The following is a 288,358-nucleotide window of genomic DNA, read 5'->3' on the forward strand; positions in this document are numbered from 1 at the left end:
TTAGTTTCTAACGCCAGGGGTCACATCCCAGGAAGCCAATATGAGACAGGGAGCTATTGTGCGCCACCCATTTTCCTTTATTTTTTCCTGCTCCAGGAGGCTGACTCTACTGCCCCTGCCACTGTGGCTGAGAACTGGCTCCGTTACACTGAGGATTTGTTGGAAAGAGCCAAATTCCTCTCTATTGTAACTTCACAGGAGTCAAGAGTTACACCTGGGCAGAATGAATGGAAACAGAAAGAGCTCTGGGGCCGAAGTCCGTCACAAGAACTTGCAGCATGCGAGTTCGGCAGGAGGCCAGGCAGAAAAACTGCCCCCTCCTGAAGAGCGCTGCATTCTGGTCTCGTTGCACACCAGCCATCGCTGTCTGCAGAGAAAAGCCAGTGCCTGCCCTGTTTCACTTGCTGCGAGTATGAAGCTATCCAGACGGAAGTCGTAAAATTAGGTCTCTCCAGAGGCCTCACTCATTTCACCCATCATACAAACACTGCTTCTCTTTAAAGGGGAAGCCCTTTGAAGGGACAGTCAAAGTAACCTTGTTGGGATGGCTCACCAGTCTAAGCCTTGGCTAAGGCATACATAACACTCAGACCGAGGTTCAAAGCCAAGAACTAGACAGTCATTTGCCAGCCCCCTTTAGTAGCCAAAAGATGGGATCCCTCACAAAGCCATTAGTTGGGCCCCTAGTCACTTACAGCTCAAGAGTTAGCAGGATGTTTCCACAGCATGAAACTCATTACTGGAATACGCAGCCATGCGCTCCTGTAAAGAAAACAAAACCTTCCTCTGCTCCAGTTGCCTGGATGCTGCTCCTTTACAGTTCTTTTCCTCTCAGGCTCCTTCAGTCCAGGGCAGATCATGGCCTTTCCATTCATTCATTTGCAGTGTGTGTCTCTCTCTCTACACCTAAATTGTCCACAATATTTAGTAACCTCTCCATCTCCCCTCCCTGTCCTTTAGTCTTTCCCCCTTCCCTTCTCAAGTCACCTTTCTTTCTTGGGCTTGGCTGAGCTCCCCTGGTCTCAGCCACCTCCTGTTGGCCACATTTCCCACTGATTGCAGACAGCTGCCCTTGCTTCCTGACACTCTTCACAGCTGACCCTACTTACTGCTTGGACCTTGCTACTCAATTGTATCAGTGCTGGGATCAAGCAGCACTTTCCATCTAGTAAATCCTCTGAATTCCAGGCTTACAGCAGGGGACCCAATTGTCCTCCTAGGCAATACTGAGCAGGCTGCTTCTACATGTATTGTATCTGGGGCATAGGCCAGGCACTGAAGTGCTGTTGCTCAGGCAGGTGTCACTGCACATTAAAAAAAAAGGGCTACATACTAATCAGCTGGCATTCAAAAACAGCTCAGAAAGCAATTTCTAATCCTTATTAGTGCTGCAGAAGCCTTCATTAGGCCCATATGAGGTTAAAAGTGAAGTATTTTCCCATCTTCCCCTCTGTACTTCAATGACATTGAGGAGTCTAGTTTTGTCCTCAGTGTCCCAGTTACTACAGATTTAAATGGTGGAAATTCCCCCTGCCCAAGTTCCAATTAAGGCAAAGGAGGATTCCCCTTACAGTTCTCTCTCCTGGAGAATGAGGGCACAAAACAAGATAGGAACTTCCCCCCCTATTAAGCTGCCAATAGCTGTTGGGGACTACAAACTTTTAGCACATTATTGCAGCAGCCAGGGAAAACACAGGCATTAAGATGAATGGCTAAGCTTCGTAATGAACAATTACAGCATAGAAAGAGTTCCTCCCCAGAGACACATGCTAGGAACTCTGGGATCCTACCCTGAGCTTTTAGAACTAAAAATCACCCACTGGCTTGTTTGACAAGGCTCTGACGACCATTAACTGGATTTTGGGAAAGAGGAGAGGAAAAAAAAAAAGTGTCCCCTCAGGAGTGAAGTTTTTATTTTAAATAATTAAGCATCCAGCTTGTTTAAAGAATCAGCTCCCACCTTTGGTGAACTCTTAGCAGCCTCAACCACATTTACTCTTTGTTTTTGCTGCAGCTCGTCAAGCTAGCCTCCTCAGCCTTACATTTCTAGTGCCATGGGGAGACAGTAGAAAGGTTTCATCGTGCACAGAGGCAACGGAAAATGCGGACAGTTAAACTACTTACAGAGAAATAGCAAGATTGTTTCAGTGCAGCGTAAGGTGCAAATTGTTGTTGGGAGTCAGAGTAGCTGTGCCCAATAACCGTGCTATGGGAAGAGTAGCTTGTAGAGAAGGAGGTTGCATTGTGTCTATTCTGAAGGGGTCTTGAGTATAACTAAGAACTGGCCCCTTCTCAGGGTTGGTCTACACTACAAAGTTAGGTGGGCTTGACTACATTGTAATGTCCTTAAGCTGACCGCAGCCCCTGTGTAGACATGGTGAGGTCAATGGAATATTTCTTCCCTTGACATAGCTACTGCCTCTTGCAGAGATGGATTTACTACCTTGCTGTAGTATGTGTCGACACTACGGCTGGGCCCTTGCCCCATTTCAAATGTAGGCCATCCCTTCACTCAGTGGGTCTGGACCCGGGAAATTAACTTCGTAGGGCAGCTGCTTTCGGCAACTATTTTTTAATACCTAGCCTGAGAACTACGCAAAGGGAAATTTGCAGACCTGAGAAAGCGAGCAGGATTCCTTGTGTACATTCTCTGTACAAAGATATTTATTAAATTAAAAGCAGCTACCCTGGGCACACACAGTGAAAGCTGATGAGGATCCTACAAATGGACGACAAGCTGCACAGACTCTCACACCGGCTTGTAACTCATAAAGTGCTGGTGGCAGGGGAGTTTCTCAGTGAAGAGAAACAGTGGGTGTGATCTTGAGGGCAGCAACCATAACTTCAAGTGCTGTAAAAATACCACCAGTCCGTATGCTAACTGGGACGGATCTCAGCAAGGACCACACACATCCTTGCCCTGCTGAGATGCAGAAGATCAGAAAGCTCTCCACAGGACAAAGATCTGTCTTGGAGAAGGAAAAGCTGGCCTAGAGGATAGGACACTACGACTCAAGAGTTAAGAGTTCAACTCCCAGCTCAGCCACAGACTCCCTGTGCGACCACAGGCAAGTCACTTATTTACTCTGCTTCAGCTCCATGTTACAGATGTGCAGCTAACAGCATTGCCATACTCACTGGGGCATTGCAAGGATGAAATCCACTAATGAGCGTGTGGTTCTCAGACACTATGAGGGCCACGCAAGCGCCTAGACAGTGAAGGGCACATTATCGTATTGCTCAGCACACAAGAAGAGTACACCTGCTAATTTCAGAAGAAACCACAGCCTGCAAAACTAGAACCGGTATGCTTGGGACTTGAATCTTCACAAAACTCAAGGTAAGGAACTCCTTTGCTGTGACATGAGGTCACCTCTTTCAAACTGCAGCGTAGCTCATATTTCATCTGCATGTAATATACTCTTCCCCCGATGCACCAGTGCTTACTAGACTGCACCGCAAGGTTTTTGCAAAGAATTTTTTTTTAAAAAGGAGTGTATAAATGCTGTATCCAAGGTCTTTCACAAAACTTGATGTAGCGATCAAAGAATTCAATGAACAGGGGGTTTGAAGGTTCACCTTTGTGTGTCCCATTTAAAGCCCATCACTATTTGGTCTCACCTGCCACTCTATCAAGTAAAGATCCCTTCCCACCCACACCTATACCACCAGAGGCCTGGAAATGAAGGCTCTTACTCACCACATTTTGATTAAGATGGCTTAAAACTGGAGCTTTAATTGAAATGGGAAACACATTCCAAGAGGATTTTTTCTTTTTTTGGATTTAACCAACCTATCAATTTTGTTTTCATTGGACATCATTATTGCTAACATTAAACTGTACACCCCCAAATAGAGAGAATTCATAAAAAAGAGAATACATTCAAACCATATCTGAATGGATCTGATCAAATCCTGGTGTAGGCAGCTACATTCATGTCTGCACGGTGGACCAGCATGGCAGCTCACCAAAAGTAAAAAAAAAAAAGAAAAAAAAAAAAAGAGTCTCTGGATTGGTCCGAAAGATTCTCATTTTCCAAGGCTTGATTATACCAGTGCTTTCCTGTCAAATGTCTTCCCAGCCAGCAACAAACCTCAACTCAATACACATGTCTAAATGCAGGTACATTACAATATTTTTTTAATAGTATTAAGTTATCTTAAATTATTTGAACAAAATTTTAAATTCCACATTTGATATCAATCTAAAAGGGACCAACATAAATCAAGAGAGAGAAAGAACACCACTGCAATATCAATTCCAAATTGTTACTTTTTTTTTTAAACAGATCTGTACAGCAAAGGAGTCAGTGATCACAAATCATACCATACAGCGATCTAGAGCAACGCTAATCCTGTACACAGCAGAGCAGAAACACTCCCACATTCGGATGTACCAAGTACGTCAGCTGTACTGACGGATTCCAAACCGTTTCTACTTACAGAGGACATTTTGGTGTGGAAAAAAATTCTTTAAGTTCCCTTCGTGATTTCCAGTGTTTCTCTTTTACAAAATATTACAATGATTTTATATATATTTACACAGACTTGCACAGCTAGAAAATGGTTACAAATTACAATCGGGTTTGGCAATCTTTTTTTTTTTAAATACATGATCTGGAACTTAGCAGATTTACAATCTATAGTTGTAGTGGTAATTCATCCTACATTTCAAAGGTCTGCACAGATGAAGTTTTCTTCCCATGCAGCTCAAGCCTAAAACATTTCTACCAGGAGACATGTGCCAGGGTAAGTGCCATGAATGCAATTCATTTGTCTCCCAGCATCAGTAATGGATCAAACTAACAAAGCTTGTGCAAGTTGGTGGCACAACATGGAAAAGTCAATAGACAACTGAACTTGAAATCCCTTATATATTTGATGTTGGCTTTCTAGGCAGCAAACCTATTTCTAAGAAACAGCCAACATCACTTTCAGAAAAAGCAGCCACTGAACCTCTGGGGCATCTGTGCAATAGACCTGCAGCCACAGTAAACACATGGTAGGGGTGTTTCGTTAGCTTCAAGCAAACCCCACTTTTTTTTTTAAATAACTCTTAGAACTAGGCCAGGGACAGGTTTTGTTTTAAAGCTACGGTATCTTTTTTATGGCTTTTAGTAACTCCCTGCCTTTCACTGAAATGAGGTATGTATTTCAAGTGAAATGGTAACAGTCAAGCAAACAAGTCTCAATGGACCACAGGGTTTTGCGCAGTGGTGTAAACAGACACGTCTTCCCTACAGGATTGCCAAACCCAATTCTAATACAGTGCAAAAAAAGGTTTTTTTTTGTTTTTGTTTTTTTTTAGAAAAAAGGGTCACTTGGGGCCTCTCAGAGTTTACTAGTAACTGTCAATCCACTGAGCAAATCCTCTTTCCACCAAAGCTCTGTTTATTGACACCACCTAAGGAAAAATGAGAGAGACACAGATGAAGGAAATACCAGCCTAAAAGCAACAGTAAAAGAAATCCCCATAACTCAAGCAGAGGTTTTTAAACCCACGTCTGTAGTCTATACAAACCAGAGCACTACATTTCTGCAAGTGTACGCACCTCATCTCCCATCATACTCCACAGCTGGATAAGAGGCAGGCCCGTTGCACTGTCATAGTTTGTGACCTGGAAACAGACATACGTGTTAATATATAGCACAGCAGACAAGCTGGTGCGTCAGTGAGCTGAGACATAGCTTTGCTGCTGTTAAGCTCTCACTTCTTGGGGCTGAGAGGGAAAACAGTGGCACAGTCTCCCCATCTATAAAATAAAGATAGTTGCCTCCTTTGACCACTGCTTTAAGAACTACAGATCAAGAGCAGCATGAGAGAGCTCGGTGTTATTACTCAAGAGAACACTTGGTCCATGCTTGGGAGATAAGATTTCACTAGCATGAGTCCTAGTAGCAGGTAAGAGCTGAGTGTTTTCCATCTCCAGAGGGTTTCACTTAACTTTTGATTTATCATAGTACTATGGATTTTGATTTAACATAGTACTAAGTTACTTTAGGATAAGAGAATCCTGCCCAAGCATAAGCAGCATTGACCGTTTTCTAGACATTTCATATATTCCAGCATTATAATCTATGAAATACAAGAAGGGACTATTGTGATCATCTGGTCGGTCCTCATGTATATCACAGAGCCTAGAACTTCCCTGAATTCATTCCAATTTGAACCAGAGCATATCTTTTAAAAAAATGGCCAATCCTGATCTAACAATTGCCAGTGATGGAGAATCTACCACAACCGTTAGTAAACTGGTCCAATGCTTTACTACCCTCACCATTAAAAAAAAGGAGTACTTGTGGCACCTTAGAGACTAACCAATTTATTTGAGCACAAGCTTTCGTGAGCTACAGCTCACTTCATCGGTGAGCTGTAGCTCACGAAAGCTTATGCTCAAATAAACTGATTAGTCTCTAAGGTGCCACAAGTACTCCTTTTCTTTTTGCGAATACAGACTAACATGGCTGTTACTCTGAAACCTGTCATTAAAAAAAAGTTAGCCTTATTTCTAGGCTGAATTTGTCTAGCTTCAACTTCCAGCCATTGGATCTTGTTATACCTTTGTCTGCTAGATCGAAGAGCCTGCTATCAAATCTCTGTTCCCCCATCTAGGTACTTACAGATCATGATCAAGTCACCCCTTAACCATCTCTTTGATGGGCAAAATAGATTGAGTTCCTGGAGTCTGTCACTTTAAGGCATGGTTTCCAATCCTTTAATTATTCTCATGGCTCGTCTCTGAGCCCTCTCTGATTTATCAACATCCTTCTTGAATTACTGACACCAGCACTGGACACACTATTCCAGCAGCCATTGCACTAGTGCCAAATGAAGAGTAATATACAAACCTGTGCAAGCAGAGGTGTACCTCTGGTCATTTCACTAACGGATGAGTCCGCTTCTGATGAAAAGTGATCCTCATCTTTGGAAAGAAAAGGAGAAAACAAGTCAGACATTCACAGGCTCATAGGTTTTAAGGCCAGAAGAGACTATTACAATAATCTAGGCTGACCTCCTGCATAACACAGACCGAAGAACCTCACCTCACTCATCATTGCTACGGGCATCTACAGTATATGAAGCCGAACGAGACCACACTGAAATGCGTATTACAGAGGGGAGATGATGAACACTTCTCTTTTTAAAAGGATCCTAGCTCAGTAGCCACGTGTGCATAAATGGATTCAAAGTAATTGCTAAGGACACTTGGTGTTTTCACATACAGTAGTTTACATTAACGTTTCGGTTTTCAATGTGGCACTCTTGAGCCAAGGAAGCTCAGGACCTCCCTTGCCCTGCAGGGAGTTTAGTGAACAGGAACTCAGCACTATTTAATGGAATTTAATCGACAGGATAAGAAGTCCCTTGCAGGATGGGTGGAATTTTAACATTGCAAGCTGCACTCTTCGTTAATACTGTCTGCGTATTCTTCAATGACACTCCCTATGCTGCTGCAGATGTTGCAAGAGGTGCCTTATTGCAGAGCGCATGCCAACAGTGAACTCTGCTGCTGGTAGCTTGGGATGGAATGACTTTCGACCTTTGCCATCCATCTACAGCCTCGCCAGAGGCAAACCCTGTGCCTTCTGCCCGTGCAGGTTTCCTCTCCTGATACCCAGAGTCCTGACATCAAAGGGTGCTATCAGTGGGTCGGGCTAACATCCTTCAATATTGAGAACTGAAAAGCCTTTTAGGCACCTGCAAAACATGGCTGGATTTCTATCGGCAACAACATAAGAAACGTTCGTGGACACCATGAATTTCCCCTCCTCTTCGAGCACTGAGGCAGTTTTTAAGAACACTCAGAATGGTACATACCATCAATTTCAGTATGGGAATGTCAGAGGTTTGTCTAGTAGATCTGGGAATTAATCTGCAGGTGTTTATTTAGTTACCTTAAAGGGACAGTACACTTGCTATCTATCTAGTTCATTGGCAAAGAGGGGTTTAAAGAGTAGTTCTAGGTCCTCCAGCTGCCCTCTGGTAGTTCTGCCAATTTATGGTTTTAAGTTATATTCTTATTTTTCCCCTAACTCTCTTTCTCTTTCCACCACAGCCGTGTGAAAAACCTGCACACCGAGTAGACAGGAAAGATAGTGGAACTAGTTCCACAGTGCTGGCAAAGGCAAAAACCAAGCAAGAAAAAAAATAATTTTCTCATCCACTTTCTAGTCCTCTCAGATATTGTACACAAAATGGTATGGAGAAAGTCGAGACAACTCTGGCTTCTGAACGGATGCCATCCTGTTTAACCAAGCACCACAAGCACCCATCATTAGTTTCTCTCCAGTGATTTGTGTTACCTGAAAGCGGCACCACATTGTCTAATAAAACTTCTGCTCCTTGGAAGGGTAGTGTTACAAAATCAGACCTTAAAAGAGAAGAGAATCAACTTGAATAGAAGAACACACCTCTGCCCTAATTCCTTATTACTCTTTAAACTGATGATGGCTGATATAGCAGGAATTCATTTGCTTCAGATTAGTTACAGCTAAAAGAATAGACACGGTACGCATAACAAGGGTTTGAGCAAAATTCGTACGAGAGGAGCGATCATCTTGTGGCTAAGACGATCATCTTGTGGCTAAGACATGGGAATGAGAGATTTGGGTTCAAGCTCTGGGCTCTTCCACCTAGTCTCAGTTCTCAAGGTGCAAAATGAAGATGGAGTACTCCTTCTCTCCCGTCCTTCATCAACTCTGATGAAGGGACATCGCTTACTATGTGCTTGTTACACAGAGTGCCTAGCATACTGGGGTCCTGACCTCACCCGGGTCCTCTAGGCACCACTACAATCATGAGATTGCTTCCTCATCTTGCCCACCACTCCATCCGTACAAAGCCAGAGCTTCCTCATCCTTCCTACCACTCATTCAAGCTTCTCCACTTGGAGCAGGCGTACAGACCAGGCCAGTGGCAGGCACACGTTTCAAGCACTGTAAGTGTTAACAGTCACTGGTACCTTGTCTACCAGCAGCAAAGCAATGGCAGGAAATTTTAGAAGAACCTACACCATGCCGAGGTAGGAAGCTGGAAGTTAGACCCACGTGCAGGGATTACGAGTGCTTCTCCATTTGTTCTCCCCCCAAGTTGTCTTCCCCTGCCCTGGCTCTGCACAATCTCATTATTCCATACCACAACGCAGCCATGCAAATGGTGCACCACTGGGACTGGGGGAACCCGCTCTGAAAGGGCAATGTCTCTCCCTGGTCCAGCTGGGCACGTGCTACGTATGCAGTGCCTCATCACTTCCCACCAGGAAGAGAACAACAAGGGCGTCAGTCCCCAAACACACCCAGCATGTCACTACACAGGGACACAGTTTTCGTGACGCAGCCCAGCCCAGCGGATGGGGTATTGGATGCAGCACGTAGGCCGAAGGTCTATCCCTGGCTTTGCTGCTGGGTGCCCTTAGGTACATCACTTTTTTGTTCCTCAGTTTACCCACTACTTAAATGAGGATTACATTTGGCCTCCTCTGTGGAGCGCTTAGACATCTATGGATGAAAGCATGATGTAAGAGGCAGGGGAGTCTGTGAGGAAGCCAGGTGTCCAACATGGTTGTATGTTGCTGAGAGAACCACTCCCCCCTAACGCTTTCATCATACTGCGGAGACACCTACACCTATCAAGCCATTACACTCAGTTATGAAAGTTCTTTTTTTTTTCCAGTCAAGGGAGGAAAAACGTAGTTCCTGACCTGATTTGCCTGAGTGTGTCGATTTTAACTCTCTCGTATCCTCCGTAGTCCACATATCTGATCTCCACTTCATTGTTATCTTTGAAGTAGTCGACAACCTGAGCCCGCCACCAAGCGCCATCCAAGCCTGGAGCAGCACAGATCACACCGACTGCAAAGCAAAATAGGGCGGAGCGGGAAGATTCAGCATTAGTGCCTGTTTCTAGAAGTCCCATTGGAACAGGCTCCTGTGTCTGCTGAGGAAGAAGAGCAGCGTAGGGGAGGACATGGGGCTACCTACCCATGCTGCTTTCAGACGAGGCACCTAGCGCCCTGCAGCAGGAAGCCAGCAGGATCCAGCAGACAGAGCACTGGATCAGGATTTAGGAGTCCCGGGTTCTATTGCTGACTCTGCCAATGACCTCCTGGATGACCTTGGGCAAGTCAATGCACCTCTTTGTGCCTCAGTTTCCCCTCCCACCTCTTGTCTTGATTATTCTGATCACATGCTCTTAGGGAAGGGCTGTTTCTTGCTGTATGAACGTACAGCGCCAAGCACAAGTATGGTCGGCGCCACTAGCAGCTGCAGTAACAGTACACTTTTAGCTCTGCCTTGCCCTGTATAGTGATATTAAGTCGACGTAGGACTAACCCCACCTGAAGTAATAAGAGGCTTTTAAACTCTCTAAACGTACTTAGCATGTTCAATTTTGCACTTTTGTTTGTTTTAAAGTAGCAGCTCAACATGAGAAACTTGAGCAAGGGAAGTATTCAGAGCGTTCGCGACCAACTGAATAGTCCTCTACGGGGGCATGGTGAGTCTGAGTGACGCTGTATAAAGTGGACAAACATCTGTTCTCCGGAAGGTGCCTTGAAAAGAAAAGATTCAGTTGAGCTGCGACCTTTCTGAACCACCAAGGAACAGCCACACACAGACCCACCCCCTGCTCAATTAAACACCCCCTTGTTTAAAAATGGGTACACCATGCTGGACCCATACACCATGCTGAACTGCTTTAGTGAGAGAGAGACACATACAGCAGAAACAGCCATGTCGGGAACGCTTCTCCCCCACCCTACAGTGCACACCAGCAATCTGGAGGCATTGCCAGAAATTATACCTCTATAAAGGAGAAAATGACGGTGTTTGATAGCAAAGAAAATAATCCTGATGTTATAATTAGGGTGCTGGCAGCAAACATCTTCAGGAATGTGCAGCAATGCTGCTCCCTGACTGACAAGGCTAGAGAGAGAGATGAAAACACCAGCTATGGGAAAGGCAAATAAAAAACGCCCCTCCGCTCCCACCGAGAAACTGGTAACACATGCTTCTTGTAGCAATACCGCTCATAAGAACGGCCATACTAGGTAAGATCAAAGGTCCATCTAGCCCTTTGTATCCTGTCTTCCGACAGTGCCAGGTCCCTCAGAGGGAATGAACAGAACAGGTAGGTAATCATGAAGTGATCCATCCCATTGCCCATTCCCAGCTTCTGGCGAACAGAGGCTAGGGACACCATCCCTGCCCATCCTGGCTAATAGCCATTGATGGACCTATCTTCCATCAATTTATCTAGTTCTTTTTTGAACGCTGTTATAGTCTTGGCCTTCACAACATCCTCTGGCAAGGAGTTCCATAGGTTGACTGTGCGTTGTATGAAAAAAAAAAAAATACTCAAGTTCATGCTTATATTCATGCTAGCTCATGCTGTGGCAAGATTTACATTCAAAGCTTTTGGAGTAGTTTATAACTGGCCAGAGTAGCTCTGGTTTGAATTTACCTTGGTAGGAAGATAGGAATTGCCAGACGGGATCAGAACCAAGCCCCGTCTAGTTCAATATCCCATCTCTGACACTGGCCTGCAGCAGAGGCTTCAAAGGAAAATGGAAGAACTCTGCAATAGCCAGACGTGGAGTAGTCTTCCGCCCACATTAGGGCTCATCCTGACCTCTAATGCTTTGACCTTTGCTGAAGACCTGAAGCGTGAGCTTTAATACCCCTTCCACAAAGTCTATTACAGGGGGCTCGCTAGTAGTTTTAAACACAGCTTTTACATTGATCTTCCACAGCGCCCTGCCCAATGTTTAGGAGCTACAAACACCCATTTATTTTGCACATTATTTTCCCAAGTTAAGTCTCCTTAGAGGAAACTCACATAGCTTAATTAATTTGTAAATAATGTTATGTGAAGAATGATTGCATCTCATTTTTACATAGGTTTTCTGTGGTCTGACCCATGACAAATTCTGTCATAGACCCTCATCTCTGGAGGGCAGGGCAAACTTGAGAACATGGAAAGCTTGTAGTTTGATTTCTCAGGGAGTGCAGGGGAAAGACACTGAAAAAATACCTTTCAGTGAACTCTAGACTCAAGTTACTCTGAAGAGCAGAGGAGAAAGTCTGCTAGATGCTACTAGGACAGACCAGGGACAGATCCCAGGAGGAGACTTTCTGCTTGACAATTCACGAGGAACAAATTGACTTGCCTTCTACTGGAGTTGGCAGAGTTGGAATTCCAGGCTGAGAATAGCAGACATACATCTGCTGGTCCAGACTGCGCAGCACGTGGAACGTGGGGTGCGTGTGCTGCTGTACAAACATGTGTCCTGCGTCGATTTGGTTAACAACAATTACTTCTACGGTGACTCCATCCGGTAGCATGAGCTGCCACAGAGAGAGTTAGCATTACGTTTCCATTAATGTACTATTGCAACGTGAGCTTCACTCATTCCAAAGGTTAGTAATATACTCAGTTTCTTATCTACTCTACTACAAAAAAAAAAAAAAAGGCGGGGCCTAAGTGATTCAGGAATTTAGAAGTGGGCTCTTTAGATCTTCACCTCTAGGAGACTAGTTTGAACCTAGGACTAGCTGACGGAGCATCACTGTTCACATATGGTCTCATGAAGGGGGATCAGATGAGTGTAAATTCTTTGGGGAAGCAATTGTGTATGTTGTGCAGCAGCACGCACAATGACAACACTAAAGGATGCTATTTATCAGTAGGGCAGAGAGACTATAGGCAACAACATTGCAGGCTCATTTTGTGCCATCGTGCCAAAATTCCTCAACTCTGATCTGGCAGAATCACTTGTTGGAGAAAGTAGTTTAAATCCATGCTCATCTGAGCTCCTGGCCTCTCTCCTGAGACTGCCAAATAAGTAGTAGTTTGTGATGGTGGTTTTGGAGATGAAGACACTTTCACAGATTTCCCTCCCAAGTCATTTCACATAGGCCATTGCGCAGCCATCAGAATTTTGATGGTATGCTGTAACTTAGCAGAACCTAAAGGCACCTACCACAACCTGAGCTGTACTGGAGTTTCCCTTTAAGGTTATAAACAGAAACCTAAAGGAGAAGGCTCAAAGAATTAGAAACATTCAGCCCCCTTGCTGCCTGTGGATGCACATATAGGTATATATTCCTAAGCTATATTCAGCTATTTAATGGATGTTGGAGTCCATGGTGTAACCAGTAGGATCTGTCACCAAATGGACTGTCAGTTATAGACAACATCTGGAAAGGGAAACAGATGTGAAATATTGTGTGGACAGAGTGGAGGTTGATTACAATGCCAGATCTGAATAACTGCAATAAGACGCTTAAAGGGAATGTGATGCTACTGGAAAGTAACAATTCAGTATGATTCTACCAGTCACATGACAACCAATATATATAGACACTGATTGTCTCAGTCTTTGACCATGTGGCAAATGGACTGTAAGAACAGAACCAGAATATCTCCTCACTCACAAACCAAAAACCCAAAGAGTTATTTCCTTGAGCAAACATGTCTAGATCGTAGGCAAAAGCCCATTATGTCAGACTTGTAACTGCCAGAAGTTAAGCATGTTTGGGTTGAAGGTTTGGGTACATTTTCTGAGTGTGTTCCGGGAAATTAAACACAGGGCAGCATGACGACAGATGGAAACAGTCTGACATGCAACAACCGCATCTGTGCTGATCAAGAAAAGCAAAGGACATTCTTGAAGGAATCTTTGTGGGGCTGCTTGCTTGTACAGTGGCTGCTATGGAACAAGAAGTGGTCTTTGTTCTCAGGCAAGGAGCACGTTTACTCCGTACATGCCCGGTCTTTCCAGCACATCCATCTATGGAACTGATGATGCCTAGTCATTGTACGATAGGCCTACTCAATAAGGCCATCCTTGATATTGGACACTCAAAATGAAGGGAGAATGCAATGTGGCTTTATGCATACATCTCCTACGCACGTCCATGGAGTCTGTCTATATAAACACAGCTGGCATGCTGCGTTGGGGCTTACCCAGGAAGTCATAGGGAGGGAATGCAGCATCAGTGATGGGGCTGGAGGAGCGTAAATGTTGGTGAGGCTCAGTTCCTTGAACTTCTTACCAATCAGACTCAGCGCTTTGTCCACATGATGCTGAGAGCCTGGAAGACAAAAAGACCGAGTCAAATCGCGTGGATATGTTGGGCACACACTTGAGCCCCAGGTGCTGGAACGAGGGGTGCTGCCACTCTCCCCCTGGCTTGAAGTGCTTTCTATCATATACACAGGGTTTACGGTTTGGTTCAAGGACTCTCAGCACCTCCTGCGACTGTACAAATTGTCCCAGCGCCCCTGACCGGCAGTACCTTTTAACTCCTCCTGAGTGATACGATTACATACAGATCTTTCCTGTCTATACCAGCACAGCTGTAAATAAAACTGGGCCAAGGTATCTCCTGCCATGCAATCACTGTGTGCTGGTTTCTGCTTCACCGAAGAGGGCTATTCAATGAGTGCTAAACCCCACATTAGATAGCTAAAACAAAATCCCCAGTGTGGCGGGGTTGTGCGTGTGTTTAAGTTTCAGTGACAGAGTCTTGACAGCTGATATTTTCAAAGCCATGCAGAAGATCCAGCTACATCCCTGCTATTAACTTTAGTGAAAGATGCATGGTTATATCCTGCTTTGAAAGTCTCAACCACACTCCGTGACCCAAAACGCTATTATGCTAGTGCAAGGAACATCCCTCAATCTGAGGAAACAACCAACCAGCACAGCATCTGTCCATGATGAGCCAAGCACAGAGATTAATATAAGAATGGCCATACTGGGTCAGACCAAATGTCCATGTAGCCCAGTATTTTGTCTTCCGACAGTGGCCAATGACAGGTGCCCCAGAGGGAATGAACAGAACAGATAATCATCAAGTGATCCATCCTATTGCCCATTCCCAGCTTCTGGCAAACAGAGGCTAGGGACACCATCCCTGCCCATCCTGGCTAATAGCCATTGATGGACCTATCCTCCATCAATTTATCTAGTTCTTTTTTGAACCCTGTTATGTTCTTGGCCTTCACAACATCCTCTGGCAAGGAGTTCCACAGGTTGGCTGCGCGTTATGTGAAGCATAAATGGCAACACATACTTTTAAAACCATTCAGTTTTAATATAGTGTCTATAGTGTCTGAGTAACCAAGATAAAGATTTTTTTTTTTAAGTGATATTTCTTTGTACAGTGGCTCTTTAAAGATTCTGGCAAATGGAATATTTTCCCAGCTCCCCACATCATTTACAAAAATATTTTAGCACAAGTTTATTTTCAGTGATTTCTCTTATCAAAATCTACAGCAACTTATTTATGTTGATTACAGTGGTGACGAGGTTACAGCCAAGAATGGGTTCCATTGTGCTGGAACAGGCACAGCATAAGGGTATGCCTCCCACTACAGAGACTATGCCAGCACAGCAGGGCCCTGGAGAGTAGACACAGGAACACCACATCCCTGAACAAATTAACTATGGGCATGTCTACACTTACCGGGGATCAACGCTGCAGCAATTGATGCACTGGAGAGTCAATTTAGCAGGTATAGTGAAGACCTACTAAATCGACCGCAGATCACTCAACACCTACACTGGGGTTTTTTGTCAGCATGGATGTGTCCTTCAGGGGCGTGGTGGTTTTTGTTTTTAAATACATGCCTGACTGATGCAGCTATGCCAGTATAACCCTCCAGCGTAGGCCAAGCCTGAGAGAGTCCCTGCCCTAGAGAGTTTACAGTCTAAACCTATGAGGCAAAAGGGATCTAAAATACAGGTGACGTGAACAATCCAATGGCCGCAAACATGTTAGTTCCACTTTTCTTTGTTTTCGTTTTTACCTAAATCCGATCAGCGGGGTTGTTAGCAGGGGATTAGCTAGAGGCTACCACATTATAGGCTACATACCTGCGCTAGCCACGCTCTAGCTAGCTTGCTGAAAACAGCAGTGAGCCCATGGTGCCATGGCACGCAGCACAAGACGGTATGTATCCGGGGGGCGGGGGGAGTCAGGCAGGCTCATGCAGCCGGCGCTGAAGCCCGCACCTTGGCGTCCTCGCTGCTATTTCTTAGCGAACTAGCTAGCGTACAGCTAGCGCGGGTATGCCTACGTGCACTGCAAATCACAACCCCAGCTGCAGTGTAGACGTAGCCTCAGAGGAACTCTTGGTGTCTCCATATCACTGTATGTGCAGACATATGGTTAGGGAAACAGATATAGAACAACCTCTCTCTCTCACATCTCTGTAAGCGAGTTTGGGAAAATGGTACCCCATAAACCTTGTCCAAACTAGGGAAATATGGACATTTTAAAATCCTAGTGTGGAAAAGACAGTTGTGTGTTAACACCCATGAGCTGGTTGAGGTAAGCCATAAACTCGGTAAGTTTATGGAGGAGATGGTATGATGGGATAACATGGTTTTGGTAATTAAATATGCATGGTAAATAGGCCCGATGGGCTATTAGATGGGGTGAGATCCGAGTTACCCAGGAAAGAATTTTCTGTAGTATCTGGCTGATGAATCTTGCCCATATGCTCAGGGTTTAGCTGATCGCCATATTTGGGGTCGGGAAGGCATTTTCCTCCAGGGCAGATTGGAAAAGGTCCTGGAGGTTTTTCGCCTTCCTTTGTAGCATGGGGCATGGGTCACTTGCTGGAGGATTCTCTGCTTCTTGAAGTTTTTAAACTACAATTTGAGGACTTCAATAGCACAGATATAGGTGTGAGGGGTTTTTTTTGTAGGAGTGGTGGGTGAAATTCTGTGGCCTGCGTTGTGCAGGAGGTCAGACTAGATGATCATAATGGTCCCTTCTGACCTAAATATCTATGAATCTATGAATCATATGCTCCCCCCACGATTTTACTGCACTAAAAATTCACCTGCCTTCCTAGCATAGACATGGCCTACCACTGATGCTATTTGAAGCACCCGTGGTAGTATTTTGAGCACAGGACTCAAAGTTAAGTATCCAAACTGCAGTCAGGTCTTCATCCCTTTATCTAAGCACCCAGAGATTAGATTTCAGACAACATAGACTAAAAAAACCCCACAATTGGGAATCATCTCACTCACCTTCTATGTGACAAATCTGGACATCTTGGGTGTAAGGTAGCGTTGAAATATAAATTTTGGCACCAGAAGTTTGCTTCAGAAAACTCACATACCTCCCCTGCTTGCCAATCAGCCGACCAACCAAGTGCTTGATGGAAAGATGGAGAAGTCACAGTTAGGAGCAAGAACAGCACCTTGGATCTTTAATTTTTAAATGATTAATTTCACCTACAAGAAATGCCACAGGGTCTGACTGGGCGCTGGGGACCAATCGGAACTCAGCGCAGACTGGGCTTCTACCAAATGTAAACTGACACTGGCCCAGCAGAGTTTAGGGAGATTCTGTTTAGTAGCCCAAGGCAGTTTCTGATTTACTCACATTTTGTTAAGTCCATCTTTCTAGTCTGCAGAAACAGCAAGTGCAGCACAGACATGAAGGCCTGATGTAGGTTAGCGTGATTCCTGAAATCAACGGAATTGCCCCATCTCTGAATCTGGCCCCATTTCTTTTTATGGCATTGTGCTTTTCACTGAAAAGAACCCTACGTTCTAGTTCTTTAATTACAAGTTTCTCTGGAGAAATACTAATAGCCTGTCCTCATTGGCCAGTGATATGGATTCTTCTACCGCAGGGCTGATTCCCTGTGCCTAGGTTACACTATCCCAGAAAAAGAAGCTTCTCACGTAGTTTAATGGGGCCCCACCGCATGGCATTGTGCGGTGGAAGTTTATCGCTTAAAACCGAAAATTGGCAGCCCTACAAGGATTCTTTGCATTTGGAGTCCTTCAGCAGATATTTCAAGGAGTGTTAAGCCCCAACACCCTGAGGGGGTAGGAAAGCATAGCACCCCTTTTATAGACAGAGGGAGATACAGAAGGGCCATGTGCAGAGCCCGGACTAGAACCCAGAAGTTGACTCCCAGTCCCCCTTTAAACCATTAACCAACACTCCCCAAGGTCAGTGCAGGGAGTTACAGATGCCGAGTATTTGGCTCATTACCTTTGGCACCTCTATCTCCCAGATAGTGAGCTCAGACTTATTGGATTCTACTCCTGGCTTGGAGTTCTGGCAACTCTCCGCCTTCCCAAGGGCACAGCCGCTGTCCACAGAATCCATGCTATTTACATCTGAACCTACAAAAAAAAAAAAAACACAAACAAAAAACCCACACCACCACCATACCATGACATTCAGACAGTCTGCATAATCCAAGCTCTTAGACACCGCATGAAGGCTGACAAAACTCCCATTTCACATACATCCTTGATTGTAGGCCCTACTGTACATTCCCACTTTACGCTCTAGATTGTGAGTCTGCTATTCAATTCTCAGCTCCTCTAGGAAAAACGTGTGTCAAGGGCTGCTCTGTGGTACTTATGGGAACAGGCCACTAGAAACAGACTTCTGTCCCCTAAAACCTCCTGAAGAATTCCACACCTGTGATATAAATCTGAACCTAATTAGGAACTGCTGTGTTCACAAGCATAATGTGTAATGCAATGGGCAGCATGTAAGACACCAAGAGTTTGTGCAGGGTTAAACACAGAAGCCAGGTGCTATTACTAGTGGAATGCAAACTCCATACAGTCACAGGATCAGAATTATGTCCCCTTGGATTAAATAGGACTGGCAGTGGAATACTAGCTGTGAGAAGGCTTCTTCATACTTGAGACTCCAAACCTAGCTATGGGTTATTGGGGAAAAGGGAGATGGAGTCTTTTCCACTGGAAGCCTCCTGTCATCAGATCACTGCTGCCCTGGACCAAGGTAGAAGCAGTGGGAAGGATAAGCCACCGCCAAAGATCTATGGCTTTGCAGCAGACCACATGTGCCGTACTGAGGAGCACCCACACATCACTGACCCCTCTGCTTAGCAGGAGGGGCCCTGCTACTTCAATGAGAGAGGCCCTGCAAACATCAATAAAAGATAGATTGAAAGCTCTTTATGGAAGGTTGTGGCTGCTTCAGTGCAAAGCACAGACCCTTCCCACAATTTGAATGGGAAGTGCCATTGTTGTGATGCTCCTGAATCCTCCCACCCGTCGCTGGAAGGGGGAGGAAATCTTCGGAGCAATTGAAGGGACCTTCTTCAAAGACTCATGGAACATTCCAGCTGCAAAAAAACCCCATCTTAAAAGGGCTTCAGGATACTATGAACCAGACATCTCCCAAGCAACTCAACGAGGCAGGTCCTGCTGAGGCTAAAGTACGCTGCTCCCCATTCCAGTTATTAGGCTTGAAGAAGCCTCTGAGGGGCAAGGTGATATTAAAGATCTTAGTCATTTTGGGATGGGATGTGGGAAAGCCCAAGGAACTTAGAGACACATGGCAAGCCAAAGATCACACGCCCGGGCTCTTGGCAAGAGATGCATCTTGACACATGTGATTTGATAAAAGCAAGTTTCCAAGTGTGAAAAACAGGGGCCCTTTGTTAAGGAATTCCGTTTAGTTTCATTGAAAACTGGAAGGGATCACTTCAAGCTGAAGTTCAGAGGAGCTGTTCCTTTAATGGGAATCAGATTCATACCACTGGAGTGTGAGTAAGCAGATCTTTCCCTATTACTCCTCAGTTGAGCACACAACACAGCATTTAGGGAGAGTCTGTTTAGTAGCCCAAGGCAGTTTCTGATTTACTCACTTACTTACTTAGAATGCAAACTCTCTGGGCCAGGGACTTAGTGTCTAGCACAAAAGGGCCCCTGACCTTTGAATGGGGAATCCAGATGTATCCGATGCTTAACACCCAATAATTAAGCCCAAATACTTCTCAAAAGCTGCTTGTGGTAGGGGGGTTGAGATTTGGGGTTATGATTCCCCATGGTTAGCTAGCTTTGGGCCTCTGGGAAGCAAGGCTAGGACAACATCTTCTGCTTGGGAAGGGTATGAGAGATACAAGGTATATCAAGTAGTAATGTAAGAAACCTACAGGCCCAAGCCTGTAAAATATTAGCTTAAGCACTTTGCATGAGCTATGCGGCCTACAAGCCTTAGCGTAAGTGAGGTCACTGCTGTCTAACTTAAGTCACAAGATATCATAAGACTTTGTTCTGGTGAAAAATACACCGACACCTAACCACAAGAACGCAGTTGATGTCAGTCTGGATATTTTAGGATAGGAACATCAGCAGATGTTCAACCGCATGATTGTTACTGTAGCCAACTGATGTATATGTTTACAAGCCTGAGAGAATTAATATACCTAACCTATAGCATAAGGACACCCCAACGTTATTAGGCTGAGGAATTTCGTTATGGACAAAGAAGGCCGAACATTCTTATGAATATTTACAGCAGCCACGAGACCCTATAGCAGGGCTAACCACAGCCTAGACTGTTGAGACCTTGACCATTGGACCGTTTTGGTGCGCTAGAGATCACCCTCCTGAATCACAGCCTGCCTCGTCAGCCCTAGGTCTCCACAAGGATGGTGTGACTGTACGTACGACAGGACACCAGACATGAAGTTAATACTGTATTACTGCTGCCTACGTGGTTGGGTTGGATTGTTTGTGTTCACTAACCGTGTTAGCAAAACCATTGCAAATTCAGAAGCTTTTTCCTCAAGTATGAGTGTTGCGACCCTGCACATGGGAGTTCCCAAATTAACAGTACCTCTAATGACTCTGGGCCTAATCTGAGGACTAGAATTTGCCAAATCTCAGAATGGTAACTGGGAATACATATCAATAGATCAGGCAATGGAAGGGTGAGAATCTGTTAGTCCCAGTTATGGGAAGCCACCGATTTCTTAAATAGCATCTCAACACTTCAAATATGGTTGGGGAACGGTGTGAAGGAGAGGCCCAGGAGATCATTAAAAGGATGAGAAAGGTGATAAGCTCCCAGCAATCTGCCTGTTAGCACATTACTGGGACGTGGATCCAACAGTCCTCGCTTGCTCTTCTGTATTCTGGCCACCTGGCTCCACTACACCAAAAACTCAAGGGACCCTAGCAGCTGCTTTGTTTCTGCCACTTCCTGAGTCGGGCCAGAGCTCTGATACAATTGGGTCCGCTATCTGCCTGGCGGGTCTCGATTTAGACTTTCTGATCAAGATGCAGCTGTGACACGTGGGGATTTCAGGGAGGTGACAAGGATGCAGGAGGTGGCTTTTCCTGCTACACCCCCTTTCTTCCCTTTCAGCATTCAACTCGCACATGCCAAGTAACCTACATCACCCTCTATGCCAGTGGTTCTCCACTAGGGGTCCAAGGCCCCCTGCGGGGGGCTGCGAGCAGGTTTTGGGGGGGGCCACCAAGCAGGGCCAGCATTAGACCTCCTGCAGCCCGGGGCAGAAAGCAGAGCCCTTCCACCTGGGGCTGAAGCCGAAGCCGGAGCAATGTAGCTGTGTGGGGGGCCTGTGCCATAAGGCCCCAGGCAGTTCCCCTGCTTGCTACCCCCTAACACCTGCCCCTGGCTTGTATATGCAGAAAGCCAGTTATTGTGGCACTGGTGGGCTGTGGAGTTTTTACAGCATGTTGGAAAAGAAGAAGGTTCAGAATCCCTGCTCTACATCACCTCGGAGTTCATCCTGGCGTGAGAGTTTTGTCGCTTTCCTGTGTGGTCTCGCTCCAGCCCCTGTATCAGAGCTTTTGTTCTTTCCGCTAGTCATTCCGAGAAGCGTATGCGGCAGGGTAAGAGCAATTCCTTCCTTTAGTAAGGAGCGTTTCTTACAGAGGGGACATCTAGAAAATGGTTAATCCTGGTCTCCTATTAAAAGCTGCAGAGCCTGCTAGCTAGCAGCAGGCAGCTCTCCTGTTACTCTGTAGTGACTATAGAATGCAGCCTGTCTTTAGGAGCTGTTTGCCCTGGAGGGTTGTATGAAGAATGTTTACATACAGCTTTTAAGGCTGAAGTTTGTGTTTAGCCTAATATAAAGCCGCAAGGGAAACAACCCCCGGCTTTCACACTACCCACCCACTAGCTAGAGAGAGGCTACAGCAAAGAAACGGAGGAATCCTCACAAGCCAAACACATTACACATGGGCACGGGCTACTGAGATCTCTCGTCATGCACCCACTTTCCAAGCAAACAGACCGTGTTAGTGCCGACACAGATGACGCTGTCTTAGGACCTCAAGCAATTGCCCTGCTCCATCTGTCCGCACGTCCATGTGTCTCAGAAACTGGCATTAGCGCAGCCCTTTGGTGAATGGTCCACACCGAAGGCAAGAGCCTAATGCTTACAGCCAAACAGATGCTGCCTGAACTCAAGCGGGAACAAGCTTGCGCTTCTGGGGCTCATGCTTGAAAGGTGCTGAGCTTCCTGGCCCCGATCCAACAAACACTGATTCCAATGGGACGGCTCGCGTGATTTAAGTTAATCATGCACTTAAATGCTTTGCTGGATGGGGGCCAGCATGATGAGTTTCCTGGACACCACGTACCTCGCTACGGTTTTTCCTAGAGCTCCCATCACTGTGGGATGCAGGAGCTGGCAGCCTAGGGTGGGATCATTCTGTCCATCTGAGCATAAGACACATCTACTAACAACTTGGGTAGGATTTTTACCCATGAGCAGGCCCTCTGAATTGTGATGAGGGTTGGGGTTATGTCTGCTGAGCAGGACTTTTCAGTGCTATCCTAATGTACCTTCCCCCATGTGTCTCGTGTGAGGCTCTCAAAGAGATGTAAACCCTTACCTCCCGAGTGATCTGCATCTGTCTCCGCTGTCCAGTGCTTCTCGTGTCTCAGATCTGCACCATCCCCTTTCAGCACCCCATTGCTGTATGGCACTTTGTCTTCCCCTAATATAGGGGTCTGAGGTTTCTCACTCTGTGCCACGTACTGCTCTGCAGAAGTGTCCTGGATCACAGACATGCTCAGCAAGTCTGAATGCTGGCCTGATAGGAGAGACAGTGACGTGCTTTGCAAGGGATCCTCGACATTCGTCCCATCTTCAGACGTACATGCGCTGCACCCAGAATCCTCCGTTACCGCATGCGATTCTTCCAACGATTCTCCATTGTTCGTAACCAAAGTCCGGTTATCTCCTTGGGTTTCACTGTGCACAGGTTTCTTTGGCCGATGGTCTTTTGGGTCCACCTGCACTGGGTTAGATAAGCGCCCGTATTTCAAACAGCTGGAATACGACATGTAACGATGGAGTTTCTCTTCCGATAGGGGAACAGGTATTGTTGCAACATTCTCTGTGGTAACTGCTTCATTCCCCCTGCTAGATTCCACTGCAAGCATCTCATCGGATGAAATGCTCACTCTCTCCAGCGGTCTATCAACCCGGCTGACCGCAACTTGACAGATCCTACTGGACACATCACTTACTGAACTAGACAGCACTTCCTCAGTAGCTGCCAAGATGACTTTGGAAATAATCTGTATGGCTGCTTGCTCAATTTTCTCAACTTCATCTTTGTCCAAACTCACTCCTCCAATTCTCTCTCTTTCCAAACCATCTCCTTTTGACTGCATATCCCTGTAGCACTTCTCTTCCCTTCCATGACATTTAGGCACAGTACTGACGGTCATCTCAGACACCTCCTCTTCCCCGGACAGGTCCGACCCAGCAGACTCTACACAATTATTCAGTAGCTTCCCAACTACAGACTCTCTCTTCCAAGGGACAGTGTCCTCAACTTCCTTAACATCATCTTCATCTATAATGGCAGACTGGGCAGTGGCTGAATCCTCTGGTTCAGAGCCAAGGGCCAGCAGGCAGCCAGTGTTTGAGGATGTAGCCACTGGGCACTGGATTTCCTTCGATGGATTCTCCAATGAATCGTGTGTCATATCTGCTTTACCACTTTCCCCAATCTTTCCCAAAGACTCTTCTACTGACACTACCCCGGAACACGCCAATGGCTGCTGGTCTGGGGTTCCACTGAAAGCTGACTCCTGCTTGGTAACAAGCACAGCATTGTCACAGCACTCTACACTCTTCGGGGCTGAACGGGGAGACACTTGTGCAAGGGACCCGGTTTCATCGCGAGACGCTGCTCTTTCCAGTTTTTCACTGTCGTCCTCAAACGTGCCCAATGCGACGGTCGTTATTGTGGTGGCAGGATGGTCCCTGGAGGAATCTAATCTCTGTTGAGCGTCACATGCCAGAGAGGGTGTCATTAACCCTACAGACAGCTGGGAAGTTAAGGTTTCATTCTCTGGGCAGTCCTCTTCAGAGGGCACAGGCAGTTCTTTAGTAGCATTTACTGCTTCTCTGGACAGAGGTTCCTTTATGGGAGGTCCAATCCTCTGATCTTCCACGCCAGCTAATGCTTGCCAGTCGCGATTGCTTGTACGCTCCTTTTTACGAGAAAAAAACCACCACCAACCAATAAGTGCCAGCACTCCAGGTAAGGCGTACGGGAAGAAAGTGCGGAAGCGTAAAGCCATTTTAATGAGCCTCAGCAATTATACCTAGAGAGGGGAAAGAGAGAGAGATGTAACTAGCATTAAAAAAATAATAATATGATTCCTAAGAAAGAGAGAGAAGTTATATAGCAGAATTGTAATGGGATGGGAAAGGATAAGGGAGGGGTCAAGGTTCTGCAGATTCCTCAAATATTTATTTTGGGACAAATCTAGCTAGTGGTACTGACTGCTTTCAGTGTAGCTTAAACCTCTCTCTCTTCCCAAATCACTGGCAACTTTGATTAAAAGCAAAGCACTTCTGTCTAGCTAAAGGAACATCTCTGCTATGTCAGCATGGTCCAGCGCAGAGGGCCCTAGACTTGCAGTCAGGAGATCTGGACTCTATTTTAGCTTCTGCCACTGTGGGGCTTCATTACCTTGAACAAATCACTTCACCCCTTTGGGCCTGTGCCTCGCCTCCCACACTTCAGCTGTCTTGTCTATTTAAACCACAAGCCCAGCAGGGCAGGGACTGTCTTACTATGAGCATCCACTGCATTTAGCACAATGGGGTCTAATCTCAGACTGGGCCTCCAGGAACAGCTGTAATGCAAATAAAAACGAGAAGGTAGGACAGCTCAAGCGGGTGCCAGCTATTTAATACCAAAAGCCAGTATGTACTAGACTCTGCCCTTTCCTCGTCCAGTATGTTTTCCCACTCTGCCTTCTCTTGGCTCCATTTCCCGCTCCCCACTAAGCACATCTCCGGTTTCCATCTGCTTAGGAGCTGCTGTCAAAAAGGAGCAGAGTGCTGAAATTTTGAAGCCACAATGTCTGAGTTGTTTCACAATGAATATGCCCATCCATAAACATACCACTGAAATATTAACTCAAGGAAACACGGGTACACAGGTGAATATTCTCATTTGTACCATCGAAACACCCAGCTGCTTTGACACACAAGATTTAGTTCTGCAGTTCAGCAAGAAGAAAGAACGGGACATTTAAGAAAACTGTTTATCTCAATTAAAAATGGCAGAAAGTGTCTGTGCTTAACAGATCCCAAGTGCGCGGCCCAATCAGAAGTCAGAAGTTCCTCTGAAAACTTGTTCTCTGAAGTGAAAGCCAGCTGGTCTAAAAAACACAACACAGAGCAGGCAACCCAGCCCCTCACCTAGGACCTTACTGCCATTACTTATGACATAGTTAGATTCATTGGAGGTGGAAGTACTACGCTTGCCCACATACCCGAAGCTACAAATGCTTTAAGACACCCAACTCCCTAACCGGTCACAGTACGCAGGATATCACAACACATGGGATACGGACACCTGGCATGCTGCACACCGAGCATTTCCAGAAACTTACGAGTCCTTCTACCCCTTGTGCTGATCAGCTGATCTGCAAGTTAAGCAAGACATATGTTGATACCCCTCCTTCCCTACTCTTCTCAGTCTATAGCTGGGTCTTTGCCTGAAGGATGCAGCTACATAATGCAAGAACTGAAACAAGTCAATCAGCTCACCGTTTTAATTATGGCAAATTGGTTTTAGAGAAACCAACCCACAAGAGAATGAGTAGGACCTACAATATTAGATCTGTGTTACACAGACTACAGCATGCCCTGGGGGAGGGGGAGGAATACTGGAAACTGGTTTCTAGAACCAGTAAAACTGTTTCCAGAATGCCATTCAATTAAAGTGATTGGTATTCAGGCAGCCCACTGGAAGCAAAGAGTTTCAGGAATATTTGGCTTCTTGAAGGAGATGGAGTCATACAGATTCCACGGCTGGTTAATTTAACACTGCCATATTGTAGATATTCAGTCAACAAGCCTTTCTAAACCACTGGATTTCAAAATGTGGAAGCAAAGGCTGCTAACAAAGTCCATGCTGTCAGAGGAGAAGCCCTGCTTTATCACTGAGGCCAAGAGCTTGGTCCTACCAGAAGATCAGCATGGCTAACAGGAACCTCTAGAGGTCTGGTAGCAAGGGTTAAAGCCACAGTTTAAAAACAAGAGTTCCACAAAGGATATAAACTCTCATGCTTTAAGACTTGAACCAATCTCTAATGGAGTTCAGGGTTTCCTAATGGCAGGTTATTTCCTAACCTGGGTTTCACGCACCTTTGTCTGGAGCATCGGGTACTGGGCATTGTCAGAGACAGGATAGCTAAGTAGAGCATTGGTTGATCCAGCATGGAAATTCCTAAGTATTTTCCCCAGGAAGTGAACATCTACTTAACATTTTCAGACTGGTAGTTCACTGACATTCGAACACAAAGCAGGTTATTTAACTGGAGAAGGGAAAAAACCCTTACACCCTCGAATAGCTTCATTTTAGTTATACGTATCTTTCCCCCCACCTCCCATCAGATTGTAGGAATAAATCCCTTTAGGAATAAATGTAGAGCAGGAATCCGAATCTCTCTGACTGGGTTCTCCTTGCTGACATCTTAAAAAAACCCCAAACACGATGCCCTAGGGCTCCCGTGAGGCTGGCCTGCTTGGTGATGAGTCAGCACTCAGATAAGACTGAAAAAGCCAAAGGAGATTTCCTTTGTGTCACAAGGAAACGCTCCTCTGGAAGCCTGGTTACAGCTTGGTCTATGAATAAATTAGCAGGAAATATAGTATCACTCCATGCCCCTGAAGGAGAATTGATGCTTTGGAGGTTAACATTTGAAGACAGTGTTTTGGGGGGAGGGAGGAGCGTAAAAGTTTCATTATCCTGTCTCAACAGGGACTGAGATTAGGCTGGGGACAGTACAGCTTTTTCTTATTTTAAAATTACCTGCTGTATTTAGTTACATTAGTGACATGAGACTGATTTAAAGGGACAAAAATCAAGGCAACTCCAAGCATCCCTAATTCACCTCCTGAGCCTAAGAGCAGGCATAAGCCAGCTACACCTCCTGGAAGCATGGATTTCTTGCCACAGCCAAGTGGACTGAGGCCAAAGCAATAGTAAGATCTCCGTGCATCCTGACTTTTATCTAAGTTACAGCCTTTCTATCATTAACAAGAGGGTCAGGAAGGAGAAACAAATTTAGTTGGGATGTCAGCAGCAAGAGACACGCCGCCCCAAGACCTCCACTCTGCAAACTGGCTGGCTCCAAGTTTTGGCAATGGGATACAGAGTCTCTTGCCTCTGGGTCACTGGTTTAAACCAGTAGCAGCCAAGAGCTGTTGCTAGCTGATAGCCGTTTGGTGGCTCCAAGTGTCATGCATTGGTGGCCTCAGCCTGCTTCCAGAAGACAAGCGTCTGCCCCACCAACAAAGAGACACCCCGGTCACTGAAGTGTCAGTGACAAGGCCAGTATGTGGGAAAGCAGCTCCCCTCTAGCCCTAGAGGTAGGGCCTCCAGGTCAAGTTTAAAGCACCACGTGGGCAGGAGGGAAAGTCACTCTGCTCTTTCTGAGGAGGGACCTGGGACATCAGCCTCCTGGGCTACAGACCATCTTTTACTAGCACTGCATTCAGCTATTTCCGTAGCGCATTGTTTGGATGTTGTGTGCACACCCCATGGCAGGAATTCAGGAAACATTTTCTGCTGAGCTAGATACAGCATCGGTTAATTACCTTAATTTTTTTTAAAGGGTTACTTTTGAGAGTAGGAGAGGCTTAGGAGTGTGCTTTCATGTCTATAAAGAGAAACCGGTAAGCAAGAAGGCATGGGGAGGGTTGCCTCCTATTCCCCGCATCAGAATGCTACTTGGAGAAAGGCAGACTCCGTTCTGGATTCATTTCAGCACATTAACAAATTTCAAGGTCATGTGAGCGGCTAATCCACTCTGCTGCATTCACAGCAGGGTCATGGCGTTTCCCCCGCCCCTGCCTGCTGTTAAGGCAGAGAGGCTGCTGAGCTGGGATCACAACATGGATATCTAGGGAGACACTGAATGGCCCTTTCAGCTAGTCAGTCCCTCAGCTGTGGTGCTGCAAAGCCCTGCCAGATATTCTCGCTAAAGGAGTGCCCTTCCTTGGAAGTTCTACCCTGAACCACTCCCTCCAGCACCACGATTTACCTCAATCCGTGCACCAAATTTAAGTGGACATAAACAGCTTTCAGAGTAACAGCCGTGTTAGTCTGTATTCACAAAAAGAAAAGGAGTACTTGTGGCACCTTAGAGACTAACCAATTTATTTGAGCATGAGCTTTCGTGAGCTACAGCTCACTTCATCAGATGCATACCGTGGAAACTGCAGCAGACTTTATATATACACAGAGAATATGAAACAATACCTCCTCCCAGGAGAGTGAATTTGTGTGGGGGGGTGGAGGGTGAGAAAACCTGGATTTGTGCTGGAAATGGCTTTTAGATAAGCTATTACCAGCAGGACAGTGGGGTGGGAGGAGGTATTGTTTCATATTCTCTGTGTATATATAAAGTCTGCTGCAGTTTCCACGGTATGCATCTGATGAAGTGAGCTGTAGCTCACGAAAGCTCATGCTCAAATAAATTGGTTAGTCTCTAAGGTGCCACAAGTACTCCTTTTCTTTTTATAAACAGCTTTGACATTCCAAGCGACTCACCACCTCAGGCCTGCAAAAAAACCAAAACCCCCACAAGTCCCTGCCCTCTCCCTACAGGTTGCTCAGTTATAAAAGGATACTACAGAGACTAGGACAATTCTTCCTGGCCTGAGCAGGGTGCAGTTTGTTTTTTGTTTTTTACCATCCCTTCTCTCTTCAATTCCTTTAGCAGCTTGGACAGGGAGCCAGCTTCCTCCCACTGTAATACTGCGGGGCCTGCCAACCAGGGACACTGGACAACGATTCAGACAATCTGCTCCCTTTCTAGCTACTTCACACTGCCAGGGTCTGGTGAGCCAGACCTGGACTTGAACTTAAGTCCCCGGGGGAAGCCTGTGATGCTTCCTAACTCCTCCTTCCAGACACCCCTCTGTAATGCAGCTATATTACTTGAGGTGTGTGCTTAACTCAAGTAAATGAAGACAAGGTGGCTTGTAGTTTTCACACAAGTTAGCACATCAAGTTAAAGACCGCAGGGGAGCCAAGGGTTTGCTAATTCAAGTGAAAGTTACCAACTGCCTTTTCTGAGCTAACAGGATGAAACCCTAGGGAACACCTTTTCCCCATCCCCAGTGCTTTAGGGTTTCAAACTGGACAGCAGTCTTGCGCTGTCCCTATAAAGCTATCTTAACTTTCCCTAAGAAGATCTCTTTAAAAAGCTTTCAGCCCATAGTGATCCTGCTGCTTTGGGTGTAGCCAAGTAGTGCCTCTTATTCTTCTGACTTTTTGCAGAGCTAAGCTGCCGCTTTCTCCTTTGCTCCACTTTCTGATTCGAGGCCTCGTGACTTCATGCCAGACACTTACAGTCCAAAGAGAGACTCATGCCACATGCTTCGACTGTCACACTGTTCCTTTGCCAATGTTGTTTGAGTTATAAAAAGGCAGGGCGGACATGCCTTTCCTTAACAGACAAAAATCTACACAGCTGGAAGGTGGGGCTGGCTAAACCATTGTCCATTACAACAATACTGCCTAGCTGCAGAGCGTTCTCACACTGTACCCTTGCATGGAGCAGGATTTAAAGCGTGACAAGGTCTCTTTGGCTACATTAAGAACTTTTATCTAGACAGACCCCAGAAGTCTCTGCCAATGAGAGACAGAAGTAAACATTTTTTACAGGGACTGTAAAGTTCACTACAGTGGGAATGGCTCGCGTTGCTTAATAACTGGCATTTTACCTCCTTTTTAGAAGCACATACTTTCTTGAACTAGAGAAGAGGAAATCACCACGGCAGTCTCTACTGGCCATGTTCATTCTCACTCTGAACCGGAAAAGAGTTGGGTGTTAATGTAAGCACAAGGAACAGATTATTCAAAAGTGACTAGTGATTTGGGGAGTTAGACGCTTTAAAGGGGCCCGCTTTTTAAAAAACACAGAGCACCTCACAGTGAAGCTAAGAAGGTAAATACATTAAAGTTGTAAGGTCCTCAGATACTCTGATAATCAGGCCCTTTTGAAGTAGCAAGTTAGACAAAATCACCAGCCACTTCAAAAAAAAAAAAAAAAATCTGGTCCAGGATTTCCAAGACACTTTCCATGCCATGAAGTTATATTGAGAACTTCTTTATCCAGGCTCACAACTGGAGACTGGTTAGGATTTCAGTTGGATTTTCCTACTGTACAATCCCTGCTTTTGCCTCCGCAGTTAGGACACTATTATCATCATGAAGTGACACTCAGGAGACCGAGACAATGAACCCTACAATGTTTTTTTTTTTATTCCAAACCACTGAAGCACAAGTGACTACAGACATCAATTAAGCAGCACAGTAACATCTCCACTATGTCGAGCCGCTGTGGTAAGTGCTTCCTTCAATTACATAAGAGATTCTTTTGTAGAACTAGCTGCACGCATTGTACCTGCCTGATTTAAGCTACAAACCTCATGGACGGGGGGAGAAAGAGAGAAATCACAGTGGCTCCCGGGTTGCCCAGCACAGCTTGATTAGCAGGACTTACCCTGCTGAAGATAAGATGTTCCAGCTAACCAGCCAACATCACATCTTTTCAAGCTGTAGATTCACATTCTCAAGGCTCAAATAACTTTTTTTTTTAAATCATTAAAAAAATAAGTTTCAGGCTTTTAGTTTTTCCATGCACTTTTTTAAGTGGAAAGGATAAAGACTCCATACTCTTCAGAAGAAAAAGTTTAAGCTTCCACTGTACAGCACAACAGTGCATGGTCATCAGTCCGTGAAATTCATTTGCTGTGTGCTTAAGTTATGTATTATAATTAAATGTAGAACCACCACACAAGCTGCCTCTGGGGTGCACCACAAGCCTAAATTAAAGCGCTGTTACATATTCTTGCATAAGTACGTCCCCAGTGAGCCTTCCTGATTAAACCGACTGCCCTATTAGCCCATTCCCTATGAAGTGGGCCCAACTGCACAAGCACAAAACAGTGCCCTGCAATTCTGCACTGCTTTGTGACAGCAGCAACAGCTGCAGGGAAAACATCCTGAGCACAAGGCCTCGTAAATCAGACTCCTAAAAATACAAGTGTTGTGGTAGAGCACATTGATATTTTCATCATTTCAGTGACTCGGGAGCTTAACTGGTCTGTGATTTTTCATTCACAGTGGGACTACTGCTTTAGCAAATGTTCCCTGCGAAGACGTGCAGTTTCATTGGCATGCCGTTAGTTTCAGTGAGAGCCGTCTGCTGGCACTCCGGTTAAACCAGAGTAACGAGGGACCCAAGTTTTCCTAGTCTAGAGAATTCTATACAAGACACTGACTCCACACAAAATAGAAACAGGCATTTAAACACCGAGTTGGCCAGGTGACAGTAACACCAACAGATGTCACCTTAAATAGACAGTGAAGGAAGGATTTGGTGCCCTGAGTCTTGTTTGCCAGCTGTGATGCACAAGCAATCCACTTTTAACTCCTCAGCAGAAGAGTGGGTTTGCTGGACCATGGGGGCTGGGAATGGCATTTGTAAACAAACATTGTTCTATCTTAAAGAATAAGTCGAGGACCACAAACTCATTCCACTTGCTTATGTCAGGGTCTCAGACATGATTAATGTTTTAAGTTGCGCTGCTCCCTAGCCAGAACAAACAGTCCTTCGTATACACATCCTTATATGGCTTGAAATGTTAACAGTACAAGGTTTACGGGCAGGCCAGAGAATTCAGTCTTAAGGTTTGAGAAGGAGAAACCCAGCAGAAGTTTACTCCAGCTGATTTTCAAAGCTTCCTTTAACCAGCCTCCTTCAAACTTTACAAATCATCGTTTGTTTTTAAATGGGTCACCCAAGAGACTCAATAGCTGCAGACTTCGGAATAAGGTTCTGGAGAACTGCTACTGTGTTCATTCTCTGCCTCGCAACACTTAGTACTCAGAGCTCTTTCCACCACAGCATTTTATGGACATTAATGTTCCATAACGCGGGGGCAAGGAAACTGAGGCACAGACAGATTAAGCGACTGGCCTCGGTCACAAAGCAAGTTAGCCACAGGGCTGGAAACAGAACCCAGATCTCCTGAATGAATCCCATGCTTCATTGGCAAGGTGACACGCCTCCCTATAAAATGAACAATTATATTCTTGCCTAGTGCTGCAGTGTCGGAGATGCGGAATACACTGAAGAAATAGTATTGTCCGGGTGAAGGAGTGCTGGAGAGGACTGGCACAGTTACACTAAACTGGCTCACATGGGCTCTTGAAATTTTCCACACTAAAAATAGCCAATAGCACATGCTCTGCCTTATAAGCCACACAGGAACAGCAGATGACAAAACCTGATGGAGGGGCCTTCAGTCCTCACAGTTGCTAAGAGTAAATTAAGACAACAAGATTGACTAATACAAAGAAGTAGCCATCAGAAAAACTTCAGCCCAGCCCCACTTCAGTGTCAGGGAGTTATAGTTCCCCTAGAAGATCAAAGCATGACATGGAGCTAGGCATTTGTACCAACCCTTTCTCTGGGTACCCAGGATAGAGGTATGGCTTACAGCAGGGGTAATCAATAGGCGGATCCCAGGCCAAATCCGGCCCGCCAGATGCTTCTGAATGGACTGTGAAGTCTTTTTATTTACTTATTATCATTACTGTTATTATTTGTGTATTATTTTTTCCAGAGTATGGACCTTGACCAAAAATAAATTACTCCTGGCTTACAGGGACCATCTGTACATTCAAATTCTCACAGGAAGTACTGCCTAACCTCTGCTTTCAGAGGCACATAACCACAGCATTGCTAAGGTGGGCTAAACACTGAGGGGCAAGCAATCCCATGCAGGCAGGCAGCACAAGAAACTGGCCAGAGGACAATCAAGGGAAGGACGAGGTGCTAACACAGGCATCTGTAGCATCCCTGGATTCAGGTTGCAACATCACCTTGAATTATGCCTTCCCTCTGAACCCCAAACTACAGAATCAGTTGCAGAATGCCCACCCCTTCAGGACTCGTCTCCCGATCCTGCCTGCCCTGTTGTTCTAGTACATCCTCCTACATACAGTTAAAGCGAAAAGACATCCCAAGTTGTGAGCTCATAAAACACGAGTTGACAATCTAACAAAATTCAAGGGGAGGAAAGGGCAGATAAGACCTCAGACTAGGGGATTTAAAAAAGAAAATAAATTGCACTCAGATGAACCTCTCAATTTTACCTGAATGTAAAAGAGTTAGAATCAGAATTCAAATCTCTGTGGAGCACCAAAGATTGCTGCTTCACATACACTTTAATCCCCAAATCTTAGTATTAGCGGAACAGGGCCGCAAGAGACATTCCCTCACCATTCCTTTGCCAAAACCTTGTTAACATGAAGTGTGTGGCAAAGCCAACAACAGTGTTCAGATTGTGAAGAATAATCAACACATCACAGCACCTTCCATCCAACAATCAGCGTGCTCTGTGAAGAAGAAACCTCCAAACCCTTGAAGTAGGTAAGAATTATCAAACCTATTTTTCAGAGGAAGAAACCGAGGCACAGAGAAGTGAAGGGACTTGGCCTAGTGTAACACATTAAACCAGCGTCTCGGAGCTGGAATTGGACCCTAAAGGTACCAACGCAGTCCTGTGTTTAGCAATATAGCTGGCCACCTAAAAGCCCTTCTTATCTCACTCAATGCCGCATGCGCCAGGGGCTGATCATATTACATCCCGTGCCCTTCATCTGCATTTAAATCTGCTACACTGGTATATACGGCTGTATTAAAATGCAATTTCACAGTCATAGTCATGTTTCCGGAGGATCTCTCCCCATTTGGGAGTTCAACCCGGTCTACACGTAAGTTAGATCAACATCGGTAGGTGCTCAGGAATGTGAAAAATTCACACCACTGAGAGCCACAGTTACGCCAACCTAACCCGCAGCGTAGACACAGGTATGTTGATGGGAGAATGCTTTTGTCGCCGCACAGAGAGGTGGATTAACTGCAGTGATGGGAAAACCCCTTCCACCACTGTAGGCAGTGTCTACACTACAGCAGCATGGCTGCCAGACAGTAGCAGTGCTGCTGTAGCACCCATAGTGTAGACATGGCCCCAGCTGTCAGAGCATCAGCACTTCTGAATTAGGACTGTGCACACCACAGTCCCTCCGTGCCGCAGGGACGTGGTGCCGGCTGCTTCTGAGAGTGGCGTGGGGCCCGCGGCACCATGGGGGACAATCCTGCAGGCCGGATCCAAAGCCCTGAGGGGCTGGATCCGGCCTGTAGTTTGCCCATCCCGGTTTAAAGTGAAGTGTCAGCATAGCCCAAGTGCTGCAAGTGTCTTTACCAGCCACAAAGCTTACACATATGCAAATAGCACCCCATGAACATTAACCCTTTCGCCACTTACTTGCTACAGCATGCCCTGCTCGTGTGTGGATGCAACCACATCAGTGAGTGGACTCTTCCACCTATGCAATAACTTCATAATTCACACACTCATTAACATTAACCCCATCATAGCACCAGGCTCCCTCCTGCTCTACCGATTGTATTACCTTCCTACCCCTTTATCAAGGTCCCTATTTCATCCGATCTCATCAGATTGCTTCATTATTTACAACTCCCTCATTCGCTCAACTCTGCTGGTGATTCAGAGCCACTCTGGTCGTGACATGAAAGGGCAATATAGATAATTCCTCAGTGCTTTAGCTAGAGCTATTGTGGCAGGTGTTTTTAGGATCACGAGCTCCTTTAACAGGAGTAAAAAGAAAAGGAGTACTTGTGGCACCTTAGAGACTAACCAATTTATTTGAGCATGAGCTTTTGTTGATGAAGTGAGCTGTAGCTCACGAAAGCTTATGCTCAAATAAATTGGTTAGTCTCTAAGGTGCCACAAGTACTCCTTTTCTTTTTGCAAAGACAGACTAACACGGCTGTTACTCTGAAACCTGTCATTTAACAGGAGTGAATCTGAAAGACACACATCCCTCCATGACTCCCAACATGTGCGGCCATTAATTTGCCAGCTACTTTGTTTAGAACCTATGTGGAACACACCTAAAACAAAAGTGCTGCAGTGGGTTAGCCGGAATTTTCTCCAGTTTCCAGGTGATGAAGCCCAGGTCTACTCTACACACTTGTTTGATATAACGACGTCGCTCAGGGGTGTGAAAAATCCACACCCCTAGACGACAGTTATACTGATCTTAAACCCCGCGTAGACAGCGCTATGTCTGCAGGAGAACTTCTCCCGTTAATATAGCTACTGCCTCTCAGAGGTGGAGTAACTAAGCCAATGGGTCCGTCAGCTGAGAGCGTCTTCATCAAAGCACTACAGCCGCGAAGATGCTGCATTTGTAGGGTAGACTTGCCCTAAGCAAGCTGAGCCCAGACATATGCAAACCATTTTATCTTTGGAGTTCTGCATTCTCTGTAACTTCATTAGGGGGAAAACCTCGAAGAAACTGCTTGATTCCAGAGTACTCCAGTTTTAGGCAGGTGCCTTAACTGGGGAATGCAAGTCCCCCCTCAGACTGGAGGGGGCTAGCCCAGCAACTGCACCCTCCAACGGCCTTACTTAGCCTGTGAGCTGGTGCCACCCCTCTGCACAGATTCTTGACCAGCGGATCCAAGTCCAAAGGGCTTCCTCCCTAGCTACTCTTCTATACCGGCTTAGCTTTGGAACAAAGCCATTGCAGAGGCTCCAGACATGGCTGTTCCACCCGTGTCCCTACTCAAGACTACTGCGGGCCTTCTGCTGCCTGAAGGGCCTCGGGCTTCTTTATGAGGATGAACACCAGACTACATCACAGCAGTGACAGCTAGCTACAGCTTGGTAAGAGATCCCTGCTTGGGACTGGATGCCATGACCACCGCAATCAATGACCGACGAAGAGAGACATTAGATCACTCGGGTTAGCAAGATGTCCCATATTTGGGGGCACAGGCCTAAACTGTTAAAGCCAAGTGGACACTGCAGAGGATTTGAGCAAAGCTAGCTCCTGATGCTGGGCTGGGGTGAGGGCAATGAGAAAGACTAAGATTGTCGGAGTGACATTACATACACATTTCCGTACCTTACAAGTTTAAAAAAACCACCACCAAATCACAGCAAGACAGAATTTCCTGGCGAGTTTGTTTTGTAACCGCAGTCTCCAGCCCACAGCCTCTAACAGATAAGGCTGTAATTATGGGCTTGTCTTCACATACAGTGCTTCTCCGGTCGGCATAGTTAATCCATCTCCCCAAGAGGCAGTACTTGTGTCCTGTCAACATAGCGCGGTCTACACAGATTTTCCACACTCCAGAGCCACATAGTTATACCGATATAAGTCTCTAGCATAGACCTGGCCTACAGATCACAATTTAACTCCATGTTAAAGTGCTTTGCAAGAGATTAAGGCAATGGCATTGTGCTTGGCACCTAGCAGCTTACACAGCAATACTGGTAAAGCAATGGTTTTAACCTAACAACTCTTTAAGACAAACTATTTCTAAAACCCACCACTCACGCCGTTTCTTTTGGCGCTTCCATTCAGCCTGGAGAAGAGTAGTTAGTTTCCAGTACTGATGCACTTGGCTTGCTCCTTGCCCCACCTAAGCTCTGCCATTGACTTTGATGGATGCTGGTTCAGGCAGGCACTCAAGGTACTACAATGTTTAGTTTACAAACAGGAGAATGGTTTAAACAAATAACTTCTCAAGGAAGTCAAACACGTGTCTATTGTATCAGCTACCACAAACAGAATGTGGGTCTGCATGGGTACATACACACTACACCCAACTTTGGAGACTATTCTGTCTCTGCAGTGCACTTTGCCCCTACTGTGCAAATAAAGCCTGAAGAATAAAAGCAAAATAGGAAGAGGAAAGCATACTGCACAACATTCAGGGAGCACAACACCAGCACAAGATGCTCCCTCACCCCGCACTCAAATGTTGGGAAGGGATGCCGTAGGAGGCCTTGATCACAAGTGGCAGCCTTGCTAGGCAAACAGGTATCTGCAAAGAGCAACATCAACATCAAGAGCTACTTAGCATACACACTGCACAGCAACAAGTCCTTGACAAACAGCTATTTGAAAAAACACTCAACTAAGCCCCTTCAGAAGAGAAAAGGCTAAAAGCGGCACTTTGCTCTCTGAAAGCTGCACTGCAGGAAAGTGGGAAGAGGACATCAACGATGTCAAGTGCTTGTGGAAACGCAAGCGTGCTGTATTCATGCAGGCTATAAAGAGGAAGCAAATGTCACAGTATCTAACAAAGAGACTGAACAATGGAGAGGATGACAACTTGTAGAGGAAACAGGTTCCGTGCAAGAAGTAACATTCCACGCTTCAGAGATCTAATCAGCAAGGGATGGGCTCTGCTGTTATTACTTGTATTATGGTAGCACTACAGGCCTCACCCCAGATTGGGGTCCTGCTGTACTAGGGGCTGTACAGACACATAGTAAGACACTGCCTACCCTGAGATGCTTGCAATCTACATGAGTAAGATGAAGGCAAGGAGAAAAAGTATTATCACACCCATTTTACAGACAGGGAAGTTGAGGCATGAAGCAATTATGCAATTGCCTACAGTCACACAGGAAGTCTGTGGAAGCACCAGATCTCTTGAATCCCAGGCCATCCTTTCACCCTGCAGAGTGCTAGACACCCTCACCTCCTGTGAAAGATTACTAGTTACGTTCCAACAAAAAACTAACATCTCAGTGGACAAAGTGCTAGGGAGGGTTGAAAGCCCCAGTGAAGTCCATAGCACAACTCCCATTTACTTCAATGGGGTCCAGAATTCCAAAGCAAGTATATCACATTTAAAAATGTTGTCCCTTTAACAGAAGGTTTCACAGATACAGTACTGATGGGAATACATTTTCAACTCTTTTTTAAGAGGTTCCAGGGACATGCCAAGTTGCTAATTCACAAACAGCACCTATGGAACACGAGGGACACACATAAGCAACCCATGTGGATCACAAGACTACTGCTATTTAGCAATTGGAAATCACATTCATTTCTACTGGATGTTACATTTCTCAGCTGTACAGCCAGGAAGGGCAGCTCAGCACTGGTGGTAGCAGAGGTTAAAGGTAGTCTCATGTCCCACCTGTTCAGATCTGTTCTTTGAGGAACGGTTTGGATCAGTCACCAAAAGGCAAGTTCAAACCTTGCTAATGGGGACGCATGGCCCCCTAAAGGAGTACCCATATTCTATGCACATCAGGAAATTTTGCTGTGGCAGTGAAAAATTAAACAGAACCTACATAATGGAACGTAATAAGGCCTAGGGTTTTGGTTTGTTTTTTTTAAATCATTGTCAAAAAACACATATGAAAAATAGCATAAGTTTTCAGAAGCAACTAGTGATTTGGGGCATCTCAATTTCCAGGCTCCCCGCATGAGACAAGTTAAAAGGGCCTCATTCATGGCAAGTGCTGAGTACCCACACTGAAAATCTGGATCCTGTCTCAAGATGGGCACCTCATATCACTAGTCACTTTTGAAATTTTAATTGGCTGTATTACTGAGAAGTGTCATAGAATGATTACAGGTAGACCAGCAGTTATTAATAGAAGGTCTAGAAGGTAGTGCTTCAAGTCTAATTATTTCATTACTAGTGGCGATTGTTAAGAGTCCTTCAGGGTACACACTACAAACCTGTTTATCTGTGAGTTTTAGAGATGTCAAAAATACCTTGATAAGTAAATTGTCTCAAGTAAATAGGATGAAATTCAATAAAGACAAATGCAAATTACTCCACTTAGGAAGGAACAATCAGTTGCACACATCCAAAATGGGAAATGATTGCCTAGGAAGGAGTACTGCAGAAAGAGGTCTGGGGCTCATAATGGACCACAAGCTAAATATGAGTCAACAGTGTAACACTCTTGGAAAAAAAAAGAGAACGTCATTCTGGGATGTATTAGCAGAAGTGTTGTAAGCAAGACACGAAGTAATTTTTCCGCTCTACTCCACGCCGATTAGGTCTCAACTGGAGTACTGTGTCCAGTTCTGGGCTCCACATTTCAGGAAAGATGTGGACAAACTGGAGAAAGTCCAGAGAAGAGCAACAAAAATTATTAAAGGTCTAGAAAACATGACCTATGAGGGAAGACTGAAAAAACTGGGTTTTAGTCTGGAGAAGAGAAGACTGAGAAGAGACATAACAGTTTTCAAGTACATGAAAGGTTGCTACAAGGAGGAGGGAGAAAAATTGTTCTCCTTAACATCCGAGGATAGGACAAGAAGCAATGGGCTTACATTGCAGCAAGGGAGATTTAAGTTGGACATTAGTAGAAACTTCTTAACTGTCAGGGTGGTTAAGCACTGGAATAAATTGCCTAGGTAGGCTGCAGAATCTCCATCACTGGAGATTTTTAAGAACAGGTTAGACAAACATCTGTCAGGCATGGTGTAGAAGATTAGTGGTTCTCAACCTACTTATCATTGTGGGCCGCAGTGTCTTGCTAAACCCTGTGACAAACCTCTGTGTCCAGCAACCCCTGCCCAGAGGCCCCTCCAAAAAGCAGGGCCAGGAGCAGAGCCCCAAGCACGGGACCAGGATCCTGCCACGCACAGGGCTGGGCAGCCAGGACCCAGACATTTTTTTTTTTTTTTTAAAAGCACACAGCTGGGCCGCATCTGTGTGCTAATTGGGCCACATGTGGCCCGCTGGTTGAGAAGCACTGGTCTAGATCATCCTGCCTTGAGTGCAGGGGGCTGGACTAAAAGACCTCTCGAGGTCCCATCCAGTCCTATGATTCCATAAGAAGAAACCATTACAGAGTTGAAATCTTTGTGATGCACCAAATACCTACAGAATCAAAATGTTAAAGGGAAAAAGGGTGTCCAGAAAGGCTTGGGACTGACTCTTATATCTTTGCTCAGAACCCAGCACAATGGAGCTCTGGGTTTTCATTGGGACAATAGCTATATTGTAGTAGAGCCAACAAGCCAAGGTCTTATTGTGCCAGATGCTGTACAAACACAGTAAATAGTCCCAGCCCCCAGAAGCTTATCCAATCAAACTGGCCACCTGGAGCCAACACCAGTAACAGAACGGACATGGAGTCCGAGATCTCCTTCAACTCATCAAAGCCAAAGGAGAGGCATAGCATTGGCAATAGTGACTTGTTGGGAGGAAGCCTGCCCTCATGCTGCCTGTGCTAAGATTACAGATTTCAGTCTCCAGGGCTGCCATCTTGATCCATTCATGAGCTTTAGAACCACATGAGAATTTTTAAAAGCATGACAAAAACGCATCAATAGTGCTCAATAACACAACACAGAAAACGAAAACTGCTCTTCACCTATCTAGAGACTGAGAGGGTTGGTGCTGGGATAGGAAGTGGTATCTTGAAATCTGTAGACTGGAGTAGATGATAGTGAGGAGATGCAGCAATTTCCTGCAATATCTTTGGGAGATCTTGCTATGATACAGTTAGGTATCATTGTGGGCCAGAGCCTGTATGGATTTCCCTGGGGGAGGGTGACCAGAGCCCTCCAGGAACTAAGAACAGAGCGGGGTGATTAGGCAAATTCACTCAGGTTGTAACACCTCCAGAGAAGCACCACCCACTGGAAAGGCTCACATACAGTAGGGTCAAACTAGATTTTCCAGAGACAGGACTTTTGGATAAATAGCCTAAATTTAATCTGCTTCAGGGTCTCTCTTCTGATCCAGCCAACAAGCAGAACCTTCTGCAGGGTGGCCCCCCCACAATCCGTAGGGAAGGGGTGGAAGGACCAATGTCTGCCAGAGGTTGGAACTGGGGTGACAAGGATTATAGTAACCTAGTCGCAGAACCATGGACAGAACTAAGTGCTGGTCTACACTTAAAAGTTAGGTCAACACAGCAACGGTGCTCAGGGGTGTGAAAAATTCACAGTCCTGAGTGCTGTAGCTATGCCAACCTCACCCCAGATGATGCAGACCAATGGTTCTCAAACTGTGGGTCAGGACCCCAAAGTGGGTTGCGACCCTGTTTTAATGGGGTCACCAGGGCTGACAAACTGCTGGGGCCCGGGGCCAGAACCAATGTCTGAGCCCCACCGCCCAGGGCCAAAACCCAAGGCCTGCCATTCCAGGTGAAAGCCAAGGCCCAAGGGCTTCAGCCCTGGGTTACAGGCCCCCCGCCTGGGGCAGAAGCCCTTGGGCTTCAGTTCTGGCCCTACCAGGCTTTGGAATACCCCCCCTCCCCCACCATCCCCGAGGCAGCAGGGCTTGGGTAGGCTCAGGCTTCAGTCCCCCCTCCTGGGATCGTGTAGTAATTTTTGTTGTCAGAAGGGGGTCGCGGTGCAATGAAGTTTGAGAACCCCTGAAGCAGACGCAGCTAGGTCGATTCCATAGCTGCTCGGAGAGGTGGATTACCTGCAGCGATGGAAAACCCCTTTCCTTTGCAATAGGAAACATACATTACGGGCACTACAGAGACATAGCTGCAGCATCCATCATGTAGACATGTCCTTGGAACTCCCAGCTCTTAATCCCTTGCTTTAATTGCCCAAACGCATTCTCTACTGAGGAAAAGGCAGACTGTCCTCCTGGAGCAACCCTGCCATGCCCCAGCAGGTCATATGCTTTCTTTCCCATTTCACTCCGCAAGCTTGCATGGCTGTAACTCTGTAGATCATTCACAGACACAAAACAAACAGGAGAAATGTGAAGTTAGCATCTTTGCTACCACCTTCCTCAGCAACAAGTCCTTTCCTTTCCCTGAGACAAAGTTCACAGCATTCTGATAACACCTAGCAGGTGTTAGAATGGCAGCATAAAGTCAGCCGAGCCCAAGAAACATTGAAAGTCCAAGCATGTAAGTTACTTTCATTTGGCTGTCCTTGACTCTTCCTTAACAATATGGCCTATGGTGCAGCACACCTATCCTTTGCTATTTCATATCACTATGGATTGGTTGGTGTGAAGATTTCCTGTGGAGGGAAGGGTGGGAAGAGATTCCCCAATTACACATCCTACAGATACCGTGTCTTCTCTACTGAGAAGGGCAGCGGCTTCCTACACTTTGCAAAACTGCCATGAACGTTTACCATTCCAGGCACAAGTCTACTTGTTCAAAGCTCATGACGACACTGGAAAAAACTCCAGTTCATATTTTTACTTGTGAGTTGAAAGAAACATGGCAAGCAGGCTAATAAAATACTGCTGGACTGTGCTACAATATAATTCCTCTCTTTCTCACTGCATCCACTAGCTACATATTGGCCTTATAAGCAGGTAAAGGTTGTACCAGTGTGAGAAGGGTTAGGTAATTATAGTTTGTTTACCCTCTGGTAGTGCCTAGAGGGCCCCATTATGCTGGGTGCTGTACAAACAAATGAGACAGGCTAGTCTGCACTAGTAAATCCACACCTAACACTTCTGTCAACCCTCACTTTCATTTTCAAGCTGTTGCAACAGGGCTCCCAACCGACATGAAATCACATCCAGCCCTGACTCTCACAGGACTCTTGGTCTGTACAACAATGTGTTTCTGAGAGTCTACAACTAGTATTTCCTCAACAAAACATGAAGAGCTAGGACTTCAGTGGAGTTAACTACGGTCTTTAACTGGCTTAACATGCCGACACTGAGAAATTAAAGATTCCCTCTGTATATTACAGAAATAGATCTACACAGTGGCAGGAAACTCTGAATCCAGCATCTAAGACAGCTATGGCATGTTGCAGCTCAACTGATTCTCATCTACCTACCCACCAGCTTTACAGATCAGAGACTAATGTAGTTTACACTACAGCATTCCAGCTGCCTTTTAACAAATTGTTGTAGTTCTGCAATGATTTAAAACAAAACCCCACACTATTATTTACTCACATATGAATCAGTTCTCAAGGAGACCAGAGGGTAAATCCTGACTAATGAATCCAATGGAAATTTTACCATTGACTTCAATGGGGTCAGGATTTCACCCCCGATTTCTTTTGGCCATGCTCAGTTTAAAGGAGGTTGTTTTTGGCTTTCAGTGGGAAGTATCTCCATGTGCTCTGGCCTAGTGCACGTCTCATTTCATTTGTGCACACTGCAAGTCTGAGCAGGGAAGACTTGCTTCTTTTTCTTAAAAAGAAAAGGAGTACTTGTGGCACCTTAGAGACTAACCAATTTATTTGAGCATAAGCTTTCGTGAGCTACAGCTCACTTCACGAAAGCTTATGCTCAAATAAATTGGTTAGTCTCTAAGGTGCCACAAGTACTCCTTTTCTTTTTGCGAATACAGACTAACACAGCTGTTACTCTGAAACCTTCTTTTTCTTAAAGGAGCAAACCCAAAAGCCATTGGTCAATAGACATCGATGAAGCCACGCTAAGCAAGACCTCACTGGGATTGCACACTGATTCCTTCGCCTAATCAACAAGCCAGACAGCGTGGGTTAGAAAGCTGTGTCACATCTACAAGAGCAGCAGGTACACGCCTGCCCAGTCACTCATCTTCCCTAAATAAGGCTGCATCAGGAGACCCAGAAGCACTCCTTTTCAGGTTGAAACAAGTACAGGGAGCTGATCTGGCAGCAAAGGAGCCCGAGCCAAGTGCACAGACTTGGCAAGGAGAAGACAAGTGACGTTCCTAAAGTTACCATTTAACACCAGCCCCTGCTCAGGAGCAGGTGAAGGGTGACCTACAGCAGTTGTTCAGAACAAGGGAACAAACTACTAAGCCCTCTGCTAGCTAGGCCTGCTGTGGCGCTCAGGTTGCTTGCAGCGCACTACCTGTTCCAGTCTGGGTATACGTGACCTTTGAAAGAGTAAACCTATAGGAGGGTGAGTGACCTTGGGAAAAAGGAGTTCAGGCCATTTCTCTGCAAATCCCAACAGGTGAGGGGTCAAGAAAGCATCTTGATGCCCTCTAGCTCCCAGAGATCAAGGCAGGGACTGTAAGGGGAGGCTCTCTCATCTTAACCTTTTAAAGAGGCATTGCCAGCCCCTTTCATGGTCACAGGTATGCAATCCCACATAGAAGGCGCATAAATAGCAAGGTTCAGGGGGTCACTATACACACAGCCTGTTAGGGGGTGGGGGTTTCAAACCTGACACCAACCTCACCCTCTTAGAGTGAAATAAAGACAGTTAATAATACACCCTCGGTATAACAATGCCAGACTCACTGACAACCCAGCTGCCTGGGTTGGAAACTTTCACCATGCAATTAACTCTCAGCACCAGTACACCATGCAATCATGCTACCTCCTGCCCCATTTACAGTGGAAAAGCCAAACCTGCTGCAAATAGTCCAGAAAAAGAAAAGCCAAGCAACCCCCACACGGACAGAGGGGAATGGGAACAACCAGGCATCACCCATTCCCCTCCCTTTCAGTATGTATGTAGGGGAGATTGGGAACAGGGGTGCCATGGGGAAAAAGAGCTATTTAATGCCCCTTATAGGCACCATGCTGGCCAGTAAGGGCTGATCAGCTAGGGGAAAAGCTGCCAAAACCAACAGGGGACACATTAGCAACAAGCCAGAGACCCTGGAGCTCTAGGGAGCTGCACTCCCAAGAATGGGGAGACATTCAGCAGAATGGGACGGTATATCAGGGGGAGAGATCCCAAGTGGGCAGTGGGGAAGGGGTGACCCTGGGCGGGGTGGAGGGGACTGACTGGGGGGGGCTGACTGGCAGCACACGGGGTAGTGGGGAAGGGGTGACCCCGGGGGGGGGGGGAAACTGACTGGCAGCACACGGGGAAGGGGTGACCCCAGGACGGGGGGAGGGGTGGGGGCTGACTGGCAGCACACGGAGCAGCGGGGAAGGGGTGACCCCGGACAGGGGGGACTGACTGGCAGCACACGGAGCAGCGGGGAAGGGGTGACCCCGGGCAGGACACGGGGAAAGGGTGACCCCAGGCCGGGGGAGGGAGGGGGGACTGGCTGGCAGCACACGGGGAAGAGGTGACCCCAGGCCAGGGGGAGGGGGGGGGGCTGACTGGCAGCACACAGGGCAGTGGGGAAGGGGTGACCCCGGGCAGGGGGGGCTGACTGGCAGCACACGGGGAAGGGGTGACCCCAGGCCAGGGGGAGGGGGGGGGCTGACTGGCAGCACACGGGGAAGGGGTGACCCCAGGCCAGGGGGAGGGGGGGGGCTGACTGGCAGCACACGGGGAAGGGGTGACCCCAGGCCAGGGGGAGGGGGGGGGCTGACTGGCAGCACACGGGGAAGGGGTGACCCCAGGCCAGGGGGAGGGGGGGGGGCTGACTGGCAGCACACGGGGAAGGGGTGACCCCAGGCCAGGGGGAGGGGGGGGCTGACTGGCAGCACACGGGGAAGGGGTGACCCCAGGCCAGGGGGAGGGGGGGGGCTGACTGGCAGCACACGGGGAAGGGGTGACCCCAGGCCAGGGGGAGGGGGGGGGCTGACTGGCAGCACACGGGGAAGGGGTGACCCCAGGCCAGGGGGAGGGGGGGGGCTGACTGGCAGCACACGCGGAAGGGGTGACCCCAGGCCAGGGGGAGGGGGGGGGCTGACTGGCAGCACACGGGGAAGGGGTGACCCCAGGCCGGGGGGAGGGGGGGGGCTGACTGGCAGCACACGGGGAAGAGGTGACCCCAGGCCGGGGGGGGGGGGGGGGGCTGACTGGCAGCACACGGGGCAGCGGGGAAGGGGTGACCCCGGGCAGGGGGGGCTGACTGGCAGCACACGGGGCAGTGGGGAAGGGGTGACCCCGGGCAGGGGGGGCTGACTGGCAGCACACGGGGAAGGGGTGACCCCAGGCCAGGGGGAGGGGGGGGGGCTGACTGGCAGCACACGGGGAAGGGGTGACCCCAGGCCAGGGGGAGGGGGGGGGCTGACTGGCAGCACACGGGGAAGGGGTGACCCCAGGCCAGGGGGAGGGGGGGGGGCTGACTGGCAGCACACGGGGAAGAGGTGACCCCAGGCCGGGGGAAGGGGGGGGGCTGACTGGCAGCACACGGGGAAGAGGTGACCCCAGGCCGGGGGGAGGGGGGGGGCTGACTGGCAGCACACGGGGCAGCGGGGAAGGGGTGACCCCGGGCAGGGGGGGCTGACTGGCAGCACACGGGGCAGTGGGGAAGGGGTGACCCCGGGCAGGGGGGGCTGACTGGCAGCACACGGGGCAGTGGGGAAGGGGTGACCCCGGGCAGGGGGAGGGGGGGGGGCTGACTGGCAGCACACGGGGCAGCGGGGAAGGGGTGACCCCGGGGGGGGGGGCGCTCCCTCTGGAGAGCTGACAGCTGCCCGCCCACGCCGGCGCCTGCCCATCACCGCTCGGCCGCTGAGCCCCCGCAGCTCCCAGCCCGGCCCACTCCCACCCCACCATCGCCCGGAGAACGCGGCGGCGCGGCCCGGCCCGATACTCACGATCCGTCCGGTGCTCGCCGCCCCCGGTGCAGAGCCCTCGTGCGCACCGTGCCCAGCCCCCCCCGGCCGCTCCCCGCGAGCCGCGCTGTCCCCACGTGCTGCCCGACCGGGCCCCTTGCGAACACTGAGACATTCAACCGATACACGACGGCCCGCACGCCCCGCCCCCCTGCGCGAGACAGCCACAGCTCGCGAGACCTGCCCGCCGGCGAGCGCCCCTCCTGCCCCGACGCCACGGGCCGCGGAGGCAGCTGCGCATGCGCCTTTCGAACCCACCTCGCCCGCCCCAAGGGTACAGCGGAGAGGGAAGAGAGAGAGCACGTGGAGGAAGCCTAAGATCCTGCCCCTCCGCCCCCCCCCCGCCCCGACCCCCTCTTCCCCCCCCCCCCCAGCCCCGGATCCTTCCCACTCCGCCCCCCCCAGCCCCGGATCCTGCCCCTCCGCCTTCCCCCGGCCCCGATCCTGCCCCCTCGTCCCCTCCTCAGCCCCGGATCCTGCCCCTCCGCCCCGGCCCCCTCTTCCTCCCTCCAGCCCCGGATCCTTCCCACTCCGCCCCCCCCAGCCCCGGATCCTGCCCCCTCTTCCCCCCCAGCTCCAGATCCTGCCCCTCCACCTGCCCCAGCCCCTGATTCTGTCCGTCAGCTCCCTCCGCCCCTCCACCTGCCCCCCCATCGCCCCTCCCCAGCCCTGATCACCCCCTGCCCCCCACTCCAGGGGTGATGGAATAATTTGTACACGGGGGGTGCTGAGAGCCATTGAACCAAACTGTAAATCCCGGATACACTGGAAACCAAGCCAGGGGTGCAACAGCACCCTGAGTTCCATTCTCTATGACCCACCCATGGCACCCAATCCTGGCCCTGTACACTGGCCCACCCCCACCCTAAACTCCCAATCCTGGCCCTGTGTGCACACACACACACACTGCGGTGCTCACACCCGGGCCCCTGGGCTGAGCTCCTAAGTCTGCCTCACATATAGGCCCATTGGAGACCCAACCCGTCCCACAGCTCATGCTGCCAAGGGCAAGGCTACCTTCTATTTTTAGTGCATTAGCTGGATGGCAACACCACTGTGTATCCTTGAGCTGGGAATTACACCCCCAGCTTGAAGTCTAGACACACACAGAGCGTGCGCTCTGACACCGCGGAGTTGGAGAGGTTACTGTAATTACGCACTTCACCCTATTGCATTTGACACCCTGGGTAACAAGGATATTCAGGGGATATTCAAAGAAAGAAGCTCCCATCTCCTCTCCCTGGCTGGGTGGGAATGCTCCCCTGCATGTCCTCTTTTTGGCTGGTGCAGGGGCTGTTTCAATCTGCTTTCAACAACTGGGCATATGCTGCTTGTTTTAGATCTTTATGCCAGAGGCACCTCGTAATACTAGAAATTTCTGTGCAACCCCCCATGTCGCCTTCTTTAACAGCCACTGGTATCTGAATCACTTCCTTGGAGGAGCTAAAAATGGCTCTGTCGTGTTTCCCTTCATGTTAATTTATTTGTTTGTTTATCTGTAGTCTGTATTCTAACTAAATACCCTAATTCTACACAGACTGCACAACTCAATCACCTACAGCAGTCAAACAATGACTATGCTCTTCAAACAAGCCATCACTGTCAACTCGAGGCTGTTCTACAAAACTTTCAACAAGCACTGTAAAAGTAAAAAACTTGAACAGTCAAATATGTTAGCCAACAACTACAGCCACTGAAGCTGGGCAAGTCACTTCACCTGTCTGTACTTCAATTTCCTTAATTGTAAAAGAGGGATAGAGATCCCACTCTGAGAACTATGGATGAAAAGTGCTACATATGAATTATTATTAATGTTGTCACATGCGTTTATTTGGTAAATCTGACATTAGTAAGTTTCCATTGGTTCATATCAGTAACAAATATAAAAGAAAAAGAGTACTTGTGGCACCGTAGAGACTAACAAATCTATTTGAGCATAAGCTTTTCTGAGCTACAGCTCACTTCATCGGCTGCATGCAGTGGAAAATACAGTGGGGAGATTTATATACACAGAGAACATGAAACAATGGGTGTTACCATACACACTATAACCAGAGTGATCACTTAAGGTGAGCTATTACCAGCGGGGGGGGGGGGGGCGAGAAGGAGTGAGGGAACCTTTTGTAGTGATAATCAAGGTGGGCCATTTCCAGCAGTTGACAAGAACGTGTGAGGAACACTGTGGGGGGTGGGGGGGGGGAATAAACATGGGGAAATAGTTTTACTTTGTGTAATGACACATCCACTCCCAGTCTTTATTAAAGCCTCATTTAATGGTGTCCAGTTTGCAAATTAATTCCAATTCAGCAGTCTCTCGTTGGAGTCTGTTTTTGAAGTTTTTTTGTTGAAGAATTGCCACTTTTAGGTCTGTAATTGAGTGACCAGAAAGATTGAAGTGTTCTCCAACTAGTTTTTGAATGTTATATTTCTTGACGTCTGATTTGTGTCCATTTATTCTTTTATGTAGAGACTGTCCGGTTTGGCCAATGTACATGGCAGAGGGGCATTGCTGGCACATATCACAATGGTAGATGTGCAGGTGAACGAGCCTCTGATAGCGTGGCTGATATGATGAGGCCCTATGATGGTGTCCCCTGAATAGATATGTGGACACAGTTGGCAACGGGCTTTGTTGCAAGGATAGGTTCCTGGGTTAGTGTTTTTGTTGTGTCATGTGTGGTTGTGGTGAGTATTTGCTTCAGGTTGCGGGGCTGTCTGTAAGCAGGGCCTGGCCTGTCTCCCAAGATCTGTGAGAGTGATGGGTTGTCCTTCAGGATAGGCTGTAGATCCTTGATGATGCGCTGGAGAGGTTTTAGTTGGGGGCTGAAGGTGATGGCTAGTGGCGTTCTGTTATTTTCTTTGTTGGGCCTGTCCTGTAGTAGGTGACTTCTGGGTACTCTTCTGGCTCTGTCAATCTGTTTCTTCACTTCAGCAGGTGGGTATTGTAGTTGTAAGAATGCTTGATAGAGATCTTGTAGGTTGTCGTCTCTGTCTGAGGGGTTGGAGCAAATGCGGTTGTATCGTAGAGGTTGGCTGTAGACAATGGATCATATGATGTGGTCTGGATGAAAGCTGGAGGCATGTAGGTAGGAATAGCCGTCAGTAGGTTTCCGGTATAGGATGGTGTTTATGTGACCATCGCTTATTAGCACTGTAGTGTCCAGGAAGTGGATCTCTTGTGTGGACTGGTCCAGGCTGAGGTTGATGGTGGGATGGAAATTGTTGAAATCATGGTGGAATTCCTCAAGAGCTTCTTTTCCATGGGTCCAGATGATGATGTCATCAATGTAGCACAAGTAGAGTAGGGGCATTAGGGGACGAGAGCTGAGGAAGCGTTGTTCTAAGTCGGCCATAAAAATGTTGGCATACTGTGGGGCCATGCAGGTACCCATAGCAGTGCCACTGATTTGAAGGTATACATTGTCCCCAAATGTGAAATAGTTATGGGTGAGGACAAAGTCACAAAGTTCAGCCACCAGGTTTGCTGTGACATTATCGGGGATACTGTTCCTGACGGCTTGTAGTCCATCTTTGTGTGGAATGTTGGTGTAGAGGGCTTCTACATCCATAGTGGCCAGGATGGTGTTTTCAGGAAGATCACAGATGGAATGTAGTTTCCCTCAGGAAGTCAGTGGTGTCTCGAAGCTAGCTGGGAGTGCTGGTAGCATAGGGCCTGAGGAGGGAGTCTACATAGCCAGACAATCATGCTGTCAGGGTGCCAATGCCTGAGATGATTGGGCGTCCAGGATTTCCAGGGTTATGGATCTTGGGTAGCAGATAGAATAACCCAGGTCGGGATTCTAGGGGTGTGTCTGTGCAGATTTTTTCTTGTGCTTTTTCAGGGAGTTTCTTGAACAGATGGTGTAGTTTCTTTTGGTAACCCTCAGTGGGATCAGAGGATAATGGCTTGTAGAAAGTGGTGTTGGAGAGCTGCCTAGCAGCCTCTTGGTTCATATTCCAACCTATGCATGATGACGACAGTACCTCCTTTGTCAGCCTTTTTGATTATGATGTCAGAGTTGTTTCTGAGGCTGTGGATGGCATTGTGTTCTCCACTGAGGTTATGGGGCAAGCGATGCTGCTCTTCCACAATTTCAGCCCGTGCACGTTGGCGGAAACAGATTGACAGAGCCAGAAGAGTACCCAGAAGTCACCTACTACAGGACAGGCCCAACAAAGAAAATAACAGAACGCCACTAGCCATCACCTTCAGCCCCCAACTAAAACCTCTCCAGCGCATCATCAAGGATCTACAGCCTATCCTGAAGGATGACCTATCACTCTCACAGATCTTGGGAGACAGGCCAGGCCCTGCCTATGGACAGCCCCCCAACCTGAAGCAAATACTCACCAGCAACCACACATGACACAACAAAAACACTAACCCAGGAACCTATCCTTGCAACAAAGCCCGTTGCCAACTGTGTCCACAGATCTATTCAGGGGACACCATCACAGGGCCTAATCACATCAGCCACGCTATCAGAGGCTCGTTCACCTGCACATCTACCATTGTGATATGTGCCAGCAATGCCCCTCTGCCATGTACATTGGCCAAACCGGACAGTCTCTACGTAAAAGAATAAGTGGAAACAAATCAGTCGTCAAGAATTATAACATTCAAAAACCAGTCGGAGAACACTTCAATCTTTCTGGTCACTCGATTACAGACCTAAAAGTGGCAATTCTTCAACAAAAAAACTTCAAAAACAGACTCCAACGAGAGACTGCTGAATTGGAATTAATTTGCAAACTGGACACCATTAAATGAGGCTTTAATAAAGACTGGGAGTGGATGTGTCGTTTCCCCATGTTTATTTCCCTGCCCTTACTGTTCCTCACACGTTCTTGTCAACTGCTGGAAATGGCCCACCCTGATTATCACTACAAAAGGTTTTTTTTCTGTGCTGCTGGTAATAGCTCACCTTACCCGATCACTCTTGTTACAGTGTGTATAAAACAATGGGTGTTACCATGTTCTCTGTGTATATAAAATCTCCCCACTGTATTTTCCACTGCATGCATCCGACGAAGTGAGCTGTAGCTACAAAAGCTTATGCTCATATAAATTGGTTAGTCTCTAAGGTGCCACAAGTACTCCTTTTCTTTTTGCGGATATAGACTAACACGGCTGCTACTCTGAAAAGTATAAAATAGTGGCCTTTTACTCTCAGAGACTTTTTCATTGGGAGGAAAACCACCTTGGAGCTAGGAAGGCTAAATCATCCATATGTGGGGAAAAAATTAGCGGGTGCTTAGTAGCACCGTCCGGCAGCCAGCCCCACACACACTCTACCCAGCACCTACGGCCCACTGGTAGCCCTTCCGATCATTTTCTCCCCCTCCCTTCCAGTGCCTCCTGCCTGCCCCAGAACAGCCGTTCAGGTCAGAGGAGGAGAGGGGACAGGGTGTGCTTGGGGAAGAGGTCGGGGCTTGGAAAAAGGGGTGGAGTTGGGACGGCCCTGGTGTGGAGAGGAAGTCGAGCACCCCTCAGGTAGAGAGGAAGTCAGCACCTATGGCACCATCAATAACTCCCCAAGGCGGTGGTGGATTCTTGGGCACTTGAAGTCTTTCAATCAAGACTGGATCTCTTTTTACAATACATGATGCTCTAGTTCAAACACAAGTTATGGGCTTGATGCACCAATTCCTTGGTGAGGTTCTTTGGCGTGTGCTATGCAAGAGGTCAGACTAGAATATCAGGATTTTTCAAATGCGGCCACTAGCGGCTTTTCATGAGGCCACAGCCTCCTGGGTGCTGATTTGGGGTGCGGGGACAAAGCAATAGTTCCTCCCCCAGGGCTGCCAGCAGGGTTTGGGCCCTGTCCCTCTCTGGTGGTGGGGCTTGGGCTTCAGACCTGGGGTGGTGGGCCGCAGGCTCCATCCCCTGGCCATGAGCTTTGAACCCTGACCCTGGCCCCAGGCTCACATTCCAACCCCCACCTGCTGCCTCCTCTGGCCCTGGGCTCCAGCTGTGCAGCAGTGAGCTCTGACCCCCAGCCACATGGTTTCAGACTCTTGCCATGGGGACACATGATCCGGCCCCCAGCCGTGTGGCAGTGACTGCCAGCCCCAAGCTCACCTCCCCCGCCACATCGCCCCTGGTCCCCACTGCGTCCTCTGGCCCCAGTCCCCGGCTGTGCAGCTGCAGGGTTCTGGTTTCCCTCCCTCCATCCCCCCCCATACACACCCCTCTCCTGGCCCCTCAGCTGCTTCCCTACCCAGTTCCCCCTCCAGCTTGCCAGGGCTGAATAAGTCTGTTGTGAAAAGTGACAATTGTACATTTAATATCACTTTTCAGTGCCTCCCTGCTAGCTAGCGAGTCTGCTGCTGTGAAAAGTGATATTAACAAAATACAAATATCATTTTTCACTGAAACAGACTTAGGAGCTAGCAAGTCTAAAAAAAGTAAGCACCAAAAAAAAAAAAGAAAAGGCAAAAGACACTACAACAAAAAGGGACTAGAACATGCAAAACACATTATTTGTTTCTATTCTGTTTATGTCCAGCAAAGAATAGAGAAAACTGTACATCATTTTTATTATTGAGTCTGTGAAAAAACCCTACATAAATAAATTACAATGATTTGGACATGTCTATGTGCATATTTATTTGTTTTTCCTAAAGTTAATTAAGTATTTTAGGAAAAATTGTCAGAGCAGTCACCAGCAATTGGTGGCCGCACTCGGAGGCCACCAACAAATTTCTTGTGAGAACGCCTGGACTAGATGACTACACTGGACCTTTATGGCCTTAAAAACTATGAATGAAGCTATTAATCCCTCTGCAGCCTAAGGCACCGACTCCACATCTTGGTTCTTCTATCTATAAAATGGAAATAACAATACCAGTAATAACAGGACCTTATGGGTTATTGTGGGGATCAATCAGCTATTTGTTAGTGTCAGCTCTGTCACGATGGCACTAGTGACTGATCAAATGTTGCTTGCAGCAATGCTGCAGATTTACCAGCTATGTTAAATATGTTACCAGCTTAGTTGTGTCATACTCATAAGGGCTATCAAGAGGTGCAGAAAAACCAGAGCTATGTTTACACAGCAAAGCTGGCCCCCTGGTTTAGACTGCCCTCTTTTAAAGAAGCATGTTGGATAAAGCCTTATAATACAGGAAGCATCCCCTCTGAGGGTCATATTTACACACTGACAAGTGCAAAGCCAGAAACTCCATGAGCAGAGGAAAAAAATGTAAAGATCTAAGTAGTTCAGAAATTTGCACAACATGTGGGTGTGATAGGGAAAGAGAATATAGGGTGAGAGCTAAGCGATCCTTGGACCAAACATACATATGAACTGTATGTTGGATTGCTGTTTATTCCTCTATTCATAAAACTGTATACGAGGCCGGGGACGAGTTTGGACTCAACCCAGTGCGTGGCCTGCATTTGAGGAGCGGGTTGGGAATGACATGTGCTCATACACCTCTCCAAATAATACAGGAAGTGGGAATGGGAACAGCAATGACCGTCACTCTTTCAGAGGCAAGCAGTTTAAGGTGCAGCCTCGCAGTCTAGTCTCCACTACTGCACACGAGCACAGGTCTGGGAGCCAGGAAGAACAGTGACGGGGGAATGGGAGTTAATTGAGCGATGGGAACGACGGTAAAGTCAAATGGAATCATTCTATGACACAGAGGGTCGGTCTCCAGCTGGGAACGAACAGCACTGGGCTTGTCAACACGAGCATTTTTTTCTCATGTTTCCCAGCATTGCACAAACACCGATGATGTGGAAGAACTAGTGTAAGGTGCCCACTTGGCAACCAATGGCATTTTAAATGCCATGTTCCCTCTCTACAGGCTCTGAACAGGGAGAGAGGACTTGGTAGCTAGTCCTCGCTCAGCTCCCGATGCCGACACAGCAACTGTGTCTGCCGTGGACTTTTCCGGCTTTGCTTTCTCTGTTTCAACATTCGCTGCTACCTTGTGAGCAATGGACGGGGAAATACTTGTAGCCTGTCATTGGGCCTCTCTGCCCGATCAAAGAGATTGGCTGCAGACTTTCAAAGAAAGCTACTTAGACAACTCCAGGCTTGTTCTGGTGCCCAGAGGGAGGAAAGAAATAGGAAGGGCAGGGTGGGGCAATGTTGCAGTTGAGGGCAGAGTTTAATGGGGAGGAAAATGGGAGAGAGTGCATGGATAGCACATGAGGCTCAGCAGGCCTGAGTTGCCTAGAGAGAGAAATGAAACCTGAAACTTTCAGATGGAGCAGGGGAGCTTCACAGCTAAAGTAGATGAGCAGTGTCAGGATCAGGTTTGACAGGCTTAGGTAGCCTGGGGCTACAGGTCTGAATTCCAGCATGGTTGCTTTATCCTGCCAAGGTAGAGAAGCATCAGTTCAGTGCATTTTTCCCGGTGTGGCTCTTTCAGCCGAGACCTGAACAACCTTGATCTTGTCTGCTGGATGTTACAGCGGCTGAAGCACTTTTTAATAAGATTAGGGGCTTGTGCTGGTATCCTGGTCAAAATGTCCACGGCCCTTCACTTCTCATGCAACAGGTTGTGTGCTGATTACCACTCTCTAGCCAAGAGGTAGCTGAATTGCAAGAAGTAATTAGGGTAAAGTACTTTAAGACAAAGAGTACCATGAAGGAGGAGAATATGGACTCCAGAGCCTAAGGACTCATGGGATACTAAACCAAGTGCCAGATTTTCAATACTATTTAGGCATCTAAAAATGCAGATAGACAAGCAGTGGGATTAACAAAATCCAGGCGGGTTAGATACCTAACTCCCACTAAGAGTTCATCATTCTGTAAATCACACAAAGCCCCTATCTGCAGCTTTAGGCATCCAAATACCTTTAAAAATCTGGCCCAAATCTCCATTAATTAGCAACCAGGATCTCCCTACTGAGCTCCCTTACTCAAACTTAAACTGTGTTAAGCTACAGGGTTGACATAAAACATAGGGTGAAACCAGCTGTAGTTCATCACCAGGCTAGACCCCTGAATCCTTTATTCTATGTGCAAGTTATAAAGTTATATACTAATGGGTCTTTCATTCGCCACTAAACTTCCTTCCAATTGACAATTCTTTTATACCTGCAGTGTTTCTCAAATGTAGCCACTGTGGCCACATGGGGCCGCCAGGGGCTTTTCTTGCAGTCACAGCCTCCTGGGTGGTTATTGGTGTGAGGGAGGGGGGAAACAGTGGCCCCTCTCTGGAGTAACAAAAGCTGGAGGAGCAGGCAGCCAGTGAGTTCCCCACCTTCCCAAGGGTGGTGGGGTTGGGCGACAGCCCTGGGGTACAGGTGGCAGGCTCCAGCCACAGGGCTTTGGGATCTGTTTCCTGAGCTCACCACTCTTCCCATTACCTCTGGCCCCCGCTGCCTCTCCTAGTAGCCCATTGCCCCCGGGTCCCCCTGCCTCCCTACCCACCACCCCATCCAGAGCTCAGTATGTCCCAGGATTGACAGGGCTGAGTAAGACTGCTGTGAAAAGTGATAGTTGTTTGTTTGTTAGTATCACTTTTCGCTGCAGACTTAGTAGCTAGCAAGTCTAAAAAAAAAAATGGGCAAAAGAAACACTAAGAAAAAAGACAAGAATGTGCAAAGCACCTTCTTTGTGTTACTATTTTGTTTAGTTCCAGTAAAGAATAGACAACTGTACATTATTTTTATTATTGAGTCTGTAAAAAAAATCCTACATAAATAAATTACTATGATTTGGACATGCATATGTGCATATTAATTTGGTTTTCCTAAAGTATTTTAGGAAAAACTGTCAGAGCGGCCACCAAGAGCTGGTGGCCGCACTGTGAGGCCACCAAAAAATTTGTTGTGAGAAACCCTACCTTAGAGAGAATTCCTAGTCTGCCTAGCTCTTAAAGGCATAGCACCCAAGAACAAGTCCTATTCAAAGGGTGTAAGACATGTTTAGTTGTAAAGGCAATACCACATGTTAGATCTAATTCAAGATTTGGTTCTTGCGGTTTTTCACTATGCAACTATTTTTTAAGTAACACATTTCTACGGCTGTAACACAGCAAACATGAATTGTGTTGGTCAGTGTCAATGAGTAGTATGGAAGATTCACAGTACCGTGTCTGAGTAGCATTGCTTGTCCTGATCACACACATATTGGGACGGTGGAAGACTACGCTCTTGTTAGGTCAGCCAGACTGAATTTATTTTGCCCGCTTGCTTAAGTGTTTTTCTATTTTTTGTTAATGTGAGTAAAAAAGGGGCAGGATTCAAAATGCACAGTTTTGTCTCAGTCCTGGTGTTTTGCCCACAGTGCCTAGAGAGGCATCGTGAGAATTCAGGCAACTGGATCACATTTCTTTAATATTTTAAGGCTACGAAACACACAATACATTTATGCTGCATATACTGGAAAATACAACAATGCTAATACTTTCCCGTTCCAGCATCTTTCATCTGAAGATCTCAGAGAGCTTTAAAAAGCATTAAGCAAACTTGACAATACTCCAGGTGTAACATCTCATGTTCTTTGAAACCTCCAGTGACGGGGATTTCCACAACCTCCCTTGGAAGCCTATTATAGTACTTAACTATCCTTATAGTTAGAAAGTTCCTAATATCTAACCTAAATCTCCCTTGTGCAGATTAAGTCAATTACTTCCTGTCCTAACTTCCGTGGACATGGAGAACAATTGATCACTGTCCTCTTTACAACAGCCCTTTGAAAACTGTTGTCAGGTTTCCCCTCAGTCTTTTCTCAAGACTAAACATGCCCCATTTTTTTAACTTTTCCTCACAGGTCAGGTTTTCTAAACCTTATATCATTGTTATTGCTCTCCTCAAATCAAATATGCTAATAAAATGAATAACTGCATACCTGCCTGGCAAATGACATTTTTCTCACAGAACTAATACATGCCTCTGAGATCTTGCGAGAGTGAGGGAAAAGGGCCTCTGATTGCTAGTTCAATTATAGTAATGATTTACAAAGCAAGCACAGATTCCTGGGTAAAACAAGCCAGCATGGTACTAAAGAATTGGATAATCAAAAACAAACAGTGATAGATTAACTCCTATCAGTACCCTGAGACCAATTAATTATTGATTTCACATGCCTTTGTGAAAAAGCACAGATTTCTCTATTAACATCTCAAAAAAAAAAAAAAGCATCAGATCAATAATTTCTGGAGTTGCCTTGCAGAGCACGTGATTCCAATCTGGAGCTGACACAGTAAATTCCCTTCTTTCAGTGAGAGATTGGTTTCATCTGCCTGCAGGTACTGCTCTCTGCAGCTCTTCAGATGGGTCTGGGCAGGTCATTACTCAGAATGCTGAAGGATATCTTCTAACTTCAGCAAGGGCTCCTGTCTCAGAATACTTAATGGTACCTAGGGAATAGCCATGGCTGGAATGAGATCAGATGGGACGATTGTGTCACTTCCAACAGCTGTATCTGCAGCTGGGAGGATTTTCTTTATAGCTGCACAGTTCTTTGTGTGCTGCGGTTGCAGGAGAGCCAGCAGATCACATGGTGCTGGCTCTCCTTGTTTGAGGAAGCTAAGGAGACCATGTGGCAGACACACACGTGCTGCAGGCCAGAGAGAGGGGAAGGGAAGGTAGAGCAAAGACACAGCGTCAGACGGCGGCCCCTTTACTCACATTGGTGAGCAGTTGCTCACATGAGCAATCCCATCGACTTACTTGTATGAGTAACCGCTCAGTAGCGTGAATAAGGAGTCCACAATTTGGCCGAGATGTTAAATACACTTCACTGAAGCTGAGGTTGGCCCAGGGATGTAAGTGACATCAAATGGCTAGGGAGATGACCCATGAGATGAGCCGTCTGCTAAGATGCAGCACCCATGATCAAAGAGTCTGAGAACTGGTGCTTTTTAGAATATGAGAGAACCCGGGGGCAGCTGCGCTAACCCTTAGAACATATGTACTGAGCGTACCTACATGCTGCACTGGACAGCTAGCACCTGGCAGCAGAGATCACAGCTCTGTTTGCACATATTGGGCAAACAAATACTCCTGTGCAGAGCAGAGCCGGTCACAAATCTGCACCCAACACGATACTGAAAAAAGAGACAGCCTTCTGTGAACATTGCTTGCACCTTTTCCAAGGAGATCTGCTCTCGAGTCCTTTATTTATGGCTTTCCACAGGGCACTTCACATAGAACAATTCAACCTCCCTCTACAGAGGCAATAATTCCCCTCTTTGAGAGAGAGAGAGCGCACCACTGATGCACCAAAGCACTAGGGCCCACATTGTTCAGTGTGATCTCTAATTTGGCCATCTCCCAGGTGGCTGCTTTGCAGAGGGTTCGAGTGCCCCCCTGGGGCTTCAGATGGAGTCACAGCTGCTCAGCACCTCAGAAAAGCAACATTGAGCTGTCTCAAATCACACACTCAAAGTTAGTGGATACTTTTGAAAATGTCGCCCATGTGGGTCCCGCTGGTGGCAAAGCTAAGTATTGATCCTAACAGTCTTAGCGCCCAGTGCCCTCCTTGCTCATCCTACTTAATCCTTCTTTCCTGCAATTGCTCTCTCCCCACTGCCAAAGCATGCTTCTCTTCTTCCCAATGTTGGGGTGAACATGCAACCCCTAGGATGGCCTCTATTGTGTGAATATGGCTAAATAGGGACCACGTTACCTGATTGGGCCTTGATTCTGCAGTGTGTTTTCTGTGGTTGCAGGGGTCCAACCAGGCAGGTGCACTTGCAGAATTGGAGTCTTAGAAATTAAGTTTCTCCAGGTCAATCCAATACATGTGTTTTAATTTTCTGTCCCAGTTTTGCTGATCTACTCCTACTGCCTTCAGGGGCCTAGCTCTATGTAGACAGCATTTTGGCTACCCTCTGTACAGAGATGACTTTGGGGGCCGTTAGTATTTTTTTATTGCTACAGAACACTGAACTAGTGTCCTCTTTTGATACAATGCTGCTGCTCCTGACCCATCTTCTTTCTGTGTGCCAATGTAGACGCTTATCTAAGGGTGGGTGGGTCTCTCTTACATGTACAACCAAGAGCTCTTCACATGGCTTTCCTTGCACACACATCCCTATGTGAGAACTTAAAAACCCCTCCCCTTGCTGTCTACTGCTGCATGAAGCTCCGCATCTTCCTATCCATGCCTCAGCAGACCTGTTACTTAGCACAATGAGCTTCACAATGGGGAGTCCCACTGGCTTTAAGAGGGCAGGCAAGAGAATGCTAGTGCAGAGCTCATTGCAGGATTGGGTCACGGCTCGAGTTATCCTCCTCTATTGTCCTTTTGTTATTTGTATTGCAGCAGCACCCAAAGACTCCTGGGCAGAGGTAGACACGGTTCCCACTCAGAGGAGCTTACAAGCTGAATACACAAGGGAGAAGGGGTTGGCAAAAACACAGAGAAGGATGAAGACTTGATGGCTTTTTAGTGTCCTTTATTTAACTTATGTGGGCAGCCATTGGCTCAGGAATGGCAGGAGGCAGCAAGTAAAAAGGGGGGTGAGCAGGGGAGCAGCACAGAAAAGGGGAAGGGGGATGTGGGAAACACATGGATGGGAGCAAGAAAGGTTGCAAGAGGGAGACAGGTCACAGCAAACAGCTAGTCCTCAGGCAGAGGATGATGCCCATCGTTAAATGGGACAAGGCAGTCCTACTTCTGCCTCTAGCATCTGGAGCTGTTACTGTTGCCATTACTGGGATTACCTAGGATCTGGTACCCCTCAAAGATGAGGGTCCTTGAGAGAGGGTTATGCCCCAGACATATCCTGGGAGAGGGAGCCCCAGCTGGGCTTTGCCCTGCCTTGCCTCTTCTGCACTTGGCTGTTATACTGATATGGGGTTTCCGAAGCCCTGGAGGAGATTGGGATGCTCAATTCCTATTAATTTGAATCAGTCAGTTATAGTGGGCATCCACATTCCTTAGACAGACTTAACCCTCTACAGACTGTAAAGCACTTTAACAAAGGGGGTGAAGTAGCACCCTTCCTCATTTTATAGATGAGGAAACTGAGACCCGGCAAAGTTAAATGACTTGAGCTCATGCAGCGATCGATGGAACCAAGGTCCCCGGGGAGCCAGCCTGGGGAGAACATTCACAGGCGTTAGTTAGGATGATAGGAGGAAAAGGTGGGCATTAAGGAGAACTACTGATGCTAGAGCTCAGGAAAAGAACTCGCTGCTCAAGAGTTCACTTACACCCACGGCCTGTGGCAAGGACAATTGTTTGAGACATTTAAAACCAAGCTGCACAAAGCCAGAAGGAAGCACTCAGTATTGGCCCTAACTGTGCTCCCACTGAAGTTGGTGGCAAAGTTAGACTAACCTTGAGTGATTATGAAAATCTCACCCTTATTGTTATACGGAAACAATTTTCCAGTGGCTCTTCCCCCAACCTGACCAGTCTCCCTCGTTTCTCTGATGCTTTCTTTTTTGGACTATCTAAGACAGCTATTTAAAATACAATTTTATATTTCAGATGAGGTGCACACAGAGTTACTCTTGGCCACTTATTGCCCATACTATTTCAATATCCCTAAGGTTGCAGTCGTGAGACGTCTTTCTCCCTTACAGCTTTGAAGCACAAACCTTTATTTGTTCTAACAAGTCTCATAAAAAGAAACACTATTCTAAACTCTCCAAACCGCCCGGTTTCCCTGGGCTTTATTTTCATTGGTGAGCCTCTGAAACGTACTGACAGCCAGCTGAAGAAACAAATCTTGCAACACTTATGGGACGCACCACCTATAAATCAGGAACTTTAGCTGGGGAAAGAAACACAATTGCTTTGAAATAGAGCGGTCACTACCACTCCCCGTAGTATCAGAGTACTGATTGGCTGTAGCTTTTCTGAAAGCCTAATTGTGAATAAAAACAAACACTATATTCCTATCTATGTACTTTACGGCTCTCATCACGGTAGTATCCGAGCAACTCAGAACCATTAATGGATTTATCCTCAGCACACCTGTGTGCTGGGGAAGTATAACCCCCCACTCTTCAGATGGGGACTATGACAGTGCAGATTAGGTGACTTGGCCTAGGTCTCACAGAGTCTGTGGCTGAGGCAGGATTTGAACCCAGGTGTCCTGAATTCATTACACCAGTGGTTTCCAAATTTTGGTGGTTCACATAACACCTTCTTACAAAAATGATGTTTGATGTACCACATACAAATGTCTCCTTTTCGTGCACATTTTAGGCCTTAATAGGCTTGATTTAAGTATTGCCAGATGCTCTAGTAATATAAATGCCTAAGGAAACCTAAGATGTCGATTATAACGCACATATTTAAACACAGCAGGTTTTTAGACAGCACATCAAAAAGAAACCCAGTGAAGCAGCCATTAGTATGATTGTCTTTCAAACTGTGTGTACACAAGGGCAAGGGGCTGCGGTGGTGGGGAGCTGTGTGTACAGGGGCGGGGTGTGTGTATACACACAGGGGAAGGGAGTCTCCAGTGATGGGGTGCATATGTACAGGTCCTGGGGGGCTCTGGTGATGGGAGATGTGTACACGGAAAGGGATGCACGTGTAAGGGGGCTCGTGTACAGGAGCAGGGGGCTCCGGTGAGGCAACTGTACACAGAAAGGGAGGCTCTGGTAAGGGAGACGTGTATACGGGGCAGGGGGGGCCCTTGTTGGGGGGCTGGGCAGGGGGTGCTGGTGGAGGGGTGCTGTGTGTACAGGGGCAGGGGGTGCTGGTAAAGGGGCTGTACCAGGGCAGGGGTGCTAGTAGGGTGGGCTGTACAGGGGCAAGTGTGTGTATGGGGCAGGGTTCTCTGGTGTGGGAGCTGTGTTCACAGGGGGGCTGTGTTCACAGGGGCAGGGGGCTGAGGTCAGGGAGGGCTGGGCACAGGGGCAGTAAGGAGCTGTGTGTATAGGGGCAGGGTGGGGGGCTGCGGTGGTGGGGCTGGGCTGGGGCTCAGGTCAGGGAGGCTGGGCAGAGGGGGACTGTGTGTATAGGGGCAGGGAGGGGGCTGAGGTCGGGGAGGGCTATGTGTATAGGGGCAGGGCAGGGGGCTGGGCACAGGGGCAGGGAGGAGCTGTGTGTATAGGGCAGGGCGGGGCTGAGGTGGGGGGGCTAGGCATGGGGCAGAGGGGCTGTGTGTATAGGGGCAGGGCGGCGGCTGAGGTCAGGGAGGGCTATATGTATAGGGGCAGTGAGGAGCTGTGTGTATAGGGGCAGGACGGGGGCTGCGGTGAGGTGGCTGGGCACAGGGGCAGGGGGGCTGTGTGTATGGGACAGGGCAGGGGCTGCGGTGGGGGGGCTGGGCAGGGGGGCTGGGCACAGGTAAGCTGTGTGTATATGGGCAGGGTGGGGGGCTGCGGTGGGGGGGCTGGGCAGGGGCTCAGGTCGGGGAGGGCTGTGTGTATGGGGCAGGGCGGGGGCTGCGGTGGGGGGAGCTGGGCACAGGGGAGCTGTGTGTATAGGGGCAGGGTGGGGGGCTGTGGTGGGGGGGCTGGGCACAGGGGCTTTGTGTATGGGGCATGCGGGGGGCTGAGGCCGGGGAGGGCTGGGCACAGGGTCAGGGAGCAGCTGTGTGTATAGGGGCAAGGCGGGGGGCTGAGGTCGGGGAAGGCTATGTGTATAGGGGCAGGGAGGAGCTGTGTGTATAGGGGCAGGGCAGAGGTCTCTGGTGAGGGGGCTGGGCACAGGGGCAGGGCGGGTGGCTGAGGTCGGGGACGGCTATATGTATAGGGGCAGGGCGGGGGGCTGGGCACAGGGGCAGGGAGGAGCTGTGTGTATAGGGGCAGGGTGGGGGTCTGCGGTGGGGGGGCTGGGCACAGGGGCAGGGGGGCTGTGTGTATAGGGGCAGGGCGGGGGGCTGAGGTCGGGGAAGGCTATGTGTATAGGGGCAGGGAGGAGCTGTGTGTATAGGGGCAGGGCGGGGGTCTCTGGTGGGGGGGCTGGGCACAGGGGCAGGGCGGGGGGCTGAGGTCGGGGACGGCTATATGTATAGGGGCAGGGCGGGGGGCTGGGCACAGGGGCAGGGGGGCTGTGTGTATAGGGGCAGGGCGGGGGGCTGAGGTCGGGGAAGGCTATGTGTATAGGGGCAGGGAGGAGCTGTGTGTATAGGGGCAGGGCGGGGGTCTCTGGTGGGGGGGCTGGGCACAGGGGCAGGGCGGGGGGCTGAGGTCGGGGACGGCTATATGTATAGGGGCAGGGCGGGGGGCTGGGCACAGGGGCAGGGGGGCTGTGTGTATAGGGGCAGGGCGGGGGGCTGAGGTCGGGGAAGGCTATGTGTATAGGGGCAGGGAGGAGCTGTGTGTATAGGGGCAGGGCGGGGGTCTCTGGTGGGGGGGCTGGGCACAGGGGCAGGGCGGGGGGCTGAGGTCGGGGACGGCTATATGTATAGGGGCAGGGCGGGGGGCTGGGCACAGGGGCAGGGAGGAGCTGTGTGTATAGGGGCAGGGCGGGGGGCTGAGGTCGGGGAGGGCTATGTGTATAGGGGCAGGGAGGAGCTGTGTGTATAGGGGCAGGGGGCCTGTGGTGGGGGGGCTGGGCACAGGGGCAGGGGGGCTGTGTGAATAGGGGCAGGGCGGGGGGCTGAGGTCGGGGAGGGCTATGCGTATAGGGGCAGGGAGGAGCTGTGTGTATAGGGACAGGGGACCTGTGGTGGGGGGCTGGGCACAGGGGCAGGGTCCCAGAGGCGAGGGGCAGACACAGGGGAGCCTTGCCTGGCAGTGGGGACTTTACCTGGGCACCAAGCTGCTCCAAGAGGCCCCTTTTGCTCCTCAGCAGCTCCAGACCCTCCTCAGCAGGGCCCTGAGATGCTGGATAAACTGCTCAGGGTCTCCCCCTGCTGGGGAAAGCTCAGGTCGCAGCCAGCCAGCTGCTCCGAGGCCGAAGAGCCCGGCGGTACCATCCAAGCCGACCCGTCACGCCCACGTGCCCCTGGCGCTGCAGAGGCAGGAGGGAATTCCCCCTGCACGCCAGAGCCAGGCCGCAGCCTGGGCAGCACCGGGGGCCCCTGCTTTGCAGCGGCTTCCTTGCGGGAGGTTTGGATCCCGCAGCTCCGAGCGGCTGGAGGTTTTGCAGCAGCTGTGACCCAGGCACGGCGGCTCTTTGGGATGAGAGCTCTGGTGCTGCTAGATGGGGCCCCCACGTTCCCCTCCAGCTGCATGGCTCGGCGACGCCCGTGCGGAGGGCTCGGCCTAGCAGAAAGGCAGGCACGGCTGCGTGCCCCAGGTCCAGCTGCATAGCCCCAGCGCCCGCCCGCTGAATAAAACCACTCTGCCGGCATGCCCAGCAACTCTCATTCACCACTCTGACTGAATAAGCCCAAGAGGGCATTGTGCCTCTCACCGATTTCCTAGCGGGCCACGGCTTTGAAACTGGGGTGGGGGAGAACCCCTCCTCCTCCCAAACCTAAGAGTCTTTGACCTACCACTTCCAAGAAGCTTGTCTTCCACCACTGGCACCTGTACCACCGTTTGGGGCCCCTTTCCCTAGAGCCTATTGGCTGCGATGCACGGATAGCTAGACAGAGAACATGAAAGCAATTTAAGTGCAAGGAAACCAAGCTAGCAAAACATCCGCAAGTGTGAACTAAAGTAGCAGCTACAAAAGAACAGGAATTCCCGGTGTGGTGCCTTTGTACAAAGTAATTGGTGAGCAGTTCATTGTGGGACTGAAAATAACATCCTATCTTTAAAAAAAATGGGGCTTGAGCGTCCCCAGCTCTTTGACTTTCCCGTCTTTAATGACGGCTTTGCAACGAGCCCATTCTAGAGCGCCTTTGAATGGCTTGAACGGCGGAAATTCACATTTCACCAGGGATAGTCTTCCAGTACTTTGAAGAATATGGACCAAAAAATGGCTGCTGAGCTGAATTAATAGCCTGAGTGAAACTGAGGAGTTGGAGGTTTTTCCAAAGCAGTTTCTTGCAGGTAAAGAGGCGACAATTTTACAGCAAATCATAAGAAAAAAATCTGCCCCATGAGGGTCTGAAGGCATTGCTGCCTCTTCCAACTTTCCAGGGACATCACCTCAAGGGACATGGCTAGGATTGATCCATGAGCATGGAAAGGGACCCAAAAAAGGACTATAGTCATTGCAAATGGATGGGTCTTAAGTGGAAAAGGAATGCAATTGGACACAGCAGGTTGAATTCTCCCATACAATGTGCATATCCCCACATACACTCCAGGGGGAGTTGTGCACACACACATCTGAAGGCAGAATTTAATCCAAAGGCTCCAGCCCAAATTTGGAGACGTGGAAGGTTAAATAGACTGAGCCTGTGACTGGCAGAGATGTTTCTGTTGCATGAGGATTTTTATACTGGACTTCACTAACTAGAGGGAAAGTTATCCATCCGTTTCTGAACAGCTCATCCCAGCAATTGAATCTGTACCTGGGAAGAGCTCCAGACAAGACCAAGGCAACAGAGAGATTTGTTTGTCCAAATATTTCTACCTTGTGGAGTGTAGGCTGATGCTTTGAATCTGAACATGCCCACTGAGAAGTTTATATTGGGTCCATGATAACATTGGGCACATTTACAAGATGTTTAAAAATCAATCACAATTGCCAGCCAACTGCTACAAGAAACGGATCATTCTCCCTTATTATCATGTAGTGACACAAATGACTTTGAAAAGCCTCACTTCCCTGCACAGACAGGATTCTTCCCTTGTCACCTGAAATATTTCCCTTGTTATCCAGTCACTTAGTGTGGTGAAGTAGTTGGAGATAAGTCTAGTCTTAGCTGTGACAATGACACCCTCTGGTTTTGAATGAGTCACAATTTGTTTCCGCTATTTGTGGAGTGAGGATATTTACCCACCTCAGAGGAACTGTGTGAATTTTAATGTGGGTGTTTATGGAGCACTTTGAAGATACAAAGAACTATCAACATGTTAGATCTTATTACAGTCATCAATAGTATCTGCAGGTTTAACATGCAATACCTGGAATGGCTGAGGCTGTATGAAAAGAAGAGTTATTTAGAGATGTGGTAATTTGGATACGTTTATACAAACACACGTCTGAGGGTTTCAGAATAATCAATTTCACATTATGGACTTCTGTGGATTAAAGGAGTACCGCAGGAATTGTGAGTGAGTGAGCATTAAATTAGCATCTCTCCAATTTTATCCCACTACTCACAGAATATAAAATTCTACCACCACATCCAAGACGATATTTAGAGCTCTGAATTCTGAGTCCTCTAACTTCTTCATTTGTAACATTATAGTGGTGTCAGGACCAAGTACAGCAGGGGTTTTTCAATTGTGATTTGTGGAGCACTTACTGGTCAGATGGCACTGTTCTTTCCTCCATGGATCCAGGTGCTAAACTGTATTAAAAGAGAGCTCAAAATAAATTATGGCTTTCCACTTAAGCAGTTACTGTAATTACCATAGTGATGTTACGTGATCACAAATGGAAGGGTCAGTGACCTGTACCAGAGGGAACTGGTCCATGAGAATTGCTATTAAAACATAATCCATATTCTGGTGTATGGTATCAGGGGAAATAATTTAGATTGGGATTAGAGACGCTCTTTGAGAACCAGGTTTCAGAGTAACAGCCGTGTTAGTCTGTATTCGCAAAAAGAAAAGGAGTACTTGTGGCACCTTAGAGACTAACCAATTTATTTGAGCATAAGCTTTCGTGAGCTACAGCTCACTTCATCGGATGCATACTGTGGAAAGTGTAGAAGATCTTTTATACACACAAAGCATTTTGTGAAACGATGAAGCCAACTTAGGTAAAAACTCAGGATGGGGTCTGATACTTTATCTTTATCTTTAAAAAAGATCATATAGGGTGGATCCGTCATCAGAGCAGCTAGTTCTCCCATCCCCCTGGCCGACATAATGGCCACTAGAAATGCAACCTTCATAGAGAGGTGTAGTAACGAGTTTGTAGCTATGGCCTTGAAAGGGGGCCCGGTGAGGAAAGGGAGGCTGAGGTCCCACTGTGGGGCGGGTTTTCTCACTTCTGGAGAGGAGTTGGAGAGGCCCTTTAAGAAGCGTTTAGTGATGGGATGCATGAAAAAGAGAATCCGTTGACTTTATGATGAAATGTTGTGATGTCCAAGGTGGTGTATGTGGATGGAACTCATGGAAAGTCCTATTTGAGTTGCAGTAGATAGTCTAAATAAGAGGTAAGGCGGCTGACACAGGTGCAGTCTGTTTGCGTTGGCACCATGATTCCAATACTTTCCACTTATGTCCGTAGCTGTGTTGGGTAGTTGCTCTACGGCTGTTTAATAACATGTTTTGAACTTCTGTGGAACTTGTCATTTCAGATCCCGAGTGCCATGTAGTAACTAGGCTTTGAGTTTTTGGGGATCTGGATGGAGGATGCGACTTGCATCCTGTGATAGAAGCTGACGCAGAAGAAGGAGCATGCGTGGGGGACAGAACGACATGTGGAGAAGGTAAGGGTATGTGGATTGGTCTTGCTTTATCTTGTGGAGTACATGGGCTAGGAGGGGGGTGGAGGGGAAGGCGTACAGGAAGGCGGCGCTCCACTTGAGGAAGGCGTTGCCTAGAGAATGTTGACCAAGTCCTTTCTGGAGCAGAGCTGGGGGCATTTGGAGTTTTGTGCAGTTGCGAAGAGGCCTATGGTTGAGAACCCACACATCCGGAAAATATGAACCCATGTGTTCAGCTCCCATTCGTGGTCTTGATAAAACTTCCTGCTCAGAGCATCTGCTGTGTTGTTCTGGCAGCCAGGTAGGTACAAAGCTATAACATGGACATTGGCAATGGTGCATCAAACACAAAGACGCATGGCTTCCGTACATAGGGAGCGTGACCAGGCTTTTCCTTGCCTGTTTATGTAGAACATGGTGGCTATATTGTCTGTCAGGATCTGTACCATTTTGTTTTGGATTAGTAGTAGGAAATGAAAACAAGCATTTCAAACTGCTCATAGTTCCAGCAGGTTGATATGAAGCTGGGACTCTGCTGGAGGCCAGCGGGCCCGTACAGACTGTGCCTGGAGATGCACCCCCCAGGCTAGGAAGGATGCATTCGTGGTGATGGTGAGCGCTGATGGATACTGCAGAAACGGCACGCCCCTGCAGACGTTGTCCATATTGGTCCACCATAGCAGGGAGTCCTTGACTGCATTCGGCATTGTGAGGAGTTTGTTTAGGCTGTGCTTGTAGGGAGCATAATTCATTCATAACCAGGCTTGAAGGCACCACATGTGTAGCTTTGCATGTTGGATGGTGAAGGGTGTGGCGGCCATGTGGCTTGGAGTTGTAAGTTCGGGCAGATGCATGCGGGCTGTTGCGCACTGTTAAGATTAAGGCGGTTAGAGTCAGAAAGCGTTTTGTTGGGAGGGAGACAGTTGCTTGGAGGGAATTGAGGTCCGCTCCAATGAATTCCAGGAGTTGGACAGGTGTTAAGGTGGACTTTTGTAAGTTTATTTGAAGTCCTAAGGACTTGAAGAGATCTATCATATATTGGGTGGAATCTATGGCTGCCTGCAGTGTTGCTGCTTTCAGCAGGCAGTCGTCCAAGTATGGGACTATCATTATTTCCTCTCTGCATAGGTAGGCCGCTACTATGGCGAGTACTTTGGAAAATATCTGCAGTGCAGTGGAAAGGCCAAAGGGCAAAACTTTGTCCTGAAAGTGGTCCTGTGCTATTGTGAAGTGCAGGAATTTCCGATGTGAAGGATGGATAGATATATGAAAATATGCGTCCTGTAGGTTGAGGGCTTAGAACCAGTCCACCCTCTCTAATGCTGGGATTATGGTGCCTAGTGAAACCATTTTGAATCTGTGTTTTTACAAACTTGTTGAGTTGCTGTAGATCAAGAATAGGTCTCCAATGTCCTTTTTTTTTTCTGGGTGAGAAATTAGTGGGAATAGAACCCCCTCCCTCTGTACTTGATTGGTACAGGTTCTGCTGCTCCCAGGGATAGGAGATGGTTCAACTCTTCCCGCAGTAGATGGTTGTAAGAGGGGTCCCTGAAGAGGGACAGAGAAGGGGTGGGTGGGTAAGGAGTTTGCAGGTAAGGGGAATGGAGTAACCAGTTTTGATGATTTCTAATACCCATCTGTCCATGTTGATGGACTGCCAGATGGGGTAGAATGGAAGTAGGCAATCTCCAAAAATTTTGCCATTGACAGATGGTGCCAGCAGTGAGAGAGATGGGATTCTCAAACTCTCGATCAGCGCTTCAAATCCGTTGTCTAGAGGTTGACGACTGAGCGGTAGTAGTCGAGGGAGCAGATTGTCTTCTCCTTGAAGTTTTCTGTTTCTGCCCCTGCTGTCGTAATACCTATTCCGTTGAGTATACGAAGGGGGTCGGAACGATTGAGGAGTTTGGTAAGTGGTATGTCATCTCTTGTTCCTAGGTGTGTGGCTGCCCAGAGACTGTAAGGTGGCCCTCGAGTCTTTCAGGGTATGCAATGACTCGTCTGTCCTGTCCGCTAAGAGTTTGGCACCTTTGAATCATACAATAACAGAGTTGGAAGGGACCTCTGGAGGCCATCTAGTCCAACCTCCTGCCCAGAGCAGGACCAATCCCAACTAAATCATCCCAGCCAGGGCTTTGTCAAGCCTGACCTTAAAAACTTCTAAGGAAGGAGATTCCACCACCTCCCTAGGTAACGCATTCCAGTGTTTCACCACCCTCCTAGTGAAAAAGTTTTTCCTAATATCCAACCTAAACCTCCCCCACTGCAACTTGGGACCATTACTCCTTTTCCTGTCATCACTGAGAATAGTCTAGATCCATCCTCTTTGGATCCACATTTCAGGCAGTTAAAAGCAGCTATCAAATCCCCCCTCATTCTTCTCTTCCGTAGACTAAACAATCCCAGTTCCCTCAGCCTCTCCTCATAACTCATGTGTTCCAGTCCCCTAACCATTTTTGTTGCCCTTTGATGGACTCTCCAATTTCTCCACATCCTTCTTGTAGTGTGGGGCCCAAAACTGGACACAGTACTCCAGATGAGGCCTCACCAATGTCGAATAGAGGGGAACGATCACGTCCCTCGATCTGCTGGCAATGCCCCTACTTATACACCCCAAAATGCCATTGGCCTTCTTGGTAACAAGGACACACTGTTGACTCATACGCAGCTTCTCGTCCACTGTCACCCCTAGGTCCTTCTCTGCAGAACTGCTGCCTAGCCATTCACTAGTCACTAGTCTGTAGCGGTGCATTGGATTCTTCCGTCCTAAGTGCAGGACTCTGCACTTGTCCTTGTTGAACCTCGTCAGATTTCTTTTGGCCCAATCCTCCAATTTGTCTAGGTCCCTCTGTATCCTATCCCTACCCTCCAGTGTATCTACCACTCCTCCCAGTTTAGTGTCATCCGCAAACTTGCTGAGAGTGCAAACCACACCATCCTCCAGATCATTTATGAAGATATTGAACAAAACCGGCCCAAGGACCAACCCTTGGGGCACTCCGCTAGATACTGGCTGCCAACTAGACATGGAGCCATTGATCACTACCCGTTGAGCCAGACAATCTAGCCAACTTTCTACCCACTTTGTAGTGCATCCATCCAGCCCATACTACTTTAACTTGCTGACAAGAATACCGTGGGAGACCATGTCAAAAGCTTTGCTAAAGTCGAGGAATAACACGTCCACTGCTTTCCCTTCATCCACAGAACCAGTTATCTCATCATAGAAGGCAATTAGATTAGTTAGGCATGACTTTCCCTTGGTGAATCCATGCTGACTGTTCCTGATCACTTTCCTCTCCTCTAAGTGCTTCAGAATTGATTCCTTGAGGAACTGCTCCATGATTTTCCGGGGACTGAGGTGAGGCTGACCGGCCTGTAGTTCCCAGGATCATCCTTCTTCCCTTTTTTAAAGATGGGCACTACATTAGCCTTCTTCCAATCTTCCGGGACTTCCCCTGATCGCCATGAGTTTTCAAAGATAATGGCCAATGGCTCTGCAATCACATCCGCCAATTCCTTTAGCACTCTCAGATGCAACGCATCCGGCCCCATGGACTTGTGCACATCCAGTTTTTCTAAATAGTCCCGAACCACTTCTTCCTTCACAGAGGGCTGGCCACCTCCTCCCCATGCTGTGCTGCCCAGTGCAATAGTCTGGGAGCTGACCTTGTTTGTGAAGACAGAGGCAAAAAAAGCATTGAGTACGTTAGCTTTTTCCACATCCTCTGTCACTAGGTTGCCTCCCTCATTTAGTAAGGGGCCCACACTTTCCTTGGCTTTCTTCTTATTGCCAACATACCTGAAGAAAGCCTTCTTGTTACTCTTAACATCCCTCGCTAGCTGCAACTCCAGGTGTGATTTAGCCTTCCTGATTCCATTCCTACATGCCCGAGCAATATTTATATACTCATCCCTAGTCATTTGTCCAATCTTCCACTTCTTGTAAGCCTCTTTTTTGTGCTTGAGATCAGCGAGGATCTCACTGTTAAGCCAAGCTGGTCGCCTGCCATATTTACTATTCTTTCTACACATTGGGATGGTTTGTCCCTGTAACCTAAATAAGGATTCTTTAAAATACAGCCAGCTCTCCTGGACTCCTTTCCCCCTCATGTTATTCTCCCAGGGGATCTTGCCCATCAGTTCCCTGAGGGAGTCAAAGTCTGGTTTTCTGAAGTCCAGGGTCCGTATTCTGCTGCTTTCCTTTATTCCTTGTGTCAGGATCCTGAACTCGACCATCTCATGGTCACTGCCTCTCAGGTTCCCATCCACTTTTGCTTCCCCTACTAATTCTTCCCAGTTTGTGAGCAGCAGGTCAAGAAGAGCTCCACCCCTAGTTGGTTCCTCCAGCACTTGCACCAGAAAATTGTCCCCTACAGTTTCCAAAAACTTCCTGGATTGTCTGTGCACCGCTGTATTGCTCTCCCAGCAGATATCAGGATGATTGAAGTCGCCCATGAGAACCAAGGCGTGCCATCTAGTGGCTTCTGCGACTTGCCAGAAGAAAGCCTCATCCACCTCATCCCCCTGGTCTGGTGGTTTATAGACTCCCATCACGACATCACCCTTGTTGCTCAGGCTTCTAAACTTAATCCAGAGACTCTCAGGTTTTTCTGCAGTTTCATACTTGAGCTCGGAGCAGTCATACTGCTCCCTTACATACCGTGCAACTCCCCCACCTTTTCTGGCCTCCCTGTCCTTCCTGAACAGTTTATACCCATCCATGACAGTACTCCAGTCATGCGAGTTATCCCACCAAGTCTTTGAAAGGTAAGTCTTCTATGGTGGACTGCACTGGCTTTGGGAAACCGGATAGATGAAGCCAGGAGGCTCTCCTCATAACAACTGCTGTTGCTATGGATCTTCCTGTGGAATCAGCAGAGTCAAGGGCAGCTTGGAGAGCTGTTCTGGTGATAGGTTGGTCCTCTGTGATGAATGCTTTGTATTGATCATTTTTGTCATCTGGAATAAAGTTTATAAATTCCGAGAGACTTGTGTAATTATTGTGATCGTATTCTGGCATATTAGGGCTTCATAGCTGGCAATTCTCAATTGTAATGTCACAGCAAAGTATGCTTTACAGCTCAATAGGTCGAGACGTTTCCAGTCTTTATCATACAGGGTGTTTCTATAATATTGTTGTTTACCCTGTTCATTCAACGTGTCGATAACGAGTGAGTTCAGCGTTGGAAGTGAGAAAAGGAATTCAGTGTCCTTGGCTGGCACATAATACTTCTTATCAGACCTTTTACAGGTAGGTGGAATCGAATCAACTTCACAGGGTCCATAATTGCATCATTCATGGGAAGGGTGATACTGGATGAAGTGGACATGTGTAGTATGTACACTAGCTTGTGGCGAGATTCCTGGACCTCTTCCAGAGAGATGTCTAGGGAAGTGGCCACTCTCTTGTAAAGTTCCTGAAACTGCTTGATATCATCTGCAGTGGTGGGAGGTGGAGGCATAATCGTGTCATCTGGTGAGGAAGATGACAATTGAATGTCAGCTGGTTTGTCTGGGTCCGAGAATTGCTCCTGTTCTTTAGCCCTATGTTCTGAGACAGCAGAAGGTGCCTTTGATGGCCATACGGGTGGTTGAGGTGCCCCAGTTGTGGGCAGAGTGGTGGGTACTCCCTTTTGTGTATATGTAGCTCATGGCTGCCAGAATGGCCATTGCAGTTGGAAGGGCATGGTGGGCATCCAGGGGTGGCCATACCAGGGTTGATTTGTAAAGTTTACAGGGAAGCCCATGCTTGGTAGGGCCTGTGTAGTGGGTGTAGACACAGGAGAGGAAAGATGGGGCGAGTGCCATATATCCTCCTCTGCATCGTCCTCCCCCTAAAGAACTACATTGAAAGCTGTGGAGAGCTGGGCTGGCTAAGTACTGGGGTACCATCGGTGCAGAGGAGACTGCAGTACCGATGAGACTGGTAAGTCTGTATGACAGAGGAACTGCTGTGACGTGCACGGTCTCGGTGCCGGTGGAGCTCAGTACAGTGTGTTGGAGTGAGCTGATCGGCACAGTACCAGCAGAAGTTGGCAGCATTAGCACAGGTATACTTGCTACCGATGGCCTTTGCTGTTGTCAGTGCCGCAGCATGGGGTTTCACTTTCCCCTTAGCACCTGTGACAGAGCTCAACTGCTTAGGAGCTCTGGGTTTCTCAGTACCGTCGGTACCAGAGGGATCTGGTCTGTTGATATGGCCGGTGTGGTTAGGGTGACCAGACAGCAAGTTTGAAAAACTGGGATGGGGTGGGGGGTAATAGGCACCTATACAAGACAAAGCCCCAAATATTGGGACTGTCCCTATAAAATCGGGACATCTGGTCACCCTAGGTGTGGTCAATACTGGGAGCATTTGGCCTCTATCGGAGCGCTTTTTCTTGGTCGACTCCAAAGCTGGGGACGTGGTGCCGTTTCTTTGCTACCTTCTTGGCAGGCTGTTCAGGATCTTTTCCCCTGAAAGAGGAGCCTTTCTCTGAGGCAGCAGTCGGCGATTTCTGGCCAAGAGAGGTTCGTACCTCAGGCTCAGATGCTGGGCGAAGAGATTTCTCCATGAGAAGTTTTACTTGTAAATCCCTTGCCTTTCTCGTGCGGGCTTTCCAGTTTTGACAGTACGAGCACTTTCGCAGTATATGTCTCTCACTGAGACAGTGGACGCACTGAATGTCCGTCTGAGAGGGGTATTGAAAGCTGGCAGTTAGTCTAGCGTTTAAAGCCTGGGGAGCCAGGCATGCCCCGGGGGAGCTTATTCTCTCAGTGATGTGGCAAGATAGAAGAGGAAAGTGCCACTGCGATCAGCAAAAACTCAAAAACTTACAGTCCTATGAGGAATTTTTAATTTTTTTTTAAGACAGGGATAAGGTAGGAAGGGAAAATAGTCTATTGTATTCTAACTAAGAACTAGGAACTACTGCTAAAGGGACAGGAAAAAGATTATTTCTAGCTGTGAGGCCCTGCAGAGTGCTCCGAGTCAAGCCAATGGTGGTAGAGAAGGAACTGGGGGCAAGAGAGGGTGCGAGGTGTTGGTCGCACAGCGCTAGTTAACCGCCTGAAGCAGTGCGAGACGGAGACTGCTCATGTGCGGCCCAACCGGGGCACTGCTAACTTAAATCTCTGGCTACGAGCACAGGGGTACAACACCACCAAAAGTGGAGCACCCACAGAGACACCACTCAAAGAAGAACTTGCTCCTATCTTTTGGCCCCTGAAGAGCACAATTTTCACTATCACTAGCCAGAGGTAGCTTGCTTTGCCCTGCACCATAGCAGTTTTACATGGGGGGGGGAGGAGGGGGAAAATACAGCAAGTGCACATGTCTATAATTAACCAGACTAATAACGATGCTAGTTTAAAAAGGGACTGGAAAATATGGCATTACTGCTCTCTCATTTTGGATACCAAATTAGGGAAACCCAACCCCCTACAAAAACATCTTCAGAAACTGCTACTCTTTCACGCAGTCCCACCTGTTGGCGAGGGCAGCATTCTGCATTACAAAAATCAGTAGATCTATATTGTGTGCGCACATGCATGAACGTGTGGTAGAGTGTATAAATATATTCTTCACTGATCTAGGGTCAAATGATGTAATGTTTAGTTTGCAGCAACTATCAAGTGTGTGAATATGTTCTCTGACATCTTTTACCAATTCAGAAAAAAGGCCGAATATAAGCATTTATACATTTTAAACTAGAAAGTAATATTTTCACATGGAAGAAAACAGACTCAATTATAATTAAGCTGCTGCCACAAAAGTTGCCTTTAACTGATACTTAATTCATACTTGAAATTCCAGGCTTCTAAAATAAGCTTGAATAGACAGACTATACTGTAAGATTTTTTTAGAAAGACTAAGCAGCCACCTTTAGTTATTAAAAAACTAAATTTACATTTAAAAATGAATGGATTTGAAATACTGAGCTATTTAAATGATAAACTGATTTTGACTGATGTGAGGTGACATGAATTGCTCTGCTACTAGATATTAGCCATCTTTTAAGTCAATAGGAGTTGTTCACGCTTAACAGAGGGCAGAATTTGGAACAATTAGTTTAACCATGATCTAGAAACAAACAATTATGGAGAAAAAGCATTCAGCAATATTCACAGCCACAAATCCACATCACCAGCTTTAAACACGATTGTGGACTTCCCCACTGAAGTCAGCAGAAGAATCCTTCTGACCTTGATGAGCTTTAGGTTCTTGGTTCACACCCACCTCTAGCTTCCAAAAGAATAAAACAAATCCCAGTACCCTGAGGGACAAGAAAATGATGAGAATAAAAAGGTCAGCCGTGAACCCTAGCAGCCAATGACCCCCAAACAACTCAAAGCAGGTTGAATTTACATTTTACTTCAAAAAAAGGGAAGTACATACATGAGGGGAAAATAGGGTGAACAACAATTATTTGAAACTATGATTTCTACAGTTTTTACCTACAAGTTACCAACTGTGTTCGAGTCAGCAGGATTCTCACTGGCTGCTGCACGCTTGCTTACAATAGTAACAGGATTGTAAATCAAGGAAACATTTTTGAAGTTGAGGCCCAAATGGAAATAGTAAGTTATCGTACACCGTGTACGTTTATCGTACACAGCATTTTTTCTTCTTTAAATGACAACGCACCAGCAGGAAGGAGAAGTAGTAGTTAACAATTACTAACACTAGAATAATCAAATTTGTATGTTATACATATACAGCAACTAACTGCTTTACAAAAAAGCAAAATAATACAATATATTGTCACATGTATTTACAGTGTAGTAAATATACTTTGTCAAATTTTACACAAAATCTATTTACAGGTGATATACTGCATTAAAAAAAAGTGTGGCCAACACTAAAAGTGACTGTCTGTGGTAAGTCTGTTGCATAACATTAAGACGTGCTTCATTACATCTGAAAAATATTAACCTTAGAATGAAACAGAAAAAGCCCTAAAAGCTACAAACCAATTAGGAATAGAGCACTGGCACTTTCCCAAATGCTCAGTCCACAAAATACTTATTTGAAATGTTTCCTTTTCATGGAAAATAAATTGCATGCACATTAAAGCAGAAGCGTTGGTATAATTAACAGGTAGGTTATGCACTATTAAAATACTACCGAGTTAACTTTAAGTCAGGGAAAATACAAACACAAACAATAAAATGTCAATCGTCTTTACAGTACTTAATGTGGTTAATGCATAATGGATAAACATGCTCTAAAACAGGGGTGTCAAACGTACGGTCCCCGTGATGTATTTATGTGGTCCGCATGTCAGATTCAGAGTCTCCAAAATCTAAGCTTTCCCGTAAATCAAAGTGTCTAGGCCCCATGGCTGCAGAGATCACCTTAAAATGTGAACAGAGTGTAACCAATGCAGTGACGGCTGCTGAGTCTGCAGCTGTCTGAAACAATGACTCAGAGGTGTGAACTCCTCCATTCCCTGTTAATCAGACTGGAATATCAAAGGCTCAGTGATTATACTTCAGGCTCATCATTAACTATTTAATCACTAAAAGAAAAGGAGTACTTGTGGCACCTTACAGACTAACCAATTTATTTGAGCATAAGCTTTCGTGAGCTACAGCTCACTTCATCACTAACCATTTTAGTAAAAGGAATGGGTGCCAGGGGGAGGGAATGAAGCACACTGTGTTAGGAAGTGGCAGTTGCCCCAGCGAATGAAATGCAGAGAGAAGGGCAGAAGACTCAAAGACAAGGGGGGGGGGGGCGCGACACAGAAAGAAAGGAGAATAAGGAATTAAGAAAGAACATGAGAAAGAAAAAGACAAAAATAGCAGTGGAGAGCAGATTTTACTGGGGAGCAGATTTTCTGAGTGAAGAATGTGACAATAAGGCACTGAACAAATAACTTATCACTAGATAGTTAGTCACTATATAAAGACCATGATCTCTTTGCAACCCTCCGACCAACATTGGTGGCTGTTCCACTGTACAATATGGGGGAGTATATGGTCCTGAATGTATACGATGGCCCACAAACTAGAATAAACCATAGAATACAGCCTTCTCCTCCAAATGAGTTTGGCACCCCTGCTCTAGAAGGTTCAGATCTTCTGACCCAACTCAATGGTAGAAATGTTAAGACAATCCCTCCCACCCAATGACATTTACTAAGGTGAGTTACTTATTGCCTATCTTACATGAAATCAGTTTTGGTCAAGTGGGTACTGAGACACTCCTGCGGTTCTCACATGAAAGATAATTTTGATCACTGTATTTTGATTTCACAACATACACATTTGAAATGCACACTTTTTATGAATTCCAATTTCGTCAGGCAATCTCAAAACATTGGAAAAGGTAGTTTTAAATACACTCAACCCAATCCAAACTGATTTGGTAATAAACATGAAAAATGCAGTATTTTTGAAAATTAGCTCACCAGGGAAACTGAAAGAGCAAAAAGCTTCTATTTTGTAACAGCATATTACCTTTAAAAGATTTCCCAGCCTTATGGTGAGAAAAAATATATTAGTGAGTTTTCTTTAGGATTCATAATCTTTAACAAAACTGAACACTTAGAAAACTGACAAGGCTAGAATGAGCTTGATTCAATATGATCAAGGTTTTAAACGGACAGATTTTGAAACTGACTACTACACAATTGGATGTACTAGATGGAAGAGATTTTATCTGTGATATCCAAGGTTATGAATGCATAGCAGCTTAGTACCTGGCATTGGTCATTGCTCTATTCCTAAATTCAGTTCTATCCTCATAATCCATTTCATACATAGCTTTTGTAGAATTTTAATAATTAAGTTTCTACTGCAGCTCCTACATGATCAAGAATAAAAAAAGTTTGGTTAATTGCACAAGTCTTCAATATTTTCCAACATATCTAGTTCAAGATAACTACTAATTCTAAGTTTTCCTCTTATTTTGGCAAACTATTTGCATATTAAGTTTGTGTTCATAGTTTTTCCAGGACTGTAAACAAATTAAAAAAATTAAATTGTTATTTTCTGAATCAATACAATAAAGGCAAATTTTTATTTACATAAACATGTTACACTGTTACTGTGTGAATAAATGTGAATAATGTGCTATATCAATACAATCTGAACACTTAATTGTACCATTCTCTATTAATTTAGCTGTGGAGTTTGATTTACTGAAAGCCACTACTGAAATCGCACTATGGGAGGTGTTTTTGTTTTTTAATACGATCTACTTTTTTCTTTAAATTTTTCTTTAAATTTTTTCATAAATTGCTAAATCCTAACATACAACAGGGACCACCTGGCATTAACAGTAGATATATTTAGCCCTAAAATGAGCACCCAGATGACATGCCCTCCTTTGTCAGAATTTATATTTACCTCTGAGATCAAAATGTTCCGCATGTTTTTAGTCCATAAAGATAGTATTTGTAGCACTTTGTGCTGCTTCATTACATATCATTCAACATAGCAGCATATTATCACAGTCATCCATTGTTAATATACTACTGTAAGTTGATGAATCTTTCACAGTGCTAGAAAGCAATTTCAGTTTACTTCTTATAAACCCAAAACATAATTTTTGCAAATTAAAAAAAAAAATTGAAAATTCTTCTATAAAAATTTGAGAGAAATGTCTATGCTGATGGCAGAAATTGCATTGCAAACATTCATACAAAACCTGTCTGACAAAGATGTCAGCTATTTTTAAATTCATGTACCATTTTGCACTGAAGTGAACATTAATGATTTTGTATCATTGCTTGGGCAGCACACAAGCAGCTTTGCCAAACACAATTCTGAGGGAGTTGAAAGTTACTTCAGACAACTTTCCCAAACAGTTATTCTGCCAGGAATTTCTTGAAGGTGCATAAAATTGGTGGAAAGGGCAAAAGTAACACATAGGATATGTGGTAACATAAAAAGTAATACATTTTTCAAGCAGCTACTAAGAGAGCATAATTAATAGTCAGTTCTTGATGATTTGCTTTTTCTCTACACATCCATTTCTTTTAGTGCAGTCAAAGTTCAGCAAAAAATAAATGTACTTTGGAAAAAGTCAGTTTGTCCAGTCTGGTCCATATACAGTCCTAAATATATGAAGCTACGTTCTGGCAAATGAAGAGACAAGTGGCCTCCTCGTCCTCTTAAATTTATTGCTAATTACTAAAGATTTAATTTATCAACCACCTCTGGTTAGGTTTACTGCACTGTGGCTAATTTCAAGGTTACTTTTAAGTATGGTAAAAAAAAGTCCACAGCTAAAAATCTGAAGGGTTTGAATTAACAAGGATTATAGTACTTCCCCGGCTCATGAAGCCATTAACTTGAAAAGTGTGCAAAACAGGATTAAACAGTAACACTTTTCTTTAAAGAAGAAACTAACAAGGCATATAACAGAAGCAAGGTAAAACCGTCTATGAGAAATGGCTTTCATATTTGGACAGCGACTGTACTGCACTGTAAAGAATTCCATACTTCATTCATCTAAGAAGTTCTTCAGGATCTACAAATGGTTCCGTTGAATGGTTCTGAAATACTGGCTTAAACCAAAAAAACAGAAGAAAAGAAGGCATTAAAATTCAGGCAATGTTTTAAGAGTTGATCATCTGGCAACATGGCTGGTGGGATGGGAACGTTAAGAATTAAGTGCAGCATCACAACTGGTGGAGGGCCACTAGTGAAGCCCAGGTACATAAGTCAGTTAAAAAAAAAAAGCTTCACACTATCTTTTTAGAGCTGTGACGTTTGAAACTGCCAGCGCTTCGCTGCTTTTGCACTTGACTTGCGGACCCATGGCGTGTCCTCCCGCTGTTGGAGTGTCCTGTGGTGGGGGAGAGTTCGACATTCTCCTTGTCAATTCCTGATGGGAAATAAAGGGGACACAACATTACTTTCCTGAGGCTACGATTCTCAGTTCCATTTATCTTGTAATTTAATATTTTAAAGACAGGTTTGTCCTCAGTTAAATTGGTCACCAAGAAGTCATTTAAGAATTTTAATGGCAGAAAAAATGAAACATTCTGTATACTTGAAATAACAAAGTTGCAGAAAAAAGATAAGAGAAATAAGAATTACTGCAGGTGAAGCTAGAAGCAGGCAGGCCTTAACTGAATGGTAACTACCACAGAAGAGAGCATCTTCAACACAAACCTTACCCTAACTCTCCAGGAGAGGTCACCATCCAATCATCTACAATTGCTCGCATCTCTCCACACACTCTAATCACGCTGAACTGAGCAAAATTAACATTGCAAATACCAAGCCAATAAAATTGCACTAGGAGCGCCACAGGCTTCTTAGATATATGAGACAGTCAAGAGGAGTCTACTATTTCAATCTTAGCTCCATTTCATAACAGCCTCCTTCCCTCCACTTCTGGTCTTCTGTGTAAAATGCCAAACACTTCAACAGCAAGCAAAGCACCATTTACATTACAGTCTTTTAGTATTGCCATCATATAATGAGTTCATTTGTATTCCACCTGCACAGCTGAGTCATATCTCCCAGTCAAAAGCCCCTTAATATAAATATTATAAGGGGGAGGAGGAGGATGGGAATCAAAGAGTTCTAAAAAGCTTAATTAAGCAGTAAAAACAGAAAAATATTAATGGCAATTTACATGTATACAGTTCTGGCAACTTAAAATTCCATATGACCTGCAGGGTGAACTCTAATGAATAACACTGCGTTAGTTTAGAAAAAACCCTGCAGGGGAGGTGAAATTCTGAACTTTCAAGACAGATTATAGGGGTGTTTTAACACTTATTACAGGTAGCGTTCAGAAATACAGCATCTCACAGAACAACCATCTTTAGCTGTGAGTATTCTGCAGTAAAAGTTTAAACACTTCATTTCTAGTAAGGAATCTGCAGGAAATTACTTACTTTAAAAAATATTGATAACATTGCTTTTGTAAAAGATGTATATAAATCTTACTGTTCTCAGATGTCTCAAACTCTAGATAGACAACTGATACAGTTGTATGAAATATGAAAAAAATGACAGGATCAGCATCTGATCTTTTCATTAAGAACCGAGAAGAGGATGCATAAAGAATGTATCCAGGTAATGCACTGTCATGCTGTACTATATATACGTAAAAACATACACAAGCTGCATATACTAAATTACCAAAATCAAATACAAAAATTGTGACTTGTGAAACTATTGTTTAACACAAAAATAATTCCCAGTATTTGGTGTGTGTTTGTTAACTTACTCCAATCTTAAAAGAGAAGAAATCAGCTAATCTAGCCTCTGGAAACTTGCTGGAATGTTTTATTCTATTGTGCTTTCACCACACCCTAAAGGTGATATGTAGGCATATAAACCATTCACTGAATCCAGTAAATCCTTGTTTTCTAAACAGGAAGATGTTTTTGAGTACAGGTGTAGGAATGCACATCTGCACTTGTTATCTTAAGTATCCACAGATTTTCAATTAAAAAATAAAAACCGTATGGCCAGTGTGATCTAAGCAGTGCACACACAAGTAAGTATCCTAATCCCTGCATGTGAGGCTCATGTCTTATGAATTTTGGAGAGGAATGCAAATATCTAAGTGCTGTTTCAGATCTATCTATATTAGTGAGTATGTATTCAGAGCTATCAATATCCATGCATCCATGCTCTTCTGCCCTTAGCTGAAGCCATATCCAGCCTCTTGTCCTTCAATCATTTAAAGTTACTTCCTCTTTCAAACTTCCCTGGTGTATGAACTGAATCACAATGCCTTAAAAACTGTTTGCCCCTGAATCAGCCTCTTCATTTTGATGGGTTACAGTGGAAACGTAATTTCACTGTAGTACGAAATGAACTTTTTTGGGTTGGGTTTTAATAAAAGGATATTTTAGTGGAATACGGACGGTCTTCAGATTAAGCCACTGGACTAACACTCAGTAGATCTGGGTTCAGTGTCTGGCTTGCTGGGAAAGTCAATCAATTTGTTTGTGCCTCAGCTCCCCATCTGTAAAATGGGGACAGTACTTAACTCTGTCTAGCCCATTTCGATTGTAAGCTTTTCAGGAACTGTCTCCTTCCATGTGAAGGTAGCACATTGGAGCTTCTAGATGGTTCTGGAATATACATAGAGGCCTTTTGAACACAAAACAGTTTTTATTCAGGCTGAAAATCTGTCATACTTTCAGAAATACCATCCTCCCCTTAATTACATTATTTTTTCTCTAATTCAGCCTTCAGAATACTCGTTGTTTTAAGTAATTTTACTGATACCAGGAGTATGACAGATTGGCTGTAGAACTGTGGAATGTTGCTCAGTTTTAGTGCTCTGTCTAGAAAATGGGGTTTGGACAGTAAGACTAGGACCATTGGGCATATAGGTGGGTGCTATATAGGACAGTGAACAACTGATGCAAATTGAAGTTTAATCAAATGATTCAGTCATGATTTGATATGGAAACTAAGGATTATGCTCTCCTGTCATGGGCCAGAAATTTTCCTGGAAAAGAAGAACAGGTGTGTATGTGTACAAATTCTAAGTCTGAGCAGTAGGTCTGGGGTATGAGTGACACTAGGCTGTATTAAGTCTTTCTTACAGTGCTAGTCAGATAGCATTGCCTAAGTTAAGGGATTTCTGATATTTTTATTATAAACATCTCACAGGGAGCCAAAGCTTGGCAGCTTTAAATCACGTTGTACTGAGATTTGGCCTACAACTTGGCAGCAGAGACAGAAAATACTTTTCAAAATTTTCAGATGCTTCTGATCTGAACTATGCTGAAGAATGTTAAGTTGCCTGATTCATATGGTTTATTTAGTGTATTAATCCTGTCAATTAAAAAAACAGCTGAATTATTTAAAAAATACCTGCTAACCACAGGTAGACTTACTTTTTATAACGTGTCATCTGCATCATGTTCCCTATCATGTACTGGGTAGTAAAAACAGTATGCAAACCCACAGAAAATTCAACTGTGTGATTAGATATGAATTTTAATAGTCTTGTTTACTGCCAACAGGATATACCTGTTCTATATTCATATAATTTGTAGTATTAAATGTACATCTACTACACATCTAGTAGAAATGGTAATGAAAATTCCCTTGGATAAAAATGGGGTTTGCATAGTAACACTAGGATCATGGGGGTTCAAGGGATTGGTAATGGAAGAGAGCTTTTTCAGTGCTTTTTCAGGTTGCTGGCTTGACTCCTGCGCCCTGGTTGGTAACCAATGTGAAATGACTGGCTTCAGTCCAATTCCCTGTGGACAAGATATCTCCTTCACACACACTACATGCACTGAAGGGCTTGTCGCAGTGTCAGCAGAGACCATGGGTCTTGGCGGGGAAGTACTTCCTTACCCCTGAAAGTTGGCCCTCCAGGTTAGGAATAAGGCACCATGGTCGTGAAACTGGAATGTAACTTGCATTGCCACTGGCTACATTGCACTGTTGAACAGCCACACGATTTCACCCTAGGGCAGCCAATTCAGCACCTTTCACGAATTCTGATTTCCCCACAAAAGACAAACAAAAATATTGGACTCAAAAAACGGTTCTATCTACTGGGCAGAAATAACCTCAGACTTTATACATAGTTATTAGAGGTGTGTCAAATAGTAACAAGCGTACTGAAATAATTTTAACACTATCAAGTCCGTATGACAGAGAAGCAGAAGGATGTAAACAGATGCTGCTACTTTACAAAATGAAAGCGCCCCTTACATTTAAATGGCTATAAACCAGACAGCAACACTACAAAAGCAGTTCAAATGTAATTCAATCAAGGGATATTTTTTCATTTTTTAAAAAGCTGGTATAAAATTCAAACAAATATCAATGGATGAGTGCCACTAGGAGGTAAATTCAGAGTGACGGTGGCAGTGGTTTGCCGCACTATACTCCCATTGTACAGCTCCTACAATCACAGACCTCTGCTATAAATGGGAACAATTATTTCTAATGCTCCATTTTTTGCTTCTCTGTTGATGCACGCCATTTTGTATATTTAATCATACACTGTCAGTGTAATATGAAAACAACTTGTTTTACCCTCCTTTCAAACCTCAGGGTTTAACTCAACTTGAATCAGAGTTGTTAGGAAACTGGATACAATTAAAAAACCAGTTACTTATCTTACTGTAACTGTGGCTCTGCAAGATGTATTGTCCACACGGATTCCCCTTCTTGTGCACATGTGTCCATGCACGCAAGATTGGATTCTTTTAGCCAGAAGTGCCAGTTCGGCTGTGCCTGTGCCCTGGATGACCTATGCTCTGACACTCAAGGACCTAACAGGCGGACACAGCTCAGCTGTCTGTCAGCTCCTTTGCCAATACACTATCCAGGTGGCATAGGCCTCCAGGGAAGCAGGGAGGGTCATGAAACCCATGTAGCCAACACATTTTAAAGTAACTGATCTTTGATTGATTGTCCACAAATTCCACTTGCTGGTGACCAGCAAGCAGTGACATCTGATGTTTGTGGGTGAGCCTGCAGCTGACTCTCGAGATCTACTAAGGTCTTGAAACTCTCCTGTGGCAGATAAGCCCTTGATGCGGAATCTAGCACTGCCCTAATGAACACTATTTTCTGTGTTGGTAATAGCAATGACTTTTCTTTGTTGATCCTGAGACCCAGTGTCGTGAAAAGTTGCAGGATTAGGGAATGGAATTGTTCACCTGCTACCGTGATCATCCTTGAATGAGCCAACTGTCAAGGTATGGCTATACCTGGATCCCTTGTCTCCTTAGGTTAGCTGCTATGACTGCCAAACAATACTCTTGGTGCTGTTCAAAGACTAAAGGCCAAGACTCTGTACTGGTAGTGAGATGCTCCCACCTGGAATCTGAGTGATTTTCTGTGCGCTAGCTGAACTGATATGTGAAAGTAATTGGACCAAGGTACCACGATTTACTAAGAAACTCCCTAGCAGAGACCCACAAATGACTCTCAAGAGACAAGGATCTGGAAAAAAAATCAGATTTATTATGCAGGAAAATTATTAATCAAGTCTGCAAATGTTGGTCTCCCTGAGGTCCCAAAGGTTTATACATACAGTGATGGCTCCCTGTCAAGCAAGTAGGAGCCACATGAATGAGACCAAGTTGAGTGGGTGGGTGATAATTCCTGACTGTGCTCAGAAGGGGAGCTGAAGAGGAGACTAGTACTGTAATAGAATCATAGAATATCTGGGTTGGAAGGGACCTCAGGAGGTCATCTAGTCCAACCCCCTGCTCAAAGGAGGACCAATCCCCAATTTTTTTGCCCCAGATCCCTAAATGGCCCCCTCAAGGACTAAACTCCCAACCCTGGGTTTAGCAGGCCAATGCTCAAACCACTGAGCTATCTCTCCCTCATAGTGCTAGTAGGTGATACTGTACTGGGCATTCTCACAAGCTGAGGATAGTAATGACGCCTCAGTCTGTGTGGTCAGCACAAGATAAGCTGGTACTGAAAATAACTTCAGTACTAAAGAAATCTGTGCTGGGAGTTTCTGCACTGCAGGGGTTGGCACCAGAGTCATCAGCACCACACGCACAAGTATCCGTACCGGGCGAGGCACAGACTGTTGCTGTATGTGCTGGGAGACCAGAAGGACCTGATTTAGGCTGTGAACCACCATAGGAGAAGTTGTTTTAGGACAGCTATGCCTCCTTTAACTTAGGTCCCCTAAGAGGGGCTTTTCTCACCTTCTGCATCCTCTTGCGGAACGAGTGAGACTGAGGATTTACCAGGGATACTTATGCACAAATAAATTGTTAGTCTCTAAGGTGCCACAAGTACTCCTTTTCTTTTTGCGAATACAGACTAACACGGCTGCTACTCTGAAACCAGGGATACATATGGCTCTCCAAGACAAAAAAGGCATCTTGAGTGCCAGTCATTAACAAAGTGGAATGTCTATGTTAAAGCAGGGATGGTTGGAACCTCAGGGACTTTGTTTCAGTCATGCAAGCTAAATCCCAGTACCGGGGAAGTCCTTAACACTAGTAATTTTTTTCTTAAATATATATAGCCAAGGTGGTAAAAAATTACTATACTAATGTTTTAACGTATATGTATGTGTGTGTGTGTGTGTGTATATATATATATATATATATATATACACACACACACACACACACACACACACACAGAGCAGATCAGTAAAGTAGCACAGTGTGCAGAGATCTGAACACTGCAGGGGTTCTGTCCTTGCAGCTATGGTTGATAAGAAGGAGCGGACAGATGGTTGGGCTCACTCTGCCCTTTATGCCCTCAGTGGGGATATATGGCAGGGAATCGAAGGTTCAGGTGAGACCCCAATGGCACAGCTGGCCAAAAGAATCCGATCTTGTGCACGTGGAGCACACATGCACTGGAAGTGGACCATGTGGACAATCACCTGAAGAGATCTTTAAGTGATGAAAGACACCAGTTGAAGTGTTATTTAAATATTTGCAAACCAGACATTTTTTGAGTACCAATATATTTTCCACAGCGAGCACCACAGAAGATAGAGGTCATAAAATGGGCCTAACAGGAAACTTCACTCTGTGTCAAATGGCTGTGCTGACTACCTGCTGACAGGAAACCTTTATCAGAACTGTGGCTAAACAAGTGCACCTCTATATGGTAAAGGTTGAATGAAGCTTACAGTAGAATATCAGGATGAAAGCACTAAATGGGATTTATGTTCAAATGCACAGACATTTCTAAACAGCTTTAACCCTTATTCTCTCAATGTTGGACTAGTTATAATAAGTTAATTGTAAATAACTTAGTGTGTAAAAGATTCATATCAGAACAAAGCAAACAGAAGTTCTAACTATTTTAGTCTGAACTTCACATAAATAACTTACTACACTGCAAATGTGAAAAGTCACTCCACACAGAAGGGACTTTGGGTCCAGAGCAATCGTCACTAACATCCTAAAACAGAATAATTAATTTGAGGCAATGATGTTGAAACCTCACTTTAATCCAAACCTGCTTCCAAGTAACAGTTATAAATTTTATACTGCAATTGTGTATTGAGTGAAAATTATTCCTGCACTAATACACTGGTGCACCTAAGGCCTTTGTCTCATTATTTCTGTAGCAAAATGAATGTGTTGGGTGTGTTATGTTCAGAAATATTCAAGAGCAATTGTATTAATGTTCAGCAATAGAATGAGCACTGTACATAGAAAATTATTTTAATGGTAGCAGTTAAAATGCAGCGTAGAGCAAAAATCAGTGACAGTGAAAAAAATGTTAATGGAATTTCAGATAATTTTTAACCTAATTATGGAAGGAGGAAGCAAGTGACTGTTTATTGAATGAATAAACTTTCCATGCCATTTTAATAAACTGCCTCCAACGGTCTTCTGTCTCATATAGATGAGAATCAGCCTCTCATTTGGTCAGTCACCAGATTCTCCTTTCATTTACACGACTGAGAGTGGAGAATCAGGCCCACTATTTTACAGGCATAAGGATTATTTTCTAAATTAAAAACACAATTACATTCTGACTCCTGCTGTCAGTGGTGGCTAATTTCACCCTTTCGCTCCCCACACACAGGTGCAGACAACCTGGAGCTCAGGCAAACTACAGGATAAAGGAAAACAGGAAGCAGTCTATAAGGGTGAGCACATAACACATTCTCTGCAACTCTTTCTGTATCTTCCTACATGAACGGAAACCTCAAAATGACATTGTCTCAATAAAAGCAGCATGTGCCCTTCAATAATTAATCTGGCAAAGTTGGTTCCAAACAACTCCTCTTGTGCGTAAGTGCTGGTGGTATACAACTGATGTTTAAGCTGATTTCCTATTAATCAAAAGAGCTCAAATGAAACATTTTGGCCTCTCTCTTATTCTTTGCTAATATCTGCAGTAGATTATCTTCATTGGGTGCCCATCACTGGAGTATCTAGGTGCCAATTCTCTTCTCAAACCTGCCTTATTCCTGTAGATGGGGCTTGCATTCCCACCTGCTGTGTTTTAAGTATCAAGTAAGGAGCTAATGATAATACAAGAAATGCAACAGCTTTGTGCTTACTTACAAGTACTGTGTCTGGAGTCATTCCTGTGTTTAAAGAGCTTAGTAAATTACTTCTCATGCCTTAAGCCCAACTCTAATGCAGATCAAGCAGTATCTCGTGCAAATATGATGAAAATAGAGGGTACCTTGATGAGGAAGCGGCATGAAAACTGCTGATTTAGAGCAAGGCAGAGAAGCTTCACGGACACAGAATGAAAGAAAAAACATAAGTGAATAATGTCCATGATAAGAAAAAAGAATAAGACACAAAACATTTATAGACAATGATTTTGCCTAGTTCTCTTGTTTCCAAAGGCAGGAAATGGAAAAACGTTAATATTTGCAAATCTCTTAATAGATTTAATTAAAATAATAATAACCTGTTTGTATAAATCAATGGCTCTCTCTAAATTAATTCGATGTGATAAGATGGACATAATCAAAACAGCTGATTCTTTTGGTTGAATGGTTCTCAGACCACGGGTATGCGGATCACTATGAAATTCTTGAACATCCTAGAGCTTCCGTGGCTACCTCACCTCTTTCTAGAGACCATGTGTAGTGGTCAGCTCTATCTCCAACTCTGGTGTGCTTGGGTTACTGATTTCATTCTGGGGAGAACATTTCTTTCACCCCTTGCTTCCTTTCACCTCTCCTGAGAGGACAGCAGATGGGGAGAGAGATACATAGCAATGATCTGACTTCCCCAACAAGCTGAGCCTCTAATATGGCACAGTTAATTTGAACGCAAGATTTAGGCTACATCCACAGTTGCATATAGACGTGGTAGGGTGGGCTGATTAATTGGTCAACAGGACTGAACAGTTTGAAAACCAAGGTCTGATCTACATACAAAGTTGTACCAGTTTAACATCACACCTTTAGCTAAACGGGTACGAATCTGTGCAGCTCAGGCCCAAGCAGTGGAAGATTTGGGGGTTGAGGTACAACATGAAGGGCTCTGACTTACAAACTGGTCCACAGAATTAGAAAGTTGGAGAACCACTGCTCGAATTCTAAGTCTCCCTTCCACCCAATTGCCAGAATGGGGTGAGTACATTCAGGTACAGGCAAAACACTAATAAGAAATAAAGGTGAAGAGAAGAGACAAAGTAACATTTCAGTTAAGAGTTGGGGTAAGATATCCTTAGTTATTAGGGTTTTCAGGTGCTTTAATTTTTAAGTGACAAACTTGAAATATCTTTAAGGGGTGATTTTCAGAGGTTTTGAGCATCTCTGAACACCAGCCATTCAAGATATCTGAAATTGGGTACCCAAAATTCAATCACTGGTAAACTACTAAAGTATTGGCTTATATTAAGTTGTAATGTATATCTATGTTCTTAATAGATGACTTGATGTGTCCTTCTGTATTCCTCTCATTTACTGTATATATTTGAAAAGTTCTGAAAATAAGTTTAAAAAAATTAAAATGCATCATAGAATCTTAGGACTGAAAGGGATCTTGAGAGGTCATCCAATCCAGTCCCCTCCCCTGCACTCATGGCAGGACTAAGTATTATCTAGACTATCCCTGATCATCCTCTGAATTGAGCAACACCTGCAAAACAAAAGCTTAAAGTTACCACTGAGCTTTCAGATGAATGAGTTCTCCATGTGATAAATTTAAAGGAATAGCTTAGTTTCTTGGAGGAGCGAGGTCTAGTATTCACTTAAAATATTAGCCCACAATAACAAAATAAAGCCAAGAAATAAAAATCAGTTTTGTAAATTTTAAAGAAATTTAAGAATCAGATATAGAATACCTTATAGGCTGAAACTTTTCTCTCATTTGCTTTCTTCAACACTAGCAAAAAATCTAAATGCTTAAACTGATAAAAAGCCAATAAGACCATTGAGAAAAATCTGCTCTCAACAGCAGTAACTCCAGGTATATCATATCTTTTAGCTCCTACAGCACTAAACCACTCGATAGCTAAGCTATTGGATGAAGCAGTCTTGTGACCACAAAGCATGCTCTGACTAACCTCTAGCTCTACATTTTACATAGTCTAATTTATTATTACAAAAAAATATAATGTAATACATTTACACATTGAACAGACACTGCCGACCCCCCCCCCTTTTTTTTTTTTAAGTTAATGGGATTTTTAAAAAAATAGTTTTCTCCTAAATGGTCTCCCATTGACCAGTGTGGTTTGCAGAACACTTTCAGTGGTTTATAGGGAACTGACTTGTTCCTTGTTTCTAGTTGAGAGAAACAGAACAGATGGGAAGTAATGAAATGAAGAGCAAAAGCTTACACAGCAAATTTTTTTTTTTTCCCTGAAAAGACCACAACACACAATGCAGTACAGAAGCTAAGAATACACAAATGCTTTCCCAACATCACTTTACTATGAGCAAACAACTGCTGGAGTTGTCACAGAGATGTTACATAATTGTAGGATGAAAGGTAGCCATCAGACAGGTCTTTCTATTAAGACGTTGACCAAACTTTGAAAAAGTTTGGGAACCCGTGATTTATACAGCATGTTCTGAATTTTATTTTTAAAATGCCTTTAATTTTTTTCCTACTCCTGTTTGTCTGTCAGTTTCCATCTTCCTAACTGACCATAGAGGGAAACAGTGAATTTACTAAACCTGCGTTGGCAAATACATAAATTAAACTGACAAAATTTTCCTTTAACTTCTTTTCTGTAATAGGAGCCTTACGTGCTATTTGTACCTATAGTCAGCTCAAAATTTTCAGAAAGCAATTGATTTTTAACTTAACTGTGTCCCTTTAAATACTCACAGTAATACCATTGACACACCATCTAAGATTTTCATGTAGTTTTCTGTTTTAAAAAAAGTCAACCAACTTGACACTTTTGACTATTCATTGCTTTATAATACTTCTGCCCAAAATTTCTTTATGTTTATAAACAAAGCTAAAGCCACCTTCTTATTTAAGAAATTAAGACAGGAACATAAATTCTTGCAATGTAAAAAAGTGATTTTTCCAAGGACTTCTAAAACTAACATCTACCGTAACCATTTATTACAGAAAAATAGTGTTGATAATTTTAACACCTCGTGATCATAAACCTGATTGCACCCCAATTCTTCTGTTTCTCACTGCCCAAATCTTGTATTTGTCCTCAGCATGAACATCTATACCAAGGACACAGCAACAAGACTGCAATGACAATAAAAGCCTCCCTAGGGCTGAGCTGTGCTATTGATAAAACAGCACAGACAGGTACAACTCTGAAAAACAAATACTCTTCTCCCATTCAGGACAAAGCTAGTTAGTGAAATAAATCACATAGGCTTAGCCAGAACTTGGGAAATGAGCCAGTTTCTCCAGATTTTTCTACTTGCACTGGCTCAGTTTTCTCAAGACACAATCCTAGCACACTCTCTTCAATGATTAAATCAACTAGAGTGTTTCACCTGTTCTAAAAAATTGGAGTCCACTTCTTCAAAGACACTGGACAGACTCTGCATTGAGGTCACAACTAAGTGATGAAGTGGTAGGATTTTAAATACACTTCAATGTTACTCATTTGGTAACCAGCCTTACAGGGCATTGCCTCATCTTTTGCAAACCTAATATTTATCATCATATAGACAAAGAAACAGGGACAACAGCTGTGAGCAGAAAGGAGAACTGGAAGGCTTGATTTCTTGAGTGCAACTGACTCCTGGTTTTGGGCCAATAGAAGCCAGACAGAAAACAGGCAATGAACACAGCCTATTGCAAGTACTGGCCCAAAAGGCAAGGAAGAGACTACCTTGCATCCAGAACAGAAAAATAAGCATGGAACCAAAATGATGATTTTTAAAAGCATCAGAGCTGTAGTAATTTGAACACAACAGGGCAAAATTATACACCTATATTGGTATCACTAACAGAGGCAGAAAAGATGTGACTCGATGTGTAAGTTAGCAATTCAAAACTACTGCCTAATGTATCAAGAAATTTTCCCCAACATCCACCCTGTGTTTTCTTTGAACACTTCATCCTACTGCCCCTCACTCATAACCTCATGTACTGCATTTAATAGTTCCTCACCTTGCTCACTGTTTATCCCCCTGCATGCAAACATCGGCAGCTTTATTTCCTCCCATTTAGTTGTCACATAGCGCAGCTATAGATATTAAAGTCTTCCATTCCTCCATCATTTACTCTTTCCTAATACTTGGTTGTAGTTCTTTTTGGAACTTCTATTTACCAGTATCTTTTTAGTAATGTGGTCAGAAGTGAAACAGTATTTCAGGTGTGGGAGCACCGGGACCACCACCTCTGCTCTGTGACATCATGCTGGTGCCTGTACAGTCTTATACTACACTGGTTTGGGCTTTTTTCTTTTTTTTTTTTTTTTAACTATATTACATTACCAACTCATATCTATTTACCCCACTACAACCCCCAGGTCTCCTTCAGCATTACTACTTTCCAGGGCTTGCCTCCCACTCAATACGGATGTTTTGGATCTTTTTTCCCCCTGGGGCGTTAATTTGCATGTTCCTACCTTGACTTTCATACTGTTATTTCCATGATGAACTACGAGGATATCTCAACACAAATGTAAACGTTTACTTTTTAGCATCCACTGCTCTAGTATTAAATATTATAGACACACACTAAAACGTAGCTCTTTCTGCATGCTGCTGCACCTTGCCGTTATTCCTCAGCATGTATCACCAACAACAGGAAAATCTTGAATCCCTATGCATTTTGCAAGTTTTCCTCATTAACAAATTTAACGTCGATACTGATATACAAGTAACATGACAATGTTGAGAGTCCCACTCCCAGGGCCAGAAGACAATTTTCACGACAGACAAAATCAACATCAAGCCCTGCTTCAGAATGTAATGTCGCTTAATATAGCAACATCTCTGGAGTATTACTGAAAATTTTTGTTTGTGGGGCTACACAGATGTTATTTTTAATACGTTCCCTTTATATAGGTAATATAAAAATATTTACTGACCTGGGGAATGCTGGGAAGTTGCGAGTGAGGTCATAGAATTAGAAAGGTTAAGGTTTGCAGTAATACTAAGCTGGCTCTGCACTGCAGGAGGATAAGGAGACGTAGGTGTCAGTAGGGATTCCTCACTCGTTTCCTCATCAATTCCAGGCAAATATGTGTCAATCAAGGCATCAAGAAACTTCACTATAAGCTCAGCATAGTCTGGGATTTGTGTTTGCTGTGGAAATAAAAATTAGATCTGTTCCTATTTCATTTCCCCCAATATCAACATAAATTTTACCTCAAACTTTTACTTTGGTGTTCACTTGTTTTGTCTAGGTTTTTAAGCATTTTATGTGGGCATCTGCAATCTAGGCTCAGATTCAGATTAATTTTAATATACACTAAAGGCAATCTGTAGTTATAATATGCACATATCACTTGATAGCAGCAGCATCAAGTAATGAAGTGGAAACACCAATGCTGAAATTTCCTTTAGAAGGTGAACTGCTGCATCTAGCTCTGAACGTGGCAATTTATAAACATCATTATCTGTGCTCCTTTAAATCTAATATCCAACCACTGCCCGTCTCTGCCCATTTGGTCCTTGTTACATCCATTTGACAGAACAAATTGCAGTACAGATGGTCAATACTTAAGATGACATTAGGTTCAGTGTAAAACGTGAAATTTATCATTGTGAATTTACTCCTGTATTGATTTCCACATTTCTGTAAGCTACAAAATACATCTAATAAAGATCTAAAGATGTGCTGAATGACAACGTATGTCAAGTGCCTCTTAACAATGACAATGGGAGCATTGCAAAGGGTTATTTACCAACCTGATTGCTCTTACCTGATAGCTTAACAGTAGGTACCATTATCTGTTTTTATACCCGCTTATCAAATCTATCAAGATTTGTGAGGTCTGCCAGAGAGCTAGTTACTGCCTTACACATAAAAAGTTTGCCTGTTTTATCAATGTTGTTTTTTAATCTTTATATATAGTGCCATAAGGGCACCCTGGTGTTCCACATACACAATAAAGACAAGATTCTGAAGAACTTACATTTTTCATACTATTCTTACCTTAGAGAATGGCCCAGCAAACCTCCACAATCCATTAAATCCAAAACCTATAACAACAAATTGAATATTACCACCCTATAACAATTTTCTCATACAATTTTGATAGGAAACCAAACTAATTAGAAGGTATACAAGATGTATACTTGGATTTGCTTACATATTGAAAAAAATGTTATGTAAGGATCTCACAGTGACAAACTGTGAAATTTTTTGATGCCTAAAAATAGGCTCAATTGTGTTCAACATGTAAAAAGTACAATTACTGAGATTTGTTTTTTATATATAATATACATCTTAAGCATAATAAATGAATTCAAAAGCCCAAAATTGAAAAGGGATGCTGTCAGGTTAAGCATTTAAGTATGGGTAAAATTTCCAAAAGGGCAAATGACTTACGAGCCCTAAGTCACATTTTCAAAAGTGACTTAGGAGCCTAAATTGCATGGACTTTCAGTCACTTTGAAAACCGATTTAGGTGCTTTTAAAATTTTACCTCATGCAATTTATTTACCAGCTAGACACTTGATTGTTAAATCTAAGAGAATTTTACAAATCTAATTTATTATTTGCAACTTTTGACCAGTATTTTCATTTTGTACTTCACACGCTGTTGTCAGTGGAAACATGACTGAGTTTTAATTTCTAGCCTATTTCACTTACTGTTTTCTTACGTATCTGGCAACATGCAGTCACAGCAAGGAATTTTACATTAACATTAAAACAGGTAATTTATTACAAATGAATACATTCTTACATTAAGATTTGTGAAATTAAGAAAAAACCCACACAACAAATTCTGGGCAGCAGCAATCTTGATGGAAACATTTTCATTTATTTATTTTTACAGTAGAACAGTTTAAAAAAAGCAGAAAGATATTTACTTTGTAGGTAAGAAGTTTGGTACTGGGGTGGAGATTCTTCATGGTAGACAACACTCTGAACAATCCCATGAATTGGATTCAACAAATTTGGGTCTTGGCACAGTGACAAAAGGGTATTGATCTTCGAATCCAATAAATTGTGCCTAAACAATACAAAAGTAAGTGTAGTCTTTTTGTTCATATAGTTACTTAAAGTTAGATATGAACTGCAGGTTCATTTATCAAACAAAACTATTGGGATGGGATTTTCAGAAGTGTCCAAGTGATTTAGGAGCACAAGCCCTATTCCCTTTCAATGGGACGTGTGCCCTTAAGTTACCTCAGTGCTTTTGAAAACCCCAGACACAGAAAATGTAACGTATCAACACTTTTCTTTAATTGGCAATTAACAAAATACTCAAACATGCACGATCAAATATTTGAATTATTTACAAGGAAATAATTAACTGGTAAAGTGAATCTCTGGATTTACTCAATCCTCAGTATTACTCCTGATACGGTCATAAAGGATGCCAATTACTACCAGTTTGATTTCAGTGACATGTGGAATTCCTTTGAATCTGACCATCTTATAACAGGAGGATGTGATATTCTCTCTACAACATGCACAACTGAAAAGTTAAACTACAATACCTAGACTTTCCTGAACTGTATTGATTGCACATAGACAATAATACAGCGATAAACTAAGCAAACAAGTTGTATACGGAATCATATTGAAGGACTATGCTTGGGCTACACTTTAAATAACTTGTTTTGACAGGTCACTTGGACACCAGTAAAAAAACAACCCTGTTTATTTGCTGGAGGAAAAAAAAAATCTAAAAGATAACATGTATCCCCTTGTTTTGCAACAACACACTAATACACTGTAAACAAACCCTAAGTTTTTATTTTTATTTCAACTCTTTTTTATAGTGTCAAACACTGATAAACCATGACTGAACTGCTGGACTAATGGCTGCAATGAGCATGGGAAGGTTTTGCTGTTAAGTTTGGAAGCAGCACAGCATGGGTAACAGCAGTGCAAGGTTCTCCAGAGCCAGGCCAAAGCACCCAAACTCTGACTTGGAAGGATTATGGCAGAGCATAAGTCAGTCTCCATGGCCTTTGGCCTCTCTGTGGAAACTGTCAATAAGGGTACTTATTAGCACCAATTGTGGGAGTGGTTTCTGTATTGAGGATACCGCTACCACCAAAAACACCGAACGCATTTCACATAGGCCACTACATAGCTTCCAATGGGAACAGCCTTCAGTCCTTACAAGTCTAAGTTAAATTTGAACTAGCAACCTAGGGGCAAAAAAAGTCTTGTAACCCCCTGCCATCCAGTTCCCGAAGTCATTTTATGCAAGTGTAAAGCAGCTAGCTTAATACAAAAAATATTATATAAACTGAGTTTTAATTACTTACACAACAGGAAAGACCTTTGGGAAGACAACGCTGGCTTCTGCTAAATATTCATAAAGAATTCGTTGGTCAAACTCATCTGTAGTGTACTTTACTAATGTTGCCTGGCATAATGCAAAGGACAAAAATCAGTATCTCTCTGATTTGGGAGGTGAATATTTGTGCTTCATTTTATTTTATTTTATTTTTTTTTTTAATAACAGAGATCTCAAACATTGAGGCATAACACTAGTTCATTACAAACAGCACCTGATTGCCCAAAACAGAGCACTAGCAAGATAGATAATCACATTAAGGGACTTTTTAAGGACACAGTTTTTATTTCAAGTATTTCATGTGTACACAGGAGACTGACAATGAACGGAGTTGGTCAAAATTTAAAAAATTGGCAAAAATGTTGGTCAATAGATTTGTTTTGGTGAGAAACGTTTTCAACAAAGATTGCCCCACCGGTTTTCAAAAAATGAAAGTTTAGAAACGTATTCAAACTTCGAAGAGTTTCAGAAAGAACAAAGAAATTCAGATTATCATTCTTGAATGTCTTTTCAGAGGATGGCACTGATGGGAACTGCATTGGAGCAGGCTGGGAGAACAAGTAATTTATACTGCAACCCTCCACTACTGGGCTCAGATAAGTTTAAAACTCAAAGTAATCTAGTTCCAGCAATTTAAGATTTTCTTTTTTTAAAAATGTAATGCACACATTGTAGCATCATTTGTTTTGTGATTCTCATCACCCGTGAAAAAGTGAGATAGTAATTTGATGTACTCTGCAAAAAGGTGCATAAATGTGAACATTAAACATTTGCCCATTTATGGATATTAAATATGCATTTTAAAAAGGAATTCTCTTGGACATCCTAGACATTAATGGGCAAAACAGAATGCCTTTTACACATCAGGGACAGACCCTGATCAATCAAGCCCTATTAGCATTGCACTGAAACATACATGCTGGTTTTAAAGATATAGTGCATTAAAAAATACGGCATAATACGGGGAAAGTGTGCTTACAAGGACAGTAAGCAGCAGGGCTTGAATTTTTGGATCAGTAAGGACCTCTTCATCCAGGAGGACATTAGACTCAGACACAGAAACTTTCCGAAGGTGTGGGTGTTGTTGGGGTGATATTCTCTGGGTTTCTGCCAGAAAAAAAAACAGTACTCAGCCAGAGCACAATAATTAAAAAACAAAGAATTATATACCATCCCATCAAATTCAGCCACCTACAATTCCCATAAAACAGCTTTGTGTTATCCACAATTCAATGACTTGTATGTTATGAAAAAGCATGTTTATTGTAATAATAATAATACCAAGCTCATGTGTAATACTTTTCATCAGCAGATAAACAATATCCCATTTCACAGAAGGGGAAACTGAGGGACAGGGAGGTGAAGTGACTTGCTCAAGGTCACCCAACAGACAAGTGGCAGAGCCAGGAACAGAACCCAGGCGTTCTGAGTGCCAGCCCAGTGCTCTATCCATAAAGGCCACTGGTTCCTTTTTAAAAACCCTGCATTCAGTGCTCATAAACATATAAAGGACATAATCTGGTTCATCTGATTTCATTCTGCAATGCAATTTTTTTTTGGCTGTCTTTTACTGTAGGTCTCCATATTAACTTTGTTCAACTGTAGTGATTTGAGATTTAATTGACAGTGTTACAAAATGTTAGAGACTTTCTAGGTGGCTTGTTTTGTTAAGACAAATGCATATCTATTGCCTTGTTGTACCCTAAACAAATGAACACTGAATTTAGTAGTAATCCTTTTCATGTGCATGCACTGCATTTAATACTAGGAATAGTCTAAAAGTGTTAGTCTTTCTTCTCACCCATGTCATAGTCATTTTCAGCTACTCTCCTCATTTTGGGGGGTGTGGTAATCCCAGATTCGATTTCCTGCCTTTTAGGAGCCTTTGTGTCTGATATCAAGTGGTCAAAACTTTTCCTTGTACCTATAAAAAAAACCCATCAAGAAATTAAATCAGTAAGCCACAGTGGATATTCTGTGTATCTGAATAGTAAGGTACTGAATGTTTTTTTGCTGTGAAGGTACTACACTACCGAGGACATATGGACAAGAACACTGGGAGAGGTGGTCTCACCATCCTCTGTGATACGGATATCTTTTGTATGGAACAGCAAAGCACATCCCTACAAGAGCAGGACCTCTGTCGGTCTTTGTCCTTCTGGTGTTCTAGAACAATCTTCACTTGTGGCTACAGTAGCTCTAGATATGGTCACACAAGTACCTGGGATATTAAGGTCACATCTTTTGAAACGCTTGGCTAATGCAATATACATCAGTTTAGCAGCGAATTTTAAAAAATGTTATTTAAGGCTCAGGTGCCACATGTGTGCTGCTCCTTTCCCAAAATCTACTGCAGTGGGAAACTACAGGGAAATGGTCAGCATACTACAGGGTCTCCCATTTAGTAAATATTCTAATGCCTTATGACTGGAAAGTGAGTCACTATCAGGGTCACGACTCCTCACCTAGTGTGTATATTTTAGTGCTTATGAAAGGTGAGAGGTTGAACAGCATTGGGTTTGAGATAAACAAGGTGTGAGTGGGTATTGTGCAGACCCCCATAAAGCTCTAAAAAGCAATATAATCCTAAGTGACGTGGTCAGTATAGTTATTCCAAGTCTTGATCCACTCTTGAGAAGGAAACAGAAGCAAGCAGCTCACTGTAGTCGTCTAGCTGGCCAAGGCAGGAAGCTTGGACTACGGTAGGTACTCTCCAATACTCTGATATCATCATTAAGGCTACAATTTTGTCATGGATATTTTTAGTAAAAATCATGGACTCGTTATGGGCACTAAACAAAAAAATCTTAGAAGCTGTGACCTGTCCCTGACTTTTACTAAAAATATCCTTGACAAAATGGGGAGGGAGGGTCCAGCACCCTGGCCCTCCCTCCCTCATCCCCCCAGCAGCCACCTGGAAGCTGCAGGGACCCCATTGCCCAGGGGCTGGGAGGGGTCCCCCGCTGCTCTGCGGGGCTGGGAGATGCGGGGAGGGCCCTGCCAATGGTGGAGTCTGGGGAGCTGCGGGGGGAGAGGGGGGAGGGGGAAGAAGGGCCCTGTCCCCAGCCACTGAGCAACTTTGGGGTGTCTCTGCTGCTGCTGGTGGCTGGGAGCTGGAGGGGGGGGGAAGGAGGGTGCGGCTGCTCGCAGCAACTGTGCAGCTGCAGGGGGGGAGCCCTGCCAGCAGTGGCTGGAGAGATGCGGGGGGCCCCCCAACACCTGTGGCCTCTAAGAACTCTGGGATTCCTCTGCTGCTGCTGGTAGTTAGGAGCTGCGGGGAGGCCCCGGCTGCTCGTGGCAGCTAAGCCACTGCAGAGGGGGATCCCTGCCACAAGCGGCGGCTGGGCAGCTCTGGGGGCCCCATGGAGACTGGGCTGTTGCAGGATCTTCAATGTCACAGAGGTCGCTGGAAAAGGGACTGGTAGCAGCCCTACACAATCTCAGAATACAGGAAGGGTAAAGATGGCTTAAAGAACTGCTCAGGTGAGAGGTAATAGGCTATGGACTTGTAGATTGCCAATTCAAATCCAACATTCGTTGGCAGTAATTGAAAGTTGTTACTATCTGATGATTGCTTGGTGGCCTTTATATTAAATGAGTCTTGCGGTCTCAAATAAGTTTCCATTGGTGCTGTGCTCACACTACCAACTGCTTAACCACTGCTACTAACTGGAGCCCTTAGAAGGTTCAAAGGGGAGACCAAAGATTTAGTGGCCCTGGCCACTGAGCTATCCTCTCTCCCCTTGGGGCTGAGAGCCTCTAGGTCAGGGTTGAAGCATTGTGGGGCAAGGCAGTGTAGGAAGCTTTTGAAACCATTGCATGTGTTGTACTTGTTCCATGGCTATGTAGAACAAATTTCTCAATCTTCAAGACTGTTGTTCTGGCACAATTACCACCAAACAAGCCCTGCTCAGATACCCCAGTTTCACCCTCCAAGGAAATTAAGAGGCAACTTTTGCTGCAAAGCAAGGAGAGGCAGATATAAGTCATGTAACGTAAGAGGACTGATGCAATATGCCGGGAAACTTTTATCATTCTTGTTTGTTCCTGTGCAGTTAAGACTTCTCCACCCATAACCCTAATAAGTTAAGGAGCTGTAAGTGTAACATGCAGCTGGCAACGAACCAAAATTTTTCATCTTCTCTCACTAGGAGGGTAATTCTTACACATTTTAATTATGTCCTGAAGATCTGCCTTTTCCCAAGCAAATACTAGTAAGTATTCCTTCTGAAATGTAAAGAGGACATGGACAAAATCAGCAAGATTGAAAACTGCTTTTTCTTCCATTTGTTTTCAAAGGCAATGAAATTTGTACTATATGTTTCAGTACTTCAATAAAAAAATAAGCAACAACTGCCAAAAGCTCTTAATGTTTTGGGACTGCCTCGTTGCTGGTGTTAACCACAGACACGGAGATCAGGAGAAGTGGTGAAGTTAGTAGCCTCTAAGTTTTGATGGAGAGGGCTGGAAGCAGCAAGTGATTCTTAACTCTGGAACATGCTTTCTTTTTGGCCCTGCATTGCTTGAATTTGATGACCGTTATGTTTCACTGCAAAGCTCTTTTTTTTTTTTTAAAAAAAGACTTCCTATTGGGTGGGTGGAAGCAGGGAAGGGGCGAGAACCTTAGTTTGGAGGGACTTTAATTCTGGAGGTTGGTCCAATTTGTACTGTGTAGGTGTTATGTATGTCACTAGAAGAAAGGATCGGCACATTTTAAAAATGTCAAATAAATAGGTTATATTCACCCAAAAACATTCTCTGCTTTAGCTTTTTAAAGACTGATGTAACAAACTAGTAAACCTAGTTTTTTACTTACCTAGTAGCTTTTTAGTGTTGGCTTGTGAAGGCTGTCCCATATCCAAGCTCATGGATTTTCGTGTTCGTGGGCTAATCTGTCCCACTGTAGGGTAACTGGCAGCAAGATGTCTGTCTGACCCCTTTGGAGAGGACCACGGTTGGTTTTCCTTTAGTGTCCTGAAAGTGTGGAGGAATTTAATTTTAAAAACCAAAAATGCACATATGGGGTTATAATCCTCCAACTATTTGAACTTTCCCCTTTGTAATAGTAATAGTTAAAGCTGTCAGCTGGAATTGTTTTTGTAGTAACCACTTCGGTTGCAAAATTGTGTAAAATTATCAGTGAAATGCAGACCCCTGTGTGATTATATTACTGAAATGGTAAAAACAAATAAGAAAATTACCCAATGTAAGGAAGCCAACTTTTAAGGAAAGGGGAAGGCCCTATTTAATAATCAGCTGATCTATAAGGTTTTTAGATCTTGTTTTTATAAAAATGCTAATAATTCTAGAAATATACTCAGGATTTCATAAAACCAGGCTTGCTCTTCCACTTACATGCAAACCTCCTATACAACGATTTCACTGCCCATAAGCAATACTGATGTTACCAGCTACTGCGTGCTGGAATCTCAGCTAAAGAAGGAAGTAGGGGATCACTAGGTAGCAATTTTATGGCGCTACTAAAGGAGAAAAATAAAGATGATTATGTTTTTAAAATTGTTGAAACAAGATTTAGGGTAAACTTCAGCGCTATGCAGAGAGGCCAGTATAAGCCCAAGACACCACTTATGTTTCACTTAAGCACATAGTGCTTAAGTAGTGCATAAGCCTCGAACCCTTAACACACAGTTGATCTTTAAGCAGCCCTTCTTAATGCTGGTTCTAGTTTTTAACACATTACAGGTTACCTTTAAATAACCTGCAAAAGGTACAGCTTTCTTCCCAAAATAGTCACTGAGGTTCACACAACTGCTGTAGTTTAAATAAAGTGAGAGACACACTGACCTACAGCTGGTGTCACTGTGATGCATGGGATATGTATCCATAGGAACATTTTCCATTGAAACCTCTGTCAGCAAGAGAGACTTCCTATGTTTTAGGCTGCAGCGACTACGAACTTCCTCAGACACGGTCAGCAAAGCTAAAAATCCAAAGAAAGCGAACGAGTTTTCAAAGACAGCAACATTTTCAGAAGTCTACGCAGTACTCCATGGATTTTAATTTTTTTCTCAGCACATACACACATCCTTTGGAAGCTGCAATTATTTCTCACTAAAATGCTTGAAGTCAATTCAAGGACAAGGAAGGTTTTTGAAATAATTTTAAAGTAGTTGAATTTTTCTTCATAACCGTCCCCTATAAGTTTACAACTAAAAATTTAAATATTTTCCCTCCACACTGTTCACTCTTGCTAGGCTGCTAGAACTCTTGATTGCTTTATTTTTTTAACATTTAATATTTACATTTTAGAAACTCTCTCCAACCCCTGGGAGAATTTTGAAACAGATACCCCACATGCTGAGTTTACCAACTTTTGTTAGCATTTCCTTCACTGATTTAACCTTTCAGACTGATTTTCTGAACAGCCCCATCGTTCTCTGACGAAGTTTTCTTTAAATAGCTTTTAAATATTTTATCTACCTAAGGTCAAGAATGGCCACACCCTGTTCCTTTTGATTAGGCAGAAGGTTAGGAGTTCTTTTTTACCTGCCAGATAAGCCACGCTCTGGGTATTCACCTCGAACTTGTCACAATTCCTATGTTTGTTAACCAGAGCTAGTAGTGTGTGTAAAATCCTTACTGTCCTTGCTACGATGGTAGGAGAGGGATGCCTATATCCTAGGAAACAAGGTTATGAAGAAATCAAGGATTGAACATTCAGTTTTTAATGCATATTTATTATAATGCTTTTACCAATATTTTTCTGATACATTTCTCAGAACTCTTTATATACAGAGTGAGAAAGCACAAAATTAGCGAATGATGAACACATACTAAAACTATTATTTTTTCTGCCCTTTCCCAAAGACCAGAACACTGCAAGTGTCTAGGCAGATATTCTACATATTTAAATTCTTGTCCCATTATGATCACCTATAGAATATGCAGTAAGCCTGAAGTGAACTCAAGCCTAACTCATAAAGAGAAAGCGCTTTTACAGAAAGTACCACAAAGGAATAAAGAGAAATAAAGCCACACCTCCAGTGACAGTTCACACCGCACAACGTGAATTCTGGATTCCATTTAAGTGAATGAGCGTTTTGCTTATGCTTCTAAACTAAACATAGAATAGGACATGAAAAGCAAGCACAACAAATTTTCTATTCCCACCTTTTAGAAGATGTCCTACTAGTGCAAAATTAAAGTTAGAGTTAAAGTTGAGTCCAACAAAATGATCCATCTGTTTGCAGTGCCATTCCAAAGGTCTCCTGATTTCCATAAATACTTCTTCTGGGCTCTGTTAACGAAAAACAGTGTCTGCTGCAGATTATTCATGCTTATTATTCATACCACTAATGTTTTGGTAAAAAATTACAGAAGTCAAAATAAGTTGGAAACTTGCAATAAAATACGTAAATAAAATCCTTAAGTAATGTTGACATGTCTGTGCTCTGTGTCAGTCTGGGTAGATTCCAAGCTATATTACAGGTTACAAATTTGGACTTTTTTCCTTTTCTTTCTGGAAGTGGGAGAATGAATTTGCTGTGATTGTGCTCTCTCTACATGTCAAAGATTAGGTTAAACATTTCAAGAGAAGTGGGAGAAGAGCCCAAATGTATTCAGCTTAATTCAGTATCTTTTTACCTTGCAGTGGAATTTCAGGTTCAACAGGAATCAACAACAACAAGCGTTTTTCTATGCAGGTTTACATGAGGACCCTTAAATGTTGGAATATTGATTTCCTTGCAAGTCAGAGTACGATACACCAGTTCTCTTCACTCAACTGTTTTGTTCAACAAGGAAGCATATACACAGATTTGTTTGCTTTCGAAGGTAAGAATGCACAGCACAGTAAGGGTTGCTTACACAGTTTACTAGTGGGTGGATCACTTACCTTGTCATTGAATACCCGAAGACTATCTAAGGTATGTAGATTTTGTTCAAGTAGTGCTGTACCTGCTGAATAAAGGTTAACTTCATCTAGCTGCAGCACTGCCATTGCCACCCAAAAGAGGGCCTTGTGCATAGGAGAGTCCTAGGTGAAAAGATTGCAATGATTTTAATTTCAAAACAGTTTCTGGGAATGAATAAAACAGGACAGAAAGTACCCTGGTAATCTTGTTTATGTCACGCATTCTTAAGCTATCCTTGATTGGTGGTGGTCTGTTATCTGCATATGGGGTTCTCTCCTCAGCCACATTAAAGACAAAACTGACAGTCCACATAAGCACCCTCTATATTCCTCAAGCAGTTGTATTCTTCAAGGTGGATGTCTAAGTACCACAGAAGAACTAGTCACAAGGATCACTCTTTGTGATTGCTGCCTCTCCATTCATTCCATTCTTTCAAATCACACACATTTCAGAATCAGTATTGCACCTGCATTCCACCAATCTGGGAACTGATGTTTGTGTTCAATACCAAGTCTAGATTCCAAAAGATGTGATCATAATGCTGTGGCCAAACTAGTCAGGCCATTACATGCCCAATCAAATTGGCATGCTGGGCACGTGAGCATTCAACTAATCCGGGACTCCCAAATCAGCGGTTTTTATTGACATGATGTCTTCCTTACAGATGACAGACATATTGGGGATCCATTTCTGATCCTCTGCGCATGACATTACCCGAGATATACACCAGACAGACTTGCAGGATCAGGGTCCAAAGTTAGGTTTCAGAGTAGCAGCCGTGTTAGTCTGTATTTGCAAAAAGAAAAGGAGTACTTGTGGCACCTTAGAGACTAACAAATTTATTTGAGCATAAGCTTTCGTGAGCTACAGTTTGCTTATGATCAAATAAATTGGTTAGTCTCTAGGGTGCCAATAGTACTCCTTTTCTTTTTGGTCCAAAGTTACTAGCTTTATATTTTGCTGAGGTAGAGTCAAACTATTAGACTTTAAGTGAAATGAAGCAGAACTTCCAAAGGCTACGTGGCCTTCATTGTCTTTACAATAAATACTCAAATTAAACTTCTGTACTAAAGTGTAAGTTCACGACATATCAACATAAAAACTGAACCTGAAATACTAAGGCACAACTAATTCCTACAACTCATTGTCAGTTCTAAACCCTATATAATGCCATCCAGTTGGCTCACCAAACAACGCTGCTAATACAAAATAAAGTTATCAAGATAAGGATGAAATAGCAAATGGTAAAATCACCAGAAGATCCTTCAGACAGATCACTAATGTTTGCTTAAATTCTTTGATGTGTATGGAAGATGAACATTACATTAACATGCCTTCCAAATGCATATATCAAGAAAATTTCTGGAAGTTAATTTCTCTTTAGACCATATTTACAAGATCAGTTGCAAGCGGAAGAGACTTTACGGAGCTAGCCACCCTCTTCCAGTAATGCCCAGATTCGAGCGCTTCACTCCATTTTCAAATGTACTGTGACCCTTTGAGAGTGTGTGCAGTACAACTCTGCAAGGAAATTTTACAGAGATTCATAACTGTATGCACACTGCTGGGTTGACAAAGTCATGAACTTGATGACTGGAACATTTCAAGTCAAATGAGACTAGCTTTTATGACAAACCATGATCCAGAAGACCTGTCCAGTCGTCACAGATTGGAATGCCAAAAAAGCTGAAGAGCTCAGGAGAGCAGATCATGAAATAACCTCTTTCAAACCTTGCTGTGGCTCATGTTCTTTTTGCCCATAATTCTGCTTTACCAGACAACCCCATGCAAGCTCAGCTTTTCCAAAGTTTTTGCAGAGAGGGTCTCAAATACAAAGCAGTGACATTTTTGATTTCCCTTTGAGCAGGAATTACTTTTAGAGTAAAGGAACAGGAATATTGCCAGAGATGAAGTTCATAATTTGTATTAATATTTTTGAGGTTAAACATGTTTATAGTTTTCATTTACAGAACAGATTCATAGTTTTATCAGTGTTATTTACCTTATTAAGAAGTGGCTGCAGCTTGGTTAGTGCGATAACTGTGGCTTCTATAAGAACTTGGCTGTTGTAATTATCAGGCCCTTTTAAACAGCTCTCAAGTCCCTTTTTGGAAAAACGGAAAAAACATTTATTTTTTATTAAAAAAACAGGATCTAAAGACCAAAGTTCTAACCAATAATTAACAGCAGTTTTGATTTAGTTTTGTTTTAAAACGATTCTGAAGTATTGTCAGTGAGGATGACAAACCTAGAAAATGTTTCATGGTGCATATAAAAAAGTTAAGGTGCTGTACTGTTATTTTAAGGATCAGTGGAGGTACCATATTAGAGGGACTGAGTAGTCCTGATATTTCAGATACTGTTCACCTAAATTTTATGTCTACGAAACTGGAGTAGAATAATAAAATGCTCAAGGGCAATTAAGCTTTTTGGTATACCAGTCACCCACAATTAAACACAGCTTTATGATCTTGTTTGGTATCATGGACACCATTACTACGCTAACTGCATAGTTTTAAAATATTTCACTTGCATAAATGGTAGGCACTTTATTCAAATTCTCTTTAAGTTAGTTTATTTGCTTTTCACAGCTATTAAATTTATAACTTCCTTCACAGTTATGCAGATGCAGCTAAGTACTGAGCTTTTAGATTCAGCCTCAATGCAATACTCCAAATTCAGTCCGAGATAAATTATCTAGCCGTTCTATTTTTTTGTATGAGCAGCAACACTGGGTAAAATTACTAAAGAGGAATCAAATTCAGTCCCACCACATTTATTCTGATCAGAAACAGTTTGGCTACAAAAACTAGATTTTCATTTATGCAGCAATTCCTTATTCTGCATAAAAATTCATGCTAAAATGTGTCAGTCAATAAATTCTCCTGAATTCAAAATTTAATTGAGACACAAAATTATTTGGCTGTTAAAGGAGCTATTCTATGAGTTACATCAAGAAAAACAAAGAACTATATACCTTGCTAAGAATTCGGATTATTTGTTTTATTTGCCCATGTGACACTCGTTTACTGATACAGCCAAAGACGACAAGTGCTCTTGGTTGCAGAGATGGATTATATTGGAAAGCAAACCTGTGAGAAATAGAAGTGAGTTGTATTAAACAAGTTTGTTTCCAAAAGCCTGTGTAGTGAAAAAAATCAAGAGATGCACATCTACTACACATGCAGTTATAGGTTATGTTTCTGTGAATCACAACATACTTTTGTGCTAGGTCTGTCCACTGGTCCAGCCACTTGCATGTTGGAATATCTCTCATACAAGCCTAAAAAAAAGATATTGAATACATGTAATCTTAAGGAAAAGCACCTATTTAAAATACGTATCTGCTTTTAATTCTTAGTGAGCTATTCCTTATTTAAGCACTTAGTGCTAAGCTAAGTCAGGAAGCTGATATCCTCTTATGCTGCTTGCTTGATAGTATATGCAATACTATGCTATAATTCACTGCTTTTATTAGTTTCTCATGGTCTTACAAATCATACCTCCATGATCTCCAGCAGAGCTTCAGTAACTGTTTCCAGGGAAGTCAGTGCAAAAGTCTCCCTCTCGTAGGAACCAGGAGAGAATGACCTATCCCGATAACTGGATCGGAATGCTATGACAGCTGCTGATTTCACTTTGCTGATTCCAAACAGCAAATAAAACTTGGGCAGCGAGAACTCTGTCAAGCTGAGTCTCAAAACTTGCTTCGTCTCCTCTGTTAATTAAGAATTTACAAGTTACATTTAATATATTGAATCCCATCCCACATTTCAAAAAGTACCTTCAAGACCAAGAGCCCATTTTTAAGGTGTAAGCATGTATTCTAGGAAGTGGATGACCTTCAAGGGGGTTGGGGGGGACAGGGAGAAGAAGAGATATCGTGTACTGTTCTGCCTGTTTTAAAACTGTTTTACATGCTATTGGCGTGCATTTATGCCACTGTGTGCGGCCCAGTGTACTGATTCTCAAAATGTGGTCAGGAGAATTAAATAGTTTGAAAAAAACAAGCAGTAGGGAATTTGGTCAGGGGAGGTGGTTCCACAAAGCTCTCTCTCTGAGGTGGGCGACAGAATGAAAAGGGTAGAGAACACAGTTAACAGCTGGTATTGGGAGGCAGTGCTGCTGAGTTCTATTCTGGTCATTTAGGCCCCGATTTTCTGAATGGGAGCTGTAAGGTTCTGAGCATTTTGGAAAATCTGGCCACTTCATTTTAAAGCCTAAATGGAAGCTGAACTCTTTTGAAATCACTGTTGTGGGTGCTCGACACTTTTGTAAATCTGGCCTTTAACTTCACTATGCTTCAGTTCACCCATCAGTAAACTAGAGATACCTACCTATAACTCCGGGCTGTTGTGAGGCTTAATTCTTAGTATATACAACGCGCTTTCAGATTCTTGGATAATGGCACTATATATATGTGCAAAATATTGTAAGTGTTAAGGTTCCTTTAACATGCTTTCATGCCTCCACTTTTGTGATAAGATGCTATGAAGACATACTTGCTAGTGGGTTTTAACTCTATTGGTTCTCACAGTAAGTTTTATCTTTGGATCATTGAAAAACAGCAAAAATATAACAGCATGTAAGGTATCCTCTTTTAGTTTCACAATCGTCTTACACAAGTGACATTTTGGTTACCTGGTATTCTATACATCTATTCAACAGAAGAATTTCAGCCAATTAGAGCACAGACACAGTTTCCTCTTCATCTACATCACGAAAATCCTTGTCGATAATGTGTCCACCTCACCCCTTTTCCAAACAAGCCACTCCCTTTAGTCATTATTTACATTAAAGATCTGCCCTAAATCAGCTAATCAGTTTTTAGCCCGATCCTCATTCATTCTAGCCATACACCCATGCGGCAATCTCTCGCAAAGCTGAACAGCAACACCACACTTTCAAAACCCCAGAAGAGAAACAAAACTTGAGTGTTCTAGAAGATTGCTATTTGTGAGCGATAAAGATTAAAGATTGATTAAATGACTCACTTTTGTTTCAACTATCCATCTCAGCCACCCTATTGTTATCCTATAATTAACTACTGTTAAATGAGTTGGAAATATTGTCTCTTATTGTAAGTTCTCTGAATTTATGACCATCACGGGTGATAAATTTCTACCACTCCACTGTAGCCATTGGCCATACTGGATCAAGCACAAGAAAGCTCTGGCCTCAACCGCGATCTAGTACTGAACTAGAGTTCACCGTTACTAGTGGTGTGAAAATACATCACCGCAGTGCCACTTGTGGTCTCAGGGCTTGTTTCCACTTACTGTGGATCTAGGATGTGGTGATCAACCCACTGGGAGTCAATTTAGTGGGTCTAGTAAAGACCCGCTAAATCGACCGCCGATCGCTCTCCCATCAACTCTGGTACTCCACCAGAACGAGAAGCATAAGGTAAGTTGATGGGAGAGTTTCTCCCATCGACCCAGCATGGTGTAGACAACGCAATAAGTTGACCTAAGTCGATTTCAGCTACTTTATTCACATAGCTGGAGTTGCGTAACTTAGGTTGACTTAATCCCATAGTGTAGACCTGCCCTCAGATACAGTAGCTTCATAGAAATGAGGGTGGGGGAGAATGGGATGGGAACAGGTCACGGACACATTTGCTAAAGCAAAGTAAACTAATGCATGATCAACGTAATATAGTATTTCGTAAGAACTTACCACTAAAGTGAAGTTGTGAACAAGTGCACAGAGAATGAATGATGTTGATGACCAGGCCATGGGTGGAAGCTCTAAGGGAAAGAGGACCAGTGGCCACCAACAAAGTAACTACATGGAAGAGGTAGGGGAGATGTGCTGCCACATCAAGAGAATTGTTAAAGGAGAGCATCAGCATGTAACGTGCTAGAATGGCAATATCATCCCACATCAGGTGTTGCTCTAATGTCGGAGTTGGAGACAGACAAGTCTTGTCGATTATTTTGCACATCCTCCCTATTACCTGAAAGGGAGCAAACATTTTCTTTTAATTAAAGCAAAAATAGGGCTCAAAGTTTCACTCAAACACTATTACAATTAAACTTTAAAATGTTTCCATTAAGAACACATTTTAAAAGACTATTGTACCACTGTTTAGAGCTGGTACCAAAGAGCAGTGTCAACTTACTGACTGACTTAAGAGTAAGTTAAGGAACGGAAACACTCACTTTGCTTGAAACCAATTTCACATTTCCAGAAGCCAGTGCTACAGCTGTGTCTGCCATAACCTCAGCTTTTATGGATCCCAAGCCCCCTGTGGCACTGGTTTTGATGAAACTGTCCAGCACTACATCAAGTAGATCTGTTATCTATTGGAGAAAATAAGTAATCATTTGCTTGTTAACGTCAGTTACATGAAATTCAGGTATAACAATCTGAATTAAGCAGCCTGCTAGACAAGTAAACACTTAGATTTATTACTTGAATATATGTATGTGTAAATTACAGCACCAGTTTCAGTGATTTTTCAGCAAAGATAACCATGCTTAATTTAACATCATGTTTACATTGTTACATCTGAATTAAGATGAACCCCTCCAAGTTTTATTATGAATGTAAAAAAAGTGTGTGCGCTTCACAACTGTGGAGTTAGATTGTGAGGATTTAGTTTGCATTGCTTTCTAGTTGCCATTTGAATCTAAGATGTTAGATAAGTATTATTTAGAGCAACAATTTGGAAACTACGCACTGGGATTTTTAAGGTTGCAGAGTAGCAGCCGTGTTAGTCTGTATTCACAACAAGAAAAGGAGTACTTGTGGCAACTTAGAGACTAACAAATTTATTTGAGCATAAGCTTTCGTGAGCTACAGCTCACTTCATCGGATGCTTTGGGATTTTTAAGGTATAGCAAATCTGTTTTCTTTTTAAAAATCAAGAACAGATCTTATTGTTTATGTAAGGTATTGCCTAAACTATTAGCCAGATGTGACCTTAGCTATCAATAAAACCGCACTGACATCTTGCAAGATTTTTTAGGCTGTGAGAAAGCTATGTATTTAATACAGATATACCAGTCAGCAATGCAGAGAATGTTTTTCCTTAAGTATCCAGACAAAATGGTACAAACGATTGAATTAGGCCACATACAGTGTTTGGCTGCTGGTTTCAATCCATTGTAGTTTTCACCATTTAAGAACTTGGATAAAATCTTGGCTCCATAGAATTCAATGGCAAAACTCCCACTGACTTCAAAGAAGCCAAGATTTCACCCTGTAATTCCGCATTCTCTATGTTTGCCTGATAATTGACTTTCATATTGGCAATGGCATAATATAAATGACACTCTTACTGATATGGTCCAGGGTTGCAAACTATTCTGTTTTTTAGTGACTGAAGTCGATCAAACAGGAGAGGCAGCTCACCAATTTTGGTGGCAGTCACAATGTGTCTCAAAGTAATTTGGTTGCAACTGTGTTGCAACATCATGTGGTGACAAGACTAAAAAAGAGCATGAGAAGGGGAAAAAGGGAAGGAGTGTAACTAAAAGGAGGTCATGTCAGCCAGCAGGTGGCCAATAGCCAGTCAAGCAAACAAGCAGACATCCTCACAGCGAGTGAAGCTGTTTTTTTAATTGAAACTTTCCATATTAATGGCATACCTCTGAAAGCCATTTTTCCTCTCCTCCAACTTCTCTCTTCTGGGAACAGACTTTTGAGCTTAATTCATAATTAGGTTAGAGGCCATTGGGGAGAGGGGCTGTCATACTATTTGCCCATATTAACATATTATGGAACGTGTTCAATTTTGTTGGTTTAAACAAGGAGCTTTTATGCCTGCTCTTGAAGTATCCATGCAACTATTATGGTTATAACAGGAATGCCAAAGATATTTCCTAGACAAGGTGGATGAGAATATCTTTTATTGGACCAACTTCTGTTCATGAGAGAGAGAAGCTTTCAAGCTTATCCAGAGCTCTTCTTCAGGTCTGGGCTACAACAACACTGCATACAAAGATACTTCCTGAATTTTCAGGTTTCTGTAGAAGCCAGGAATGTGTTATTAAAAGCCAGAGCTCAATATTTAATGTTAATAGGAAACTTTACGAGAAGTTGTGTGTGCTGCGATCAACATACATGGTTAATATACTGACGTGCTGTTAAAAGAAGAAAACTGTTTTGGCACTAATATTAAATGACTGTAGAATGCCTGTTTGCAGTGTTATTGTAGCCATGTTAGTCCCATGATATTAAAAAAACAAGGTGGGTGAGGTAATATCTTTATTGGACGAACTTCTGTTGGTGAAAAACTTTCAAGCTACACAGAGCTCTTCTGCTGGTCTGGAAAAGGTACTCAGAGGCCACATTTAACTACAAAATTAACTTGACCTAACTTACACTGGCATACAGCTACCGCAGTAATTACATCACTTGTGCGTGTCTACACTTTGCTCCTTGTGTCGGCAGTGCACATCCTCATCAGGATCGCTTGTATCAATTGCATTGTTAGTGTGGGGCATTATGGGATGGCTCTTGAAAGCCAGTAACAGTCGACATAAGCAATGCAGCGTGTACACTGACATTGCGTCAGCCCAACTACATTGACCTTGATTTTATGCTGCGTGCGGAGGTGGAGTTAAGTCGGCATAATGGGGCAGTTAAATTGCAGGGAGCAAAATTTAAGTGTAGACACTTCAGGCAAGTCTACACTACAAAGTTATACTGACCTACAGCCACTGCAGTTCGGCATGTCCACACTAGCGCCTTCTGTCGGTGGTGCGCGTCCTCATTAGGAGCGCTTGCACCAATTTAATTATCAGTATGTGGCACTGTGATGCACTGACAGCGGGAGGTCCAGGCAGTGGAGCTCTGGCTGTCAGCCACCGGGGCTGACACCTGGAACAGTTGATGCAGTATCTACACTAACACTGCATTGACTTAACTACATCAACCTAAGTGCTACACCTCTCGTGGAAATGGAGTTATTAGGTCGGTGTAGTAGGTGACTTACACTGGTGGGAGCAACACTGTAGTGCAGGCAGCTTACATTGACTTAACTCTATAGTGTAGACCAGACCAGTGTGTCACAGCTAAATACAAGGCGGAAGAGATTGCTAAGCAAAGCAGTTAACACATATTCAAAGGACCATTCAAGGCAAGTGGTCCATTGATATCCATGCAATCATAGGACAAAAAAGAAGGGAGTGTGTGTGTGCACGCATGCACGTGTGGATTATAACCTATAGCTCATTTACACTTTGCTGTTAAAGGCGATAATGAATTTATGCAGTCAGTACCTGTCCAAGACTTCCCCATATCTTCGCTTGAATGGAAGGATACATCTGTTTCTCATTTATTGTCATTGTTATAAGCTTATCAAGAATAGCTGTGACTCGCTGGCGTTTAGCATCATCATTGTGCTTACAGAATCGGACCAGATTCGACAACCAGGGAGTCATATATTCCAGGCAAAGGTGTTTCAGTTCAATACCTGAAATCAAAAATTAATGTTATTGTAACAGAAGGCCATTGATGGTCTCTTCTCTTTACATGTGCAGAATTATTTGCAAGCACTTTTCTTTACAATTTTATTGTCCAAAGATAAAGTCTAGGTACCTAGACAAAAAAACTGTAAAAGATCAGAAGTAGGATTATTGTGTGAAAGGTAAAGCTTTAAAAAGAAACATACTGTTCTAGTGACATCCACAACATACATCTTTAGAAAGCTGGAAAGAAGAGTGACACCTTAATTCATGCTGAAGAAATGTAAGAGAAAGGGGCTCAAAGCTCGTAAACACATTAATATTAAGAATTTACATAGTACTTTTCATCTGCAATGTGCTTTCAAAACGTTAATCTTCAACACCCTCATGAAGTAGGTATAATCCCTATTTTACACATGAGGAAAGAAAGGCAGCTATGTTCCAAGATACAGCCAAGGTTAGAAGAGAATCAGACCCTGGATTAGAATTCAAATTCTGTGTGTCTCTTTTAGGTTATTAACAATGTGTGTAGAGGAAAGATCCTACATATCTTTTGGCCATATATTTTCTAGACTTCAGAGTTTATCACCAACATGGAACTCCGATTGTGATTTGTGTTTATTTCTGGTGAATTTGTGACACTAAAGTAACCCTCACCAAAGTAATCATTGTACACAACTTTCAGAAGTGATGTGGAAGAGCTAATATACAGTAAGATGTTACCTAAGAAGCATTATCATTGTAAACCACTGAAACCACTTGCACAATTTGTCTTATGTTAATATCAAAAAGTCTAAAGAATGTTTTAGACATTGATTCTATAAAAAAAAGAGGGCACTGTTCAAACAGTTCTGTGAATGAGGTAATCTTGTCTTTACAATGTTCTCCATACGAGCAGATTCCAGTCTGTATCTTGACACTGCTTGGTTCCAGAGCACTTCACCACTTGCTGATTAGGTCACAGATATAATGGCTAAACTTGAAAAGCACCTGCAGATGCTTTAGGCTGCATTTCTAATTGAAGCCTACTGTGCTAATGGACTGACTCAATAACATGAGAACATTTATTAACTCTATAACAGAACTGAAAAGCTTGAACCGTTTCAAATTCAGTGTTAGCATTAGAGAAAATGAATGCTACTTACTAGATTTGCTAAATCCAGAAATACACTCTTCCAAAAACTCTAAGGTAAGGTGTGGCTCATTAGCTGCCAGAGTCTTACTAATTGACACAATAAAAAGGGTGTTGTTGGCAGGGATACACAGACCTGAAGTCTCCAGTAACTGGCCCTCAATCTTTAAATTAAAGGTACAGGTTAAGGCACACAGAAGATTATAGGCAGCAGACCTGCAACAAAACATAAGTGATGCAATTTAAATTTTTTTCCTATGCATCTAAAAAAATATGTACACAATAAATAATTCCATTAAAAACAGTACAAGAGTGGTATTAATGTCTCTTAAAATTCAGTCTAGTGTTGCCATGCCAACAGGAGCGGCAGGTTTGTATAATTTTGATGGTGCCCAGAACAGGTCCAAGTCCTCCTCCCACACCCCCCAACTCCCGCCCACACACCTGCCTGGCAAGCTGATACATATTCTTTTAAATAATATACAAATGGACGGGAAACAATAAGTGATTAACAGTTTCCCTATATTGCACCATGTAGGGTGGGGGGGTGAGGGCTCTGGGGTGGGGCTGGGGATGAGGGGTTTGGGAGGGGCTCAGGGGTAGGGCAAAGGGTTGGGTGTGGGGGGGCTGAGGGCTCTGGCTGTGGATGAGGGGTTTTGGGTGCAAGGATTCATGGTGCGGGGGGGCTCAGGGCTGGGGCAGAGGATTGGGGGGCTGAGGGGTTTTGGGTGCAGAGGTTCATGGTACAGGAGGGGGCTCAGGGCTGGGGCAGAGGATTGGGGGGGACAAGGGCTCTGGCTTGGGGTGGGGGCTCTGGGGTGGGGTTGAGCTGGGGATGAGGAGTTTGGGGTGTGGGAGGAGGCTCAGGGCTAGGGCTTAAGCTCCTTCTCCTAATAACCCTCTCTGACAAACTGAAAGAGCATCACTGAAGGGCTCCATGTCTAGTTACTCTTGGATGCAACAGATTAGAATGATACGTAGGGGGGAGGGAGGAAGGAAGAGAAGAGGGCTACCAAGCAAAAACCTGACCCATGGTTTTTCAGACCCATATAAAATCAATGTGTTCATTTGAATTTAGGTATTTTTGAGATTGTGACTAAAACCAGTTCATCCTCGGAAAAATCTCTCCTTAAATATTGCACATGTAACATTGAAGTGCTTATGTCTTACACAGGTACATTTTACACAGTAATGGCAATAAAGCAACTTTAGAATTCTCCTATGCATTAAAATGAATGCAGAAAATATTGTCACCTTTTTCCCACAGAGAACAACATATCCTATAAAAATTAAATGGCACATGTCTGGATTATACTGTGTCTATATAGGTACATACACATATACAAAGCTGGCTAGGAACTGGAATTCCCATTATAAATTCTGAAATTTCAAAAAAATATTCTTTCCAAAACTGAAAAACTGAAATTTTTTAATTTTTCACAGAACAGGAATTCCAAATTCACAGACCTTTTTGAAATGTTTGAGGTCCCCCCGAAAATCCTGCACTCTGGGGAGCCTGGAAGCTGGGGATTCCAAGCAGCTGGGAGCGTGAAAGCCCCGCTTCTGAGGTAGTCCACCTGATAGGTTGGAGCCAGAGACCCTGAAGGCCTCGACTTTGAGGCAGCTTTTCTGGAAGGCTGCCAGAGATCTAGCGCTTCTAGGCTCCCTGTCAGCAGATTGCAGAGATGCTGGGGAGCTTGGAAGCCAGGCCTTGTGGGCTGCTGAGAGCCCAGGAAGCTCCCAGACTCTCAGCGCCTTGTCAGCCTGCCAGGTGACTAACCTGGTAAGAAACCAGGTAGGCTCGTGAAAGAAACCTGCCCAGCAAGCAGGGTTCCATAGCAAACCTACCTTCTTTCTCTCAGACAGGGATGTTTCCATAGAACATTTTGATTTACATGAACCTGCCTCTTCCACTGGAAGAATGCTCAGTTGGAAAGTTTCCAGCCATCTCTAATATGTATCTTCCTATTGTTTATTCTGCTTTCTAGCTGCAAAACAGCCATTAATGCCCCAAGACTGAGTTCTAGTTTATGTTTTTAAAAACAAAGCCAGGAGAAAGATGTGAAGAGTTTTAGGATGAGATGAGTAAAGTGAACTGGCATGCAAACAACCATACGATATTTTGTTACGCAATCTCATCCTTCAAAATTGACCTTTTTTTTACAACGATAAAGAGATTTTTCAGAATAAGAATTAAGACTTCCAAAACTTTTACAGTTAACCTAGTATAATTTATGCTTCATTTTCCCACCATGGAGTAGCTGATCTTTCTTTGGGAAATATTAATGTTACTCCTAGATACATTTCAAGTTTGCGAAACTTTGGTGAAAGAATAATTATGTTTGCTGTAAAACACTTACTAATGGGGCAACCTTAGAAATAAATTAGCACACATTTGGGTCAAGGTAAGGGTTAAGAGATCTCTACCGTAAACTAGGGTCTGAGCTTCCCAGGTTAAGCAATGCTATATTCAGTAGTGTTCCAGGGACATCCTTTGGACGGATTTTAGTATGTTGTGGGATGGAGTCTGGTTGTGACAGCTCCCATCGAGTCCGTATGTGAATGATGGACTGCACGATGGCTTCGCACTCCTGATGCATGAAGGTGAGTGGTGTGCCTTGGTTGGCAATGGTTAAGGTGAACTGATTCTCATCAACTAGACATATCTCCTCAATCTCAGAGGCATAGTAAATGTCATTTAGAAATACTGTCTGTCCCAGGACTCTTGTTCGATCTGCTGATGTTACCTGCACAGCGGTAGACCCAACCTTAGAAAGGAAAGAGAAAGTATAACTTAGTAGCTGTAGCTAAGAATATGAAGAATGAACAAGTTCTGTTATCACCAGTGTTATGCATGAACTATATTGGTCATGATTTCTCCCTAAGACTTCATGACAGTAAAATAGCATGCATGTCTATAATGCCAAATTATACATAGCAATTTGGTAGGAAGGGTGTTAAATGAGACTTACTTTAATAGAAACTTTGGTGTCTTTGTGGGCCAGTTTGAGAGCATTGTGGAATACTTTCAAGTCTTCTTCCAAAGCCAAGGTAGCAGCTGGAAGTTTCTGCTGGTCATGTTCAATGTGTTCTGCCAATTTCCCAGGAGAGTCTATGAAAATAAGCCTTTTGCTGCCTTTCAGGCCTGTCAGAAGCCTCTCGTGGTATTTGGTGTATTCCCTTACCCAAGAGTTGCAATTGTAAATATAAACTGCTGAGACATTTTCATAAGCGAAGCCTGGAAAAACTACAAACCACTTGGAAAGGAAGTCTGTTTTAAAGCGATTGCTGGGCCCGGCGTGAGTGAGGTCCACTACAATCTCATATGGCTTAGCATAGTATGGCTTCAAAGTTAGAAGAACATGGTATATCAATAAATCACCATTGATCTGACCTGTTTTGAACCTAAGAAAAATAAGAAAAAACATTTCACATATTGTTCCATGATTTCTCTTGGTTACAGTAGGGGGAAAAAAATAGATTTAGCTTGCATGTAATCCTATACCAACTCCAGATATTCCAAAACAATTGTACTGGATCTGCAGAGACCATGTAGGCAATAGGCAAATAGCATCTGTTACCATTAAGCTGTAGCTCATATTGGATAACGCAGTTTAGATTCTCTCTCTACAAAGTAAAGGGGCAACATTATCTCAGCAAGGATTCCTCATCAAACTCCAATGTATACACTTTTCCACACTTGCAAATTACACCCATGTTGAAACATAAAAAAGGTAATTTAGGATAGTGACGCTGCCCTAATTAAGCATCTTCAGGCACTTCCATTACAAATCCTCCTTTGAAGGGTTTGTAACTCACACACTGCATTTGCTGTAGGTTGAAACTTGGCATCCGACTGCCTAATTGGATGTAAGAGTGGCCAAATGACTAGTATAAATGTGCTTGTTAGATTTTCTGAAAACAACTAAATCTTTCAGATAATTTAAGGCAGTTTCTGATTTGTGTAGTTTTTAAGTAAAGCTGCTCTGCATCTTGGGGAGGACAGTCACCTTCCAAAATTAATCTAGAAGATTTTTAACATGGCAGGTATAATTTTACGAGGTACCATTAACCCAAATTATAGTCAAATTCCACAGTAGCGTGTGGAAATCTGAGACACTTCTATTTGCCTCCAGCTTCTCTGTGCTGCCATTACCTGGACTCTTCTAGCAAAGCTGGAGATTCTGTAAAGACAGAATTCACACAAATACATGCAATAAAAATAAAAGTTAAACAAATACTGATTGCACTGGAGACACCATTTTTATATAACATGTAGGAGAAATAATCTGGCATAAAGGTAAAACATATATGGTGCAGCAAGAAGAGAGTCTCTGCCCTAAGGACAGAATTTTTTTTTCTATTGCACTTCCTGTCATTTTGAGAGCTAATTTGAGCAAATTGGTGCTTTCCTCCCCCCTCTAACATGTCATGGTAGAGTTGCAGTGGAAAGGAAGTGTGTCATCTCTGTGGTTTAGTTTTTTGAGTGAGGAAATACAACTACATATTTTAGTTAGATTCACTTAAAAAAAAATAAATCACCATCTTCTAAGTCCATTTGTTTTATATTGCTGGTCGGTTGAATCCCAAGAAAAAGATCAAGAAACTGCGTGGTTAAGTAATAGAATAACCTGAAATTCAACCCTGAATTTGACCATACTTCTGGCAAGGTAGGTCCATATTTGCTTTCTTACACTTTGCTTTTGAGTTTGTTAGAATTTGAAATGCAAAAAATGTTTTTACACAACTTCACACAAGCCACTACAATACCCCTGACAACTGCGATCAAGAAGTGAAATACTATCTTTTCCCAACCAGTCTATTTAGCTTGAATACAGGAAACTTACTAAAAATACAGATGTTATACTATGTTAAAGGGAGTTTATATTTCAGAGTCTGAAGAAAGCATTAAGAGTGTCAGTCACTAGTTAGCCCCATTTTGCCTATGTATTGTAGATCTTACTATATACTAACAGAAGATCCTATCTATACCTAAGCATGAAGGGGTAAATTAAAGAGAAAGATAACCTTTAATGATCAATTCCTTTGCTTTTGTGACTTTAAATAAAACCATTAACATTTTGTCAACAAAGTTTGTTTATTTTTAACAGTGCATCTGGTCTGGAACACTACAATTAACAGTGGGCTCATTGTACTGTCAGTGGAAGTATGCAGAAGCACTGTTGCAATTGTGTAATGGAAACATTAGGTGTTTGAGATTCTTCCATTACAATATTGAATGGAACAGTACGGGGCAGACCCATCTCAAATGGCTCAAAATACCTAAAAAGGGTAGTTCATTCTACTAGGGAATAATTTACATGTTTTACTTCAGCTTTCTCCCTCTACTTTTTTGCCACGTTACAAGGCATCTTCTACAAACAATCGGAACCATTTTGAGATAAAAACCTCACCCCTCCTGCAGCTTATATCACAAGCTAGTTTTCAGCTCAGTTTGAAAAGGAGGAACTTTACCTTACCTCAGAACTACAGTCTAATTTTAACTTAAATATGAACTGCAGAGAAAACAAACATTTGTGCCCTTTACTACTTCTTTATGATGCATGAAGCCAAACCCCAACTCAATCTGTATTTTTGTGTGTGTGGTTTTTTGTTTTTGTTTTGTTTTGTTTTTTCACAGTAGACATACCAGGAATATTAAGTCCTTACTTCCCTCACTTTCTGGAGGACCCTGGCATCTCTAAAGGACATCACTATTCAGTTTCTGCAAAGATGCCAAAAATCCTTTAGCAAGTTCACTTTTCTACACATTTGTGATTCAATGCATTAGGTACTATGGTAGTTATGTTACAACTTTTGACTATAATTAAAAAGTAAATAGATCTTTTCTAAGATGCTTTGTTTGAGTGGAAGAAAAGGTATTTTGTTCAGCAGAATAATCTTTAAAGCAGTAGTTTAAATACACATTTGTGAGAACAGTCATAATATTTAGTCATTCCAATTTAAACAGAACATACTATATAATACTGGAATAAAACTGTGCAATTTGAAATATTCACAAGTAAAACCAGGCAAACTAGGTAATAATAAGGATGATCACCTCTAATTTCAGATATCTTTCCCAAGTATGCAATCTGGAGGAAATTACATCACTGACACAAAATCAGCAGTGTATCTGAGGGTTGCAAATGCTGCAATCCAAAAAAAATCATGTTAATTTTCATACTTTCATTATTGTTTTTGTATGTTGGTAGAATTTAAGTATTCCAATCAAGACTGGGTGGATCCCATTTTGCTAGGGACTGTAGAACCACAGAAAGTCCCTGCATGCCCCAAACGATTTATAATGTAAGGCCGTCAGTCTTGCAAAGAGCTCTATACAAGGTCAGAAGCCTGCTGGAGATCAGCTTCTTGAAGAATAAGGACCCAGGTTACAACATATAGACCAAAAAAAACCCCCCAAAACCTACATATGGGGAAAAAGAATGGAAAGACAATACCAGAGCACACTAAGCATTAGGCATAGTGCATCACCTGCTTATTTTGTTAGTATTAATTTTTTAAGTCACAGTCTTTATAGCAGGTATACTTGGAGGTGAGCAGTCTGTCTTCTTGCCAAATTCTATGGCTGAAGATGATGCACAAATTTGAATACTGTGCAATTGTAGAATGGAAACATGCAGTTGGTAACAATGTGATTTGCACAATCTCTCATATTTCAGTGAAAACATTTTTCGCATTTTAGTGACGCTACTACTTCTTATATCTTGTGTAAGAAATTCCAGATCACTTTTCCTTATTCATCCCCATTTCAATCCCCAAAAGAAATAGACTATACTTAAAATACTTTGTTTGGCACTACTATAGACATTTCTTTTATCTATGTAACGGATATGAAAGAAACTGGGACACTGTCAAGCTGGGCTTTTGCACTGTCTGCGTTACAAACTCAATCCCCTTCTGGCAGCATGACTGCCTCCAGTGCTTGGTTCAAATTTGTCAGTTGTAATTAAGAATTAAAATAAATGCAGCTTATATTCAAGCTAATATGAATGCTTCCTGCACTGCTAACATCCATACATCTAGATTACAGAAAAAGGGCACAATTCTTTTTTAAAAAGCCCATAGAATCATCAGTAAATCAATAAAAATACTGTAAACTCAAAAAAGAGACATCAGTTTGCTGAAAATTTACTAAAGAAGATGCCTGGCAGCTGCATTCAGTCTTTAATGGATTAATATGAGCGGATACAGTAACTTACTGCTGTCATCTTTAAGATTGTGTAAAATTGGTATCTTCTTTTTTTGTTTTTAAACATGGCTACATTTCCTCCCCTTTAAAATTACTTCATTACTCATTCAGGAGAGTAGGAGGTGGGAACAGGCTATAAATATTCCTTAGATCAGAGGTTCTCAAACTGTGGTCCACGCATCACTGGTGGCCTGCGAGCTCCATTCAGGTGGTCTGCGGATAGTTCCCTCTAAGGTGTGCACCTGGGCGGCTGCACACGAGAGAATGAAGGGCCACCCACGTAATTAGTGGAGCCGTGAAGGCGGGACGCTACTAATTAGGTGCCTGGACCCTGGAAAACACACACGTAAGGTGAGGTGGTGGCCTTCGGGGGAATAGGGGTAGATGGGAGCGGGCAGTGGGCAGAGAAGAGGGGGTGGGGGGGAATTTGGGATGTGCAGGGCTGCGGCAGCCAGAGGAAGAGGTGACTTTCCCCAGCTTCAGGGCTGCGGCTGCTGGGGAGAGAGAGCCCTCCTTCCCAGCCCCAGCTCCAGCTCGGAGGGCTGCTGCAGTGTGGGAGAAAGGACACAACAATCGCATTAGAAAGGTAACAGCATGGATATAAAAACATGAGTTGTGTGCTTTTATTTGTAGAAAAACCTAATTAAGGTTTTTTATATAGCGCTTTTATCGTAAGTGCTTTATAATAGTTAGCTAAAGGTACAAACATCTGGAAAGATCATTAAGTGGTCCACCGAGATCCTCAGCAATTTTCAACGTGGAAAAAAAAAGTTTGGGAACTACTGCCTTAGATTGTTTTCTCCTGTATTTCTAAAAGCAGAAGTGATTGATTCAAAGGTGCAACTTGCTCAGCTTTAAAGAGAAGGAGCTATGACAGTATTCACTCATTTGCACGCATAGAATCATAGAATATCAGGGCTGGAAGAGACCTCAGGAGGTCATCTAGTCCAACCCTCTGCTCAAAGCAGGACCAACACCAACTAAATCATCCCAGCCAGGGCTTTGTCAAGCCAGGCCTTAGGATGAGATTCCACCACCTCCCTAGGTAACCTATTCCAGTGCTTCACCACCCTCCTAGTGAAATAGTGTTTCCTAATATCCAACCTAGACCACCCACACTGCAACTTGAGACCATTGCTCCTTGTTCTGTCATCTGCCACCACTGAGAACAACCGAGCTCCATCCTCTTTGGAACCCCCCTGCAGGTAGCTGAAGGCTGCTATCAGATCTCCCCCCTTCTCTTCTGCAGACTAAACAAGCCCAGTTCCCCCAGCCTCTCCTCATATGTCACGTGCACCAGCCCATGAAACATCACTCAGTAATTTGAAATGTCCTTCCTCCCCCGAACTTTTCTTCATTTTCTTTTTTTCTCCTTAAGTCTGTAGAAATCTGTTCAATAATACTGAAGACCAAACACAGGAACACCTACTCTTCTGGAATTTAAGTAGCTACACACTTCATAACATGCCCAAAATGCATGAAGTCAAGTTACTGCAAAGAGAGAGTTGTCTAACTGTAGATATAGCATCTGCCTAACATTTCAACAGAGCTCCAATTCAAACCTTCAACATCAATACAGGCATAGAATTACTAAGCTAATACTATATTTTTATATTTTTACAGGTAGCTACCGGATATGAACATGAAATTGACAAGGCGCTGTAATTTTGCTTTTATTGTTGCGATCATCTTTTTATTGTGCTTGCAAATCAGAGCAAACGACACTGACCATCCCCGGTTTACAAATGAGAGATATTTGGGTACCATTACCCAAAACATAAGTGAAAACCAGAGTACCACGGAAGCCAGTACAAATTTTATTACGCAAAACACAGATTACAATGGGGAGTCAACTACTACTTTTGAAACGCAGACAGCCGCCTTTCAATCAACATTTGGTCAGGAACCGTCAACATTTTCCCCTAGCTTTCATCTTACTTCTGCAGTTCAAGACCCTTTGACCACCACGAAGACCCAGATTACAACGAAAACTGAACATTGTGAAGAAAAGAATAAATCTCTGATATTAATTTGTTTTATTATAATAGCAGTGCTTGTTCTTGCTTGCACATTTCTATTTCTGTCAACTGTGGTAATGGCAAACAAGGTATCGTATCTCAAAAGATCTAAAGAAGGAAAGCGCATGCCCAGAAGTAATGGTGATTTTCTGGTTAGTAGCAGTTTATGGCCAGCTGGATCAAATACATGGCAGAGGAAGTCTAAAGAGCTAACAGGGACTGACTTGATGATGCAAGACCTGATATCAGAGACAGCTAACACAGTTCAAAAGAAAAATGCAGTTGAAACAACTGAGAAACTCACTAGGGGAAGAGCTAATGATCAGAAAAATGAACAAGCCTCAAAACCATGTGACAGCATCGTAACCAATTTTATAGTTGAGATTTAAATAAAACTCAGATTCCTAACAGAGACGACATTGTAGCCTTGAAGTAACATAGTGCCACACAGGAGAACCAGGTTCACATCCTGGATTTGGTTTTCCACTGCATAACAATGGGAACTCTAGGCAGTAGCACACAGCTCCATAGGAAAGGAGCACCCCAACTTGTGTGCAATCAACCTTTCAGTCATTTGAAACAGTACCCTGCATTGTTTTAAAGGGAGACCTCTCCATTAGTGCTTTGAAAGAAACTGGTGGGCAATGGAGCTGAGTGGGGATAAAGCAACAAAATATTTAGGATATTAGGGCTGCAAAAGGAACCCCACAAAGGCCATGGGGACGGACCAATAGCCTAGTAGGTATAGAATCCGCAGAGTGCTATTTATGGGTATACGATTACTTTTTTATTTTAAATGAAGCTCGTTTCTCTCTGATGTAATCAGTGACCCACAAACCAGTTGGTTAGAAGACCACTCTGATACTGCAAACAGAATTCTCAAGAGCTCCTCAGCACATTTTTGTAGATCAGAGGTTCTCAAATTGTGGTCTGTTGATCACTGAAGGTATGCGGAGAGCTGGCTGATCACATGGTGCTATCTCCTCCTCGTTGCCATCTGCTTAATTATATTAAGAAACAGTTAAAAATATCTAACATGCAGGCAACTGCTGTAGTTGTTAGAGAGATGCTGCATGATGAAAAATGGGAGGAGAGGGCCACGAATGGGGAAGTGTTCCCTCAGACTAACTCTATACTAAGATATGCTCTGGACTGTGAAGAAGTTTGAGCACCCACATACTAAGTGTTGTGTGAGTCAACCTCTAAAAAACTAGCATTTTCAGTTACTTATGCTGGCATTTGTTTGGCTGCAACTAACTTTAAAGCAAATATATTGTACAGTCAAGATACGATTTCTGCTCTTGTTCTTTCAAAAACCATAATACAAGCCTACCTTGCTTTTGAACTAATTTAAAGTCAACTGCATTTGCTGAGCTTTAAGTTTGTGCAAAAATATATAAAGCTTGTTTTATATGTAACATGGTTGCAGTAAAACTCTTTCACTTGGTAACCCCAATAAAAACGTACAATAGATTTTGAAACAATCTGACTCATTCATAATTATGGTATATAATAGATTGGGGTTTCTATTGTAAGGAAACAACTTCTAGAATATTAATTCTCCAGAATGTTTACTAAGGGCAAAATTACGTCACTCTGGAGAGTGAAAAAGAAATGCACTTAAGTAGTTTTTTTTGTTGTGGATTTGCTTGTTTAAAAGAATGAAGATGAAATTTTATTACTTTCATCTAGCTTACTTTATCCAGAAGATTAATACAATGAAACCCGCAGTAAGGACCACCTACCAAGAACTACTCTAACATAAGACCATTACTATGAAGTATCCCTAAAGATTTCTTTGAGTACCACTTCAACTTTTAGCTCCTCTAAGCTGGTCTTTTGAATGAATGTTTGTAACAGGTTTCACTATACTAAAGATTCACTACCCTGAGGAAACTGGAGAGTCTTCTTATTTGTGCGCATTATTTCTATACCTAAGCACAGATGAACTGCTTCACAAATACATCAGTTAATTCTTGGGATCTTGAAAAAAACAAACTAGCAATTTCAACATTTTCTTTGTTGCTCTGCAGATTAAGCTAAAACAGTCTACAATTGTGTCAGCAGGGCACTTCAACTTGTAAAATGGAAGTTAGTCACTGGGCACAATAATGCAACATTTGTATATATCAAGATACTCATAATTTCACTAATCATACTTGCATATAGATATGTGATAAAACATTTAAGTCACACTTCTTCAAAATATGTACTCCCAACTGATTAACATTTGTATTGCCACAAGAGAAGAGATATTACTGAGGAAATTTTTCCTCTTTCCAGAAATATGGATGGACATATAGCAATTAAACATCTGTATTGGGACAGGACATAGAGGCCTCACCCAGGTTACTTAGCCATTGTGCTAGGCACTGTAGAAACACAACAAATAATTATCCCTGCCCCCAAACAGCTTGGAATCAAAATACCTGTAATATTCGGTCAGAGACACTCTAAAGTAGGTAGAAAAAACATGAGGATTTCCTGGGTGGCACAGTGATTCAGGTACATTAGTAGATTGCTTACAGGTACGTTATCGTATTTTTCCTGTGTGTTTAAAACAAAATTCTGAGAAAATATGAAGTCTTGCAAAAATAATTTATGAGACAGGTATTAAAAGATGCCTTAGAGGAGCTACCTAAAAAGTTATTTTCAACTAGGACAAATTCTCCAGTTCTGAAAATGAACTGATATGCAGGCTTGACCTTTAGTCTAAGGAGCGGCATATAACTAGGTCTGTTGAACTGGTTTGTCAAGTGTTAAAAAACTACACACTGATGGTATCTCCTGAAAACTAATGGTTTGGCCTTTCCAAACTCCCCATACATTTCCTATCTATAATGTATATCTTTTGATGCAAGAAAGTGTTGATTTTTAAAGTTCGGGAAAATAAAGACATGTAACCTATTTAAGCACAGAATTGATCCTCCTTCACTGAAAGTGAATTCCATCAAGGAACCCAACTTGGAAGGAATATATATAAACCCTATTACATATATTAATATTTCTACCTTGCTGCCTCTGATCAGCCAGAAGTGAGGGTCAGGGGTGCAAGCATGCAACAGCAGACACTGAAGTTTTATGCACTGGGATTGGCTGTTGCTCCTCTGGCTAGGATGGTGGAAGGAGTGGATTGTGGTGCTTCCCTTGGTTTCAGGGAATTGAAATATTCCACTGCTATTTGTTCCCTGGGTCCCTTGGGGAGCAAATATCACTGTAGCTTGTTGCCTTATCCCCTCTACCCCCCCAGACCCAGAGCACTTAACTTTCTGTAGGAGTTAAGCAGCAACAGAGATCAAGGGCCTTATTCAACTCCCACTGAAGTCAGGAGAAGTCTTTCCATTGGCTTCTAAGGGCATTGGATCATGACATCATTGCTGGATTCCATTACAGCGCCCCTGGAGAGCAAAGATGTGGTCCCAGTCCCCTCTACCAGCTACCAGCAGAAAACGTGAAGAGAGAAGCCACCAAAAGTGTTCAGCTCCAGCTATAGCAGAACACTATTTACTGTGAGAGTCTCATTTAAAAAGTGATTTTACTGTATGCCAGTTCCTTCATATGCATGTAAGTGTCATACACTGCACATTCCTTTTTCAAAAAGCCCCTTGAGTCAGAGATGTCTAAATTGCTATGAAACAATATTTAAGTAGCAGTTCCCTCCCTGCTCTGCACATAATATATAAAATGCACATAGTCAAAACTTATTTCTATTATTTGACTATTGTACACCCAAATACAGTACTCCTCTGCACATTTGCTCCTAATCCCCTCTATTTCTGAGAGGCACTTCTACCTCTGTTAATCTACAAGGATATAGTAGCTACTATCCTGCATTTTTTGCAGGATTCAAGCACCTGACATTGATCAAAAGGAGCCCTGCGGATTTCACAGTGCACAACCCCTCCCATTTACAGCCATACACAGTGTGGCAACTACAAAAGTGGACTATTTGGAACAGTAATATTATGGAAGTTTTTAGCTGCCTTTTAATGAAATTTAGGAAATGAAAATACGGAAGGGAACCAGCACCATGTGATCAGCCAGCTCTCCACAAACCACCATTTGAGAACTTCTGATCTAAATCATCTTCCTTTGAGCCTCTTTGAACAGTAATAATTGTTGCACTTCACCAGAAAAGCACAGAGAGTAGGAAGAAGATTGTGTTCAGCTAATCCACTTCTACTTAATATATAAAATTACCATTGCTCATGTTTTCTCTATAGACACAGGCATATAAACATTAATACTACTACGAATATCTTATGCAAAAATTGCAAACATGACTATTTACACTTTTTTTTTTTTTAAACACAACAACATATCCCAAATTTGGTCTTCAAGTAGGCAACTTTTGAACATTAATTCTTAGTCATCTCCCTAATCTTGACACTTCCTGCAGCAAGTGTTGATAAACTTCCTCTTTCTATGCAAAAAAATTTCAGTGTGAGAACAGTGGACCCTTTTAGAGCTCTTTAATGTGCAACACCCATTCTGACTGCTTTAGTTTTGAAACAGCAAAATGTTAACTTAGTATGCGAAGACTGTTTACTACAGGAGACATTATTGCACAGGTAAGGAACGGTTTTCATATGCTAAGATTTAACTGCTTGGCTAACTAGTTGTTGATGTGACATTAAACAACTTGTATTTTGCAACTTGATGCTGTAGAATATTTTGTAATTAATTTATGACTTGTGTACAGTATTCTGTTTTAGAAAATGGTCTTCCTCCGTGTGTTAGTGTTCTGAAGACATCTCCCTACTATTCAAATATTGCTATTAGAACCAATAATTCTCAAAACCAAGTTCAAACTCTAATCAACAGTTAACATTTTTAGATTACCTGGAATTTCCCCTGTGAATTATGTTAACAGCCGTAAAAATTTTTATCAGTACCTTACTGAGCTCTGATGAAGTTCACATGTAGAGAAGGAGAGCAGAGTAAGCACAAATGAGTGAAATATTTTTACCTGTTGCAAGTCTAAACATGAATACAGAAACCTGACATGTTCCCAGAAGTTTTAACTTACTGCCTGGATGTGTTTACACTCTGGTAAACACTCTCATAACATGTACATGAAAACATCTGTGCTTTTATTAATAATATGCACCATGAACTGAGTTCTCAATGTTAATTTACCAATAAATGTATCTCTATGTGCAATTTAAATATGGAAGGCACATCAAAAGAAGCAGGTATACCGAATATGTGCTTTATTAATCTCATCATTTAGACTGATGCTCTAATACTTGAACTTTAAACAGTAATAGCAAAAAACTCCACTCCATTACTGCAAGTGAATTTACATTAACATTCTTCCTCTCACTCCAAAAACCATTATGTATTCAGGAGTCCATTTATAACAATGATCTACTGTTGAAATTCTAGTTCCATTCCAGTAACTGTAGCAGAAAAACATGATTTAAAAAGGATATGCTCCAAGTATTAATTTATAAAGAGAACTGAGAATGCAAGATAAAGGTTAAAAGTATTGAAAAGAAAGTACATTACATTTAGGGACGCTGCTTGTAACTAACAAATGTTAAACAATGCAAAATCACCTGTTGTAATGAGCAGTTTAATTTGCATTTAATTTCCTGTTTAGAAGTGAGGATCTGAACTTTTCAAGGAAATCTGACAATCCATACAGATCACTATTTTGACCTTTTTTACAGTCTTCTCTCCTATGTCCTTTTTTGGCAACTTGGAAAGGACATTGTGGCTGTTCTCTTTTTAAACAAAACCACACAAGAGGAAATTTAGGATCAATGATGTTAGAAGTGCCCCTGCTCTTACTCAAGTCAGTCAAAACCTGACATTCATTTCAACGGAAGCAGACATGGTGTTTTAAAAGAATAGTAGGTCTACCATTTACATAGCTTTACATCAAACTTACTGTTGGTAGTCAAAAGCAAATTAATGAAAATAAACAAGATTTTAATTATAAAACAAATCTATAGTACAGCTCTGAAGTTAAAGCTAACTGTATTTTATTCTCTTTTTACTGTAGAAGACAACCACACACTGTGTGTAGTCAGCAAAAGAGAAAGGGACACGAACCATATAATCCTAATTTTCTTCTATGGACAATTGCAGAGATCACTTTCTACAGAGATACAGAGGCCTCCAACAAACCTATTGTCAACTGTTTTTCTGACACAATCAAGAAATACATCTATCAGTCTTGAAAAAAATAAAGGAAATACAGCTCCCAAGTTCCTATACCAATCAAATGAACTTGCTGTCTTACACTAAATTGAAAAGCCATCAGCAGCTATCATGACACCTCATACCACTGCAACAGAAGAAAGTGAATCCAGTGATGGGACCTGGATAGCTGCACTGTTAATTGGCATAATTTTGTCTGGTATGATGATAGTTATTATTATAATTCTACTGTGGAAATGCTCAAAAAAGCCAGCTCAGGCTGATCCAAACTGGGCAGGTCGCTCTCCATTTGCAGATGGAGACATACCTGATATCTTTGTGGAGAGTATTAAAGAAACGGAGCTGGCCACAAAACGTACATCAGTTCTCTCTATCTTGCCATGGAAATTTAACAAAAATGGATCCCTGGATAATTCTAAAAGCTCTGAATCAAAAGAAACACCTGAGAAGCCACCCAGCTGCAACACAAAGGAGAAGAGCAATCAATCTACCCCTACACTAAAGGGAGGCTCAGGCCCATTAGCCGCCAACATTTCGGTTTCCTCTTCAAATATTATCAATGTGCCCCCACCTCCTGTTTCAAATGGACTGAGTGACGTATGCGACCCTCCGCTCAACCCAATCCTTGCCCCACCCGAGTCACTTGATCTGCCACCTCCACCTGACTTGCTTAACGAAGTCCAGGAGAACCACTGTCCCGAAATCAGCAAATCTCTTGAATTTCAATCAGAAGCACAGAGCGAGTTTCCCCCTCCTCCTGACTTAACCCATCAAGATGTAAATTAACCACTGCTGTCAGCACGGCCAGACCCTGGATAAATTGAAGGAGCCTGCTTTGCAACATACTTCACACTGTTCTTAAAAGTGTTTTGAAGCAAATGATTACATGAGAAGTTGAGATAAACAAGAACTATATGAAGTTACAGCTTTTATTAAACATTAGCTTTTCACAAATGGGAACCACCTACTGATCTGCTTGAAACTAATGACTTCAATACAGAGTATGGATGGTAGCTAAAGAAAAAAATGGGACTAAGTACGTAAATGGAGGTCTAGTATTTACAGATTTTAAAATCTACAGAAACAAAGGTTTCCATATATATAGTTTTCAAAATGCAATGAGTCCAGCTTTATAGAAAGACCGCTTCTAACTTTTATGTTTGTTTTTCCAGGCTGTATAACTTGAATTAACAGTCACTTTAGCAGCATACTTCACATTTACTTAATTTTAATAAAATGTTTGAATACAAAGGCATCTCGGTGACTTGTACTGAAATTAAAATTCACTAAATTTTCACTTGATTAAACACAAAACCACTGATTAAAAGCAAAAGTCCAGTGCCTTGATACACTTACAAACTTATATATTTTCCATATAAAATTTAGGTCTATTTACTGTATACTACTTGGCACTTCTATAGCATATAACTGAAGCATCTCAAAGCACTTCAACAACTAGCCCTCAGAACATCCATCCAAAAGGGAGAGGAACCCTTTTAATGTTTTCTCTCTCTTTTTTTTTTAAAACTGACCAATGATTTGAAAACTGAACTTATTTCCAATAGGTGTTTAGTTGCCAGCATCTCTTCAGTCTTTTTATAATATCAGGGTTTTTTGCAGCCTTGAGGTCCATTACAAACATTGCCATCTGTAAGAGAGTTAACACTGGGAAAGGTATTTAAAGTAAAAAGACTGAGACCCTATTGGGGGGGAAGGAATAGTTCAGTGGTTTGAGCATTGGCCTGCTAAACACAGGGTTGTGAGTTCAATCCTTGAGGGGGCCATTTAGGGACCGGGGAGAGGGAATTGGTCCTGCTTTGAGCAGGGGGTTGGACTAGATGACCTCCTGAGGTCCATTCCAACCCTGATATTCTATGATTCGCTCAAAACCCAAGCAAGCACCCTAACCTGCATGTTATTCTATCAATGCTAAACTTGGATCCACCACACTGGACTAATTCAAAAGAAATCTAGTGGTCTTCTCTCTCTCACCCACTTGAAAGAAAAACCTCTCATGTATGGACTCTTAATTTTTTGCTAGAACAGTAAGAAATGTTAACTTTGACTAAAGATTGTGTTCAGAAAAAGGAAGCAGCTTTATATTTGTAGCTTAGCAGAGAGTTAGCTGATTGTAGGTTTCCTAAAAAAGAAGTTCAGCCAATCCTAAATACTTGTCACTGGGGCATGCGCCTACTGCAGCATTTATGGTTATTAAGACATTTTATAAATGTTCGTTCAGAGAAAATTGATTTACGCTTGATTCAACTTTTAAAGATCAAGACATACAATGAAGGTCTATTCCTCCATCCACTCCTTTCAGAGGAGTACAAAGGCCTGGTAATGTGGTTATATGTTAGCATGTGTAACAGGAAGATAAAGTGCATCAGGAATAATTATGAGCCATGTGGTACAAAAAGAAGGGAAGAGGAGAATGAGGAAGTCTATGATTAAGTCTATTACTGGTACATAAAAAGAAACGGAAAGAATTAGACTTCAGATGGATTTTAAACTGAGAGCCGCAAAAGTCACTGAGCAGAAGTTCTCAAAGGAATAGGGTAAAAGTGTAATAATATTAAAGAGAACCAAATCCTATGATTTTCGCTGGAGTCAAATGGAATTTTACATGTAAAGATTGCAGAATTAGGCCCAGAGTTTGCAAAACAACTTAGTGAAAAGCTCTGAGCACAATACAAATTTTTTAGCTGTAACATGCAAGTCTTAACGAAAAAGGACATAATTTGACACTTTCACAAGAGTTAAATTAATACAACACGCCATGAGCCTCAGAGTTAACTCTCATGTACTATATGTTTGGACAAAGAATATTGATTGACAAATACATTTACAATGCCGTAAAGTTCAAGTGAAATAATGGTTTCTGCAAAGATGAGACTTTGTGGAATTTTATAACGGATCTTGCCCAAGAGAATCTTCTGTGTGCTATATAGCAAAACCATATGTGACAGAATATAACTTATTTATATGTAAGCAGATCTGGAGAACTGCATCTTTAAAATGATTGCAAATGTCAAGAATTTGAACCAAGAAACAAATTCTAATAGGACTCCTGAATATTGGATTAGCATGAAAAGTCCATATTTAAGATCAATCAAAAAGAGACTCAAAATAGAAGCAGTCTGTATTATGAAGCCAGATTTTCCATAAAGTGGATTCTTCAAAGATTCTATGAAGAAATTATACAACATTTAAATAAAAGCTACTTTAGTTTGGAAAAAAAAGTCAGAGAAGGGAGTCCATTCTTTCAAAAGTAGCTCTACTCTGAAAAGGGGGTTCCTGTAAAATATGGTGCCTTGGGATTCAAAGTTTATTGTCCCATAACGACGTAAATATGTAATTCACTCAGTTTAAAACTAAAGATGTTTTTCTAACTGTCAGCTCTGAAAAGTCAAGCTGAAATTCAATTCAACTGTATTCTTTCTGGCTCACGGATCAACATGAGCAATAAAGATTCTGCTGGCCAATTCTGCCTTAAGTTTCACCTGAGCAGCCCTTTTATCAATAATGGGGTAGCAGAACATGGCCCCGTATTTGGATCTTCATTAACTATTCTGATGAGGACATATGATCCATAAAAGAATTTAGCACACTGAATATTTCGTTTCATAGGGATAAGCTGCCAGATGCTGAAACCAGCTGCCCAGAACATTTCAGCAAAGAAGGGAACAGTTTATAATTCTAAGATTGCAGGCTCTTTGGAGCAAGGAGTGTGCATCTGTATGTGCCGCACAGAGCGCATCGTTAGCACGTAATACAAAAATAGATAAAAGACTGCAAAGCATTTTTTAAAATTTTCGTTGACAATAAAAAACATTAAGTTCTACATCTACATTTTGTTCACTGACAGAGGAAAAACTAAGATAAAAATAGCTACATAAGATGCCAGAAACAATGTGTCAGAAGGAAAAGCTTTATAAAAATTAACGGATTTTAAAAGGCATGTATTCTATAATCAAATTAAAAACTAATAGCACAAAGCTATACATTGATTGTTTGAGGGAAATTTAAATAAAGTCTCACTGAGGATATTTGTATAAATCCCGAACAGTACTATTCTGTAGCTGACAGGATACACTGACAATCTCATCTTACAAGTGGAAAATTAATTTTTATATATATTCCCAATTTTAAAGTATTATGAAAGACTTTGGCTGTGTAGTTTAAGAAGACTGAAGCAGAGGAAGCTAGAGTTAAACTGTAAAGTCATTATTACAAAAGTGTAGATTAAAATGAAGGTGCCAAGAACACAGCAGATATGAACAGCAGTTGTAAATAGGCTTTTAGGGGGAATTAGCAATTAAGCAAAACTGAGCTACAGAAATTCTACTGGATGTTTGTGTAGTCAGACTTACAGGTTTTATTTTGATGGAGCCACATCTTGAAAAATATGCATATAGAGAAGTTTAGTAACTCAATTAAAAACCTATTTTGTGGAGCATGCACCCCTTGCAATAAATTTGAGTCAGCACCAACAGCAGCTCTGCAGTCCTCCGATGTAGTGCTGATCAGGTGGTTGCAGAGCCCCTGCTAACAGCAATATGATGCAGCTGAAGAGGAAAGCACAATCCACAGAGAGGAACTGTAGCTATTCTCTAGAACAAGGCGACCTTTAAGCATAAATCTTTCAGAGAAATGATGCACTGATACTCCAGAAGGAACTGTGGTAAGTGTGGGGTTTTTTGGTTTGTTTTTAATTGCAAAAACCTACTGCAAAATTAAAGATTCGGAAATAAGACTGAAAATACCGGTCTAACAATTGCATGCACCAGAAATTTGCTGCAGTGACAGTTAGAGATTTCATTCCAACATTAATTCAGGTTTCAAATATACATGTTGGCTAGCTTTAGAGAATGGGAGTAAAGTTGTATAAAGGAAGAACATTACTAATGTCTATTTTGGAATAGAGATGTGGAATCCGGAATTCAGGTTTCAAATGAGTTTGTAACAAATTATCTAGAGGCACTTCAACAAATCTTATTAAAACAAACACAATGTGTATGTGTGTGTGGGATTGCTATATTACTGCAGAGGTTTTTAAGGCAGATCCATTTGACAGCCATTTTTTCATCCATCTGTGTAAAAGAGCACATTATTCCTAAGATAACGTAGGCTTGAAATCACTAAAAAACAAAGCAGACATTGTATAACGTTTGGAATAGACTTGCATTTTAGGAAGAAAGCCCTCAATTGAGTTCAAGGGGGAAAGGGAGATGAAAAAATGAGTCTCATTCTGCTAGACACATGCCTGTAAATGGAGGGATGCTTTGTAAACAATTATAAAAAGGACTGTACCACAAAGGGTATTTTTAGTAGTAGTTTTTTTAACGTAATTTCTCCAGCAAGTCATCAGTGCAAAGATGATCCTTACAAATGCATTAAGTATATTATCTTTATTATAAGGGTGTCACTTTGGTATATTTAATTTCAGGCAAAATGGAATACCAGATATTGAAAACACGTCCTTGTCTACTGGTCCTTCTGATTTTTATTCCCACTGTTCTGTGCATTTGCCCTTCTAAGTGTACGTGCTCAGGAAACAACAGAAATGTGGACTGTTCTGGCAGAAACTTGACTACGCTGCCACATGAATTTCAAGACAACATTACATATTTAAATCTGTCTTTTAACCACTTTGTTAATCTTGACCATCAGCTGACCCGGTTCACCAATTTGAGGACCCTTGATATTTCAAATAATTGGCTCAAGAACATTCCTGCTCATCTGCCCAAGTCTCTATGGGAAATATACGCCATGGGTAACAATATTAAAGTTCTTCAGAAACTTGATACAGCTTACCAGTGGAATCTTAAAGTGCTTGACGTTTCCAGGAATATGGTAGAAAGAGCGGTACTTATCAACAATACATTGAGTAGTCTCAAATTTCTCAATCTCAGTAGCAACAAACTTTGGACAGTTCCAACCAATATGCCCTACAACATAGAGACGGTGGATCTATCAAACAACTTCTTAACACAAATACTTCCAGGAACACTGGTGAGGCTGCTACACCTTACAAACATTTATCTGCACAACAACAAGTTCACATATATTCCTGACAAAGCTTTTGACCGGCTCTTTCAACTACAAGTCATAACACTTTATAACAACCCATGGTCATGCAACGATAAGCAAAATATCCCTTACTTGCTAAAGTGGGTAAAGGAAACAGCAGCCATTGTGATAGGGGCTCCGTGCCCCAATCAAACTGTGTCTTGGATTAATGCCACACCACTTTTGACTGCTCCCACAGTTACAGACACTAACTTCATAGGTAAAGGAACAAAGGCAGCAGACACGAATGGCTCTCCAATGGCAAATGACCCAATCCAAGTGACAAAAATACGTGAACAATTCCGAGCAAATGAAGTTACATTAAGTGCTAACTTAAGCCAAACTGTATTATTTACAAGCACAGATAGACCATTACTCCTCTATCCAGAAGATCCGACTCCTCGAAAAATTAGTTCGCATGAAGCAGCAGCCACACACACTATCTACATTAAAAATTCAACTGATGTGAACTCAAGCATGATAAGTTCAACAGGATCATCCACTACTCCCATGACCCTAAGTATTACCAGCAAAATGCTAACAAACTACTCTAAAATGCCTCAACAAAGCACAACCGTTACCTTAAGGAAAGAGGAGTCCACCACAAATATTTTTAACACTCATGCGCCCTCCAAAGCAAGCATTTGTGAGGTGTATTCATTCTACGTTGTAATGCTTAATGCAGTGGCAATTCTGATTGGCTAAGGGCTTGCATTTTCTTCTGAAAATTAACACATTTACTCCAGCAATAAATAGTTGGAGCAAAACCACTCAAGTCTAAGAGTGAATCAAATACAAGAAAGTCAGTTTTGAAATTTTGACTCTGCTCTAAAGAAAGTAACCATTTTAAAAGAAAAAAGTGCACAATTAATGTCTTGATACTAAGCTGCTACTTATGTTAATTCGTATTGAGTAAAACTAACCTATCAAATGCTTTGTTTTTATGAAATGTGCTTATTTTGTATTTACATTTTTAATTTTTCTTGCACAAAAATAAAACATCGGCGTTTTATGTACTGGTTTTATGTATATTTTTGTCATTAAACATCTGGAAAAAATAAAAGGCCTGTAACATATCTGCTTTTTCTTGCCTGATTTGCCAATCAGCAATTCTTGTCATACAGCTGTGCTGATCCTTTGTAAGTTAAAATGAATTGCAAAAGAGGGTGAGGGGGAATAAAGTAAACAAAATCTGTTTCACTTACCAAAAGTTATTATTTGTGGAAATATGGCTGCCATGTATATGTCTATGTTTACTTCGTAAGTATGAAAGATGTTTTAATATGAATGAAGAGTCACAGTTTTAAAGTCAGGAATTAAAAATAAGTTATTTTGGTATCTACTGGATTGGAAAAAACCAAGGAAGGCAGCATGGTCTAGTTTTTTGAAAGGAGAAATGAGCGTCAAAGGAATGGTTTCTCTTCCTGGCTCTTCCACTGACAAACCTTGGGCAAGTCGCTTCACATCTCTGTCTCTAAAGTTCCCCAGATTGTAAAAAGGGGATAACATACACCTACTATGAAGTTCTTGGATAACAAGTACTGTAAATAAAAAAGTGATTGGGAAATGTAATTCTTTTAAATTTATTTCAAGCATGTCTCTAACAAACTAAAGCAACTTACTCCATTATATTTAAAAGGAAAGTCATTGCATGACTGGGTCATGATGTACCTTCATACTAATTTTGATCTGCAAAATGAACTGCAAGCAAATTTACCTTTGCAGGATTACACAGCATATGTCAATTACAGTAATTATATGATGATCAACTAATTAAATAGTAGAATGTACTTATTTGTCATTGAGACAAACCCTTGTGTTTTGAGAGCCATCAAGGCCTAGAAGGCACGAAATTTGAGAGGAACTCTCTAATCAATTTTGTTTTATGTGCCCAATTCCTTGTCTCAAGAGAGTGAGCTCATAATTTAGCATGAGCATTATATTCTGCATACTACTGAGCTGAGCTATACTTACGTGCATGGTTCCATGTACTTTGCTGCAGAGTAGCACTAAATTGTGCAGCGAAGGTACTTGATATATGCTACTGAAGTTCTGCAGCAATGTGAAATACAGAGAAAAACTACTGGAAAAAGTTTTACTGAATTTATAACTAAGGCTATGATTTTTTCATGGAGGTCACGGAAGTCATGGAATCCGTGACTTCCAGCAACCTTCGTGAATTCAGCCCCAGAGGTTGGGATCTGCAGTGTCCCGCCGCCACCTGCAGAGCGTCCTCACCGCCAAGTGGGGTACCCCGCAGCACCCGGCCGCCCCCCTCCCCCAGAGCTCTGAGCCGCCACAAGAGGAGGGGGGGCAGGAGCAGAGCCTAGTGGTCCCACAGCTGCCCAGCCATTGCAGACGACGTGGGGACCCCGCAGCTAAGCTCCCCATTTTGTCATGGATATTATTAGTAAACGTCAGGGACAGGTCATGGGCTTCAGTGAATTTTTCTTTATTGCCCCGGACCTGTCGTGACTTTTACTAAAAATATCCATGACAAAATTTTAGCTTTATTTATAACTCTCACTCACTTAATATTTCATTATTACAAGCCTTTGTTAATGTTTTCCCAAGCATTTCAGCAAGTTGCTTAATTTCCAGCATGCCACAGGATCCAGCATGAGGGTGCAGCAAAAGCCAGGGGACCCCACTAAAATTTAAGTTCAGCACACTATACTCCCTTTGGCTGTCAGGCGAGGGATATAGAACATTTACAACCCTCCTTTTAGCTATCTAAGAAGTGGAAGGAGTCAATGGAGAGGGACACTGAGGGAACGAAGTGGGAATTGAAACCCAGGCACTTGGGAATAGGGAGTAGCTGGAAGGAGCTTTCAGACGTGCTGCGGGAGGCATATTCCAGTTCCTTGAATTGAGGATACTATTGGAAGCCACTGGTCTGCAGTGCCTTTGTCAGAGAAGCTGGTCAGGGGAACTCCACATCAAAATTGAAGCACAGCATCGAGGTGGGGCACGCACACTGAAAACAGAACTGCCTCTGTTTTCTTTGTACAAGAGGAAGAGGCTGGCAGGAAGTATTATTCTATCTGCTGTGAATGTGCATGCTCCAGGCCAGTTGCTAAAGCAACAGATAGAGGGCTGCAAAATTTTCATGAATAACCATCTCTGCCTTGGAGCTGCCCCTAAAGGTAAATTCTAAATCTAATTCCATGGCCATTGGAATCATAATTCACAAGACTTCTCTACGTGAACAATATTTCTGTGATCAAAAAACAGTCAGAAAGGGATGAGCAAGCAAACTGCTCATATTTTAACATCTAACTGCAAAGTATATGTTGAATGATGAGACTAAAAAACTCAGTTATTTCACGGACATCCAATTGCACAGTTTTTAAAACTGCAGTCAATTGAGTTATTGGTAGTGCTCCTTTGACAAAATAAATATTCACCATAACCATTACATATCCTCCAAATGCCTCATTGCTATATCCTTAAGGATAGGTTAAGACCATACCATCACATCTCTCAATAGTCTTGGCTTTCCTATGCAAATAGGTCATCCCTTTCTGAATGTGGTACCCAGTTCAAAATGAAAACTTCTGGTGTTAAGGAGGAAAATTGGGGCAGTGACCAAACGAGAGCAAACCTAAAATGTTACCTTGACACTTTTTGTGTGTGTCCTTTTCAGTCATCAAGCTAATTTACAATTAGATTGTGCCATTAATCTCAAAGCCCACAGAAATTTGCAGATAGCTAAAATAGATATGCCCACCCACTACAGAAAAGCAGCTACTTCTTGGGTGAAACTAAGCAACTAGGCAGTTGTTTAGCATCTAAGAGTACGTAACAGTTGGAACAAGAGAAGAAAACTTACAAAAGATCAGGAAGACTGTATGGAGAATTTAGGTAAACAGAATGTAATTACTCAAGTTAAAATGTAAACAATCCTAGCCATTAAGAACTTACCAGGTAACTTCAATGACTGTATAAAGTCAGGGCCAACAGAAGCGCCTGATGATATGCAAAGCTAACCCTTCCTGTCTGCCATTGAGTCTGATGTAACAGATGAATTCACTGGTGTTAATAGGCTTTGACCAAAATTTTATCTCAAGTCTACTCGCACATCATCAGGTGTATTCCATGCCACTGGCCAGGACATTTAATAGATGGCTCTGCCAGCAGCACAGCGACCCCAAGCATGCTGATGCATTAGCTTAGTACCAATTGGGGAGGGCGGGGGGGGAAGGGAAGAAAGGGAAATGACACCAACCATCCACCACTTCCTGAATCAGGTATTTCTTGGAAATCTCCCCTTCACAAAAAATTGGCAAAACCTGCTTAACTTGTGAGATATGACCGAGGTCACAGAACAAGACGAAATGACTGGACACACCTCAGGTGCAATCAGAAGCATTCTCCTACACTACATGGACACTAAACTCGCTCTTGCTGCACAATTCATTTAATCATGTCAAGTTCTGTTGGGTGTGACAGAATGAATCATGGAAGCAACTCTGAAATGCTCTGAGTGTGTGTGCAATGAACACTTAGTTCATGTTCAGTAAATGCTAAATGCAGTCTAGGAAAAATCCTCTTGTCCAGCAGGTCCAGGACAACCAAAAACTTGGTTAGGGCAGGTAATTACTGCATAGAAGCTGCTACCTGGTTACCATATCTGACATAAGGCTGGAGATGGAAATTGGCCTCCTGTGTTTTCTTCTGGCATTTTGTGGTTTTCTCTTAATGCAGAGGGACAGGGGCTGAGGCAGTGGGTGGCAACTGAGGCTGAGGAGTGGGTGGCAACAATACTAGCAAGTAGTCACAGCGAAGAGGTCATCTGAAGCAGTCAAGAATATGTGGCAGTAGAGAATCATCTCATAGGTGGAAAGGGAACAGTATGCAGTTCCCTTCACATTACCACAAAAAAACCAAAACAAAAAAACAACAAAAAAAACCACCCTCCCCAAATCTTAGGACCAGCCCTCTGTCTTAAACTGACCTACACTAGGGATAAGTTAAGAGGTCCTCTGGTCAATAGGCGGCTTGCAGTAAAGCAGGCTGAAATCATAAGGCTCTGCCTGTACTGTTGCTGAGCAACTAGAACTCATAATGGATAACTCATTTGCCTACTTACTCACTGCTCTAACAGCAAGTCATTTGCATTCAAGATAAATGTGAAGAAAATAAAGAAATCAATTAACATGAATGCAAATACACAGGATTACCAGACACATACACTAGCTTCAGATTTTGTTCAGTGCCATATTTGCTTTAATTCCATTCCTTGATTACAAATACATTTTCACGCTTTTTTTTAAGCATTTGTTGCCATGGTTGCACACAAACATCACAAAGCCCTCACAAAAGCAATGTTTCAATTTGACTCTTCTGGGTGCGGACACAATGGAATCAGTTTTTGCTTTTTTAAAATGGTAAAATCATTCCACCCAAATCACCCTCAAGAAAATGTTCTTCATCAGGTGTAAATTTTCTCAAAATACTTATAAAAACACAATACACCATCATCCCCGTGTGCATAAAAGGTTTTAATACTAGTTTATTCCATGCATAGGCTAACAATTTTGGATTTTTTTAACTTAATTTCATTTCAGTACTTAAACACTATGTCACTTTGTGCATATTAATGGCTCATCTTTAGCAGCAACTCTTTTCATTGTTACTCAGCAGTTACAGCTTGCAACTACAGTAACTCCTCACTTAACGTCCTCCCGCTTAACGTTGTTTCAAAGTTACATCACTGCTCAATTAGTGAACATGCTCATTTAAAGTTGTGCAATGCTCCCTTATAATGTTGTTTGGCTGCCTGCTCTGTACACTGCATGTAAGATTTTGTGGAAGAGCAGCGACTTTACAAGGGAGCATTGCACAAGTTCCTCTTCTCCGCCTCCTCCCGCTCCCTCCCAGCGCTTCCTCTGCCGCCAAACAACTGTTTGGCAGCGCTCAGGACTTTCTGGGAAGGAAGGGCAGGAGTGGGGATGCAGCGTGCTCCGGAGAGGAGGTGGAGTGAGGGTGGGAAGAGGTGGGCCTGGAGTGCAGTGGACATGGGAAGAGGCAGGCCTGGAGCATCCCCCAGCAAAGTCGGTGCCTGTTCTTCTCCGGGTAAGCTGCCACTGTTGCTGTGAAGGTGCTTCCTAGCATCCTACAATGCAGCGGGCTGTGCCTGTGTGCGGTAAGCCAGGGGCACTTCCCAACCACAGTACAGTACAGTATATAATGCCTTTTGTCTGCCCCCCAAAAATTTCCTTGGAACCTAACCCGCCGCATTTACATTAAATCTTATGGGAAAATTGGATTCGTTTAACACAGTTTCACTTAAAGTTGCATTTTTCAGGAACATAACTACAACGTTAAATGAGGAGTTACTGTATACATGCTAGTATTGCCAGGCTGACACTTTAGACAAAAATGGCTGAAAGTCAGCAATTGTAATAGACAAAGGATTAAAAATTTTAAATGTTACTTAGGAGACCAAATTCTACAGAAGGACAACAGGATATAAGCTCCTAAACCACTTTTGAAAACAGTGCTTTGGAAAATGTTACCAAAATTTATAACAAATAATTATTGCCTCGAAGACATTTAAAACGAAAAGAATAAACACCTCTGCAAAAATCTCTCTCCATAGTGCAGGAGAGTTAAACACGTGGACTGCGAGCTGGGTTTGGCCTGCACCACAATTTCAGATTTTCTGGAATCTAAGATTAAATTTCAAAAGCTTCTAGCCCTCAGAGCTGCAGAGATAACCTTCCAAAGGCTAACATAGTATAATCAATGCAGTAATCACAGCCTGAGTCCATGGGACTGTCTGACTCATAGGTATGAACTCCCACGTCCCCAATTAATCCATTTAGAGTGTCATTCCATTTAGAGTGTCAGCTTTTAAGAACAATGTTAACACTTCAGAGTCAGTATTCAGGGGTGTTAAACACCCCCCCCCCCCCCGAACAACAAAAGTTTAAAGCCGCTCCCACTTGTGTGGGGGGGGGGAAGGTGGAAGCTCAGCACAGCTCATAGACTAGAATCATAGACTATCAGGGTTGGAAGGGACCTCAGGAGGTCATCTAGTCCAACCCCCTGCTCAAAGCAGGACCAATCCCCAATTTTTGCCCCAGATCCCTAAATGGCCCCCTCAAGGATTGAACTCACAACCCTGGGTTTAGCAGGCCAATGCTCAAACCACTGAGCTATCCCTCCCCCCAGAGCTATCCCTCTGTAGTGCAGCCCCCAGCCTTTTTTGGCTGTGGCTACACTACAGAGCTTTTAGCTGTGTTGCTAAAAGCTCTGTAGTGTAGCCACAGCCAAAAAAGGCAGAAAGGGTTAGTCTAAAGGGGAGCAGATTTTCTCAGTGAGTGATTCATGCAAGAAGGCACTGAACAAATTAACAACCCATTTATTACATACAGCCCATGTTCTCCCCTCAACTTCTGTGCAAATCTCTTCTTGACATTCATGTGCATACTGCAGTGCAACATGGGGAGTATACCATTCTGAATGTAAACCCCACCGCCTAATTACCCACAGAATTTGGCTGCCTCTTCCAAATAGGTTTGATAGCCTTTGTTGGGGGAGGATGGGGGTGGGGGGACTTGGCCTAACATAAATGCCTTTATATCACGAGACAGGGCTTAGATAAGGAGCTAAAAGTCACAACCAGGACTATAACACTAGATAGGTCACCAATCAGCAATTAAGTTTTTTTAGTACAACTATACAACGAAAAAATCGGTATAGTACCAGACATTAGACAGTGCTCTCAAGCATTAACTTCCATGAGGAAAAAAAAATGCCCTCAGTCTGTATTAATTCCTCAATCCAAGCACTGCAAAAAGGAAATTAAGAAAAATTAAGCTGTCATCTGCAAAAGGCTTCTACTCACCCCGCCTATCTGTAGCACATATTCATCTTTAATATTTCTAATATATGAACCTTAGCTTTTCAACACTTTAATGCAGTTTTACAGGAATGAAAAAGTGAAACCTTGCATTCAAGTGCGGACAGATCCCATATTTCTTCTAGAGCCATTATAATCCCGCAGGTATGTAGGTAAATATTTATTTAGATTGTTCTACAGAATGTTCACACACTCAGCCTCATTCTTTCTAAATCACATTTCTTCAGCCATGTCCAATACACTTAGGCCAAGTTCTGATCTTTTGTATCCATGCTGCTCATTGACCCCCCAAAGGATATGCAAAGGTGTAACAGTTGAATTTAGTGCTTAATCAAGTCACGGGCTTAACCCCTTGTCAAGATGGAACTCAAAAATTACTACGAGTTTATAAAAGTCCAGCAATGACTGAGGAGAAAAACACTTTGTCATGGACCAAACACATCCAAACTTGGGAGAAAAATTCACCTTTGGGCTGAAAAGCAATGTAAATAAGATCAGCATATTTCTCCCTATTCCGCCAGAAAGTTACATGCCTGTAAAATTTGTTAGCAATTCAGCAGGAACGCCGAGAACAGAGGTTTTTCGCCAATTTTTTCCTGACACAGCTAAGAGTAAGAAACAGATTTGTTGTATATTTGCAACATAATGTGAGCCTCATTCAAAAATTAATTTATCTAATCCCTTACAATCATTAAACACACTATATGTAAAGAGACACTATACCACCAAAAATGTACCTTAATTGCATGCTTGATTTTCTAAAATTCCTTTCCTATACCAAACTCTGGGCTGGTTATGCCCTCTTGATTGACCTAAACAAACAAGGAGCATCCCATATTTCTACATAATAGTCCACCATATTCTGAAGCTTCAGAGAACTCCTTGAATGTTGCTGATTTGATCAAGGCATAAGCACATTCTTGGAAATTTTGAAGGGTTAAAATGCTTTCAGGGAATTATTTTACTGCTTTTAATCAATGCTAATTAGAATTTTTAAAAGAAGTTATTTACCTTGGGAAACAGAAATCCAATCAGACCTAGGTAAACAAGGAAACCAAGCCAGCTATTTGTTGGCTTTTTGATTACATCATTATGAAGTGATACTTAAATAGTAGGAAAGAAATTTAAAATTAGAGACAGCACTTTCAGAGTCCAAGGATATCTAGCAACTGAATTCATTTGTCCCTAAAGAGGATCTGAAACAATAAAAAGGAATGAAATTATATGATTTGCTAAAATTGTCTCAGCCTTCAAAAAATGGTATTAATTGCTTAATTTTTACCTGGCTTGTGAACTTTACCTTAAGTATTTTGAGCTTGGAAACAGACAGCTCAAAGCCTGATGGCTTGATATTTTATAAGGAATCATACTTTAGGCTGGTTAGTCGTACCTATGTTTTATGTAAATTTTGCTTACAGATTGAGAACTTTCTGTGCTGATCTCAGAACCTTTTGTTAAAATGTAAAATAATGATAGTCCTTATTGAATAAGTACATGTGAAGCTTATGTTATTCTGCATTTTTTGACTAGACAATGTTATACTAATTGATCTCATGCCTTTTTAGAAAATACTTCTTTAAAAAAATTGCCCCAAAAGGAAGTAAATTGTACAAAAAGTAATAAACTGAGTAAATGGGAGTCAAGTTTTCCAAAAGGCTAAAATTTTTGCACTGTCTGCTTTATGTGATTAAGGAATCATGGCTGGTATGTTCAAACAAGTTTATTGCTCCCTTTGCTTTATTCAGACCTGACAAGAATCATATTCCCATTGTGATTTTTTTTAATCCTTATGTGATACAAAAAAGGCCATACAATGTAATGTGTTCAGGTAGGAAGGAGGGACTCTGCTAGCAGTTGCAAATAGGATTCTCTTTACAGGCCAGTGGTTTTGCTTTTCCTCCCATGTTTATATGTACAGAGAGCAGAACTGGAAGATGACCACTTGAGTTTTACTATATGAGTACAGTGTACCAGGAGAGCAATGAGCTAAATCATTCTGCTGTTTACCAGAAAAACAAAAAGTTTTAAACTTGTGATATTGCTTCCACACCACCACCCCCAAAATAGAAGGAAGATGCCATTCAAATCACACCTGGCTGTCCTTGTTCTCATGCTATGTGAGCTCCATTTAATTGGCAGTGTAAACAATTACAAGATTGTTGGTCTGGATAGCGTGGGCAAGGCTGGCAATAAGACAACCAGCCTGCCAACAAAGACAAGACTGCCCCCCCGACAGCCAGCTCACCTCAACCACCCACCCCACCAGCAATGACAGGGACAAGACTGCCGCCGACAGCCAGCTCACCTCCACCACCCACCCCACCAGCAAGGACAAAGACAAGGCAGTCTCCACCACCCAGCACAACAAGGACAATGCTCTACCAACCAGAGAATCTCTAAAGAATTCGACACTGAGAAGTGATAAACTCATCACCGTGGAGGCTCAGCTGCTACAATCCCTTCAATGTTTACTATTCCATCACTGATGTCAACTCTTCTCAGCACCACTTTACCAAGTGGGGTGCATTTTCATCCTTTCAGTGGGCTCTGCAAACTTTTCAGATTAATTCTTAAATTATGTGATATTATGCCATATGCAACTCTTCGTTAAGATGTTTTCCTAGCCACTGCAGTTCTGTTGTCACCCCACTGTCAGCTCCATTACCCACCGGTGTTTAGTCCATCACTACCTCCAGCATGTTGTGTAGGTATCAAGATTTTCCTAGACTATGACTATTAAAACTGTGGGATTCTCAGGGAGTTGGGTTATGGGGTATTTGCTCCTTGTATGTGGTTTTCTGCTTTTAACCCAAGCCATGTGGAGTATGCTGTGATAATAGGGTGATGGGTTCTGTATACATACCTGATGCTCTCATTGGTATCAAGTCTGAAAGATGGTTCACCTAAAACTATTTAACTTCTGTATATACAATAGTGCAGATTTAGTATTTTATTGCTCACATGGCCTTATCTAGTTTTTAAACAAATATTCTAAATAGTTTTATGTTATTCACAGCAATTAAAAATAAGTTGAGGTTGTCCAATTAGAAGCAAAAATTCCACTATTACCCGTGTTATTTTAAAACAAGTGGGGGGAGGGGGGAACCCTCAAAATTCTTTAAAAGCTACTACAAATTCTTCAAAATTTGATAGGCGTTAAATACCATAAGGGACAGAACCATGATAGTAAAAGTAACATCTACACAGAGCGGAGAGCTACTTGTTCCATTACTTTTGTTTCAAGGAAATTTAAACACAACACCATAATAAATAAATAAATAAGGCAGCATTTACAATGATAGGTACTAATTCTACAAATGAACAAACAAGACAAAGGAGAGGAAAGGTAAATTGTTTTCTTGGATTCATGCTCAGGTACTGCCTGGAGTGTGCCAGCATTCAGCATGCTTTCTTGGCAAACAAGAGGAGAAAAACCGGTCTCTCTCCTGAAAGGTTTTTCACATCCAACAAGTCAGTTTATTTACTTGTATTAAACATGACCATTCAAAGTTAATCTGGTCACATCTGTACTCAAATATTCAGGACTGAGTAATTAAGACACTCTAAAATGAAGCCTTAATGAAAAAGCAGTACAACAAACACAACCTATGTTTTGTAAAAGTGTTAACATTCTTGTATTAAGGAAAGACATGCCAATTTAAAATCCCTTGCAGTTCTATTTAACGGTCAAGCTTTTAAAAAAATTCTTTAATGTTTTAGGTACCATTCTTTGTTTCTTCATCATATTGCTATGCCACAATTACAATATGCCTCTATTCTGCAGTTAAAATAAAAGTTTTTTCATATAATCAAACAGCCAAAAACCTACATAGCTGGTCTCTGTACAATTTTTGGTTTTAAACTTTACAATATTGAAAATTACAATTACATATTTTCTGAAAAGTTTGTTCTCCCATATTAGCTCTCCCAAGCATCAATCATGGTTCCAGCAGCACTTTGGTCATCAAAAATCCTCTCATTTTCTTACCAAGCTCACCTTTTTTCCATTCCTGTCTAGAGAGGATACAATTGTACACGCTTCCATTTAATCATGTGTAGTTTTCTTTGTAACCCATGGATAGGTTCGTCCTTCTTCATTGCTGCTTAGCAAGAAGTGGGGGGTGGGGGTGGGAGAGGGGGGAAAACCATGTAATCCAACCTAAGGAGGCTCAAAATGCGCAGCTTTCTAAGTGTCACCCTTTAATACTCCTGTTCTCTTAGTTTTTGAAAATTCTCCTCATTCATGGAACTGTTCATACAAGACAACTTCCACAGCCAAACAGGACAAAACCTGGTCCAAAGTCAGGAAAGAGGATCAACAAAACCAGTTCCCACGAACACGATGCCAACTCTCAAACATGGAGCCAAGCTCCAACCAAGGCAGCCTTTTAGGACTCCATAGTTGTTAAAAAAAAAAAAAAAAGAAACCAACCTCTAGCTCAGACACACAGATGGAGAACCCATGGTAAGTCTCTCAGCTGAATCTCTTGTTGCCAACAGGAAGGGCACATATTGCTTAGAGAATAAAAGATGTCTATTTATTGGGTTGTGGGAAAGGAGGTAGCACACTTGGAGTCTTTCGAGGAAGAGAGGTCAGAAACGGAGGCAAGTCCTGGGGAGGAAGAAACTTATTCTTAAGCAAGTGAGGGTACACAAAAAGGTTCAGTTAAACAACAAAATCTGTGTCTCAGCCCAGAACCATTTTATAGGAGCACACCACAGAATTAAGCACACAGAAAGGTCTCTCTTTCCTCTAGTCTACAGGGACTAGACTTGTGCATTTGATTTTTATTGGTATTACTGTGGGAAGGCTGGGCTGAAGGAGTGGGTTTTGCATAGTCCTCTGACGGAACCGAGGTTTGTGGTCATCCTGACATCTCGACACAGAATGTGTGACCCAGAAACCAAGAAAGCGCTGTCTATTAAACAAATCACAAGGGGCTGACAGTTCCACTATACTTCTGCAATGGAGCGGTCACAGGAAGTCATGACCATGAGAGATCAGGTGGTTCCTCAGATAACTTGGGTCAGTCTTGCATACAACTTTAGAGAGGGCAATTGACACTTTCAATATGACCTCGTATTCAATATCAGAGCTCTCCTCCAGTACTTTACCCCTTCCTATTTGTACCTTGATCCTTGGCTCCCATTAGCATCCTTAGAGAAAAGCAGCATAATATAAGAAAAGATCATTGTCCATTTTTGCAATCTCACTATAGAGCAAACAAAACAAAATCTAGATAATTACAGAGTTATTTCTTGATTTTCAATCTACTGGCCAAAGGAAGGACAGCAAGCCAGTTTTAAAAAAACGAGTCGAAGCTTTCACTTAAACTCTGACCCATGTTTCAGCTGACCAGTTTTGAAAAGGATCCAGTCAGGACAGTGACTGTCCTTTCAATCCCTTCCCAATAGGCTCTATCCCTCCCTGAGGTATGCCTCAGTGAACATTTTAAGAGTCATCCAAAACTACATGCAAGGTCACAATATTTCATCCTTCCCCTCCAATTTTACGAGCTTTCTATTTTTATTTATAAAATGTCCCTTCTGGAAGTACATTTGATACAGTACACAAACAGGGATAGTACAAATCTGGAGGAAAAGGTATCTTACAACTTCTCTCCCCTTACTCTCTCCTTCCATTAGACATATTCTTAAGATACTTAGGGCTTGTCTACACTTACATTTTATAGCACTCTAACGTGCTGCCCAGGGGTGTGAAAAATCACCCCACTGAGCACAACAAGTCTGAACGCTAGTGTAGACAGGCTCCAAGCACTGGGAGCCACCCTTCCAGCACTTATAGCTAATCCTCTCGTGGAGGTGATCACCACACTCGCACTTCAGAAAGCGCTGCCATGTTTCCAGTGTAGCCATGCCCTTAGAGAGCTCACAGTGCTGTTTATGAACATAGCAAGCTAAATAGACAGGCCTTGCACTTAGCGAGGAAGGCAAGTACTCGGTCCCACATTAAAGCCACAGAGTGAGTCAGAACTGAGCACCCCAAACAATAATGCCCTTCTACAAGCCCCCTTGTGTTTAAATCTAGAAATTATTAGCTCATGCACCTCAGCTGACCTGGTGGGGTCAGGGGTTCTCAGATAACCAGAGCCTTGGCCATATATTATTGACTCTCAAAACCAACATCCTACTGAGCAAAGAAAATACTTTTCACCGATAATTTCATCTCTCAAGCTTTTGATGATAGTATCCAAAAAGAATTATTCTCAACCATCTCTGAAATAGACAGCAAATGAACATTAGTGGTAGCGAGGCATGAGGGAGCTTCATGTTGCCCTTTACTTGCCACTCCTCATGGTTCTCTTTCATATATAGTGGAAGACTTCAGAGATATGGCTTCAAGGGCAGAGCTTCTAGCTATTAAGCAATAAAGGCTGTAGGCCTTGCTGGAGCCCTAGGCATAGCTGCTAGGGTGAACCAAAGTACGCCTGAGCTTGGCAGAATAGTAACATGCCAGGTATTAGGTAACCAAGTAAGCACATTCCTGGCCTGAGAGGATGGAACAAAAACACCCAGAGCTCTCAGATCACTACATACAGATACATACCAACAGATTGTATAGGAACACATTGACGCCCCCGTAAGAGAAGGATGGAATGACAGGATAATGGATGAGGATGTTTTGTTCAAACTAGCAAGTTCAAAGTACAGGATATTAATGAACAGCATATAAAATGTAATACGTAACTTATCTGTATCAATGGATAAAAGGAAAGTGGAGGGAGGGGTACCTTTGTATTGGCCTAGGGGATAAGATTATGTTAGCTGAGCTGGTACCTTATTGCGGGCATACATGCGTTAGGGTACACTTAGCGCCTATGAGTTAAATAATTCTGTGCTTTGATGCCAATGAACCTGGCCGAGTGCCTTCGCCACTGAACTGAGCCTGCCGTCTTTTTGTAGGAGTAACGTGACATCTGCTGAATCAACACATGGCACTCTCTCCTAGTTCAGCTAATACACGGCTGAATCAACACACGGTGCTCCAAGAGCAGCAGCACAAGCAGCATTAACAACATTTTGCAGCACTAGCACAAAACCAAAAAAGAGAAAACTAAAAACCAAACCTGATATTTCTATTTTGCTAAAGCTTAATATAAAGATCACCAGAGAGCCTATGAATAAAGAGAGCATACGAAGTCAAATTGAAATGGAGATTACTAAAGTAATAGATTGGTAAAAGAAAACATAACAATACACAGAAAGAGAGATAACGGGGACGGTGGGTTATCAAAATTATCTTTGAGTACCGGGCATTAAAAAAGGAACAGCGATCTCAGTGATGGGTGCAGAAAGACAACGACAAGTAAAGAACTGAAGTGATAGCCACAAAGTGTTTCAACAGTTGTCACTTTGGATGGTTGATTTAATTAGAGGAACTAGTGGTCATCCCAACTTCCTGGAGGAAGAGAACTTGTGGGCCAGAAGCAGAGAAAGCTCTGTCTCTTGCAAGTAGAAAGCCAGCCTTGAGGCTGACAATTTCACTGATCCAGTGGAATGGAGCTGTAACAGGAAGTTGTGATCATGAGAGGCGAGTGGTTCCTCAGATAACATGGGCGAGTCCCACGTACCGTTTTTGAAGAGGTGGCTTAAGGACAGAGGGACCAGTTTGCTGTGTGATGCAGGAACCCAGATGAACAGTTGTCACTTTCCCCAGTTAGTTGTACGCCATGGAAAGTATCGAACACTAATCTGTTACTAACAAAGCTTGGGACTGAGACCTCCTAACAACTGAAAAGTATAAGAGGTGAGATGTGGAAAAGAATACTGTGCTAAAAATGATAAATAGCTAGAACAGCAAGTATGGATTATTAGGAAGAGAATGAGCACTTACTCTGGTGAGGAGGTGGGTACATTGCTCAAAGTTTGGGAGGGATGGGTTAAGCTATTTTACACAGTATTTTCTGGGAAAACAAACTTAAGGTCAATAAAACTCTACAGGGCAAAGTGATAGTGTTTAAAACCATATGCCAAAATATTTTTTCCTGTTTGATGGATGTTGGACTCTGCCATCAACAATTTCACAGACAGAGGAATCTCCTTATCAGCCACCTAGTAATATAATATTTGGATGCTAAAATTTTGTACCCAGCAAGAAATGCTAGAAAATCTTCACCCAAAAACACGGCATTATTGTACAAGGAGTCTGATTCTGGTTCAGTTAGATAGGAATAACTTATTGCAATCACTGTATCATAAGACAGCCAATCAGCTTCTGCAAGATGTCACATATCAGTGATGCGATAAGCTCACCAGGGACAAAACCTTGTCTTTCCACTGTGTGTCTATTGCTATAGAGAGAAGCCTGTCCATGGTGCAATCCAAGAGGCTGGGGGTCTCCACCTGGACCAGAGAGCACAGGATTTTTGTTGCAGAACGGTTATTCAGGATTGTTATGCTGATGGAACAGAACCATGGAAATGGGAGTTAAATAATTCTATTTTTTTCTTCTAGAGTTGTCCTAGTTCAACTACTAGCAAACTCCCAATTAAAAAAATCCTGAGTGTAGCGTCTCCTACTTGGCTTTATGAGTTCACCTTTTTCAACTTTTATGTAGGAATATATGAAGATTCAAGTTTATACACCTGATCTTAGGATCTGTTAGTTAAAAATTTGTTGACGGCCTGACAGGCAAATACTCCCTCCCTGTGGACATGTTATGAAACCCAGTTTATACCTTCATTCAGCAGAGCATAAAACAATGACAATAAAACTGTGCAACTATTGCTGCCCTTCAAATGGCTGTGGGTACACATGACACAAACAGCTCCCTTGGGCTTTTCTTGGCTCATCACTGACTTGTCCAGACTTGATGGTGCTTCAGATTTGTGGTAAGTGACAGCTTCAGATTTCTAGTAAAGTCACAGTGGAACAGAGGTGGCATAGCTGCAGGACTACATTCACTGCCACCTAAGGGGAGCTGCACAGATAAATCACTATGATTCATAATGTTCCATAGCAACTTTCATCCAATGATTACTAAGTGCTTTACAAAAGTGCACGTTATCCCTAATTTTCAGATAGGGAAGCACAATAGGTTGAATGACTTTCAAGTCAGAAATAAAATCCAGGTCTTCTGACAGTTTCTCACACTATCCACTGGACAACACTTATTTTACATTTCAAATAATTAACTTATTACTCTTTCTGGTAATCTGTCCAAGCCAATATGGCAAATGCATTTCAAATGGTATTAAGTTTGTTCACTTAGCAGTGAAATCTTGATATTCAATGTGCAAGGGCACAGGGTGCAATCTTTGAGACATACAGTAATGCATTAAAGAAATATCCTCTACTCCTTCTGAAGTTTGGGATCCTCCAAATATTCCACTAAGTGTTCTACACCTTGCAGGATTGAGCCCCGTAATGAATATCTATTAACACACTGAATGACTTGAAATTTCTCAGTTGCAATACTGACAAACTTTGTAAAGTTCAACAAATGGAAACCACAGTTACCAAACAAACAACTAAACTCAAGTGTTTCCTGGTACACCACAAATCAGCCTTTTACTTCGACAACAAGTTTGCATGCAGCCCCCAGACTGCGACCATCTCTTTCAACTTCAGATGATATTTGTTCACCCAAAACAAATGTTGAAAAGCAAAAATGGGACTTAATTGTTAAAAACGAATGATGAGAACAATTTTCTGGTACAGTAGCTGGTTTTAGTGACAGACTGCATATTTTTGTTAGCAGCTCAGCTACTTCACTTAAGCTTTCAGTACTCTTGGATGCATACCATGAAGTCCAGGGGACCTGCTGATCAATTTGCTCAGAACCTTTTTTGGGGGGTGGGGGGTGGGGTGGGTGTGGGAAGAGGAATACCTCAAGTCTGACAATATCCCAGTTTTATTACCAGAAAAAAAACACAGTACACATGGGATCGGTATCTCTCCAACAGAAAAAGAACCCAAGAAGCATTTGCTAAGGATGCCTCACAAATACAGATTTAAACGAGTATTTGGGGTCCCCAGTGAACAAGAGATTAACATTTTAAAACAACTATTTAACTCTTAAATTCTTCCCTTCCTCCTCCTTTCTGTAGAGATGCCCATGAGATTTATTTTTGCTTTAAGGAAGGGACACTTTGGGCCTAAACATGCTGATGGTATCCCTTCAGCACCATACCTCAAAATGCACATGGAAGAGTGCATCACATACTGATTAGTTTCCCTCGAACTGCCAGCATTCCAACGGAACACTGATGAGGGATGGGCAGCTGTCAGCCAGGAAAGGGTTAAGATGATTTTAATTGCTGCACTAAGTCAAACCACTAGGTTGCTTAAGTGCCCAATAGCTGTCTATTCAAAAAAGTTCAAACATCTCAGCAACTATGTCCCTAGACAACTTCTAACATGAAGGCAATTTTAAGCCTGAATGGTTATGCTATTTATTCTTTTCCCAGAATTATAACATTACTTTTATGTAATGAATTAATTGTAGACACCTTTGCTTCAGTGCTTTCAGAGTATACCACAAGATAAAGTGCTGGTAAATGTTATGCATATGTAAACACTCCCCCATTATTTCCAGGAATTAAAGAACTCTTCTCTTCAAACGAAGAGGCTTTTTCATACATTACTAATGAGGAATATACAAACAACGTGTCAAATCATTTTACAGAAGACGTACTGTATATGCTGGAGCTGGATCTGTTCCTTTACACAGTTATAGCCCAGACAGCATAAACTTTGTTAGATGGATTATCTATCCATGGCATTTGCACGCCCAATTTCCTGCTTGAAGTAGATGAGCAGCTAACTTATGAATTTTATGTTCCTTGACATGAAATGAGGCAGTCTGTGCTGGGGAAAAAAACTGGAGAGAAAGATATGGCAAACAAACAGCCTTTTATTGTTGGTTGAAATCAGGTGTTTAATAAGACACCAGAGATATGAACTTAAGAACAGGCCCTGTCTTCTGATGTAAATGGAGGGGTCTGAAACACAATGGCTCTCACATCGAAGGAAAAGGTAAAAGAAGAAATGGAGGAAACTGACTGCACCGTTTTTTTCCTCTAGCCCTGTTCCCATTCCCTGTAAGCTCCTCTCTCCTCTGAATTGTTCTGTCACTTTGAGGAACCTGTCTGAAATCTTATTCTGCCAAAAGCAGAAAAGATTAAAAATATCTGGCAGTTCAACTATGAAGAGAGAAGTTCTATTGAGAAGCTTTCCTACTATCCTAGTACTGCTGGACCATTTATGAACACGATATTTCATTTGAACCCCACAGCTTCTGGAGTTATATCCTGGGCAATTAGCTACACTTCAAAAACGTTCTCATCATTGTTTTTATCCACTTCACTGGCCATCTCTCTTTAGAGTTAGGGTAAAATACTCTTCACTGCCATCAAAACATCTTTCTTTTACTGTACCTTATAAGTTGGGCTAGGTTTATCAGAAAATGTGAAAAAGTTTAGTGCAGATGCTACAGCTGAGCTCTTCGGATGAAGTGTCACTCTGAGGCTCCTATCGCCAGTTTTTAAAGGCTATCCATCCAGGTAAGAATTAAGAATTCCAGAGCATTTTTCGAAAGAAAAAATGATATCCGCAGTCCGAGCCAATATTCCCTTTGTCACAAAGATTCCAGCAACCAAGGTGCACCTGTCACATTTACATACACAGCCACTAATTCCAGCATTCTATTTTAAATTACATTATCCAGTGTGCTGCGCCTCCCAAATATTTATCCCCCCGGGGCTAAAGGACACGTGTGCTACCAGAAGAGAGAGAAAACAGATGAAAGAAACACATTCAATTTATTTTCCTGCATTTTCTCATAGGCCTCCCTCCCACGGTCACAATTACAATGAGAAAGTCCCTACGTTTTTTTCTTTTGCCCATTCCCAGCCCCATTCTGCATAGACACACCTTCATTGTAAGTGTGAACATGGCAGGGAAGCTGCACCACCTGGTAAAAACACTTATGCTTACATGCTGTTTCTGAAAAATATATCGAGTATAGTAATAGCCCTGTACTGTGTCCAGCCTGAGTAATTTGAAACACGGAAGGTAGAAAACCACCACAGAACAGAACCAGAAATATCCTCTACTTCTGTAACTAGGGTTGCCAAATTTCTAACCCCACAAAACCGAACACTCTAGCCCCGCCCTGTCCCCAAGGCCCTGCCCCACCCCTTCCCTGAGGCCCTGCCCCCTGCTCACTACATTCCCCCTCCCTCATTGGCCCACCCTCACTCACTTTCACTGGGCTGGGGCAGGTGGTCAGAAATGAGGGGTTCAGGGTGAGGGAGGGGGCTCTGGGGTGCGGCTGAGGAGTTTGGGGTGCTGGAGGGGGCTCCAGGCTGGTGGGGTGGAGCAGAGGGGTTTGGGGTGCAGGAGGGGGCTCTGGGTTGGGGCGGGGGGCTGAGGGCTCCGGCTGGGGATGAGGGGTTGGGGTGCAGGAGGGGGCTCTGGGTTTGGGGGGGCTCATGGCTGGGGCAGGGGGTGGGGTTGCGGACTTACCTCCGGTGGCTCCCAGGCAGCAGGGGGGACTGAGGCAGGCTTCCTGCCTGTCCTGGCACCGCGGACTGTGCTGCGCCCCAGAAGCAGCTGGCAGATCCGGCTCCTAGGCGGAGGCGTAGCAGGTGGCTCTACGCACTGCTCTCACCCGCAGGCACTACCCCCGCAGCTTCCATTGGCTGTGGTTCCCGGCCAATGGGAATGCAGAGCCGGTGCTCGGGGCGGGGGCAGGGTGCGAAGCCCCATGCTTCCCCCCCAGGAGCTGGACCTGCTAGCCACTTCTGGGGTGCAGCATGGAGCCAGGACAGGTAGGGACTAGCCTGCCTTAGACCCACAGCACCCCTGACTGGACTTTTAACAGCCCGGTCAGCGGTGCTGACTGGAGCCCTTTTCGAGCAGGTGTTCCAATCGAAAATTGGACACTGGGTCACCCTTCCTCTAACCTGGAAGTGTTCCTGCAAACATTTTGTTTAAATTCTGATTAATTCTGAAGGAAAAAGTATGTTCTAAAATATATTTGTATAAACACCAGGGATAAGTCATTTCTGGCAGGGATGAATGGGTATCACTCAGAGGAGGGAAAACTATCAGAGGAAAAAAGTGACTCCAGCTCACCCTTCAAAATGGTGGTGGAACTCTAACATGGAATCCTAAGAGTACATTCCAACATATCACTGACTATTCCTCTTTTCACAGGACAAACAGGACATTTTTTTTCAAATAGGCACCAAAATTAAGCAGATTAAGTCTCATATTGGACTGCCAAATTACTAGCTGTTCTGGGAATCACGTATTAACATTTTGGGGAGAATTTTGATGTCTGTGGCAGACTCTACCCAAAACATTGGCATTAAGAACATCCTTGAACAAATGGTAATCAGAAGAACTCACCAGCATGACAGATTCATTTCCATGCCTAACTTGTATGCAATGGTCTCTCCCACTGAAGATGCTGCAGCTTGTTAAGACAATAAACTACCAAATTCTTTAAAACTCCACTGAATTTAGCACTACATACGTATTTTAACATCTTGTCTTCACACAGTGTTTCACTGATTTAGCTACAAGTAAGTTTAATAGATCTATCTGGTTGAAATGGATGCAAAACCCTGTACGGACATTCTTAATTCTATTTATTCCTGGCTTATATCAATTTAGCTTAAATCTGCCTGGAATCAAAGTAAGCTAAATCAATCTAAACCAGGCATAAACTGAATTAAGAATGTCCACACAGAATTTTGCATCTGTTTACCTAAATTAGTTAGTTAACTCATAACTAGAGTTCAAGATGTGAGGTCCCTATCTGTATTCCACTGTAGGTACACCATGCACTCCATGTGCCTAAGAATCGAGCTTTCTAGCAAGCAGCATCCATTAGTCTGCTCTCATGAAGTTGCTTTCCTTGAATGTGTACCAAGGTTCCACCTCTTACCCAAAATCAAGAAAAATCTGAAGCAGAGGAGAAGGAAGGTGGGAAGTGGAATACAAATAGGAACCACACATCTCGAAGAACTCCAGTTAAAAACGGTAAGTATATCTCTTTCCTCTGAGTGACGGTCCCTATGTGTATTCCACTGTGGATAGCTGAAAAGCAGTCGTCAGAGAAGAGGAGGGTGTAAGGATGCAGATGGTATGGCTGCTTGTAAAGCTGCCATCAAAAAGTCAAAGTGGACTTCTAGTATCTCTAGGAGTCTCCGTGAATATGGAGGAGATGGAGCAGCAATGAGGCCAATGTTATAATTTCTGCACTTGTACCTGTGAGAAACCTGCTCTCTTGACAGAGGAAGACAGTGGAATTGTCCCATCCGTGGTGTGCTGCTACTATGGAAAATACTTTTATGAAGTCTCTGGGTGCAGTTGCAAGGCTGAATGGGAGTACTCTGTATGGCTAGTGGTCATAGCCTGCCACAAATCTGAGAAAACTTCTGTGGGAAGGCCGAATATTGATGTAAAAGGAATCATCTTCCATATTGAGAGCTGTTAACCATATGTCTTTTTCTAGGGATGGTATTTATCAATGCCAATGTAACCAGGTGGAATTTTATCTTGCAGGTAAAGACACAGTCGTCACAGGCTGAGGATGGGTCTCAATCCACTTGTCTTTCTGGGGACTACAAACTATATGGAGTAAAACTCTTTTCCTTGATGTTGAAGGGATACATTCTCTATTCCCTGTTGTAGGAGGGATTTCATCTTCTGAAGGAAAATCTCCTCATGAAAGCGTCCCTGAAGACGGACAAGGAAGGGGTTTCTGGAGACGTGGGGAGATGAAATCTATGGTGTATTTGGAACGGATGACATCCAACATCCATCTGTCTCTTACTGCCCTCCAGTTGTGGGGGAATCGTGCTACATGTCCATCAAAGCAGATTTCAGGTGAAGGTGACATCAATACTGCTTCGCAGCTCTTGAGCATCCCATCAGAAGTATCTTTTGGTTGGGGGAGAGGTTGGGTAGCTGTGGTAGGGGCGGATGGGGCAGTGTGTCTCTATTTTTACACCCTCTACCGTTTGCTTCGGGGTTGGTCTATATATGCCATGGGAGTGGAGAGCTGCCTTTGAGTCAGTCACTGAATGCAAAGACTGGTCTGTCTTCTGGTGGAAAAGATTGTTTTAATCAACGGGCAAGTCCTGCACAGCGCTCTGTACCTCCCTGGGAAGTCCTGAAGGGTAGCCTAGATTCCTGGCATGTCATTATAGTTGTCACCATGGATCTCAAAGCAGTATCAACAGAGTCGACTGCAGCTTGTAGCAAGCTTCTTGCCACTAATCTGCCTTCATCAACAGGGCTTGAAATTGGGCCCTATCCTCCTGAGGTAATTTATCTTTGAAGTCACAACTTAGAGTAATTTAAAAAAAAAAAAACACTTTGCCAGGAGGGCCTGATAGTTGGAGAAAGTAAATCTCTTCCCCCCACGCCGAGGTCTAAACATTTGGACTCTGCCAGCAGAGGGGGCCCTTGGTTTTGCATCTTTTGTGGCTGCTTAGATGACTAGGGAATTCAGGTCAGGGTGGGAGGGAAAAAAACCCTCTGCTCCCTTAACCAGGACAAAGGGGATAGGGGCTTTCTTAGCTGTACTCTTAGGGGTAGAGGCACAAGTGGCTGGCATGTACTATACCATTCTTGCCAGTTCCAATATGGTGTTGACTGGGAATACTAGTCTGCTAGCTCCCATAGGCTTTAGGATGTCTCAGAGATTGTGGTGTAAGTCCTGCACCTCTTTTAACGGGATCTAGAGCTCTTCTACTATTCTCTGAAGTAGCTCTTGGTACTGTATGTGGCCATCGGGTAGAGAAGCTGAGGCTAGAGCAATTAGCTCATTAGGCAACGAAGATGAACTACGAGTTGGTACCAGTTAGTCTTTCTCCTCTTCCATAGTTCAGGTGGCTTCGATTGGTCTCTTGGGGAAGAAGGGTGGGTAGGATTCCCTATGGGATCAATGGACTCTAGGTCTCATGGTCCCCAGTAAGGCTGATCCAATATGAAGGATCAAAAATAAGTTGTGGTGGTCCCCAAGGGCATTGGGTACAATTGATCCTGAGTGCGCGAATCCCCCACACACACTTGAATGGTTGAGGCTGGAAGCAGGAGACTCTCAAACTTCTGTCTGGACTGAACTCCCTCAGTGGAGGAGGAGATGACTCCACTGAAATGTCTGACTCGCAGGAAAGTGAGAAGGTCAGGGTGAGGGTCAGATCCGGTTCCGTTAGTGGTGCAAGTCAGTACCAGTGTCAGAAAACCACGGTTAGTGGATGGAATGGGAGATGAGCTTCTCCTTGTTATTAGATTCTCCCTGATTAGGGTTGATCCCAACAACAGGAGGGACTGCAAGATCAGGAGGATGAAGATATCCCGTGGTGTGGTGTAGGATGCTGAAGCCTTAGAAGGCTGTCTCTCTTTGCTATCTGCCACTGGAGTTGGTGTAAAACAAAACTTGGTAGTCGGTGGTTCCTTCTGGGCTTGCCACAGTACCACCAGTGATGGAGCCTCCAAGCCCCTGGTTACTGTCAATACCGTGGTTCACGACCCTTTAACTCTCTGTGCTTTGTTTTAGTTAGTATCAAGGTCAGTGTTGTAGGAGCCTTCCTCTTATGTGCCTTTTGATCATGGTCATGAGGCTTGGAAGGACCCACGTCCTTGTGTCCTGGATGCAAAGATTTGCTCAGCCTGGACAGGATCTCTTCTCTTAGGATCAGCTCTTGCTTAGGGGATCAGCTCAATACTTTCGTAAGAAGGCCCAGATGAAGAGTCCTTCGCTCTAGTCGCTCTCACTCCTGTGTCATAACTGAACTAGGAAGCATGCTCTTCAATGTCTCAGGCAGATGTGCAGGGGGGTTTCCTGGATTCAGCTGAGGTTTCATGGCACATTCCATGGAACTTCTGAAGCCAGTGTTCCCATACCTGCTGCGTTCGGATGGGAAAGGAGCAGTGAATATTGCACGTAGCAGAGATATGAGCTTCTCTAAGGCAGCAGAGGCAGCACTGGTTGCTGTCGCTGACCAAAAAGGAGCAGGGGCAAGAGAGACAATTCTTAAAGCCCAGGAGCCTGGGTATAATTTAAGTCCCGAGGCAAGGAATCAGAAGATACCCCAGAGTGAAGATTCTAACTAACTACTAATCTAACTATGAAAACTATTAACAATAACTAACATAAAACTTGCAAATATTTATAGGAAAGAATGTCAAAGCGGATCAGCTCCTGACACTGGAGGATTCCAACTCAGGCCATGTGGTGGTAAGAAGAAACTGGAGTGGTGTCAGTCTGCACCACCCCTTGTATACCTCAGTATGGAACACAAGGAGAGCAACTGCAGAGGTGCAGACCAATGGACAATATTTGCTAGAATTCTCCAGTCTCCACTGCGTGCAGTGCATATGAACCCACAGGGGGATATACATAGGGACCAGCATGCAAAAAAGAACATGTCTTTAACAAAACTGCTGCAACTTTTGGTGTCGACAGGGCCTAAGGATTCTGTCGGAATAAATGAAAGTGAAATAATTGTAAGTAAATGGCATATTGTGTTAAGGCTTGTAGATTCGTTTCACAATCTAAGTGCTGTGCTCACTTTACATCAATTTACCTTAATTACTTTAAGCTTTTAAGGAAGAGTTGTTTTTCCAGTTACCAGTGTAACCACAATGCTTAGACAAACCTGAGATTCAATTTGACTACTCCTAGTATAGAATTACTCATTAAATAGTAAAGCACTCTAGCAAAGCCACATTACGTACAATGAAGCTGCACGGTGTTCCTAAGGAAACTAAACATTAATTGCACAAGCGATAATCTTCAATGGAACAATATTATTTTAATATTGGTTCAATAATATTTGAATAAAAATCAATAAAGCTCAAAAATGGCCATGTATCCCCCTCAAAAGCCAAATTATGCAAATATGACCCTATTTCCTACGTATCTATCCTCATGTGCCCAATTCTAATAGAGTAACCAAAAGTTTTGGCCTAATAAACTCAGATAACCATAAAAAGAGATCATGTTCCCTTTGCAAAAGTCCGATTGTTCTCCTGCAAGGGACACTGATATCTCAAATCCTTATACGTTCCACTTGTCATTCACACTATGGTTTTTTGTTTGTCAAGATCTAGGCTGCAACTTTATTTGGTTTGCATTTTTGTTGATATTTAGCTTAAAGGGTAATCCTTTGTCAACAGTAAGTAATACCACTTAGTTACGCATAACTTTGTTAAACTGCAATCATTTCACTAATATTAGTAAAACTGATGTAAAAATTAAAAGATTACAGTGAAATACTTGCCTTGGTGATCTGAAAAGAATAATCCTGTGTCAGATATATTTCTTGAAACTTTCGACATCAATTATTTTAGTGAATTGTTCGAGTATGGTGAAAGATCAAAGTTAAAATATGCACAGTCCTGGGTTCTAATATTAAATATTTTGCAAAACTTGTAGTCTATTCTTCAATACTAAAACTGATTTTCTCCCCATTTCTTTAATCAGACTTCTGCATACATCATATGCACCACTCCATATACTAAATCCTTTCCTTATAAAAAGGAAGCAACTCAACACTAACGATCATGGATAAAATTTTCAAAAGTACTTAAGTGACTTATAAGCACAAGTTCCATTTTCAAAAACAACTTAAGCATCTGGGAGCATAAGTCCCAGGGACTTTTAATGAGTCTTAGGTCCTACATGCCTCAATCACTATTGAAAATAGGATTTAAGTATTTTTCAAAATTTTATTCCATGACATGTTTTGCCACCTCATTTTGCATTTAAATTCCCAATTTTTCTGCTGCAATAAATTCTGAACAGAAGGAAGTTATTGATATGACTTAATATTAGTACCATCCATATGCACTGTGGGGTCAATTTAATATTGACCTTGAATTTTTCACCTCCTAAAGTAAAATGTAACCCTTTCACAATGAACTTTAAATACATTTCACAGGCACTCAGACACTATGGGATGGGTGCCCATACAATTTATACCGATAAATTTCTGATCCAGGAAATTGGATGGCCACAAGAGTATAGTCTCACCTCAAATCTCAGATATGTTCACAAATTCCTGGTTGGTGAGAAGCACATATCTTCCTTATATGCACTTGCCGCTTTTGGTATTACAGTGGTTATTATAAGACAAGGGAAAGACAGAAGTTTTCTTACCGCCGAGCAATGTAGTAGAAAACAGGATTGCCAGCTTTTGATGTTCCAGCTTGATAGAAAATATTTAACGTTTTCAATGCCTTGAACTCCTCTTTTTCATGTACCTGGTGCCTAGAAATCAGCACAATTATTACTTTACATTGACGTCATTTGTTCATAGATGCCTAGAGGAAAAACGGCCCATTTGCACTTTAAAAATTGTCTGACATTTCATTAAATATTGTTAAGCAAATTTTTAACCACCACCACATCTGTTTTCTTAGAGTTTTCCATTTTACCAATGAGCCGACATTTTTTGGGGAAAAAAAATCATCACACCGCATGGAGTTTATTTCTCTATTTTTGAGTGGAAAAGAACTTAAACGTTTTAAATTTGGTTCTACCTCCCCCCCCCCCATCTCTCCCTCCAAAAGACCTCATTAGGTATGAAAGTACTTATGTATACACAGTAACTCCTTGCTTAACGCTGTAGTTATGTTCCTGAAAAATGCTACTTGTAAGTGAAATGTTAAGTGAATCCAATTTCCCCATAAGAATTAATGTAAATAGGTGGGGTTAGGTTCCAGGGGCATTTTTTTTGCCAGACAAAAGACTATTGCGAAGCTTAGCTGAGGTGGTGGAGTCACAGGGTGGAAGGGGGTGGAATATTTCCCAGGAAATGCCTTACTGCTAAATGATGAACTAACACTCAGCTGAGCCCTCAAGCTGTAGCTCACGAAAGCTTATGCTCAAATAAATTTGTTAGTCTCTAAGGTGCCACAAGTACTCCTTTTCTTTTTGCGAATACAGATTAACACGGCTGCTACTCTGAAACACGTTGTTAATGTAGCCTCAAACTCTAAAAGGCAGCATGAATGGAGAGAGAGAGGTGCACTGCCCCTTTAAATACGCTGACCCCCTAAAGTACACTGCCTTTTTAAGTAGATCAGCAAGATGAGACAGCAGCTGCTGCCAGCAAGCTCCCTCGCTCTTCAGCCCTGTTGTGTCCCACTCCCACTCTGTGGAGATGGGGAGCAGGAGCGGGGAGAGGGGGATGCCCTGACATTAGCACCTCTCTTCCCCCCACCTCCTGCACAGCAAGCAGGAGGCTCCCGGGAGCAGCTCCAAAGCAGAGGGCAGGAGCAGCAAGCAGCAGTGGGGGGGAGGGACAGCTGAACTGCCTGGCAATTGATAGCCTGCTGAGTGACTGCCACACAGGGAATTTAGGGGAGCTGATAGGGGGACTGCCGGTCCACCCTGGTTTCAAGCCCCCACCAGCTAGCTCAAACGGGCTGCTTTTTCTGAAAGAAGTGGACAAAGCAGGCGGCTGCCAAACAACATTATAAGGGAGCATCGCACAACTTTAAATGAACATGTTCTCTAACTGATCAGCAACGAAACAACGTTAACCGGGACGATGTTAAGAGAGGAGTTACTGTACATGCTACATCAAAATTACAAGACTGATAGCTTAAAGTTTAAAAAAGCCAATTTTTCCAATGTTGAGTAGCTCCATTACCTAGTCATAAATTCTTCAAATTTGGAACTGGTGAGATTTAGACTGGACCAGTGTGTGTCCGCCACAGGCTTGTGCTCCGGTGGACCCAGGTAGGCAAGAAGAGTAGCCATTTTGTCGAAAGGTCGCCTTCCAACAGCTTTGTGATCCCTAGAAACAATATATTACTTACAAGAGACAACAAATCCTACTTAGCCCTCAGGCCCCCTCCTGATTTTGGTCCAGTAACTTCCCTTTACCACAAATGAGCTGGTTGCGCGTCCCAAGTATTTTTAGGCAAGTGAAGAATGTTAAATTTTTTATTGCAGGTTTAGTGAACAACTATAAGAAATCTGTTCACAGTAGAAAGCATAATTCATGCACAGGTCTCAATATGAATGAGACATAGGCAAACAAGTAGATTACTGTAAGTGGCTTACAGTAATATGAAGAACTGCAACGGAAAGTTATGGATATTGCAAACTGAAGGTCTCCTCGGACAAAATAATTCATAAGAGAAGTAGGTTAGTACAATGTTCTTTTAAGTAACAGCTAATGAATGAAAGTCAACCTGCCCATGCCAATCCCCAGGATGTGAATTAATTGATTTGTCATCTTGAACTGTAATTGCATTGATAACTCCCTCCCACATTCAGATCTTTTACCTGTTGCTGGAAAGATACTGGCCAATCTTCTCCTGATTGTTCCAAAGTAAACGGTGTAAGGCAAGTACGTTGCCATCACTAATGAAGGAGAGACTGTGATTGACAGTGTCACTAGCAGGACAATCAGATGCAATATCAAGAAAAAACCTAAAGGGAGACAGAAAACCAATTGCTCCGATTAGCAGGGAAAAATCAGTCCAGCAGGCTGACAATAGGTCACAGAGCCATGAGAAAGCATTTTTCTGTTTGCTTTCTATATTTTTACATAAGATGTGTGGTAAAAATTCCTCAGGTAAACTACCAGTGGGATTACCTTCGTGCTGCATCAAAGTTGCTTTTTACAAAGTCATTAAAAGGCCGCATATGTTCTTCTTTCGTAAACAAGACATGGTTGGCAATACTTTGAAGTATCTAAACAGTAAAATAGAAAATAGAATTGTTAAAGGCACACAGAGGTTTTACACATTACACTTAATGCAGCTGTGCCAATGAAACATCTCTTCCCACTTTGGCAGATTCATCCACTTCTATTTATCTATGAAAATCCACAGGACACACACAAAAAGGCTGTTGAACAACCCAATTAATTTCAATTTAGTAGACTGTGCCCACTGCAGCCTTTATGCAAATAAATCTTTGTCCAGTTGGCTGGAAGAAAAGGGGTGTTTGCACCTTTAAAGGCTCCCTTTAGTAGTGAGAAGGGAGAAATTTTACAGGAATGGACAGAAAGGGCAGGGAGCATGGGGCCAAGTCAGAACAAGCTCACTCCATTGCCTTTCATGTAGGCTTGAAGAATGAGGGGGTATTTATTCCTCTTGCAGCCACGGAATGGTGTTTTCTTCCCCCAAACTCTCAGTACTCGCATAGCTACACTGATTAGTGGTCACTAGTTGAATCAAGTGTACAGGAAGAGAGTTTTTCAGCTACAAAATTCACTTACTAAGTGAGTGCACTTTGAGGTACTACTATTTCAAACAGCCCAACTTGCTGTGCAGTAAGGGTATGTCTACCCCGCACTTAAAATCCCATGACTAGCTTGAGCCAGCTGACGTAGACTTGCAGGGCTCAAGCTAAGCGGATGTTTAACTGCAGTAAAGATATTTGGGCAGGCCACAGGCCCACGAGAAAGCCTGGTTTCTATATTTTTATCTAAGATGTGTGGCAAAGATTTCTCAGGTAAACTACCAGTGGAATTACCTTTGTACTTCATCAAAGTTGCTTTTTACAAAGTCATTAAAAAGGTGTAGTCAGCCTTACTGGCTTTTCAACAACCTCCTATGTAGGTATATTTAGAGGCATCGGAGGGGTACTCAACATTAAAATATTTATATGACAGTAAGGCACATACATGTCAAGTTTTCTGATATACGTACATCCACTGAAATTCAAAACCTTCATGAGGCTTTGAAAATAATTTTCAGAAGTGAGGAACAGAAACTTAACAGGAACAAAAGGTTGAGTCGTACTACATTTTAGACAGCAGTTAGCAGTGTGTCCTGCTTAATTTCTTGTGCCCTCACTTCTGAGCTATTAATTTTCAGTCAGAACTCTGCAGCCCAAAGCTTGAATTTTGCACAACTGTGCAAACAAGTCTTAATATTCTGACACAGAATTTTCCGAATTAAAAAACAGCAATGCAGGTCTGGGAGGCCAAACAGTATAGGGCTCTTTTATACTCAGGTTACTGGGAAACATCAAAATATTTGTTTTTTATACAAATCTTTCCCCTCAAGAACTAGATTGAGATAAAGCCTGCACATTAGAATTATGATATATACCCAAGCATAGTTCAGAAACTGCAATTCAAATTAGCTGTAAAATTAATAGAAAATGTATACATTTAAACACTGAAGTCCTGGCTAGAGTAAACTTAAAGCTGAGATAAGTCTCCTTATAGTTTTTTTAAACAGAGAATTAAATTAAATTTAATTAAACAAATTAAAATCACCTAGAAAACACAGTAAGTCCAAATAAAAATACAGAAACAAGCAAATTCAATCCTTCACCTTTGACATTAACTTCAAGCCCCTTTCAATTCTAGGTGGAGGCTTTTTATCTAAAATTCCTGCCTCATAAGGGGAGACAATTGCAGGATTGATGAACCTTAGGAACATGGCACTTCCAACTGCTCCAATGCTGTTCTGAGGAAACCGCTGGCTGACAACCTAAAAAGTAAAGTTGAGAATTATAAAGCTACAGTTTGAATTAAAGTAAAAGAGGAAGGAAAGCTGAAAAAAGTGTTCCGCTCTAGTCCCATTTTAAGTATTTATCAATCACTCCAGACCATAAACAGGACTATACAGGATTGATAAATTTGAGTAGGATTATGCTGATTTGAGAATATTGTTTAAATCCGGAGTTATAATGGCTTAATAACCTAGAGGAAGAACAACACCTTCATGATAATTAAGTGCAAGAGGAAGAGGGATTTTTAAAGCAGATGTACATAATTTTACTGCAAATTTCATACACCCATCCCTATGTGAGTGAAATTATTTAGTAGAGGGTCAAATTGGTATAAATCCAATAAGTAGTTTAAAAATAACTAGTCACTAAGAAAGTAATAATGTGGACAATTATTCCAACATATTCAAATATATATTATGTCCCAGTCAAAAACATGGGAAGTGTGTTTCTAATTTGTCAGATTTTTAAGATTACTCACAGAAGCCCCTTCACCATTAAAATTTACATTATAATGATTCTTGGGTACTTTTAACCTTGGAGGAAAGACTTCGTTGGAACCTGAAAGAAAACTTGAAGAGGAGAAATAACTCACCATTTCAACAGTTTTGCCAAATGAAATGATACGATCAAGAACAGATCAGTTATATTGGTAAAGAGGAATTCTGCTATTCAACATTATTCTTAACTTGCACACATATACCCTTCCCTCTTATTCACTTCAGTGCCCAGCAAAATCATATAAAGATGGGGACAGAATTTGCTGAAAAACTGTAGATTTAGGTACTACTTTTGGGGACCCAACCCAAAATAGTTGGAATATTTTGTAGAATGAACAGAATGAAATATATGGAAAGAAAAACTAAGTCTTCTCAGTTATTACCTAAAGAATCTTTGTATTTTAATAAAAGGCTTATGAACTCAGGGGCTGAAAACAAAAACTTGTTACCGCTTAGAGTGCTAAACTGACTGCAAGTTAGTTTATCTGAAAAATCTTTGGAATGAGGTTTCTGAGAAATGCAGAGTCTGAGGAGAACCTTCTAGACTGTTAAATGGAGTACATGTACTACGTAGACTTCTGAAATGCCATCTGAAGAACATCAGTAAGAATTATACTATGGAATTTTAGAAAAATCTCTTGTTGGGAATACGGTGAAAGCTACTTCTGTAGATATGAAAGTTCATGCCCTTCAAACCTGACACTAGTTCTTTAAAGCACCTTTCCATAAAACTGCAGGAGGCTAGATATTAAAACAGGTTGATTTACTCATCTGGTCATCACATATACCAGTATGGTTTTTTGCTGTTCACAGGGCTTTTAATACAGTCCTAAAGTTCCCCAGCTTGATCTACCTTCTCTATTTTAAAATGAATGAAACTGAGGATAGACAATCCATGAAGAAATTGTACTGATAACTACGGATTACATGTAAATTACTGGCAGGCTACTAGAATAAATTCATTGCAAAAATCAATGCTGTCAAGGATAAATTACAAATAAATATTCATGACACTATATTTAGGATGGCTCCTTTATCAAGTTCTAGTTAAGGTCCCAAGAAGCAAACAGGGAATGCGATGGACCCAAGAGCATGTGTTTTTTCCGAATAGCCTGTGGATAGTATATATTGTTCTACAGCTTATTGTTTAGAAGGGAAGTGAAAAGAGAAATGCAGCAATAATGTTATTTTAATACAAATAAAGGTATCTTGTCACTGTGAATGTAGGTCTCCAGGATTCATGAGGACTTAAGCTGTCATGAATGCAGCTGAAACAACCATGGTGTGACCCCACAGCCTAAATTTTGCTATGAGTTTTTGTAGTATTATGTTCTTTAGTCCTTTAGTTTACTTGTTCTTGGTTTCTGAAACAGCAGAAGACACTGCAGAAAATCCCTTCGGGGTAGTTCAGAGGTCTCATTACCTTTCATCCATGAAATGTTATTGATGCTTAGTCTTAAGTATATTGAAGAAATGGAGTGGGGAGAAAGCACAAACGAGTTGTTAGTGTGGAAAAAGTACCTTCAAAAGGTAATTGACAGCACAGATTGAACAGGATCAGTGTGTGTGTTCTCATTTGCTTGTAGAAGAAGGCTGATAGAGATCTCTGAGAACACCATGAAGTTCAATAAGCTCACCAGGGAATATTTTAAACAGCTAATGATGAAAAAGCAAGCAATAGCTCAGGGACACCTCTGCCTATAAGAACTTTAAATGTCAATAGAAGTGTCTAATGAATGAGAAAGGTGGGTATCAAGGTTTAGGATTCCCAGGGGTGGTAGTGAACCTGCATCATTACAAGTAACAGGTGTACATGCTCTCCAGGCCTCAGAATTCATTTTCAAAGGGTAAAAACCTAGAATTCTTCAACATGTAAATTTTGCTGATGAAGAAGCGTGATGAATAACGCATGAAAACTTAACAGATTATAGTTTATTTTAAATATTTGAGTAATAGTTCCCATTTTAATTTATATTTAAACAGACTACTTACCCTGTTTAAAATAGCTTTTAGTTATCGAACCACAACTACTTTTACAAATATCACAAGTACCAAGAACCTTAAAACTTGAAGAACCCCCACCAAGAACAAGGATAGAATAAATGTACACTATGTCAAAATAAATGAATATTGTTTTCAAAGGCAGTGCTTTCAAAAAAGTCAGTAAGTCACATAGCAGAGTTTTTTTAGTACTACAATCCATTAAAACATCACGAGTTCTGTACTAAAGTTTAAACTTCGATCAAAACCAGACTACTTTATCAGTAAACAGCAACAAAATTTGATTTCTATTAACCACTATTGACCAAAAAGTCTTAAAGTATGAAATTTTACAATATTTTAAACAGCTTAAATTTTAATAGTCTCAAATCTCAGTAATTCATGTTCCTATAAATACTTTGCTTCAGACATCAAGTATTTATTAGCAGTGTAGCAATGCATACATCATTGAAAATTATTTATTAGCAGTGTAGCAATGCATACATCATTGAAAATCTATCAGTGTGGCTCCGAATAATTTAGATTAGATAAATACTGCTCAAGAGCCAGCAGGAGAAAGCATTTTTTCATGGATCAAAAAGAGAACAGATTTTTAACAATAATTTCTCAATGGCAATGTTGTAGTAGTTTAAAAGAAAAAAAAGAAAAAAATGTTAGGACCAGAATAATTCTCCATCAGATAAAATTAAGAAAGGTCAACCTTTCCTCTGAAAAGTTTCAAGTGTGCCTTTAGCCTTGCAATGTAAAGTTTAAAGACAATCCTATACAGACTCAGTACAAAGAGTACTGTTCTATTTTTCAAAAATAGGAGGAAATAAATGACACTGTTTCATGTAAACTGCATCTTTTGCAAGAATAAATCTCCAAGAGTAAAATTTAGAATATTTAATCCCGTTTTCTTCCTAGACTCTATTTCAAAAAGATTTTTAAATTTAAATCCTTAAAAAAGTTTCAGGATAAAATCTAATCCTATTAAAGATGTTCTTAACCCAGAATGACTGTCATGTAACTTCTAGTTCACCTGAAATGTCATGGAAAACATATCATTAACACATAGCACATATTAAAGACTTTTTCCCTTCACTTACAAACCCACAATTCTCAAGATTTCATCAAACACTGATTACCTTTTTCCAGAATAATGCCGTGCAGATCGCACTTTTTGCATACAAACATGATTAACACTCTGCTCAATTAATGCAAAAAAAATGGGTGAGAATTATCAAAATGCTCAACTTGCATTTTTCCTTCATGCATCTTATTCTCCACAGCATTCACACACTGTAGGCAGAGATCACTCTCAAGACACAATAAATCTTAACTTCCAATTACATTACTATATCAACACACATTTTCTTGTAAGGAAAGCAAAAGCATAATACTCAATTGTCAATTTAAAATCTATTTTCTTTAACCTAGTACTGGCTTACCTTAGGAGATTTGCTCATTTTGTATAAGTACAAATGCTAAATTTTATTTGTTACTCACAAGGCAAAACTTAAGGGAAAATAAATAAAAAACAATTCACAAGACAATGAAGTGAAACTACTTTTCAGTGCACTATTTGTGTTAAGCTGAGTTTTCCCACTTCCAGGAAAAGACACATCTACAAACCAAGATGTTGAAATAAAGCAGACCTGGATTTTCCTAAAGTCTAGAAGTCATTTTCTTTTAACGTTTATTTATAATTGCAAATGGTGGCAAGGACAGAAGATCAGAATATTGAACATCAAGCAGTAAGGTTAAAAATGCCTTTTTGTTGACTCAAATAGGCACACAGAGAATATTTAAAATATAAACTTAATTCCAGTGTTAATTGAAATGAAAGCTATTTTTGTGCCAGAATTAGTAGAATGATTTTATAGTGAAGGTCAAATAGGCTAAGGTGAAGATGTTCTGAACAAACAGCAAAAGACTTTTGTTTTGCTTTGAAAGAAATGGCTAATAAAAAGTTCTCCAAACTTACTGATTTTTTGTTTTCCTTTTTTTCTTTTACGGTAGCTTTATTCAGTAGAGAGTGGCAAGTTGCCTACAGAACAGAGATGAGCACAAACAAGTCACAGCACCAACTACATACAGCAACAAAAACAATGTTGACTTGTACATAAAATTACACAATAAAATGTAACAAACATAACAAAAAATGAAATATATAAACTAAAGTTTGATGGAGTTTTTATTCCACATACTTATTTTACTACATCTTATTCACAAAGCACTAAATACAATGCAAGCAAATGTTGGGTTTCAATCATTTCTACTATTTCTGGCTAGGTTAAAATGCTTAAATTTGCTTATGATAAACAATATCAGGCATAAATTATTATATTCAGCTTTCAAAACATGTTTTGCCATACCCCCAAATATTTTTTAAATAGCATATTTCAAAAGTTTAACTTTTAGAAGGTCTACATCATTTTTTAAAATAATTTTTAGATTTAAATCTTCTCAAGTTTCTCTGTGTGTCCTTCAAATTTAGTTTAATGTATGATTCATATTCATAATTTTCTCATCTTAACGTAATTGGATCACAATCATGGTTTAAATTATTTTCATGGGTGCACAATATGGCACAAAGTTTCTGTAAATAAAGACTGAGAAAACCAGCAGGTCTTTGCAGAAACTGCTACAGATTTAAAATTCAAGAGCTTTGACTAGACTATGTTCATTTTTGAAATTCATCCCTGGTCAAAAGGGCCAGCCCAAGGCCTGTGCACCACCTCACACTGTGATTTAAGTCAGACAGTGGAACGCAGACCTTCTGTGCTGTTCCCTCTGCACAGAGGTCAACTTCACCCGTGAGGATAAAAGCCATGTCCTCCACATTAGCCGAAAATAACTATTTTGAATAAAGCAGCAGTAACCATCAATACAGATTACAATAAAATAGCATTAAGGAGGAAACAGGGGCCACACTAAAATTTGGCATTTTGTTACAAGGAAGCTTACAAGACACTCTTTTAAAAAACAAAAAGCCCCACCCACAAGTCAGAATTCGGGTAGATACTAGAGCCCTGCACGGGATTATTTTTAATACCGCTCCCGGCCTGCCCCACAATACCCATTCCCACCTATTATAGCAGCTGGTCCTGCAGGATCTGCAGGATCCCATCCCACCCCACAATACAGACTCCCACTCCTTCCCGCTATTATGGCGGTAGGTCCTGTAGGATCCCAGTCGCACTGCAGGGCTCTACACTAGTTCCGTGCAGGGCTCTGGCAGATACCATAAAGTCTGTGTAACAGCCTACAAAATAAAAATGGTGGAAATTTACAGAAAAGTTTTCATCTCCAATCCACTTCATATTTACCTTCTAGCACAGTGGTTCAACCCATGGGCCACTTGCTATCCAACCAGCACACAGCTGCGGCCCATGTGACATCCTCAGGGCCATACAGGTAGTATACATAGCTCATGTGGATGTAGCCCACAAAACAGAGCTCCATACGTGTCCCACAATGGTAAATAGGTTGAGAACCACTGTTCTAGCATGTATGATCAGTTCAGCACAAAATCCACCTACTAATAAAACTAGTTTCACACTGCTGAATCTGGTATAACGGCAATTCACAACAAAAAAGTTGTGACAAGATCAGCTGAAATTTCTATTCTATTTAATCAAAAGAAATCTCAGAAATAGATACTGCCACACACACTGTGAGTTAGGGAATAAATTTCTGTAGCAAATCAGAATCCCATCCTCATGTTAAGAAAAAACACAGGTTTCTTTATACAAATCAAACAGTGCTTTTTGGTAATGATATGTTGACTGAGTTTGTTCTTGACTTCCTATCTTGCACAACATATGGAATAAGTTACCTGAAAATGAGTGAGCATGTGTACTAACCATTGCAATAACCAGAGGCTTAACTATTAGTTACGTGTTGGTGATTTACACGAGGAAATACCTCTTATCATGAATTCTATTCGCACTACCCGAAGTGCTGTTCAGTGTGGTCCTGACTATCCAAATTAAATCTGTTTTAATGAGATTGTTGCATTAACTGAAAGCAATTCATTTTCAGAATCAATTCTGATTAGTATTTCCTTCACATCCATTTATAAGCCCCCCCAAAATACTGCAAAATTAGTCCCATTTGCAAGACTGAATACACTTCATGCTGGGAGATGGCAGATTCCCTTAGGGATTTTTATGAGGTTGCTTAAAAGAACTGTTTTACTCTTTCCCAGCCAAAATTATTATATATGGGGGCTGTATGTTATATATGAACCATAGCGTTCTAAAAGTAGAGTTATATAATGCAAAATAAAGAATGACAATTCAGACATAATTCTCATTTCTTTAGTCTTGGCCACCATCTTCAAATTTCTCTAGTACTTGAATGTAGGGGAATAAGCTAATGAATGTTTTGATAAACCAAATGTGGCGTAAAGAGGAGAAAGTAGGAGACAATGGGGAAAGAAATGCAAATAAAAGGCTATTCACAACAAATTCAAAATCAAGCCTTATTTACAGCAGGCTGAAGATAGCAGACTGTTCAAAGACCTCAAGTACTCCTCAACTGCCAGATGAAGACTAGTTTATTTTAGTATTGTATTTTTCCAATTAATCTCATTTTTCCAATTACTCTTATTTGTACTTTTTGGCAAAGTCCAATGAGACACTTGGTTCCAAGAGCAACCTAGTTGGTACATAAATGCTTCAAAAGGTGAGAAGTAAAAATGTATCTTAGTAGTCCTCTGTAGGATTTTCTTTGGCAATATCTCAATGTATATGTTCCAGTAGCCATGGAATTGAACTAAAAAACTTCTGTACACAAACAAATGTAACTGTTAGAATATTTTCAAACCTATTTCTATCTCAACAAATTTTGCTAAGTAATAGCATATAAGAAACTAGCTCAGACAAAGAGACAGAACCTAGACCAGAGGAAATAACATCGAGTAACTGAAGCAATACTCAAGGTTTTATCTAAAGTTGTCAGTCGATAATGTTAAAAACACCCCCGCACATCATCCATGAAGCAATATTTGTTTCATCTTGAAAGGAAACCTGCCTGTCATCCCCTCAAGCCCGCTGGATGCAACTTCCTAAAACCACCCCTAGATGGAGAGAAAATGAACGATCAGACTATTTTATATCACAGGCACAAGCTATTTTTGTAGATCTAGACCCACATAAAAGAGAGTTGATTAGAGGTATCTTTCAATGACTTGACTGTGAAATCAATGTATTTCTCTTTATTCCCCTTATTTGGCATTTTGTACTTGAAGACCTGGGATTAAAAAGTTAAAAAATAAAATAATCTCTGCTCAATTTGCTTTGGATATCTAATAATCTTCAGGAATTCAAGAAGAGTCCTATATTTTCAATCAGCACCAAAAACAATGCATTGTTTGTAGAGTTCTCATCTTAAAAGCCAAAAAAGTTACATTTATAGAAGGAATAGTCAGTGGGTAGAAAACAACGATGCAGTAGTTCTGGTCTACCCCGGTATGGGTAATTCTTTTATAACACACAAATAGCTCAGGAAAGTGTGTTCACCCATAACTTAAGACAGGATTATTTGCTATGGAAAAGTATCTTTTTCTCTTTTCCATACTGAAATGCATGCTGCCAAACAGGATTGATTCTTTGCTGTATTGGCTTCAACACAAAAGTAATTGCAGATGGGGTCTCTGTTTTTGCATCATCTTATTCCTTACTTGCACCTGGATTTTTTGCATCCCACCTTTAAAATTAAACTTGGATACCACTCAGATCCAAGATGTGGTACCACTCAGGGTCACCAAATGAAATTAATAGATAGCACCTTTAAAACAAACAAAAGGAAGTATTTCCTCACACTATGCACAGTCAACCTGTGGAACTCTTTGCCAGAGGATGTTGTGAAGGTCAAGACTGTAACAGCGTTCAAAAAAACAACTAGATAAATTCATGGAGGATAGGTCCATCAATGGCTATTAGCCAGGATGGGCAGGGATGGTGTCCTAGCCTCGGACTGCCAGAAGCTGGGAATGAGCAACAGGCAATGGATCACTTGATAATTACTGTTCATTCCCTCTGGGGCACATGGCATTGGCCACTGTTGGAAGACCGGATACTGGGCAAGATGGACCTTTGGTCTGACCCTGTATGGCTGTTCTTAGGTGCAGAACATATGCTGCACCACCCCCCATTTTAAGGTTACCAGTGTCCTACCTGCCAATAGATGGAACTTAAAACTTTCTCTCCTTTTACAATATATAGCTTCATAATAGAGAATGCTTTTATATGATTAAGTATAAGAGCTTAGAGAAATCTTTCAGAAAGTGCTCGATGAGAGAGCACAGTACATGTGGGACAAAGGAATAAAGACTGAATGTTGCATTGGCTTGGCTCTCTCTATGCTCACAGACACAACACTTCCTGAGTCCGCATGTTTTACAAGCTTCAAGAGTAAGTCCTAAGACAACTCTCTACTAACATATTGCCATTAACATTTCAGGATATATGCCGATTGAGACAATCTAAATTTAAACTTACTGATGCAACATCAACTTGGAATTTAGAAGTTATTTTAAAATGACAGGAGTCAAATAAGAGCTTCTACTAAAATCAATAGAAAATTTGTATAAAATAGAGTTATAGGAAGAAACCCTCAATCTGTGAAGCTTGTATGATATTTTCCATTTTAACCAGCTTCACAATAAAGTGAGCTGAAGAACATTTTAAACCGTTAGTTCTGTTCATTCGTATCTGATGAATAATAGTTCTGTTCATTCGTATCTGATGAATAATAGTTCTGCAGAACTAACATGGATAATAGCTTTTATACGTTTTTTTACTGAAACAGAAAAACAGTTACGTTTTACTTCAAAGATAACAGTTTGTGCACTTACTGTACTTAAAGTAGAGGACTGAAGACAACTATTTAAATTCAGGGACCAAGCAGGCTTTTTAATAGCTCTTGTATTTATGCAGCTAACACATACCTATGATCTTTTTAAAGATCGATGGATGGATAATTATACTATTATGTAGAGCAAACCATCTATTAGTTGAATGGATTTTATACAGGGGAAGTCACTCCAGGTACAGACAGTAAATGCGCATATTGCTATTAAATTCAAAACACTTGTTTAATCTTCCTCCACACTTGCCAGATTTTCCCTCTTTGTTGCCCTCACCCTCAAAGGCTCCACACTGTACACTTCTGGCAATAACAGCTGCCCTCTTACCTCCGCAGCTAACCAATGCTGTGCCTTCAGTCTCCTAGTAGAGGTATTAGAGCAAGACAAGATGACCTCACCCTTATTAGCTCAGGGTGCTCAGGTGTGAATTCAAAGTGGCAGGCCAGCCCCATAAACACAGTTCATTCCCTAGGCTAAGATTATGTATGCTGAATTTCAGCTTGGAGGATTAATTACATAAATCCTATAAAACAGTTTTAAGAAAGAAATGGTCATAGCACTTTCTTATTGGCCCATGGCATGAAATAACAGTTTTAAACCAGAAATTCTGACCTTTGCTATCTCTACAACAAAACTTAGGGTTTAAAGATTTAAACCCTAACTGTGGGCATACCTGGTACAGACAATGGCACACGCTGCGAAGCTGGGGTGGAAACTCAGAAGAGGAATTAATGATTGCATGGAAGAATTTCTCGGTCATCTGCAGGAGACTCCGTTGGTTGGCTTCAAGACTTTCCGTATGCTCCAATCTGCAACAGACCCATACATATGACAATCTTTCAAAATGTTACCATTCAAAAAACATACAAGTTGCTCTTATATGTTCGATAGCAGCCATGTTTCAGTGTAACATTACTAGCAACCTTGTTGAAATGCTAACGACCTACCAATAGAGACATCTGCACAATAGATTTAACCTAAGAGGCAGAATGAGTTGAACAAAGTAATTCACAAATATCAGGCCATTTTACAGCTTTGTAAAAAAAATCATGATAATAGAATTCTCATCCATCACTACCCTTAACCGCCATGAACACAGTTTAGGGTTTCACATACCCATGGAGGACGAGAAGTTCAGCAACGGTATAATAAAGTTGAGAACATCTCCAACAAGACAGGTATTGTTTGTGCCTTAAGATCCGCATACGTAACAGGTTTTGTCAGCGTCATGGTTTTATTGAAAGTTCAAGCAGTTACTGAGGTAGCCATAGATAGGTATATTTCATGCAGGTAGAAGGGGTATTTATAAATGTGGCCATTTATCACTTCCCAAAGTCAAAGACATGGATAAAAGCACAGAAAAGGAAGCTTATGTTTTGGGAAAGCTATTTTAGCTAGAGTAAAATAAAAAAAAGGGAGAAACTTGCAGAACAGAGTTAGAAAAAAAAGCAACTACAAAATAATCTAATCATTTAGTATATATTCTGAGGAGATATGGGAGTAATCAGGACAAAGTAGGCCATATAAAAAGAAAAACTTTTGTAGCTGAGCAACTGGTTTACTGGCTTAGAGCAAATGATCTGCAGAGCTATGGGCAAGAGTCACATATATCAGGCCAGATTCGTATGTTCCATATTCAGGTATGGCATTGGCCAATGGCCATGCTGCCAAGGTGGCACCGTAGAACTCGACGCAGCATCCAGTGACCAATCGAGCTGGTGATGCCTCGGCAAGGGGCTAACCTACCCTTCCGTGCCAGAGGAATCCTCTTGCGGTGACCACGGTGGAGCCATCAATGCCAATACCGGTGCTGGCGGGACCGGTACCGCAATGGAGATCACTCCCGCAGAGCGGGTGATGGGGACCTACGCCGAGAAGATGATCAGCGGGAGGGTGAACAGTGCTGGTAATGCAGAGACCAGTAACTCCCCCAGGCGACCTGCGTTAAGAGGGCAGAGTCCGCGAACGCGGTGCCGGTGATTTAGGGTGAGCCCCTGAAGGCCTGGACTGCGAAGCCGTAGATCTGTGGCATGGAGTCGGAGAGTATTGCCTCGGTTCAGGAGACAGGCGGTGCTCACCTGCCTCTGGGGGGTCTTGGCGACTAGCCTGCACTTGTAGGGAGCCTTTGCCGCTCCCTGGGGCGCACGCGGAGCCAGCAGCGCTGGTAGAGGCCTCTGATCTCTCTGCTCCGGGAGAGCCTGGGAAGGCTCTGATCCCGCCACAAGTCTGCGTCCCCAACTGCTCCTTGGAGTTGGCAGTGGATCCTTTGGGGGACTAAGGGCCCTGACTGGGGAGACACATCCATGTGGCTCCATTGTGGGCGGGTGGCCCGAACTGGCTCCTTTGCCCGATGGTCTTTCTTCCCTGGTGCCAGAGAGCCTTGTTTCTTGGTCTTCTTCCTGGGCACGGCGACAGAGAGCAGTTCCGGGGGCGTGCTATGCACTGAGACAGAGGTATTAGCAGTGAAGTCCAGCTGGGATGGCTCGGAAGCTGGTTGGAGGGCAGCTTCCATGAGGGGAGCCCTCAAACGGATGTTGTGCTCTGTCTGAGTCCTGGGTCGAAAATGGTTACAGATACAACTCCTGTCCTTCACACGTGATTCCCCTAAGCACTTGAGGCAACTGCTGTGGGGGTCACTAACAGGCATAGGCCTGTTGCAGTCTGAGCAGGGCTTAAACCCCAAAGGACCAGGGCATGCCCCGCCTGGGGCTAAATCCTCGATGGGACTAACTTCTAGCTACATTTAACAATTACTTAACACTAACTTCTATAAACAAACTAATTTACAAGGCCCTAAGGCTCAAAGTAAAAGAGATGAAACCGGTAGCCCTTGCTATGCAAGGGAAGGCACTCCGACTAACCACCATGGGCGGTAAGAAGAAACCGAGTGGGCGTAGGGCTGGCAGTGCCCGATATACCGACGCATGTGCGCGGCACTCAAGGGGGTGCCAGAGCCGACCCTACGGATACCACTAGGGCAAAAATCTCTGACGACTACGCACGGGGGCACGCACACACCTAGAATGGAGTCGACATGAGCAAGCACTCAAAGAAAAAAAATCAATTCTGTCAAATTAGTGTGGATGGGAAACAGGCTTATAAATAATGATGATGATAATTTTTTTCACATTTCAAACCTTGTAGGATCCACCTCAAAGCTGACATGTTGCCATTCAGAGGATGTGATCACAGTCCTCAATAAAGGTTCCAGGAGCTTCTGCAGATATGTAGCACCATATACCTATGGAGAAAATACATCAGAATGTGTGGCCAGGCCAGCATAACTCAAAGCACAAGAATATTTTCAAATACTGAGTATGTCAAGCTTTATACACTAATTCTGTTTTGTCCTACATCTGATTATGTTTGTACAAGCAATGAATCTTAAAATATATTCTCTGAGATTATATAGTTCTCATAGCCAGAATGCTACACACACAAGCAAACATATGCTTAAGAAATGTGAAAAGTACTTAGAATTATCACTTTCCTGTCTGAGAAGTTTATGCACAAATGCTATTAAGTACTATATTAAACTTTTGAAGTATATCAAATTAAAGCAAGTAAACTTTCAAAATAGTACAATAAGAAAAACATGTGAATACAAGTCACTACCTCTCTCATTTATAACAGGTTTTTTTAAAGACTGCATACTCCTACCTACCCAAAAAGATACCAAGTTCATCATCACTGCTTTATTCGTAGAAGTATCTATGCAATTTGGGTACCAAATGCTTATTTTCTTATGAATTGAATGCACAGAAGGAGGAAATATTTCTTAAAATAACTTTTTCGCATCATCTTTGACTTGATAAACAGGTCTTAAATTGATCAGATTAGGGCATAGGACAGAATCATATAAAGTTAATATTTGTACTTCATAGGATCATTTCTGGAATGCAAAGTTATAACTGAGTTCTACAATTATTTTCATAAACGATTCCTCCTAAATAACTAATTAAAGCAGAAGTTATCAAATGTTGTAAGCCTCTTTAAAAACAGATGGGACTCCTGCTTAGCCTACATCAATTCAATGCCCCCATCTCAGTTTACCTAGTTCCTAACAAGGCCTTAAACTGGAATTCAGTTTATTTGAAGAAAGGCCAGACTTTGTTTCCCATCTCTGTGAGGACAGAGAGAAAGACACCTTCTGCAAAAAGAAAAGGAGTACTTGTGGCACCTTAGAGACGAACAAATTTATTTGAGCATAAGCTTTCGTCAGCTACAGCTCACTTCATCGGAAACTAGCCTCTTGGGCGCAGCCTTCCAATTCTTCAGTAAGCTAGATCTGCATTCTAGAATCACCCATCTGATTGCCTGGGCAGACTTCAACTAAACCAACTTAAAATACATTTTAATATTCTGACTAGGACTGAAGACTGCAGTGACTGCCTAACAGATTCTAAAATATTAGAAGATGGATAAGAAGAGCATTAGCTAGTCCAACCACTTGCATCAAATAGGAAACAATTATATTCTACCTGCATTTAACGAACATTGACTTGAATGTGTCTACTAAGTCTGCTATAAATACTTCTATTATGCAAACTTTTCCATTACGGTATTCAACTTCCACCCTGGTAGCTCTGAAACAGATGAACCCTGCAGAATGAACACTGGGCTCCCTGGAAACTTTCAAGGCGGCCTTCAGATTAAAGTGTGAACTAAAGAGGGTGTGTCATGAAGTCGCCAAAAAAGTTTTGCCCCACCACCCCATCCCAAATCAGGCCTCGGCATGGAAGGTCTCCAAGGATTAGACACCGTAAGTCTTTATAAAAAAACAACTGCATGGCATCTTGATGAACTTTCAAGAATTGTCTGTGACTGTGTAGACAAATACAGCCATCAAATTATAGCTTGCACTCTCCAGTCATCAGAACCATCTTATTTTCAATTATCTATTTCAAGTACTCAGAGTTTAATGTAATCCAACTGCAGTTTCACATTTCTGAGTTAATATATTTTTTCCTGTTAGTCTGCCACTCTTCAAAAGAAAGGGAGTACTTGTGGCACCTTAGAGACTAACCAATTTATTTGAGCATGAGCTTTCGTGAGCTACAGCTCCCTTCATCAGATGCATACCGTGGAAACTGCAGCAGACTTTATATCTACACAGAGAATATGAATTCTTTTTGCGAATACAGACTAACACGGCTGTTACTCTGAAACTCTTCAAAAGAGTTTTATAAACAGGAACCGAAGCTCATATAACTTACCTTAAAACAGAAAGTCATTATTTTACTGGCTAAGCTATTTCCCCTGAACAGAGTCTGCATGGAATCTGCCAGTTCCACTTCCTTAGAAAACATGTTCCAAAGCAGCTGGTAGAGCAAGTGCCGGGAGTCAAAGAGGGTGACCAGGACACGAGCTAGTTCATCCTTAAGGAAGAGAAATAAAGAGGTTAGTGTGTCAGAGCAGTAAAGAGGCTGGATTGTGAAAACCTCCCCAAACATGTCTAATGTAAATTGTGCTAGAAAAAGATGTCAGTGACAATTTGCCTCTCAAGTATTCTAGCTTGCGCTAAATATTTTCTTCTAGTTAGTAGTTTGTCCTGTTTTGAAATATTTGACCACGTTAAAATTTGTATAGCACAGGCTGAAACATGGTCTAGAATGTTTCAGCCTGTGCTACACAAATTTTAACGTGGTCAAATATTTCAAAACAGGACAAACTACTAACTAGAAGAAAATATTTAGCACAAGCTAGAATACTTGAGAGGCAAATTGTCCCATTAAGTCTTACAAGTAAACCTTAAAGTGTGCTCGTCCCCCTCCCCCACTTCTAATTTTATTTCTAAATCTCTCCTCGAGTACCCCACCAGATCATGTTATACTGGTAGGTTCTTTAGAATGTTCCTAAAACCATCTCACTTGTGAGCCTATGATGAACCAAGGTGGAAGTCTAATTGATTCACCTACTGTATAAACAGACCAGACAGACAGACCAGGGAAAAAGCACATTAGGTTACCAAAACACAGGCCTACTCTGGTATTACAGTACATATACCCAACAGTCCCCACACCGAGCAACATTAAAAGGACAAGAAAAAACTATTTTACCATAACAGGCTAACAATTACCGTTTCAACTATAATTTTAAAATATACCACAATATCTTAGTTTAGACTAAAGCTCTCAGCAAAATAGACCCAATCACAGTTGTAGAAGCCTCTGAGAAAAAGGTCACGTATTACAACACAGGCCCTAACAGTGTAGCCTCAACTCTTCGTTTCTTCAGTCAACTTTTGTTTTAACATTATTGTTAAATTGGAAGAGCAGTAAATTTAATTCCAAGTCTTATGTAAGACTTTTTGAAGGAGTTAAGCAGGTTACACCTTACAAAACAAAATGCACTTGGGGTTAACAAATGTCATGTAACTGGATGTGTGAATCAACTTACCCACTGCGAACAAGGCACCACATTGGCCAATGCCATAGCAATAGGTAGCTCTCCTTGGTCACCCATCATAGTGACCAATTCCACCAATCTCTCAAACCGATCTGCTAGTACAGTTTCTGCTAGCGTATCAAACTCTGTACCCTGCTGTAGAATTTTGGTGAGGACTTCCATAAATGTAGCTCTTGTTTGGAGATCTTTATGATAACCTAAGCCTAACAAGATAGTAACAAAATAAAGACTTGAGTCACAAAGTCATGTACTTCTTAATTAAGGCTCAAGCCTTCGTATGTGAATCATAAACAGTTGTTTCTAACTACTTTACCTATTGAGTGCATAAGGCCACTATCCACATTAGCATTGAGTAAGTTTGACATCGCAAGAACAGTGCAGTGTCGCAACGAAGCCAGTCTTCGAGACATTCCACGTTTCCTGCCACCTGTTTGTGCATTTTCATCTTCAACTTCACTACAGTCATTTAGAAGGTTCATAAATAGAGTGAAATATCTAAAACAAAAACAACATTTGTACATCTGGATAAGTGAGACTTTGTTTAAAAAAAAAAAGTCAGTCTTCCAGCAGAATGGTCTAGGATATAAAATAGAATGCTCTGTTGTACACCTCCCAGATATAAGTTAGACTTGCTCTGGGTATTTTTCTTTTTGTTTTCTTTTGTGTTTTACTGTGATTATTATTATTATCATCATCATCTACAGCTTCTAAAGAATGTATGGTGAGAGTGGGAAGGCAGTATCACAAAGCCTGCATGGAGAATTCCTCAGACCCGGCAACTGAATTTCATGAGATTGCTTTTCTAAAAGATTGCATATTCTTCCATTCATAAAATTAAAATTGAAACAAGATAATTCTGTGAAATAAGCATATACACATGCTTGGAGAAAACAAAGTTACATTTAATGACTGCTTTCCAAATATTTTTACTTTTACAAACTGAAGTGTTTGCTTAAACCTAGGAGGGAGATTCGTAAATTCAGAGGATATACTGAGGCAACTTCCTGAATAAAATTAACCCTTGCAAGATTAAGAAGAATTTGCTTCATAATAAACATAAAATAATGTATCTGCCTTAAATTATAGTAGAACTGAAATTGTTTGAAAATGACTATTTACTTAAGAAATAATTGGGATTTGGCTTCCATCAGTTCAACACCATCTCCTTCTTCAGGCTGTAGTGGAAGCCCAGCAAGAAGAGAGACCACTGCTTCCATACTTGCTTGGTCTAGATCTCTGAATCAAAAATGAAAGAGTTAAATTAAACAGGGCCAGTGTCTTAGTCTAAAAACCTTACTATGCCTACTAAAAATCTAAGTCTAATTTATAAGATACTTATGGATCATATTATAAGCATGATCACTCTTTCTGCAGTTCTCAGCATGCCATTAGCTTTGGTCACAGTTCATGGCAAGTCCAAATGAAATGACACTCATTCATAATGTTAAAGGTGAACTGATTTTTTTTTTTTTTAAATCTTCAACCATTTGTTTAAAAAAATGTAGGTTTAATCTTAAAAATGACAGTTACATAGTTTAAACAAACTGTTAAGTTAATTCCTCTTACTTGCCAAAACTGAAGTTCAGAGCTCTGCATTTTCCTTTAGGTTGTAAGACATGCAGCCTATGTTCTGTTTCAAGGTGTACAGTCACCAAGTAACAAGAGAAACAGAACCTGAAGTTGGGTCTTGATAAGCAAAAACCCTTGAACAATACAATGAAGTTTTCTTTTCAAAGGAAGCCTCGAACATGTATTGCCTTTATACTAAAATAGTCAAAAGAAGTTTAAACATTTTATCATTTTACATATCACCTTTAGCAGATGAGGGTTTCTCTACAAAAATGTTTATGGCTGGATCTGCAAAAGGATTTAGGTGCATAACTTCCACATTAGGCGTCTAACTCCCAGAATCTGGCTGCATTCGGATTCGCAAAGCACCTCTCCCAGGAAGAGGGGTGGAGCTTTGTACACACCCCTGTGGCTGGCATCTCCAATTAGCTCCTTGGGCAAGGAGCTGCCTCCCGTATTGTTTTTTGTGAATCCCGTTCTCAGGCACCTCTCTCTCCCTATTCACAGAAAAGAGAGCCTAGATGCTGACACTCAGGTTCTGAATGCAAGTGATTTTCTTAGGCACCTAAATTGATTGTGAATCTAGCCCCAGTGTGACTCTACTCTGCACTAGTCTGCATGGACCCTGCTGATTCGCGGTAGCAGTTCGTTGATGTGCTCTCATCTACCACCACTTGAAAGAGGGCTAGATGAAAGCCCATTAACTAATTGTTAATATGTCAGCAGTGTCCACACAGTTAGTCCATGAAAGGCTTGTGAGGGGCAGGTTCACACCCCAGCTTCGCCATGAACTAAATGGCCACGTACACAAGCCCTGAGGCCCTCTAGAAGTGCGATGCCTAGCTCGTATCTCTTTCTGAATTAGCATGCTGAAAAGAGTAGCGCAGCTGCGGTAGCGTGGCCGGCAGCAGCTACCATGCCAGCTTACGCGAGCTGGGAATCACACCCCCGAGCATGCAGTGTCGAGACAGCCTCAGAAAGAGTGTTCTGTCAACCTCTCTCTTACCTTGTGAGGCATTTTACATCTTCATCTGTTGCTTGGTTGGATGTGCCCATAACCCAGTCTGTCAGATATTCCACCATTTTGTTCCTATAAGAAATACTACAGTACAGAAAACTGAAAATACACTGTCTGAAGTTGGTGGTGCTCAAGGTGGTATTTTTAATTATTAACTTTATATTTTACAAACACATTTAAACTGCAAACCTTAACGATTAACTCGGTTTAGTAACTGTAGGGTACTGATTAAGGCTCTGATCCTGCACTGACTTCCAATAGAACCCTGCACCCATGTAGAGTCCCTACTGTCAGACTTCAAGAGGACTCTGCACAGGCGTAGAGGTCCATGGTAGCAAACCCTGATGCAGGATTGAGGCCTAAATTAAATACAAAGAAACAAGAAAATGTTTTGCATGTTAGTAAGAAAGTGTCACCCCCACACCCACCTGCCCACTATACTCCACAAGAACACACTACCCCAAATAGAACCACTATAATTATTATTATGAATTATCGTTATTGGCATTACTGTTTAATTTAGTACTCACCTAAATTTCATCTCTTGGCAAAATGAAAGGTCATCCCGCCTCTCCATCATTACCTCCACTAGTTGACAGAGTTTAGTTTTTATTTGAATTGCATGTACCAAATTTCCGAGCACACGTACGTATCTGTGAAGGTCAGAGTAAGTAAAACACTAAATAAATTAACTTCAAAGCATTCGGGGGGGATGACACATTTGAGGAATTTCTTCTGGTTGTCTAAAATTACACTTGTATAACCAGTCATTGCAGACCTTGAGTGAGATTTTCCAATCTGTGACCAGTGGCTTTTAAAGCAGCTTGAGATAGCGAGTGAAGAATTTCCTCTGTGCTGGGGAAGCTGACTGAGATGGCTCTGTACCATCCTACACAAGTCCCTACTTACCCCACAGATGAAGTGAGAGGGAGACGTGTCATTAATGTTTTGGAGATAGGAAGTGAGAGAAAGGGAGGAGACGGGTAATGGCAGAGCTGATAGTTTGACCGTCTACTGGAGGACCTTACATCATGGCAAAAATCAGAGCTGCTCCCCTATAGCTTTAACTTCTGCCAGTGTCTGGGGGCTGAGAATCAGAACATTAACCAGCTTCCTATTGCACCCAAGCAGAGCATGAAGGGGGGTGGAGACACTGCGTGATTATCTAAAAACTTACTCTGCAGAGGGGAAACAGTCAAGATTTCTTACCTGACTAGATTTAGCATCATGGTCTCTATACTAGCTTGTCCCAGATGTTCTGAGCTCCCTTCAGTATGATTATCAAGCAGGTTTTTCATTATAGCAATAGTCTGCTCTACAAATTGTGTGTTGGTCTCAGTTAACAAAACCTATAGGAAGAAGACATCGAGTCATAATTCTTAGAAGTGATGCCCAAAAATAAATGAATTAAATGTATACAGTATTAGAAAATATTCATATTACTGTAGCACTCGGCAGCAATCTAATGGACAAGTATTGTTCTGATTAACCTACTCAGAAGAATTCCAACACTTAACAGAGCTAAGTCTCAAAAAGTTTATCTAATAAAGACAGCATTTTCCCAGAATATAAATCCTATTAAGTAGGAAGATAGTTAAAAGTTAATAAATTTAAGCATGCTAGACTAATATAGTCTGGAATCTCAAATGCAAATTAAGAATTGTATGGTCTATTCACACAATCATCATCATGATGCCTTCCATCATGTAATAAATAGTTCTCTGGCTCTTTGTGTAAAAACACAAACATAAAGAGGCAGGTATCAATTTTAAATATCTATGTGAAGGGTAAGATAGCTGATATTTTCAATCTGATAAAAATATGAAAACATATCCAAACATTTTACCTGTCCTTGAGAGTCAAAAAATTTGCTGATGGTATTCTTCATTTTGTTAAACAGCATTGGATAAAGTGCTGGACTCAGTTCCAGACCCACCAGATCTTTAATATTAGTCCGTATCTGAAGTCCCACTTTCTCATGGTTACAGACCATTAGAGATAGTAATCTATCTATGAATTTGCTAACAGGAGTCTCTGCATTTCCCTCGGTGGATACCATAGATATCATGGAGCCTTTACGCTCATTGATTGGACCCATGGGTGGACTGTAAGTTGCTAATCCTGCATTGCTGCGATGCTGGAGACACACTCCTCCAAGAGCACACAAGAACCCTGTCATGTTGATCCATTCCTGCAGAGAATCTGTGTCAGACAAGTCTATGGAGCCTCCCCCACTAACATGAGACATTCGTCGCCTGACAATTGTCTTGTGAAGGCTATCAGTAACCTGGAAAAGAGTTGTTCAAAATGAGATCTCTCTAGAATTACAAGCAATTATCAGCTAAAGAAAACAGACTTTAAGTGTCATTCAGTAAAGAAATCCAATAATTTATAAATTTAAAACAATGTCAATAAAAAACTATTCAATTCTCAGGAGATTTTGCAAATCGTTACATCAGAGGCAAGTAGGTAGGAGAGTATAAACTGAAATGTATCCTTAAGTCAAATTCTCTGTCAATCACTTAAAAAAAACAGACTATACTGGCTTATGATTGGTACCAATGATACATTTTTAACTCTTATTTTCATAGTAAATGTAAGGGAGACGTGAAAATTTTTGACTTCACGTAAGCTTGAGAAACACTGATTCTGATCATGATTACTCTGTTTCCAACTATACTGTGTACTCAGTGAAGTGGGCAGACAGGGTGAACCCACTAGTATACGCCAGAGGTAATGCCCAACTCAGTGTATTACTGCAGAGCGCACAGGAACAACTCATTAGCTATGGAATGAATTCAGAAGTAACTCAAGTCACCCATATGAGGGACTGACTGAAAAAAGAGTGTTAAATTAAAAGTTTAAAAAATTAAAGTTAGATATAAATTAATATGGTAAACTTAAATGACTAGAAAATACAAGATTTGTGTCAGCACTTCTGATAACTGAATAGATAGGAAGCTTCAGAATACCTGGCCATCTTCCATTTTGGTCTTTGGATAGTTGAGGATTAGTTTTGTAGCTTGTTCCCACTTTGTATGTGTATCTTCCCATGCCTAAAATACATCACATCAAGAATTTCAGATATTTACCTCAGATTACTTCCTACAACAACACTACCGATTGCTTTCCACACAACATATTTTCAGCTACCAATAAGAAACATTTTCATAAAGAGAACTTACTTCAGTGTTGCCTGCAGTTGGATGTTCAATGCGCCTTAATAATGCCATCACTCTTTTCTGAAGAGCTGCTCTCCCTAAGCAAGGAGTATACAGTACAATAAAATTAATCTAACAGCCATTTTTATTTTAAAATAAATCTTTATTAGAAACGAAAGCTTGCATAAATAAAAATGAATATTCTTAAAAAAAAACAGAAGACTTGTAAGACTTAATCACAAGCACGCCAGTATTATAAAAAAAAATGTTTTCGGGGAAACTCTCTCCTTCACTTAAACTATCAGGTCTAGGTGTTCAAAAATTCAGTCAGTGTCCCCCTACAATACTTGATCTTACTATTACATAAGCATTGCAGGGAGGAAGCAATCTTCAAACATTTTGTATCAAAGAAAATTTTTAGTCTTTCTACATGTAACTTCGTTCATGGAAACTGCCATGAAATCACATGATTGAGACAGACTAGAGATAAGTATTACAGCATTTCACTTATACCAGGACTAGCTTTAACATTTTGAAATATACTTTAAAGAACATAAATAATACTCAGGTAGACAAAAAGTTTGTTTAGTCTCTCCCTTCTTACCTGTAGACATCATATTGCTGACAGACGCAAACTCCATGAAGGTGTTGTAGTTTGGCAAAAAATTATGTACCGAGACTTCATCTACTCCACACCTGATATCTGCTTCCTCACAGAGATGACGGAAACAGGACATCGCAACAAGAACTGCCTCAATGTCAGGGCTCCACAGAAACATGTACAGGGCAACCTCTAATTTTGTTTGGGCTTGGCGACATATTGGAGTTCCACTGCATCCTGCTGTACTTTCCTTGGGGGGAAATACATTTGCATATCTGGTAATATTACTTAACAGGCAATTTTCTCAAAATAGATCTTTATCCCATTCCTCCTCCTGCAAATTATTTGTATTCCAGCAGCACCCAACAGCCCCATCTGAGATCAGGGCTCTGTTTTACTGTGTATTTGTACGGCACCCAGGATGAGACTGTCCCATCAAAGAGTGTGGCCCAGTGGATACAGGACTGGATTCAAAGGACCTGTGTTCTATTCCTGGCTCTGCCACTGGTCTGCTTGGTGACCCTGGGCATGTGCTTTAATCCTCTGTGCCTCAGTTTCACTGCTGTAAAATGGGAATGATAAGTACCTCCTACATAAAGCACATTGAGATCTACTGAAGAAAAAAGGTTTATATGAGAGCTAGGTATTATAAATGGACAAGTGTGGGAGGATGGAAGTATTATCAAATGCAGGTGTGTGTAACAACTTGTTTCTCCACTAATGTGTTTTTCACCAAAATAATGCAAAAAAACTAAACCCGCATAAAACTATCGACATTTACTTAAACAGAAAATTTCATTAGTTTGATATCTGCCATGTGACTAGAATGTTTATATTTTCGTCATTCAGCAGTAGACTTTAGGTGGACTCTAGTGGCCTCAGCACAGGACTGGGAGCCAAGTATTTAATCCCATCTCTAACCCATTGTGTTCTTGAAGAAGTCACTATTTCTACCTTAAGTTACCCCCATAAATAAAAATGGGGATACTACTTATCTACCTCTCAGCAGAATGAAAAACCAATTTATGCTTATAAACTGCTTCAAAGATTAAAATGTTTTAAGAGTTATGTACATTTTTACAGACTACCAAACAAAGGTCATTTAAAAAAGGCAAGTTAGAAATCTTGGCTCATGACAGATTCAGTTACAACATTCTGCTCAACTTTTTCCATAATTAATTCATGTTGTAGGTGAAGAGCTGAAAACATTAGCGTATAAAAGGAGCCCCTTTATTCAAACAAGGATGAAGATTTTCCTTGCCTTGTGCTTTTTTATTTAGCATATGTTCAGACAGCATGGAGATTTAGAAATCTGGAGTCTGAGATTTAATAAACGCAGACAAATGTGTAAACAGATTATGGTTTAGGCTCTATGAAGATGACACCAAAATTTTAGTTTCAAACTCTTAAAAATGTTGCACTTACTCTAGCCATCTTAGCATAGTGACCTTGAGCAAACATCAACACCTAGCTCATGAGACATTTACGTTTAAATTCTCCTATACCCTTCGCCCCACCCACATAACAATGTTTAAAATACTTGAAAAGAATCTCAATATAGTAGTACAAATATAACTGATTTTGAGGGTGGCAATGGAGTTTATTTTAAAAGTATTAAGAATACAAAATGTTAATTACCATGGAAGAGTTGCCTTTCCCTTTCCTGAGAGTAGCTCCTGGAGCACAGCGCATCTCTTCATGGTCAAGAGAAAGTTGACTAGCTCCACCGCCAGAGACATCACATCCTACCCCATAAAGGAAGAGAAAATGACAGGAACTCCTATCTGATTGCTATAAAGAGAGGTAAGAAAAATAGTCAATCACCCTACTTTTATAAGGGAGAAAGGATGGGTTACAGCAGCTACACTCACGAAAGGAAAACAGCACCTCTTCCATCTTTCACCTTGAAGGCTCCCAAAGAGCTTACAAAAATTACTCATTGTAATTGTGTCACTCACCTCTGAAATGCAGCTACCTCTGGGGTGGAATGCAGCACCTGTAATAACGCACACAGCCATACTACACAGCAGACAGGAAGTGAATACCACACCCAAGTCAAATGCAGAAGGTACTCAAGCTGAAATTTGGCCTGGAGAACGGGTCAATGCCCACACGTTTTCTAATACTGCTATTTATTTTGTCTGCTCAAGGTGGCAGAGAGTTTATTAAACTGCTTGTAAAAGCAATACAGACGAAAGTATTAAGAGAACTATCTTGTACATATTAGAAACAGAGGAACAAACACTGATTTGTAAATGCAGATGAGAAACTGACAATGGAACTTTGTAAGATCAAATGTGTCACATTAAGGATAGCTTAGAAATGCTTTTTAGCACTATATAAGATATATCTTGATAGAAATCCAGCAAAGGCACCTTCCCCAGCTCAGGAAGACACTACGTATTTTCTCCACATACTTCCTTCCCTCTGGGCATCTTCATTATTTAGAATGCCTGTAGATCTTGCATAGAATGACAAAAGCAGACATGTTTGACTTACAAGAACAATCCTTATGCCAAGCTTAAAGGCTGATGCTTTAGGTAGCAAAATTTCACACAATAGCCCATGTGAACAGGGAAGAAGATACTTCCCTAAACTTCACGTGAGGAGAAACAGTGGGGCAAAAATGGAAGACTGCAGAGGGCCGTAAGAGCACAATAGTTCATGCCCATCTGAAATGGGCATGTTTGTACAAGAACACATCTCTTGAAGCTCCTTGAAGGCATTTCCTAAAAAGAGAAAATTAGAGTTCAATTCTTAAAAATAGGGACTATGGGATGTGAAAATCATCAGTGGAATCAGTACAATTATACTCTGTGAGGACTTTTTTACATTGGAGGGAACCAGAGAAAAAATTCTCTCAATCCCAAGAGACAGTTAACCCACATTTGCTGAATAAGGAAGTGGAAGCTGTTTACTGAAGTTGCAAGTCAAGAAAGTGAAGAAATTAAAGCTCTAATAAATGTTATTTCTGTTGTATTGTATATTTTATTGTGTATATTTCAGGTTTAACTGGATAAAACAGGAACAGAAATTACTGGTTGTGAAATGGAGCAGAGTTAAAGTTGCTCTAAAAAACAAACGTTACTTTTTCCTAACTGATTTTAACTAGTAAATGAAGTCCATTATTCATGTCTGAATACTGGTGACAGTAGAATTTTCAGAACATTTCTCAATTCATCACGAACTTCGTACACTCAGCAGCTGGTCTCCCAGTAATCTGCACAAACTATCTATCCTTCCCCTTGCTGGTCATCCTCTACTGCAATGACCCACCATCATTCCTTTCATGATAACTTTTGAAGTTATTTCCAGCTCTAAGCCTGATGTGACCAAAGTATATAGATTTGCACCTGTTGATTTCTAAGAGCAGAGTTCATTTTGCTCCAACAATATTTCTATCGTAAGCATTCATCTTCTTTTCTGACCAGGAGACAAGTAAGGATCTTCACCAGCACCACATCTCAAAGGCTTCAAATTTCATTTTGTCTGCAGCATTCGTTTTCCAGGTTTTACATCAGTAAATCACGATAGCAAAATATTGAGCTTTTCACCAGTCAACCTTCGTACATTTCAAGATGCCACGGTTTTCAACACTTTCGGAAGGAAAGCCATGGCCAAGTAGGATGCCTCTGTTCTGCCATGATAGCTCTTGTTGGAGAAAATAGAGGGTGGTTTTCTGTTGCCTTCCCTCCAGTTTATGGCTGCCATGGGTTAAATCATGGTTCACCTCTTCCGCCATTTGATGGCATTTCTTGCATCAAGGGTCCCATTATCTCCCCATGCCCTCATCTTTCTGAAACCATTGACGCTTTTTGAGGCTTCAGCCCGTCGCAGATGGTACTGCCATTTTGGTAGCAGCCAATAATACAGCCTGACCTGGTTGATTTTAGCTATCACAGTCTAAATGTTTAGGAGAAAACAATTTGAGACAACTTTGTTAAAAGACCCATTTCTCAGAACCATAACTAGTACAAGTTTTACCTTAACTTCTCTTCCAAGAAATGAAACAATAAACATTAAGATGATTCTTAACTTGAAGAATAGCTGATTCTGACTTAAAAGCCTTGGAAAATCTCTGATAGTATACTGCATACAGTTTAAAGATCTGAATTAATTTATACTCTGAATACCTGAGCTCTAGGGATAAGGACTTGAGGACCAATTGTCTTGAGAATTCACTTGATGTTTTGTTATGAGGTGGTTTTTTTTAAATGTATGTATCAGAAAATGGAAAAAAAAAAACTTACTACCTTGGATCAGTTGCATCCAAGATGTCAGAGTGTTGTTTGGGTTAGTGTAATTTTTGTGAGAAAAGTCCACATACTTGGAATGTTACCACCTGACTTTCCTTTCTTCAGCTTATGCCCAAACTTATTTTTATAGGGAAATGGGCACAATGGGGAAGCATTATGGACCAAATTCACTGGTGCACCTAGTCAAGGGAATAAGGGAAATGATTTTGGGAACATGTTTTAAAAAAAATAAGACCATAAGAACTCTTGACATTTTCTTTATGCTTGTGCATTGCTTTCTGTCAGAGACTGTAAGCTCTGTGGGACAAATCCTGTCTCTTCAGTTGTGTTTGGAAAGCTTATAATAATAAATATCAAGCTCCAGATAAAAGTGATTCTACAAATTTCAGGGATGGGCATATTATGTAAAAGACACATATCTATGCCATAATCAAATGTGCATCAGGCTACCTGGACTTGTGAACAGCAGGACTGAAAACACAAGTCACTGTATTTGCGAAGACTGGGCACTGAAATAGATCAACCCTTAAAATACGCTGTAAAGGTTATAGACTTGGCGACTTGCAGAAAAGTCCTTGTTTTATCAAGGTATTCAAGTCCCCTTCACATCCAAATCATGGAGATCAAACTCCCCAGGTGAGCCATGGAGGAAAAGTAACAACAGAAGTTGAAAGTTCGAAACAGCTTTTAGTAAGAACCTCAGGCAAGTGAAGTATCATCTTGTTCTCGTGGAAAATGGTGAAAGGAGGATGAATCGAGAGTCTAGAGTACAATGACATATTAAGTAGAGGTGAGGATAACCAAAAAAGCTGCACAAAGATCAAACTCACAAGAAGAGCTGGCCAAAATCAAGTCCCTCTGCATCTACAAGCACAACTGTACGAGACTCTTGAGTTTCTTAATGTGTAAAACAAGATGGATAGCCCAGCTGCAGAAGTGAGATATGCACAAACAGTTGCAAGCTAAGCCTCCAGAAAAGTAAAGAAACTGGACTTCAGAGAAATCAGGAATCCCGCTTGAGATACTAAAAATACAGTGAGCAATAGTGCTTTTGGAATCCTGGGTACCAGATACACTAAAATGGAAGTTGTGGGGGAACTTTAATTTTTTTCCCACATTTTATAAATATTGAATAGGAGATACCCAAGGAACAGGCCTATTTGGTAGTCAGCATAAGAAAGACTGAGAAAAAAGTTCATGTAGTAACAAAGCTAATAATAGGGATACAAGTGGCAAACAAGTCACACACACTAATCCTCGCTCTAAAATGGAATCCTCTCTTATTTAAGGAACACTGTATATGTGAAGAAGTCCAGAAATAAGACAGAATGTCCTTTAATCACTGGTATTTTAAGTTATCTGGAACTGAAGTTTGAGAACACTACTCCCTCTTCTCTACCCTGATTAGGCCTTCTTTACTGCTGAATATGTAACAGGTTTGGTTTTCCATCTAGCTACTGATTTTCTCAGAGGTGATCTTGCAATAGCTAGAGAGAGTCTGGGCTTGTACTTTGACACAGTCCGACGATCAGAAAGAGAAGTAGGACAGAATTTTGGAAGTCATTCTACCATGTCAGAAGAAAGGGTATCTTATTGTGTCTGAAGATGTACACATTATCCTCATCATCATCTTTCTTGCACTGACAGAAATTTCTTACAATTTTCATATATAAAGCAACAGTGATCAACAAGTCTTTAGTTCCGCAAAGTACATTTTTCAAACCTTTGGAAGACATGCATTTCCTATGCAGAAACAGAAAAAAGAAAAATTCTACACAGTGTTAGCTATGTATTTAAAAAGACCTAACCAAATGTAGACCATTTGAGACCATGATATATAGATAGATAGATATATCACATTCTGCTCTGTAAAGAAAGATAAAGTGCATTAACACAACTAAAGGTGGAGCTAGTAAAATTTCTTTCAATCACAAAGAAATTACCCAATATACAGAGGTAATAAAGTAAAAAAGAAAAACCTGATTTAACAGATTAACATTAACATTTACTTACTTTATTCTTCAGAAGAAATTTGTTCCTACAGATCAGAATCTCACGCAACCACTTGAGGATTTCTGTGCTGCTGAGCATCTGATGACCAGTTAGTTTCTTGCAGATATAGAAAAGCATTTGTGAACTGCAGCAAAATGAAATTCAGTATTAGCTATATTATCTAATAATCCAAATACAATTTCTTGATAAAGACATAGCATCATAGAACTGAAAAGGACCTCGAGAGGTCATCTAGTCAAGTCCCCTGGCAATAATAAGTATTATCTAGACCATCCCTGACAGGTGTTTGTACAACCTGCTCTTAAAAATCCCCAGTGATGGAGATTCCACAACCTGCCTAGGCAATTTATTCCAGTGCTTAACCACTCTGACAGTTAGGAAGTTTTTCTTAATGTCCAACCTAAACCATCCTTGCTACAATTTAAGCCCATTGCTTCTTGTCCTAGCCTCAGAGGTTAAGAACAACAATTTTTCTCCCTCCTCCTTGTAACAACCTTTTATGTACTTGAAAACTTAAGTCCCTTTTCAGTCTTCTCTTCTCCAGACTAAACAACCCCAATTTTTTCAATCTTCCCTCTTAGGTCAGGTTTTCTAGACCTTTCATCATTTTTGTTTCTATTCCCTGGACTTTCTCCAATTTGTCCACATCTTTCCTGAAACGTGGCACCCAGAACTGGACACAATACTCCAGCTGAGGCCTAATCAGCGTGGAGTAGAACAGAAGAATTACTTCTCGTGTCTTGCTTACAATACTCCTGCTAATACATCCCAGAATTGCGTTTGGTTTTTTTGCAACAGCGTTACACTGTTGACTCATATTTAGCTTGTGATCCACTATGACCCCCAGATCCCTTTCCGCAGTACTCCTTCCTAGGCAGTCATTCCCCATTTTGTTTGTGTGCATATATCCATATATCATTATATGGCATCAAGGAATCAGTAGGAATATCCGATATGGCATAATAGTCCATTTAAAATATAAAGAGTATATTTTATATAACAAAGCTGTCCCCTTCCACCTCCCAACAGGCCATTTTTTATTCCCTAGAGGAAATTAAGTGATTTTGGTACTTCTCAGATGTCCAGTCTTCAGGGCTGTTGATTCAGAACTGTGATTCATTTATCACAGAACTGATCCAGCTCAGAGAGTGGCAGTACATGTTTACCTACATTGCCCTGATGTGTCTCAACTCTGTTAGTAAGGAACACACATCTAGGAGTGTTCGTTCAAATCCATTCAGTAATCTGTTAAAACTGCCAAAGAGTCCCGATTAGTGTCAGTTTTTATGGTTTTTTTGCCCCCAGCCTGAACAGACAACAAACTCATTATAGCTATATAATATAGTTTCAATTACTGCTAGCCTAGGCAGGACTCAAGCCAAAAATGTAAAGGTGAAAGCCTATCCACATTACCAATCCCTGAAGCCATATAATGCACCAATGAAGACTAATTTATTGATGCAGAGAGCAATGTGTTCTGGAAACGTATACTAAATTCCTTTCTCCTACCAAAAAAAAAAAATTGTGTACTGATACACATCCTATGACAAAGCATGAAATATTTTAAGTTTATTTTCATGATTCACAATTTCAGGTTCATGCAGGGTCACATTTAATGTCCATTTTTGCCTTCTTGTGAGTGCTGAAATACCTTTTCCCTAATAGTCTCATCTATAGAGTCAATTGCTGCAATTGCTATATTATAAGTTATAAAATAAAATGTAAGATTATCTTAGTCAATAGAATTCTTTATTAAAAAACCCTTTAGGACAAGGCAGCTGACTCGCACCAGTGAAATGAACTTCCACATAAAGTGAGCTTTAGTTTTAGAAATAATATTAAGTAATTCCATAGGGGTGGGTTTGCTGGATTTATCCTGCCTTAGTGCATAAATACAATTTTTTTAAAAAGCAAATAGTAAGCATTTCAATCAGATAATTAAAAATATGTTTATAATTTTTATCTTAACAGCCACAGTTACAACTGAATACTGGATTAAAAACCTCTGACAAAGCTAGCAAGATATCTGTGACATGCAATTTCTGTAAAAGTTAACTAGTAAAATGGAAAAGGATTTCTGTGAAACTAAACAAGATAGTGTATACATGAATAGTTTTGGTTTTAGAGACATATTGAAACTACTTGGCTTTTTTCAGACAAGTATAAACCACAGCTACTTCAAAAGAAAAGACATCTCAGACAGGGCTATTTATCTGATTCATAAAAGCTAATTTACCTACCTAATTTCCCAAAATGTTTCTATGGGTGCATCTGGATTCCATAAATCAATGCTGTCTAACTGATGAAGAACCAGCAAGGCCTGAATTCAAAACAGAGTAGCTTTTCACTTAAGAGAAAATAATTTGCAAAGTACTTCAGCATATGCAGCAAAGTAGATTAAATATATATGAATCCAAGTATTAATTATATTTACATTTAAAATAGTAAATCTAATGGAAAACAAAAATATGCAATCTTTTTTATGGAAAAGCAGAAGTTCATTATTAAGCAAGCTTCCATAATCATCTTTTAGCTTTTATTAAATATTTACAACCCAAACTTGATACATTATCTTGTATTACTTGCATGTGAATCTCCAAAATGAACCAAGGACATGTCAAGTCTTTTAAAAAGGGAACTTTTTACTTTAGTGTTTACTTCAATGACCCATCTGGAAAAATGTAATGAAACAGCAATCCTGCTGGTATAAAACTAGAATAGCAACAATAGAGCATCTATAGTTGAAGAATTCTCTGTTGTAAGAAAAGAGGTGCAATTTCTTTGTTTTCAACTTGCAAAAAGTTAATTAAAATAACAGTACGTTCTGACCAGAACTGGGAGAGTATTAGCAAGCATATTTCAAAAATATTCATTTTCATTTTTAAAAATTATGTTTGCACCTCTTTGGGGTTTATTTTCTTCAATTATTCTCTTGGACAAGTTTATTGGTTTAAGGAAACAGCAAGGTTTAAACAACTATTGAAAAATGTTTGCAGAAAAGTAATTATGAATTTTAAATATGCATAGTCACACCAGAAACTTGAAAGAACAGAAATGGACTATGTGACCTATGTGCCCAATCAAAAGTGACAGCTCATATAGCAAATACTCACAAATGAGCTCAACACCAATAATTTCTTCCGGAAAATATTTGGCAAATAAATGTGAGAAAAATCACAAAGTCACGGACAATTAGCAAGCAGAAAAAGTAAAATTGCTGGTTACAAGTTATTCACCAAAATATAGTTATGGCAAGCTCTCAAGAGCAAGGGAAATTTAAATTAAAAGCTGCCACGTCATCCGTAACTATCCTTGGGTAATGTGACAAATGGGATGCTTCATGTAAGATCACCTACTGTTTGAAGACCCCTGCTAAAATGTCCAAAGAAATTTAATACTTTGGTGTTTATAAAAAAAAATTAAATAAAAAATAAATAAATAAAAAATCAACGATAGAATAAGCAGCTCTACCTCGAATTCCTAACTTTATCAATCTAACAAATTCCATGAAAGCAGAGATTGTAAGAGCTGTGGTGGCAAAATAATACCATTGAAAGTGACATTTCCATCAGCTAGGGCAGATCCCCACACACTTGTGTAGCAACTTTTAATGATTTTCAGAATAGTTCGTAACAGGAACCACTTTGAAATAACTAAGCTAGAAGAAAAAAAGATGGTAAGTGGGTTAAAGATTGAGGACATAAAACACACCAGATTCTCAGCTAGTGTAAATTGCTGGTACTCCATTCAAAACAGAGCTACCTCGGCTTACTCCAGCTCAAAGTCTGGCCCAGCATGCCTAAACTAAATAACATAACTAACGGAAAATCAAATCCCTCATCTGATACAATACTATACATTAGAGGATGGGTTTGGGAGAGTTTGTCATATTTAAATTGTCCAAAACACTTTCAAGCCAATCACAGTACTTTTATTTAAAAAGACACCACTGTATTTGGGCCAAAACAACATACGGATACCATAACATTTGGAGTGATTATCATTGATGGAAATGCCGCAATGCAAGCCGCAGAATTTAGCTACAAAGATTGAGTGAAGCAGTAAAAGCAACACCCTGAAGAATGTTTTAGATATCCTTTCCTTCAATATTTGAAAGTTTTCCCCCTAGAAGCGTGGAAGATGAAAGTCTTAGACACAGTGCTCCTGATAGCATGTGAGAGCCTCAAATCACAGTAATCCAGGACAATTTAATAACTTGTAATTTAACTGGGACATAGAATCTTTCCTTCTCACACACCAAAAGAAATTGACGTCTCTAGTTTCAATATATTTTAAATCTGTTATACATTTCTACCACCAAGAAAACGCATGAACGTACCAAACTGAATGGCAACTTACTCAGCAGCCTTACATTAGCAATATGGCATGGACGGCTTAGAAATCAATCTTGGTGTTTTGCCTGCTGGACTACTGAAGCTCATTTACCTCAAGTGTGGTGCACTTTAATTACATAACAAGCAGGGAAAGGATTTTAACAGCCTTAGGATTAGAAGTACTTGCCTGCTTATATGCCCCCTCCACACTTGCTGATTCAGAAAGTAATCATCATTGGCCACGGTCCCAGAGGTAAAATGAATGCTTATCTCAGCCAGTCAGAAAGAACTGGGGCGGACAGGCAGACTGTCAGTGGAGGGATTTTAACAGTACTCTCTACAATGTAGTGGAAGATCCATAAAACCCCTTCTGAAATAGATCTTGGTTAAGGCCAGCTTCAGTGAGGAACAAATCTCTCAGTGACATGGGAGGACCACAGAAGACAATTCCCTATCATACCTTTGAAATCTTTCCTTAAATAGGCCTTTGCATTATTGTATTGCAAACTTTCAATTGAACCTACTTTTAGAAAAATGCATGAATACAGACCAAACACTAAAGGCTCATCTACACACCAAGTTACTGAGGACATTGCTACAGTGCAGTCAAAGTCCCCGAGTGCTGTACCAATGTCCACACGGCCATGCTGCAAGCTGGTGCGCTGCAAATTCACACCCTAGCTTGCAGAGTGGTAACTTGCCATGTAGACAAGCTCTAACACTCAACTTTGGAAACAAATTGATCAATACTTAAAAGCTTTTACACAAAAAGCCTGATATGCTCGGCACAATTCGCAAGCTAATCACCCTGCGTGGGGAAGAACACTTCCCTTACCTCCATGGCTTCTTGGGCTATTTCTGGCATGTTGGACTGTGGAACAAGTTGTACAAGTCCAGTAATTAATTCAGCAGTACTACTCTGTGTCTCAGGCCCTTGCTTCCTTGGATTCTAAACAGTAAAGAGAGTAAAATGGTTTAAAAAGCAACGTTGTTCAGAAATGGGCCATGTTTTATCTGCTCTGAAAATGCAGACCCCTTCAATACCCTGGCCAACAGCGTTCACAGAACTAAATTAACCGCAGGCAGACTTCAGGTGACTACTTTCACAGATCCTCATACAAGTAAAGAGGGATTGGTGAGTTGGTTTTTTTGTTTGTTTTTTGAGATAGTCCTTGAATGTCATACTTTGGGGCAATCTAAAAAAAAAATTCAAACTGAAGAGTAAACAAAACAGACAAAATAAAATTTCACAACCCTCACTATAAGATTCAGATTGTAATAAAATGATTATGATTATTTGGCAATATTGTACATCCAATGTTATTTTCAAGATGTACATTTAACATAATTGGAACTAATTTCTGATGCTTGGGTTAGAGTTGATCTCCATATTATGATTTGCAGAATCCCAGAAAAATTATTTGAAAGGAACCTTACAGAATACCCATTATGACATCCATTTACAAAATAAGCATATCTTAGTAAGTTTACTGTCCTCTCTTTTTCATGTCTCCCTTATGATTCTTTGGTGACTTTCCCTCAGTCTTTCCACAGTGTTACTCATAACATCTCTTCTATCATATTTTTACAAGTTGAGTTCATTAATTTCTCTCTAGTATTCTCTTTTGTTTTTCTGCTTGAGATTTTTACCCTAATTCTTTTTCCTGATCGTATTTTCTTCCCCAATCCATTTCCCCTCTATTCAGGTTTACAGGTTTTATACTCTTTGTCACTTTAATCTGGCGCTCTCTAGAACCAAAGAACTTCATGCCCTGCAGTCTCGCTATCTTGTCGTCTCATTCTTGACACAATGATCAGCAACTAGGATGACTGTCTGGGATCTATCCTAACGCACTGCCCAGGTTCATCACATTACTGATAAGCAGAAGAAATACAGTGGGATGGGCCTGGTGTTTATATAATGGACATTAGAAAAGCTGCCTTCATAAATTGTCTTGATTGGATGACGAGAAGAGAAAAAAGTATCATCCTAGAGCTAAACATTCTGAGTTTGAATTTTTATTTTTTTACCAATTTTATTACTTTGTTTTTGGTATTTATACTTTAGTGACTTTATTTCCTAGGGTTATTTATATGATGACTTCATATTTAACAAAAAGCTAAAATGCTTTTTCAATATTTCTTTTAACATCAAGATTTCACTAATTCAACAGTAACATTTACTTACATACAGCAAGAGCTTTGGATCAGCATGTAACAGTTTTACCATGGATAACAGCAAAAACTTATAACTTCTGGTTTCCAAGTCTGTAGGTTTTTCTTTAAATTTAAGGCTTGTCATTTTCTCTTTAAATGTAAGACTCTAAGGAAAAAATATTACAACATTTGTCAATGAAGTACACATATAGCGGGGTTGATAATTTAACGTTTTTAAAAGCTTATTATTTTTATAATCAATAATGCATGAAAAGGAACAGGTATCATATGGCTAACGATTGTATATGCAATTCAGTAAAGTATAAATATAACTTTTGTACTTTACCCTTTTATGTATTCACTTTAACCTTTTACATATTAAAAATATAGTTTGTTTAAAAATAAGCTATCATTTTAATTAAAACTATATGTAAGCAAAAAAATTTCATCTTGTCAATAAGTTGCCCACAAAAGGTTTTCTGAAATTGGGGAAAAACCTATGAAAATAATTATTCCAATACTAAGAAAATCAGATATACCTACTAATAAAATATTGTAATTTTTTTTAATCCCTCAAACAACAACAAAAATCAATATACTTCTGCTGGCACAGCAATCGATGGTTTTAATTTAACTTCAACATCTTGGGGTTTTTTTTTAATATGTTTAGATTTTTAAAACAATTAGTTTAAATCACAGTAATGTTAACATGCTGTTTTTCGATATTAATGTAAATGACAATACTTTAAGGCAGGTTTCAGACTAACAGCCGTGTTAGTCTGTATTCGCAAAAAGAAAAGGAGGCACCTTAGACACTAACCAATTTATTTGAGCATAAGCTTTCGTGAGACTTTCGTGAGACTAAATAAATTGGTTAGTCTCTAAGGTGCCACAAGTCCTCCTGTTCTTTTTACTGTAAGGCAAGAACTCACTCTTCTCACATTTTAAGCAGTAGCAGCTGTGTTACTCTATTTTAATGCAATGGATCTCTGAAAACCGTGTCTTGCAGTTTTCAGATGGTGCTGAATCATTAGTAAAATACAGAGGCCCGGTCTACACTACACAGTTAGGTCAACATATGGCAGCTTACGTTGACCTAATTATGTCAGTGTACACACTACAGCCTTGTCCCAATGATGCAAGTGCCCTACTACACTGACATAACAACTCTACCTCCATGAGAGGCTTATGTCGAAGTAGTTAGGGCAACGCAGTGTCTGTGTAGACAGTGTATTCCCTACATCAGCTGTTGAGTGTCTTATCAATTTCACGGCTCTCCTGGAGCTGGAGCCATTAAATTGACAAGGAAGCCTGGCTCCAGGCTCCCCAACCGGGCTGCTGCCAAGTCTCTGCTCCAAGCTGGGCTGCCAGTCAGGCTCCCAACTTGGGCTGCCACCCAGGCTCACAGATCTCTGCTCCGCCCCCTGGGTTTTGGCTCTACACTCCCTGCTGAGAGCCCGGCTGCACTGAGGCTCTCCGCTGGGAGCCTAGCTGCTGCCCGTGCTCTCACTTCCCTGCCAGGAGCATGGCCGCTGACTGGGCTCCGGGTACATATCTCCGCACTGGAGGTGAGAAGCCCTAGGAGCAGCTGGGCTCCCGGCTGGGAACTGCGCACAGCTGAGAGCCTTAGCTCCCAGTCCCCCACACTGCCCCCTTCAGTTGGTGGAAGCGCTCTGGTGAGGAGGAGACAGAAGGAAAGTAGACAGAAGGAGAGTAACGTGATCATAGGTTGACTTATCACTGTAGTATAGAAATGCCCGTATAGTACTCTAACACAGGCTAAAGTCAGAGAAAGTTAGCTTCATTTGAAGAGGAATGGTGAAATACTACTCATACAATATTCAATTTCCTCATTTGCATGGGAGGAGATTCTAATGCCTCTGTTCATCCTAGCTCACCAGGGAAACAGTTATGCAATTCAGATACGAAAAAAAATCTGAACTATGTGAGAGTCTACCACCTTTATAAGTAAGTGTGACTATCTGTCCCGAGATATGGCCTATGCACCTTCACACAAATGGACACACAGAGAATTACACTTAACTATGTAAAGTTACACTACTGGACAGAGGAAGCTCTCAGGAGCTATTTGATATCTGCAAAGGAGTTTCTTCAGTACAACTAAGAAATATGTTAATCCTTGTTCAGTGTCCTTGATCAAAGGGGGAATTGCCCTCCACATCTGACAAATATCTGGATGTTGCTAATTACGAGAGCTTAAAAGTTAGTCTAATTTACAAATGTATGCCCTCATCTTGCAAAACTTACAAATATGCATAACTTTAAGCATGTGAATGGCTCCCATTGCATATTGGCTGTGTTTTTTCAATCTCATTATAAACAATATTTTGACTAAACTATAAATTGTTTGGGACAGAGACCTTTTTGTTCTATGCTTGTATAGAGCCTTGCACAATGAAATGCCTGGGTTCCTAGGTGCTACCACGATGGTATTTTTTGTCCAAACTGTATAATCTGTAATTAGCATCTAATTTTGCTTACTTTTTAAGTCTGTGAAAATAGGAATATTTAAAATTATAGTATTTCAAGTTTTACAATTTATTTTATTGAGTTTTATATGCATGAGGGACTCAACAATAGCAGTGAACACAGTATTCTTTAAAAACTTAAATAAATTCATCCCTGGGAAGATACCTTTCAAAAGGTAACACTGAAGTTGCAAGCTTTTTATTTTAACTTTTTGATCTACAGATTTATACCCTGGAACAAAAAAGTAGTCTCAAAGATTACAAGCCTATTCTTGAATTCTTTTCAAGTATGGCTTTGTGTAATTACAAATTTGAGACTTTATAATCCCAAACTATTTTGCTAAAAAAAATTCAATTTCACTCTTAAAGATGCACAATAAAATCTCATACTCAAAGCATTTGACAAAAAGTGACAACTGTACTGCCAGAGAAAACTGCTACTGTATATGATCACTTTGTCACAATTAAGGGAACTCTGAAAAGAAAAGCATGGCAGAAAGGAAGCTGTATGGTTTATCTGATCTGTGAAATGATTTATTTACTTCATACAACCTATAATTGAAGACATGCTACATATTCCATCTGAAATGAAGTGATGTGACTTCAACGGTAACTATACACAGAAAAGTCAAAGAAATTGAAGGCTTTTCTGCGGTAGTTACAATGGGTCATACTTACAGCAACAGAGGCCCACTGCCATGCAAAACAGTGACTGGTTGGCATCTGATCATGTGAGCGACAGCAGCCAATAAGAACAGAAAATAAGAAGCAAAAGACAAAGCACCACCAATCAATCAATCTCAGAGTTGCCAAGTACAATACCCTTGCTATATTCTCAACAGATGAATGTACAGATATAAAAACTGAGTTAAACAATTCTATAACGTTCAACTAATTTTGCCCAATCATTTTCTTTTAAACAAAATACTGAATTATTAGGAATATTTCAGCTGCATGTATAGCTTTAGGCCTTCTGCTACAGTAAATATCTGGGACACTGAAAACTATATCTTTGCAGAAAACAAACAAGTTAACTTCGCACAATATAGAAAGTCCTAAACTGAAAGTTCAAAATGAGCAGAACTACTTCAAAAGACATTTGGATAGCATACTACAGACTAATCCATGATTTATTGAAGATTTTTATAAAGATGATCAAAGCAGTTTTCATTTCATAATGCTTGCAAATCTTTACAATTTCTGTGCTGTCACTAAGACCAAACAGCCAACATGCTTAAGACAGAGTAAGTAAAACAAACAAAAAGCATTTCAAATAAAAAACTCCCGCTCATCATCAATGTAGAAATGCAGCAGATACTGAAATTTATTCTGCTGTATGCAGCAGAGGGTAGAATTATTCTGATTATGAAAAAAAAAAAAAAAAAGGCCAAGTATTGCCTTCACTAAATAGGCCTGGATATAGCAAGACACCTTAAAAGAACATTCAGACTGTATTACAGAAAGTAGATTATTTCTATCTTGTCAGTCTGAGAGCAGCATAAAAGCTAAGAAACAAGATCACTGATTAACTTAGTAGGAATACTTTGTGAATACACAGAATACTGCAAGGTTTACAGAGTATGTAAGGCTCTCTGTTGCTTTAGGGATTGCTACATTTTTACTTTATCTTCCAGACTAACATTGATGAATAAAACAGCAGGAATGGAATGGAGACAGAAAATGCAATGGACAGTAATTGTTAAATCACAGCCCCAAGGCTTACCGGTGTCATACGAATTGCTGGATGGGCCCCACAACCCTGCACAGCTTTCTGAAGTGTTTCACTGAACATGCTGCGGAGTTCCACGGCATGACAGTACACAGCATCAATCTTGGGCCACCAGTCCACTTCAGACTAGGAAGAAAATACACTGGTACTTAAAAAGTAGCACGTCATACAAATCACAATCTATTTAAAACAAAAACCCAAAACAGACTACTTGCTGTCATAATTGGTTTTTCAGTCAGGAAGTACTTCAAAATCAGTGTCAGTTAGACTGACATTGGAGAAGTTAGTAGCAGATTACAAAAGCAAGCCAAATTAAAGAAGTTGCTACTTAAAGTCCAGTTTAAGACATGAATATTCAAAATGGGCTATGCAATACTATTCAAAGGGCAAATAGTTTTCACAACAAAGATTTCATTAGCTTGGAATCAGTTTTTTTTCTACTCCAAGTTTTCTGTTTTCTTTTGCCAGAAGGGGTTAAATTAAGACCCTTTTCCCTAATGGTTTTGTGCTTCATCGAAAACTACTTCCATACTCGCAATATTAGGAAACACGCAGTCACTTTTATCGAAGACAAGTGGGCACGGAGAGTTGTGCTTTAGCATTAAAGACCAAAAAAGCCTCAAACTCAGCCTGAGAGCAGTGCAAAGTCCATGTATGAACTGCACATTCTATTAGACAACAAAAATTAAGGAGAAATTATTATAGAAAAGAACCATTTAAAGGCCAAAAGTTAATTTTATAAATGTTTTAAAACGAAAATCAAGTTTCACATTTCAGTGAAAGCCACTAGTTACAGGAGCTTTCTGTTCAAAGCTCTTCCCATAGCTAGTGCAAAACTACTACAAGAGCAGCCCTAGGGAGAGCCCACAGGATTTGGGGCAGGCTACTGCTTTAGCAAAAACCTGTGATGCTCCAAGTTACACAGTGCAATGTGGTTTAAATATTTTTAAACCTCTCTGGATTGTGGGTTTAATCTCTGTTCTAGGAATTTTTACTTCTTTAAAATAAATGCATGTCCTGTCTTTTTACCCCACACCAAATGGAGATAATAGGGGTAAGCTTCGCCCATCTGTTCATTGTATCTACCTGTTGTCTCTCATTTTATACTTGGATTATAAACTCTTTTGGGCAGGGACCACCTACTTTGTATGAGTGTACAGCGCTTGGCCTAATGGGGCCCTTTTCCATGACTAGGACCCCGTTTCCATGACTGGCATAATACCACCAATATCACCTAGCACGTACGTAGCATTTTACAAAGGAGGTACACATCACTATTACCATTTTATGGATGAGAAAACTGAAGCACAGAGAAGTGAAGTGACTTGCCCCAGGTCACCCAGTAGTTGAGCTGAGAATGGAACCCAGATCTGTCGAGTCCCAGTCCATTGCTCCATCCACTAGGCAATACTGCCTCCCATAATATAAATAATGAGTCTGCAGTCCTCCTCCCTTAAATGATCAATGTCAATACACTGGAAAGAGCAAGAGGGGTTGAAGCAGCGAAGGAACTGCTGCCATGCAACTATGGTGATTAGAATCTCGGCCTATTTTGAAACCTGATAAGTGGATAATGAGGAAGCTTGTTATGCAACAGAAAAATAGCACTTTATATTAAAAACAATACAATAAACATGCTTTTTCATCCTCATATTTCAGCACATTAAATTTGTACTGAGATGCAGACCTGTAACTCAGTGAGCCCAAGGTCGAAGAGACCTAAATCCATTGTCCATAAATGGGCAAATCTTGATGATTGTGCTAGAACCAGTAGAATGAACACAGTGCGCAAGATTTAGTCTACTGCCAATAGTCTATTCAAATGAATATTTCAATTCCTAAATAAAATCAACCACCTCTAGGCTAACTAAATACTTTTAAAACTTACATTTGTGATTATTCGCTGGAGTGAGTTAACCAGCACATAATGAAACGTTGATGGGGAATTCTGTGCCAAGCAGATCTAGAAGGAAAACGTTAATATAAAAGCCATTTAGGAAAACTGTTATTCTTTAACATCTCTCAAGATCAGATTGAACAAAGCACCAAAGCCCTTTTAGTAAATTTAAAAAATTTCAATACAAGCAGCATCAGAACAGCAGACAGATTGATACAAAATACTCAACACAAAGAATTTCTGACAAATATTAATAAGTTTGAAATTATTTATGAATTTCTGGCTGCCACTAACACACCCTTGATATCTGACAAGTCATAAATAGCATCAGAAGACACTACTTGCCCATAAAATCATGGCCTCACCTTAAGGTATGGGTTCTTCTGAGGGTTTATGCGAAAGCAGGAAACTAAGCAGTCTATCATAAGGTCTACATCTGCATTCTGATTGCCTCTTGAGAAAGGTTTACTTGGATTAAACAGCAAGGTCTACACAAAAATTCAGATAAAAATGTTATTCCAGTCTGCTTGTAATATATCACTAATTTGTTAAAAAAAATCAGAGAGTAGGTCACTCTAAACATTACAATTTTAAAAATCTGCTAACATTCGTTATTTCTGAAACCTCCTAAATAATATTTAATCTTTAAAAAAGTCAACTTTTATAGATTTAATAGAGACAAAAAAGAAAATTCAGAACCTATCCCTTGCTTTTTAATTCACCCATATAATCTCAGAAGCTTGGTTGATTACATGTTGCAATACCCAGAGCTAAAGATGTATTTGGAAAAGCAAGAAGTAGTTTGGGCATTACATATGGGATGTAAGTGGGTAAATGTTGAATTAAGAGAATATAAAATTCCTTAGTGCTATTTAAGCCAAAAGGCATTCAGCAGAAACAAAATGTAGGAAGTCAAGAGACAATGAGGGATTTGAGAGAAGGAAAGTAAGAGTGAATGAAGAATACTGGAGCTGCAATACTGGTGTAATTATAAAATACTAGAACATGCACAGCTTGCTTACAAAAATGCTACCAAAGATACTCCAAGACATTGGGCTTATTAGTAAAAGACAAACGAATCAATTTTCTCAACAGATCTAGAAAACGACAAAATGATTTCCAGGCTCCTCTCTTCCTCTTTACCTTAAGATCATCAACCATGGACTGCACGAGAAGGAAAATGACAGAATTATCTTCCCAGTTGATGTAGGTGGATGCTTTGCACAGTTTAACACAAGCAATAGCAGCACTTTCAGTCAGCTGTCTGCTCCCACTATGGCTTGCAAGTGCTTTCCTGAGGTTGTCCAGAAACAGTTTCTGCAGAATTCAAACATAAAAACCAAAAAAGAAAAGAAAAGAAATAGTTATAACCAACGTTTTAGGAGCTGTGGACAGAGCTCTTACATTTTTAAATACCAAAAAAAAAATGGAAATACTGGTGTATCAGTTTAGAAAAGTATATTTTATTCTTTACACACTCACTTTGGACCATTCACATTTGTGTGAAGATACCATGATATATTCAGCTTGGTAGTGGCCAACTTGGATGCTCCAAGGATTGCTTATTTTTAGTTGTAGCCAAGTCAAATTCTATCTGTGTTACAGAACTTCATTTGCACACCAAACTTTTCGGGTACAAAATATATCAGAAGAACAGAAGAAGGTTGTGTTGGTGGGGGAGTGGCACTATATGTGAAAGAAAGTGTAGAATCAAATGAAGTAAAAATCTTAAATGAACCAAACTGTACCACAGAATCTCTACGGATAGTAATTCCATGCTCGAATTAGAAGAATATTGCAGTAGGGATATATTACAGACCACCTGACCAGGATGGCGATAGTGACTGTGAAATGCTCAGGGAGATGAGAGAGGCTATTAAAGTAAAAAACTCAGTAATAAGTGGGGGGATTTCAACTATCCCCATATTGACTGGATACATATCACCTCAGGACAGGATGCAGAGACAAAGTTTCTTAACACCTTAAATGACTTTCTTGGAGCAGCTAGTCCTGGATCCCACAAGAGGAGAGGCAATTGTTGATTTAGTTGTAATTGGAGCACAGGATCAGGTCCAAGAGGTGCATATAGCTGGACCGCTGGTAACAGTGACCATAATATAATTAAATTTAACTCCCTGTGGTGGGGAAAACACCACAGCAGCCCAACACTATACCATTTAATTTCAGAAAGGGGAACTACACAAAGATGAGGAGGTTAGTTAAACAGAAATTAAAAGGTACAGCATCAAAAGCAAAATCCCCACAAGCTGCATGGAAACTTTTTAAAGACACCATAATAGAGGCTCAACTGAAATGTATACCCCAAATTAAAAAAAAAAATAGTAAGAGAACCAAAAAAAGAGCCACCGTGGCTAAACAACAAAGTAAGAGAAGCAGTGAGAGGCAAAAAGGCGTCCTTTGAAAAGTGCAGGTTAAACCCTAGTGAGGAAAACAGAAAAGCATAAACTCTGGCAAATGAAGGTAAAAATATAATTAGGAAGGCCAAAAAAGAATTTGAAGAACAGCTAGCCAAAGACTCAACAAGTAATAGCAAAAAAAATTAAGTACATCAGAAGCAGGCAGCCTGCTAAACAACCGGTGGGGCCACTGGACGATAGAGATGCTAAAGGAGCACTCCAGGACGATAAGGCCATTGTGGAGAAACTAAATCAATTCTTTGCATCGGTCTTCAAGGTTGAGGATGTGAGGGAGATTCCCAAACCTGAGCCATTCTTTTTAGGTAACAAATCTGAGGAACTGTCCCAGATTGAGGTGTCATTAAAAGAGGTTTTGGAACAAATTGATAAACTAAACAGTAATAAGTCACCAGGACCAGATGGTATTCACCCAAGAGTTCTGAAGGAACTCAAATTGCAGGACTACTACCTATAGTCTGTAACCTATCATTTAAATCAGCTTCTGTACCAAATCACTGGAGGATAGCTATTGTGATGCTAATTTTTAAAAAGGGCTCCAAAGGTGACCCCGGAAATTACAGGCCTGTAAGCCTGACTTCAGTACTGAGCAAACTGGTTGAAACAATAGTAAAGAACAAAATTGTCAGACACATAGACGAAAATAATTTGGGGTTTTTTGGGGGGGGGGGGTGGTAAAAAAAAATGGTTTTTGTAAAGGGAAATCATGCCTCACAAATCTACCAGAATTCTTTGCGGGGGTCAAAAAAAGTTTGGACAAGGGGGATCCAATGGATATAGTGTATTTAGATTTTCAGAAAGCCTTTGACAAGGTCCCTCACCAAAGGCTCTTAAGCAAAGTAAGCAGTCATGGGATAAGAGGAAAGGTCCTCTTATGGTCTGGTAACTGGTTAAAAGATAGGAAACAAAGGGTAGGAATAAATGGTCAGTTCTCAGAATGGAGAGAGGTAAATAGTGGTGTCCCCCAGGAGCCTGTACTAGACCCAGTCCTATTCAACATATTCATAAATGATCTAGAAAAAGGGGTAAACAGTGAGATGGAAATATTTGCAGATGATACAAAACTACTCAAGATAGTTAAGTCCCAGGCAGACTGCAAAGAGCTACAAAAGGATCTTTCAAAACTGGGCAATTGGGGAACAAAATTGCAGACGAAATTCAATGTTGATAAATGCAAAATAATGCACATTGGAAAACAATCCAAACTATACATATAAAATGATGGGGTCTAAATTAGCTGTTACCATTCAAGAAAGATCTTGGCGTCACTGTGACTAGTTCTCTCAAAACATCCACTCGATGTGCAACAGCAGTCAAAAAAGAGAGCAGAATGTTGGAAATCATTAAGAAAGGGATAGATTATAAAACAGAAAATATACTGCCTCTATATAAATCCATGGTACGCCCACATCTTGAATACCGCATGCAGATGTGGTCACCCTATCTCAAAAAAGATATATTGGAATTGGAAAAGGTTCAGAAAAGGGCAACAAATTATTAGGGTATGGAACGGCTGCTGTATGAGGAGAGATTAATAAGACTGGGACTTTTCAGCTTGGAAAAGAGATGACTAAGGGGGGATATGATAGAGGTCTATAAAATCATGACTGGTGTGGAGAAAGTAAATAAGGAAGTGTTATTTACTCCTTCTCATAACACAAGAACTAGGGGTCACCAAATGAAATTAATAGACAGCAGGTTTGACACACACAAAAGGAAGCATTTTTTCCACACAATGCACAGTCAACCTGTGGAACGCCTTGCCAGAGGATGTTGTGAAGACCAAGACTATAACAGGGTTCAAAAAAGAACTAGATAAATTCATGGAGGATAGGTCCATCAATGGCTATTAGCCAGGACGGGCAGGGATGGTGTCCCTAGCCTCTGTTTACCAGAAGCTAGGAATGGGCGACAAGGAATCATATGATGATTACCTGTTCTGTTCATTCCCTCTATAGCACCTGGCATTGGTCACTTCTGGAAGATAGGATACTGGGCTAGATGGACCTTTGGTCTGACCCAGCATGGCCGTTATGTTCTTATTTCCACACATTGCAAAAAAAACGAATCAAACAAAAAAAAAACCCACTGCCCACAAAGTTCAGTTCAGATTAGCAGTAATATAAAACGTGATTAAGGGACTTGGGGAGGAATAGCAGGATTCAAAACTCTAGGAGTTTTTACTCTCAAGCCCAGCAGGGACTGTAAGTGCTAAGGTGGCAGTTTGTTCTGCACAAACCCTTTTTTTAGTTCCAGGAATTGAATTGTCACGAGTAGCTATACAACCCTCATCAAGCAGGATATATGTCATTACACAAAGCTCTGATGGTAGGGAAAGTAAAGGGCTAGGTGAGAGCTCCAAGAAGCCTGAATAGTAGGAAAAAGTAGGGATTTAATAGGGGGGTTTAATGTGGGTTTTTAAAAAAAAAACAGAGGCAGAATAGGCTTATATCAGAGAGTATAGAGTTTTTAAACAATATAGGACATGCCAAGACACAAACCCTAGTGAATTCAGACTTGTTTTCACTATGATATTTTAGCTTTCTTCACCTTGTTTATTTTGGTTTCCTCCACCACATCCTTGGCTATATCTTGAATGATTTCTGGACACAGGACAAGAAGAATGATTTGCAGTGGCCAAACTGCTGCTTTACGTTTCGTGCTTTCGGCAAAGCCATCCACCAAGTCAAACAACTTCTCTGCACAATCTACATTATAAAACAACCAAATGACTATGGAAGAAACACTGAGGGGAAAAGCGTTTAAATATCCTGTTATGTTTAGCTCATAATCCTAATTTGCAAAGAACATTACTCAAAAGAAAAAGCACGAGAAATCTTTGGACTTTGGTTCAATGAAGAACAAAAGAAATATGAGCAAGACAGTCACACACATAATTTATTCACTAGACATGACTACTATAGAGCATTCCATAAATACATATGATCTGTGGATGAAGACTTATGTCAGAGCTAGGTATAATTGTCTGCAGAAAGAAATAGGAAATAAAAAAGGAGATTTCAAACATCTAAAGGGGAAAAAACATTGATCAAAAATATTATTCTATGAAATACTGTAACTGACGTGTACAAAAGCCAAAATTTGCTTTCACTATTTTCCATAATTTTTAAAATCAATTATATTCATTCTTTTTCCAGCTAACCAACTCACTAAATAGTAGCTGAAGATTTAAACTGTGAAAAACTTTCCAGAATTCTAGTTTGCAGACACTAAAATATGCATGTACAAATAACAGACATTTCAGCCTGTTTTCAGAGTTCAGATACAGGTCCTATTATGACACAAATGGAAACTGGAAGGCTGCGTCCTGAGTACTGGGAAGCAAAAGAAGTTTAGCACTACTTTTGAAAGGAAGATAAAGGGGGAATAGAACATAAGAGGAAAAGTATGGCTCCTTCTAGAAAAATAAAATAATTGTGTTTTACAACCATGCTTAGGCATGCAATTGTGGCTGAACTGGGCTTTAAACAGCATTAAAACAATGATTCATAAAATAACTTTAAAATGTGCTTATGTCCTTCCCTAATTAGAAAGGCTAAAGCATATGTAGAGCCTTGTGTCAATACAAAATTTGTATTTGCATCCGATCCGCAAACGGTCCGTGGATATACGCAGATTTGCAGGACTCTAGACATAAAATTTGGATCCGCATTCATCTGCGATCTGAAACATGAAAATAAAGCAGATAGCTACAGATCTGCAGAGCTCTACGCATATGCTTACGTGCCCTTCCTGAACAGGAATGCTTTCCTGAATCAGGGGCTAAAATGTGTATTTGTAAATTTACTTTTATTTGTATGTAAGATAGTTTATGTTTGTGCGTTTTGTTTACTTGTTATGTGTACCAAAATAGAGCTCTATAAAGCAGGCCAGTTCCCACCATTACCCCCTTCCTCTCCATTTCCATTTGTTGAGTGAAGGGAGATAAAGAGTGTACCCAGGCTGCTCTGGCAAAGGATGACAGAAAGATGCTTCTTTTATGCGAGCTGCCTGAGAAGCAAGAAGTGTACAAAATGTCCGTGAAGTTGGTGATCTCTGACATAAAACTTTGTGAAAGTCACAACCAATGGACTTAGCCTGATAAATCCATATTTTAAGAGATACACATCAAAATGATTTGTTATGTCTTACCCGCCATATCAGTCTGTGGTGTCTGGTAAAGCTTTGTGAATTCATCAGGATAGTTTTCCACCCAGTTCCAAAATGCCTACAGATAATTCAACATGTCTTTACACATATGCAACAATCAGTTTAGGAAACAAACTCAGCTTAGGAAATAAACTTTCAATGGAAGAGATGACTTTTTTTGTCCTTCAGAGTCTCAGCATGCAGTGCTTTTACAGCAAAACTCTCATACATGTGTGTTTACAGTGAAAAGTGACCTGTTCAAAAGAGACTAGTGTTTTCCGGTTCCTAAATTCAAACAGGGGCATGAGACTGCAAATCAGTGACTGAGGAACAGCAAGAAAATTCCACTTAGAATATATCAACGGTAACATACTTGCCTTTTCAAGACTGTTTATAACGGCCAGTTGAGCTACTTTCTTTAGGGCTTTAAACTTAAATACTGTCTCTGCAAAAATAAAAAATTTTGACATTTGAAAACAAAACTCATTTCTAACAAAATAGGTATATAATAATTCAACCCAATAACACAGCTCAGGGGTTCTAAGCACCAGCTATTTTAAAATCAGATGCTAATTATAATTTGAAGTAAAATTATACTGTTTGTAAATTAATATACAGGAATGTGTTATACCAGCGTAACTGTGTCTATGCTAGGGGGTCATACCACTAACTACAGATTTCTAAACAGATAGTTATGGCAGCACAAAACTAGTCTGATGATCAGCCCCAAGATATACAGTTTCACAGCCTACCTTGCAATATTCGTTTCAGTTTTATGCAGTCCACACTAATATACTGTAAAAGTTCAATATCATGAACATCAGCATTATCTTCCGAACACACAGTCAGTTCCTGTAATCTAAAGAGATGCAAAGTAAAGTAATAACTCAAAACAGTAAACTGTATTAACTTCTCAAAACAGAGAATGTCAGCCATGATTGACATGTTTATACTTATGAAAAACACCTCCTATTATACAAGTGAAATGAAAACAAACAGTAAACATTTGAATATTAAAGGATCATCATCATCCCGTCCAGAGACTTACAATTAGAACTTTGACAGATCCAAGAATTAAAAACAAACTTTGGATGACCACTAAGAGTTAATTTTACAGAATATTTTCATTTGATCATAATATAGAAAAGTTTCAGAGGAAAATTTCTCACCATTTCAAGATGTAAGCTACAAATGCCATCAGTTTATATTTATGTTAACACCAAGTTTTTACCCTATATCCTCTTTTTCTTTACAATGCTGTGGAAGTAATCTATATTACATTTCACCTGAGCATTGACCTCTCTGGCTCATGCTGGTGGTGCCTTTGGGCCATGCCCCTGGGAATGGGTGCCTTGCTTTGCACTTGAGCTATACCATCTGGTCAACAATCAGGAGTATTCAGTGTCTCTGAAGGGAACTGCAGTCAGCCCTCAGGCAAAGGAGAGCCCTTTTTTTTTTGTCCCTAATGAAACTCAGTGAGCGTTAATCACATCAGTTTAAGAACTGTGGTAAATTTTTTCCCTCCTTTTTCGAGGATAACTTACTAAACACCATATCAGATCACAAGCCACTAACAACAATCATATGCGCCTGCAAGCTATGAGATTGTGTTGACTCCTTCTAAAGTTACAGATGTGTACTTGACATGATATGTGATTTCTAGCACTACACACAAAAGCAGCTCTTCATTTCATCAATGGAGGGAAAACTTAACAGCCCACGCTGAGAACGGGAAGGTCCCTGATGCTGTGCTTTACATGCCAAAAATCCCCCAGCTGCTGTACAGAGCCTAGAAATATGCCTAAACAGGAAGCATGGGTCAAAAGATCAGCAATGCTAACTGTCGGCAGGCTGACCTCTGTGGATATTAGCAACAAACAGCCAAATGTTTAACCACTTCTATACCAATGAACAACAGAATTGTGTGGAAACAAAAATCAACTCCAGCCTTGAAACAGCCTAGAATTTCAAAATTAAGTTTGAGTAAAAAAGATCTATACTGAAAAACTATACTGCAGATGTATAAACAAATACACATTAAAGAACTATCTACAAGAATAAGTTCTAGTGTAACTCCCTATAACAGAAGTGCATGGAATTATTTCCTACCCTGTAAGCAACTAAACCTAATCAATTTATTTAGCAAAAACCACATCCTCCATCCTAGCTACTAAGTCCAGGTCCTTGAAAGAGAGATTATTAAAGCCCTTTAAAGTTTAAAGAATAGTTGAGATTTCAGCTAATTAGATGTTTAACAAGTTTCATATTTAAAATTTGAATGCACTTCCATTCTAATGTTCTTAAAGCTCTTTTAATTGTATAAGTTACACAAGCCCTAGTTTTAATTAGACTGGTGTACTAAGAACAACTCAAACTGGCATACTCACTGCTGCCCGACCCTAATAAAGGAGCATCGGATTCAATGCCAACAAATTATCCACTCAATTATCCACTGTTGGTTATAACCACTCCACTCCGATAAGAGTTAAGCCTTTTCAAGCAACTTTCAAAGGACATAAAAGCATTTCCTTAATAAAAGTTTCCCATGCAAGCTTGGTGGGCTGGCCAAAGACATTAGCACCGAAGAGATGCATGCATGCATGCATGCAACGTGGGAAGTAAAGAGGGGATAGCATACCTTGGCCCTGATTCACCTCTCATTTAGAGTGGTGTAAATCAGGAGTAATTCCATTATAATCAGTGGGGATACACTGATATAAAACTCACATGAGAGGACAAGCAGGCTCCTTCCAAAGCCAATAAGGAGTAATATTCTTAGCTTTAAGGCAATCATGCCCCATTCTCAATCACACGAATGGACAGATATGGGCCTTCAAGTATGGAAAATTAGGGGAGGACAACACCCTTAAGGCTCCAACAGAGCTACAGAGAACTAGAAGTTACCATGAAACAGCAGACACATTAATGGATATAAGTTAAGTGTGTCTGTTAATCTTTAGAAATCTCACACTAGCAAGCACCCACCCTACATTTCAACTTGGTTTTATCATTAGTTCCGTTCTATAGCAGGTTTTGTTCATATAAAAGCCGGTCTAAAAAATAAGTAAGTCTAGCACCCAGAAAATATGCTGTAAAAAACACAGACTGGAGACAGAATCTGACTAATTTTATCAACTGATGCTTAAGCAGAGTTTTGAAATGTAGAGGGATTTTCATCAGAAAAGATTTTAAACAAACAACTTATTATGATACAAACACCCCATCAGCATTTTCACGTTAATATTTTTCAGATCAGAAAGGTCTGTCGTGAATTTTAGCCTTTGTTTCAATCTATGCTGATTAGAGCCAGACAACAACATTCACAGTGTTTGAGAAGACATCTAATCCACTGGATAAGCTCTGCCATTCATGCACTCACCTGGTGGAAATGCGGCTGAAGACTGCATTAAAATTATTGCAACTCAGAGAAAAGAGAACCCCAGAGGCAGAATTGCGAAGTTCAGCTGCATGTTGGTTTCCTTCACGGTACGTATGGATAAAATGGCAGATTTCTGGCAGCAACTGTTTGACCAGCATCGTCTCATCTAGTCGCATCGTGTCCTTTGGTTGCTAAAATGTAAACATTTCACTTATTTCCTGAAATTCCCTTTCACAGCTTTACAGGCAAAAATAGTATTTCTAGTTACTGCTATCCCAGGAAAAGATCTTCTACTACTTACTCTCTACACAGACTAAACTCTCATTGACTTCAACGCAAAAAAGCTCTGACCACCCCTCCCCCACTGCCGCTAACTAATTTCTTATAATTTCACATAAAGTAGTATTTTACATCTTTGAATATGTTTCCATCCCTGACCTGTGAGACAATGTTAGTAGGTCAATATCATCAAGCACTGAATGGGCTATCAAAATACTTTTTTCGAGCAAGAGGTTTGAAGACTTAAGGGACACACCCTGCCAACCTGTCAAAGTATTGTTGGAGAGCATTTGAGTCAGTTGTTTGCCTTAGAAGAACCTATGGTAAACTCAGACTCTTAATTCTCTCAGATGGTTTTCTGACCGTTGTTTTTCTCCAGTAGGGATTTAAAAGACATGATGGAGAGGGTGCTTCTTTCCTGACTCAGTGTGATTCCAGACAAGAACAAAAAAAGCTACACTTTCCTGTAGAGTTCTACTTTTTCCAATTTGCACAGTACGAGGCATAAGGAAACTATTTAACGAAGAATTTAAAGAGCAACTTTACTAAGAATCTTAATAAACGGTCAGGTCAGCGTTTAAACTTTTAAAATCCTATCAATGAAATTACTATGGGCAATTCAGAAGTTGCAGTGATCCTACTTAGTTGACCTGAGTCTTGTTGCCATGAGAACTTGGTGAAACATTAAGAAGCAATAGTAAGCATGAAGTATGTCTGACCATATCACAGAACACAACTCTCTTTGTATACAGCTTTGGCTCAAGTCTTACTAAACATACTGGCTCAACTAGCTTTCATCTAAATTGACAAGACATACAATTTTAAGCTGCTAGAGATTTCATTATGTATCTGAAACACACTGAGGTTTTGATCAATATAAACTGTGGCTTTTAAAAAAGGAAGATATGGATTTATGAAATTAGACAAGTCTAAGTTACTGGTATAATTTACTTTTTTTAAAAATTGAAGTCTAGTCTGCATTATGTAGATACCTACATTCTTTTCTTACATATTTAAAATAGCACGATTACTTAGATCATCAGCATCTTTACTATATTAAAAGATGTTCTACCTTGATAAACCAAACTCTATTGTATTTATTACACTGTAGAGAAATATCTTTTACAACCAGTACTAAGGAATTGCACACAGCTTTGATGATTTCATTACATTCTTCCTGGAACAAAGCTAAAAGAAATCTTCAGGAATAAACCTGAGACTCAGAGTTTTTACATAAGATGAAGTTTGGCTTTGCAATTATACAACTGTTTTCATCCCAAAGGTAAAGCAAACTGCCTCTCAGCAAAGATCTGAATGGAATAGGAAAGTTTGTGTGGAAACTTCAGAATTGGACTCCCACTGGAAGTTTGGATATGGTTAAATAATGTAAACTAGGAAATACCTGCAAAAGTAATCTTAATATGGCAATAGTGAAGGATTCTGTCTGGGTATATAATTATAGAAAACAGAAACAGAACTATGTCAACAAGAAATCTCTGCTTCATTTAAGAAACACTAGCTAGGACTTCCACAAACTTCACTAATTTGAATATATATTTTAAGCATTTATATTTTAATTTTTACTATTTTCCACTTTTAAAATGATTGTAAAATTATTCTTTAAAATTTTGTATTAAATTGTGAAATGAAACCATTTTTATTCTTTCGTTCGTATCCCTACTTAGAATCTCCCCATTCACCCACAGTTTATACAAATGCAATGAAAGCTTAACACTGAAACCCATTACTTTAATTTGTTTTCCATGCACACAATGGTTTATTCTTTTTATATGAATTGTTGTAGAGAAACATATAATATTAGAACTTTGCAAGTGAAGTGGAGGAAAGATTAGATCTGAAACCTTCCTTTGTCCACTTAGTTAACAAGTCAAGGCATTTTTGATCATTGTTAATGGGGTGGAGGTGGGAGAGGATGGACATTCTACACATTGTTATTTTATCAGTTACATTAACTACTTCACAGAAGTTTTTCTAAAATTAGCATTAATTCTATGTGAAATAAATCAAGTGATTGTTAGTTTATTCGTACCTAGTATACACAGGCACACATTTATAGAACTTCTGTTCACTTTTCTACATCTGATTCAGAAACTCAGCAATTATAAATTAGACTACTTACCCCAGCAAGACATTTTTCCAGTGTATCCAATATAATCAGCTGAGAGAGATATAAATTCTTTTCAGCAGCTTCTCCAAATATCCTCTACAAGAAAAGATACAGATTTAGCTCCAGTGAAAAAATCTGACTGTAGCCTATTACAGCATTTAGGTGATACAGAAAATCTGCTGGGGATTAAGCAGCACATTAGGTTAATGCTCTAGCCTTTCCACCTTTGGAGTTCTGGTTCAAATTTAGAAATAGGACCAGTGAAAATGAGATTGATGGTTCCTTCCTAGTTCCCAGCATGAAGTGAGTAAACTGTTTTGGTGTGAATGACATAAATTCAACAAAGATAACAAGGGACAGGACAGGCCGGCCAACTGGTATTGGAGATGAACTAGCAGACCAACTAGAGAGCCTAGCAAGTCCTTCACTTTCATGACCCCAAAATTCATTCAAAAGAATGACGGTTACACTTCTTTTAGAAGCTATTTTAGTAGCTATTACTGTTTGTCTGAAGTATCTGATTTCTTTTGAGCTGTATTTTATTGCCAACACAACACTTAACAGAACTGAGGTTTTCCACAAACCCATGGGTATAAACTTAGTTTGACTGCTGCAAAATTTAGCATAGACCACAGGAAGAAACACAAATGCACTACCGGATCTTCAAAGCGGAGGCTGCATTTTAAATCTAGGATGCAAGAGTTTATCACATATTTAAAATGGCATACAATTTCACTACCAGCACCAATGACTAAGTATATCAATATTCAGACTGGAAAAGCAAAACAAAGCAGAGAAGGGTTACATAAAAAATTTATTTAGTTCCACTGAGTGTTGATAGAACACACAGTAAGAAGCTTCTAAAAATGATGTGATAATTAAAACTGCTTGAAAGATTAGTTCAAATATCTGTAGGCTTTAGCTGAGAAGGAGGCCTCTTGAAGCTCTCTTTTCTAAAAATGGAGTAGACTAATGGCACACAGTCTACTGGTGTGTCTGGTCTCCATTCTGAAGGAGTGCTTGAAAAATACCGATAGCTGGTTGGAGCATCTCATCCATTCTCTCTTCCTCAACCGTAAGAAAAATTAAGTCTTGCTATTGGGTACAGAACATTGATATGAAAAGACTCATTCTTCTATTTTTGCCCTTTATGTAGGAATTCATTGGGAAGTACCAAGTCAGACTAATAATTTTTGTGCCATTTTCCATGAAAAGCGGTACTAAAAGTGGTACATGGCTGGTATTCCCTCAGAGACCTTTCTCACTCGGCTTATCCAGAACACCTTGTCCAGTTCTCTGGAATCCAAAACACTCAATTGAACTGCAGATTTCTCTACTCGGGTCCTTTTATTTGGCATAGAGCAAAGCTATGCTGAGTTGATAAGACTCAAGTGAATGGGGTGGGTATAGGGCACGCCACACATCCAAAGTTACACACTTTATATAAAAAAAGAAAGGGAGTACTTGTGGCACCTTAGAGACTAACCAAGTACCACACGTACTCCTTTTCTTTTTGCGAATACAGACTAACACGGCTGTTACTCTGACACTTTATATACATGTACAAATTACACTGTATTTACTATACATTGAATCACATGTTTTTAGATTGGTTTGGTTACTTTGCAGGAACTAATCCCCGTGCAGCACGTTCTCTCCATGTGCTGTTCACATAGAACCTGCGCTTTAATATTCCAGGTTCATCTTTGTCCATTGTTAGAAAACGGTTCCCTGGGTGTTCTTCCTCATATCTTAGATGGCTCAGACATTCTGCCTTTTTCAAGCTTATAATCTGTTTACCTCCCTAATTTTATCTTCCAAGAAATGAAGCCTCCTTCTAGGTATTAATTGCTCATGTCAGGCCAGGCCTCAGCTACATACATCAGATAAAATACAGAATTTTTGTTTCTATTTGTATAGCTTACACTCTTATTTATCAAGACTCCTTACAACTGATATCTATAGAGTGGCTGATTTATTTTTGGGTTGGCACTATTAATTATGTCCATTAGTGTAAGTATAGGCTACTCATTCTCTTGTTCTGGTGAGGACATATGTTCACATACTATTAGCCCTTTAGGGAGCCCACCCTGAGTGCTGTCATGATGGATCTGATGGTTTGGAAGTTGATCGCCCATGAAATGTGCTTCATTTCTTCTCCCTCCACTTTTTCAAAGTAACTACAATTTCTCATCTTACCTGCCCCATGGTAATTTTTATTTTTCCTAGCACACACACTTAGGATCCTATTTAATAATTTTCCTGTGTTCCTCCCCACCCCCCTTTGTGTATTGCACCCTATCAAATTAGTTGTCAATGTTAATTTTATGAAAGTGAGGTTTCAATAATGTTTTAGTATATTTCTGAAAGTGTTTCTATGTTCTGCCTTGTTGCATTTCACAAAAAAACAGTGTAGAGGGAGACTGTTCATTTAATGTTACAAATCTGAGTTTGAAAGGGTTTTTTTTGAAATTTGGTGGGAAGGTCTTCTTTAACCTTTTTCTGTCCCTTGACTTTCACCTGCTGCCCGCAAGAACTCAGTGTTAAGGAGGTCCAAGAAACACTGCAAGCTACATCAAATGTCAGTCAGAGGGAGGAAATGTCAGGGGAACACTCCACTCAAGCTAAGCATCCCTTACTGGCCTCTAAGGCATGTGCTCAGGAGATTAACTCTGTAGGACTACCACTAGACCGAAGAGCCTTTTTCGAGCCTTTTCCTTCATGGTTCTCAGCTGATAATCTTGTATGGCTCCTGGATTTTTCTTTTTGTTTTTAAATGTAATTTATGAGATGGCAACTTGCAAATGACTGCACCATGCACTAATGTAGAATGTCTGAACAGATCCTGAAAAGAATCTAATGCCCTAGGTTTGTTTTAAATACTTGTTCATTTTTCCCCTCTTCCAATATTGCTCTTCCTGGCAGGACACATTCTAGCAGAAAGGATTAGAACAGCTCCCATCGCTCTGGATGATGTTCACTGGATACTTCTGCCCAAATGCCCTCTTCCTTCTCCTCCAAGGCCGCAAAATAGTGTCATTAGTTAAATGGCATGATTATGCAGCTGTACAGAAAGAACCCATTTCCCAGTGATCAAGTGCATCACTTACAAAATATATTCCACTTGGTTTGGAGAGCAGATATCCAAGGATTGCTTACAAACCCAGGTCTAAGAGGGCATGTGTTGAGTTGTACCCCTAACCTAGCCATATGCACTTTTCCACCCTGTCCATTCCCTCAGTGACTGAGACCTTCTGGGTTATCCAATGCAGCATTACTAACAGTCTTCCTTTTAGACCTTGTTGCCCACGTTTCCCATAACTCTCACATGCAATGTGGATGCTCATTTCAATTTTGTTGGTAAACTTTACTGCATTTGAAGTTAAAAAAATAAAATAAAAAAATCAGTAAGTTAAATGCACAAAACGAAGCAGCAATCTGAGTCAATGTCAGACTAGACATTCTACAAAGTTTCTGTAAATAAAAATTCATAACCATTTTCAAAAGCATCCAATAAACCAAACCTAGAAAACTTACCATATTGTTAACATTTTTTAAGATATTAGTGAGACCGCTTATGACCAGGGAAAACTTGTACTTGGAAATGTTTATGAGACATTCCTTATTATGTTCTGTGCTGACTTTGGTGTGGGTATTCTGCTGGCCAGCTTTTATGGGAAGCTGCAAAAAAAAAAAGTAGCATTACTTAGCATTTGTATATTAAGTTAGAGATTTACAGTTTTACAGGAAGGTTAAAGATACCTTGAGGCTTTATAGATTATGTTGTAAAACATTCTATTAAAGACAATCTTACAGTAACATATTATATTTTTCATCTTTTCCTGCTAGGGACATTTGCAGGAAGCAAAATCCAGATTCACCTGTTTTTACTGCTTATTTCTCAACTAAAGCCAAACATCTGTTCTGTGACAATTTCCAAACAAACCAAATTCAGTGTCAGAGAAGTATTATTACAAGTGAAAAGAAAAAGGAGGACTTGTGGCACCTTAGAGACTAGAAATTTATTTGAGCATAAGCTTTCGTGAGCTACAGCTCGCTTCAGCAGATGCATCTGATGAAGTGAGCTGTAGCTCATGAAAGCTTATGCTCAAATAAATTTGCTAGTCTCTAAAGTGCCACAAGCACTTCTTTTCTTTTTGCGAATACAGACTAACACGGCTGCTACTCTGAAACCTATTACAAGTGACTAAGCAATGAAACTGCAGGCCTGTTTTCACAAAAATCTTCCCAAAAAAAGTATGTCTTTTGTATTTATGCAGCTAAACATGGACTTCAAAGCCTCCACTGAAACTTCTGTCAGCATAAAAAGTATGACAATAGGATAAGCGAAATTCAGAGATCTATCCTGAGTGACAAACTCATTCAGGTCTAAGAAGCATTCCAATATTCACTGCAATTCCATCTAAGTGTTCCAGAAAGTTATCCGACAGATCCACATCCATCAACAAGCAGCACTGCAGCATTGTGTGAAAGTACAAAGTCAGGCATCAGGCAATATCATAGCCACTTGCACGACAGCAATAAATTTCTAACGCCTCAGCACGTTTTAGTATACATTAAATCTATCCCCTTCTGAGACAGGAAAATTCCTCAAATCACACTGATGTGTTTAGTCTTAACACACTTCTTGAAAAGTGTTTTGACCCAATCTTTCCAAGCTCCATATCTTTATGTAATAACAAATGATGAGAAAGGAACTGAGTGTTTCGGCGAAGAAAGGAAATCTCAGACATATCCTAAGGCTAAGATTGTTTTCATAAACTAGAAGACTGTCATAAAACGTGTTAAATATGTTTTAACTAACGTACTAGCAAACATATTTTAGAAAAAACCTATTTTGAGTATAAACCTCAGTGTGACTTAGTGAATTTTCCTATCTCAGACAGGGATAGATTTAAAAACACTCTACAGCATTCTGAGGAGCCAAGGGATGACCATGACCAGCTTACATTTTTTAAACACAATTTGCCTTGTCTAATTAGGTGCAAAGTCACATTTAAAGTTATGTTTAACTTTATTTTAAAATGCTCTCACTTCTTTCATCTAGACATGCTCTCGTGGCTTCAGAGACTACAAAACCAATTCCTACCTTTGCATCCTCCATCTTTCAAAGAAAGCTATTTTTAAAACCATCCATTTTACACACTATGTTACAGCAGATTACATTGTGAAAAACTGACCCTATAGAGCTGGTACCGTGCTATGATAGAAGTATAATGGCATTAACTAACTGCACAGCACTAGGAACACAATATTAGCTACTGGTTTAAAGCTGTTCCATTAGGAAATCCTGATCGTCAGACTGAGAAAAAAAAGTACTGTGTATGTATCTAGTATTCGCTGCAGGCGCATTCCACGTTAATGTATAAGTACCACCTTTTACTAGATTTTAAATAAGACCTAGATTTTCTTCACATTGCCCAAGTATATCAGCAAAAGTCTTAGGTCGTGACTACACTAGAGGCCTTTCAGTGGCACAGCTGTACCGATACTTCCTAAAAAGGCAAAAAATCCACCTTGCAAAACAGATCTTGCTTGGTCAGTCTAATAGGTGCAAGAGAACCCAGGTGGCTGAGGGGCACCTCTTTATTTTATAAAATAGTAAAAGTCAGCTAAATAAGTGAAACTGGAACACTATAAAATATTATGACTTCATCTATACCTGTAAAACCTAGCGGAGGAAAAAGAAACACAAAAGTAATTGCCCATAAAGACATACCTATGTATTCGTGAATGGATAAATAATCTCAACCCTTAACACATTACCTTGCATGTTCAAATTAAATTTAAGTTCATATTAACAGATAATTGATAGTCACTGAAATGTTTGGTATTAATAGTCACAAGTTAAGGCTCTTTAATCCTCACTGTTAGGATAACGAAAGATAATGGAAAAACAGATGCACTTTTGCATACCACCTAGCAAAAAGACTGATTCTTGATTGGGTCCTTTGGTGCTACTGAAATACATAATAATAAAAGGAAGTAAAGGGTGAACTCTCAAAAATATGGTGATAAAAGACGCCAAAATACGAGGGATGATTACAAGCATATGAGGACAGTTCTCATGTCCAAAAGTTTCAGCAGTGTCACTAAAATAATGCCATTGCAATCAAATTCTGTAACTTTTGGATTGGAAAGGCCATTCTTTAGATGTTCATTTGGGAAAATGTCAGGCCACCTCTCTTCACTAAAACTAAATACTACAAGATCACTCAAGTCAAAAGGTGAGCATCCCTCAAGTGCTTAAAGAACTCTTAGAGAAATGTTGATAATTTTAAAGTACAACAATTCCCTAACGAAGAAGGTATCGGTTGCAGTGTTGCCAGTTATATGCGCTCTAGATGTCCAAGTGTGAGCTAAAGCATGGGCTCTAGGACCCTGCAAGACAGGAGGGTCTCAGAGCCCAGGCTCCAGGCTAAGCCCGGACATCTACACCTCAATTCAACAGCCCCTTTACCTCAGCCGGCGTCAGCTGGCACAGACCAGCCGTGGGTTGTTAATTGCAGTGTGGACAAACCTTGCGAGATACTACCTCACCCAACTTGCCTTATAACTTAGAGGACATTTTAGTTGTATACAAGTCATTGATATTTAAACTTTTGGTATGTCTAAACTTTTCTGACTGACTCAAGTCAGGTACTCAGTTGGCAAGATAAATGTTTCCTCCCATCTTTTCCATAAATCAGATACATAGATTAATGCAAGTACAATTTTGGGATCATAGATTTAACAAAAATGAAATGTTACGAATTCTACAACAGTGAAAGCTAAAATTTTTCAACTTTATTCAGAAAAGTGACTTCCAAAGAGGATCTTCTACATCAAATAGTAAAAGTTAGACTTGTGCTGCAACTAGTCCAGCACAGATAACAGAAAACTCAGAGTAACTCAACAGATATTAATCCTATTCTGAACACTAGACACTTTGTTTCAAGCTGTACTCAGTAAATTCTTCAAAGGTCACAGACCAATCATGTCCCTTGCGTGCAGTTTACCAGAGTCAGTTAAAAAAGTATCAGACCACATTAAAATGTAGGAAGAAGTACTTTGTTGAAATTCACTTTATGGAGGCTTTATATTTAAAAAAAAGACAACAGATTAGGGAAAAAAGAATGCAATCAACGCATATATGTTTCCGAATTATACACACACACTTTGGATTTAGAGCAGACTCTAAGTATCTCAATTTCAATTATAAAATATCAAATATTTAAAATGTTTTTTTTCTGTTTTTTTAACTGGATTCCACAAGAACATTCCGTAAATGCATTCTGAAATTCTGAAAAACATAGATGTTCAAAGATGTTTCATGGCTTCAAAAAGGATGTGAACTGGAAACCCAGTCTCTCAAAATGCCACAGAACTTAAGAACTAAAGGAAAAATGCCAAGCAGTTAATATGTCTAAAAAAACTATCAAGTGCTTAAAGGTTTTTGGTCATCACTGAATAAAGTTGCAGTATCTTAACCCTTCATTTATCATATTAAAATGTATAAACTTCCTTTTAACACAAAAACAGTAAGAAAAAAAGTTGCATTTGGTCTGGGTATCTAAACTCTGGAACAACTGATCTAGCCATCAAAGAATGTCTTTAAGCCCAGAGAATTTTTATGTCATGAAAATTATGACTATCCTGCCCATGTATCTTGACATGAAAGTCTGCAATATAATTCTATACTGAATAACTGTTTAACAGCTGTACCATAACCTGACTTGATAGTAGAGGTCATTGTACCTGCTCAGTGCCTGAATGCCAGCAGGGGACAAGTGAGGGTACAAAGGAAAATGAGGCACAATGCTGTAACCACTCAGTACAGAAAAATTGCTCATCTTTCTGCAACTGTGCTTGTTTCCCCCACCCAACCGCTCTTCCAAATCTATTCTTGAAAGCTAGTGAGATCAGGTTCCAATGCTGGTTAAAAACACATTTATTTCTGTTTCTGTAGTTCAGAATTAAATCCCACCTGTATGGGAATTTGGTATGTGCATATTTTCTAATGTTAATCCTGCTTGTGCTGGGCTCTTTTTTTAAACTTGTGTGGCACTGTACACAGAACACACACTTCGTTTTACCGGTTAAAATAGCAATAAATTATGCTATTTTATAGAAGCATTTACAAGATTGAGAAAATATTGAACATTAAAAATGTATTTAATCTCTTCCCCTCCTCCCCTCCCCGCTCCAAGTTGGAGGTGGCAATGACATTTAATTTTTCAGATCAATGTTTTGTTTAATGCTACCTTTTAAAATTGTATGGTTTTGGTCGACTTGAAAAATTAATCACCATTAGTTTCGCGAGTTTCTTGGGAGAACGTCAGCAGTTTGCGCTAGACTGTTTTAATGTCATGCTGACTTGAACTTGCGAGATGGCTTAAAAATGGGAATTTTTATCATGGTCTAAAAAGCTTGAAGTTGTTTCTTTCATTACTAAACTTATTGGAGTTGAATACAACGCCAAAAGATGTTGATAAACTAACACCACTTCACAAAACACTGAGCACAGGAATGTCAAACTAATCAAATCAGTAATGGTCAAGGCTGGGTCTACACTTAAAATACTGCAGTGGTACAGCTGCTCGCGCTTCAGTGAAGATGCCAGGAGAGCTCCTCCCATGAATATAGTTAAATCCACTTCCATGAGAGGTGGTAGCTATGTTGATAGAAGCCCTCCTGTTGACACAGTTGATTGGAAGTTAGGTCGGTATAACTGTCACTAAAGGGTGTTGATTTTTCACACTCCTGAATGACTTAGTTATACCAATGTACGTTTATAGGGTAGACCTGGCTCAAGTGTCATTTATTTAATAACCCTCTTCTCAGTGTAGATCATTCTTAAAACATTAAGAAACTAAGAGCTAAGAAAAATTAAGGGGAAAAAAATTGGTTGGCACCAATCTTTCCTGAACCCCCTCTTCTGGCCTTTAAACAACTTCCCAGTCTCAACAAGCTCATCATCAGAAACAAACCCCCCACAGACCAGGATACACCAAACTCAATGCAGCACCTGACCCTGCCAGAACAGATGCAAAATCTGCAGATATATCTCCACTGCTACAATGATCAGCAGGGATCCTAGAAATCAGCTGACCATGGAAAAACGTAGAATTTGTATTTATTTCTTTAAACAGAGAATCTTTAGCTTTTACATTTTGTGAAAAAATTAAAACATACACAGTAGAACCCTGTTTATCTGAGTCTCCATTATCTGGCTCACCATATTAATTGAACCAGAGCTGACAGCCCAAGCCCTGGGCAGTGAGCCTCCGGGCTCTCTATTGTGGCTAGGGGAAACTGAAGTTCAGCGTTTCATTTTAATCACTGAAAAACACACATTTTTATAGAGTTTTTTAATCGTGGAAAACTAGGATCCCTGATGATCAATACCCCTGTGACACACCTGTCAAGATCTATGGGTCCCACACATGCCTATCACAACATGTGGTGTACCTCATCCAGCGCTCCAAATGCCTGAAGTGAAATCTGACAATCACTATGCTCTCAAGTCAACTCACACAGAAAAATGATAAAAGACCAAAAACAGCCTATCACCCTTGGGCAAGTACTTTTGACAAAGCAATCACTCCATATCTGACCTCTCAGTCTTCATCCTCAGAGGAAACCTGTATAAAAGGCGAGCCTGGGAACTTAAATTCATAACTCTGCTGGACTCTTGAAAACCATGGACTTAACAGACACACTGATTTTATGGCGCAGTATAACAATACAAACAATTGCCCTCTTCATTTTAAATGGTCTCCTACAGCATGTCCCACCTTGCATTTAGCTCAAGACAATGTGGTTACCTTCTCCAGACCTGAAGAAGGGCTCTGTGTAGCTCAAAAGCTTGTCTCTTTCACCAACAGAAGTTGATCCACTAAAAGATATTACCCCAACTATCTTGGAACTCATATCCTGGAACCAACATAGCTATAACATTGCAAGCGAGTGTATTAATGTCATTACAGGAGTAAGTGAAACCAAAATGCTTATAGTTAAATATATTTATTATACAAAAAGTATAGCCTGAGGGTTAAAGGAAGAGGCTTCCTACAATGCTTTTATTTTCATTATTATAAGGAAAATAAGGAAAAAGGGAAAAATAGAACCTGAAGGATACGTCGTCAGACTGAATCCTGAAACTAACAACTTGCACATTACTACCTACCCAATCCAAGCTACATAGTGGACATATTTAAGCCCAAACATAACAGAATGGCAAAGGTTAGGAGAGTCACAAATCTAAAGGAAGACTGATCTAAGCAAATGCAGCAGTTGCCCTCACAGATCTGAAGAGGAGCACAGTACCACTCTGGAAGAAGCACAATTCCTATGCTCTATAAGTTATTGTATCAATTTAACTATATTGGTAAATAAATAAATATCAATATAATCACCTTTGTAAAACTATAACCGCATCCACAGTAGGGGCGTGCACTGATTTAATCAGATCTGTTTCTAAACAGATGGCTAAAATCAGTACAAAAATGGAGTATAGACAAGCCCCAAGAGAACTAGAAGAATATTGTTTATTCACGATAAAAGGAACGACGTTGCTGGTAGTTCAGTATTTTGTCCTGTTCCGTGGAGAAGTGGAGATGAGGGTTATGACAGAAAAAATAGGAAGATGACACTAGCTGGGTCACACCTATAGTTTTCCTTCTATTCAAACTTTCAAGTTCTTAACCTTATAGGACCTCATTGCAGGAGGAAACCAAAAGGAAAAGCCATAAAGTAGTTTTGTAAAGAAGTCTCAACAATAAAATGCCAGGTTGTGTTGACAACCATGTTAGAACAACAGAAATGTAAGAGGAGAAGGGACCTCAAGATGTCATCAAGTCCAGGCTGCTGCGCTGAAGGCAGGACCAAGTAAACCTAGACCATCCCTGACAGGTGTTTGTCCAACCTGTTCTTACATACCTCCAATGATGGGGATTTCACATATTCTCTTGGAAGCCTGTACCAGTGCTTAACTACCCTTATAGTTAGAAAGTTTTTTCCCCCAATATCTAACCTAAATTTCCCTTGCTGAGGATTAAGCCTATTACTTCTTATCCTACCTTCAGTGGATATAGGTAACAATTGATCACCATCTTCTTTATAACAGCCCTTAGCATATCTGAAGACTTATCAAGTCCCCCCCGTCAGCCTTCTTTTTCAAGACAATACATGCCCAGTTTTGTTTTTTTAAACCTTTCCTCATAGGTCAGGTTTTCCAAACCTTTTATCACTTTTATTGCTCTTCTGGACTCCCTCCAATCTGTCTTCATCATTCCTAAAGTGTGGTGCCCAGAACTGGACACAGTACTACAGCTGAGGCCTCACCAATGCCCAATAGAGCGGGACAATTACATCCCATGTCTTACATACGACACTCCTGTTAATATACCCCAGAATATTAGCTTTTTTTGCATCTCCAACACATTGTTGACTCATTCAGTTTGTGATCCACTATAACCCCCAGACCCTTTTCTGCAGTATTAATAGTGCTGAGTCAGTTATTCCCCATTTTGTAGTTCACCATTTGATTTTTCCTTCCTAAGTGTATTCCTTTGCATTTCTCTTTATGGAATATCATCCTGTTGAATTCAAAATGACCCTGGAAAATTATAATTCTGTCTCCCAAGTATTTGCAACCCCCCCCCCCAGCTTCATATAATGTAGACACACTCTCCAGTCCATTACTCAAGTCCTTAATGAAAATATTGAGTAGAGCTGGAACCAGGACTGATCCATAAGGGACCTCACTAGATACACCCTCCCAGTTTGATAGCAAACCATGGATAACTAGTCCGAGTACAGTCTTTCAATTAGGGATCTAAATATTGTTTACAGCACCACCCACCCCCTCAGCCTGCCACACTCGACAGCAGCAGCCAGCAGCGGCCTGGGCCCTGACGGTGTCCAGGGGCTCAGTGGAGTCTCCCGGGGGGACGAGGGGTCTTGCGGGGGTGGCGGGGCAGGGCAGCAGGACGCAGCAGCTGCTCCCTGAGCAGGGGGCCCGTGTCTGTAGGGGAGGGGATGTGCCCACCCAGGGTCCCTGTGCTGGTTCCTGGCGGGGAGCGAGGCACCCAACCCTGGAAGCCAGCACTGATAGCCCGAGAGTACGTGTTCTGACTGCTCCTGGTCCACGCTGTTCTGGGCTCCCAAGCCACCGCCATGCAAGGTCAGCTCGGTTTGTCCTGCCCTGGGCACTGCCACTGAGTGGGGAGAGGGATAAGGATAGGGAAGAGGTAGATTTGTTAATGCACATGGTGTGCTCAGATGTGGAGGTAGGGAGTGCAGCTGGGTTGAGGGAATGACAGCGCAAGTAGGGATGTAAAATGTCACAAAATTATTTTATCAATCTGCTTTAAACATTAACAGCAATATATTAACAATAAGACTAATATTTATCTGTTAATCGGTTAACCGTTTGATATTTTACATCCTACTTTCAACCAGTATATTTTATTCTAATATACCAATGTAGAACATAGAAAGCACAACAACGTATAGTAAATACACAAGTCTCTTGCACGCTTCATTGGTAGAAGCGGAAGAATCTTTATATAGACTTACTTGTTAACGCAAGCTCTCCGATGATCAAAACTTATACTCTAATGTAAACAGTACACAAATGAATTTCCATACCTAACTTCTAAAATGCTTTCTACCTATTTAAGATTTCTTCTGACTTTGCTATGGTTATTTTATCATTATCAAATCTGTCCAAGAATCTAACAATTCTTAAGATGTAACAATAGAAATTTGCTATTGGCGGAGGAAAATGTACGGTCTACGCTGGGTCACTAGACTTTCAGCTTTCTATTTTACACTTCCAAAAGACAAACAAAATATATAAATCTTGAAAAGTGCTGGAGTTGGAAACCAAGTCTCAAGAAAATAGAAGCATGCAAACAAAGTCAACCCACTTATTCTCCACTTTTAAACTGAGTTTTCAACAGATTTTGTTTCTTATTTTAATTATGCAGGAGATGCACATTCCCCTTGCAAACTGCAAAAGGAAAGCAATATGAGGTTCTTCCAACTTTGGCTTTATAAAAAATAAAAGTTCAAAACCCCTTCACAGAAATAGGTTATTTAAAGAATAAAGTTAGTCAGATTCACAGATGCTTAGCAGCATAAACTGCCTACTACTGGTATCTTAGAAAATACTCCTCGAATGCCATTTCAATACCTTTTTCCACATCCCCACAGAATGTCACATGGTAGTTTACTGAAGGCTTTAAGCATTAATGTGCTATAAATTAACAACTGTTCCACAAGGGTGCCTGGTAGCCTCAGATCATCTGGCCTATTTTGTATCTACAATGGTGTATACCACATGGTCTGCCATGTTGCTCTAGAGGATTATCACAACTTTCTCTGTGCCTTTGACCCTGTCCACATGCACTCACTTTTTTACCTGTCTCCTCTAGCAAGGGAAGCACTTCATTCCTTTCAAAAGTGCCAGGCAGTAACTTCTCAGATTTAATAGTGAAAAACCAATTTAAGTGTTTATTGGCAATTTACAGAAGAGAAAGTAAACAGATATAAAAAGGCATTTAAAAACATACTTCATAGGATCTCTACAGTTAGATCCTGAAAGATGGTGTTAAGACTTAAAAGCAGATTCTACTAAAGAACTTACATAGCTGCTGCACTGGGCAGAGTAGTGTGGTCTCTGACAGCATACTAGACTGTAATATTTTGGGGAGTGGCATCCCATTAGAGGAAGAAGTGCCTATATCCTCAGACACCTTAGCTAAGGGTCTCTCCTCTCCTATGCAGATGTCAAGTTATTAAGAAAATAAATATCTTTTGTAAGTGTGCCAAAGAAACATTTGCATTAGTTCCACATACTCTTGTTTAAATACACAAAAATATAAAATCCTTTTCCTAAAACGTGGACATTGATAGCAACTGTATCTAATTAGAAATTGATAGCATTGATTGTCTTGATCACGCATTTCCAAGATATTCCATTCTACCAATTTTACATAGGTAAACAAAGAACCATGAAATTTTCTTTATTAACTGATATTTGGAATAAACACAAGGTTTAATTATTTCATTTTAGCAAAAGTTTACCTTTAACACCTTTACTTTCAGTGTTCCCGAGACATGCATAAAGTCCATTAACACTATAAATGGAAAAAGTGACCATTTCAACTTTTGCATGAATGCCAGCATACACTTCACAGAATTTCAAGGATTAAAAAGTGGACATACTAAATGCAGCCTGGCAAAAGCTCTGAACTATAAACCAGTAAATTCACAAACACTAATTTTTTTTTTTTAATGAAAGTAATCACAAAGTTCACTATTGCCAGGCCCATGACACAACAGTCAAATAGAATGGATATTATAAGTAGGATCTTCTGAAAACAAGTTTTTTAGCAGAAAACTTTTTGAAAATAAACAAATTCAAGTGTGTTCAAGATTCAACTCCAAGCCCCTCTTCAAGTATAAGCTGGCTGCAGTCTCTCTCCTCCCCCTTCAAATAAAGGTACTGACATCTGGAAAGAAAATTTCTAGTGGAAATGCAGTAATGACAATCCTTAACAGCATGCATACATACATTTGAAAACATCTGCTTATTCCCCTTCTACAGAAGGATCTACACAAACAGATTTTATGGCAACACATGGGTGTTTTGGACTCAGAGGGGAAGAGATAAAAAGCACTCTCCTTCAGTCAGTATCAGTGTTGTCTGGGACTGATCGAAAGCCCATAATGTCAATGGGTGTTTTTCCACCAACTATAAATGGGCAGAGGATTAGGTCCTGAGAGCTCATGGTTCAGTAAAATAATCTTGCAAGGTAGTACCTGGCAAAAAACAATGGACTTCAGAAAATACTACTTTGTTCTACTTCTTATTAAGGATTATAATAAAAGGGACAACTTAAAGTCTTATGCTGTAAAATAAATGTTATCTTTAGCTATATATACTAACACAAACTTATTCTATTCTACGTAGGTTCTTACATTGCCATGATCACTGTAGCATCTAAGGACTTTCCAGCAGCACATTAAGTGACGTGACTAACACATGTCTATCATGTGTGGAACAGTCTCTCCTATCTTCTCCCCAGAGGGAGACGTGTGTGTGTGTGGGTGTGGTGAAGCATTTTGGGTTGGGGCTCGTTTTTAAATGTCCTTGCTGCTCTGTGTTTATGTTAGAGAAAACAGGTTGAAGAAGTGCGCCTTGCGGTTGGCATAAAAAGTGAAGGTTTGTGATGGTCCTTAGCTCCTAGACGAGTTCATTCCAGTCCGAGAACAGCCTCCAAGAAAGTTCTGCATTCGACACAGACAAGCTTTACCTATATGGTAGAAAGTTCCATTGTGCCTGAGGAGCTGAGTTTTCTTGGAATGTTTTCACATGTCGTTTGTTACTATTTGTGGTCACTTTGCTGAGATGCAAAAAATAATGAAAAATGAATCCATGAAATCAGGTTCACTTTCATATTCTTGGTGCTGTGACGGATTTCAAAAACAACAAGATGATATTTATTTGCTTTAAAACAACTCTTAATTCTATTAGTTCTGAGTTTCATAAAAGCTCATTTTTAAACACTAGAAATGTGGGACTATAGTTGACAGTGTCCATTTAACTATAATCCATTTAATAAAGGGTTTCTTTCCTTAATTTATATTACGGAGAGAAAGAAGTCGCTTAATTCTTCTAACCCATCCTACTGCCAGGATTCTGCCCGTACTTATACTTGGTAGGGCTTAATAGTCTAGTTTTAAATGCCTCAAGTAATGGGGCTGCCATTATTCTGTTTGGGGAGACCTATTTGACCTAATAGGTTTTCCCTCTACCTAAAATGTGATATGCTCTAAAAAAAATGCTATGAAAATATTTTAAAAAATTAAAATTCAAAAGTAGACTGACTTTTCTATAGGAAAGTCCTAAAATTCATTTATTTTAGGGAGGTCTTATGTTTTGGAATATTTTTGCTTGTTTATTAATGGTTATTGCACCTGTAGTGATTAGAGGTGCTTTAAGTTACAAAAACATGGAAGATACAAATATATACTCCAACCTAAAACTGCTTGCCAGTCACCAGTAGGCCTTAGGAGACCAAATCTTAAAAATATACCAAACAAAAACTAGAAAGATACCCAAATAAGATGCAAAACAAAACAATCCAATACTAAGCAAAATGAATGAGCCTTACATCAGGGCCTGAAGCTTGCCCAACTTGGGCTCTGGCAGACCACCAAGAGGAGAAAATTACAAAGGCAGAGATGCTTGACATGAAAGCGCTGCTGTCAAACCTGGATAGTTTTACCACAGCATTCCAGCCGATCTCAATTACTGCAATGGAGAATTGAGAAAGAGTCATCTCATATCTGAGTCCTAGACCACTCAGGTAATAAAAATTTCTAACAGATCGGAAGTCAGCATACTCCTGAAATCTCAGCACTATGTACTCCGCTATGTCCTGGCCCCACTCATGTGATAAGAAGTTGCTTTCTGCACCAGCTGAAGCCTCCAGGTGGTCTTCAAGGGTATCTTGAAGTAGACCACATTACAGTATCTGAAAATCAAAGATGATTGGGGGTGGGAGAGAGCAGCACACAGCTCTGAAAAATGTATTCAGCAGCCAGATGTTGACTGACCTACAATGCCAACCCACACTTGCCAGTCATTTTAATCATACAGAATCATACCCACAACAGGTGTTCTGGTTAGCAAAACATTTATGAAAATAAACAAGAGCTGACAAGTTTGCTCTGATTTTTTTTTGTTTTGTTTCTTTAATATAAATTAGTCCTGATTGCTCAATAAAATACTGTTTTAGTCACTTTGAAATAATAATACCGGACTTTTTACAAATGAATGGAAACACTGTCTGGGTAACTACATCTATCTTTCACTGAAATCCTATTTTGTAAATTTTTAAAACAAAACCTGAGCAAATAATATTTTGCTGTTTCTGAAAACAGCAAACAAGAGTTTTCCTTTTTAGTCAGTAACAGAAACATACTCCTGGTATAATATGCAATGTTAGTTCACCTCCTTCAACGATGGTATCAAAACTTCCTGCACACAGAAGTAAAGAAACCTGAAAATGCATTACTAGCACTGTAAAAAAGGAAGTGAAGATTGTATGCATTGGACTACAGGCACTGTACTTCACTGAAGAGTAATTCGAACTGGCTTCTCAAATTAGCAGCTGCTGGGCAGTCAAAGATGCAACCAGGGGATCAGTGTTCACCGTTGTACCATTATTGGCTGGTCATTCACATAGCTGTTTTAGTAGCAGTTCAGGGACTGGCTTATTATCCATCCACAATTCATAAGTAATACCTAAAAGAAAGTTAAGGAGTAAGAATACCCTAACAGGTTTACTCTGATCTGCATTCCAAAGTCATCTTTCCAACATGAAGATCACTCTCAGAATGGGCAAAGCCAATGAGAAGAAATCTCAAAACTTGAAAACCTCAACATGAAATAAAGTAAGGTGGAAAGGGGAAATATTTTTCAGCATAATATTTCAAAAAGTTTCAGAATATTAGTGTATCATCGAAGACTCTTTGCTTTATTCCTAAGTGTCTTATCAAATTTGTGAAAAACCAATAACTATAAGCTTCTTAAACCAGATAGGAATTATGCAATGAATTGATTTCAATAGTCCTGTAAGGCATACCTATCATGCAAACTGGAAGACAATTGCAATCAACATTCTCTTTAGTATTTTTTCAACGGAACTGTAACTCCAGTATTCCAGCTAACTCACAATTGAAGAGCTTTGTTTCTAAGGAAGTAGGAAAGGATTCCTCTTGTATACGTACCCTTAATTATTCCATAAAGTGTCTGAGAAAATACTTGTTTAAAAAGATCAAGTCCTTAACTCCTAACAGATGTTGGCAAGCCCAATTCCACAATGTATATAACAAAACAAACGATAAAGCCTAAGGCCTTTTAACACCAGTACACAAAGAAATGTTTTCTTGCATTACTGGGAGCATAATTAGTACCATTCCTTTTAAACTTACTGAAAATAAAAGCTCTGTGATTCAAGGTAATCCAAAAACGAGTTTACTGTGCAAAATAACAGGCTCCAAAGCATGCTACATTATAGTTATAAAAAATCCTCATCATATTGACTGCTCAAAAAAAATTAAAGAGAAGCACAAAGATTTTCTTGCAAAGAAACTATATTCATATCTGTTTTTAAAAAAAAAGGTAAAAGCGAAAGTCTTATCTTTACAGGCCACCAATCTTTTCTACAGGTTATCAACACTAGACAATACTGCTAAGAAATATTTAGAGCCAAGGCAGATGAGCAGAATTCAACCTCCATAATCAGCTTCATGTTTACTATGGATAAGTATACACAGTGGGGTATCTTATACTCTCCCCCCAATCACAGGAAGGATCTATTCAAGTACAGCAAAAGGAGAAAACAAAGAAACAAATGAGTCAACCTAAACCAAGTCCTGGCTTACATGTCAGAAAGGCATTTGGGGGAAGAGAAAGGAATGTGCAGTCTAAGAACTAACATTGAGATCAACTGGGAATGTCTGTGCAGCCATGTAGTCCCAATGAGCAGTCTCGCCATGTGGATCAGAGAAATACATACAGTCACAAGCCCCAGACCAAGAAATTGCTCTTCCTTCCAACCACAAAACCTTCAGTGAAAATCCCTTCCAAAGGCATTGACTCTTATAACGAGGGAGAAAAGCCTAACACTGAAACAATATATACACCCGGGACCCTCCCCCAACCCAGCTGCCTTTGTTTGGTGTTTCCAATTGATTGGGATGCAGTTTCATATAAACATTCACTTTATCCCTCCCCAAACTCCTCACTTTTGAAGCTTTAATCCCCCCCTCTCTCAATGACAATGAGACTAGTTAAATAAATAAAAATTAACACTGAGCAAAAACTTTAGGTGATTTTTCAGAGGGGCTGGGGATGGAACTGACAAGGAAAAGGACAACTGAGATAGCCACCCCCTTTTGTATTTAGAGGAAGCTAACAATGAAAATGACCATATAACCCAGGGGAGCCACCCCACCATCGGGGCTGGGATCATCCATCCGGAAATGAGTGGGAAGCAATTTCACCAGTAAGGGGATAAGATGATTCGGAGACTGGGGATGGACAAGCAAGAAGTACCCAGGCCCCACCCTCCCGTAAACACTCTGCCGATCATAGTGGCCGTATCTAACCACTGGGGGGGGGAGGGGGAGTCACTGCTGCCCGACCCCCAATCTGTGAGGGGGAAGAAAGCAGCAGCCCCTCATACCGTCTCCCACGGAGCCTAAGCTAGGTAGGAACAGCCCCCACTAAATATTGCCCCCCCCGCCCCAGGTCTATGCCCAGTGCAATGTGGAGCAGCCCCCCAGATCCCCTCCACCCCAGAAGAGAGGCACCCTATAGCGCCTCCCTCCCACTCCCCACCCTCGGTCACCCCAGCCCGGGCGGTGGGGGAGGAAGAGGGAGGGGAGCAAGGAAACGACAACCCCTATCCCCTCCACAGCGCTGAGAAGCGGGGAAGGAAGCCGGAAGCAGCCCCCCGCCCCAGTCCATAGAGAGAGCAGGCCCCTGCCCCAAGAGGGGAGCGGCGCCCCCAGCCCACGGAGCGGGCACGGCCCTCGCCCCCACCCTTCCCCTGGGGAGGCCGCTCCCCCCTCCCAGGCCCCCATCCTCCCACGGCCCCCTCAGCCCACGTCGGGAGCAGGCCCCCGCCCCCCGGCGGCCCCCTCCTTCCTTCCTTCCCTCCCGTTACCTGCTCGTCGAAGCGGTTCACCACGGCCTGCACCCACTCCACCGGCTTGTGGGCCGCCATGTCCCGCCGCCTGCCGGGGCGGGGAGGGTCTCTGGGTCCCGGGCTAGGTCTCGGCTCCTCAGCTCCCCGCAGCCATCAGAGCTCCGAGGCCGCCATGACACCCCACCGGAAGCAGGAGCCCAGTCCGCCCCCACCGCCAGCCCAGGCAGCAGCCGAACGCGCGGCCGGGGCCTGGGGGGGGGCATTTGGAAAGCGCATGAGCAGGGCCTGCACGCCTGCGCCGCGAGAGCGGGAGCCAACCCTCAGCGCGCATGCGGGAAAGGGGAAGTTGCGCGTGCGCCGTGAGCCGGCAAGGGGGGGGCATTCCTGGGATAACGGAAAGGACAGTGCGCATGCGTCTAAATGGGGACGAGGGAGAAATAAATTAGGATTGTGTCCCCCTGCCCTGTCACTGACCCTGACCCTGACCGGGAGCTCTGCTTTCCTGACACACACACACACACCCCCCACCCCCGTCACTGAGTCGGGGGGGGGGGGGCTCTGATTCTCTCGTGGAGCCCCGTCACCAACTGTGGGGGGAGGCTCTGTTCTCTTAACACCCCCCTGCTGCCCTGTCACTGAGCCTTGTGGGGGAGCTCTGCTTTCCTGACACCCCCCCTGCCCTGTCACTGAGCCTGAGGGGGGAGCTCTGCTTTCCTGACACCCCCACCCTGAGCCTGGGGGGAGTGGGCTCTGATCCCCCCCAGCCGTGTCTGAGCCTGTGGCGGGGTAGGGGGATGAGGCTCTAATCCTCTCACCCCCAGCCCTGTCACTGAGCCTGGGGTGGGGGGCTCTGATCCCCTCCCGGAGCCCTGTCACCCAGTGGGGGAGGGGGCCTCTGATCTTTTAACACACCCACTGCCCTGTCACTGAGCCTGCGGGGGAGGCTCTGATCCCCTCCTGGAGCCCTGTCACCCAGTGCGTGTGGGGGCTCTGATCTCCTCCCCACCCCAGCCCTATTACTGACCCTGTGGGGGGGGGGAAGGACTCTGATCCCTTCCCCCCTAGGCCTGTCACACTGATCCTCCTCTACTGATCACTCCCTCCCCTTTTTCCCTCCACCTCTAACATTCTCCTTGACACTGAGCCAGCTAAGGGTATAAGCAGCACCCACCAAAGGAAATGGACTAGCAGTTCTTTTGCAGCTGGTGCCACATGGAAAGAACTGGCTGAAGAAATGAAATTAACTAATCCCAGGCACTCATTCTGCCAAACCTTCTGTATCCAACACTAAAGGAGCATCTTACTGTGACAAGCCAATTAGTACATGGCTACTGACTAATCTCCAGGTAGAGAGGCAAGGTGGGTGAGGTAATATCTTTTATTGGATCAACTTCTGTTGGTGAGAGAGACGCTTTTGAGCCACACAGAGCTCTTCTTCAGGTCTGGGAAAGCTACTCTGAGCATCCCAGCATAATGCAAGGTGGAACAGATTGTTTAGCATAAGTAGTTAGCACAGGGGTGGGCAAACTTTTTGGCTGGAGGGCCACATCTGGGTATGGAAATTTTATGGTGGGCCATGAATGCTCACAAAATTGGGGACTGGGGTGCAGGAGGGGGTGTGGACTGTGACTGGGAGTGGGGCCTGGGGTGGGGCCAGAAATGAGGAGTCCAGGGTATGGGAGGGGGCTCTGGGATGGGGCAGAGGGTTGTGGGGGCACGAGGGCTCGGGCTGGGGGTGCGGGTTCTGGGGTGGGGCTAGGGATGCGGAGTTTGGGGTGCAGGAGAATGCTCTGGGCTGAGACCAAGGGGTTCAGACGGAGGGAGGGGGATCATGGTTAGGGGAGGAGGTTGAGGTGCAGGGGGGGGTCAGGGGTGCAGGCCCCAGTTGGTGCTTACCTCAAGCAGCTCCCAGAAGCAGCGACATGTCCCACCTCTGGCTCCTACGCGGAGGAGCAGCCAGGCGGCTCGGTGCACTGCCCCATCTGCAGATGCCACCCCCACAGCTCCCGGAAGCAGTGGCATGTCCCCCACTCCGACTTCTACATGGACGTGGCCAGTAGGAGCTGTGGGGGGCTGTGCTTGGGGCATGGACAACATACATGCAGAGCCCCCAGGCCGGCTGCCCCTACGCATAGGAGCTGGAGGAGGGACATGCCGCTGCTTCCAGGAGGCACATGGAAAGATGCCCCCACCCCACTCTCTGGCTGGAGCGGCGGAGCAGGGCAAGCCCCTGAGCCCGCTCCCTAGCAGGAGCTCGAGGCCCAGATTAAGAGGTCTGACGGTCCGGAAGTGGCCCGCAGGCCATAGTTTGCCCACCCCTGAGTTAGCACATATTCCCTGTAGTCAGTTTCTCTTCACAGACAGACACCTCCTTTATAAGGCCAGAAGGAACCTGACTAACCTGCAGCAAAAGTAGAAACTTTTATACATGGAGATTATGGAGAGAGAAACTAGCTCCCTGGTCAATTTACCTCTGCAGCCTTCCCATGTATAAATTATTGCTGCTATTCACCCTGCAGAGACCAAGAAGAAAAATGGAGAGAGGGGAAAATAAAAAAACAAGAATAAAAAAAGGGCAGACATACCATGAATCACTGTTCAAGGTGGAAGGATATCTACTAAATGGTTTAATTTTAAATTTTTCATTCATATATGAAAACACATTATTAACCAAAGTTTTTATTATCTTAATATCTTCTGACCATAAACTATGGGGAAATTGTTCACATCTCCAAATCTAAGTGACACCTTGAGTCTAACATGCAACAGGATTTTACACGATGATGTATGCCCTATTTATCTATCTTAGGTATTTATATGGACCCTTTACTGTCATATCTGAGAGCCTCACGGTTTACTGACAATGGAATTTAGAGTAATATTACCCCTTTTGTCATTCTCTAATCTCCCTGCATTTTATGTGGCTCATTAAGGTGAGTAAAGAACCCACATTCATCACAAATATTTTGTTTGACTAATGTCACGCTGTCTGAAGTAGCTCACAACTGAGAGTGCCAATCTGAGGTCAGACTGTCAGAAAACAGGGCAGAAACCCCAAACTAGTGGTATATTCTGTAATTAGATTTCACCAAGCCAGTAACAAATGTGTACTTCTGGGTTACTATATTAGTCTCACCGTGGAGTCACAAACAGTCTTCTTGGGCTCTCCAGCGCATCTTGCCACCCAGACAAACTGGACTTTGGGTGATAATGGTCCCTTATACCAAATATCACATTACATTAGGTAACTCCCAACCCTAAAGGGCTGGTCACTTACCCCAGGTCAATGGATACTCTCCATCTCACACCAAAAGCAATAATGACAGACAATTTCTCTAGTAAACTAACTAAAGGTTTATTAGCTAAGAAAAGAAATGAGAGTTATTGAGAGGTTAAAGCAGGTACAGTACCTTAACATGTGAGTCAAAGTTTGTAAGTCCATAAATCTCTCAAAGTTACTTAAAATAATCTGGAGATCTCTGTCCAGTTGTTCAGTATTCCACCCTGTTAGAATCCAAAACAATTCAGAGATACAGGATTGATCCCTGGATCCATTCTTATAGCTGTGTACTCTGGAAAGCAATCTGGCAAGTGTCTCCATCACAACATGGGCTTTTCCTCTGTTCACTAAACACAGACTGGGTCTGTGGATTTCCCATTACTGAACACAATGACCAATGCTGAGAAGTTAGCATGTTTCTTCGTTTACAGTTCCAAGGCTCCAGTCCCGTTTGATGGGCAATCCAATTACAGAGATATACGCAATGCATTTAGTTACAGCAATCCAAACAATCTTTCATTAGTTTTCATGTAGTTTACACATCAAGTATATTTTTACTAACATACACTTTTGATCTAGAGTTAATTAACTCTTGGGATATATAATATAAGGCAATAATAACCAACTGTTAAATTTAGTGTAAATATAATTACTGGGGCATATGTCACCTAAATGTAATGTGATAACATCCCCTTTGTTCTATTCTAACAAGTGAACTGGCCTATGCCTACTAGCCCACTTCACATTTCTTTGATATTCACAAACAAGTGAATTGGCTTATGGCTTTGATTTGAGCTGGTTTGTCAGAGTCACAACTAGTAAGGAAATTTGTCTACCTAAGCTAAGTCTCTGTAGTAGAAGAGAGCAGCACTTTTGAAGGAAAATGATCCAGGATATTACAGCAAAAAGTCTATTTGCTATATCACAGGTAAATAATAAATCACCCTAGACTTAGACTTGGAAGCCTCAAGGTTTTTATCTCCCAAAGGATGCTAAATTCATTTGTAAATTTTCCTATATGGCAAACTAGTGGTTAACAGCTATATCACTTAGGTTGTGGTTCTAAACCATAAAATGTCCAGCAGTTTCCCCTACCTTTACAGGACATTCAAAACTCAGAACTTCACTCTTCCCCTATATTGCCAGTGCACTGAATACAATATGGCCCTGGAACTGAGAGCAAAATGAAATCCTTCGTTTAGAAGTGATATAGGACCAAATTCATCCTGGGTATACTCAGGTGAAATTCCATTGTTGAACTGCACCTCTGTGCATCAGGGTTGAATTCTGCCCCTGAATTTCAGAACCTTAGATCAGAGGGAGGAAAAGAAAAGGTACCTCACCATTCCTCTGGCAAAATAATTCTTCTCATGTTACTAACTACCCAGGCTCCTGTAGGCACATACACTTATGGACCAGAAATCTGACTGAAAACAAAGACAGGAAGTAATGGAGTCGAATTGGTAAGAAAATAAGCAAATCCACTCTGGGTATCAGATTGAAACTAATCCAGCAGAAAAGTCAGTTCAGAATTTATTGGATAAAGTGCCATGAGTTGAAGCCTGGGAAAGATAAAATAATAGTTATTGGAAAAGTGTTCATCAGATCTTTTACAGGGGTATTCATACTATAAAGAGGTTACCAGAAAAATAAATATGATACGGGGAAAGACTTACATCTGAGATCCTCATCATGGGAAGATTTGGATTCCATATTCACAGCTCAAGAAAATGTATTTTGTGTAGTGTAGAGGTGCTCTTTCATAATTATTAATACTGCATCTGGATCTGTCTCCTTCATGGGGTTTCTGTACTGTGGTGTGAATTTTTTCACCCTAGGTGTCTGTCTGGGTAGCAGAACCAAGGGTCAGAAGGGGGCACTTTCTAATAGTCACTCAACAGTTTACACTTAAGTGTTTTTAAGAGACAGTGCCAGAGCAAGTAACCTTATAGCTCTAGTTCTCTCTCATGAGCAGCACCACAACCAGATTGAACAAGGTGGGTCAGACAGAACAAGAGAGAGACCCATAGGTCTTGTCTTCACTTCTTAAAAAAAGGTGGGTTTGTTGTTGTTTGTTTTTCTACTTCAGGGTAACTAACGTGAGTGAGCTATCCTGAGGTAAAACATAATGAAGACAAGGTACTTTAGTATTGCCACGGGGTAGACTAGCTGGGGTCAACCCCAGGCGGACGCATAGTGCTGACCTCACCTAATTTACCTCATGATACCACTGAAGTGCCTGGTCTTCCTTGTGTTTTTACCTCAAAATAGCTCATGCACATTACTTACCCCAAAGTAAGAAAACAGCCCTTTTTTTAGTAGTGAAGACAAGGACATAGACACACAGAGATCTTGGCTGTCTAAGAGAGTGGGAGTTGGCTCTGTGACTTCTTGTCACTTAAGAGGAAAGCCTATCTAATTTATCTTATAGTGAAGCATAAGATTAGATAAAACTAAATATGCATGTAAGCTGCTCATTGTTTTAAAATGCTGTTTTCTCTAATGCTTTATTCTGACTGCTAAAAAACCCCCACTTTGGTTAAGAAGGCAATTGGTCAATATCACTGATTACCATTTCCTGAAGGTTTCAGAGTAACAGCCGTGTTAGTTTGTATTCGCAAAGTTAGTCTATATTCTCCAAGGTGCCACAAGTACTCCTTTACCTTTGGGAGAGTGGTCACTTTGAATAAGCTATTACCAGCAGGAGAGTCAGTTTGTGTGTATGGTTTTTGGAAGGGGGGGTGAGAAAACCTGGATTTGTGCTGGAAATGGCTCACCTTGATTATCATACACATTGTAAAGAGAGTGGTCACTTTGGATGGGCTATTACCAGCAGGAGAGTGAGTTTGTGTGTAGGGGGGCGGAGGGTGAGAAAACCTGGATTTGTGCTGGAAATGGCCCAACTTGATTATGATACACATTGTAAGGAGAGTGATCACTTTAGGTAAGCTATTACCAGCAGGAGAGTGGGGTGGGAGGAGGTATTGTTTCATGGTCTCTGTGTATATAATGTCTTCTGCAGTTTCCACAGTATGCATCCGATGAAGTGAGCTGTAGCTCACGAAAGCTTATGCTCAAATAAATTGCTTAGTCTCTAAGGTGCCACAAGTCCTCCTTTTCATTTCCTGAAGGGAAGAAACACAAGTTCCCAAAACCTAATCAGACCTGCAGGGTGATGAGGGGTTGACCTACACTTGAGAGGAAGAATCATGAGATTCCACCACAACACAGATAAAGGCAAGAGGCCTAACTATTGAAAGTGGGTGCACTCAGAGAGACCAAAAAAGGAGGCAGATATGCAGCTAGTCGCATAACCATGTCAGTATTTTATTTGTAAAAAGGTATTAAATAGCAAAATTATTCTCACTTTGTTATTCTTCTGAGACATTGAAAGCATTTTATACACACACACACTCCCACTCACCCACCCACCATATTTAAAGTAGATTCCTGGATCACAGAATGCTATCTCATTGGGACATCTCTGTCACATTGGAAGTCAATGGAATTGCACCAGTGTAGCAAAAGTAAATTTGGTCTAGTGCAATATAGACTTTAAGGTCAGAAGGGACCATTATGATCATCCAGTCCGACCTCCTGCACAATGCAGACCACAGAATCTCACCCACCCACTCCTGTAACAAACCCCTAACCTATATATGGACCTAATATAAAATGTAGCAATACAGATCAGTCTTAAGTGCCATTACTTTTTCAAGATTATCTCTGTGCATACAAATATTCAATTATGTACCTTATTATGGAATTAATGTGAGCTTTCTTGAGATGGGGTTGTTTTAATGGGTCAACTGCACCTGAGAAAGAGAGAAAGAGGTGGGGAGAACACATTACTAAACTCCCATTACTTATAGAAAACATAGAATGGAGGTTTAGTGATCACTTAGAAACTACTAAGCCTGTTTCCTTTCTGTAATTAATTACAAAACAAACCACAACATCTAATATAGATACAGGAATTAACTGTACTAGTCTCTGTTGTCCACTTGCTATTATTTTAAAAATAACTAAATTATTTTAATTGAACATTTGCTAAAATCTTCCCTGCAGAACTCTAGTAAACTGAAAACATGTCATGGAACGTATACAAATTCTTTTCCAAACCCAGTTATTACAGTAGCCGGCCAATTGTTTACTCTTTCTGACTCAGGAAAGTAGGCTCTGCAGATAACCAGACAAACATCCACTTTCAATTTCCTTCTTGGGCATGTTAATTTGTTTTGCTTCTAAAAAAGACAGAGGCCCACAATAATGTACTTTCATACAAGAGCCAAGTTAAAATTCTCGTGAAATAAAGATACAAACTGATGCACAACTGTTCCTTGAATGTAAGTTTTAAAGTTGACGAGTGTGCAGTGAAGAACTAGAGAGTGTAACAGACTTTATTTCTTTTTTTAAAACATGGCCAGATTTCTACAATCAATGCCCATAAACCATTTATTTTCTGGGACAGGCTGCAGAATTAGATGGACTGCCACAAGGCAGGTTTTTAGAATGTTTCAAATGTAAATACACCAAACCTTGCTAATTCTCATTTCTGTAACCACAAACCTGCTAATTCTCACGGTGGAGGAAAGTGAGGAGGGAATCTAACTCCACTTCTCACTGAAGACAGAATCACTCTGGCGCCAAGAGGCCACATATTACTGCTCTTTTTTTCCCCAAAAGTGTGTATTTAGAGCCGGATCCAGCTCCATTAAAGCCAATGGGAATTTGATCAGGCCATTACACTACTATACATTTAATATGCTGTGAAATATTATAAGAAAAATGAAACTGCACTTGTCAAAATAATTGAACAGGTCATTTTGGGATGCTTTGCCCTCAGCTTCTTTCTAATCCTGTTTGTTCACTTACTTGCTAGTTTGCAACATTTGTTAATCTGCAATAGATCTCTGTCATTAATGCGAATTACTGAGGTTCTACAGAACACAGTTTGAAAGAAGTGTTGCCAAGCAAGGGAAAGCTTTTTCCTCATTTATGTAGCATTAAACAAGTTATTATTCTCTACTCTGCATGAACATGAAATATAATTTTTTCACATGCATCATTAGATTAAATATTTAGAGACAAATGAATCAAGTTTGAGATCCATTGACCAGATTCAGCTCTGAGTTTCACCACTGTAAATCTGCAGTAACATTGGGTTTACACTATGTAAACTCTATTGAGAGTAGAAGCTGGCCCACATTGTGCATGAGATTAATCAAACAGAATGGGGGATGAGCAATTCAATCAGCTAAATGGGGCCATGGTTTAATTTGCCAATGCCCAAATGTGGAACAAAAACTCAAATGGGGAAGCACTGGAAAAACAATAGTAAATACATTCTGTAGAATAAATAATTGTATAGATTTCATTATTCTGTGTCTGTGATGTAAATAACATATAATAATAACATGGAGAAACCAGGTTTGTGTGTAACAAAGGTACATTTAGGTCTAAAATAAGGCACCATTGAAAGGTATGACAAAGATTATGAATAAAGATATAGGGGTTCAATTAATATACTTCCTTTCTCCCACCCTTCATCTGTCTTCTTTAGTTAGGTGGTAAATTGTCTGGGGCAGGACCTATCTCATCTGTAATGCTCAGTGGGGCTATGATCTAACCTCTAGGTGCTACGGTAATATATAATAATAATTAATAATGTAGTTTTACATGTAAGTGATTGGACATCAAGGTATATGTTCAAAAACTCTTGTAATCCAGATTTAGAAAATGAAGGATTATACTGTATATGGGGAACTGATTCAGTAACCGTGTGCTACAGTTTCAGGCTAATGTTGCAAGAAGCAAATGTTTTATAAAAAGTGGAAAATCAATAAAGTGGGTTTTGTAAAAAAATAATGATTTACATGGTTTAAGAATAAAACAGTTATCACCTGTGCAGTTGCTTGTGCTGTCCTTCAAGAAATGCAGTAAGCATTCTGATTTATACAAATTATGAAGCTTAATATTGGTCTTGTAAGTGCACTACTTTGTGTATTATTTATTTGTTTATGTGTAAGAAGGTAGCTGTGGTGTGAAGCCTATTGATTCCTTTGCATTAGAGTGCATTACATTTGCTCAGAGTACGTGTTGAAAAAAAAAGATTTGGGGGAAACAAATATAGACCATTGTGTTGGGTTCTCATTTTGATCCATTAACCCCAGAGATGCCCTCTAATGTCTGGGTTTTTTAAATTACACATATATGGTATATTTATTTGTTTTCTTATGGATCTTCTTAAGTGGCTTGATGGTGCATCATATGATACCCAAAGAACAATCAGTGACTGGGCACTGGGGGAACCGTATCTAATTGTTTATCTGAATATGAGCTTATATGGAGTTTTGCACTTTAAAAGGTTCACTTTACACACAGGGCACAAGAAGCAGTCTATGCCAAGAATAAAATAATAATAATAATAAAACAATAATAAAACAAATGAGAAATGTTCATATCTAAAGCATTTTACAAGCATGAATTAACCTTCGCAGCGTTCCTGTGGGATAGGTGAGTAAGTACCCTCTTAAGATTCCCATTTTGAATATGGGAAGCTGAAGAGGATGGAGATCTGATTTTCAGAGGTACTGAGCCCTCACAACTCCTACTGATTTTTACTGAAGTCATAGGTGGTTAGCACCTCTGAAAATCAGGCCCTCTGTGACTTCCCTGAGATCACAGGGACAGGGCCTGGCTCAGATCACAGCTGTCTCACCACTGGGTAATGCTCAGGAACTGCTTGGACTCATGGGAAATTGATATGTCATGCAGCCTCTAAAGAAGAGGACACAAAACTCCCGTTGATTCAGTGGGGCCCAGATTTCAGCCAGGATTGTTTGTTAAAAAGTTAAAAAAAAACTCTTGTAGGGCTACGCATAATGACAGGTTTCAGAGTAGCAGCCGTGTTAGTCTGTATCTGCAAAAAGAAAAGGAGTACTTGTGGCACCTTAGAGACTAACAAATTTATTTGAGCATAAGCTGTAGCTCACGAAAGCTTGTGCTCAAATAAATTTGTTAGTCTCTAAGGTGCCACAAGTACTCCTTTTCTTCTTGTAGGGCTAGTTACTGATACCCTTCCTCAAGTTCAGTAATGCAGGACCTCACTCCTTGGGCAGTCCCGCTGAAGTCACTTTGAAGCCTTGTGGAGCAAGGCACTATTCAGTATGTGTATGGGTGGCAGAATTTGGCTCAGAGGTGTTCTAAAAGTTTGGTTTGGCCCTGAATTTAAATTGTTTAAAATTTAAATTGAGAGAGACCCTTCAACTATAATACAAAAATGAAGGATCTCTTCCCTTAATTTTGAACATAGAATTAAAGAGATACAAAAATCTCCGTGGCCATCCAGTCCATTCCACTGCAATTATGGTATTACTCCATACAGTATGCTCAGTTCTGTTTGGTTTTAAATGTCCCAAATGATAGATCTCTGTAGTAGCAGTGTAGCCTAATGGATAGAGGACTGTACTTGAGAGATCTGGGTTCTGTTCCCAGCTCTACCACTGGCTGGGTGACCTTGGGCGAGTCACTTTGCCTCTCTGTGCCTCAGTTTGCCCACCAGTAAAATGGGAATAATGATACTGACCTCTTTTGTAAAGCGCTTTAAGATTGACTGATGAAAAGTGCTAAATAAGAGCTAGGTATTATTATCAATGGGGTATTAAAAAGGAAACCGCAAGTTGAAGATCTGGCCCGAGAGAGTGAGTGTGTATGTTTCTTTCTCCCCTTTTCACTCCTGTATTTCTCTTTCCCTGCTCATGTCTCTCTGTCTTTCTTCGTCTTCATTCTCTAGGTTTTCCTCCTTTTTGCCAAAAAACAACGCCCTGTGTCCTCCAAAGAGGAAACAACTACCTGAATCTAAACCCATGACCTGGTACTGGGGGCTACTAGAAGCAGAAGGATTTTATACACGTATTAATATTGTTTTAGACAGACGACTGTGTCTTTGCAGGGATTTGTTTTTGCTCTAACAATGGACAAACCACAAAAAGTTCAGATTTTGGTTTAGCTGCTTATCTGAGCTTTACATGAACCTCTCGAGTCTGACAGATTGAGCTGGAAAAACTATCTATGGGAACAGGCTCTCATGAAATATTCAGGCCTTGCTGCTTTCAGTCAAACCAGAAAAGCCACCTGAATAACTATTCTTGAGATATTCCAGTACTTTTGCTCTTGGTCTGGGCAAGAAGAGAACCAACCAGGTGAGGAAATTGAGGCACAGAGCGGGACAATGATTTGGGGAGAAAAGCTATAGCAGAACCCACCCTGACTTTTGACTCTCCAGCTCTGTGCTTTATTTTGGAATAAGAGCGTCCACTTGGGGTGTTATACTGTTATAACTATGGACATAATTAGGACAGTAAAATTCTCCATGTAGACAAGCCATTAAGCAGGAGGCAATTCCTTCCTTTCTGATTTCCTTTTATCCTTTTACTTTCAATTTCTTTCTCTACTTTTCCTACATTAGGCTCAGAAATCTGGGCCTCTGCTTTCCCTCCTGCTCTTTCTAATTCCTGAGTCAGCTCTTCCGGAGACAGCACTTTCCTAGGCTTGTTTCCAGAGGATGTGGGTTTTCTCCACAGCTATTCATTTCCTTTTTCTGTACCTTTTATTTGCAACTCAATTATCTGCCTCCCATTCTCTCTTTTTCTCCTGTTGTCTCTCTTCCTCCCACAAAGGTACCTGTTCTTTTCTTCAGCATCTCTTCTTCCTATTCCCTGCATTGCCTCTTTCTTACCAATTAGTTTTCACAAATCCCTGCAAAGGTTCAAACCGGCCAACTGACTCCTTAATGGTTCCTGTTTATCTGCTAATGAAACAGAAATGTGATCTCTCTAGCATGCACGAGTCGTGCCTGGATTTCTTTAACTGGAGGCCCTACAGTGTGGGACATTTGTCAGATCTGCCAAATGGCATAAATATTTCCCTGATCTTCCCTAAGTGAAACCAAACTTCAATGGAATGATGTTAAAATAAAAACAGAAATAGAGAAAGATATAAAATGCTCTTGTTTTAGAGACTTTTCTGCCAAGTTCCGGTAAGAGGTGAATTAATACCTCTGGGTTACAAACTCCTTAAAAATGGAGTTTCATGGAAATGCTGACTAACTCTCAATGAAAGATATGTAGTCTGCCTGGCAATATTAGAGCACCTTCTTCTACATTAATATACTTCTGATGCTCTTACACCATTTTGCTCCACGTATTTCTGCTGAGGATATTGCTCTAACAGATATGTCCAGTAGAGGGCATTAGAGGCCACTAAAATCTGGTTTGAATTAACCAAAGGAAAGGAAAACGCTCAGCATTTATTTTCCTTTATTTGATAAAAGAATTGTGTTGTTGCATTCTTTCCATGCCATTTACATTATTTATCTAGCTGAAATGTGCTGGATAGATTTCAAAATGAACTTTCTCCAAAAGATTAAACCAGGGATTTGCTACTTTATTGTTTGCCTTTCAATTTGCCACTGGCTGAAATAGGATCTATCAAATATGAACAAAGCAAGCAAAATGAACAAACTGCATTAACAGCAACCACATAATGACGGATTATGCCTTAGGGAAGTTACAGGATCATGGGCTAAATATTCACACTATAACTTTTTATCCCGTAAAGTCTGATCAGGAAAGGATTTAGAGGGCTAATTAAAGTTATAACAACAAATGATTTCACACAGTCAAATTATAAATGCTGGAGTTTAAAAGCATTTCCTTTGCTGTTGAAAGCTCATTTGGATACAAAGCAAGCCCTTTTCACAGAGGCACTACCGACAGGGTTAATGATATTTTAAAGAAGCAGTGCATTATCAATACACTTCGTATGAGCACGAATGTAATAAAAGGAGGCTATTGGAGTAGAATTCTTGTTCAATGTGGAGTTGATTTGTACATCACTTATTGTACATGGAAATACATTAATTAGTTTTGAGTGTGTCATTTTGTTTTACTGGTATAAAATATAAAATCTTCATCAGAGCTTGATTATAATTCATTTGACCACCATGACTGCTAGCATAAGTGTCTGTCAATACTGCATAGGAATGAGGTCATTCTGTCTATCTACATTTTTAGCATGCAGTGGCTTTCACAGATATTACGGTCACTTGCAATGCAGGGTTTGTGCTGCAGTGCTAAATGGATGCCATTTATCATGAACATCAGAAGTAATGTACAGTCTAAGTGACTTAAACACCATAAAATAATACTTGAACTGTTCTGGATGACTAATCTGCCATGTCCTGGCTCTCACAAGTATCATTCAAAGTCATCCTTCCTTTCCTTGAGATGCTGTTTCCTTGCTTGTTTACAGTACAACTGGGGCCAATTAGAGGAAAGATTTTAAGGGAGAGAAAGACCAGCTGGACCTTGTGACTTTAGTACTGACTGATATGTTCTAGCTTCTTCTCTGGGTGAGCTCATAGGAAGGGGCAGGGCTGTTAGTGCTTAGAGAGAAAGCTGGAGGTCTGAAATTTCAGCTGGATGAGACAAGGAGTGAAAAAAAGGTGTAAGAGAGCTGCAGGCCAATATCTAAATCCACTGCACCCTCACTGTGAGGCTCTCTTGTTACAGAATCATAGAATCGTAGGACTGGAAGGGACCTCTAGAGGTCATCTAGTCCAGTCCCCCACACTCATGGCAGGACTATTAGTCTTAGACAAAGCTACTGTGCCTTGACTTGTAACTACACTGAACCCCTATGTAAACAGCTATCCTCCCTCTTCATAGCATTCAAGAAGCTGGCTTCTAAAGGTGTATTATAAGGACCTCCCAGGGGTAGCTGATGAAAAGCACTCCCCCCCCCCGGTTTGTTTGGGTTTTTTTTAAACAATGATCCCATTGTGAATAATACAAACTAATGCTTATTTCTGTCTCTCGGTATGTTCATGGTTTAACACTTATTTTTAAAGTGCTTTACACCATTGTGAAGTAGGCGGGGAGCAGCTTCACTTTAGAAAGTGGAATGAGATTGAAGGTGGTTTTTCTACCGCATGCTAGCTACTAACATGAAAGGACTCCATACTTTTAAAACAAAATTGGCTCTCTATTTAGAGAACTATTTACAGAGATGCTGCAACTGCAGCTAACATTCTAGACATGTGCACACAGACTGACTTCCTGGTGACTCCTTCAAATTCTTCCCTCCTGCAACTTCTGCTCCTCCCTCCAAGTTCCAGGCCAGTTGCTACAGAAGGAGCATTTTAATTCATTCCCCACAATTTAGAATGTTTTTACTTTATACTTTCCTCTCAGCTTGGACAATAAAACAGACACCTCATTCTCGCTGCTGTTATAGCAAATATCTAGTTAATATCACGTCCATTACAAATCCTTCAATTTTGACCAGACAGTGTTCATTATGGCCCCTCTCATCTGCTTGTCATGGAACTGAAGGGTCAAGACAAACACCTTGCACAGCTCCAGGAATGTGGCTTTCCTCATGAAGAACTTCTGGGCCTACTGCTGGTCATACTAGGATTTTGTGACCATATAGTCTCACCCCTCTGTGCTTGTTCTGTTCCAGCATAGAGGGATTCCACAGCTATTAAAACCTGCATCAGCTATCTCCATTCTGCTGTAACTGCATGATCTCTTTAGCCATGCACACTGCTGTTTTCTCATGGTGACAAGGGACTGCCAAAATGCCCTTCATTGCGTCTTGTGCCCTTTATCTGCCTACTCTTCCCCAAATAAGAGTTGCCCTAATGCCAACATTTGGTACAGTTCATCATTCTGAGTCGATCCATGCCTTAACTGTGATTAGAACAAAGGCCATGGACAGGAATCTAGAACAGGCCAAGCTAGAAGAGGTTTTCTTTAATTAACTGGCGGGCTAAGACCATTTCTCTACAAGTGCCCAGCAAGGACAGACAAATTCTCCCACAATACACTGCATTATAATTCACAGAGTGACCCACCCAGAATAATGCAGCGCATGGGATACACCCCCAGAAGTCCTAGCGCCTCACATGATTAAGTGCGGTGCCAGTGTGGATGCAGTAACTCAAGTACGGCGATGTGGCATGGCTACTCTTAGCTGAGTTAGGCTAACTCAACTGTTAGCATGTGACAGCCAACCATTTGGGTCAACTGTGCTGTGAAGACAAGCCTTGATGTCTTCAGAAGCACACGAAAAGCCTGGGCCTGATCTGTCTGTCATTCACAGTAGGTGTAATGCCACTGACTTCAATGGAATGATTCCAGATTTACATCAGTCTATCTGAGATTGAAATCACACAGCGTCAGTCTGAGAGCCTGTATCAGAACCTACAACTCCCAGCTTGCAATTCTGCATGCAGACCACTATACCATGGCCTTCTCTACACAACTGGATTGTCTCCTGGAACTAAATGCTGCTGGCATTACAGCATTCATGGAACCCTGCCAATGAATTCAACAGTGCTAACAGGATTGGTCCCGGAAGCATGTTATTTAATTCTGGAGGTAAGAGCAGAGCTATATGTACACAGCCATATACCTGTACTAGAATGCAAGAGCACTACCTGGTCACCCACTACACAAGGGGTTCATTCCAGCTTGCCTTTCTCCTCCCTTTATCCAAGTGACCAGGCTATAAGAACCAGGGCGTCTGCTGTGAGAGAGAGAAGGAAAGCTGCCTGCTGGAAAGCAGGGCTCTGAGCACTGGGCTGATGCCAAGGTGGGGATTTAGTTTGTCTTCTTGCTAATCTTTTTTCTCCTGGTGTTAGCTTGTTGCAACTTATGAATATAAGGATTCTCTCTTGCTGAAAAAAACCTTATTGACTGCTGCTCTGTTCTCCTTCTGTTGAATCACCCCACTACTCAATGCTGCCCTATTTAATTTCTGATGCTGTCTATGCCCCCTGTTAGTATTTGTCAAGGGGAAAAAACACACGTTTATTTTAAATGCACATCAGCTTGTTTGGATTGACTGCCTATCCCACTGCCCTGCGCATGCAGCACAGCCTGGACTGCTGGGCTTCCGAATAACGCTGGCAGCATGGAATGCTCAGACACGGCATTTCAGAGGTACCAGTAAATGGGGCTGAAAATCGAGATGAGGTTTACCGTAAATTGCCTTCAGGGCAGGAGAGTATCAGTGTCACCTGCCAACATTTGAAAACTGCAAAGTGAAAAATAGGGAGGCACCTTTTAATTCCATTGAAATTAACTTGCCTGTGGGGACATCAGCAGGACAAGATGAAAAAATGACAGAGATTAGGCTTAGAAAACAGGAATTACACCTTAGGTTATTATCTCTTTGTGGGGAAGGGCTGCCTTTTTTGCCATCTGTTTGTACAATGCCTACCTCAATGGACCCTCAATGCCTGATTGGAGCGGGTAGGCCCGGCCACAATACAAATAATAAATGATAATAATATTTGCTGCTCCACAGTAAGGACCTTCAGTCTTCTTTAGTGGTTTGTAACAAGAAAAGTCTTGACAGCCAAGTTTCAGGCACTGTGTTCCCTTCCCAACCTCTTTCTCTTTTTTGCTTAGAGAAACTGGAATTAAAGTGATGGAGAGGAGGGATCTATTAAAGATTGTTTTCAGAGTAGCAGCCGTGTTAGTCTGTATTCGCAAAAAGAAAAGGAGTACTTGTGGCACCTTAGAGACTGACCAATTGTGGTGACTGTTTCCAGTTTCGGAGAACAAGGTGCATTGAATTATTATATCTAGCCCTTAAAATAACAACACGCTTGACACTGTGAAAGACCCAAAGCCACAATCCAGTTACCACTGCTAATACTTGATTTGCAGGTGCTTTTTCCCAGCAAAGTATTGGCTGCAATGATAGCTAATCTTATCTATCCAAACCTCTTTCTAACTGCCTGGCTGCAGGCAGGGAAAATAGAAATCAGTGGAGAAACAAAAACTTCACAATTTCAGTTGCGATTGATGCCCTAAATCTGCAAATGAGTCTTTAAGGAGCAGGTCACTTATTAATCTATTTTGCAAGTGTACTTTTTAAGTGAGGGCGATCTATGTGTGACATTGCAAGTCCACAGCCTCATTAACATCACATGACTTATAGCAACAGTTAAAGGAAAGGCCCATCCCCGGCATGAAATCACTACAGGGGAGGAGAGATTGGGAAACAGGAAGAAAAACATTCCAGGTATGCATAGGGTAGGGAAAACCTCCACACTCTTTCCAAGCTATGTAGTGGGACAGGAAATTCCTGCTTTGGAGAACAAGGGGAAAGAACACATCCCAGGGGGGAGGGAGAGGAGAAAGACAATAAGCCAAATTCCTCCTCCCATGAGACCACATTCAATGAATGGGGTTGCATCAGTTTAACCCTGTAACTCATGGAAGAATTTGTCCCAGTATTTTAGTTAAAGTGGCAAAACTTGTGTAGTATAGACGCATTATACTGGTATTCTGGTTCTGGGAAGTGAAATAAGCTATACTGGCATAAGCATTTTTATATTGGTATAACTGCATCTATGTTAGGCATACGTTACTTCATAGCTATGTCCACCCAAAACCAATCTCCTTACCGACCTAGCTATGTTGGCAAAACTTTTAAGTGTAAACCAGACCAAAGTGTATTGACTCCAGCTGTGTCTTTGGTGGACTACTGTGTATCATGACTTTAGCACTTAAAAGGTCTGAACTGGAGTTTAAAGCTCAGAAGACTCACTGATATGAGTAAGGCACAGGTTGTGTTGTGTTTTCACATCTCCCAATTCACCTGCTTTCCAGGTTCCCTGCTTGTATGGTCTTTTGTATTGATGGATGGTACTAAGGTGGTATTGAAGGCCAGAAGGGAATCCTCTAGCCTGAAATTCAGCAGACACAGGCAGCCCCACTTTTTACAGGTCTGCACTATATCCCGAGAGCCCTGAATTTGAGTTAGGCCTTTACAACACAGTGATGTTGCATCAACGCATGGTGAAGCCGCATGATGTTATGGCATAACATCTGCAACTTCATGACATGATGATTTGCCCTGCAAAACAAATACAGCCTTGCTGGTCCACCTGTTTTCTCTTTCCAGTCAGCAGGTGGTAAAGCTGGTTAACCCTCTCCTGCTACAGGGAGTTAGTGTCCTGAATGTGGTTTGTGTGTATGTAAGTCTGTGAGATTAACGTAGGGTTTTTGTTTTTTTTTTTAATTTAAACTCTGTAGTGATATTTATAAACAGAAGGCTGGTGCAACTAGGAGAGGAAGGATGGCGTTGTGATTAAAACACTAGACTGTGACTCACAAGCTCTTGATTCAATTCCCAGCTATGCCACAGGCTTCCTTTGTGACCTTGGGCAAGTCATTTAACCTCTCTGTAGCTCAGATCCCCATTTATAAACTGAGGATAACGATATTTTCCTAGCTCACAGCCATGTTGTGAGGATAAATGTGTCAATGTCTGTGTGGAGTTCAGATATTATTGTGATAGGGGCTATAAAAATGCTTAGAGAACAGATGAAATCCTGGCCCTACTTAAGTCAATGGTAAAATTCCCACTGATGTCAACAGAGCAAGGATTTCACAAGTCGTCCAGCAATGGTGTAACATACATTGCAACAGCAATTATAAATAATGAAATGCTTTCCATGTTATATAACTATGGTAAATGGCTCACAAAGATGCTTTTAGTTTCACTCCGGTGGCAAAGAATGAACAGAAATATATTCCATATATGCACAGTGTCCAGTACTTTGGGTCACCTAATCTTAGGCTACGTCTATGCTACGCACCTCTTAGTGACACAGCTGGGCCACTACAACCAACAAAAAACTTCTACCCCCAAGGAGCGGAAGTAGCTTTGTCGGCAGGAGAGCTCTCCCACCGATAAAGCGCTGTTCATCCCGGTGCTTTTCGTCAGTAAAACTTTTGTCGTTCGGGGGGGGGGGTTCACACCCCTGAACGACAAAAGTTTTACCGATGAAAGTCCAGTGTAGGCAAAGCCTTAGTTGCCATTTCCAGCTGCTTCTGTGATACACACAAGAAATGATTAAATATTTTCAAAATAATATAACAAACATCTAAAATACTGGGCTAACTCCTTAGGTGGCAGGTCTTCACCGGAACCAAGGATACAGTGGGAGCCAACTTACAGCAAACGCCAATGTGGTGCAGAGCTGGGCTCACACCACAACATTTTAGGTGATTTTTGAACACCACAAAGTTCAGAAGTGTTAGGATCAAGAGTTTTGATTAATTCTGTTATAAACACTGACACCCTCTTCTACCCCTAAACCCTGTAGCAACCTGCATGCAACTTGGAAGGAGGAACACAGGTTGCAAGAGGGAGGAGTTTGGAGGAGGCACCAGTAATCCAGTCTGTGTGCATATGAATACTAGTTGCAGTTGCAGCCTCTTTGAAAATAGTTCTCTTAATAAAGAGCCAGGTTAGTTTTAGAAACATGGAGTTCTCTCATGTTTTATCCAGTGTAGGGCACAGGTAACAAACCCCTGCCAACTGCTCCCCCCACAAGCCCCAAAAGAGGAAATTAATAAAAACCAACAACCAACATGCCCCAGACAGATTTTGCCCCTGAGAAGAAAGAAGTGCCAGAGTCTGCATGACATCCACTATGGACTCTCCTATTGGTACGGGGTTTATGTAGAAAATGCTCAAATAGTACAGTGATGAGTGGCAGTATAAAATAGACTGATTTTGAAATATTTGGATCCCGATGTTTCCATCTGGGGGATTTGCTTCAACTTTAATATTGTGATGCTCTGTTGATAATGGAGTAAGAAGGGCATTTTTAAATTGTTTCAGTGCACTTACAATGAATCTGTTCTGTGGAAATAAAGATTTCAGCCAGCGTGAAGTTCACCCCTGTGTACAGGGCCAGCACTCACCACTTCAGATAATCTTTTAAATCATGGGGTGCATAATGAAGTTTGCTTTTCATGAAAATCCCAGGGAGTGGACAGCCAAAGGGGCATGAATATAAAGTTTTGGAATATTTTTGAATTGTTCACCCATGTCTACGCTTAACACTGAAGTTAACTTGTGGTGGATGAAAGACGTGCTGGGGCTGGGAAGGGGCACTTATCCTGCAGCCCCAGCCCCGCCGCAGCGGGGAGAGGTGCCTCTCCTCCCCAGCCCAGATGCTGCTGCGGGGAGAGAGATCTGGGGGGAGTCCTCTCTCCCCGCCATAGCCCTGGGGCAGTCTGAACCCCAAACCCTTCATCCCTGGCCCCACCCCAGAGCCCTCACCCCCAGCTGGAACCCTCACACCCCTGCCCCAGCCCTGAGCCCCCTCCCACACACCGAACTCCTCGGCCCCACCCCCACCACATGAATTTTGTTATGTGCACCAATATGGAGGTAATGCACATCACCACCATATTGGTGCACATAACAAAGTTCATTCTGCACATGGGTGGGAAAAATTGGAGGGAACACTGGAGGTAATTGAGTTTTGTCCACAAGTTCTGTGGCTGAGTCATCGTTCCACTGACATATCCTCTGCTGGAGTGGCATGTGCCATACACAGAGTTAAGAATTATAAACACTTCTGTTCCCTTGTCATTAGAAGCATTCTTGATGGGCTTTGAGAACGAGAATCAGGAGTCTGCAGCTTCATTAATGGCTTTGAGTCAAAATGCTGGTCATAGCTAAGTAATGGCCTATATTCCCCCCCCCCCATGTGACTAACGAATATTACTATTAACGAAGGAATTGCAACACAGTATCATCGCTTTGATGTTGAATCGTTACTTTTTCTTGATGACCCCCTGAAAGCATGGTGTCAAAGTCATAATGTTCACCCGATAGAGCTCTTGGGATGCTTAATTCATTAATGTAAATCACTTTGGGATCCTTGGGTCAGAGTACAAAGTGTTGTTATTATCACAGTGTATGACAAGCAGGAACATATCCCTGATTCAGCAAACTCTTGGGGGTTTTCACCTTCCTCTGCAGTATTGGGTACGGGTCACTTGCAGATTTAAACTAGTGCCAATGGTGGATTCTCTGTAACTTGAAGTCTTTAAATCATGATTTGAGGAGTTCAGTCACTCAGCCAGAGGTTATGGGTCTATTACAGGAGTGGGAGGGTGAAGTTCTGTGGCCTGCACCATGCAAGAGGTCAGACTAGATGATCATGATGGACCCTTCTGAACTTATAGTCTTTGTGTCTATAAAGCACATTGTTAACTTTAAGAACTTGGTTAAGTGTTTTGGTGGATTGGAGCCTATGTGTTTCCTGTTCACATCTGAATGTTAATTGGCCTCAATTTTGAGTCTTCCCCTGAATATTCATCAAAATGACTATTGGATTCAGTTTGAATTTGAATGCGAATATTTCATGAACAGTGCATGATAATACCATCTTCCATCCACTCAGAATTTGCACAATTACATAGCCTGAACCATTTCTATGTCAATCATTATTCCTCAGTAATAAGAAGTTATTTCCATTGCAAGATCCATAAATTCTGCAAAGTTCATCAATCCCATATATTTTTCTGGCAAAAATATTCCCATGTCATGTGGAAAATGGGAGCTCTTTTTCATCTGCAAATCTATATGACCTTCAAAGCAAATTTACTAGTACACCCAGCTAGTCAGTTAGGGCACTACAGTTTTATGAACTTCTCTCTCTGAAAATATTGCCGCATCTCATCATCCATTAGTGAGACCTGGTTCTAACAGTGTGGGGAATTCTGATGTGGCCTGAAATTTCCTTCTGAGAACATTACTATACTTCCTTTTTAGCAATTCCATTCAAGATGTACAGTGAATGATCATTTCCAGTGGAACTGCTTATGTTGCTCATTACGTCATAGATTTAAGATGTTTGGCTACTGGATATTGTGTAAATAACTGGTACTATTAAGACTTGCCAGTATATTATGTTTTGCACACTAACAGGTTTCAGCGTAGATATGTCAAGCTTTAGTGACATCTATTATAACAGATTATTAGAATCAGTTTAAGTTTGTGCATCTTTTTGTATACCTGTAAATCTTTACTGTGACAGCTCTTTCTTTTTCTTGTTGCTTTGTCTCGTGAATGGATGATGGAGTCAGGAACACTTACCGTAACCGTGGCTGTCACTCCCTCAGCAGGAGGCCTTGAGGAAGCCACTTTACTTCTCTCTGCCTCATTTTCCCCATCTGCACAATGTCGGTAACAATCATACTTGCTTCATACAGTTGTCTAAGGATTAATTAGTGACCTCAATTCATTAGGCACTGCATCCTCTTAGGCCAGGGCTGAATTTGATTCAGTTTGTGGTCCAGAAATTCCATTTGCTGCAGCTAACATTTGATGTTTCTTATTCAGTCCGAAAGGCTGCTGGCAAAATCTTCCCCTTCAATGTGGCAGTAAGAGCTTTTTCTTTGTATTATTGTAACAAGTACCAGTGTCAGTGCAGGTCTCTAGCGAGCAGAATGCAAAATGGAAGCTGGAGCAAGATGCACATCCATCAAGAGATCTGTTTTGCAGCCAATAAATCCAGCTGTACTTTTAAGTTTGCAACTCATACTCTCCCTATTTAGAGTAAACAAAGTCATTGCTGGCAGGAGGCTAAATTATGCACCCAAAAAATCTTACTCTTGCTACCTTGCTAGTAACGGGTACCAATTTACATTAGTACTGAATTATGCACCCCAAAAAATCCTATTCTTGCTACATGCACCCAAAAAATCCTACTCTTGCTGTATCTCCTTTGTAAAATTTACTGACATTAGAGGGATCTAATTAATGACTGTAACCTCTTTCATCTCCTCTGATTAAATATATATAAAATGCAAAATATTATACTAGTCAAACCTGTAATGACAAAATTGCATACACATTGTTTGCCCATTGTACTGCATGTTCCAGACACCTATTAAGATACTTATTTTTATATCATCAGTACTAATCACAAGACTATCCTTGTTCCTTTTCATGTTACAGAGACAGCTGGAATAGTTGAAGACATAATTATATGCAACCACTCTTTAGTACTCAAATTACAAACCTAGATCTTTGTGCCAGGCTTTCAGGAAGTAAGGGCTGAAAGATGCCTCACAAATTGTCTGCAGTGATATAATGTAGAAAGCAGGCCTTTCCCCAAAAGCAATTAGGTTCACTGAAGTTGTGATCCAGAAGGTGGATCATAGAACTGGACACAGTGTTTCGGGAAAAAAATATATTAAGTGAATTACAACAGTATCAGTTTTGGTTTTTGCTATACCAATGTCTGTGTAGGAACTGATATAGTTCTAGAGGTCCAACCCCCTAGTGTGAACCCAGTTATACTGATATAAAGAGGCTATCTCAGTACAGCTTTTTATCCTAAATTTACAGAGCTGTACTGGCATAAGTCACCTTTATACTAGTTGTGCTATTATATTCGTTTTCTAACTGATGTAGTTATAGCCATATAAAAACTGTGCGTAGACCAGCCCTAAGGCTCATGAAGATCCAGTCTGCTGTCAAATGAGAGCAAGAAAGCTAGACACTTCTCAGAGGCCCCATCACAGAAATTCGGATAAAGCAAACTCAGCTCCAAATTGGGTTTCCAGCACCAAGGAGACAACAGTGCTGAAATGACCAGATATTGCCTGTCTTTATTAGGTTTCAGAGTAACAGCCGTGTTAGTCTGTATTCGCAAAAAGAAAAGGAGTACTTGTGGCACCTTAGAGACTAACCAATTTACCAACTAACCAACTCATGAAAGCTCATGCTCAAATAAATTGGTTAGTCTCTAAGGTGCCACAAGTACTCCTTGTCTTTATTAGGACTACAGCAGTGTGTATCTATTGAAGCTGGATTACCCAAGCAGATATTGACTTTTATTTTAGGGCTTGAACTCTAGCTAGTTCTTGGTTGGCTGGAGGAACACAAACATTTGGTAAATGTGACAGGTTGCTGGCTAGGAACCCTGAGCCAGACCTCCCTCACACCAGCTCCAATCAAGAGAGGGGAATTAGAGCTGGCTGAGTGAGCCCGGGCCTAAGTGACAAATGGGGAACAGCTGCTGACCTCCTTCGCCAAGGGCTGCATAAAGGCTGGCAGGAAGGAAGCCAGAGGGAGAAGAAAGGGAGGAGCCAGGGAGTTAGAGGCCACTCTCCCTGGCTGGCTGTAGCTACAAGAACTTGTACTGTAAATAAAGAGCATGGGTGTTTGCACCAAACAGAGGTCTCTGGCTGGTCTGTGGGTGCAGAAGTGGCAGAAGATAAAGGGGCCCACCTGCACCCTGTTACAGTAAGAAAGATGAAAACTTACAGTAAGAAGGAAACTTATTGAACCCTTTCCTGTTAAATAAAATATATAAACCTTGGCTTTTCCTAAATGCTGTTTGACCTTTGCCCCTTAGTGCTATTACCCATCTCTGTTTGCTTCAATTTTCTCAGTCTCTTACTTTTCTTTCCTCCATTTATTTCTCCTACAAAGTCCTTCATTTACCTTGCATTTTCCATTCTGTTTTCCATGTGCTTTGTTTTACTGCTTCCCTTTCCATGCTGCAGGGTGGCTGGCAGTCCAAGTCCATTACATGAACAACCCCATGACTGTGGTGGGCATGGGCCCTGGAGTGAGAGAGCTGGTAGCCTCCTGCAAAGTAGTTAAATTAAGATGTGATTACCCCAACAAATCCTCACCAAGATGTATAGATGAAGGAGAGGAGTTGCAACCTGATCTTTTTCTACCTCGACCCTCTCCTTAATCCCCCCATCCTGCTTGTTTCTTCCTTGGGTGGGTCATGTTTGGATCCAGATTATATGCCATTTGGGGCTGTTTTTTTGTTTTCTGAGGTGAGCAGCACCCATGTGAAAATCCGCAGAGTGTTTGGTTGGGCTCAACTGGACCTGACCGAGCCAGTCAGCTTTGGGCGGAGGGTGCATCAGGGGTGTCCACTGGTGGGCCAGCTGTATACTCTGGTGATCAAGCCCTTCCTCTATCTCCTCCGTCGGAGGCTGATCAGGTTGGTGCCCCAGGAGCCAGAGTTGCAGCTGGTCCTGTTGGCATATGCCGATGACGTGCTCCTCATAGTCCAGGACCTGACTGACCCTGTGCAGGTGGAGGCCTGCCAGCCGAGCTACTCAGCGGCCTCCTCCACCCGGGTCAACTGGGTCAAGAGCTCAGACCTGGTGGATGGCAGACAAGCTCCCTCCCACGCATTCTTCAAGCCATCCAGTGGAGCGCAGGTCCGCTGCTCTATCTCGGCATTTACCTTTCCACCGCGTGAGAGAACTGGCAGGATTTGGAGGCCAGGGTGGGCGAGCGACTGCAGAGATGGACAGGACTCTTCTGGTGCCTCTCCCTGAGCGGGAGGGCACTGGTGGTGAACCAGCTAGTCCTGTCCATGCTCTGGAAACCGGTTCAACACCATGAGCCAGGCCCTGGGGATCCTGGCCCAGCTCCAGAGAGTAGCTCTGGAGTTCTTCTGGCCAGGACTGCACTGGGTCTCTGCAGGGGTCTTGAGTCTTCCCCTGGAGAAGGGAGGACAGGGCCTGGTCTGCCTTCACTGCTAGGTCCATGTCTTCAACCTCCAGGCCCTGCAGAGACTCCTTTAGGATGCAGGTAGTCCAGCTTGGAGCACGTTAGCACATGCCTTCCTCTGCATCTCCGATACGACCGGCAGCTCTTTTTTCTCCACCCGAGGGGGTCTTCCGCAAGACCTCTCAGAGCTGCTGGTCTTCTACCAGGACCTCCTCCAGACCTGGAAACTCTTTTCAGCGACCAGGTCCTTTGTGGCCACCAAGGGGGCAGACCTTCTCACAGAGCCCCTGCTACACAACCCCAACCTATGTATGCAGGTGGCGGAGTCCCCCACAGTGCACCGGAGGGTGGTCCTGGCAAAAACCACCAGAATCAGAGACCACCTGGACTACGACAAGGGGGACTGGGTAGATCCCCAAGTGCTCAGTCGGCGCTTGGGGCTCTCCACCATCCTGACCCTCGTGCGTGTACTCCAGGAGGTGGGGGCAGCCTTATCGCCCACCTCTAGGGTTTTCCTTGAGCAGAAAAGAGTGCTCACTGCCCACCCCTCACCCCAGGCACTCTGGATCTTTTCATTGGGCCCCTGTCCTGAGGGCCCTCTCGGCCCCCTCCCTTCCACAATCCGAGCCGGCTGCATGCCCTGCAGCCGGTTCGCTTCCAGCCCACACCAAGGAAACAACTATACACACTCATGCTCCATGCGTTTCACTTCCTCACCCTCGTGTCCCACCCTGATACCAAATGGCGGAACTACTTACCACCTGTGGAGGGTGAGAATGCCCGGTGGGCCAGTATCTATTCCACCGTGGTCCCATGGCCCGCCAGGGATATCAGTTGGCGGCTCCTCCAGGGAGCTGTGAGCACGGGTGTGTACCTGGTGCGATTCATCCCCATCCCCGATGCCTGCCCCCTTTGCGGTGTGAGGAAGAACCTGGCGCACGCCTATCTCAAAGGTGCCAGGTTGCAGCCCCTATTCTGGCTCCTCCAGAACCTCCTGTTAAGGTTCTGGCTGCACTTTTCCCCACACCTGTTTATATTTGCACACCCTGTCTGCGGACCCACCAAGTCGCGAGACCCCCTCGTCAACCTCCTCCTGGCCCTGGCCAAAGTGGCCATCTTCAACACCAGGAAAAGGATGCTGGACGAGGGGCTGCTCTGCGACTGTGGGACCTGTCTCCGCTCCTCCGTGGTCTCACGCATCCAGGCAGAGTTCCTCTGGGCGGTGTCCGATGGCTCCCTAGACAGCTTTGGGGAGCAGTCAGCGCTGTCGGGGTTCTCTGCTCGGTGTCCCCCTCTGGATCCCTAGTTTTGAACCTGTGACCTTCACTCTTGACTCTGTTAATCATTAGTTGTCCCCCATTTTCAGTTGGTTCCCAGGTCCAGAGGTCCCTCCCACATGGCTGGGGGAGGGGCCCTTAGATGTGGGCAGGCTTGTGCCCGCCTACCTCCCAGGATTTCCAATAAGGCCTAGTTTTTATACAGACTGTACAGGGGGCACAAAGGAGCTATGAACATGGTCCTCGGTGCCTTGCACGATCTGGCCCTAAGCCCTGGATTCTCATCCTAATGAGGCTTGGCCAGAATGTCCAACCGTATCATACTTAAATAAACGTGCTCACAAGGCGGCTCTGTCTCCACTGGAAGGCACTGCAGCCGGAGTGCTGTTTGATCTGGCTGATTAGTCAGACCTTGGCTCCCTGAAGATGACAGACAAATGAGATGTCTGGCATCTTTGTGGGGGAAAGGAAGCTGGTTTGCAAAACAAACAAATAGGGAGGGGCCCCCAGAAACTTCTATGCTTAAACTCTGTACTGTTTTCTTTTTACTTCAACATCATCTTAATAAAATTATTAAATGTGTTAAAACTGAACAGCCAAACACGAGCTAAGATACATTTGCCTCCAATCTGCAGCTGTGCTGGCAGGGGGACTGGGGCCAAGAGGCATAATCTCTCCAAATGTTTCTTAGCTGCCTGCCTTCACTGCTCTGCAGTGGGAGGAGATGGAAGAGTAGCAGGGGGCCTTTACCGAAACCTTCTTTCTTCTACTTGCATTCAGCAAGAGGTGGGCTGAGGCTGGAACCTCAAAGGAAAACCCCATCAAATCTGAGAGCCTTTGGGCCCTGGATCGTTTCTATATTTAATCAAATTATACAAAGTGATGGACAAAGGAGCCTGTTTCTCACCCCTACACTCATGTCACATGTTGCAATAAAGTCACAGGGCCTGATTTTAACTTGCTCCATGCCTTGTGTAATCATTTACACCATTCTGTCCAGGGAGCATTTCACACCCACTTTGCACAGGTGTAAATGACTCCACAGGGTGCAGGATAAAGGAGAAATTGGCCCACAGTATGATCCAATGTTTAATTTTAATATTTTGTCCCTCTCTGGCACTTAGCTGCTGACTGTCTCAAAGCACTTTGCAAGTATTAATAATTTAAGGTCGGTTTTTATTAATGCTGTTTCAGAGATGGGATTAAGTGATTTATTGAAATTCACTCAGGAAGGCTGGGGGAGAGCTAAAACAAAAACCCAGCTCTCCTGACTTGAGGTCCCATGCTTCAACCACAAGACCATGCTTCCTCTCTGACTTTAATGAAATCAATTAGAATCAAAAGTTTTCACGATGGTGGTACTGAGAGATTTAGTGCACCATTGTAATGGAGTATACTTATAGAGCATAGCAAAAGGATTTAATCCAACAAAAACTTCTCTCTATTCAATGGAATATACAGCAGCTAGGTAACATTTTTATTCCAGAGTGAAAAAGAATGTCACTTTCAATCACATGGAAACATCACAGACGGCATGCCTGATCCTGCAGGGTCTTAAAGGACATCCCATAGGAGCTTGGAGGCCCAGAATTCCCATTTAAATCAACAGGATCTGGGCTTTTCGCCCCTCCCATGTGCAGGCCCTTTAAGAGTGTGTGCAGGACAACTACATACCGAAGAAGAACACACAGCATTGGTGTGTCATGTAGAGAAATTTTGGACCGCTTAACAACAGGCAGGGTAACAGCATTAAGACAGATGTTTGTAACATTTGCGATTATTCAGGGTGGGGACCCAGCCTATTTTGTGTGCTGCAGGAATTGTTCCTGGGCTGTGTGGTCTCCCCTAACACATGCAGTCATATTTTGGGCTGCTGAAGGTATTGCTAATCATAAATAATGGTGTGATTCTGCCATTCCTTAGAGCTGTCCAGCCATTCTCATTATTATTTTATATTTGTATTGTGATAGAACCTAGAGGCCCCAACTCAGAGGAGGTCCGATTTTACCAGGTACAATAAAAACACAGGGAAAGACAGTTCTTCTGCCAAAGAGTTTACAGCGTAAACAGAGTGACAGGAAGATGAAGAGACTTGCCCATGGTCACACAGCAGAAGTGGGAATACTTTGCCCTTCTCTAGCAGGATCGCAAAGTGCTTTACAAATATTAATGAATTCAGCCTCACAACAACCCTGAAAGGTAGGTTTTATCATCCCCTATTTTACAGGTGGAGAAACAGAGGTGCAGGAAGATGTCACTTGACAAGGCCAATCAGAAAGTCTGATCATGCCAGAAAGAGAACCTAGGTCTCCTGACCCCTCAATGAACACACATAAAGGGACATGATCACCCATGTAGGTTTTCCCAGGCCCACTGCCTATGACAGCCATGCCAAGGCTTCAAAATAAAGCAAATAGTCATTCATTGTCTAAGTTTCACACATCAGTAAGAGACCCTAACCACCAGGCTGTAGAGTCATTCTCACTCACTCTCCGGCCTAATGATTATTCAAATGTTTTATACAAAGTGGAATTGCTTCAACAGGAGAGATTGAGAGAGGCCCATCTGACTAGCTGATAGCCCAGGGCACTCACCTGGGATGTAACACCTGCTCCAATTAATAGTTAAATCCCTTATGCAAAGTGGAACAGCTTCAGCAGGGAAGAGTTGCCCCAGCCCAGTGGTTAGGGGTCCGCTCCTGAGACATGGAGAACCCATGTTCAACGCACACCTCTGCTCCAGACAGAGGAGGGAATTGAACTTAGTTTTCCTACATCCTCAGTGAGTGCCCTAATCATTGAGCTAAAAGTTATGAGGTCAGCAGCAGCAGCAGCTCCTCCCCTCCCTGTTTAGTGAATCGAACACCCCCCCCCCAAACCACCCATTTTCTGGATGCAACTATTCTGCAAATTCGGGTCAAATTTGCAAATAGTTTCAGGTCGACCAAAACTGCATATTTTGGGGAACAAACTGTTCAAAAAATTTCGCTGAGCTCTATCCAGAACACTCTAATGGGACACTCAACAGCAGCTCATTCTTATCAATGCCACAGTGACAAACCCAGAACCAAAGCATACTGCAAATAAAGCTGATTTAGTGTAGAAAAGCACTAAGTCCTGCAGTTAGCAGCAGAACTGGCATCCCACAAAGGTAGGGAACACTCTGGCCTCCTAGAGCAGGTTGTTCTGATCTTTCTCCACTCGACCATCAGGAGGAATAGAAATCTCTGCACTACCCCACAAGAGCTTTCAGGTTCCTAGGTCAACCTAATTTTCCAGGATGCTGACATGGCCTTTCTCCTATGTGAATATCTTTTCACTACCATCTGATTGAACAGTTCAAGTCCAAATTTCCCAGCATGACCATCTGCCATCTAGAATGATAGCTCTCTCACTTCTGTGGGTAAATATAGTACTGCTGCTGTGTCTGGAAGTGGACTCCCGCAAGGTACAATGCCCACGGTTAGCTTTCAGAGTAACAGCCGTGTTAGTCTGTATTCGCAAAAAGAAAAGGAGTACTTGTGGCACCTTAGAGACTAACCAATTTATTTGAGCATAAGCTTTCGTGAGCTACAGCTCACTTCATCGGATGCATACTGTGGAAACTGCTTGCAATGAAGGAAAGCCTATAAGCCTAAAAAATTAAGCCCAAACCAGCACCTTCCCTTATTCTAGTGCAGTCACTAAAAACTCATGGTTAAAACAATTAATTTACCACAATCTGCAAGTTCCTCTTATTACACCCCAAAGAAATGGCCCCAAAATGATAAAACTTCTGAGAAACCAAAAGAACGTAAGAGAAACATGAACCCAGTTTCTCTCTCAGTATTCCACTATGTAATTTTTCCACAGCACATGGACGCTATTTCATCCATCCTTTTCAGATTAACCCCTTAAGTCTCAGACGCAAACAAAAAGTTACTAAAGGCCATGGAAAACTGCTCAAGTTTTCAGCTAGAGGTGGATATTCTATAGGTACAGTAGGAGAGAAAGGAAATCACTAGTAAGAAGTGCTGGGGAGGCAGTATGATCTAGTGGACTGGGCTTCAGTCTGGGAGTCAGGAGACAGAGTCTATTTCTGGCTCTGCCACTGACCTACTGTGTGACCTTGGGCAGGTCACTTCATCTCTCTGTTTCTCCTCCCATCCTTTGTCTCTCTGGTCTGTTTAGATGGCAAACTCTTCAGGGCAGGAACTCTCTAACTATGTGCTGAAGGGAGTTAGGCATCCAACTGCCATTGAAATTCCATGGGTACTAGCACCTATCTTTCTTAACACCTTTCAAAATCTCAGCCTTGTTCCTTTTGGGAAGTCTCAAACCTTCCCTCTTCATGATGCTCGCTCAACTCCTGTACATAATCCTGCCCCCTCCATTAGATTCTTTTCCTTGATGAAGAGCTGGAGCGTGGCTGGGCCTTGTGTGTGTGTGTGTGTGTGTGTGTGTGTGTGTGTGCAGGGCACAAGGAACCTTCTCCCCCTTTAACCAGGTAAAGATCTGGCTACTGTGGCAATCCTTACTCACCTGGGTGTAGAGACTGGCCCCTGCTAGAGCTCATAGACCACACTGATGGGCGCAGTATAACAGTCTAAATAGAATGGGATGTTAAATACCCTGCAATACCCCAGTACAGGCCTTTGCCTTTGCCTTAATCCTAGCACAATCAGCCCTTACATCATTAAATGTGAGGAGCTGAATTCAGACCTCCTGCAAGTGGGTGCAACGCCCATGGACTTCAATAGGAGCTGCATGTACTGACTCCAGATCACAGTTTACTCCGCAATTTTTGCGTCAGTTCTGCAACCTAGAGCTCTGTCTGGCCATTTGAACAGGGGGTAGGGAGGAGGCAGCATCTGCAGCCAAATTACATGCGTGCCATTCATGTAATGATTTTTAAATGGCCAGTAGTGTGGCAAGGCATTACAGTGAAGCGTGCTGCCCTGCCCCTTCTATTCACTAGACTGCTGTTCATTATTTGGACTGGGGAGACGGCTGAACAAAGACCCCCCCATGGAGGCCCAGGGCCACAAGAGGAAACTTTAAATGTTTAAGTCAGTGTCCAAGGGAAAGGGCTGTTGATCTTTCACAATTTCTGGCATTAATAAGTACTAGAGATTGTAGATTTTGGACATAGGGCTTTCAAAGCATGAATTGCATATTTGAACGTTCTTTTCTGCCTTCCAACTGTTCTAGGCCTGAATGCGGGGGAGGGGGGAGAGAACTGGATGGAGCTGGCACCGGCTAGTACATTATCTCAGCCTTTCCTTGCTTCTGACATCAGTTTTCTCCGGAATCTGAACTTTCATTAAATCTGGCTCTCCCTTTTTCTCCTCTGTGGCTTATGGACAAAAATAACTGTGGGTGTAGCTTTGCTCCAACGGTGTATGTGATCAGATGTTTAACAGGCTACTGCATACGTGCAATCCAGCCATTCAGATGCAATCAAACACTTTCACAAAACTGCAGGGGGTAAAAAGGGAGGTTGTCTTGAGACTGCGCTGAAAATCAGGCACTAAGAGAACTGTGAATTGACCCATTACTGTGGAAATGGTGATGTTCACTCTGAAACCTAATGATGAACCATTGTGATTTTAATGCTATCCATTCCAGGGGTGGCCAACCTGAGCCTGAGAAGGAGCCAGAATTTACCAATGTATGTTGCCAAAGAGCCACAGTAATACGTCAGCAGCCCCCCATCAGCTCCCCTCTGGCTCCCAGTGCTTCCCGCCCCCGGCAGTCCCACCAATCAGCAGCGCCTCCTGCTCCCTCCCCACACCTCCCGATCACCTGTTTCGTGGCATGCAGGAGGCTCTGGGGAGGAGGGGGGAGAAGAGAGGGCACAGCAGGCTCAGGGGAGGGAAGGGGTGGAGCAGGGGCAGGGCCTGTGGCAGAGCCAGGGGTTGAGCAGTGAGCATCCCCCGGCACATCGGAAAGCTGGCGCCTGTAGCCCCAGCCCCGGAGTCGGTGCCTAGACAAGGAGCCGCAGGTTAACTTCTGAAGAGCCGCATGCGGCTCCGGAGCCACAGGTCGGCCACCCCTGGTCTACTCCATTGCTGGTCATTTTAGTAGAAACCATCCAGTTATGCTGCGGTTGTGGGTAAATAGTGAGTATCACCACTTTTCCTCTGGACCTGCTATTCCTTTCCTCCCATTCCCTTCCCCAATGGACCAGCAAGAGTTGATCCAGGATACCTTTCCCCCCTCTCCTTCTCCTCCACATGGCCTTCACTTCCAGCAGCAACAGAAACAGAGGAGATAGCCAGGTTGGATCTGCCAGCAGTCGCCACCAGAGTACATACTGTTTTTTAATAAAGCCATACCACCAAGCCATGTGTACAGCTGCACAGATCAGCCACCTGGATCTCACTGGCATGACCTGTGCTCTGCACTGCCTCTTGGTTATCACTTGTTGTGTTTGGTCTATAGATTGTAAGCTCTTTGGGGGCTGGGACATAGCACCCTGCCTACCTATAGCACATATGACAATTATTACTGAGCCAAATTCTGCAGCATGCTGTGTCCTTTTCCTCTAGGGTCCATCTAGGCAGCCAAACAACCAGGATTAACAGAAGAGGCCATGAGATAGATGCACTGCTGGTTCATGCACAAGAAAGCATGGTTCTCAGTGATGGACGTCTGCCAACAGAAGGCTATAGTAACGCAAGGTGGCCAACAACCACCACCCCGCTGAGGGGCCTGCAGACAGCTAGGCAGTGGGCAATACTGACCAGGGAGGTGGCATGCCCAGAGTGGCTGCTACATCTCATCCTTGGTGCACCCTCCACCAGTGTGCCTCTTAGGGCAGTTATGGTGGGACTCACACCTGCCCTCCCTGGGCAGGGCAGCAGAAGAAACACCACCTGCCCTCCTCTAGGGGTAAATCCGCATTACCACCACCATGATACAGGAGGCTTTAATGATGGAGAGAAGAATTAGTTGCAACTCCCTGCACCAGTGAGGATGCAATCCAGCCCATAGGCCATATCTTCTGATCTGGTGAGCACTACTTTACCCTCCTCCTAGCAGTCTGTCCAGCTTTTTCTCCTCCCTTTTTGAAGCTGAACCAATCTCTATGGAAGCAGCAGGATCCCATCAAGGCCCTTAAGATCCCCTAGCCTTTGCTTGCCAAGTTCGGTCTAATAATTCATTGAGTGAGCCATGAAAACGTCAGCAAGGACAGTTACGAGAAATCTAAATCAACCCAACTTTGGACTCTAAAAGTCCAAAGGAAGAAACAGAAATGAGACGTGCCCAGATTCAGTGGGTCAGTAAATAAGAAAATTAAATAAATAGAAGCTGGTGCTTTAATGGCATCAGAAAGAGCCACGCAGGCTGGACCTTAGAAAGTAACGTTGGCTGCCCGCCTGCCTCAAATGTAAACTCCCTTTTTATTTGTGATAGTTCACTGCAACCCGTAACTTCTTGACAGAGGCTGACAGGGGAATATGGCACTGAGCTCATTAACTTTCAAGCTGAACAACACTACGCAGAGTTGGCAGCTGTGTCTGAAAGGAAAGATAATGGAAAAAGCATAAATCACCCTGAGCCATTGCACAGCCAGCCTCGTAGGCTCATGCAACATGTGACTGTACGGGGCATGCAAGCTGCTTCCACCCTGCCTAGTCCATCCCTGACCCTGCCTAATTGGCAAAGGAACAGTGACAGTCATCTCTGAAGAGAGTCCAGGGTAGCTCATTGTAAGCCAAGGAAAGTAACCATGGCAGGGATTTGAAGAAGGGAAGTGGTGGATTCTCCATCTCTTGAAGTTTTCGTATGAAGACTGGATGCCTTTCTGGAAGATCTGCTTTAGTCAAACACAAGTGATTGGTCTTAGTACACAAGTAACTGGATGAAATTCTCTGGCCTAAGTTATAAAGGAGGTCAGACTAGTTTATCTATTAGTCTCTGCTGACCTTAAAATCTGTGAATCCAACGAAAAGGAGAATCCTATGGGCGGGGGACATCAGATGGTGGGGGGATACATATGGATATAATAAAAGAACTTGAGAAGAATATCACTTCTCTTAAAAATCCTACACAAGAATAGCAGGAAACCCACAAGCTCGATAACACTGCCAAAACTGTGTTACTTGTTTCCTCTTTTTGCCTTCATTTAACAGCCCCACAAGGTAAGCAAACACAGTCAGCAGCCTTCTTCTGGCTGTGTAGGGGCATGCAAATCCTCAGCAGTCTTCCAAAGTGAGTAATCTCAAGCTACGTGATGGCCCAGTTCAAACATTCATAGCTTATGAGTAACTTCATGTTATTTACCAGCAGTACAAATACCCCTGACATTTGGGAAAAATTAAGTGGTTAAGTGAGGATAGATGTTCAGGGCTTTTCCATCTCCAAACAGCATGAAGAGACTTAAATGACCCAGACTTTGTGCTGCTCGTAAAGTATCATGTCTAGTGGTCGAACCACAGGGCAGGGAGTCGAAGCCCCTTCTTCTTTTCCTGCCTTTGCCAGTGCACTAATATTAGGGTTTGTCTACATTTCAAGCAGCATAGTTAATCCACCTCCCCAATAGGGAGAAGCTAGGCCAATGGAAGTTTTCGTTGATCTAACACTGTCTCAACTCGGGGTCAGGTCGTCTTAACTTGGCTGCTCGGGGGTGTGGATCTTTCACATTCTTGAGTGACGTTGTTGGGTTGACCTAACTTTTTAGTGTAGATCAGACCTTAGTAAAGTCATTTAGGTCTTGTGTACATGGTGGAAATTTACCAGCATAGCTATCACAGAATAACTATTCTGCAATGGCTATTCCAGTATAATTTAGCTATGCCAGCATAACTCCCCTATGTGGATACTATTCCAGATTAAAAGTAATTTTATTCTGGAATAGAATGTCCACACAGGGAGCTATTCTGGTTTAGCTACAGTGGAATAATTATTCTGTTGTAGCTGTGTCGATCAGTTTCCCCAGATAGACAAGCCCTGAAGCTCTGCCCCACTTTCCTCATCTGTAAAATAAGGATAATAATACTTACAGTATTCTGAGGTCCTCAAATACAAGATACTATGGAAAAGTATCATTTAATCTGAGCTCTTTGAAAACCTTGCTGCACAAACTTCTTTCCAGCAGAATTTAATGGTGCCCTTTGAGCTGTCAGGGTAGCGTCTGTTTGTTGCATCTTTAAGTACGAGAGAATGTGTTGGAGCCAGTTTTGGCACTATTGGCTCAATGTAATAGAAACTCTGAAAGGTACTTTGTCCAATGAATGTAGTTTCTTTCCATGTTCAGCAGGGCCAAGAAGGCTGAGAGACGAATGGTGAGGTTCAGCTATGCTGGCACTTCTAAAAGTGCTACCTGAGGACATCAGGAATCTCTCCCCATTGGAGAAGCAGCATCTACTTCCATCTACTGGAAGTGTAACGTGACACTGGCGGTGTTGGGATAAATTATGGCAAAATCAGGACGGGGAGCAGAGATTTAGGAAGAAGGAGAACCTAGTGAAGAAACTAAAATGATTGACAGCCCTGGTGAGTAGCATGAGATGAGGGACCAAATGGTTGCTAAAGTGAACAGAGGCCAAAGGAAGGGGCCATGCAGCCTTTAGAAGAGAGAGAGAGAGTCTGGAGATACAGAAGGAGAGAGACAGGGGAAAAAAGGAGGAGGAAGGGACAGAGAGGGGAATGGATGGATGATTAAGGAAGGGCAACAAAAATGATTAGGGGTATGGAACGGCTGCCATGTGAGGCGAGATTAATAAGACTGGGACTTTTCAGCTTGGAAAAGAGACGACTAAGGGGGGATATGATAGAGGTCTATAAAATCATGACCGTTGTGGAGAAAGTAAATAAGGAAGTGTCATTTACTCCTTCTCATAACACAAGAACTAGGGGCCACCAAGTGAAATTAATAGGCAGCAGGTTTAAAACAAACAAAAGGAAGTATTTTTTCACACAATGCACAGTCAACCTGTGGAATTCCTTGCCAGAGGATGTTGTGAAGGCCAAGACTATAACAGGGTTCAAAAAAGAGCTAGGTAAGTTCATGGAGGATAGGTCTATCAGTGGCTATTAGCCAGGATGGACAGGGATGGTGTCCCTAGCCTCTGTTTGCCAGAAGCTGGGAATGGGCAACATGGGATGGATCACTTGGTGATTACCTGTTCTGTTCATTCCCTCTGAGGCACCTGGCATTGGCCACTGTCGGAAGACAGGATACTGGGCTAGATAGACCGTTGGTCTGACCCAGTATGGCTGTTCTTATGTTCTTATGTCAGGAAGAGTGAGATGTAACCCTGTGGTCCATTTCTCCCCACACAGGATATAAACAAGTCCCACTGAGCTTAACTATAAATTCTGGTTCAAAATTTTACCATTTCCCCAGACTGCACATTAGACTATAAAGCAGGGCAAGGAAAGGCTGAAGACTTACATAATATCAATGGTTGGGAAATATGAAATCAAGGGCCCCTGTTAAAATCCAATAGCCATGGATTCCACAACACAGTCACAAAAGATTAAAGCCACTTTTTGTTTAGATATTGCCTTGCAATTTCATAGACATCAAAGATTTCATAATCTGGCTGGAAAAGTTAAAAAAATAATGGAGACAACACCCATCCTACTCATCCAGGTAGGAATGTTACTGCTGCCCTTAGGATATTTAGGCATCTAAAGAGCATGTCTCCTCTTATCCCATATAGATGCTATCCAATTTATGAACACAAGCTCACTATGTCTTCACTGAAATAGTGATAGAAAGCATATTGGCTGACATAATATCATAGTTAGGGTTTCCAGGCTACAAGTTAGGATGCATGAGAGAAAGGTTTTTATGTCCACTGTGAATCCTGCTGTTTTGGGGGGATCGGTTACAAAGCATAAGTCTCTTGACACAGTTAAAACATGCTTCAGTCTTGCAGCACAAATAGGACTTAACTGCTTTAAAGGTGTTTCTGAAGCATGTTACAGCATTGGGCATTAGCAAGACTGCAATACAGTTCAATCTCACCTAACCTGTAAGACTGAATCATGTGGAAAGGTAACTGTGTCATAAATGGATCCCATAACACAATGGGGTTTAGAACCATTGACTCAACAGATAAGCTTATTTTGAAGGCAATTTGTAACATGGCTGACTTCACACATGATTCATGTTCGCCCACAACAAGATGAACTCATGGTACAGACATTTTTACCCTGATTAGATAACAGCTGTAATGTGCGTGACAGGCTGCAGGTGGGTTCTAACAGGGTTTGTCTACTGTGTAGATGCAGAATTGCTTAACCAAATCTGTGTAACCGGTTTAGCCAATGTGGCAGTTCCCTGGGTCTTTTTGAAGGAGGACATCTTTAATGAAAAACACCCACATTTTTCAAGACTGCCTTCATACAAGCATCATCGTGCAGCGCAGTGAACGTAGGTGAGCCAACATGCCTGTGGTAAGAAAAATTCTGCTCAGAGGGTTGCACTGAAGTCGTTAGCTGTATTCATGTCAGACAAGATTCCACCTATACTGCAAAACAAAACACGCTAGAGCTGGTCAAAGCATTGTCACACACCCCTCCCCTTCAATATGACTTTGGTTGACTGAGAGGTGTAAATGGGAACGAACTGTGTCCAGGAGTCACACTACAAGCAAGGCTGGGTCCTTGCTAGACTCCAAGATAGTTCGGTCCAATCTGCACTGCAAGAGTGAACCATGTTTTAATGATGTCAAGGAACATACCTGTCATAATCAGGTTCCCCGAAATGGTTGATTTTTGTAGAATCTGGGTCCCAACATGGTTCTATGTATAGGATAGACACGGCTCGACAGAAAGAGTGTGGGGGAACTGAATCTTAGGGTGATGACCTGGAAGTAATGGAAAAAAGAATCAGTATACTGTAACAATACATTGGGAGGGTGTCTGGAATCATCTGATTGCAGTGCAGTCACAAAGGATTAGAGCTAAAATATGAGCTGAGATTTAACAAAACAGTTTAGGAATATAAATTACATTAGGGAAAAAGCATTAGATTAGAGTCACTTAATGGCAAGGACAGTAAATAGTGCAAGACGGAAGGCATCTTGTGAACCATCAGTACTGCTCTTGAGAGCTATGAAAAAGGAAGACATTATTCCAGCTATTGCTCTCCCTCAAGCAAACCAGAGAAAGGAGGGACAGCAAAACTGACAAAAAGTTAACCAGACAGAAAGAGGTATAGAAAGAAAGAGGTATACAAAGGGAATGTATAAGAAAGGACAGCAAGGGAGAAAAAAGAGTGAAGAAAGGTAATAACTGAATTTATAAATTAAAGACTAATTTGGCTGAGTTTAATTGAAAAGCAAGAGATGATTCTAGTTTTGTCTGGCTCCATAGAAACTCTACCCCTTTGATTCTCTGGTAGGATAAAAAGCACATCTCACTCAACCAATGAAACACAAGATAGTATTTCACCATCAGGGGAAAAAAGATCTCATTGGCGGAATGCACCTTGAGAGGGGGCCTCTGCCTGTTTAGCCTACCTTGGGCTTTTGTCCCTAAGTGGGACCTCTTTCCAATGTCCATTTGAACAAGGAAAGCAATATTCAATTCCAGAAGCTGTTGTGAAAATTTAGCCCTTGAAATCTATTCCTCCAGGGACTGCTTGTCTAACTCCCTGACTTGCAGGTAAAGAAGGCTGCTTGCATGGAAAAAAAATTTACAGGTGCAAAACACAAGCCCAATTTCAGAGAATAGTTTGGGGCCATTTAAACAAGATGGCTTGTAAGACCACATTTCTCAGATTTTATTTGATTGTTTCTCGTTCAAATGTTCCTAACCCGAGTCCTATCATGAACTATAATTTTATATTTGCATTACAAGCAGCCCCAATAAGGATCAGTTCCCCCTTGTATCAGGTGCTGTACATAACCCTAAGAAAACACAGTCCCTGTCCTGGAAGGTTTACAGTCTGGCCATGGTTCCTGCCCTAGCCAGGACTTATTTTCATGTCAGCTTGTCCAAGCTTTGGTTCTGTGCCTAGTTCTGTCCCTGGTCCAAGCCCTGGCCCTGCCCCTTGGTTCTGGTCCAAGCCCTGGTCTTACCCCGGATTCTAGCACAAACCCTGCACCTCATCCTGCCCTCAACTCCAACCCCCTGGTTCTGCCCAAGCTGTGGCTCTGCCCCGTACTCCCATACAGGACGCGTCTCCCCCCATGGAACGGTTAAATGGTTTCAACCAGGGCCGCGGCCGCCCCGTACTCCCCGAGGTGGAGCTGCCTCACAGCAGCGAGGCGGGGATTGTGGGGGGTGCGCCACGGCGCTCGTGGCTCCGCCCCCTGGATGGGGCGTGGCCTGCAGGCCCTGGCCCCGCCCCTACACCACATCCCCGGACGCGGCGGCCATTTTGTCTCAGTGTCGGTCCTGCCTAGCGCAGCGGTGGTCGTTCGTGCGGTCGGTCAGTCCCGTAGCGCCCCGATCTCTGTCAGAGCCGGTCCGAAGGGCGGCTCCGTAGATGGCCAGCTTTCCCCCGAGTGTCAACGAGAAGCTCATCGGTGAGAGCCAGGGTGGAGGGAAGGTAGCGTCTGCGGGGTCGGGGCGGGAGGACTGCGAAGGGGGGAATGGGCGGGGTGGGGTACAGACGGGGAGGTGGGTATGGGGGAGAGATACTCCTGGGGGGGTGGGAGAAGTGGGTATGAGGGGGTCCTGGGGAGGTGGGCTGGGGGGGTTGGGTTGAGTAGAGTGTGGCCACAGGTGGGGAGGTGGGAATGGGGTTGGGGGGAGTGTGGGGATGGGGGGGTCGTGGAGGAGGTGGGTCGGGGGGGAGTGTGGGGATGGGGGGGTCGTGGAGGAGGTGGGTCGGGGGGGAGTGTGGGGATGGGGGGGTCGTGGAGGAGGTGGGTCGGGGGGGAGTGTGGGGATGGGGGGGTCGTGGAGGAGGTGGGTCGGGGGGGAGTGTGGGGATGGGGGGGTCGTGGAGGAGGTGGGTCGGGGGGGAGTGTGGGGATGGGGGGGGTCGTGGAGGAGGTGGGTCGGGGGGGAGTGTGGGGATGGGGGGGTCGTGGAGGAGGTGGGTCGGAGGGGAGTGTGGGGATGGGGGGGTCGTGGAGGAGGTGGGTCGGGGGGAGTGTGGGGATGGGGGGGTCGTGGAGGAGGTGGGTCGGGGGGGAGTGTGGGGATGGGGGGGGTCGTGGAGGAGGTGGGTCGGGGGGGAGTGTGGGGATGGGGGGTCGTGGAGGAGGTGGGTCGGGGGGGAGTGTGGGGATGGGGGGGTCGTGGAGGAGGTGGGTCGGGGGGGAGTGTGGGGATGGGGGGGTCGGGGAGGAGGTGGGGATGGGGGGGGTCCTCCACTGGAGGGAAGCCAGTTAGTGAGGGGACTGGTTTCAGAGGGGTAGCCATGTTAGTCTGTATCAGAAAAAACAAGGAGGAGTCCTTCTGGCACCTTAGAGACTAACAAATTTATTTGGGCATAAGCTTCCGTGAGCTAAAACCCACATCTGATGAAGTGGGTTTTAGCCCATGAAAGCTTATGCCCAAATAAATGTGGTAGTCTCTAAGGTGCCACAAAGACTCCTCGTTGTTTTAGTGAGGGGGGAATCTCTGGAGAGATTGGGGGGCATACAAGCATCCTTGATTCCACTGGGGTGAAATGTTGTTGGGTGGTGAGAGGGGCCTTGCCAAGAGTTTGAGAGTGGATGGTGAGATGGGGTGTGGATACCAAGGAGGAACCCGGGCGGTGTTGACTATTAATAAGGTGTGAAGGTACTATAGGGTTCCAGCTATGTGGTTGCAAAAGATAAAAGCTATCAGCCTCCTTAGAATCTATAATATGGTCGTTGTTTTGGGATGGTCCAGCCAGTGCCCATGGGGGCAAAGGTTTTGACCACATTATGGAGCATCTTGAGATGCCTTAGGGTGGAGGGGAGAGAGATACAGTATGTACTCCATGGCAGGGGGAGGGACATGTAGCTACAGAGGACTTTTTCAGACCATGCATGTCAACTCCTCCATTTAACTTGATGCGGCAGTCTTGATTGGCAAAGTCTTTGTCCTTGCCTTTTCAGTTTTGAAATAAGAGGTGGCTGGTAGTTGTGTGAAATCATAGAAATACAGATTTCAGTCAATGTATTAAGTAAAAAATGGATTGTTTGTCTGAAAACATGGTTCTTTTTGTTAAAGCTATGTATTTCAGTCACTTGGTAAAAAAAAAAATTGCGGCGTATATATAATAGTGCACATTTTATGTGAAGGTTTATTTTTGGTAATACAAAAAAAATCCCAACAAAACCTGCAGATAAGGATAGCAAGGGATTTCTAATGGGGGAAAAAAAGGATAATATATGAGATACTTTGTTTAGCTATTTTGGACACTTTCTACTGGTGATTTTTTAAAATAGTTCCTTTTTAAGCCACAAAACAATGTATCAATACATATTTTCACTGTTACCAGTGTTGATTTCTTTTTTGGGAACAGTCAGTAGCTGCCATTGCATGTGTTGGGTTTCTCATGTACTCACAGAAACCCCTCCCTCCTGTATGAATACTGACAGCACGTGAGAAACCAGCCTGGGGCGGTTATCCCGTCATGAAGGGCAGGGCTGTTGCACAATTCCTTCCATTCATATTAGGAAGGCACAAGCTGGAGCAGCAATTGATATTGAAGTAGGAACGTTGTAAATCCATAACAAATACTTGCATGTTTAATAAACATTTTAAAAATTTCATCATAACCATGTGTGATATTTTTCTACCCCTTCCTTTTAAATTTGCATTTGTAAAAATGGACTTGATAAGCATCATTTTGTCCTCTTAAATCTGGCTGGTGTAATGAGGACAATAAAACTGCCCCTCCACTTCAATTGGAGCGAGAAGATATTCTTGTCGAGTAAATAAGAATAAAAATATTTTTATTCTTCTGATTGCCTGATGCTAGGTTCTTCTGTTATACTCACTAGAAATGAGTAGAAAATTTGGTATAAAAATCTCTGTTGCCTGACAATACATCAGTGGTGGTGTTTTGTTTATGTGGGCTGATGAGACATAATGTAACTAACTTTGCACACACTTAATGTTAAATTAAAAATTTCACCAAGTAAATTTTCTATTCAGCTCTACTGAAAATATTTGCTTGAATTGCAGAGAGGCAAATCTTGGTGCTATCTGTAATGCTGGAGGTTAGAGTAGTTTAAATAATAGTTTCAACAGATTCCTAAATGACAGGTTTCAGAGTAACAGCCATGTTAGTCTGTATTCGCAAAAAGAAAAGGAGTATTTGTGACACCTTAGAGACTAACCAATTTATTTGAGCATAAGCTTTTCTATGCATCCGATGAAGTGAGCTGTAGCTCACGAAAGCTTATGCTCAAATAAATTGGTTAGTCTCTAAGGTGCCACAAGTACTCCTTTTCTTTTAGACTCATAAATGAGATTTCAGCTGGGTTCATATTAGCTTGAGATGTGGTTTTCCTGTTGGTTATTTAAGTACATTTTTGCTGTTTAATGACCTGAAGTTTTTGCAGTCGCTACTAAGGAAGACTTTAAATGAATTTATTGTGACACAGCCATTTTTCTAGCCAAAGATTAGTTTAACTTGTGTCTGATTTAAAGCCAAAATATCAGCAGAAATCTCTACATTGTTGGTAATAAGTTTAAAATATGCTGAATCTCTTGTTCACATTTTAAATGGGATTTCCTTTTTGTTTTTTAGCAAGATCACGTCCTATAGGAGAACTCTTAGCCCCAACATCTCCTTTTGATAAGAAGTGTGGACGTGAAAACTGGACTGTTGCCTTTGCACCTGATGGATCTTACTTTGCGTGGTCACAAGGACATCGCATAGTAAAGCTTGTTCCCTGGACTAAATGCTTTAATAACTTGTAAGATTAAAAATTGTGCTGTTTGATATCAAATTCACTTTCTCCTATTTCTTCATTTTGTAAACGAAATGTGCGGTGACCTGCAAATAAATAAACATGATGGTGTGCTGTTTTTGCTTCTTTAAGATGTATAAATGAGAGATTGGTTTATTTGGGTTTTTAATCTATACATTGTCTTGATTTTTATATAAATAGGAGGAGTGTATGGACAAAGCGAGAACTAGTGATACCACAAGTGAAAGACAGACTTGTGCAATGAGAGAGGAAGTGATTTTAAACGTGTACTTTTTAACACTAGATCAACTTCCTGAAACACTCAGAGAGAAGCTCTTTTAAAAGATTCAGATAGCCTACCTCTTCAGTTGAGGACTGAGAACTCCCACTCCAGTTCTTTGCTTCTCCAACAACATCAGGAAACATGACCTTATATTCTTGACATCTCTAAGCTTAAAAAACAAGCAGAATATTGTCAGCATTTTTTTCAGCACATCATAAAAAAAACAGCACATTTTTGTTTCATTTGCAGGTCGCTTTTATGTCCATCTGGAAGTTGGTAAATTACATCTTTGATTGACAGCTGCATATCCCTGTATAGCAAATGCATTTTCTCTGCACTGTGCTCAGTTTATTAAGTCTAGTGTGCAGGCTTATCTCTTACTAGGATTTTTCTAATTAAATGTGTTTTGAAGGGCGTATTGGTGAGTTGTAGCAGAACAGAAAGGATCCCTTCCTGCCCCATCTTTTATATAAAAAAACAATTCAAATACTTAACTGTAATATAAATTCAGATTCTCACTAAAATTTTCAGTTTAAGTATAGCATTTAAAATGTTCTTTCATGAAGGGTTAAAGAAGCTAACTGCTCCGTACAGAGGCAGAATTAGGCAACTCAAATTTATTGCTGTAATGAGAAGAGTTTGCCATATCTGAAAACCACCTTCACAACTGAGGAACAAGGGACAGTCATTTTAAAATCTTAAGTGAAGGTATTAATTTTAGATACAGTGGCAATATGTGCATTATGACTGCCCATAGATTTATTGAAATAAAATACTCAGTTAATTATGTTTATAGAGTAAAGCTTATTCTTTCTAAAATTCTGACTTGTTTTACAGCTTGTTGCATGGCACAAAGAATGTTGCAAATTCAGTCAATACAAGACTGTCAAGAGAGAACAGTGATGGTGGTCAAAAAAATAAGCCTTGTGAGCATATAATAGACTGTGGTGATATAGTCTGGAGTCTTGCTTTTGGGTCTTCAGTGCCTGAAAAACAGAGTCGCTGTGTGAATATAGAATGGCATCGGTTCAAATTTGGGCAAGATCAGCTTCTGCTTGCAACTGGCTTGAGCAACGGGCGCATCAAAATATGGGATGTATACACAGGTACAGGAGCTTGTTCAAATGTATGTCTTGCCATTGTCATTTAACAATGCAGCATTGTAGCTCTATCATAAACTAGAATAACTAGATTCTAAATCTATTGGTTTATGAATGCTAATTTGAAAAGTGCAGTTAAAGTGAACTAACTTAGGCCTAAAAATAGAAGGGACTGTTGCAACTACAATTGTACAAAAGAAATGGTTTGAAAAGAGAAATGGTTTAGTTTGCGCTTCAGCGTCTCCAGGCTAAGATGGCAGGTTACATACCAAACCACCACTGTCTTGTTATTGCTTTGTGAAATCTCACCTGAAATGGACTTTAGAAGTGTCATTTGGGTGTGGCGGAGAACGGGGCAGCATAGGGAAAGAAATACTAGTTTAGTCCTCGGTCCATAAAAGTATGTGAGTATGTGCTTGACTTGAGGCTCTTGAAATTTTTTTTAAAGCAAAACACAGCATTCCAGGTAGGGAAGAGTTTCCTTTAGTACTTTGGTTATGGGGAAGGTTTTTTGGTAATAATTGTTTTCCCCACTTTTTTTTAATAAGCAATACTAATCTGGTTAAGATAGGCTGACAGTCCTAACCTTTGAAGCTGCAAGGGAGAAGGGGATCCTGCAATCTAACTTGTAATTACCATTATATTGGGCCGCAACTAATTCCTGGTCACTGAGCAATGACATTACTTAATGAATATTAGGGAAGTTGCTATTGGAAAAACTTGCTATTTGAAGTTAAGAAGAAAACCATGCATTCATCTAAAGTTAAAAGGTAATTCACTTAGATTAGTTCTCAGACATTTAATCTTGTTAGTGTATAGATTTTAGAAGTTTAGCTTTTCCAGACCTAGTCAGAGTTGAAAGATTAAATACATCTTATCGCTATGAAGTATGTATACAAGATTAATTTCTTTGCATATTTTAGATATATCTGTGCTCTAGCCAGTCCCCAAAAGTAGACAAGGAGGAAGGAATTTTATCTTTAAGCTTTGTTTGTGGGCATTTAATTTGAGTAAAAGAACTGCTATGCACTTTCTCTTAATTGGTATCGTTCTTGTGCAACAGGAAAACTCCTCCTTAACCTGATGGACCATACTGAAGTGGTCAGAGATTTAACTTTTGCCCCAGATGGCAGCCTGATATTAGTATCTGCATCGAGAGACAAAACGCTGAGAGTGTGGGACCTGAAAGATGATGGTACAGTTTTATTTGGTGGTGGTTTTTTTTTTGAAAATTCACCTGTTGGGAGAGCATAGAGTAATCTTTCTGCAGTTGTCAGCAGTAATATCAATGTATATTTTGGATTTTTAAATCTTTATTGACCTCAGCCCCCTTCTAGTAATCATTTAATCTTCATCCCATATAGTGCAGACTATATTTACCCCTCGGCAAGGAGCATGTATTTGAGGTTCAGCAGCCCTTTACAGTGGTATGTGTGCTGACCCTGCTGGTCAAGGTACAGAGTTCTGAGGCCATTTCAGTATGGCAGGTAACTTTTATACAGCCAGAGTCTCTTTAAAACAAAAAAGCAGTTTAGAACAACCGTACAGTGTCTCTTCCAAAAAATCTCTTGCATAAAATGTTAAATAAAACTGGATTTGGACTATTCCTGGTGGTTACTAATCTGGAACTAATACTCCTAGTTTTGCCATTTTTTTCTTTGCAGGAAATATGATGAAGGTATTAAGAGGGCACCAGAATTGGGTGTATGGCTGTGCTTTTTCTCCAGACTCTTCCATTCTGTGTTC

General features: G+C 42.0%; 6 protein-coding genes across 7 annotated transcripts in view; 4 read left to right on the forward strand and 2 right to left on the reverse strand.

Annotated features, from left to right (window-relative positions):
* Positions 1-3,315: 3,315 nt before the first annotated feature.
* On the reverse strand, positions 3,316-46,672 carry AKAP1 (A-kinase anchoring protein 1). Of its 2 annotated transcripts, XM_077836475.1 has the most exons (11): positions 46,581-46,672; positions 22,671-24,399; positions 18,028-18,161; positions 17,049-17,175; positions 13,967-14,094; positions 12,168-12,345; positions 9,702-9,852; positions 8,305-8,372; positions 6,850-6,923; positions 5,553-5,618; positions 3,316-5,404 (listed from the first exon to the last, which is right to left on the reverse strand). In XM_077836475.1, exons 2-11 carry the CDS (start codon positions 24,373-24,375, stop codon positions 5,342-5,344), a joined length of 2,694 nt encoding a protein of 897 aa, XP_077692601.1. In that variant the 5' UTR covers positions 24,376-24,399; positions 46,581-46,672; the 3' UTR covers positions 3,316-5,341. The 2 variants fall into 2 exon arrangements, 1 of the variants encoding a protein (XP_077692601.1); XR_013348243.1 differs by lacking the exons at positions 3,316-5,404; positions 8,305-8,372 and having other exon boundaries at positions 5,569-5,618.
* Positions 46,673-76,257: 29,585 nt separating this feature from the next.
* On the reverse strand, positions 76,258-241,681 carry NF1 (neurofibromin 1). Its single transcript, XM_077836905.1, has 58 exons — positions 241,531-241,681; positions 225,317-225,460; positions 221,792-221,875; positions 219,373-219,563; positions 216,746-216,852; positions 216,371-216,438; positions 215,997-216,072; positions 214,395-214,552; positions 210,553-210,726; positions 209,775-209,897; positions 209,401-209,475; positions 207,507-207,638; positions 203,326-203,460; positions 201,973-202,086; positions 199,044-199,123; positions 196,804-196,927; positions 192,173-192,325; positions 190,538-190,784; positions 189,958-190,031; positions 189,745-189,828; positions 188,619-189,059; positions 187,982-188,121; positions 187,303-187,425; positions 186,761-186,844; positions 185,305-185,421; positions 184,499-184,680; positions 184,177-184,388; positions 182,994-183,155; positions 180,915-181,018; positions 178,451-178,586; positions 172,888-172,950; positions 168,243-168,401; positions 166,550-166,647; positions 166,237-166,383; positions 165,596-165,742; positions 164,098-164,208; positions 118,588-119,020; positions 118,043-118,383; positions 115,629-115,831; positions 114,298-114,491; positions 111,232-111,372; positions 110,747-111,026; positions 108,571-108,785; positions 108,289-108,350; positions 108,045-108,159; positions 107,070-107,171; positions 105,049-105,189; positions 104,325-104,451; positions 103,701-103,832; positions 102,999-103,134; positions 102,010-102,167; positions 98,995-99,117; positions 98,173-98,300; positions 97,162-97,262; positions 95,749-95,891; positions 94,868-94,914; positions 93,798-94,014; positions 76,258-80,742 (listed from the first exon to the last, which is right to left on the reverse strand). Exons 1-58 carry the CDS (start codon positions 241,588-241,590, stop codon positions 80,600-80,602), a joined length of 8,511 nt encoding a protein of 2,836 aa, XP_077693031.1. The 5' UTR covers positions 241,591-241,681; the 3' UTR covers positions 76,258-80,599.
* On the forward strand, positions 120,119-125,263 carry EVI2A (ecotropic viral integration site 2A). The gene is made up of 2 exons (XM_077836906.1): positions 120,119-120,285; positions 124,452-125,263. The coding sequence occupies exon 2, from the start codon at positions 124,465-124,467 to the stop codon at positions 125,233-125,235; it is 771 nt and encodes a 256-aa protein (XP_077693032.1). The 5' UTR covers positions 120,119-120,285; positions 124,452-124,464; the 3' UTR covers positions 125,236-125,263.
* EVI2B (ecotropic viral integration site 2B) lies at positions 130,017-132,269 on the forward strand. The gene is given in 2 exon segments (XM_077836916.1): positions 130,017-130,041; positions 130,857-132,269. Coding segments are annotated over 2 exon segments (969 nt in total). The 3' UTR covers positions 131,801-132,269.
* OMG (oligodendrocyte myelin glycoprotein) lies at positions 132,396-138,526 on the forward strand. The gene is made up of 2 exons (XM_077836634.1): positions 132,396-135,695; positions 136,461-138,526. The coding sequence occupies exon 2, from the start codon at positions 136,466-136,468 to the stop codon at positions 137,786-137,788; it is 1,323 nt and encodes a 440-aa protein (XP_077692760.1). The 5' UTR covers positions 132,396-135,695; positions 136,461-136,465; the 3' UTR covers positions 137,789-138,526.
* A 40,089-nt stretch (positions 241,682-281,770) lies between the features above and the next one.
* WSB1 (WD repeat and SOCS box containing 1) overlaps positions 281,771-288,358 on the forward strand; it is a 13,530-nt gene continuing 6,942 nt past the window's right edge. Inside the window, exons 1-5 of the mRNA XM_077836356.1 lie at positions 281,771-281,914; positions 285,067-285,235; positions 286,350-286,618; positions 287,676-287,807; positions 288,277-288,358. The exon at positions 288,277-288,358 is cut by the window's right edge and continues 19 nt beyond it. Of these exons, the coding sequence (XP_077692482.1) occupies positions 281,875-281,914; positions 285,067-285,235; positions 286,350-286,618; positions 287,676-287,807; positions 288,277-288,358 (692 nt within the window). The 5' untranslated portion in view covers positions 281,771-281,874. The remainder of the gene's footprint in view (positions 281,915-285,066; positions 285,236-286,349; positions 286,619-287,675; positions 287,808-288,276) is intronic.

This window comes from Eretmochelys imbricata, chromosome 17, assembly GCF_965152235.1.
Source record: "Eretmochelys imbricata isolate rEreImb1 chromosome 17, rEreImb1.hap1, whole genome shotgun sequence".
Lineage (NCBI taxonomy): Eukaryota > Metazoa > Chordata > Testudines > Cheloniidae > Eretmochelys > Eretmochelys imbricata.

Bases quoted from the DNA above. Each gene is read 5' to 3' on its own strand.
- AKAP1 (XM_077836475.1), bottom strand. From the start codon at position 24,375: ATGGCTTTACGCTTCCGCACTTTCTTCCCGTACGCCTTACCTGGAGTG. The intron at 12,346-13,966 runs GTAAGCCCCAAC...TCTCTGTGGCAG, and splicing joins CCCTCCCTATGACTTCCTGG to CTCATGCTACCGGATGGAGT. The intron at 8,373-9,701 runs GTCAGGAACTAC...TTCTCTTTTAAG, and splicing joins GACACACTCAGGCAAATCAG to GTCTGATTTTGTAACACTAC.
- EVI2A (XM_077836906.1), top strand. From the start codon at position 124,465: ATGAACATGAAATTGACAAGGCGCTGTAATTTTGCTTTTATTGTTGCG.
- OMG (XM_077836634.1), top strand. From the start codon at position 136,466: ATGGAATACCAGATATTGAAAACACGTCCTTGTCTACTGGTCCTTCTG.
- NF1 (XM_077836905.1), bottom strand. From the start codon at position 241,590: ATGGCGGCCCACAAGCCGGTGGAGTGGGTGCAGGCCGTGGTGAACCGC. The intron at 221,876-225,316 runs GTAAGTTTTCTA...CTTTTCTTGTAG, and splicing joins TAAAAAATGTTAACAATATG to AGGATATTTGGAGAAGCTGC. The intron at 94,915-95,748 runs GTAAATATCTTT...TTGTTGTTATAG, and splicing joins CCAAACTTCTTACCTACAAA to GTTTTGGATTTAATGGATTG.